Genomic DNA, 288,358 nt, shown 5'->3' with positions numbered 1-288,358 from the left:
TGGAGATAAGGATGTGGTGGGGGACCATGTCAAGGCCTTGCTCAAGTCCAGTAAATGACATCAGTCACCTTTTCCTTGTCCACCAATGCTGTCACTCCATCATAGAAGGCCACCAGATTGGTCAAGCATGACCTTCCCCTGCTGAAGCCATGCTGGCTGTCTCTGATCACATGCTCATTCCTCATGTGATTAAGAGTTTCATCCGGGATGATCTGTTCCAGGATCTTCCCAGGTACAGAGGTGAGACTTACCCGCCTGTAGTTCCCCGGGTTCTCCTTGCTCCCTTGCTTGTAAATGGGAGTGACGTGACCCTTCCTCCAGTCATCTGGGACCTCATCTGATAGCCACAACTTTTCAAATACGATGGAGAGCGGCTTGGCAACCACCTCAGCCAGTTCCTTTAGAATCCTGGGATGCACGCCATCCAGCCCCATAGACTTGTATGCATTCAGTCTCATGAGGCAGTCTCAGACTTGCTCTGCCCTTACAGTGGATGTACTTACAGGGATTTACTGCCCTGCTCCTCACCTAGAGGTTTAGGGTTGCAGAGCTCAGGGACGTGAGAAATTCTAGAATCCTGGCCACCAGTGAAGACCAAGGCAAAGAACTCATTCAGTACCTCAGCCTTCTCTTCATGTGTTGAAGCCAGTTCTCCTTTTCAATTTACCGAAGGAGGTACACTTGCTTTGGCCTGTCTCTTCTGGCAACGTACCTGTAGAATGTCTTTCTATTGTTTTTCACATCCCTTGCCAAGCTCAGTTCTGCCTGCACCTTGGCTTTCCTGATCCCATGTCTGCAAGTCCAGATGGCATCCCTGACACCAAGCTGAGTGGTTGCAGTTGTTAAACTGGATGGAAGAGAAGCCGTCCAGAGGTACCTGGACAGGCTAGAGAAGAGGGCCCATGTGAACCTAATAGGTTCAACAAGGCCATGTGCAAAGGTCTTGCACCTGGGTTAGGGTAATCCCAGGTATTTATATAGAATGGGGTAAGACCTCCTTGAGAGAAGCTTTGTGGAGAAGGATGTGGGGGTTCTGGTAGACGAGAAGCTGGACATGAGCCAGCATTGTGCACTTGAAGCCCTGAAGGCCAACTGTGTTCTGGGCTGCATTAAAAAAGGGTGGCCAGCAGGGAGAGGAAGTTGATTGTCCCTCTCTACTTGGCTCTTATGAGACCCCATCTGGAGTACTGCGTCCAAGCCTGGGGCCCCCAGTACAGGAAGGACGTAGAGTCTTACAGCAGGTCCAGAGAAGGGCCACTAAGAGTATCAGAGGGCTGGAGCACTTCTCCTATGGAGAAAGGCTGAGGGAAGTGGGTTTGTTTAGCTTAGAGAAGACTCTGGGGAGACCTCATTGTGGCCTTCCAGTACTTAAAGGGAGTATATAAACAAGAGGGGGAATGGTTGTTTACATGTGTTGATAGTGATAGGAAAGGGGGAATGGTTTTAAACTGAGACAGGGGAGGTTTAGGTTAGATATTAGGAGGAAGTTTTTTTTAGGAGGAAGGGTGGTGATGCACTGGAACAGGTTTCCCAAGGAGGCTGTGGATGCCCCATCCCTGGAGGCATTCAAGGCCAGGCTGGATGTGGCTCTGGGCAGCCTGGTCTGGTGGTTGGTGACTCTGCACAGAGCAGGGGGGTTGAAACTAGATGATCACTGTGATCCTTTTCTACCCAGGCTATTCTATGATTCTATGATCTCATCTTGCCCTTTTTCTTGTTTTACTTTCTAGCATCCTGAACACGAAATGTCCACAAGCACATTGGAAACAGCTATTCTAAATAATCCTACTTTTCAGCTTCCTGGGGTTATTATTGGATCATCTGTACTCTGCACACAGTTATGGGCTATAAAAATGATGACAACAGAAATCTGATCTTCATTCCATAGGCAGATAGGCATTGGATACCTCCTCCAGATGCAAGAGGCTGGGCAGGATTTTTCTGTGAAACCCCATCACTTGAATAAGATCTAATGTCTTCAAATGAAAGGCCAGCTGAGGCTTAAAATTTTAAAACTAAATATACCTAATATATGTGTTATAAAATCAAAGCTGTGAACTCAGCATCTTCCACATCTTCTGTACTGCTTTTTACAGGGATAGAGTTCCTTTATAGCAGATCCAGTAGTTCTTTGTTTTAAATTTGTGATAAAAAGAGTGTTGATAACACAGACTTTTTTAGTTGTTGCTGAGTAGTGCTTACCTGCTATAGACTAGTTGGGGGGAACAGAATTAGGATAGCTGACTCAAACTGGCTGAAGGGATATCTCACGTCATATGGCATCATACTCATCAATAAAAGCTGGGGTAAAGAAGGAGGAAGGGGGAAAGATGTTGTATGTCTTCCCAGGAAAGCATTACAGATAAAAAGCCCTACTTTCCTGGGAGAGGCTCAGCATCTGCCCACTGAGGGGAAGTAGTGAATAAATTCCTTATTTTGCTCTGCTTGCACATGCTGATTTTACCAGTAAACTGCCTTAGCTCAACCCAGGAGTTTTTGCAGTTTTACCGTTCTGATTCTCCTGTCCCATCTGTGGAGAATGAATGAGAAGCTGTGTGGTGATAAGCTGCCTCAGAGGGTTCACCTGGAACACTCTGTGGTTAAATTCCATGATTTTCCAAAACTCCAAGAAGGTAACTACATGAATAGGTTAGAATGGTTTTAAGGGTAAGATTGCTTTGGTGTATTTCCTTACAACTTTGGCCTTTGAACTTTTTGGCTGCATACATTGTAATATTCATTAGCATGGCAGACCTTGTGATGCTAGGAGTGTATTTGCTAGTAAGTCGTGCATCCACTTTCAGGAGTAGAAGCCTTCCTTTAAGTAACTCTCACTAAAACATCAGCTATAAATATTCTGTTATTCTTCTCAATAAAGACAAACAAAAACTATATGTTCAAATTTACTTGCAAAAATAAATCATCTATTCTGGGAAAAATCATCCACATAATTATGTATTTACAAACTGCCAAAATATTTTATATCGACCATGATTGTTCATTTAGCAGAATTTTCATTCTCTGAATTGCTTTCTTGGCCATCTCATAGCTCTGTAAGAGTTCTTCTGAGCTGACAGAGTTCTCAAACTGGTAAATCTCAGTAAAATTCTTCTGAGTCTTTGAGATTAGACCCAGTCATTAACTGTCACTAGTTTCATTGGGGTATTCAACATTCAGTATTTGTGTTTATTAAGCATTCCAGACCTAAAGTAGACTCACTAAATTTAAACCCTTCCTTAGTTTTTGTGACACTCTTTCACATTCTTGCAGATTCCTATGGATATGTAATATGTTCCCATATGTACTATCTCCTTAGTACAGCTGGCTGCATCACTTTCCAAGCACACAATATTTCTTATTCTTTAATATATTTATTTCAACATTCAAATTACTTCTGTAGATTTTATCAATTATTTAGAGTACTCAGAATAATGTTTTGGTCATCTCAGTAGCCACTTTCTAAGCCCAAGATCAAAATTTCAGTAAGGCTGAAAGCCCCTTCAGGACTCTGACTTCAAGCTCACAGTGCAGTCATACTGCCTTCACACTTCTTTATTCCTTGCCAACATTCTTCCCCCAGCTCAGACTGGCTAAAGAAAGTATAAGAACATGCAGCTATTAATGTCTTCATATAATAAGCACTCTAACTCTCTGAGAGCCAGACTCATGCCAATTTGGGATCCCAAAATTTATACTGCATTTCGAAATTTTGGCCCAAGTATAACAGGCATAAGAAGCTAAAAGCAGCGGAATAAGCAATCTATACTGTGAGTATTTGCCAGAGTTGAAAATCTGCAAGAGTTATTTCTTGCTCTGCAGCATCATAATTGGATTGTGGAAACAGAAAGTCAGAGCCTTGCCCATAGATCATGCAGAGCTCTTTGCAAGGATCGTGGGAGCAAAGGTAGATTCAGGCAAAAAAATTCCAAAAGTTCAGCTTTGCGTTTTCAAGGTGCAGAAGTGTTTTACCATGTGGTTCTTGGTTTGATGTGGGGTGCAGGTAGATAATACAGGCTGAATCAATCTAAGAAATTCCAGCAGAAAAAAGGAGGGAGGGAGGTGGAGAGAGAAGGGAGAGGGAAAGAGAGAGAATGCTGCTTGTTCCGTGAGTTGCATTTTCTCAGTGAGGAAAGAGAAGAATTAGAACCCAGATAAAAGGAGAGAGCGCATTGAAGGAGCAGGGATGAGTGAAGGGAATAAAGAAACCTGCAGTCTTACCTGAGTGTCCTTACAAAGAGTGCTGACGCACCATGTTTGTATTTTCTCTGCTGTGAGTAAATATGAAACACCCAGGAACTAGGAATGGAATACAATAGTAGCATAATTTAGATGATGTAATAATTATCTTAACCTCTTAAATAATCTTTTGAAAATGACCAAATATATGACCTCAGTTTAAATAACATCATGTATAGTGCAAAAACTAAAAAATAATTTATTTCTGACAAGTTTCCCTTCAGTCTCAATGCTCTGTTTTATGTCCACGGTGAGTTTTCCTGACTTTTATACCAAAGATAAATCACAGAATTGTAGGGGTTTCCCCTTGTCCTGTCAAAAAAAGATAAAGATTTAGGAGTGTCCAGAACATGGAAGCATTCTACAGTAATTTCTAAGGATTTTAACACACTTTCTCCCTACCTTGAGCATCACACCATGCTCTGTGTGGTCTTCATCATCTTCATCATCTTCAAGGTGTGGGGGGCAGAATGGCGAGGCCAGACTGTTCTCAGTGGTGAGTGGAGACAGGACAAGGGGAAACGGCTGGAAACTGCAGCACAGGAAGTTCTGCACAAACATGCGCAAGAACTTCTTTACAGTGAGGTGACAGAGCACTGGAACAGGCTGCCCAGGGAGGTGGTGGAGTCTCCTTCTCTGGAGATGTTCAAGACCTGCCTGGATGCCTACCTGTGCGACCTGCTGTAGGGAACCTGCTTTGGCAGGGGGGTTGGACTCGATGATCTCTGGAGGTCCCTTCCAACCCCTACAATTCTGTGATTCTGTGATTCTGTGATTCTAGATAGTGCCTGATGGGTACAGTTGTCTCTAGAGTGAATGCAGCCTGCTCCCAGCACTGAAGAGCCAATGTGTGGTCACCATCACAGGCCCAAGGGCATGATCTCTTTTGCGTTCAGGCTCCCTGGTGTCAAGAGACAAGTACAGTATATTAAAAACTGTGTTGACAAATCTATTCAGTGACTTCCTTATAATGCTCTGAATTCAGTCCAAGTGCTTCCTAATCCACATAACGAAAACAGAATAAAATATTCAGAGACAGAAATGTAGTATGTTCTGGTGAACTTCTGGCCAGAGATTCTGTGAGGTTAAGATCAAGAGCATCATTTCCAAAGAAAAGTAAACCAATTCAAGATAAGAAATAAAAGGAAGACATGCTGCAGTTGTAATGGTTTTATTCCCTGGTTTATTTCACACACTTTCCACTGCTTCCAAATACTTGCTACATTTAAATCACTAGTGGTACTGAAACACCTGTATCCTGTCTCTGTGGTGCACCCTGGTTTTGTGCTCTTGCTGTGGATTTAAATCATGATTGGATCTGGGGCTGAGCAATAAAGTTCCTCTGTATCACACAAAAAGGAACATGACAGCTGTAGGGCAGGTACTCTTTTCTAATTTACTTTTAGTGTGTGCCATAGCCCAGACTTGAAACTCATTTTACCTATTAAATTACTACTTACAGCCAGAATATTGGTGGCTCCCTTGAGTTTCTTTGCTTCTTCCTATTATGATTACTGATATTTCATGTGGCTTTTGGTCTACTTCTTATGAGCATTAGGAAGTGCTCTCTTGCTGGTGGTGGTGAGTAGTTGGTGTTTGTGTCTGTAATTGTGCCTCCAGTGCAGGGGAATCCTCCTTCACTTGCTCCACTACATAATTACCACTGTTCTCCAGATGTGTGCTACTGCTACCCAGAGGATATGCTGGCTGGGCATCATTTCAGTATTCTTGATTGGCAGGAGCAGAAGCAGATACTGAGGTATCACAGTGTGCTTTGGATGCCTCAGACATTGCTAACATGTAAGTAAAACACCTGAGTATTAAATAGATCCTTCTTTATGCACCTGAAGTATATTACTGATTTTTTGCAAGTAAAGATCCAGTACTTTTCTCTCCTCCATTTCTTACTATTTTTACTTTTTTAAAAATTGTTCTAAAAAGTAATTTGAAAAGCAAATGTTTAGGCATGAGCAATTACCTAAAGAAGATGGAGTCTGCTTAGGAAGTAGTCAAATACACATTCTGATTCATCCCAGCCAGAAGTAAACAAAATACTAGACCTCTGAATTTGGTCACATGAACTGTATCTGAAGTGCCTATTTCTTTCCAGTACTATAAGGAAGCAAAGGTTGCCTCGTCTGGATGCAATCTGAACATCTAGTATACAGAAATCTAAAAGTAGATCAATCCCTCCTTGGGCAGTAGGCAGTTTGATGAAAGCATCATAGTAAAAATGGACACATAGAAGTTTATTTGTTTTTTTTCCTCTCGAGGAACCAATGAAGCGGTCAGGTTTGCTGTTCAAAGAATAGTTCCCCATTACTTTGCACAAAGCAGGTTTCCTAATGAATCAGTGTCTAAAATACTCTTTCAGCAAGCATTGCCTTGTAAATTGGGCAAGCTTTGTGACAAAGCCAGGAACAGGGCTTAAAGCAAATACAGCAATGGGGGCTCTGGCTCATAAACCAGAAACCTACTGAATAAGCATGATGTCTCACGGTGGTTTTTTTTGTGGGTTTTGTGTGTGTGTGTTGGTTGTTTTTTTTTGTTTTTTTTTTTTCCTGAGTGCTGTACAACTTTCAGAGACATTAACAGACATTAATTTTCCCATGTGGAATTTTTCATTCAGGTTAATTTAAAACTAATTAATTTTTGAAGGTAATGGGTCTCTAACGTATTGTACAAATGTATATTAACTACTCTTTTTAAGAATTAATTAAGAAAAGCACAGAAAATCAAGGAGACTATCTGTGGTTAAATTAGTTAAGGATGAACTTATCCAGATTCAAAATAACTGTTTTCTTTACATGGTGATGGTTAGAACATTTCAGAGAATAAATAAAAGTCTCTGTGAAAAGATCAAAATATGTAGTCTATAAATACATTGCTTCAACATAATCTCTTGAAGTTATTTTCATATTGTATTCATCTACTGCCATGAAAATTTCCCCTATTCTGTTCATGTTTCTGCATTTAAAACTGAAATAAGACTAAGAAAAACACTTGAACAAGAGAATACATCAACTTTCTTTGGAAAATCTGGGGAGGCAGCGAGACATGAAGACTGAGCCTTACTTCTGTGCACAATGAGTGCCACAGAGAAGAGTAGATCACATAGGCTGATTCTGTGTGTAATACAGATTATAACTTCTCCATTTAGAGAGTGAAATTAAAACCAGTGTCAGTGAACCATTACAATTTCTTTGCCAATCATGCATGAATGATCTCTTTTCTTATGAGCAGAGCAAGTAGTGGAAGACTTGCAATACACAAAATAATCCATTTTCTTTCAGTCTAAAAATCATTTGAAAAGTGGTACCTGCATCTCTGCACTTGGTCCTTATGGTATTTGGAGTAGGTCTTTATAGTAGATAAGCTTTGTAGCTCAGCAACAATGAAGTATTTAGTCAGTTGAGTACTGAAAGAACACTGTTTAAAAATTTTTCAACTGCCATCTCATTGAACATCACAGCTTTCCTAATCCTAGTGTAACCAATTTGCAGACTTAAACAAGAGTACCACCAATTTAGTTCAAGTTCAAGTTTTAGTTTGAAAATTATTTCCATTTTTACTCATTACTTTCCTTAAGAAGAAAGACATAGAAAATAAACAGGCAGCTTGTTAGGTAAGTCAAAAGCAAACAAGATACAGCTAAATTGAAAATGGTATTTTTCAGTTTGCAGTTCTTAAGCAAAATATGACTTGGGTCGTACTGGCAGAATTCCATTCCAGACTTTCAATAAAACCATTAAGACAAAATTAAGATGATAACATAAACCATGAGCAGACTGTCACATGGTGAAACTCCTGACTGAATGTGAACTGAAGCAGCCAGCCACTTCCCAGCAATCCTTCTCACTTACATCATTTTTTAAATCCCATAAACAGAACAGCTAAAACCAAGGCTTAATCTGGAATATAGAAAGTGTCTCTCAATTCATATCTGCGCAAGAAATATTTCAGTAAATGGTGAGTAGGCTGGAATTTCACTCAGAAAGAATAAATCGCCATTATCTGTTCTCTTTTTGACTAAGGACCGTAATTGTGGCCTTTCCAACCACTACGGATAGTAATTCTGGCAGCCAGAGAGCAATCATAAACAATGTTGAAACAAGATTCCCAGAAAAATTGCACTGTCTCAAAGAAGGTAAATCAGCTGTATTTTACAGAAACAAGTGCTTAACTATTACACTATAAATGGTAAAAGCTAATGCTATTGAAACTAATAGTGAAGTAAACTTTCTGTTACAAATGTATTGTAAGGTGATGTATGATCATTTTGAAAGAACAAATTAGTGTAATGTCTCAAAGATGACAAGAGCAAAACGCTGAGGAAAATAGACAAGAACAAACAGCAGGAGACTAGAAGGTAATTCAAGGGCAGAGGAAAAAGACTGCAAACACCAATCTGAGTTTCTGCTGTCTGTGAATGGCAGCAGACAGGAAAAGCAGGTCAACCCACCAGGTGGTAGACGGCAATTGTTTGATGCTAAGCTCTGCAGACAATGCTCTATGTAACATGCGTGTTCAGAGCACAGTACAGTATGTAAGCAGCTATATTGTTACAGTAAAATTCTCTCTCAAAGGGGATGGCAAATTCAGCCAGGTTTTCTGGAACATTTTCTCAAAAATAATTGCTGTCATGTAGCGGAGCACCAAGAACTGACCCCATTCCTGGACACCTGTTCCTGTGAAGTTCTCCACTCCATTTTCACTGCAAACATGAATTTTCCCCCAACACTTCACTCCCACTTCAGTCCTTTCCATACAGCACCAGCTTCTGATCCTCTGAAAACTCTCTGCATGTTTTTCCTCGAGTTAGTTTTCTGATCTAACTGCCAAGTTCTCCCCTTTGTCATTTAAGTTCCTATATTTCATCAACTCTTTGTTTCAGTGCTGCACTGTGGTGTTTTCTTGATAGTGTTCCATACCATCACATGATTCTTTCAGACATTTCTCCCCAGAAATGACCATCTGCTCTCCCATACTATCTAATATTTAGGCTGCATCATTTCTAGACTGGAATAATAGATTCTTTTACCATCTTCACACTCAAATCAGTTTTCTCATAAAAAGTTTCTCTTATGGTGAAGAAAGAAAAAAAAAAAACAACCAAAAAGCAGAAAGTCAGCGACACTCTTTTTGTTTCCTTTGTAGAACAAAAACAAATTATGGAACTAACGTCTTTTTTCTTTTTCCTTTTTCCTTTTTTCTTTTTTCTTTTTTTTCTTTTTTCTTTTTTCTTTTTTTCTTTTTTTCTTTTTTCTTTTTTTTTGTGGTGGTGGTGTACTACATCCTTTCCATCAGTTTTTAATAATCTCTTTTTATGTGCTTTGGCTGAGCGAGGAAAATTGGTTTGAGCATGGGAACAGTGTGTGAGTAGCTCCACTTGCAACATAATGTATTTTTTCTAAAATGTAACTTCATCATTTCAAGGAGGTAGGTATATTAACTCATCTGAGCCTACACTCTAGCTATTGTGTAAATGTTTGCATCTTTTGCATCTGTGTTTAAATAATCCCAGGTAACCTGTAGTTTTAATGAAAAAAAATATAAATATGTATATGCAAGCATTCACATATTCATAGAAAGTAGCAGATGAACATAGAACAGGGACAGACTTCTTGTAATACTCTTACAGCAGGTAGCCACATCATCCAATAAACTGAAATATAAGATACTGTTATACAGTAATAGTGCATTTCCTAAAATTGTTTTTCTGAAAAACAGTATTTCACTCTCATTTCCTTTCCAGCTTAAATTTATTCCTGGACAGTTTGTTCCCACTTGTTCACGAGCCAAAACTATTCTTAAGCTTACATAGTTCCTTCCTGTCTCTGGCTTTACCATCCTGATGTACTTAAAGACAGCAATCTTACTCTTTCTCTGCTTTTGTTCTTTTAAAAGTCTAAGCTCTTTCTGTGTCTTTTCATGAAATAGACTCTTCCTTCCCCTTAGGATCATAAAAGCCTGTCTCTTATACTTTCTCAAATTCATCTCTTCTGACTACGAATGAGGAATTGAACACAATATTCCAGATGAGGTCTCATCCAAGCCTGCTACAGTGGCATTAATATTCTCCCTCACTCCACTGGAAACATCTCCCCTGACACATCCCAGTCTTTCATTAGTTTTTTTTGCTGCCACATTACAATGGTAGCACACAAATTATCCTGTGATTGATGAATGTGCTCAGACACACTTCCTTCCCATTGGCACCCCACTGATAAGCTCTAAGATTAGTACAAGGCCTTTGCTTGATTTATTAGTCCCTAATAATTAAAATCCTCTATACTTTGTAATTTTGAATGCTATTCTATTTGCATTATATAAATCTTAATGTAGAACAACTCTCTATGAATAACATCCTTTTATTAGATTATTGACAATACCAGTAATTTCAAATAAACAACACACTTCATTAGGACACTCTTACTTTTTGAGTGAAGTTCATTAATGAAAACATTACCTTACATTAATTTTGAAAACAATTCTTTAATGCGTTCACTTAAAATAGTTAGCTTATACTTCTTGTTTCAGCATCATCCAGTTGGTTTCTTTCTTTTAGCTGATTTTTCAGTCACTTAAAGCTTTTTATTCTTTTCTCAGTTTTTACTAGCAATTCTCCATGTGGAAATATTGTGTACTTTATTAAAAAGTAAATTTTAATGAACCAAATTCACTACGTCTTCCACAATCCCTAGTATTCTAAACCCAATTATCTTATGAAAGAAAGATGTCATTTTACTCTAGTTTAATCTGATTTTTGTAAATCTATTTATTCTATTTCACTTTTATTTTTTTTCTAAACTATTCTTTAGACCTTCCAGTTGTCCAAATCTGTCCAAGTTACCTTTTCCACAATCCTAATAAATATTCACTTACTGTCAGTGACGCATTTTTCTTCTGCATTCTACAAGTCTGCTGTTTCATCTATTTCCAAGACTACTTTTCTGATTTTGCTGAATTCAAGTTACAATGCTTTTAAATTCTACTATTTTACATCACTTTCCATTACCACTGCTATTAATAGTTATGATCAGCCACTGTTTTGAGACCTATTAGATTCACTGTATCCCTTCCCCGTCTTTAACACTACAACCCTACTTTTTCTACCTTCATTCCTTTCTACTTCCTCTTTTTGTAATTCTAAAAAGCTTTATTATTAAAAAAAAAGGGGGGGTGGGGGGGAAATAACTGCCACAGCACATGATGGAATAAATTTTGCCTCCTTAAGTGTGCAGCTAAATAAATTTGTCTATCTCCAAGGATTTTCCACTTCTTGCTGCTGAGTCAGAGTGCCAGGGATAAATCCAGCACTCAGAGTTTACATCAGAGGTATTGCCCATAAATTAAACTCATGGCCTCTTTGAGATGAGAAGAATGCTAGTTTCGTACAACTCTGTATTAGCTGAACAATGTAACTCACACAGTATCTTCAAGGTTATTTTCACATGACTTGGTCAGATCAGGTTGTACCTCACTTCCTACCTACAGTGGCACAGGGATCAACTCAGAAATGCATGGAAAAAGTCTAAATCCCTAAAGCACCAAAGTAAAAATAATAAATAAATTGCTTGTTAACTCCTATGCTGTAGTAGTATTTAGATAGTCATTTAAAATTAATTCCGTTGGCTGGCTTATTGTACTTCTCAATCGTTTCTTCTTCACAGAATTTTCTGAAGGGAGGGGTAGGGATGGCAAAGGCAGTGATTAAGGGGGAATGAAGAGAAGGGCAAAAGGAGATGCCATCTTGATGCATCTTTTTCATCTCAGAGTTATCACTGTCTCCAGTCATAACCAACAGTGCGATAGATGGCTGATGCTTCTTGGTTTCTTATGGAAGGTGTGAACAGGTACTGAATGCTCCTAAGCACAACAAATTAAGAGAAAAGATCTTGTGCTATTTAAAGGGGGGATACTGTTCAAATACTGCAGTCCCCTGAGAGAAGCTGTATTTATAGGAGAACTTTTGCTTATCTACTGAAAGTCACAGATAACAGAATCACAGAATCACAGAATGGCCAGGGTTGGAAGGGACCTCAAGGATGACGAATCTCCAACCCCCCTGCCACATGCAGGGCCACCAATCTCCCCATTTAATACTAGACCAGGCTGCCCAGGGCCCCATCCAATCTGGCCTTGAACACCTCAGGGAAAGTGACGCTAAAGTTTTATACCTTCCACCACTCACACCTCAGCAAATTCACATTTTAGAAATGAACAAAAAAAAAAAAAAAAAAGGGTTCAAGTTTTCCTACGTTAGCCACAAGAGCCACTTGTATAGAGATAGCTACCATGGCTTCTATTTTTTTTTCCAGTGAGTTATTGAATTATTTGGACATCCTCTAAAGCTGTGTGATCTGCTAGAAAAGCAAACCTTAAGAATTTACTATCATGCAACAATAACCTGGAGAGATAAATACTCTGCAGAGAGGGAGCCGAAAGCTGCAGAAAATTAATAACAGACATTTCTCTATGAAAGAAAAGTGAACTACTCCTAGCTAATATTTCTTTCTTTCTTGTCTAACATTTCACAGACTTTTGCATTTTTCCAGGATACAATCAGGGGCCTTCAGCCCTTCAAATTTTCAGAGCCAAACAAACCAGAAAAGGTTGTTTTGGAAAAGTTGACATCCTCTTTCTTGGTCAAGAGGTAAAATTGTGCTTTTATTTTTCAGCTGTTTCATTACTGATCTTAATGTTGATGTATATTTTGAGTCTATCTGTAGGTAGGACAGATAGAAAAAAAAAATGAGGAGGATGATTGAGGATGATCGTATGCACACAGGACAAAATACTGCATATATAAGGAATACAATGAGAGTAGAGGAAAAGTGGATAATTAGAAAATACTGGTCTGTATTTGGTGCCTCTGCCATACCAACAATTGGGCTTTGATGTCACAGCAAGGGAAGGAGGGAAGGAGGGAAGGAGGGAAGGAGGGAAGGAGGGAAGGAGGGAGGGAGGGAAGGAGGGAGGGAAGGAAGGAAGGAAGGAGGGAAGGAGGGAAGGAGGGAAGGAGGGAAGGAGGGAAGGAGGGAAGGAGGGAAGGAGGGAAGGAGGGAAGGAGGGAAGGAGGGAAGGAGGGAAGGAAGGAAGGAAGGAAGGAAGGAAGGAAGGAAGGAAGGAAGGAAGGAAGGAAGGAAGGAAGGAAGGAAGGAAGGAAGGAAGGAAGGAAGGAAGGAAGGAAGGAAGGAAGGAAGGAAGGAAGGAAGGAAGGAAGGAAGGAAGGAAGGAAGGAAGGAAGGAAGGAAGGAAGGAAGGAGAATATTAGTCTTCTTTACATTCTTTTTTTCTTCTGTTAATTTTTTTCCTTTCACTATCCCATCTTTCCATTTCTGATTTCTTACAGTACTTCTTTCATCCTGTGATGTTGAGCAAAGCTTGTGCTAATTCCATGAAAAGTTGGCATTGGAGGAGACAGCATTACTAGAGGTCCATCTTTTAGGTATCCGCATTTTCCTTCTCTAAAAAAATTCAGCCTAGTACAGAGTTTGAAACAAGTACACAAGCAGTACTCCCAGTCTTAGTATGCTTCCTCCCTTCCCTTTATTTGTGTCTCACTGGCTGGGGATTGCTGTCTGTGGAAACACTGGAGATTGTTTCCTGTCTATGAAAAGCACAATATGTTGAATGTAGTGTGATATGGTCACCACGCAGTAATTTAGACTTAGATATCAAAGAGATGTGATATTGCCTAAAACTGTGTTTGGTTGGTTCTTTTAAATTGCAATTTTACAGAACCCTGGTTGTAATTTTATCTTGTAAGTGTATATTAAGATATTCCCTCAGAACAACAAGCTTTAGATGTGGTCCAACTGCAGTTTCAGGAACAGTCCAGTGATTGTTGTAATAAACATGGATTACTGAGAAACGGCTTCTTCCTCTTGCTTGACTACAGTTCTTTTAATCCAATCTTGGGTAACTTGCTTAGATTTTGTATTTCTAAATCCTTTTTTAGCCAAAATGAGATGAGTTCTTCAGTTTTATATTTTACCATTGGGAAACAAGGAGCTCTGAGGATCTGTAGTTCTGGGGTATTATTACTATATATACATATAAATGGTCTAAGGCTATGATAGCAGACAAATGGATATAGAAGTTAATGTGCAAATATTTAAAGGTTTGTGAGTGTATCCAAACAATAGCACATAAAAAGGAGAACTGTGTTCACATTCAGAAAGAACATTACGATGCAGTGTGGATTTCTGAAAAGTGTGAGAAAATGATATAAGTACCTGGGAATTTCATTGAAAAGATTGAAAATTTTAGAAAACTCTTTCTTGTGTCTTTTAAAACACAGCTTGTATACTATGGTAAGCCTGATCTTTACAGACAATAATAAGAGTTTTATTTATGGTTGTTGTTTAAGCCAGCAGGCAACTAAACACCATATAGCCTTTCTTTCACTCTCCCTTTCCAGTCTTCCAGAGAAGAGAATTTGGAAAAAAAAAAAAAAAAAAAAAAGTAGAACTCATATAAAATACTTATTAAGACAAAAAAGAAAGGGAAAAATAACAGTCATTAGAATCATACGAATATATATATTTACAAAACAAGTGATGCACAGACACTACGAAGAAAAACAGCTCTGTCCTAATGAAACCATGAAAGCAACAGGAACAAAACCTTCTGTAGTACAATTACGATGTTAATAACTATTATTTCCACCAACACACACACGTGAATTATTCTGTATTTTCAAGCTCATATTGAAAGATCTCTGCATAATCAAATTGCCCGTTTCAAACATAATTGAGAAGTATGTCATCTTAAGAAACATGAAGAATGTTTTGGAAGACATGTGACAGGTCAAAGACAGCTCACGTTTCTTACTATTGAGCAAGCAAGAAAATTAAAACAGAAATCGTAATGCACAGCTGTACTTCCTTTTCATTGTTAACGTGAATCCTGAAATAATTGCACTGAATCTCACAGAGAATAGACATGTTATCATTTGGGTCAGTAGCTATATTCCTACTTTTCATCCTGAATGTTACAGTGTTTATAAACTGCTCTTCCTCACATGGAAATGTGGTGTAATGCACTTATTTGGAAATCAATAAGGAATTGTGGAGGGTTAGACTCTGAGTGTGTTAGCCATAAAATTTCTACTTTTGCGTTAGCAGGTAGAGACTTCTGACACTTAAAAGAAGAAAATACTACATCTAATGTGCACAAGTATGAATTTGCTAATAAGCAGAGTTGACATCCAACCTAGATATTTTGTCAGCCATGTTGAAAGTAAGGACCCGTGGGAGATCTAATTATATATATGTTCACTGAACAGTGGGTGTGTTTCCAACAAAAACATGATTACAAAGGTAACCTTTGGAAAGAAAAGTTGCTTTAGACAGATGTTTCTACTGCCTAATTTAAAGCAAGCAGATTGGAGAATGTAACTGTGAATGGATCCTCACTTTGTGATTTGGTTTTGAATTAACTCTGTTTTTCTCCTTTCATTCATCTAGTCACAGCAGGTGGACTAACTGATTTCCTTTGTTTAGTTCATAACTGAAAACCTAATTACTATTTTTTTTTTTCCTTCTGGGATATTTTGCTGCAGTGAAGCCTGAACTGGTTAACAATAAAACATAAAGAGGGAGGTGGAATACCACTGTTTAAATTCTATAAATACATGCTGGTTTTATATACATATACATCTAAAATGCGGGTAGAATAGCAAGCGCTGTGCTACTGTTATGTCCATGGAACAAGTATTACTGAAAATTTCTTTGATGTGCCCACAGTAAGATGCCATGGCACTATTTTCCCAATGTATGAAACTGACTTTAACAGGTATTAAAATCACTTTTTACTTTTCTGAGGAAAGTCTTTAGTGCAACTGCAGTTTACAGTGACTCCTATTGAAAATTAAACAAATCTTTCTAGGGAGGACAAAGAAGTTGTTCTTGATGTGGAAGGGTGTACAGAGCTCTGCTTTGAGCAACCTCATAATAACCTAATGTAGATTTAACATACTACTGTTTCCAAAGTTCCTTACAGTTCCTAGATCTGTATCTCTGGTTTCTGTTCTATTATACAAGTAGTCAGTTTTCAGTAATTCATTTTTGAAGCAGCTCTCATGTTGTGCAATGTGATATATATCAGATGTGAGCATTTTATCTACTTTCAGCAGGTTGATCTGGAAGTATCCATTCCAACCACCAGGTATGACTTGCCTTATCTAATCATAACTGTATGAAAACATCCCTCACTGCATGAAATAATCCCAAGGAATACTTCAGGCATGGTATGTACAAGTGCTTCAAGTGCATTGTGAATGAGGAATAAAATTGCAATTTGCCAAGGCAAAATGGAAATGCCAGGATCAAACCATTACAATAATGGGTGGCAAAAGCATACAAATATAGGTTCAAAAATAGTTTACCAGAACTGTCCATTGAGTTTTGCATGTAAAGACATACAGCATAGTGTGGCTTAATTTTTATTCCAAGACAGAGAATCAAAGATACATGTAAAAATAAAGAAAATATTATCCACCAAAAATAGAATGTTAGAGAAAAAGGAGGGGTAAAAATGCTTTGTTTGTGAAGTAGCCTTTCAGCTTGCTTTTTTTTTTTTTTTTTTTTTTTTTTTTAATTGCAGGAGATATTTCTGTATTTTAATAAAATAGAATTATTTGTGTAGATGATACTTTAACTGTACAAATTTGTCACTTCTAAATTGCAGCTATAAGAAATTTCCAGACTTAGTGGATATTAACACTTTCTGTTAGCTTGTTTCCTACTCAATTGTACATCTCCCTCAGAAACTTGTATTTAATAATGTGATGAAGAATCACATATCATGTCTATAACTACAGTAACATATGATGTTACAAGAATCTTAAACTGCACCTAATTCTGATAATTTTCAATTGAGTAAAATAATAATAACTGATATTAGAAAAAAAGCAGAATTAAGGCAGTATTTTGTGGATTTTTTCAGCACCCTGGCCAACAACCCAGTCTACACTGAACTTGTTGCCTTCTGGGCTTTCAGAACAGATTAACAAGTATGCTCACCACAGGGTACAGGTTAACAAATCTACTTACTATAGGTCATCAGTTCTTTTATATATGCACACATGGATAAATATTAGAGCAGGAGGAACTTTTTAAACAGCATGTCAAGATTTAATAGAAACCAAGTGCATTTAGCGCTCTGCAAATCAGCTCTAATTTTAGGACACAGAAATCTGAAGCAAAAAAAAAAATAAAAAAATCAATGGTTACTTTTAGAAGTTAGTATCTTAAAAATAAAGTATGACTGCTGGCCAAAAGGACAATAAATAAATATTTTTCAAAGAACAATACGAATTCTAAAATTCATTGCTAATCTTTCACTGTATTTTCATACTATCTTGGTTGTACCATATCACACTCTCACTGTCTCAAATTCCTAAATATTTATTACTTTTTAAAATAAATAAATAAATAATCCACAACCAACCAATCAACAACAACAACAAAGTAGAAATTCAGCAAATTTAAAACTTTAATGGAGACTTATACTCATAAAGGTCTATCGAGGTTGGTCAAAAAGTCTTCACTCTACATTGTTAGCTCAGCATAATGATATATCAAGTACAAACAAACTTTGCATGTTTTCTGACTGTGTATCAAAAGAAAGCAAAAATGTACCTGCTTAATGTTCAGCAACAATCCAAAACCCCAAATAAGTAGAAAATTTTATGGACACAAGAGAGGTGTCCTACAAAGTATTTTCTGGAATATTTCTGCTCTACATAAATATTTACTATCCTGTCAAATTTATAGTACTGAAAAAAAAAAATCTATGTAATTCACATTTTTATATTGTTCATATGATTTATGGTTTCTTTGATACATATTTTCTCTTGAAATTAATTCTGCTTCTCAAACCCTTGCATTCCTTTCTGTTCTATTTTGGAAATTGAATGCATGTATAAATGAAACCATGCTAATTTTAACATGAAATCACTATTTTTCATTCTCAAGAAAATGGGCAGAGCTACTCACATTTATTTGCCAAAGGAAAGTCCAGGTGTTTTGGAATAATATAGAAGGGCTGTATATTTTATTCCTCTTAATCTGTCTTTTCCACAAGCTATGGATATTTGCAATCATTTACCAACTATGACTGTATGTATTCATATACAACTTGTTTCAGGGGACAGAATGTCTGTATACATACACATTCTTAACTTTCCTAGCTCCAGTACAGGTACAAATTCCTGATCTAAATATAATTATTCAGCATATGTTTCAGCATTTTTGGCATTTCAAGTGAAAATATTTTGCACCATATATTTCAAAAGTTTTATTAGGCAAAATTATCCCTTTGTTCTTTCAGAGAAAAGGCTCATTGTTCTCTGAGTTGGATTCAGATTTCTATCTGAAGTGTTGTAATACAGAACAACTAAAATTGATTCATTTTTTACTTGTTTTATATAATAATGTCCAGTCATGAAATATTTGGTCTTCTTTTATCATAATTCATGTTTTCTTCTTCCAGAAATTTTTACATTTCAAAGCACTTTATGAATCTATTTTCTCTAAACTGCTTGGAATGCTATGAGTACAATAAATAATTTTAAAATTATTTTTAAAATTAGTATTAGATTTTAATAACTTCTCATAGGAGTGTATCCCATGAACTCACTATTATTCCACCTGAGATGTTTTGTGTCACTTCTGATTCCTCATTATTTTCTGCAGCCTGGTGACCAGAACTGTGTACATCTTTCCTCAGTTTTGGTTTTGAAACATGTTCACAAATAGCACAAGTATTCATATAAGTTCATTACAGGATCACAAAACTAGGAATTTAGACAACACTGGAGATGAGAAAATACAAGATGTGATCAGAACATGAAATGCTAATAAGTTGAAAGACTGGTAAGAAAAAGTCTTGTTTTACCACTGTAGCTCTTTCTAACTTAACTCAATTTCCGTGTTTGCTTTCAGAGGTTATTGACATTTTGTCATGTTCTAACCCTTGGCAAATTACAGTGAAGGAGTAATTTTGCTGGATCTATCCAGTGATCTAAGATCTAAGATCTTTATTGGATCTATCCCTTTACATGAAGGATTTTGTGAATCCCTTTTGGAGGAAAGAAGAAATGGGTCATATGATGAATCCCTGTGCTCCTGGGGCATTTTCACACCCTTTCCCTCTATTCTTTCATCTTTCACTTCTGCTATTCTTTGATGTATGGCATTGATGTACATCTGGTGTCCTTTCTGAAAATCTGCATTATTTTGGATAAACCAACCAAATTTTTCTATCTAAATCATAACAGAAAATCACAAGTGAATCACAAGCAAATGAAGGCTGCCCATGAAATGCAAGGCAGGAAAATCTGCCAAGTAACAAAGGCCTGTGGCTAATAATTGAGTGACAGAATGCTTAAGAAAAAAAAAAATTAAAGGAACAATTTACGATAAAAAAAATGCACTGTCCCTCAGAACTGTTCATTTCTCCTCCTTTTCAGACTGCATTTACTTACTGATCTAACACTGGTAGGTATGTTGAATTTTTATGAAACTTTTCAGTGTTGGCAATATATTTACTAACCTCATATACTGTTTTTTCACACAGTAGAGCATGAAAAGTCTCCATGATGTTCATATAGGTAATATTTCTTCACTGATTCTTGTCATCTCTCATTGTCATCTACTCAAATAAGTTAATCAAGTTTCTTGAGCCAGCTCTCCTTTTTATGAATTCATCTTTTAAGTTTGCCTGGCTTCTCCCTCTTTTTATGGAAAAGACTCAGGACAAAAATATATTTAAAAAAAAGAGAAAACAAAATGAAATAAGTAGAAAATTACAGAAGAAATAGAAAGGCGTAGGTACATTTATTTTAACGGTACCCATAGCCCTGTACTGAAGGAGCAGGAGCCCCTTCACTGCTAGGCTGTGCTTGCAAATTCATCTTCATCTAGTTAATAGGCTAGAGGAATGTTCTTGAGCACTATCTAACTTTTAAATTTCAGCTTGCAGCCATTCCCAGCATATCAGTAAGCAGGCATTTCTCTGTCTTACCTAATATTGTGAGAAATCTCACATGAAGTGTTTATATACAAATTATATTCAAGTTGAATTTAAATTTTTAGTTTTTTTCCCACTCCAGTTTGGGACCCTTATTCTCTCTCATCCAGTTTTCATGAATACCTGTAGTTCTGCTGTTTGCTACCAGTTAAGTATGAGATTTTACAAGTAGTATCTTTAAAAAAAATTGCATGTGTATTTATATAAACATAAACACAACAGATATGTAACTATAACTGTACATATTGCAAATATAGTATTAATTCATCTTCTACTGCATATTTTACTACAATTCCAACATAACTTTCTTCACTTTATTTTCTTACATGAGTGCTGCTCTGAAGTAATGCCTCCTATGTTATTATGTTGGCCCACGACATCAGAGGCATGTGCTGGCAGTATGGTAGAAAAGATTGAGTCTTCCCAGCAAAATTCTGTTACATTTTGTTGCTGTGTGACAGATGGCAGGGGAGGGGCAGTCTGACAAAATGGTGTTTGACTTGGAAGCGCATATGAAGCAAAGGCGTGTCACTGAATTCCTCCATGTTGAAAAAATGGCACCCATTGTCACTCACTGATACTTGCTGAACACTCATGGAGACCAAACAGTGGCTGTGAGCACAGTGAAACTGTGGATGATGTGTTTCAGCAGTGGCTGCAGAGACAGAGGGTCACATCTACTATTGCAGATTTTTATGAGCACAGCATGCAGGCTCTGGTTCATAGCTGGTGAAAATTCATAGCTAATGGTGATGAGTATGTTGTAAAATAGTGTTTTGTGGTGGAGAATTTTCTCTACCAAACAGTGCTATTGTGTTCTTTGTATCTGTTGTAGTTTCCATGGAAATAAATCAGAGGCATTACTTTTGGAGCAAACTATGTAAAGTTCTTCATGAATGTGTATCTTCTCAGTAGCTGACTTGACCTTCCAATCTAATGCGCTCACATGCCTGTTTAAGCACGATTTTGTATTAAAACAATGATTTTCTTCCTGTTCATTTCAGTATGGAAGCATCTCAAATGCATTAACACCTTTAGCTTCATAGAAGACTTGTGAACTTAGACTGTAGGTTTTTATAGAAGAAAACTGTGAAAAACCGATGGTAAAATGATTATGTTTTCATACATCTTGAGTGCTCTGCTTGTAAAAGCAGCTCCCAAGGACCTGCTTTTTCAGCCACTTGACCAATTCACTTAGTTCAATAGCAGTATGTGTGTACAGCACCCATGCAATTCAGACCAGGATGTCTCTGAACAGATGCAAAGAGATCACACAACGAGTAAATTTTTCCTTTCTGAACCCCATCTGCTAGTAACAAAAGCCTCTAAATTCAGCTCGGCAGACTATGGCTCAGTATTTCCTAGTCAGCATATACTTTCCAAGACTCAGAGCATTAGGTGCATGTTTGAAAAGGTGTCATGTCCAGAATTCTAGTATTTCTCTATGTAAATTCATTTGCTGTTTCCTGGCAGCTTCAGTTCTCTGGTTTCCTTCTCGTAAATCCTGTCTTATGACACCAGGCTATTGAGCACAACAAAGTACTAATGTATTTATGAAGGCTTTAGACAAAGTTCTGAAGAGGAATGATTGTTAGTTCTGGAAATGAAGGAAGTTACAGGTAAAATTGAAACATATAATTTCAATAAATCCCGGGAGGTCGAATGCCAAATACACTTCTTAACATATATTCAGCTTGCTCTTCTTTGCTGTGATCAATACAAAATCTTACAATATTTAAGGCATCATACATGGTGAACAGTATGACCCGTACGTTCATACCAGTCAACTTGTTTAAATCTGAAACTTCCCCAGAATCCCCTGATTCTTTTCAGAAGTTTTAAATACAGAAATAAAACATTATACAGACAGGACTCAGAAGACCTCCTCCTTCCTGATTTCTTTACTCAGGTTCTTCAGACCAACAGTTATGAACATACTAAATGAGAATTTTTAGCTACACAAGATAAAATTCAGAAATTTCATATCTGAGTATTTTGACTGCTAACTTAAACTGACAACTGGAAATCACAGCTCCACAAAGAGCAAAATTAAAACTTCCAAGTGCTCACTCATTGCTCCTTTTTAGATCTGCTCTCTTCCTTGAGTTGAACCTATTATAAAAAGCACAGAGCCTCCAGTCAGTAGGATGAAAGAAGCACCTCTAAGTACAACTTAACAAGCCCACAGGGAGTCACCTTGTTCTAGCCAATCTGTCAAATTCTGGTGTTTGCCTGAGAGTACAATACTCCCCAGGCTGTAACTGCCTAGGGAAAACCTGAAAAATGGGATCCCTATCCCCTCTTGTAATAAAACATCGTTATCAAAGAACTTAAGAGTGCTGGCATGGTTGTTTTAAAATTTGAATATATTTTAGAATATAGTCATGAATGCCATCTGAAAAAGGGTCTTTCTCTTCTGTATTTAATCCTTTATTGCTCCAGGGGTTTCTCATTTCTCCTGATATCCTCATGCATACACAATTCACAGTAAAAAGAATAAATTCTTATTAAGTAGAAACTGATGTCTCAGATGCTCCTGCAATAGTTGAGCAAACCTCTGTTCCCAACTGTCTCTGAAGAAACTTCTTAAAGTTTTTATAGACTTAAATCATTCTTTTACTTGTAAATCACCAGGAATCACCATCAACTAAATATGACATAATAGGTTTCGAGTCACAGATCCAAAAACTGGCAATTCTCAAAAATAGATGTTTTTTTAAACAAAATAAAAAAATACTGAATTACTTTTCTACCAGTAGCCTTTATTTAAATAAACTACTTAGTGATTTTACTTGAGATCTAAAGAAGATACAAATCTATATAGCCTGAAGCTTATGTGCTGGTGTAGAAAATTCCAGTCCTATGAACTATGAAAGCACAAATGACAAGAGATAATGGGAAATGTCTGGTAAACTAGCTAAATATATGTCTAAATGCAGACAGTGTTGATGTTTTGTTGTGCAATTTACTTACATTTTTCACTAAAAGAGTATACTATTTTGTTCCATTCCTTTTCAGCTGTTGCTGTGTCTCAGCCCATCTACTTTTTTGTAAGCTCTTTCTTCCTTCAGTTTCTTTCTCCTATCTTTGATGATCAGATGGCAAAACCTGAGATCCTGTGTGGTGAATTACCTACTGATATTGAAGTGGTCATGAAATGAAACAAAAATGATTGATCAGTGTGTTAAGAAATATAGATTCTTAATATTCTCAAAAATTGACATAATTTGCTTATAATTAGTAGTTTAAAATGTTATGCTTGATCCAAATCCTTTTGGAAATGTAATGAATTGTGTATTTTATGGAGACTGATAACCTACACTTCTCTCAGTCTGAATCCCACTGAGGAAAGAAGTCAGTATCTGAACCTTTCACTGACAGCAATCCCATCTTATGAGTACTTACAAAGTTGATTTCTTAGAATTTCTCAGTTTCTGCATATAATAATTGTTACTTTAGATTTCCGTGCTTTTGACATTTCTTTATTATTTGGTGACATAAATAACAGCTAAATAGATATTCTTTCTACTTTTTTTTTTTTTTTTTTTTTTTTTTTTTTTTTTTTTTTTTAATTTCAAAAGCCAATTAATGTTATATTGAAGATCCCTTACATAGTTCTTGCTTGGATGAAACTTCACGTATAGGTACAAGTTGTACCAAGGTCAGAATACAATATAAAAAAGACATTGAGTATTTTTTGCAAAAAAATGCTGACAATCATTAAAGAAAAATTGCTGTGGATTTTTTCAGTCAGATAGTTTTCTGTCATGTCAGCAGCAACAAGTTCCTGTGTCAGTGTCCTGAAGAACTGAAGACAGATGGGGTTTCAAGTCTATATCTTGGGCTAAATACTTTACTATCTCTCTAGTCGTTAGTTCCTATATATAGAAATACTGAAATGCAATGCAAATGCTATTGACCAGTTTTAGTCCTCTTTGCTAGTCAAATTTTCTCTTTGCAGACTGTATGAACTATATTAACACAAGGTGCTGTATTCCTTTTTGAAGCTTCAGAGTCTTGAAAGCTGTGTATGTAGATATTATGCATTCAGTTTTCTACTGGTTTTCATTTTAGCAGCATGCTCATGCTTCATAGGGCTTTTTAAAAGGTTTGTGTTTGCTACCTCCAAACATTTTGGCCAGCTGCATTATCTAGCTTCTATTTATGTCCAGTTTTTATTTGGCTGCCTCAATTGAATCATATTAGATTCAGTTATTGTGCAGTGGGGAAAAAAGAGTTCTGAGATTAGCACATTTTATGTGTATCATTCACTTGACATGAAAAGTTCAATATTTCTTCTCCTCTTAGAAATATATTCCCTGTTTTTAATATTCACAGACAAAATTCTTATTACAAAATATTATAACAGTTTGTATTGTCTGTCAGCACACATGTTGGAGGCGTTTTTGGATGCGGGTCATTTAATTGTCATAGTCCAAATCACTGCCTGATCTCATGTGCATTCAGTGTTACCAGTACAATGCAAATAACTTCAGGAATGCAGATTTGGGTGGTCAGCTTTCAAAGTCATTTGAGGCAGCTCACATTCTGAAATTACATGCATAATATATCCCAGCATTCAGAAGCCTTAAAAACATTTAATTCAAATTCTTGAAATGGTTATGAATTTGCTATCATTACAGACTGGAGAGTTGTCATTAGAGCAATTTTTCAACACTGAAAAATGCTAACCCTATTTTCTACAAATGAACAGTTGTATACAGTTGTATACAGTTGTAGAGAAATTTACAGTAGTACTAGAAATTGGAATTTTAACTCCTGTCACAGTACCTTTATGTCACTCTTCTGATAGGGCATGTAAAAACTGAGTTTGTATTTTACACCTAACTATGTATTCAACATTACACTCACACCTAGAATAAGTACAGTGCCTGAGCTCATGCAGGGCCATATGTGTTCTGGAGGTACTGCACATGGAAGGATTTGAAATTTCCTTCACATAAGATGTGTTGATCACGTTATTGTTATTTCATGCCAAATCTGACTGACCTGACAGCCAAGTCAATTCACATATTTTTCAAAGTGCAAGGAAACATTGCACTCCATCTCCCTGCATTCATAGCGTGTTGTTTGACCAGAGTATTTGCAAAGATCAGAAGAGAGAAATAATCGCACTTCAGTATTTACTGAGATTTTTGTTTGTTTTCACTTTGCTCTTGAGAGGAACAAATTCAGAAATGCTATGTGAAAATGAAATGCAATAATACCACAATCTGTCTCCAGTGTTGACTTACTCTGACATAGGTTGTAATAGTATTATCAAGTCCAGGGGCTGCTGCACAGTAAAGTAGAACTAGGCATGGACCCAGTCAGACTCAAGTGGAATTTCCCTGAATTGAAAAGACCTGCAGAAATCTCTTTACGTTACAAGAACTCAATAAAATCAGACTAGCTATGTTTCCAGATTTTCCTAATCAAATTCTGCTGTGGATATGTAGCAGCCAAAGTCAAACTACTTCTGCAAATAGGAGGATGCTTTCAAACAACATGTGCCAAAAGATTTTTATTTGGTTTGTGGTTTGTAGTTTTCTTTCAGCTAAATTGTGGAATCATTTAGCTGTAAATATCTATTTTTCAAGGTCGGTCTGACATGCTCTAGAATATTATTTTATTACAGCAATAAATTTTGAATGTGGACAGCCAAATGCATGTACCCCAAAGTAATGATTGAAGCATATTTTTGTTGAACTTGCACCTCTTTTTTTCATCTATTCAATAATTAAATTGTTAATTTTTCTCCTTCCACAATTCTCTGAAAATATAAGACATTCTTTAAAGACATATGACTTTAAAGGCAACCCTATGATGGTTGAGGAAGGGCAAAAGATAAGGAGAAAATGTTATTTTCTGCCAATTTGTCTGTAGTTCATGCAATAATCTAAGCTATTTATGTAATTCTTTAGAGATTATTAACTGCTATGCATTATAAAAAACCAAACAAAAAGGTAGTTCTCCCAAGACCACTTTAAATCTACTTTTAAGATGTAAAAGTACTACATGAATAATAAATCAATCAGCAGTTTCATTCAACATAGTTACATTTATCTGTGGCCATTAAAAATATTTTTTTCAGTCTTAAGTGTTTTAACAGCGTCAATAAACAGAGCCATATTTTTTACCAGGAAAGAACTTGTATATGGAAAATTTAACAACTGATATGAGCATCACTCCGCCCAGCAGTCTCACCAGAAATAGCTTTTGTAAAAGTTGACAACTTTATATTACTTTTCCCAGAGTTCTGAATCATTGCATAAGGGTTTCATTAACAGAGGACGTCCAAAGGTATGTGCAGTAATCTTCTTTGGGAAGCACTACACAGTCTGCAACTGTTGTCTGCCTTGCAATGACAAGGACTGCATTAATACCAGACTTACCATTCAGTTCTGATCTTCAGTGTACCCACATCCCTTAAAATGTGGTCCTTGGTCTGCTAGGGCTGACACAGTGCTGGCCTGTAGAAATAGTGGTGAGTCAAATGTTAAATTTACTAGATTTTCCGACTTTCTCCTTTTCAAGCTAATTAAAGGTAATCTTTGCACATAACACACATTAACCTGGAAATACAGTGTAGTCCTTACAAAATTTAAATTATTCTTCTATGGCTGTTTAAGATAACATTGTATGTAGCTATATGTCTCAATCTTGCAACATCTTGAATTTAAAGACCTAAGACCACAGTTTTGGAGTAAAGTATGGTAGAAGTATCTTACTGTATTAGAAAGTCTAGTTAGATTTTGACTTTCTTTCCTCTCTCTTGCTATTTTCCTCTGTATGATGTTGCAGTGTGTATAGTCTGTAACAATATATATACACATACATTTTTCATCTTGAATCACAAATTAAATGAAATTACATTGGGCCTAATAAATGTTGTCACCTAAATAGCAGCTTCATTATAGTTCATTATAAACATTAGTTTTATTATTTAGAATTTACTGTAATGCTGACTACTGTTTATTTAATTCCAGTAACAAATCTCCACACATTATTATGTGCAGGCTGAACCTTACAATTGCATTACATCAAGATCTGAATATGCAAAGCTAAGATTTGTTTTATGTATTTTAAGTATTTTGCACTTCCTAAGGGGTAGCCACAGCACAGAAGTAAAATCACCAAAATGACCACATGCAAAATCCTTATAAGTGAAAAGGAAATGAACTGTAAATACAGTGACAAATAAGATAATCAGGATTAATAAAACATATCCCCAACATCCTCCAATAATCAGAGATGCATTTCATAAATACTGCTAATAAAATTTATTAATAAACATTAGAATATGGCCTAAGTTCCAGGCCAGGGTAGTATCTGCTGAAGTGAACATAATGCGAATGGAGGTATAAGATGGGTGTTACAATCTGTCTCACCCAAGACATAACACTAAATACTAAAAGTCAGTACAGCAGCTGAATGCATCAGAAAAGTATTTTCAGAGGCTTGGGAATTATTAATGCCACCTCTATAAGGTAAGCATTGGGCTAGTCTGGAATATCTGGAATATTCAATGAAGTTCTAGCTGTCCTCACTCAAGAAAAAGAGTTCAGATTGCAGAAGAAGATAAAGTTTCTTAGCATGAACATGAAAATGAGAAAGGTTGTCTTTATGGACTGTACTGAAAAAGCATGACTTGTTTATTTGGCCAAAATGAATGCTGGGATGCAAAGAGGAATATGATTGATTTTTTTACATAATAAAGGAATGATGTGGGAAGATGAGGTAGGATGGTGTCAGAATGGAAGAGAATCAGCGGGGAGGCAGAAGAACTGCATAAACTGAAGGACATAGTGGAAAAAAAAAAAAAAAAAGGATATAAATTGGACAGAAATAAATTCAGGTTTAAAATTAGAAGGAGGACTGACAGAGTGATGGAGACAGAGGGGCCACATCTAATTTTCAGACAGCCTTATCCAGGATGGCTCCATGATAGCAGGGAGTATGAGTTAAAGCTTTCCCACAGCTGTCCCACACTTCACATTGGTTCAGAGTGTACTTTGAGTTTCAGAGCAATGAGATCTGATGAAAGAGCAGATGAGACCTGGGAAAATGTCACCTTCAATCCCCAGCATTACACTATAGAACTTTTAGAAATTAACATAGTCTTGTTCGAGGCTCTGTTCAAATTCCAATGGTACTCAAAACAGTTGACATGAGAGAATGATTTCTGGCTCAGAAAGCAAGTCACTGAACCCATGTGTCTGTTTTTTTTCTGTTAACTAATCTTCATAAAATACACTGTAGTGTGGTTGCTACTAAACCCTCAAATTTGGCAGGGAATAGATTTTTTATAGAGACAATCACCATGGTATCTCAGCTCTTTCTATACTGGGAAATTTCAACACTTGGCTTGATTAGAACCAGACTTATAATGGATTTCCAGAACAGCATCTATATCTTACCATAATGATTTTTATTGTGTAAAATTGGATACACAAATGAACAGAAAGAAAAAAAAAGTCTTACAATAATATAGTTTGTAACATCATAGTGACACTTTCTCTGTTGCTGGAATTAAAAGAAATAACCCAGAAAAGAACCTCAAATGTATATTCCAGAACATTAATCATAACATTAACAAACTCAGAACAAAATGTAGACAGAGATTTCCATTTGCTTTTTTTTTTCCTTTTTTTTCTTGTTAAGGTTGAATGAAAATAGTCTATGGCCAAAATTTGTTCCCAGTACAAAGCAAAATCCACTGAAGATAAATCTGAACTGAAGAAAATAGTCTCAACAACTACGCTAAATATGTTAGTTGTGCTCCTTAATCTTGAAGAAAAGGTCATCAGCTAAATTTTGTTCTGTTCATAGAATAGCTGCAGGATGACTCAGAATAAACTGGAAAAAGCTAAAGCAGCACGTGTAGCAGATCTGAGTACTATGTGTACAGAACTGCATATAGAGATATATTTGCACTGCGCAACACAAATATGTATAGTGCAACCTCTTCTCCAATGCTACAGCATCAAATGGCCCTGAAGGCACAGACAAACATCAGGTAACAATGGAGCAACAGGGCTGATGTAAGAGCAGGGACCAGTACTTATCTGTGTGTGCACTGCATTCTGTGCTGAGAAACTTGGTTGAATCTTGTGATGTGATTTATTTCCTTCCTCTGGTGGTCTCGATGATGCCAGGCTTTATAGACAGTGATATAAAAATAATTAAAAATGCATACCATAATCCCCCAAAAGCCCATATCATGTTATTCATATGTATAGACTTTCCTAATGAAACAGTATTCTTTACAAGACATAGACTAGGTGTTAATTTCTTGGAAGTTTCATGGAGTCCCCATAAGTTTAGTTCAGGAAAAAAAGAAATCAGAATGAAATCCAGCCAATCTCTTAATTATTTTTGCACATTTCCCCAGGAAAGGGATTAATTAGTATCTTCACAGCAAATAGAGCTATTCATGCAAGTCTTTGTCTCAGTAAACATCTGGCCTAATTTGAAAAATATTTTACTGAAAGGTCAGCTACAAGAGCATTATGTAAACCTCTATTTCACACAATACGATGCTTCTACAGAAACTAGGCCATATTCTTAAACAATTTTCTTTCATCATTGTTACAGCAGAGTAGTACTTTACTGCATAAATAGCCTGTGTCTGCATGCCATTTGTGTTCTTTTTTTTTTTTTTTCCTTACTTTTGTGAAGGCAAACTGTGTTTTGTCTCCAAGTCATACTTTTTCATTGAACACTGTTTTCCAGGGACTGCGGTATGGTTTGCATAGGAGTTGAGAATTCTGCCCTGCTGTGATGGTAAAAACTGGAAAAATTATCACCTGCATTGCTCATGCATTAAGTTCTTCCACTTCCAAAGCCATTGCGAATCGTTACTACAGAAGCTAAATAAGTTTTTGATATTATATAAAGGCATAATCAAAACATCATGAAGAAGATGACTGCTGCACTGATGGAGGACAAAAATTTATACAATTTAAAAAGAATAAAATGGTTACAAAAGGAAATATAGAAATTGAAAAAAAAACCTGCAATTGTTATAAGAAAAATCTGTTAAAAACTGCTTTCCTGACATGTGCAATAAATGTCTTTAGAGAAAAGAAAATAACACAACTGATTATGTAAAGTTAAATCAAAACTTTCAGAGATGCAGTTTATGATGTAATGTTGTAATTCATCATGAAATAAATCTCAGCAGAGTGTTACAGAACATCAGTGAAAGATAAAAACAGGAGATAAGATTAAGGGCAGGGTATGAAAACGCCCTCCCACCCCAACACAACCTTGTATCTCTCTTTATGTTTTCATAAAGATTTTCAGTATGCAAAGATGAGTGTAGTCAGGGAAAGCAGCATGCCAGTTACAGAACTGCTACAAGCAAAATGAAGTGTGAGCACTCTGCAGATTTGATGGAAAGATATTCTTCACCAAGTATTCAAGAAACAAAAAAAAAAAAGCAGAAAGCAAAAATGCATTGTGAGTCAATTCTGTGGTCAACATACTAAATATACACGAAAGTGGATGAAGTATCTCTGTAACCTCATGCACAAAGCCCTGACCAAGTAAAGCACAGAAGAACCTCTTTCCAGCTAGGAAGACCAAATATGATCAGGGATCTCTCTCATCTTGAAAGCAACGTACTCCAAGAGATGTAAAATTAATCCTATTCTTTTCCCTTCAAAAAACAGGTAAGCTTTCTGTTCAACTATTTGTATTTTGCACTGAACAAATTCAAAAAATTGTCTTAAAAAAATGGAGGGTCACCTTAGTTATATGCTATAAATATCATTTGTTTCTGACTCACCCAGAGACAGTGAGTACTTCATGAAAAGTTCTGATTTTTTTAATTCAATAATACTTCCTTATACAACTTCCTCTTTTCTAAATTTCTTAGGAGCATCTTCTTGCCAGTAAGGTATTGGGCAGAAGAGAAAATACCTTCCTTCTACCTAATGCACCTATTATTCAGAAAACATGCCTATTATATTATGAAGAATTCCATTTGATCTGTTTTTATTGTTTTGTTTTTTTAATTCCAAAAAGAAATTTAGTTTTTTTCTTGTTGGACAAGCTGAAAACGTCAACAGTTTATAACCTTTTGCTATAGACCTATTTCTTCAAACTGAAAAGCTCATTCAGTTGTACCTGATCCTGAAAGTTTAAAAAGGCCAGAAAAATTAAATGGAAACAGCTTTCAGTAGAGAAGCTAATTCGATCAAGGTTAATCCTTTGTGAAAACATTTTACAGGGTTTTTGGTTGTTTGGTTCTTTTTGGAGAGGTTAGAAATGAATTGAAGAAAATCTGACAGAGGAAGAGCATGAATTAAACCTTCTCCTTTATTCCCTCCTCATTGTTTCAGTCAGTTAATCTTTCTGTATACAAATGTACTGCTCAAATTCAAATATAAGCCCTTTTTCCCTGCTATTTAAAGCAAATAATCACACTTTGTAATTGTTCCTTTTAGCACTGAGAAGTCAGGGCCCCATAGATTTGCACAAATGAACAAGATTACATGGGATTTAAAGATCTGTGAAAACTGATGTGAAAAAGCTCATATTTTCTTCTTTCCAAGTTACTCACTCTTTTCAAAGCCAGATTTGTAGATGTTTATGGATATTCTTGCACCGGTGTGGATTTAGCATGAAAGTGTTACAGCAAAGTAGGAATCATTTGAACAGTTATACGATGTCAGTTATCTTTCTCCAGCTACAAGTAGTTTTTGTTGTTATCTTCTCATTGACAGAATCTGGTGATCAAGTAATAAAATGGTAGTGGAAATACAACAGAAAAGTGAGAAGTAGTACACGGGGGAAAAAATAGAATTATTGATGAAGGCTAAAAATTCCAGTTTAGCTATTATCACCATGAAAAACTCAGAGAACTGCTGGGTACAGTTCTCTCAAAATGTCAAGAATATATTCAAGCAGCTCTGCTAGTAGCTGGATTTGGGGGTCTTTCCCAAGATAACTGAGGACAATCTGCAAGAAATAACTATGTTAGCATTTAAACTCACAGTTTCCATATTGGAATATCTCAATAGGTTTATGTCAAACTATTACACTAAAAAAAAAAAAAAAAAAAAAAAAAAAAAAAGCGTACCAGAAGAACAATACAATACAAAAATAGAGTTTTTTATGTATAACAGAAAAATAAATCAATGAAAGGAAAGATTATTTCTAGTATTTTGTAACAGAATAATGAGGGAACACATTAGGAAATTATCAGGAAGTGTATGCACATGAAATGAAAATGAAATAAAATGAAATGCAACTGTATAATTAATGACTGCAAGATGTCATGAATATTTAATATACAGGGAAGGTTGCAGGTAAGTGAGATATATCTGTGAGATGTATTTCTGCCTCTAGGTACTACATGTGGTTGGCTATCAATGTCAGTTGGAGAACTTATGTTATGCAAACAATATTCAGTAGTTCTTCCAACTATCATGCATGTTAGCAGCATGAACCACATTGTCTTCAAATTCTAAGCTTCTATCTCAGCCCACATAACTGTGAGAGCAATTGCTACCCACCAGTAAATAAGGCTAGCCACATATGATTGACTTGAATTTGATAGATGAAAGGACAGCTATAGATGTTGTCTACCTTGACTTCAGAAATACCTTTAAAAGTGTCTCACAGAGACACTGATGAGCTGGATGAAGAGTGAGGTGGACTGAAAACTAGTTGGATGACTGGGCCCAACAGGTGAAGCTCAGTGGCATGAAGACCAATTGAAGCCCACTAATTAGTGATTTTCCCTGAGGTGCTGGAAAGGAATAATTCCAGGAAGCAGTATACGCTGGGAGTCTTCCATCTAAAAAGCAGCTTTGTGAGGGTACTGTGAATGAGAAGTTGACCTGAGCCATCCATGTGCAATTGGAGCAAAGAGGGCCAACAAAGAGGTTAATTTCAAATGTGCGTTTACACTTGCAATTCCCTGGACATGCAGGCAAAGCATTCAGATGTAGTTATGATCTTCCAGTCCAGCAGAAGTACTTAGTCTTCCTGGTACTGTTCTTCAGGACATTTAGAGTCTTTTACCGCAGCGCTCTCTCTGTGCTTTTCCAAGCATATCAGAAACAAACCCGTATGATTAGCCTATAGAATATGTCATTTTTAAGTCAAAATATGTGCAAATAGGTTATTATACATATGAACATAACTTGACACAGACAAGTCATTTTTTTGCTCCTGTTGGAAGCTATGTAACTATGCATGAAAAAAAGACTTGTTCCAATGCATGATTATCCTCTCTTCTCTAAGGGAACACAATGGGAATGGGGAGCAGGATGGAAGTGTGGAGAACAAGAAAACAACAGTGGCTTTTTTGTTTGTTTGTTTTTCCCCAAATAAATACTCAGTGGCATGATTCCGTCTTCCAGATGATTATTTTAATTGTCATGTAAAGAATAACTCAACAGGATCCTCGTCTTTCACTTATTAAAAATAATCAATTATTCATACAAAGGAGTGCTGCCATGAGGAGACATCAATATCCAGAGCATCCTAAATTGTGAAAAACACAGAAATAAATCCCGTCGGCTTGCAGAGGGGAATTCTGTTCATCTGTGTAGGAAGAGGTAGAATTTTGTCATCATCACCACAGGATTTAAACATCTCCACCATTCTACTCCTTTCTGCCAAGATGTAATTATTCAGTGAGTTCACTAATGCTTCTGAAGCTTCATGTCCTCTTCTACACTCCCAAATCTCTCCCTCTGTGATTTAGCAACATGACTACTACAGATTACGAGGTATCCATTAAGCAGAGGTTGACAGCTACAAATGCCTGGCTAGCGAGACATTTTCTGTGCTATTTTAAGCAGTAGGATTCGAAAACATACAAAATTTGTGTGCTTGTGGAGAACTTCATGCAGGAAACTCCCCGGACAGATTTTCAAAATAATGCACAGAGTGAGAACTGGCTGCTTGTCATAAGTCACACGTTGCTAATGCTGACCTCAAAGGGTTCAGGCAATAGCAGTGTCTATTTAAAGCTGGCAGATTGGAGCTACATCTTCCCAGTCACCAGAAAGGTCGACATAAGTCTTTATATACAGAAACAGATGTGCTCCAGAAGCAAAGGTTTGGTGGGACTCTGGTAACATTACACATGTGAGGAGGCCACACCTCAAATACTGTGTCTAGTTTTGGGCCCCTCACTACAAGAAAGACATTCAGGCACTGCAATATGTCTAGAGAAGGGCAACAAAGCTGGTGAGGGGTCTGGACCTCAAGTCTTATGGTGAGAGGCCGGGGTTGTCCAGTCTGGAGAAAAGAAGGCTCAAGGGAGACCTTATCACTCTCTACGATGACTTGAATGGAGGTTGTAGTGAGGTGGACATTGGCCTCTTCTCCCAGGTAAAAACAATAGGATGATAGGTAATAGCCTTAAGTTGAGCCAGGGGAGGTTCAGGTTGAATATTAGGTGCAATTTCTTCTCAGAAAGAGTGGTGAGGCAGTGGCACAGGCTGCCCAGGGAGACAGTGCAGTCACTGACCCTGGAGGTGTTCAAGATGTGTGTAGACATGGTACTAAGGGTTAAGGTACTAAGGTTAGTGGGCATGGTGGGGATGGGTTGGTGGTTGGAGTAGCTAATCCTAGCAACCTTTTCAAACCTTAATGATTCTATGATTCTAGGTAGTTATAGGACAGTGTGAAGGGAGCTTGTTGTGATGTTTGGTCACTGCCAGCACCCACAGGTGATGTCACTGACCCAGTGGCAGGCAAGCAGGACTAGGAGGTGACAAGTCATGGCCAAAGTCTATTCAGGAAAATCGTTGAATAACCAGGAGCAGGACTAAAGGCCAGTACCCCAATGCTCAGGCAGGCACCAGAAGCTTGGGACTGGGCAAATGAAGCCCTCAGTCAAAGAGTGTAGGGACATCCAAGGGCCCTGCAGGACTTTTATTGTCCTTGGGCCCCTACGCCTGTAAGCAAGGTGAACGCTTATGCACCTACACAGTCATGTGCAAAATATTTGTCATTCAAATCCAATTGAGAGCCTCAGGAACTGAAAATGGAAAGTACTGGCCTGTAAAAATAATAGCATGCTGCCCTTTGCAAGCTTAACTCACTGTAACAAGTGTTGTTTTTCACATTTTCCAATGAAACTATATGACATAATCAAATTGATTTACAAAAGCTTTTAAAAGTGAGATTTGTTGGATTCAAAAAACTGTTCGTTTTGTAGTACTCTCACAAAGCAGAGTTTGTGTGCACCCTTATTAGGACAACAAGCAATTGATCAAAACAGTGGCATTTCTATAATGTGAACTGTTGGCAGCAGCACGCACAAAGCACTCAGCAGGTACAGGTGTCTGAGCCTTAAGAAAAATTCAACAGTATTTTGTTCTCTTTTGCATTCACAGAATATATGAAATTACCACACTAACTAGCTGCAGCGTTAGCACAGTTGAGGTAGTGATACTGTCTCCAGTTTATAACTCTCACCTACCTAGTCTAGGAACCTGTGTCAGTACCCACCTCCTTTCCCGTTTCTCTCACTGCTTTTGTCTGTTTACAGTACCAGTTATTTTCCTACAGCCATGTTCAATAGTTTTCCTAAAAGGACTAAGATGTCCTGACATTTTACTGGCATCTGGAGGTGCCATGACTGTGTGACATTAAATAGTGCTGTGGAGGGTGTGTTCACAACCCAGCTCTAGAAGACTGCTACTTGCCACCAAGTCCTGCCAGGGTTATTTACATCTTATTATTGTGCCTAGCGCTCATTTTTTTGCTTGTGAATCAGGACACATACAAAAACACATATGGAAAACTTTACATCCTTTTCTAATCAGTGCAAAGTATTCTCTTTCAATCTAAGTGATGAGGATAATCTTACCTAAGTCAATTTTGGTCTCTTGAAATAATCAAAACCTCTTTAAAAAACAATAAGCTTGCTTGAAATTACAGAATCAGAATCACAGAATCACAGAATCACCAAGGTTGGAAAAGACCTACAAGATCATCCATTTATCTGTTTGCTAATAGAACTTTCTGATAATGACTGCCTGTTCATAGATTCTATTATTTTCTTCCCATGATGTCCATTAAAATTTACATCTGCAATATATCAGTAGGCACAAGATAAAGTTTCTTTATAAAAAGAATATGTACCAGAACAAAAAATCAGTATGCTAACTTTGCAACCTAACAGCTAAATTAGAGCAGCATTTTACTTTAATTTCATACAGTTGCTCCATTTGCACACAAACAAATAAAACTTTTCAGGCATGAAGGCAACAGTAACAATGCAGAAAAACTTATTTAACCAAAAGATACAGGTTTAAAAGAAAAAAATAAAATCTATTTAAGTTTAATTTATAACCAGAGTCATTCTTTATCATCTTCTTTCTACTGTTTCTTTCTAAGTTTCGTCACATATAAATAAAAAAGCAGACAACATAATTTTCAGGCCTAAGGATAGACTAACAAACAGGAAATACTAAATTTTTAAGAACCATTCAGCAAGCAGTTTCCAGTACCACTCCAGAAACTAGATTTTTTTTCTTTAAATGTCAATTTCCATTAATTTTGCACATCTCAATTCTTTGTTTTCCGAACATCCTGCGGTATTCTTCTAAGCTAACAAAAGAATATGTTTTAATGATGAAGAAGAACCCTGACCTATAAAATTTCTGAAATTATAGCAACAGTACTAAGTATCATTGGTGCTTTCAAAACCCTGTGACTTTGAAACTATTCAAGCAAGTAGATCAGTTTGCTGTTGTACTAGAAGATCCAGTAATACAGTGGAAAAAAAAAAAAATCACTGAAAAAGACATGCCAGACCATGTGATACTTTCATATCAGTTTGGACCCAAGTGCTAGCTGCCCTCTGCTCCAATTTTGATGCTGCCTTGTTATCAATAGTAACACTATTTCAGAGAAACAGTACCATCCACATTAAATTTACCACACACAACAAGCCTACATTTACAAATTATTGTAATCTATACACATTTTCCTGGGAATATATACATGTAGATCAGAAATTAGAATATCAAATTTTGCATATGGATCTCATTTGGATGGCACCTCTTAGTCTGTATGTCTAACAAGCTCATAGCAACTTCAGTAAGATGTTTATAAGTAAAACAGACATTTATAGCTAAAACGTCTCATATTGCCTTTGGATGTTTCCCATGGCAGTACAAGAAAAAAATAAAAATAAAAATAATTTTTAAAAAAAGACATAATTTTTTTCCAAATATATCTGTCCATTAAAAAATCTATTTGCTTTTTGAGGATTTCCCCTACTGTTAAAGAATCTGAACACTGAAGCTTCTGAAAAACTGAAAACAGTGAAACAAATGTTCAGTGAGGAATTTCTTTTCATTTTCAAACTCATTAATTTCTTCAAAACAACAGCTTTTGAACTCCTGGTTCAAGTAAGACAGGAAACTGCTGAAGAGAGTCCAGTAGAGAGCCACAAACATGATGAAGGGTCAGGAGCATCTCCCTTATGAGAAAGGCTGAGACACCTGGGACTGTTCAATCTGGAAAAGAGGAGATTGAGGGGGTTGTTATCAAGGCATATAAATAACTAAAGGATGGTTTTCAAGTGGTTGGGGCCAGGCTCTTTTCAGTGGTGCCCAAAGACAGAACAAGAGGCAATGGGCACAAACTGGAACACAGGAAATTAAACATGAACATAAGAAAAAAACTTTTTACTACGAGGGTGACAGAGGCCTGAAACAGCTGCTCAGAGAGGTTATGGAGTGTCCTTCTCTGGACATACTCAAAACCACCTGAATGATTTCCTGTGCAACCTACTGTAGGGAACCTGTTTAGCAGAGGGTTGGATTGAATGATCTCTAGAGTTCCTTTCCAGCCCCTACAGTTCTATGATTCTGTGATTCTGTAAGCAGGAGGCTGAAATTGCTACAAATATAAATTATGACTCCAAACAGAGAGAATAGGCCAGACCACAGGCATAGATGAAAGACATTTCTGGACTCCACGAAATGAGGCCTTTAAATAATATATAATGAATACTTTCCTGTTAAAGACTAATTCCACAGCTACTAGGATTTTTTAAAACATATCGCGAATATTTTCATCGTATCAAGATATGTATTTGGGACAGGTGTTTTGTTGTCAGGTGTATTTAGGATTGTATGATATAATCTGGTCCTACATTTTAGAACATAATACACTAACAGCCAAACTTTTCAAGTTTACATGTTATCAGTTGTTTCTGAAAATCCTATCAACACTTATAGGTGACTTTGATGTGCTGACACTTTGAGATTCATCTTGTGTCAAGAAGGAAATCTTAAAGCAATTGCAATAAGTATTGACCATTTCAAAAACGTTCAAGCATGTCTGAATCTATCCCAGCAATCACTGTTTTCACAATTGCCTGTCACCTTTCTCAGCCAGCTCTCGTTTCTCTATTTGTCTGGGTTTTGTTTCTTATTCTAAACTTTTTCTGTGGACCATCCAAAGCAGAAAGATTTGTTTCCTTTATCTGTATTGCACCTGAAGGAATCTCAGATCTCTTTAATGTCAGCAACAAAAGCAACTTCAAATAGCTTGGAATTCAGACCATGGACTCTCCACAAAATTTCCCTCTACCTCTGCCTGAGGAAATAGGACTAAACTCTCAAGGAACTTTTTTATTTTTTGCTAAGTAGTTCAACCAACTCTGTTGCAGTTTAACAGCAAACAAACAACTGAACAGTGTTTAAGAGACAAAAACTGCCACCAGGTTTAGCAGGGGTATTGGATTGGCGTTCATCAGAGATCCATTCCAATCCCTACAGTTCTGTGTTTCTGTAATTAAACCCACACTGGTTGAAGAGACAATATGGATGAAATAAAAGACTGGGGAAAAAAAAGGAGTCAAATACTGCATTGCTTTTTCTGCTAACACAAATTTACTCAACATATGTTATCTAGTACTGTATTCCTGTTTTAAGCTTGTGTTAAGGCATGTTTGTTCCATTAGGTAAAGATTCCTAGCTCTGAATTCCAGTGTCAGTAATCACATCTTCATCTAGTGCCAATGGCAGGCTTTGAATCAAAGATCCCAAATACTTCAGTAAAGAAGCTAAATGCACCTACTTTTTCCCTAATATTCCGTAAATTCTAAGTGCTTTTCATAGTGTTTTGTACGAAAATAATTCCATTTATGGCTGAAATATTGTCAGTATTTTTATTTTCATCAAGAAAAATTGCTAACTGTTATAAATCTTTATTTTTCATAAATTCACGATTCATCATTCATAAATGTTCTGCCTATTCCTAGCTCTGATATACTGACTATTCCCTTCACATTTTTCATTCATTTTTTTCATTCAGTGAGTGCCACTGTTTCCTTAGTCAGAGTTCATCTTGAAAAATGTTACTCTTTAAATTAGCCTGGACTTGCCCTGCCCTTTAAAAACAGCCTTTCCTAGCCTCCATGTGAGTTCCTGCTTAGCACAGTAAATTTCTTTTTCAATAAAAGCTTCCAGATATTTTTGTTCAAAAATGTATTAGCAAGTGTGCTCTTACTAGATACTGGCACATTTCAAGCAACTTTCTTCAATAACACACTTGCTCATGCTGATAAAAGAAGCAAAAATTGCTTATATGTCATTACTCTTTCTTAAAGTATACTATAATTTTATTTCAGACGTTTCCTGGCTCCTTCTGAGCTTAAGAAATGTTTTTATTTGTTTGTTTGTTTATTTATTTATTTATTTACGAGTTTTTAATGCAAACTTTAATCAAGTTGCAGGTTTTGTGTAACAGTGGAAGATTCATATTTCCATGTAGGTGGATACAAATGTATTCAAAAGAAACTGATCATTATGAAGCAAATACAGAGCAAGTACAGTTTCTAATAAAAATTTTGACACAAAAGTATGATCACTAGTTACCTCACTGGAGGATGTTTCCTTTTTTCTAAGCTACATAAGAACAGAAGCTCTATGCTGTATGCTGTTTATAAAATCAAGCACTTGCAAGTGTGAAACTCATGGAATATGAGTTACATTTACAAGTTTTAAGTTGTTCCTTTTTACACATGTATTATTTATCATAAACTGTCATAACACTGTTACTTTGAGTGTTTTCATTTCATAGTCTACAGCTCCTCACAGGGAGCGGAGGGCAGCGCTGAGCTCTGCTCTGTGTGACAGCGACAGGGAACGGCATGGAGCTGCGTCAGGGGAGGGCGGCTGGGGGTGAGGGAAAGGGGCTGCGCCAGAGGGCGGTGGGCATGGAACAGCTGCCCAGGGCTGTGGGCACGGCCCCAGTGCTGGAGCTCAGGGAGCGTTTGGGCAGCGCTCTGAGACACTGGGTTTGAATTTTGTTTGGGTGGTCCTATGTGGAACTGGGGATTGGAGTCAATGATCCTTATGGGTTCCTTCCAACTCGGGATATTCTATTGTTCTGATTTTGACTCAGTGTGTAGTCATTACACAAGAGAGTAAATATTCAGTGGCAAATTTCAACCAGAACTTACCTACACAAGTTTTATAGAACTAGATAAATGTGATGAATACACTGCAAATATGTATTTGCTAATCACATTAAGGGCTCTTAAATATATGCAAAATTTATTCATATGACTGATAAAGAATCCTGTCCCTAAGCTTGCTGTTTCTCTAATTGTAACCATTTTATATTGTTAATTCCAAAAATCTCTGAAAATGTTGAACTTTGAAACTCACATTACTTGGTGCATTCTGTAGCCCTCAGTACTGAGATGTAATCAATGAAAATGAAGGAAGGATTTTATTTCGTGCATATATGTCATGTTAAAGGTAATTAGAATTTGGCAGAAAATGAACCCCCATACATTCCATCTTGTGAAATATCTGGGGATGGGAGTGACTGATCTTAGTTATATTCTGTGTCATGCTCACTTCAGTGTACAGATTTGGTGGTGTTCAATACATGAACTACCACAGTAACACATTCACAAACAGTGCACTGGCCATTTCATCTAGTGGTGATCAAATGGGCTATACTACAACTACTCTGAAGGAGTTTGGGCCATGCCCAATGAGAACTTACATGGCTAGATTAGTGAATAGTGCAGTTTATTAAAGCAACAGATTACATGTCCTTTTGGATTGCCAGTAATAAATACATGGTCTGTAAATAAAGCGAGGTTAAACAAGAAAGTAAATAATATGGTCAGATAGAGTTGCTTTATATCATCAAAAACACTATAGTGATTTCTAAATTTGCTGGGGAAGCTCTTGGTATAACCATGTGTGTGAATCCTACCCAACAGACATCCGTATGGGGAGGGAAATGAGGCTCATCCCAATAATGGTCCCAGAACCCAGCTGTGTCCCCTCCAGCTTGTCTGCAATGGTACCTTCCCTGACATCCACTCACCTCTTCATCCATTTTATACTATTTATTTTTCAGGCGGTGCTTGAGTGACTCCAGTCATGCATACCTTTGTTATGATTGGTGTAAACTTCTCTTACTTCACTTTTAAAGAGAGATACTTAAAAAATTCAGAGTGCATGCTTAGTGAGGGTTGTTCACTCCTTGGACGAGGGTTGCTTTTGGGATGGAGGTGTGTTTTCATATTATATTGAGTAAAATTCTACTGAAGGATGGTATGTTAAAAAATGGCAGACTGTTGGCTCAAGGTAGCAAATATGTGGCTTATTGATTCCATAATACCATCATGTTCCCATTTCAGTGGTGGTACCACAGAACCTGGCTGTGGTGTCTTCATTGCACCTTCTGTGCGTTTCTCTTAGAATCAGCACATCAAAGTTGTCTGATGCTGCCAATAACTGGGGTTGCCTACGGAACATCTGTGGAATGGATTCCTTGCATACCAGCCTCTTTCCTCTTTTGTATCCCTCCCCAGTTCATGAACAATGATGTACCTTTAATATAAGTTCAATTTCCAAGTCACCCCTAGCAATTATGCTTCAACGTGGAATTGCAGTAACCTTTCATAATAAATGCAAAGACATTTTTCTTTAGGATCAGTTTCCTCTGAAAACAATTTCTTCTGTAGAATCATAGAATTCTTAGAGTTGGAAGGAACCTTTAAATGTCATCTAGTTTAACTCTCCTGCAGTGAACAGGGACATGCACAGCCAGATCAAGTACTCACAGGCTGGTCCAGTATGGATGTGAAAGTGTCCAGGGATGGGGCACGTACTACACCTCTGGGCAACCTGTGCCAATGCCTCACCACCCTCACTGTAAAATACTAAAATATTCTTCTCCTCCCCATGCTCCATGCCCCTACAGGATTCCTGCTACTTGCACTTCAAATGGGTATTTTAAAATTAACTTGGCACCTCCAGCCTATACAGAAAGAACCGCCACCAAGGCTGACTCACAGGCAATTGTATTGCATATGACATGACAGCTGCTGTTGATTCTACCTTAATATCATTAACCTATGAAAAATACATTCAACACAACCATAGCCTGCCACGCTGTTGAACTTCATAAAGTAGTTCAAATCATTGTTTGCTGCAGGTCATTAAGAAACTAGTAAACAGACTATTTAACAATGCTGCTAATGTAAATTTTCCATGACAGCAGTCACTGGTATCCTGCTGACGAATGATAATGTCATTGCAATGTGTCCTTAGAGCTCAGTAATTATTTCTATATTCATGAGTTTATATGGGTGAAAGTTTTCCTGTTCTGAATGTAAAAACTCTCAGCGAAGTTCACACATGCTTGTGCATCAGGTGCTTGTATGACGTGAAATGTTTAAAATAACTATGAAGAAATACTCTGTTCACCCTGGGCATCACATTGTGTGCCTCCCACCACACAAGCCTCCTCTTGAAATACTGCTTTAATGAACTATTGTGTTAGCTCTTTACCTTACAAGACTTCTTGTCAGCATTCAAGAGGTTTGGATAATGCCCTTACTAATGACATGCTTTCACTTTTGGTTAGCCCTGCAGTGGCCATACAGCAGGGACACGATGATCTTTGTGGGTTCCTTCCAATTGTACTGTTCCAATGGTAATTCTGAAAAAAAATGTTTCAGGGAACAAAATGTGAAATACTTCCAAACAGCTGCAGTGAACTAGCTTTGAATGTGTCCTATGTGAAAGTGGATTTTGTTATTTCAAACACCACTACAAATGAGTATTTTGGATGTTGTGGGGAATGTTACTGGGAGCTAAAGAATAGTTTTATGATGGTGATTCTTTCAAGGTACTTTTAAGCCTTCTGAAGTATTAGGAAGGACAACATCTGAATTTCAGTAGTTAAGACATAGTATCTAGTATTTCTAAATGAGATTTATATATGAAAATGCCCAGGACATGATTACATTTATCCTCAATTACATAAATAAATAAATAACATTACCTTAAGCATCAGTAGTTACACGTGAGGAGTCATATTAAATAGAGATGGTCTCAGAAAACAAGAAACTGGGCATCTTATAGAGAGGGATAACAGAGGATTCGAAGAAAACAGATTATTTCACCTAACTACAGGACTACAGGAAAAAAAATGAATAAACATGCAAATGATGAACTTACTTGCAGAATAATAAAAATAGCCAAAATGTACTTCTCAAGAACAAATTATGTCAAACCAAATTAATTTCCTTCTTGGACAGGATAACTGGAATACTGAATAAAGAAAAACAAAATTTACCCCGTCTTGAGTTTGTGGAGGATTTTTATATTTTCCATATTCAATTATCAAAGGAAAATAAGGGAAATGTCGTCTGGATGAAAAAATCATAAAAGACTGTGTGGCTTGAAAAGCTTTTCTGTAAGAATAACTGTCAGTACCAAACAGGGACTTCCTTTCAAGCTGGCTCCCTATGAGATTTCAGGCCCAACTGTCCTTAACATTTCATTAAGTACATGCCCTTCAAAGTTAATGTATAAAATCTGTAGGTGTGCTAGGGTTACTGAAAGGTTATAGAAGTCTGGTGAACAACTACAGAATTCAGAACTGTCTTAGTAAAGACATAATCTGAAAATAAGGAAGTAAGGGAAGCAGGGAGGGAGGGAAGGAGAGAGGGAAGGAGGGAGGGAGGGAGGGAGGGAGGGAGGGAGGGAGGGAGGAAGGAAGGAAGGAAGGAAGGAAGGAAGGAAGGAAGGAAGGAAGGAAGGAAGGAAGGAAGGAAGGAAGGAAGGAAGGAAGGAAGGAAGGAAGGAAGGAAGGAAGGAAGGAAGGAAGGAAGGAAGGAAGGAAGGAAGGAAGGAAGGAAGGAAGGAAGGAAGGAAGGAAGGAAGGAAGGAAGGAAGGAAGGAAGGAAATTCAGAGCACAATAACTAGTAAGGAGTAATGAAAACTCAAAATGACAAATAAGGAAGAAGAACATGCATTCTGTAACATTAGGAACGAGGTGTGAGTCAATATGGAGTATAACTGGAAAGGAAGGAAAGAAATACCTCCTGCAGTCAATAATTTTGCAGGCAAGATCTGGGTGGGGATTGCCTCTTTGCTCCCCAGGAAAGTGCAGCTGAAGCAGTCCTCAGCACCATCCTCCAAAACACCGGTAGTCACTGTGGAAAGCCCACAGCACAAACAGCAAGATGGAGAAGACAACTCAGAATGCATTATCCATGAAAGTAGACTGCAGAAATGGGGTTCCTTTAGTCTAGGCAGGTAAAGAGTTGATAAATCTTCCAGGGTACAGAAAGCTGTTAATAAGAAAGACAGTGATAGATTGGTACTCATTGTTCACCAGAAAGAATGACAAAAGGAACCCAGTGTAACTTTCAGTAAAGGCTATATAGGCCAAATACTAAGGTAAAATTGAGAGGAAAAATCTTGAACAGGACACCCTCAAATGTCTTTTGGCAGAAATTCTAAAAAAATATGTTCCAGAAAAATTCTCTGTGGGAAACTCCATTGTATTTGATTCTTCCCCAGCGCCAGGGGACTGAACAATGTAACCTTTGGAAATCTATTCCATCCCTGCATTTCTAATTCAGTGGCCACATGATGTGCTTTAGCAAGGACCATTTATGGATTTTTTATGAGTGCTCTAAGTGACATAAGGTTAGATAATTCCGCCCTTTCACAGAGCACATTTTCTTCCCCAAAAGGCACCCTACTTCTATTACAGTGCTAGTTAGCACTGTTAAAGACAGAGGAAGTTGTTCTAAATTGTATTTGGGATTATTTTAAAAAATGTGACTGTAAACAAAATCTGACCTGACTCACAGAGTATGAATCACTGTTTATTAAGTAATAAATAAATCAACAGCTTCAAAATTAATTGTTTTTAAGGGATTTTGGTGCCAGATGAGATCATTCGAGCCCTGACTTGCTTCATGTAACTTCACCTTATAATGCAATGGACATACCCACTTTGATAATGGTTAGAAGAACCCCATTATACATACATATTTAAAGAGTTAACTGGTTGAAAACAGATGTGTATTGATCATCAGTATACTCCTAAGAACACACACTTCAGAACAAATACCAGGTAGGCTTTCAGCACTTAAGGCATCAAAGAGTGTTCTGATTTTCTAGGAAAACAGATCCTAGTTGTACAAACAGAGAGCATGTGGCTACAGCTGAATGGCAGCAATTACTTAATCTGCAGCTTTTGCTGTGGGCTGTGGGGACAAGTGCTGGAAGAAGGCTACAGCTAAGACAGACAGACATATTTATTTGAGATAAACCTCAACTCTACCACTGAATAAAGGAAGTAAGAATATCCAAACTATGGGCTGAAAATGCATCCCCTAATGCATGCCAATGCATACCCTATGTATGAGCTCTATTGTATGAGCTCTAATTAATATGAAAATTAAGTAAAAAGTAGAATCTGCATATGTTAAGAAAAGCATTAAATTTATTGACCTTTGTTGTTGTTGTTGTTTGTTATTTTTTCCCTCCAGAGCTGGGAAATAGCTTCATGTAAATAATTAATGCTTTAATATAAAAGCACAAACGGCATGATGGCACTGTATTTGTCTCAGATTTACTAATATGGGTCAGTTCGGAATGCAGAAAGATAAGACTAGAACATGGGGCATACTTGGGTGAAAATAATCCTTGTTATTGGCAAGAAGCATAATGAAAACTAATTTTATTTTAAGGAACAATTTAGTGTATCAAACTGCAGTTATATTCTACAAGTATGATTCTGTAGAAATAGCATTGAGGGTTTCCTGGTTTTTGTGCTTAAATTTTTCTATCAAATTTAGTGGCTTCTTCATTGCCAGCTCAGCAATCTTCCCATCTCCTTTCTTCTCACCTATCTGCCATCTAGACTACATCCTCTTTGCCCATCTGCCATCAACCATACTGAGGCTTCTGCAGCTAGAGCTGATGTGGTGAGTCTGGAATATCCAGCATGAGCCACAGAGTGCCCAGCTCACCCTTTCACGTGGGTGGAAGCATTGGAGAGAACAAGCACTAAAAAATCTACCATCCTCAGACAAAGGTGAATTTTCTGTTTGTGTTTTATGGATAATGTTAACTAGGTCAATGCAGTGATGGAGCTGCTCTGGGTCGTGAGCAGAAGCCATTCTTTATACTGTTGTGACTTTTTCCTGACTCAACTGCTTACATTATGTCACAGAAGTTACAGCAAGGTATTTTAATAAGAACTGGTCAGATCATTAAAAGTATTCTCTATCAACTGTTGGAAAAAAAAATTGGAGAAAAATCCATTTTTTTCAAGGAAATAGCATGATGTTTTGATATTGGCTTTGCTGTTCTTGTTTTCTTTACAGAATCCAATGAAATTTTCCTTTTTCATTTGAAAAATAAACATTTATGGAAAAACAATGTTATTCACAGTAATTCACATTCCAAATATCTGTAATTATCTAACTTGAGTTTCTGTCTCCTGGTGATTTTCTCCCAGGTTCTTTCTATATTATTCCATGCTGAACTCAATTTTATTGGAAAGTTTTCAACTGCAGGGGTTTTTTAATGCCTCAGATTTTGTACAGTTAGGCAACATAGAATCAACCTGATGCTTCCAGTTAAAAAATAAAGTATTTAAAAATTCCATGGTTCAGGAGGGCCATATGCATGCCTCTTATCTGTTGCAGAGGAGCATTTGGTGAACAGTTTTATGACCTACACCCTCCCGTTCAGGGAATGGCCACATTGACCATGCTCTGCAGTGTGGATGACAACAAATCAGATACTGATCTGGAAGCACTCTCACTTTTCTATCTCAGATGAATACTCAGCAAAGACATGCATAAAACCTGAAACAAAATGCTTAGGTCACTCCGAAAGTAATGCCTCCTATTTATTTCCATGGAAACTGCAGCAGATACAAAGACGATTTGTTGGACTGCTCCTCTGCTGCCATCTCTCTCACAGCAACAAAATGCAACAGAATATTGGTGGGAAGGTTCAACCTCTATGGCCATATCACCAGCATTCACCTCTAACATCATGAGCAAACATAATAAAATAGGAGGCATTACTTTTGAAGCAGCCCTTGTACATTTATTTTAAATGGCATTTCATGGAAACTTATTATAAGTATAACCCATACAGCAACTAGAAGACTAGCAATAATTCATGCATCACTTGTGCTTGGGATCCAAGTACTATTAGAAGTGATGTGAAGAAACCTGCATTAGCAAAAACTTGATATTTTTCACTATAAAAATAGGCCAGATGAGCTCAGGTGGAATGCATTTAAGTTGGTGCAATTTCCACATATACACATCTCTAATTGATGAGGAAACGGCCCCATCCTTCAGACCTGCCTGGCATTCACTACTGCGATAAGCTGTGCTTAGGAAAGAAACATTGCTTCAAACATTCTTACTCCCTCAGGTACATCCCATGATGCAGATCAGGTTATAAATCTGACCAGAAGAAACGTATTACACCATTAAAAATGTAACAAAGATGAGATTAAATTTAAAGGGCATAGATTCCAATTTTGCTCTTCTATGAAATTTACAGGGACCTTCCCGTCTGGGAAGTCTGCAAAAGAATCTCAAAATACTAATTGACTGAAGCAATGAAGTGGCAGATGAAATTCGGTATCAAAAAAATGCAAAGCAATGCACATGGGAAAAATAATTTTCAGAAAACTATATATTCTAAATTAGTTATTACCATTCAGGAAAGGGATCTTGGAGTCCTTGTTGGCAGTTTTCTACAGACACTACCTGCATACTCAGAAGGAAATGGCATTTTAGGAACAGCAAGGCAAGTAAATGAATAAAACAGAAAACACTTTTACACGTGAAAAAAGAAGTGTCCTATTCTGGATGTCCTACTTTTTCAAAAGTTGCAAGAAGACATAGAGAGAGCAGTGGCATGGAGTTCTAGTATATAGCACAGAATATAGAACATAGGAGGACAGAATTTTTGGAGGATGGATTCTCCATCTTGAAAGAGACATAGCTGAAGTGTAATATTATAAAGGTATACATAACTATGGGTGATATGGTATGGTAAATGGCTTTTACCTCTTTTTTCTTAGCAAAGTGCCAAGAATGGCAAATATGAAAGATGTAAAACCGACTAAATAAAAGAACTTCTTAGAATGAGTTTTAGAGCTCATTTGCATAGGATAATGTGGACACAATGTATAAAATATGCTTAAGATAAACTGGATAAATACATGGAAGTTATGACTGTAGGAAACTCTTCAACACATTGACCCCTCTGAAATCTTTAGTTTAAAAACCTGAATTCCCTGACCGTCAGAAGCTGAGAGCTCTTAGTGAGGAAGGACTTCTCTGAAGTTCCCTCAAGTTTAAATGAACCACTGCTCAGATTCTCATATCTTTCCCCAATAACTTTCCATCAGTTAATTCTGGATATAGGATGTTCTTCTAACTGGGCATGAGGTCTAACTTAATTAATTCTATCAACATTTCTCTCAAACTGGAATAATCGTGACTGATATTACTGTGATTTAACGTATAATCAACCTTTTTAGCTTTCTGCAGGACAAACACAACAGCCTCTCCTTTCAAGGTCAAGATCTCTTAGCATATATATTTAATTTCTTAAACTTGGTACATTTGAAAAGAACATTTGCAGACACTGTGGCAGAAAGGAATGGGAGCAGTGGATGAACGCATTCAAAGCCAAATGTTTTTACTACCCCTGCCTCAATATCAACATAACACAGTTAATGAAAAGCACTATTAAAAATAATTACCTGTTCTGGCTACCCAAGCATTTAGATGAATAAAAAATAAGTCAATAAGAACAAAAATGCAAGAAAGCACTAAGGCAATTTCCTGAAAATGAGTTCTGTGACTGAAAGGAACCTATCTGGCTAACTGCCTTGTTCTGGTGCACTGCTTATCTATTCATGACTGCTGGTATCGCTTCAAGAGGTGATGTGAGATGATGCCAAAGGGTGGAGTGTAAACAGTTCTAGATGAATGATTTGTATTTTATTTACTTTTTATTGCCCAGAAGTGCTAAGCACTTCACAGAAGAAATATCTTTGTCCCAGAGTTTACAGTCTAATGGATCTAGCCGACAGGTATGTGTGAGCTACAACATATCATAAGGCACAAAAGGACTAAGAAAGGACAGGTTGCTGAGCGAATTGTTTTCTTTATTGCTGAAGCATTCACGCTGACCACATCATGAAAGTCATATCTGAAGCAAGACTAATCTAAATGACTGAATTTAGTTGCCAGATTGATCTCTGCCCAGATGGCTGTGCCATGGGGAGCCTTTATGGCACAGACATTTGCCTACTCAGAAGAAGCTCATTCAGCAGCACTGGCACACAGGGCAGAGGGAGGATGTTCTCTGTTTTCACGCTGTCACTGCCTCAGTGCACCTAGAATCTGCTTGGGAGGAGTGGTGATGGATTTTTGTTTCTGTGTCTCTTACTCTTATCTTCCTCTTTCATCATCTCCATACTCCTAATTCTCAACCTATCCTTGGTAATTGTACAGCTTCTTTATGTCTTTCTCAGCCAAGTCCTCCTCTCCCTCACAAAGTTACATGTCTTCAAAACCATAACAACATGCCTTCTTAACAGATTGCGTAGCTGGGATTTATATGTTGAATGCAAGAATGTATAAATATGAATCAAAGTTGCTACTTCAGCATATGGGTATTTATCAGTACATATGCATTAAAGTTCTGTCCATATGACAAAGTATCTGTATCTACTTCATATCTTGCTTTTCTCTGGGATTTCCATAAGGTGGATGCCTCTGTAGTTTTACTCCTCCTGGCTAACATACAGCCTTCATTTCTTCTATAGCAAAAATCTTCTCATATTCCTCCTCTTCCTTCCAGGTCTCTCCATAAACATATTTACTCCAAGCACACGTCTGTCTGATGAAGAAAACAGCTAAATGTTTTCAATCCTTGCCAGAGGGAAACTGCATGGTATTTATACGCCTTCTGCAGCAGGATTCACTCAGGTGCTGCAGAAGATAGTCAGCATCTCAGCTGATGTTCTGAAAAAGGAGTCCTCTCCAGCAGTGGCCTCCAGGCAAGGCCAGTAAGAGCTGCTATGTGCCCTAAGGCAAAGAAAGCATTCACTGCCAATAGATCCCTTCTAGTCCATCCCATCCTTACTGCTTGAATATTCAGTAAAACACTTTTCAATCATTTCTCACCATCAGAATTCTTTTTTTAATTGTTACTAAATTACTTTTACCCAAATCAAGTCTGCATTGCCTATGACAGTGACTGGTTAGTGGTCTCCCTGTCCTATCTTGACCCATGAGCTCTTCCCCTGTGACCTGCTGAGGATGGGCAGCAGCAGTTTAAAAACCTACCTCCCCTTCTTCACTCTTCACCTCAATCTTGATTACATCCCTCTTGCCTTTCCTGTCCCAGCTCTTCTGAAAGGTAAACACTGTGATCAAATACTCGGTCATCTACCATGCCTTTGCCAAACTCTGCTGAACTGAACTTTTGCCCTTTGACACTGCAACCTGTCTCTTCTTCTTCCCTTGTGTCACTTAAACAAAACAGCTATATGGTGGTATCCTCCTGTTTCTTTATCCTCTGCTTTCCAGAACTCAGGAATGATCCTGAGATGTCTACTCAAGGCACTATCAAGAAGAGGATGGGATCATCTCCAGGAACAGCTCTGAGTGATACTGCTACTGGAACACTGGGTTTATCTCTAATCACAAATATTAGAAACCAAAGCTAAGGAAATGAGGGTTTTAACGAATGAGAGTAGGTAACAACTGGAACAACTTACCCAGGAAAATGATGGATTTCCTGTCTTTTGAAGTCTTTAAATCAAGATTGGATGTTGTGCTAAAATATATGGTTTTACTCCAACAAAAATTACAGATTTTATGTAGGAACTGCTGAGTGAGACTCTTGGTCACTTCAAATTAGACCATTGTATGAAATAGTCTCCTGCAGATTCTCGAATTAAATTTAAGTTAACATGTTACCATTATACTTGAAAATGATATAAAACATACTCCTTAGTTCAGCTGATAGGCAGAAACTCACTGTGCCAATACAACGGCTGTGAGTCTAAAATCCTTATCTTGTTTACCTGGAGTACTGCATCCAGATGTGGAGTCCTCAGTACAGGGGAGACATGGACCTGCAGGAGCACATCCAGAAGAGGGCCACAGAAATGATCCGTGGAGCGGAACACCTCTTCTACAATGGAGGCTGAGAGCTGGTGCTGTTCAGCCTGGAGAAGGCTTTGGGGAGAGCTGAGAGTGGCTTTACAGTATCTAAAAGGGAGCTACAAGAAAAAAGGAGACAGACTCTTTAGCAGGGTCTGTTGTGACAGGGCAAGGGGAAACGGTTTCAAACTAAAAGAGGGAGGATTTAGGCTGAATATGGGCAGAACGCTTTTTTACAATAATGGCAGTGAGGAACTGGCATTATTGCCCAGAGAAGTGGTGGATGCTCCATCCTTGAACACACTCAGGGTTAGGCTGGATGGGGCTCTGAGCAACCTGATCGAGCTGTGGATGTCCCTGTTCACCTGTTCACTGCAGGGGAATTGGACTAGGTGACTTTTAAGGTTCCCTTTCAACTCAAATGATTCTATGATATGTGCCATAAAATCCACATGTCAACTCAGTGTTTCCAGGTTTACTTGCTACTAATAGTGAATAATCATTCAGCTGCTATGGAATGGAAATTTTACTCTATCTTTATTACTATATTTTCCCTTGATTTCCAAAGTCAAAAATTTGAATGCTGAAGGATGGGGAAAAATAGGGAGAACTGTACTTAGGGGAAAATTCAGAGAGACAAAGATTTCTTGGCAGGCAGGAAGAAGAAAAAGACAAGCAAGAGCAAAACCAGAGGTCACAAAAAGCCATTGGTAAATAACAGGCAGCACGAGTCGACAGACTCAGAGACAGATGGGAATATGTGGTGGGAAAATAAAGAAAAGTTGAAGACCTACTGAAAAATAAAGGAATGAGTATCACAATGTGCAGATGAAGTCTGTTTACCATTGACCTGTGAAGAAATCTCTCAAAGAGTAATTTATTTGCAGGAACACCACACTCTACCAAAAACACACACAGACACACAGTCACACACAGGTGCACATGCCATGCAAATAGCTTTATGCATCCGTTTTCAGTGCTCTTTGCTCAGTCTTTGCATCATTCTTCAGAAATCACTGTCACCCTCCACAGCAATTCAAGGGGATTTCTTTCTCCCCGGTAGGGTACAGAAATATGGCAAGAAAAGAAGCCTGGGTGAAATCAGACAGAGTTCTGGTCTTGGAACAAATGCGTTTGAACACAAACCAACAAAGTTCACCTTAAAAATCGATATTCTTCCATATTGCCAATTAACATTTCAATATTAATTTACTGAGGATCTGATTGTTCTGTGCAGAAATCTGCAAAGCCACAGGTAAAACCAGAAATTCCCATCTCTGACACACAGCTATTTTGGGATGACTTCATTACCTATCATTTATTACACGCGTCTTTTAATTATTAACTGCCATTTCCCCAGACCTCTGGCAGCCGCTTTGGCGGAACTTCCAAGGCTTCAAACACAACGGCAAGTGTTTGGTTGCAAAAAAAGCTCTGTGATTTTTTTCCCACCGAAGGTTAAAATAAATGAATAAGAGGGAGGTGGAGGAGCAGGGAAGTTTTCCTTTCATTCGCTCCCTCCTTTAGGCAGCGGTGCCCGCTAGGTCTGAGCGCATCCTCAGCCCTCGCCCCCATCTCTGCCGCAAACCCCGACAGAGGGGGGTCCTGTCGGGACGCTCCCCCTCCCCCCGACCTCCGCAGCTCAGTGCAGGTGGATGCGCTCTGCCACCTTCATTAACAACAACCGCTGCTTGATGACAGCGGCCCCGGGCTGCAGCAGCCCAGCGCGATGAGGCATTCCTAGTCCTTGGCCCCTCTGCTCTGTCCCCGCGGTGCAAAGTTCCGGATATGCGGAAAAGAAAATAAAGAATGATAAAATAATTAAGAAAATAGAAAAAAAAAAAATTAAACCAGAAAGGTCTCATCTGCTTTGCCGCGGCGCTGCGGGGCGCGTCTACAAAGCGCAGGGACTCCGCGAGGCGGCTCCGCGGAGGGCGCGGAAGGGCGCGGAACGTGCGCGGCCGCTGTCCGCCCGCGGCGGTGCGGGAGGCGGCGGCGGCGGCGGCGGGGATTGGGGGGGGGGTGAGGGGGGGGGTATGGGGAGCAAGGCGCATGTCCGCCCGCGCCGCGCCGCCGCCAGCCGCTCCCCCCCGCCGCCAAACTCACCACCATCTTCTGCATGTGCATCGCTCGCAGCCGGACACAAACCGCTCCCCGGCGATGGAGACTGCGGGAAAAGCCCGGCGCGGCGGGATGGCTTGCTGAAACTGCGGCGGCTGCGGGGAGAGAAGCAGAGCGGCAGAGAATAGGCAGCAAATCCTAAAGCAACGGCAAAATAAAAATTGGAAAAAAAAAAAAGAAAAAGAAAAAGAAAAGAAAAATAGAAAAAGAAAGGAGAAAACCTCTCTTTTTCTCCCCCTCTTCCCTCTTTTTTATTTTTTTTATTTTTAAATTCTTGATTTTGTTTGTAGCCGCCTCGTCCTCAATGCCTCTCTGAGCAGCACCTAGCGAGCGAGAGGGAGAAGGCGAGAGAGAGGCAAAAGAGAAGATGAGGATAATTTGCAGACAGCTTGTCTTGTTGTTTTCTGGCTTTTGGGGACTAGCAATGGGAGCTTTTCCTAGCAGCGTGCAAATAGGTAAGCGCTGCGTTGGGCTGTGTGCGGGTGCTCAGGGGTTCGAGCCTTGGCGAAGTGAGTTGGGAAGGCGGCTCTGAAGGCAGCTTGCAGCTTTCTCCTCCACCACCATCCCATTTCCCTGCCTTCGTTGACAGCCCGCGTGCATTTGTGTATGTGTGCGTACGCGTGTGTGTGTGTGTGTTTGCGTGCTGTAGGAAGGATGCTCATCTTCTTCCCAACTCATTCCAGCCTCGGGGTGCACAGAGTCGGCAGGAGGGGAGAGCGCCCGGGGAGATGCTACTGGGCTGCTTCGGCCCCCTCCGGCTTCCCATTTCCTTGCGCTGAGGTTGCGGTAGCGTAGGCATGGGGCTGAAAGGCAGCCCTGCCTTCCCTTCCCGTAGTTGGAAAGTTTGGGGTTTTGAAAGCCTCTCCGCTTAGGCTCTGTGCCCCCTCCTCACCCTTTTCCCATCGCCTCCCGCTTCCATCCGTCCGGGCGCGTTTCGGATGGGACGCAGCTATCTGAATTCCTTCCAGCTCATCTCCATCGCTGCATCATTGCCCGTGGACTTGTGGAGATGCTGCTAGCAGAGCTGAGCGGCTCCCTGCCTGCACATGGCTGTGGAAGAGCAAAGTTAATTATATTCCTGTTTAGTGCAGATTATCCGACACAGAGTGGATATTTTTTTTTAATCCGGAAAGCATCGTTCCCCTTAATCAGCCCGCCACTTCATGTGAGAGGCTGCTGAGTAGCTGATTTAGCAGTGTGTTCAGTCGCAGAGAGATGGAGGCTAAACACTTCCAAAGGTCACTGTAATCATGGCAAATCGGGGTATTTACATGTGAAAGGCTGGAAACCGAGAAGTCGGAAAGAAGCATAAAGCGTCGGGGTGGTGAATATCGATTGAGAACAGTGATTTAAAGGCAGCGGTTGTGATTATGAATGTGATTAGTTCCTTGCCCATTAAAGTCTTAGGACTTTCCTTACTGTGCAGCTTTGGGAGAGTCAGTTTGGTGTTACAAGACAGTAGCTTGCCAGCAATTCACCCTGCCTCCTCTGCGTTTTGCTATTTTTTTTTTCTTTTTTCTTTCTTTTTTTCTTGTAGGTGGTCTCTTCATCAGGAACACAGATCAGGAATATACTGCTTTTCGATTAGCAATTTTTCTTCATAACACCAGCCCCAATGCCTCCGAAGCACCTTTTAATTTGGTTCCTCATGTAGACAACATTGAAACAGCTAACAGCTTTGCTGTAACAAATGCCTGTAAGTAAACGTGCCATTGATCTGACCAGCTTACGGGTGAATTGCAATGAAAATAACAGGAAATCACATTGCTATCGTGCATTGGAAATACAGCAGAAAGTCTGTTTTTGGTGTAGATACTGTAGCAGAAGAGCAGGGGGGGCAGCAATCCTTATTAGTCCTAACTGGAGCACAGTCCCCTCGCCTGCCTTGTGCTCACTAACCTGATGTGACATTTACTTTAGTGTTATTCCTGTAGTTTCTCGCTTTCTGGTTTCTATGGAGATGAATTTTGTTGTCGTAAAGAAAAATTATGAATGTCTCGATCCATCCATAAACCCCACTGTTGCTCTTGTTCGTGTTCGGATATGACGTGCCTTGCATGTATTTGGAAATATACAAGAATGTGTATGCTCATGAATGCTTTGTTAATGCTTGGAAAGGAGATAGGGAAGCAGCGGTGTGCAGGATTATATATCTGAGTCGGTTGACGCTGCAGTTGATCTGGTGATGTCACTTGAGGCAGCCCTGCTCTTATATTCTAGGTTGTAAATGTCTCTTATCATCTCGTAATGCATACATCCTGTGGATATGTCTCTATGCATCCATACATTGGTGCCAAGTCAAGTTAGTATCTGATCTACTTGATTTCACAGACCACCTCAACTGGAACAAATATTCTCTTCCTACTATATATTTTCTACACACACACGCACACACACACACACACACACAGGCTCACATACGCCATGAAAGGGAAACGGAAAATGAAATGCCCTTACCAAATAACAGTAACAGTTAATCTTTTTTATTATTATTTTTAACAGATTATAATTAAGTGAATTTCCTACATTTAGATCACCTCGGGGTCTTTAGCTGAAACACATGCTGAATAGTGCTTGGTCTCGGAGAGCAGCAGAGCATCATTTCTATTTAACTTCACGTATGTCAGGCTGATAAGGAGGAATTTATTTTATTACATAAGACAGTGGGATACAGTGTGGCAAAGCTGAGGGCTGTTAGGAACATTACGTTCGTGTTTCAGAATTCATTTTTATGGGTTTTCCTCTGTGGCCTTTAAGTTTTTGAACCCCTTCTCTTCATTCAGGAACAAATTGCCTCTGGATATAGATGCCCTGAGTGGCATTGCTTATTGAGTTTAAAATAGAAATGAGCTGGAGAAGGTCCTCCTGTCCACTGTGCCTTTAAAATATGTTCTGGGTTTCTCCCCAGCTTCTCACAGCCATCTTTTAATATGTAAACATGCCAAGCACTGTGCAGTTCTCATATATAATTTATTGAATGTGCACTAAATTTATTTATATGAGTCTTCAGTACTATAAGTTTCAGATGACCTTGCCACCTTATTTAACAGGAAAAGCTTCAGAGCTGCCAAAATGGCTCCATTCATTTCAGGCAGGAAAGACTGATGTCCCATTAAGTGTGAATTCTATATTAAGCAATGTATTAGTTGTCTTTAGCATGAAAATCAATATCAAATTCCATGAGAAGAAAGCATTTCAGAAAGGCTTTTGAAACTGGGAGGCATCAGATGTGTGCAGGTGTAGTTCATTGAGAAAACATTACAATGCGTGTCAAGTTTGCAGGCGCCGATTTCATATTCTGTGAAGACAAATGACATGGGAGCTTTTTTTAAACTTTCGTTTTTAGTGAAGGAGGAAGGGACTAAAAATATTGAAATCAGTAGCTTTAGATAAAGTCAATTATCTCAGATTCTGCCTACCCATCTACTTCTGCCAAATAATTTCAGAGGCAATTGTTACTTTTTGGATTAAGGGTATTGTGGAGAATTTCCATTGGAGTTCTAGTGAATTAATTCTGATTTGCATACATTTAAGATTATCTAAAGTTGAACCACTTCTGTGTGTCAGACTTCAATGCCTTAGATTCAAACAAGGGTTTGTCCGAAACTTTCCCTAATTTCAATGATCCACAGCAGATTCTTCTCTTGTTCCAACCACCTCAGGTTATTTCAGCTTGAGTATCTTAACAGAGGAAAACATGTCCCCTTCTATTTGCTACAATCTAAAGAAATAGTGATTCATAACCTTGTTCTTTTTTTCATTAAAGTGAACCCATTTTTATTTCTAAAGAATTTAATAACTCAGAGATGATAAATCTGTACAGTATAGGGGGAGGCAGAGAAAGAAAGAAAATAAATGTATATGTTTATATATGTGTATACTACTATAACTCTGTAACTATATTAAATAGACATAACCCTACAGGCCTCTTCAGCTTTGTGCTTCCCACTTAAACCAACATGTATTTTTAGTCCAACTTGGTGTTTACTTTACATTTTGCAGTCTCATTCTAAAATCTGTTTCTCATTTTTCATATAATACTGAGGAATATATTTTAAATAACAAATGTTCTACTAATGAAACACAGGCAAAGTGACTGACAAGTGAATAAACATATCACATGTCCTTTAAGCTAAATATGAGCAGAATCCTGCAAAAATCAATTGTCTGATAGCTGGAGGACACTGACTTCCATGTGATTGAATTTCCTGGCTTGACAGAGGCTTCTAAAGCACAGATGTGTGAGGTTTTCTAATCTAATTAAAGAACCCCCACCATCAGCTCAGAATTAAATGATTTCATGGTAATATAAAATGATAACTCTTTCCTGAACCACTATTAAACAGTGGCTTGTCATTTGTATAGAAAAATTCCTCTGTGCACACGTCTCCAGATACGAAGTACAAAAGCATTAGAGCTGCTGGGCTGAACTGAATATTCATGTGAGTTCATGCATGAAGGTCTAAGACATGACCACTTACCTCTGGATCTGTTTTCATGTGCACAGAGGTTACTTGTGAAGATTCAACGCCTGGCTCGTTGGATGTGGTAGAGATATGTTACCCTAAACAGACTATTTCAAAGGATTATGGAGGGTATGTTGGTGGGTAACCCACTGCAATGTTGGAAAACTGTGGGGTATTTTTTCTTTTCATTCAATATAAACATATAGTCAAGTATGCATTCAGAAGTGCCTTTGGAACTGGAATAATTTTGTATTTTCCATTTAATATCTGTCTTCTGATGATTGTCATGCACATTTATGTTTTCTTTAAAAAGGCCTACGCACAATTAAGTGTGAATGCACATGAAACAGGTTGTTTAAGCACAAGGACTTTGTTGTAAGTCAGCAAAATAAATCTGATATGTATCAGTTTGGAGATAGTCTTTCCTCTCCTTTCCCCTTCTAACTTCAGTGTTTTATTTAAACCCTGTTCGTTTTTGCATTGCATACATTATTCAAAGAATCTCTGTTACTGACAGAGAGAGCTGAAATTATTGCAAAACATGAAAAGTACAAGGTTCTTACTCATCAGAGCACAATACAGCAAAGCTGAAACATATGAAACATTGACATACATTGGTTTGCACATTACAAGTGGGAGATTTTGCTCATGATTGGAAATCCAAATTCAGGTAGATGTCAGAGGTACAAAATTTGCATTGGTCATTGGAGAGCATTTTAGGCATTTATTATTCATCTGAATGCTGAAAAATTTTCACCATTGCATGCAGAACCTATATTGCATTAGTAATTCTCAGCAAAGCCATCAACATTATACCTGCTTGAATCATTTTGAGAAGAAGTTGTACGATTTCGTAAAGAACCGTCTACCTTCCAACTCTTGTCTTGTAGTTGGGAATTTTTGTGTTGAAATTTCTGATGCAGGCCAGGATGGTAACTTAGGATAGTTTGACTGGAAGGGACCTTCCAAGATCATGGCATTCAACTACTTGACTGCTTCAGGGCTAACCAGCACTGAAAGAACGTTACTGAAGGCATTACCCAAATGCTTCTGAAAGGCATGAAGCCAACTACCGCTCTAGCAAGCCTGTTTCAGTGTTTAATCCCTCTTCTGATAAAGAAATTTCTCTTAATATTCAGTCTGAACCTCCTCTAGTAAAGATTTGTATCTCACATTCTTCCTGTTTTAACAAATTAGTAATCGCTGCATTTATCTCAGCATCCATCATGGTATACAGTGCATAGTTGTTGACTTTGAAGGGCCTTGAAGGAGAAAAGAAAGAAGAAATGTTTTCTCCACCCATTGTGGGTGAGGCATTCTGGTTACTCGTAGTTTTTGCACTCCAAGTTGCAGTGCAGATTCTGAGCCAAATTTAGTTCATTTTTTTCATAAAGAGATCACACCTGTTCCACACCTGGTCACACTGTTTTTCAGAGTGATCATTTTTCTTAAGCCTTTAACTCCAAGACCTCTGATTTTTATGGCTAAGTTTCATCATTAAAAACACACTACACTGTGACACTTAGTTGTGAAATGTGTATAGCTACCTGGGTTTCAGTTCAGATCACAGTACATGAGAAGACAGCACTGGAAGCTTCATTGTAGAATGCAAAGCTTAGCAGAGCACCTTGCTGCCCAGGTTACCATATCTTCTCTTTTCTGCAAATAAGCTCTTTAAAACATAGCTGAAGTTGTTCCTCCATGCATGAGCAGAAATATGGCAGTCAAAATTATGTGCACTCTACACAGCATTGTGCACTGTGATACTTGCTGCAATATTATATTCCACAGACTATGAAATCATTATTAATAAAGTCCACCAATCCATTTGGTTTGTGAAAGCATGTGCACAGAGCCATGCTCTGATTTTTTTCCTGGAGAAGTCATTCTGGAATACACGTACATGTACTCAGTTGAAATATTTGTTTCAAAAATCTTTATTGATTTTTATAAATCTTTATAGATTGAAAAATCTATCATGTGTAACCAATCTTGCAGTTCTTGTACATGATTAGGCTAAATGGGAGAGAAGAGGTCTTGGTGCAAGAGTTTCATCAGTACCTCATGTTAAAACTACAGCTTTTCACTTTGAGTCAGTTTAACTTCATGTGTGTACTGAAATGAACATATTCCTAATGCATGTAACTTGGGGCAAGTTGGGGACCTGAACTGACCTGACTCTACCTCACCAGAATGCAGTTTCTGGTTGAGTTCCACCAAGTCGGTAGTCATCCCCAAAGGCAGACAGGAGCCTCTCTCAATGAGTCCATCTCTGGCCTTGTGATGTTGGTTGTGAGAGCAAAAAGTGGTGCCATCTGCTGAGGCATCCAGGAAGCTGAGGAAATAGGCTCAGATGTAGCATTGCTTTTGTATCTTGACTGTGTCATTTCACTTAGAGCAGTTTCAGCTTTGATTTGAGAAGATTTTCACTAAATTTGATAATTAATTCTACTTTAATAATTCCAGTTCACTTTAGCAATAAGTGTGTACATGTAGCTTAATAATTAGTACCATTTATACTGTGATGGTTTTTATTTAGAAAGTGAGTTTTGATAGAGTTTAAGGGTATTTTGACAGAATCAGAGAATTACATGATAGCTGAGCTGGAAAAGGGACCTCTGTGTCCCCCTGGCCCAAGTCCTGCTCCTGCAGGGACACCCAGAGCAGGGTGCCCAGGGCCATGTCCAGAAGCCTTTGAAACATCCTCAAGGAGACTCCACAGCAGTGCTCCTGGTGTTGAGAGAGAACCTCCTGTGTGCTACTATGTGCCCACTGCCTCCTGTCTTGGCACTGGGCACCACTGAGCAGAGCCTGGCTCCTTCTCCTTTGCACCTTCCCTTCTAGTATGTATGGGCATTGATGAAATCTTTGTGTGCCTGTTCTCTGGGCTGAACAGTCCCCAAACTGCTCATTTGCTGTCAAGAGTAGTACAGCATTTCCAAGGATGCAGTTCAGAGGTTTGAAAGTTGCCACAAAGGAATACCCTGCGCTCAGGTTGGAACTGCAAAATCAAACATTGTACTAGTTGCCTACAAAAACGGAACTGGATTAAATCTTATTGTTCTGAAATAGGAGTGATTACAAACAAACAGCAATAACAACAAAAAGCAACCCACAACATTTGAAGTGTTCTTCTTTAATGCGTGGAGTTAGTCTCAAAATAAACCACAATTCTTGAAAATGATTTCTTTTAAAATTCTGTTATTTGAACTTGCTGATAGAATCAGAGAATATGTGTGTACTTGTAGGTCATTTAATCTACGAAGGATTTTGTGCACGTGTACCTGGGAGAAGATCTGCATTCAAGGAGTTTCATAGCTCTAAATGTGATTCTTGACAGTAGCTCTATGGCAGAGAGAAAACCAACCATCAATAGCTCCAATCCATCAGAGTCTGGATTTAATTTTCAAGGTCACTGTTGGGAAAAAAAATGGGCTTTTGGTGAAATATAGTCAGATTTCTTCAGTGAAAATTCAGAACATGCATTTCTCTGGCATGAAATAAGGCTTTTGTCTTAGCATTCTACTGGACTGGCTAAAACTGTAAACTCAAAAGCTTTATTAGAGGCTACAGAACTAATTTCATCTTTCTTTCATGGTATTAATGACAAAGACTGTGCTACTTCATCCTTCCTGCAGAAGCCAGCACAGTACAGTGCAGTGTTTTTTGTCTAAGACAAAGCACCTGTACAAAAGTAAATTAAATGGATTAACTTCAGCTTTATCATTGCAATCTAAGTTTGTATGCTAGTCAAAATAGCTCATGCATTTCATTTTTAGATCTTGACTGTTTTAAGACTTGCTTGATCACAAGAGAGGAAGCTGTCTGCTTTGATTTCTTAACCACTTTACATCCTGCTATGAATTGTGCAAATTCAGGTTGTGAGCGGGTGCAGTTATTTCAATTTAAATATGTTGGGCCATATATAATCTTTTCTTATAGGTCTTACTTCTTAATACGTAAGACTGATTTTAAAGGGGTGACATTTGTGCCAGTGCAAACATGAAGAAATTCATAAATTGGATAAGTGTAATTAAAAGGAAAATTTGGTCTCCTGTCTGGATTTCCATTTCTCTGTACAGTTGGTTTCAGGCAATGATTTTGGACTAGCACAGAACAAAATCCTCTAGATTGGCCTGGGCAGGAACTCCTGCAACTTTGGTGGGTGTACTAATATCTGAGTTATGTCATGGGACACAAAGCCCAAGTGGACAATGTATTCCATGGTTATAATGGGTCTTACCTATTTTATTATTTTTTTTAAAGATCTTGCTAGGTTTTAACAATGTTAATATGAATGCTTAATAGTTCTATATATCTGAGATGTATGTTTCAGACAAGAAGTTAAAAAAGAGAAGTTTCCTCTCATTTTGGCATGCAGAGCTTATTCTACTATTTCCCAGCAACACCTGTCTTCCTAACGGGAAGACTTCCTTATTACTAAGCACTTAAGAAAATCTGTCCTTTTCTGCGTGATAAAGTATGGGTCAGGTGCCTTGTTTCAGTAGTGTTACCTCTTTGTGAGGATTTTGTTTCTTCCCTCTTTTCTTTCCCATGACCCTGCCTGACTTGTTTGGGTGAGCACAGCCGTTTGTTGGATCTCTGGTTCCTTATGGTCAGGTGGATCCAGAGTGTGACATACACACCATATTTATATTGGCTGTGTGATGTGAAGAGACAGCCCATTTTCTTCACAACATTCCTCAGATTATAGATAGGCTTTCTGTGGGAGTCAAGGGGGAAGACCTGTGCTCACAAGCTGCTGTTCTGGCTGGGTGTTGGCCAGCCGCACTGACATGAGCAAAATCCTGCTCAAATATTGGCCCTTGTCCCGCAGTTCTTTCCCCAGGCAGAGCTGTTGCTGAGTTAAGCAGGGACTTAACCTGGACTGAGATTGCAGGCTAGAAGGGATAGTAGGGTCAGCTTGTTTGCAAGATGAACGGGTTCTCATACTTTTCTCTCATTTCTCAGTTTTTTTGAGTATTAAATTTCTTAACTCATGTTATTTTTTTAAAAAATGTGTATGTTTAGGAATTGAACCTCTGCTGTGCAGTTGCCTATTTAAAAAGAATGTCAATTGGGCTGTTTTCTTGTGTTCTACAGGCTATTTCAGTGTTGTACTTACATGCAGCCATAGCTCCTGAAAAAGTACAGTCTTGTGCAGTACCTTTTGATATCGTGAGCTGTTGTCCACTGCAGTTTATTTCTGTAAATACAAGAGCACAAGGGAGGCAAAAAGCAGTTGCAGTTCGTTCATTACATTCTTTATAGAGAAAAGCTTTAACACATTATGAAGATTCATACAAAATTCATCATATTTTACTATTCATAAGAATCCTTCAGTTTCTCACTCACGGACCTTCTCTGAGGTAGATTCCATGCCATTTCTGCATGCACATCTTCCATTTGATTTTATGGTGTGTTTGCATAGTAGTCTCTAAAGCTCATAAAATTTGAACTTCATTTTTATGTGAATGTCACCTGTTCTTACAATTGACTTTCCCAATGAATATCCATCAAACAGGTGTTTTTGAAAAGCTCACAGGTAGTGCATGTTAACTGATGAAAAGAATTGAGACCTCTACTCTATCTTGAAATCTTTTGAATTTAAATTGTGGCAATTTGCAGTAAGGCAGTGTATGTGTTAATATTAAAAATGCTACACAAAATAATTAGAAATTGCAATACAAAATATTCTGTTCTTGTTAATTTATTTCACAGCCTTGTGTTACACTTCATTTCCTATGGTTAAACATTTCACGTGGCCTTTTTTTTCGGTGTCAGGGTCAGACCTGTTTCCTTAGTGGATAAAATGATTCATGTAATACATATTCAAGGTAGAGGCAGGGGAGAGTGAGAAAATTCTTCTAGAGCAAAGAGAGTACAAAATGCAGATTATTACCAGTCCTCAAAAGATTCCTGTTCTGCTTCAGTGTTCCTGATGTACCAGTATTTCACGCTATGAGTTAATGTGAGATACAGATCTGGACAGTGCTGTGGTCAGCTCTGGAAAACTACATAGAGTGCAAGTGAAAAACTGTTTATCAAGCACAGATACATTCATGTAAAATTCAGGAGTAAAAAGCTCTAATATTAAAAATAAAAAGAGGACATCTGTACATCAGTACACTTAGCACTTTTTTTTTTAAAGCCTTTTACATTGATAGGGAGAAAGGTACAAAACTTTAGAGAGCCATAGTCTCAGCAGAGTTCTGTAAGGCTTTTTATTAGTGATTTCCTCCAAGTTTTCTTCTATTGGGATTGGTCCTTTCCACCCATTTAAACTGAGACGAGTGTTTAGGAAAGGACTTTTCAAAAACACTGCAGCTGGGAGGATAATTTGCTTTGGAAATCAATAGTCATGTGCTCTTGTCTGACTCAGGAGTTTTTCCCAATCTCTCCCTTCTACTTCAGGCAGGAAGCCTGGACAGGGAGGGAGCTGGCTCCTAGGGTTGTGTGAACAGCCAGGTAACACTGCTCTGCATCCTGCTGGTTGCAGTGCCTCCAGCACAGAGCTCTGCAGGCTGTTTTCTTTCCAAAGCCATTTTTGTTCTGCTCAGTATCCCTGTTCTCTGCTTCTCTTGAGTGGTAAAAGCAACAAGGTAAAACTTGTGATGTATTATTATGTATTATTATTATTACCTTGGAGCCTGCTTTGGCAGGGGGGTTGGACTTGATGTTCTTTGGAGGTCCCTTTGAACCCCTGCAGTTCTGTGATTCTGTGGTTATGTAGATAAGAAGAGTGGGAAGTAGTATGTGGAGACATAAGCAAATGTCCAAGAAAAAGAGCATAAGAGGACTTGGGTGTATTGGGAGGACACATATATGCATCTGTTGTGAGGTTACATATGCTTCATGAAAGTGGCTGGCAGATCAGAAGTGGTGCCATATGGGAAGTGATCCACATTACAAGTCCTTACAGATGATACAGAAAAGATGTGAAAGCAGTCTGGAGGATGAACTGTTGTCTGATGGCTGCGAGTATCAGTGCCTCAAAGAAGAAAAAGCAAAGGAGCTCACCAAAATAAATGGAGAGTGGGTAGCATGTAATAGCATTCAGTTTATTGTGTTTTAAGGCTAAATGGGACCATTTTGATCACCCACTCTGAGTTATGAGATATTAATCAGCCATTCTCAATTAATTTCTTTGTCAAATCCATAATTCTTTTCTGGCTGAGTACCCAATTTCTAAAAAACAAAACAAAACAAACAAACAAAAAAAACCACACCAAAACTCTTGTACTGAATTAAAGCCTGGAAGAAGCAAAGGTAAACTGTCATGCCATCAGCACAGCATACATCACATATCACTGTCTTTATCTGTGTGTGGTGTGCAGGAATCATACAGTGTAGGCAGCCAGAAAAAAAGTTTCTCATTTGTGATTGATCTCTGATTTAGATAAGGACTGCAGTCAGTAATGCTGGAGCACAGGGGCAGTTGGCAGCAAGACCTATGGCCCTGCAAGACACTTAGGGAATTACTGGGGCCATTCTCGTGCTCCCTTGAAAATGGACACATGTCCAGTGGACACAAATGTGGGTAACAAAGAATATCTCCTAACCCCACAGCTGGACTGTGGCTTGAAGCACAAAGAATATAAAGATGGTATGTAGATTCAATGATCATTAAGTATGTTTTTGCTAATGAATGCACACCAGTTCCTATGATTTGTATGCAAAGGCTTGTCTAGCAACGAATACAACTTAATGGTCATGTGTGTTTCACATACTTCACTTTCTTCGAGCCATACGGTACACAAATCTATTACTGCTTTCACCTGGAGGATTCAGGCTGTTAGCTTCAGATAGCGAACATATGAATTTGGCTTTGGAAGTCCCTGGTTTCATCTCCTTTATGTGTTGGAGGAGATGGCAGCCTGAACACAAATATGATGATGAATGAGATTTAATGAAGAAGGGTATTTGCAGGAAGCCAAGCCTGAGTAAAGGAATACAAGAAGTGCTCCCATAGCTGTCTTTGATGATTCTGAGTAACAGGCACAGCTGGTGGAATGCACATGGGCAGCATGCAGGTGGTGCAGTTTGTCCAAGCAGTCCATGATAAGAAGGGATGGCTTTGCCTCTCTGCATCAGGGACCCTCATGGACCCCAGGGTGGCACATTGTCTGGGACTGGGAATCAGCCTATTTAAGGCCATGTAGCTGAAGTTTCTGTTTGTCCTCAGTTTCTGAAGTGGGAAAAGGAGTTCAAGTGGGGACCGTGAGTTTGTTCTGTGTTGGGGAATAAGGAATAAGGTGAGTGCTGAGAGCAGAGGAAGGGCTGATGTGCAGCATAGCTCGTGACTTTAAGAAAGACCTGATCCAGGTCTATAAATATCTAAGGTGTGGGGGGCAGAATGGCGAGGCCGGACTCTTTTCAGTGGTGAGTGGAGACAGGACAAGGGGAAACGGCCGGAAACTGCAGCATAGGAAGTTCCGCACAAACATGCGCAAGAACTTCTTTACAGTGAGGTGACGGAGCACTGGAACAGGCTGCCCAGGGAGGTGGTGGAGTCTCCTTCTCTGGAGATGTTCAAGACCTGCCTGGATGCCTACCTGTGCTACCTGCTGTAGGGAACCTGCTTTGGCAGGGGGGTTGGACTCGATGATCTCTGGAGGTCCCTTCCAACCCCTACAATTGTGTGATTCTGTGATGCTGTGAAATGGAGCAGGAATGTACTGGTGGTGCTTGTGAGCTAGGGATTGCAGCTGGTGCAAGCTGAAATGGCTTTGAGGAACTTGAAATTGGACGTATGTTATCCTAAGCTGAAAACGTAGTATGGGGAGAGATGTAACGATTCGCCCAGCAAGCCCAGTGGAGTACAATAGGAGTCAATAGATGTGGAAGAGCATAAGACTAAAAATACTGCTCATAGAGAGAAAACTGTGCTCCTGCATCTGCCATCCTCCCCCTGTGCAGTGCCCCAGTCCTCACGGTGCAGCGGGAGCTGCCTGCCAGGAGCAGCCCGCAGTGGCAGTGGTGGGCACGGCACTTCCAGCTGCACACAGCTGGAGGGAACCGCAGGCATTCAGCATCCAGCTGCCCTGCTCTCCTTCTGCCCCGCAGCGCTGTGGCTTCGGCATGGTCTGTATTGATTGCAGATAGCTGTCAGCTTAACTGCTGCAGGGAAAGGGAGGGAAGGGACAGAGCAGAGAGCATCAGTTTCTTGGTTGAGAACAAGAAAGGAATTACATACTTAGAAAACCTCAGAAAAATTGTGCCAGCTTCCATCTCTGTTTTGCTGTCCTCAGCCTGTCATAGACTCCGTCATGGCCAATGCTTTAATATTTTAAGGGAGTGAGTGGAAGAAGGGAGTGGCAGAGTTGTAGCACAAAAGGCAGTTTATACAGATGAATTGGATTGCTTTCCACCATTCTTCTCTGAGTTTCTGACAGGTGTGGAAGGACTCCTGTACTTTTATTTCCTGATGAAAGCCCCAGGAAGCCCATCATTCTTTCAGTTACTGGTTATGATCAGAATCTTTTGCACTTCAGTAGAGCTGCCAGGCACCAGAGCTTCACACCTTAATCACATTTCCTTTGTCAGCTTTTCACATGCTATGTTAAATGAGAGACTGGTAGAAAATCCTTTGAGCAATTACAGTAATAGGATAATAATAACAATTGTGGATCTTTGCACTTATAGAATCTGTGAGAGGAAAATGAGATCCAGCATAATGTTGCCCCTTTGAAAAGGTGTGGCTGTTCCCTCCCAGCAGCCCTTTGAGAATCTGCTCTCCATGGCCTCAGCTCCTTGTTTCCTTGGCTGTGTTGTGGTTAGGCAGGCACTCCATCTTCCCATTCCCACCCATGAACTATTAACTGCACAAATAATTGGGGAGAATTTGAATGAGAGGACTCAGCAGCATGGGGAAGGGTTTTTCCTGTATGAAGCAGGAGAACATTAAAAAGCATCGTCAGTTCAGAGGGAGCACACGTGCATGAGATATATGTGCCCATTTGATAGAACAAGGGGAGAATGACAGGACGAGGAGAAATGGTTTCAAACGAAAAGAGAGGAGGTGTATATTGGATATGAGGAATATAAGAACAATGTAGTACGCTGTCTTCTACCTCAATTACATGAGTGACTGAATCAACTGTGTTTGTCACCTCAGTTAACTGATGAAGCTTGATGATTGACTTCCAGAAAGTGCAGAATGGCTCAGAGTTTCTAAAATACCAAATATGTGTTATATATGTGCGTAAGCTCGTGGCTCCCAGCATAGCCAGTTTCAACCGAATATAGAACCCAAGGCTCTTCAGCTCCTTTAAACTCTCCATTTGGGCTTTATGATATTTAATTGCAAACATTCAGGAGACACTTTGCAGGATGATGCTTAAGGAGGTCAGTGCATCTCACATCCTGGTGTGGAAGATCTGATAGCGCAGAGGAAGCATGAATGGGAATTAATTTACTTGGATAGAGTTATTGTTCACTTCTGGTTGAAACTGTTGCCCAAAAGCCTGTGTAAATGCGTGTGGCTAACAAACAGCTGCCCCTTCTGTGCATGCATTTTCATACTTCTTTCAGCTAATTCACTGATCCAAATACTAAATCTATCAGTCAGACAATTTTTGAATTTATGGCAGTCCCTGAAGGACTTTGACTTACAGTTATCCATATAGGTAGTTTTTAAAATTTATGACCGAAATAATAACTCTGTGATGGTGTTCTTCTTTTTGCTTATTCAGAGCACCTTGTGTGGGAACAAAAAAAAAAGAGCAGCTGGAAATTCCTGGGGCAAAGCTCTGGCTGAGGGCTCTGCTTTCTCTCACACTGCCAAAGAAATGGCTGCCAAAGAAATTTCAGAGACTTTAGAAAATTTTCAGAATTTGCAGAGACATAAAACCAAAGTGAAATTTAGCCCAGAGCAGCTGCTATCACATGCAACTGAATTTTAGATATTCTGCTTAACTTTTTCCACTTAATTATTGTTTTCTGCACTTCAAGGATATGCAGAAGCATTTCGTGAGTTGCCTCTGCCCTGTTCTTCAGGATGAGGGGGATTTTGAGCAATCTGCTCTGCCCCCCCTGCTCTGCACCCAGGAGGTCAGAGAAGGTCTCTTGGTTCTGAGGCAGTAATGAGGGTACAATGGAGAAAAGAGGATGGGGAGCTGGAGGTGAATTGAGCCATGTCTCAACAAACCACTGCTGTGGTGTTGCAAGAAATAATTTGCTAATGGCACTGCTCAATCATGATTGGTACCAGGGATTAATACTTTTTCTGGTCATACCTCCCGTTGGTGTTTTCCATGCTCCTATGGATACCTGGCGGAAGTGTGATGTTGTTCTGGTACCCAAGGATGGGGAGGAGGACGTGGAACAAAACTGGGCAAGGTGATATGGTGTTTCCTGGGCAGGAGTTGGAAATGAAAACTGGGTTTCTTTTGTATTCCTCCATATGAAGAAAGTAGAGCCTTCCTGAGGCTGGACTCATGTTTTCATTGAAATAATATGAAAGTTAAACATTATTATCTTAAGGACCAAGAAACAACTTCAGTTGTAAACCTGTAACATCAGAAGACTTTCTCATAAGGGGAAAGGGTGAACTAGTCATCTGCTATTGTTTCAATTTGTGACTAAGGTAAAAAGAAAGAAGGAATCCTATAATGAGTGCATGTGGACAAAACTGCCGTGGGCTTGGGGTCAGGTAAAAGTGATGCGTGGTGACTGTCTGTGGCTATCCTGTCTGGGAAAGAGCTGGGCAACAGGGCCTGCAGGGGCATCAGGCATTCTCAGACAGGGGTAGTAGCTTGCAGACCCCAGTTACCAATTTCAGGCATGCTGCAGCGAGCACTGTCATTAATAGCACAGTAGTAAAAATCAAGATGATAATAAGTGACTGCAAAACTCTCAGGCCTTCTAACAAGTCAAATAGCTAGTGCTTGCTTGAATGCCTTAAAATTATGTGGTGGTTTTATTTCAGTCTTTGGGGTGAATATGCTATGGTCACATCTTTAGAGCATGTCTGCTTCGTGTTTCTAGCAAGACTTCTTGAAATGCTGCCAGAAGACTTAGAGAGCTGCTTACCTTGCTTTTAACACTGAGTGACAGCTTTGCATCACACGTTGTGTGCTGCACGGTGAGGACTGTAAATACCAGGGTGTAATTATCATGTGTATTTATAATTCACTAATAGGAGTTAGACAAGGCAGGCTAAGAAAATTGAAGTTGCTGCTTAGATAATAGATACTGGAACAGAATGTGTGGAATTTTTCTTTCCTCCATTTTGCTTTGCTGCAGCTATTTGTGTGAATTCTCAAAGTTGTTCCAGGAAAAGGAGCCAGAAATAGGACAAATGTATATCCATCAGCAGTGTGATGTGAATTCTGAAAGTGAGCTTTAAATGCAGTGTGGACTGCTGAACACAAAATGAAAAGGAGCAGCCCTGCATTCTCTAGTAAATATTTCTCCAGCAATCCTCATTCAAACTTTGCATATATTGAGTAAAATATTTCTTAAGTATGTCCTTTCCACTTTTCTTGAATATATGTAATAAGTTTTACTGACTTCATGATAAATATTTCAGGCAGTGTTTATCAGTTTGTTTGATCTGTCATTGATTTAATGACATAAAGCCTTATTTAGATAGTGACCTTTTCAGTCAGTCTTTTGCTTATAAACGTATAATCATAATTATTTTTCAGTCTAAATTAAATGTAGCAACTGAGAAAAGGTAATGTATATGTAACCTATCACATACTTAGCTATAACTTGTCTAGGTAGCAGAATGCACTGTTGCCTAACCATCAGCCTGGCTTTAGAGGAGTAATGAGCTAAAAGAAAATGATGAGTACCTAATTTTAAGTAATTAAAAATAATTATTGCAACTGGAAATGCTTTTAACCTAAAGGTGAATAAATGGCACCTGTGCACTACATATGTTCGTTCTTTGAATGATAAATTTAAGTGAAAGATGGAGTGAAAGACAGAAAATTGGAATTCTCAGTTTGTGCATATCATCATTTTGATCTCATGCAGGTGTCTTAGGGCACTTGAGATGAAAATGCCATTTAATAGAACATGTGAGTTGTGTACAGGCCTCGTGGTGGATGCGGGTTGCAGTGCTCCTCAGTGTGGTGGTCTTGGACCATCTGGACCAGAGCTTGGCCAGGAGGCTCCCTGGTGGAGCTTACTGCTGGCAGGCAAAGTTCACCAGCAAGTGATCACCGGGAGAACTCCCTGTGTCCGCTGCCAGAGAGAGCAGTAGTTATCTAGGCTATTTTCTACCAACAAGATGTTTGGGACCTGTCTTTTGGCAATGGTGTGTTGAGGACACAGTAGCAGCAGGAAGGCTAATGGGAGATGTGGTTGTGCACTTCTCAGAAAAGAAGGACTTCGTTTGACTTGATTCTGCCAGTGTCTGTAAAGCCTATTTATTTTGTCTGGAGAAAAAAAGCCAGAAAGGTTTCTGTGAGAGCCCATATGGAGGCTTGGCCAATTATGGAATCAATAATTTTGTGAAAGGACTTTAACCATTGACTTCTAGTTCAATTTCAATTTGTAAAATGAAAAGAATCAACTGAAGCCCCTGTCTTTTATAGCTTCTAAGACAGCTGGAAGCTTCAGAAAGATTTGCTGCCCAACTTTATGTGCTTTATGTTCAGTAGCATTTCCTAGGTGCACAAATGGCAAAATGACAGTATTAACTCTGTTCAGTTTTCAACAGATTATTCAAAGACAGAAATTTCCTTTTCTCTAGGCATTCTCATCAGCAACAACCTCTTGTTTTAGTAAATGTCAATGAAAAGTTAATGCAGTGGACAGTTAAGATGTAAGTAAAAGGGGATATTGCTTTGTGATGCACCCAGTATGCATTTTACTCAGAGTGGTGAGGCTCTGGCACAGCTGTGGTGCCCCATCCCTTGAGGTGCTCAAGGCCAGGTTGGATGGGGTCCTGGCCAGACTGAGCTGGTGGGGAGCAACCAGCCCATGGCAGGGGGTTGGAATCTGGTGATCTTTAAGGTCTCTTTCAACCAAAGCCATTCTGTGATTCTATGATTCATTTAGTGATTCTACTTTTAAAATAGGATATGGACAGTATTGTTTGTTTAAATGTTTTTTTTTTCATAAAAAGGAATTCAACTCAAAGACATTGCAATTACATGTACGTCTAAAGTTAAACATGTTTCTAAATGCTAGCTGAACAAAGGATTCAATGCATTTCATGTTCTTCAGGCTAAAGCAGAAATATGTTAGAAATGGGGACAGAAAAGTGACATCTTTGCTTGGGGCCAAGGAACCAGTTGCCAGGAAGACTGGAAGGAACTAAATTCTCTGATCAGCTTCTCATCAGAGGGAGCACAACTTGAGAGCCATTTACATACCTAGACATTGGTATAAGGAACTCACAGTGGTTATGTTTTATGGATATCTTTATTCTCTGAAAGTGCTATGTCAGAAAAATAGGAGTTTTTTTAAAGAGCCAATAAACTACTACTAGACAATCTATTACTAGTGTACAAATAAACAGAAATTTATGCATATTTTCATCTTTTTGTGTTATAGTGTTGTCATGAATAAGTTTATAGCCTTAGCAATATGTTTCATTTTCCCCAGTATCATTAAAGCTGTCATTTAGTTTTAGTGTATGGTGTACAATTGCTTGTCAGTTCATCGTCAAGTTTAAGATGATATTTCCTGCAACATGGAGTACACTTATCCCCAGCAAAAATAATTCCCTGATTGTAAAGGGTAAGAACAGATGCTGAGATATTGTTTTATCATTCTGTTTTTAATTTTAGTTTTATACATAGTGTAAACATTAATCCTTGCCTGAAAAGACTTTCTGGAAAAAAAAAAAATTGCCTCTGTTAACCTTCTCATTCATATCCACGGGTGCTCCGCTGTGTGGTTAATTACGTCTCTGCCAATCTCTGTGTTTCTTTGCAGGGATAAACGGGATTAGATGACCTTTTAAGAAATCCTTGAAAGGTCTCTTGTGGTACTAGTTTGTATAATAATAATAAGGAAGCGTGTTAAGGAAAACTTATGAACATGTTGGATTTTTACAAACAGTGGTGTAAGTAAGTTACTAATTTTCTCTACCAGAGGGTGGGATAAACTTTCAAAATTTTGGAAATACTGGTGTAATTGTTCCAAGGTTTTATTTTTTGTATATCTTTGCTATGCTATTGCTATATTCCCCAACAATGGTTGTGTGTATCAAGTTCAAAACAAACCAGCAGCTAGAATTTTACCTGATGGATGGGGGACCTATGGGACCCTTTTCGGAAGAAAAGAGTACTTGGGAAAAAGATCCATGACACCAAGCCACATCAGACTTGGAAAGTCCCATGAGCTCTAAGTAGTTGTGTGCTGGGAGGGTGTTCAGGAGAAATATGCACTTCAGGCCACTGCTGGAGATAGGTGGGCCCCTCACCAGAGCCAGTATTACAATTCTTATTTCAGGGGTACTACCAATCCACGTGCGTTTACAATCTCCTTATGCAATACTATGCAAACATAAGAATGACTAGTCATGATGGCAAACCAATGTCTTTGGAGGCAGCTGTGTGATGGGAGGGACGGATCTCTGAGCATGGCCACCTGGGAAGACTTGGAGGATGCTTCTTATGGTGGTCAGTGTTGGCTTTATGAAGGTGTAAATGATGGCATGAGATGTGAAATGGGAGAGGCTTAAGCTCTGTGGGGTAATTATGTGCTCGGTGCACGTGCCAGCACTAATGATATACCTCACAGGTATAACCAGAGAAGAACATACCCTTTCTGCTCATAAACATCAAAGGATCTGTCGGGTAACTGATTAGGAACTGCAGCTTCTTTTACTTAAGGAAGTCATGGATAATTAATGATTTTGCGTTCTGATTAGAAAATTAACATTGCTAATGCTGCTACTAGATAACTGAATTTTGGTATTATAAAAGCCTTTTGAAATGCAATTTGACAGAGCATATATCAGATTAAATTGGATTGATTATGGGAGTTTTGGAGTTGTTGATTTCTTTGAGAGCTCTGTTAATGAAGCATTATATTTTAACAGAACCCATTATTAGCTCTGTTCTACTTAGCTAACAGCCCATTTGCCTCAATAGGTAATAAAGTACATATGCAAGCTACTATAGGAAGCAGGGAGGGACACGGTGTTCCACTAGGTCTGCCACAGACCTACAAAACATTTCAGATGTAATGGTGCTGGAGTGGTTGGTTTTCACTGTGAGCCTGGCGTGGTTATTTTGCATCCCACAAACTGTTGTCAGGAAACACAACCACGGTTTTGCAATCAGCCTGCAGTATTAGCACCATTGACTGTTACAAAAATACCATGTGGCAGGATGGCATGGTGACAATATTCTATCTATTCAAGGAACTAATGAAAAAGATGGGTGCTGTGACCCTTCCCAAAATGGCAGTGAAGTAATTGCCCACAGTGAGTTTTCCTTGCTTTCTTCCGACTGAGCTGCTTTTCTCTCTAGTAGCCAAAGCAACTGCACTGTACTCTGAGGTACCATGAAAGAAATACAGATGCATGTTAAATGAAAATTATGAAGCTAGCTTCAAAACTAGGAGTAATTAGAGGCTTTGGCTGCATACCAGAAGATCTTCTCAAATCTTTTACAAGCTTCCCTGCTTTGAATCTTGACCAAGAGTGTATCATCCTACATATCCAAAACTTTGGAGAGAAAAAGCCTTGGTGTCCCATTTCTGAACGTTGTTGCAGCAGTTGTGGAGCTCTTTGCCCCCCACAGGAACGTACAGTTGCTGTAAAGTTCCCACTGAAGACAATAGGCAATGCCGAGGTGCGACTGAAGGATATCATCCCGTGGTGCAAAGATAATACCAAGAGTTGTTTTTCATCTTCTCAGCTTTTGATTCTAGCGATGGTAAAGGAAAAGATATTTTCTCAGCTGGCAGCTGAAAACTGCACTTTTTAAGGTCAGGAAGATAGAAGGTCAAAAAATGATAAAACCCACGCTGCTATCTTTTCTTCCTTTTTGCAGTGAAATTGCCCCTTAATTCACATTTTTCCAGTTCTATCGTTCCCTACTGTGGTTCTCTGGAGCTCCAAAAAAAGAGTAGCCTGCAGAGGAAACTACTAATAGGGGAAATACATGACACTACAGGTCTTTTGCCATCCTTGCATGCATAGTCTGCTTCATTATGCCTAACAGATAACATAAAAAAAATTATTTTATTCTGTGAAGAGAGTTTTGGAGGCGATAGGAAGATTAGGGATGTGAAAACTAATGTGCTTTCATGAGATTTCTATTTATTTGCCCTAAAATTCTCAACTATATAAGGCAAAATCTGGGCTCTGAAGAGGCTAATAGGTCTGAGAGCAGTAACCACCGTAAACCTAAATGCACCTGTCAAAGACTGATAAGAGCACAGGTCTGTCAGCTGCTCTTATTGAAAGAATCTGCATTTCTGTAGTTCCGGAATTGTGTCAGCCCAATTTCCTCTCTATTTTATTACTTTTCAGTAACAAAAAATCTTAGAGGAGTTCTGATGCCTTGCAACTCCAGAACATAATTCAAATTATTCATCACCGGAACTGCACTTAGAGTCTTGGCACATTAAAATTCTGCCTCATTGCAGGGGGTAGGTTCCTCAGTATTGAATATTAAGGAGGAAAAAAAAAAGCCACAACAGCAAAACACAGCATCATTTTATTTTAGACTCCTCTGTCTCAGATTAAATTAATTTCTTTTCCCAATGAAAATGGCTTTAGATGGGGGTAATTATACTGAGTTCATTGGCCTTCATCTGAATGTACGTTACGCTTTGTCTCTTTTCTTTTAGCAAGTGTTGGTTCTCAGTACTTTGGGTTTCATTTTGAAAAGTGCTCTCTACATCCAAAGTTTGTTCTTCTGGAACAGGACCTATAATCAAGTAAAAACATAGTTCCAATTAGAAAAAAATACTATCAAGACAAAAAGGTGGAAACGGGATGTTGTTTGTTTTAAAGTGAATTTCATGTGAGAAAGAACAAGTGAGACATGGAAGTACAAAATGGTTAAAAGGAAAGGGCTGACAGATGCTAAGATGTGAGAAATCTGTTGTTAATGTAGTATCTTTAGTCAAGATATCAATAGAGCAAAAAGCAGATGGACTCATTGCCACAAGTAAGCAGGGAAGTACAAAGGCAGCACACAGAGCACTGCAGCGTACAAGCAGTGGTGCAAGCTGGAATGAAGTCCATCTAACCTTCATCTTGCCTCCATCAGTTGCTACTGGAGAATAATTAGAGAAGAAAATGGCCTGTGTGGGTGATCATTCCTGAGTGATCTGTGCAACTTCTGACAGAGTGTAGTGACATCTGGAGCCTACGTTTATGTCTGTGCCATGCCATCTTATTCCACAACATTTTAATCTTTCATGTTTTTGCCTGATTCCCTTCTGAGGTCATGTATCCTGAAACTGGGACAGTGTCGCATTCATGCCCTACAGTATGCTTTCTTCTTTGATCTATTGGATAAGTGGGAAGGAGTATTGAGTTTACATGGTGAGACTTTGTTAGTAGGGATGGCAGCGGGGGTGGCTCTGTGAGCAGTGTCCCACGTCAAAGAGCAGCTGCAGCTGCTCCCACAGAGATCCACCGCTGGGCAGAGCTGAGCTGAGCGTGATGCTGGGTGCAGCTCTGGGAGAGTGGATTGAAGGGAGGGAATCAGTTCTTTGCAACTGCAGCTGGGAGAGAGCGGTGAGAGATGGTAGACAAGTGACCCTGCAGCCTCCCAGATCAGTGCAGGAGGAGGGCAGGAGGTGCTCCAGGCACAAAGCAGCAGTTCCCTGCGACCCAGGAGGGTCCCATGGAGGAGCAGCTTGTCCCCTGCAGCCTAAGGGCACCACATGGAGCACATTTCCATGAGCAGCCATTGAGGAGCCCACTGTGCAGCAGTCGATGAAGGCTGAAGGAGGCACAGCCCATGGATACCCCTGCAGGAGCAGCCCAGGCTGGAGCTGCAGCCCGTGGAGAGAAACCCACGGTGGGCCAGGAGGGCTGGGGGAGCTGCCACCCATGGGGCTGTGCTGGAGCAGTGCCTGAAGGGTGGGCCCTGTGGGACAGAGCTGTTTCGCAGCAGTGATGGGAAAGCTGCAGCCTGTGGGAAGCCCACGCAGGTTCAATTGAGGAAGGACTGTGTCCTGTGGGAGGAAGCCACCTGGAGCAGCGCAGAGTGACCATGGAGTAGCGACAGAGATGAAGCATTATGGAGTGACCACAAACCCCATTCCTCTGCAGTGTCCAGGGGGAGGAGGTAGGGAAGGATGGCTGAGGAGAAGGTGGTTTGAGTTTGAATTTGCTTTTATTTTAGATCTCACTGCACTTGTCTATTGGCAGTAAGCAACAAATCACATTAATCTCCCTTATGCTGAATCTATTTTCCTGTGGCAGTAATTGCTGAGTGATCACCCTGTCCTCATCTCAACCCACGAGTCTTTCTTCAACCCATTTTGTCTTCCTGTTCTATTGAGTGGTGGAGTGACAAAGTCACTCTGGTGGAGTCGAACTGTCCATCAGGGTGAACCCCCTGCAAGGAGACAGGGACTTTTCCAAAATGTGTGCAGAAAGCTGCATCAGGCAAACCAGTTAAACTTAGAAAAATATTTTATTTGAAATATTGTTTAGCCAAATATGTAGATTTGTTTATGTTTGTCATTTCATTAATCCATTTAAGTTTTACAAATGCGTTTGGCATCTTGTTCTCTTTCTCTCTTTCCCTAATTCCTCAGAACTCATTATATTCAAGTTAGGCATACTTAAATACAACCTTCCAGTTTTAGTATTTGATATTTTTGTTTTAAATCTGCTTTAAATTCAGTGTCAAACATCATTTTTCCAACAATGACTCAAGCTGAAAAGGAGATTTTATTTTTTACATTCAGATATATTTCTATTTCACTGTTCAAAAGCAAAAAGGAGAAGATTTCATCTCCATCCATGACAGATGTTGATTTTATTTTCAGAATCACAAGAGGAATGAAAAATAAGTTATTTAGAGAGTTTTGCCCCTGCGTTTTCAGAAAAGGGACATTAAAATTTTAATTCAGAAGTTTCAAATTACAGCAAAATGGAGCTGCATCAGGGGAGGAGTAGCTGGGGGTGAGGGAAGGGGTCTGCACCAGAGGGCGGTGGGCATGGAACAGCCTGCCCAGGGCTGTGGGCACGGCCCCAGTGATGGAGCTCAGGGAGCATTTGGGCAGCACTCTCAGACATTAGGTTTGGATTTTGGAAGGTCCTCTGTGGAGCCAGGGGTTGCACTCCCTCATCCTTGAGGGTACCTTCCAATTTGGGATATTCTGTGATTCTGTACAACTTTTATATCATAGTACCCATTGGTATACTCCTTGAAGTAATTTCAAAATGCATTGCAAGGCAGCACAATGAACCGGGTGGTGCTGACATGTAAAAGTTTTATTCAGGAATGGTATGGTTCTCTACCAGAGTTGTTAGGACTCTGCTTTCCTTGAGAAAGAACAGAAATCCCTGTGCTTGCTTTAACCTCAACTGTATAGAACACTGAATTCAGAGGGAACAAGAAATAATCCTGATGACAGACAGTGTAATTAGATCATTTGCATTTTATTTTCTCCATAGTTTATTCCACTCTGTACTTTATCACCATCTGCCTAATTAGGAAGATACCCATGGTAGGTGAGAAAATTGCTTGGATACTGGGGGCTTTTTGTTGGCTCATTTAGAAGCAGCAGAAAACAACTAGAATGAACGAGAATGTTCATATGCAATGCTAAATATCATCCTAATTAATGTTTGGCAGTAGTCTTTTATGTTGTAAAAGCCATTTAAAAAAAAAAAAAAAAAAAAACTTTTTTTAATGCCAGACTAAATGATAAGCCAGGGGACAGAACTGAGCTCTGTCTTAGGTTTTGAAAGTATAAGTGTAAGAAAATTGACTAGAATGTACAGTTTTCATATTTTCTTCCCCCCCCAACCCTTTTTTTTTCTCTACAAAGTGAGTCATGTTCTTACCCTTAGTGGAATTTTAGTTTTCAGAATTAAATATGGTTACCTGTGAAATAAAGGTATTGGACTAACGTTGAAGGCTACAAATATGTCAAGAGAAATCACTCACATCCTCTCCTCATTACTGCATATGATTTTCCAAAAGCAAATGCAAGATTTTTTTTTCTCTATCGGACTGGCTTCTGATTGCACAGACAGTGGCTGAGCAGGATTTTACATCAATATTCTCAGTAAAATTAGACAGCTGTATTAGTAATCTTGCTCCAGTCTGTGTGCTGACAAGCAGTGCATGAGTAATGAAGAGGTCTTTCCAATGTGACCCCACTGCAGAACACTAATGAACAGAGATGTGCATTATTAGTTGATAGTACATACCAGAATTAGAAAAAAAAGAAATGCAATTTAATGCATACATATGTAATGTTCTATCTTGTTTACTTTAGGAACAGTTAAGAAACAAGACTTCTATGTTGGGTCTGTCTAGCTAGTATTTTCCTTGTTCTTTAAGGAATTAATGTTTTTTCAAGAGTAATCTAGAAAGCTTCAAGAAATTATTGTTCCTAGCCTTAGAGTCAAAAGGCAGACATGACCTGTAAAAATATTTCCATTTAAATTAGAGTTTGAATGAACAGATAAATGCTTAAAAAGTAAACTGTCATGCTCTGTTCTAGGCAGTGAACATTTCACCTATAAATGCAAATATCCATCCTATAAGTGCAAATGCAAATACATTTTAGGTTTTGCTACCCATTGCTACTTCAGAATTAGTAGTCAAGCAAATAAACTGCTTTCTGTCTTCTTCTCTGACATATGCCCGTTGACCTTTTTTTTGACCAGTTGTTTTTCTTGCCTTATTACAATTTTGTGATAATGGGCAATGATGTGTTTGTCATGGTATCCATTTTTGTATACTTAGGCCACAAATTAGCCCTTCCTGTTTTGAAATTGCAATTGGTTCCACAGAAAGAGAGAAGAAAAAAAACAGGATAAAATTTCCACTCAGGGTGACTGCAACCCATTGGCTGTCATTTCAGTGAGATGGCAGCCATGTGATTTCGTCACAAGTTCTTGGATTTTAACCCTAATGGCACATTGCTCTAGTTTGGCAGAGTCAACACAGACATTTAGCTCTGCATTACTATCATCCTCAACACAGCCATGCCTCAGGACAGAAGCAGAAAGAATCATAGACTAATCTAGGTTGGAGGATAGCTTTCCAGATCATCAAATCCAACTATCAACCTGCCCAACCGAGTCATTAAATTATGTTTATTAATGCCACATCCCCATATCTTTAAATACCTCCAGAGATAAGAAATCCACCACTTCCATGGGCTGCCTGTTCCAATGCTTGAACATCTTCTCCATGAAGAAATACTTCCTAATACCCAAGTTAAAGCCCACCTCATGCAACTTGATATTGTTGTCGCTTCCCACCCAAGACTGGCGATATACTGACTGGTGAAATGAGTTTTATTCTCTCGCAGACTTTCAGCTTTGTGTGCACAGTTTTTCACAAGATTCTGAAAGAGCATAAGTGAGAAAAGAGGTGTGATAAGCTTCATATTGGATGTGATGTGACGGCAAGGGTGGATAGTTGGTGCCATATTTATCCAAGGATCTTTGGCCCAAGGGCCAAAGATGTCTAGAAAGGTTGGCAAGTATTTCACCAGTCATGCTACCTTTTTTCCCTCTCAGCTTTTAAATTAAATTAAAGGTAGATAAGAATTGTACCTTAAAGGATGGTGATTGCTGTTCTTTTGAATTTTTATTCAAAGTCTTTCTTTGTCCCAGAATAACTGGAAGCTTTGGAGCAGTTCAGTTACCCTTTCTAGCTTAAATTTCTATTGTTTATCATTTTATTTCCCGAAGATTTTCCTTAGGAGCAAATTACTTTCTGAAAATGATGACTCATTAATTCATTTAATCACAAAAATAAAGCTTTCCATCTTACTGTTTTATTGTTTAAGAACTCTACCATATTCCATTTAGAGTGTTTCATTAAGTCTTTTCAAATTAAAAAAAAAAAAAAAAAATAGAGGAAATGCTTTTTCATTCTAACCGAACCATGTATGAGTAGGATAAGGAATACCTAGTTCTTAACTAAGTGTGAAATTATCTATCAGTTTCAGTTGACTAGCTAATCTGAGGAAACATCTTGTCTATGATCTGCATGTCTCTCAGTGGACTGAGGAAGTGAGGCAAAACTTCTCGGAAGACAAGCCGTCTTCCAAGTCCAATACAGTGTGAGTTGTTTCATTGAAAATGATAGCAGGTTAGTCCACCACATTGTCTCATAAACAGTCATACTAAGGCTGCACAGAAACAAGCAGAGGTAGGATGCTTATTCATATTTGGAAGTAAGCAAATGCAATTCTAGTGCTTACATAGCAAGAAGTCCATCAAAATGTCATTGTTTCATTAAAAATTAGCCCTCAGTCTGTATACTGAATCTAGGACAGTTGTGGAAATAATGGAAGAGGAAAGTCACACATAATTATTGTTCTATTCAATTTGTTTAGTTTGGTTTCATTGAGAATTTGCTTGTGTATTTGCTATTATTTTTCTGTGAGATTGGTGTTGAGGAGAGAATAATTTCTGACTATGTTGAGATTGTACCAATAATGGGGAGGATTATCTCATATTATTGCCCGTTTGAGAGTTCACTTCCAGGCAGACATTTTTGTGTTTTCCTCAAAGTTTTGAGGGGATTCATATTTTACATGACTGTTATGAACAAAAAAGGCCACATGTGGAAAAGCCATGTAGCTGACGCTTTTTTCAGCAGTTCTTTGGTGGACTTTCTGGGTTACATCTCTTTCCCTTTAAGAGATAGGCTCAGTGTCCTGAATGGTGCATCTGTATTTCCAGAAGTCATGCACATCAACCTGGCTGTCAGCAAATGGTACAAGGCCAGAGAAAAATCATATCTAGCTACTCTGTGCAGACATTCTCATAAACATTAACAAATGAAGCTTGCCTGCATGCAGCCTTTATTAGCCTTAAGATAAGAGCCCTTCCTTCACTTACAGCAACTTCACTAAAACTTGCAAAAAGACAGACTGCTTCGTTACTTAAGTGTGCAGAACTGCAGCTCCCTTCCTCCTTGGGTGCCCTGGACACTGGAGGAAATAATCCCAGAGACCATGGGAAGTGGAAGCCTTTGTTGTTTGTGATGGAGAATTTTTGTTTTGGAAAGAATCACATTATTGCTGACCATGGGTATTCCCAGTCTTGCTCTGGGAGATGCAACAGTCAGGATATGTCTGTTGCACCACAGGCTGAAGCCATACTCTGCCTCTACTACCTAGACCTTAAAACCTGAAAGTAATGCAAAACATGTCTTACACACATAATTTCCTTGCTTTCAACTAATTATATAATTATATTGAAAAGAATGGAGGTTTAGATTACATGTTAGGAGAAAATTCTCTGCTCAGAGGGTGGTGAGGTGCTAGAACGGGCTGCCCAGAGAAGCTGTGAATGCATTGTCCCTGGAGGCATTCAAGACCAAGTTGGATGGAGTCCTGGGCAGCCTGATCTGGCGCAAGGCAACCAACCCATGGCAAGGAGTTGGAACTGGATGGGCTTTAAGGTCCCTTCCACCCCAAGTCATTCTATGATTCTATGAATCTATGATTCTGTGATTCTATGATATTAAACAGACATGCATCTGACATACTCCTAGGTGTGTCATCTTGGCCACAGAGGTTTTTTGCTGCTTTTAAAGTCTCAAAGCTTCTAGATGGTCTCTTCTTAGACTCCATCACACTGCTACCAAGAGTATTAAAGTCATGTCTGTCTCTATAAAAGAAGGATTTTGCCCAATGAAAATAACTGAGAGATAATCTTAAGGCTTTCCCAATGGGAAATATAGCATATCTGACACTGTAACCCTACTCAAAAACCCACTCCCACCAAAAAGTAACTGAGTGAGTTGTGAGTCCTGGTGTCTTTAATGGAAATATTTATACACTTAAGGTAATTCAGGTCATGAAACCTACTCGGCAACTTATTGGTGGGAGTGGCTGTTGTGTTATCGTGATATGTGATTTAAATATATATAAATATTTTTATGATAATCTAGACAAACAACTGTAATCAGAAATCTCTACAAGAAAATAAAGCATTGTTTTAAAAGAGTAAGTAAAAATATTAACTAAAATTATATCTTATGTTTTCATTTTGCTGACTGACAAACACCAGCCATGCTACTTAGACCATTGTGAACTGATGTTTGTTTCCTGACTGTCTGTAAGTGGTTTAAATCATTAGAGTGCTCTCCTATTTGCCATGCTATGTTTTATGTAATTCACCATTATGTATCATGATTTGTATAGACTGGGTGTTAAAACTTTACCTTACATTTTGTTAGGGAGTGGTAATGATGGCACAGTGAGGATTTGCATGTTTGATGAATGAAATAGATTTTCATGTACCAGGACCAGTACACACCAGTACACTCCAAAGCAAGGCTTAAGTGTTTGATCACATTTGTTGGATAAGTATAGAGATGCAGAATCATAGAATCACTCAGATTGAGATCTCTAAGATCATCAAGTTCAATCATTAACCTCGCTCTTGCAAGTCTGCACCTAAGCCGTGTCCCTAAGCCTCACATCCACTAGTCTTTAAACACCTCCAGGGATTGCTATTCAACTACTTCTTTGGGCAGCCTGTTCCAGAGCTTTAAAACATGTTCAGTCCCTTATATCCAAACAAAACATCCCCCAGTGTAACTTGAGAAAATTGAACTGAGCAATATTGAAGAGTATCGTTTCTGGCTTGGAGGTGACATCCAAAACAGAAGAGTCGTGTAATTCATTTGGATCTAGAAGGCTGCTCTAGGCGGCCTCTTCAGTCATACACTATAAAATCTTGCATCTCTATGTGTTCTGTTGACTAAAAATTGTAATTAAAACCTTTAAAATATACATCAAACGTCTGCAGAGTATAAAATTAAGAATCTTGTACTATGCCACGTTGAGTGACAAGATAATATATATTTAAATGAAAAATGACAGTGGAGCTCCACCAGGCTTCTCTTGAATTCAAGCAGCAATTAAACATTACTCAGTGCTCCTAATGAAGAGATAGAACAAGCAGCGAGGAAACCCACAGTTAGAAAATATCAAAACATAAAGCAGTCATTAGCAGCAAGTCAATATTTACTACAGTGTAAATATGCAAAGTATTTTCTTTTTTTAAAAAGAGTCAAACACGAGGCCATAGTAAATATCATATCTCTGCAGTGATGACTACTGTAACTGCAAACAGCTATCAAATAAATATGCTGCCAAATGCTATTAGCACTTGGGCTTGCCACAGAAATCAGAAAAGCTTGCATACAGTTCTTAAATGAGGGCAGCGTAAGTAGCTCTGGGCAATAATTCAGACCGCCTGATCATGTCAGTTTTACAAGAGAATGTAAGTAACAATAGCTTGGCAGCACCAGAAATAGTGAAAGCAGCTCGCTACAGAATTCTGGATGTGGAAATTCAGGTTGTGGCTCATCTCAGTACTGCCACCTCAAGTGGAAGCATCTTGCTTTATGTTGTTTTAAGTGTAGATAAGGGAGAGCATTGGATGAGGGAGAGCTTAGGGAGTTCAATCAGTATAACTAAGGATAAAGAGCTGAATGTGTATACAAACATTCCATGCAAGATCTTAAACCTTGGAGAGTTCTGAAATGAATTTTTTATTTCAAGATGTGAAGTTCAGTTTGTAAGATGTGGTAAAGACAGTATGTGGTAACGTTAACATTGGAGGTGGTGGGAAGCATGGTATCACCACGGAGTAACGCTGGGAGTTCACTGTCATTTCACAAAATTACAAAACATGAGGGATTTAAACATACTAAATTCAATGAAGTGAATAAAATAATACCTTAATTGACAGCATTTGAGGAAAAAAATCACAGCTATTCCCATCAATATACTACAACAGAGACAAAACCTGTCACAGTATTACAAAACAATTTTGTTCAACTCTGAGTTGAAGCTGCTTGACTTAAAGTATTTGTTTTCTCAGATCTCTAAAACGTATTGTGGACTTGATGAAGGATAATCAAAATAAATCGCTGTCTAAACCTAAATTCGTTATAGAATTGAAATGGCAAATCTAGACTTGAGGTTGTCCTGCCAGATTCAATCTCATAAAATATTACTATAGCTTATTACTAATTACTAGTAGCTTATTACTATTACTAATGCTGAAATGTCAGTCATGCTTTTACTCAGGCAATGTACAAAGTAATTAACAGACAGATTCATTAAAATTAATATTACAATTAATTTAAAATGTTCTATCATTTGAAATGTCCTAGCATTTGCCTGAACTGGAGGTGACTGAAAATTAGAATAAAGGGTGGAAATAAATATAGTGGTGGTTATAGTGGTGGTTGTGCTGTTTTTTTTTTGTTTTTGTTTTTCACATGGTATAACAGATGAACATCTTTTCTGTACACTTTCAGCACTAATATTTAACATGAATAGTATATTCATGAATTATGAAATACTCAATTTGATCATGTTCATTTATAACCAACGAAAAGTGCAGTTGCATAAAACAAGTTGCTCAATATGGTGTCCCAGTAATGTCTCTGTACAGAAAAGTCTGCATGCAAAGAGAATTGTAATACATTTGTTGCTATCCATGTTTTTCTAAGTAGAAGTAGAAAAAGGCACTCAGGAACAGCAGTTGATAGTGATACTGAATATCCAGAGCAAATTTGGTAACTTATTTTCTTATAGATATATACCTCTTATGTATAGAGGTGAAACTAGTGTGGTAAGTCACACGATCATGTGGGGAGATTGGTATGGTTGATTTGCAAAACTCACCATACAGAATCCAAATCTCCCATCCAGGTTGGAGGGGGGTTTGAACAACCTGTTCTAGCAGGAGGTGCCCATGCCTATAACAGAGGGGTTGGGAGCTAGACGATCTTAAAGGACCCTTCCTATCCAAACCATTCTGTGACCCTGTGACTCCGTTGCTCTATATTGCTTGATGATTATTTCAATTAATATAAGTACAGCTTAAACCAGATGGAAGAGAGAATGTGATTGAGAAATTCAGTATAATAGTGTTGCTAGTGTTGATGCATTTGGTTAAATTCCTGTGTTTCAGAATGGACAAATTTACATTTTGTGCAGATAGATGTGAGGTAGAGTTTTTAAAGTAGCACAGTGCATATGTACATCATATCAGCAATTCATAGGAAGATTTTTGTGCTGTGTGAGCTTCCAGAAAAGGGAATATTTTTCCAGATAGTTGAGACTTTTGAAACAAAGTGCAGATTTTCTCAAAGGATTACTGGGATTGTTTTGGGGAAAAAAAAAAAAAAAAAAGAGCAAGATAAAAATCTTCGATTAAAATTACTTGATGATCTTTACTTCAAACTATTCTTATGCTAAAAATCTGAAATGTATGAACTATTTTAAAAGATCATTTCAAAAAAAATAAGGAAAAGAAAATTGTTTTTCCACTGAACAAAGCAAAACATTCTTCTAAAAATTTTTGCAAAAATGTCTGCCATTTCTACACTGTTGTGAGTTTCATAGCCAGAGAAGCACATAACAATAGAACAGGTACACTCTTGAACTGAATCCTTTCTCATCATCAGACTCAAGGATGAATGTTTTCTTGTGGCAAGGGAAAGTAATCACATTTGCAATAAAAGAAATACATGTTCAGTCTGGAGAAACTAATGTAGTATCAGACAAAATGCCTTTATGAGTTTGGTAAAACAGACATACTATCAAAGTTACTTTGCCTTTTGAAATTTCTATTATATGTGCTCTTTAGATAGATATGTCTCATATCTGTGAGCACTACTCTACAATATGACTTTGCTTTTGAATGTCTTTTCTCCTCCTCTGTAGTTATAATAGAGGTGATGTTGTGTTATTGGGTGTTAGGAAACTATCATTATTTAATTACAGAAACTCTAGTGATAATATTATGAATGGAACATTAACTCCTTGGGATAACGTATTTTGAAAGTAACTCCAGGCTTTAGTTTGGGGTAATTTATACAAATCAGATGACCTTTGTGTCTACTATTGATCTCATCTAATCTAATTAAAAAGGCAAACAAAATGGTCCCCCATTGAATTGCGGATGAGCTAGAACTCTGTATTTTGGCTTCACAGTTCTTTGCAAGTAGTTAAGGGGCATCAGGAATGTTAGGAAATCTGTTAAATAGCTCATGTGCACCCTGGAACCATGGTAGGAGCTCTTTGCAGCCTGATTGCAGGTGCCAGCCCTGGGCTGTCTGGCTGCAGTGTGAGATAGAAATGTGCTTTTCCAGCTGTATGCCTAAAACATCCCAGTGCACCATATTGACTTGTCACCTTGGATCCTCATCAATCCATACTGCTTTTTATTGCCATACATATATATGATGGATTTCTGTGTTGCTTTGTTCAAAGTAAAAGTACTGTCAGATCCACATCAGAGTGGCATGCAATTCTTTCTAATATCTTGTTTTTGTTTTTAGCAAAGCATTAGTGCCTGTAGGAAGTTCAAAGCAGGGAAAAGCAGATTGAGTTTCTGGTCTTCAGAATGTATGATGGAAGCTTTTGATCTTACTGTGTTGATTTTGACCTGGAAGACCTGAGGTGGTGTTTGCTAGAAGTATATGAGCAAAATTATAGAATCATTGGAGTTGGAAGAGACCCTTGAAGGCTCCTCAGCAAGGAACAGGAATACCTACATCTACATCAGGTTGCTCAGAGCTCAGTCCAGCCTGACTTTGAATGTCTGCAAGCAAGGAGCTTACACTACATCTCTGGGCATTCTGTTCCTGTCTCACCACCCTTTTACAAAAAAAAAACGAAAACAAAAACAAAAACAAAAGAACTTCTTACTTATATCCAGTCTAAATCTCCCCTCCTTTAGTTTGAAACCACTTCCCCTTGTCGTGTCACAACAGACTCTGCTAAAGAGTCTGTCCTTTTCTTCTAGCCCCCTTTTAGATACTGAAACGTCGCACTCAGGTCTCCCGGGAGCCTCGAGGCTAGTCATCCCCAGCTCTCTCAGCCTGTCCTTATAGGAGAGGTGTTCTGTCCCTTCAGTGGCCCTCTTCTGAATGCATTCAAGCAGGTCCACATCTCTCCTGTACTGAGGATTCCACGTCTGAATGCAGTACTCCAGGAGAGGCCTCACCAGCACAAGGTGCTGCTGGCCACACTTCTTTTGATGCAACCCAGAATACGGTTGGCTTTCTGGCTGAGAGGGCACATTGCTGCTCAGCTGTTCATTGCTGTTCAGCTTGCCATCCACCAGTACCCCCAAGTCTTTTTCAGCAAGTCTGTGCTCCATCCTTATATCCCTCAGCTTGTACTGAAAGCAATGGTTGTCATGATCCAGGTGCAAGACCTCACATTTGAATTTATTGAATTTCATCAGGCTCACCCACTGTTTGAGTCTTTTGTGTAGGCTTTTCTAAAAATCATCCAAGGGTGGTGATACACTGGAATGGGTTGCCAAAGGAGGTTGTGGATGCCTCATTCCTGGAAGCATTCAAGGCCAAGCTGGATGTGACTCTGGGCAGCCTGGTATGGTGGTTTGCAACCCTGCACACTGCAGTGGGCTTGAGACTGGATGGTTCTTTTCAACCCAAGCCATTTTCTGATTCTGTGACTCTATGAATTGCACCACAAAGTTTGGTGTCATCTGCTAAGGGTGCACTCAATCCCACTATTGATATCATTGATGAAGATCTTGAAGAGCATTGGTTTCAGTACTGCCTCTGAGGGACACCACGCATCACTGATTTCCATCCAGACATCGATCCATCGAACTGAGTACGATCTCATAACCAGTTCTTCATCCATCAAACAGTCCACCCATCACATCCATATCTTTCCAATTTGGAAAGAAGGATGTTGTGGGAGACAGTATCAAAGGACTTACTGAATCGCAGATGACATCAGTGGCTCTTTCCTTGTCCACTGGCACAATTACACCATCATAAAGAATGACAAGATTGGTCAGGCAGGACCTGCCCTTGGTATAGCCACGCTGGTACACTGATGTAACTCCAATTGTTAAATAATTTCTAGGATTATTTATTACCACATGCCATTGACCCATATTTTGGACACAGCTGAGATCATGATGGGTTCTGGGGAAAGGAATTGGTTTTTTGTTTGTTTGTTTGTTTTTAACAGATCCCTGTATATTCTCAGGAGCTAAAGGATATTTAGAAATGAGAATTGTACAGAAATAGAAAGACTGTCTTGGTTATGCTGAGCTTTCTGTTTTGTTTATAACATCCTTGTGACTCTGGCTGAAACTGCCTGTTAGCCTTTGTTTTGGAGTTATGGTAGTATGTACAAACTGTCTACATTATTATCCTAAAAAACAGTTAGGTATGTGAGAATCTTTCTGCCTTATGCATTTTGGAAACTAAAATATTGAAACCATTATGTAGCTGTATAACTTACTTGGAGGACTTCAAGCAGCTCAAGAAAAATTTTTATGTGCCCACTTTTCATCTTTTTAAAGTGGACTTGGTAGCTACTTTGTATACCTGTTACAGTCTGTAAATCTCTGAATGCTATTCCTAAATATACTGTCTTGAAAGCATAACATTTATCATGAATTCAACTTTGCAGTCAGACAGAAGCGTGATTCTAAAATGTATTGATTTAATATAAACATACTGAGTATTGACCATATAAAAATAGTGAATTTAAAATATGAAGTATAAGAAAAAGTAGATAGCCAAGAGTGGCTGATGTGATTCATCAAAGGTTTAGACTGTGATTTATCCTGAATGTGTCATACTCTGATTTTCTAGTTCAGTTGTTCACTACCAAAAATCAGTTTGATGCAAGCATTTCATTTCAACAGGTCACAGAATGTGGTCGCATGTGTACTGTGAATGATTATTGTTCATATCTGTAATTTGAAGGTGGTAACATCCAAGACATACTGCGTTAGGCACTGTAGCAGCTGAAGGAGTCCCTACCCAGGGAAATTTCAAATCTAAGACATGAAATAACTGATTGAGAGATTATGAGTCCAAAGGAATAAATCGTAGTGCTCATATGGGCAGGTATTGGCAAGTTAGTAGTTGTATCAAACTGTACACTACTTGTGGATGTAACAGTTGTATCGTTACAAAAAAAAAAAAAAAAAAAAAAAAGAAAGAAAATAGACTAAGATTTCAACGGCAAGTTTTTTAGTAGTTTGCATCTAGTAGTTTCTTGTAAGGGTTGTTTATTTCCCATATAATAGCATTTGATCTTAGAGGTCTTTTCCGACCTTAACTATTCCATGATTCTGTTATTCTAATTGTAACAATTTCTCACATTTCAAAGAGCACAAAAAGAAGGCAAAGCAGAATGAGCAAAACTGTTTAGAATAGACCTCTGTATATCCACAAACAGAAGTTAAACATTCTGGTTTTGCAGAAGCCTGACCACATACCTTACACAACAATCTGCAAAGTACATTGTAATTCTCTTTCCATTTAAGGCAGCATTCTGTCTTCTAGGAACTGAGATCAAGAGGGGCTTTCTGATATTTCCAGTGTAGTAGTCTTTGGAGCTTGGTGCTTATGGGAATAAAAACTTGAAGGCTGCCTGTTCCTCCAAGGAGTGCACTTGGAATTGGCCTTTAGTATCTATTGAGAAAGAAAATCAAGACAGGCAGAAATATTCATGGAAAAAATGACTTTCAGTAGTGTTAGCAAAGCTGCACCTTTTCTCTCATTTTCTCTGTGTTCCTTCTGCCTCTTCACACAGCTTTCTTTCACACATTAAATGTTAATTATATGGTAATGTACTCAATTAAATTACAGGAAACATTCTTGTGATTTTATGCTTTGGATTTTGCAAAATCAGTAAGGAAATACATTAAAGGACTAGTACAGATGTAGTGCAGTTATATTCAGTTCTACATAAGTGTGTACTGCATTTATCTCATTGTCATAAAATCTCTAGAAAATTGGCATTTTTAAATATTGGAGTTATAACAAAATAGAAGTTCTTTCTGCCTTCTCACACCTTTGAAAATTGTAAAATGTGTTAGTAATTGGTGGATAAGTGTAAACAGAATAAAATTACACAGATATTGTCTCGAGTATTTGTTTGCAGCTCTAATCTTGCCACCTTATGCCCCCTCAGTGCCCAGTGGCCTGCAGAGGTACATCCATTCAGAAATGTGCCCTACTTTTATGGCCAGTTTGTGAAAGAGGAAAGGTGGCAGAGAGCTTCAATTTGTAGTAGTTCTTTTACCTTAGTTTTATGATCCGTCTTCTGGAACAAGAGGATTTGGCAAGTTTTCTACATTGTAACTTGCTGAAAAACAGAAAGAAATGCCTCATTTACAAAGGAACTTTATGACTAGCATGTGTTGATTATGAGTACATTATAGCATTGATCTGGAAGTTCTTAGGTGTTTTTGTATTCTGTGGCTGCAGTTTCTGCAAGCTGCCATAACCATGTCTGGGCTGTTGTACTTAGAGGCCTTTTCAGTTTTAAGGCCTTGCTGTATTTCCCATCAGTGTCCCAAATCTGTATTCCACACAGACTTATTTGTAAGACTGTATGCTTACTTGTATGTTCTTGAATTTGTTTTATTTCTAATCATAATTGCAGACAGATAAAACTCACTGTCTAAAAGTGGTTTACACTGAATGCTAAGCCTTCTTCATATTCCTTAGCCTGTCTTTGCTAACATCTGCACATTGCAAAGTAAATCAGCTGGTTAGTAGCTCAGTGGAACAAGACTTTAAATCACAGAATCATCACAGAATCATGAAATGGCTTAGGTTGGAAGGGACTTAACAGATCATCTAGTTCCAACCCCATGCCGTGAGTACCACCCTGGTACCACCCACCAGATCAGGACGCCAAGTGCCCCATCCACCTGGCCTTGAATGCCTCCTGGGATGGGGCATCCTTAGTTTCTATCACAGCAACCTTTTCCAGCACTTCACCCTCTGAGCAAAAACTTACTCCCCAGCATCTAACCTAAATCTCCCCTCTTTTAGTTTAAAGCCATTTCCCCTCATCACTAACAGACTGTGAAGCTCCTTGTTATCTCCCTTCAAGTACTGGAAGGCTACAATGTGGTCTTCCCAGAGCATTGTTTTGTAAACAAGCCCAATTCTCTCAACCTTTCTTCATAAGAGAGGTGCTCTTTGTACCCTCCTCTGGATCCTCTCCACCAGCTTCACATCTTGGATTTCTGTAGAGAGTAGGAACTAATACAATTTAGAAGCCCTGTCTGTGTCAAACCACCATACTTCTTCGCACACCAGTGCACTGAAGTCATCTCACCTTCTTGCCTTGCCTTCTAATTTGCATGCTTCCTTGCATAATTCACCTCACAGGGCCGTCTTTCCTCTGTATTCCCTGCTTGGCAGTTTGAAGCTTTTGACTTATTTGCACAGGACCTTTATTATCTCTTCTATGTCTTCATCCAGAGGAGGACTACTAAGATGATCAGAGGGCTGGAGCACCTCTTCTATGAGGAAAGGTTGAGGGAACTGGGCTTGTTTAGCTTGGAGAAGAAAACGGTCTGGGGAGACCTCACAGTGGCCTTCCAATACTTGAAGGGAGCTTATAAACAGGAGGGGAAACAACTGTTTATGAGGGTGGATAGTGATAGGACAAGGGGGAATGTTTTTAAACTGAGACAGGGGAGGTTTAGGTTAGATATTAGGAGGAAGTTTTTCACACAGAGGGTGGTGACGCACTGGAACAGGTTGCCCAAGGAGGCTGTGGATGCCCCATTCCTGCAGGCATTCAAGGCCAGGCTGGATGTGGCTCTGGGCAGCCTGGTCTGGTGGTTGGTGACCCTGCACATAGCAGGGGGTTGAAACTGGATGATCATTGTGGTCCTTTTCAACCCAGGCCACTCTATGATTCTGTAATTCATGTCTTCTTCTGAGCTCCTCCGTCCTCCCCACAGGTATTGCTAATATCAGATCTTCACCTTTGTAAGTAGTGTTATGCACTTGCAGCACATGCTCACTGTTGCAGGTTTGACATCTGTCACTTTGTGTCCAGAGTATTGAGGTATTTCTATGAGGTTGGCTGCAACACTGTGCCAATAACTCAGTTCACAGCTAATTTTGGAGATTGCACTCACAGAATAAAAGACTACTATTTGCATTCCATACAGCATAATGTTTGATCCATTATTAAGTTTGAAGATGCTTGCCATGAAACCTGTGCTTGTTTGAAGCATAAACACGTATTATTTTCTTGAACAGTTACAGTATCCCTTCTGTCATATATTCAGGTTACTAAAAATGTTCAGTTTTTCATTACTTATTCTTTGTGCAGCTGCTAAAATAAAAGCTTTGCCATAATGCTTCCTACACAAGTTTTCTGACACAGAAGAGAGTTAGTAACAGGTATTGTGAGGATGTTAAAATCCAGTGTTCAGTTTCAACTGTGTTAAAATAAACTCTAAACCCTGAACATGGATCCCACTTCATGAACTCAATTCTTAATCTTCCATGAAGGCGTTTCTCTCTTAGTCAGCTTTTTTTTTTTTTCTTTCTTAATTTTAGTATTAATGTAATGTGTGTGCATGCAATCTGTAAGAAACACTTGCATCCAGTGCTTTTAAATTGAACAGGATGAAGACTCAGGCAACAGTACTTCTGCAACAGACAGAAATATTATTGAGTTGCATTATATCCTATGTGGCATTAGTGAGCGCATGAATTGATCTGATGTACTTTTTCTCCCAGTTGTCACCAGATGGATCACCACGGTTATGTAGCACCAGTCATCTGTCTTATTTCTACTTTATATCATCCAGTGGGAAGCAAACAGTACTAAGTAAACAACAGCATGGTTCAATACCCTGTGCTGATTTATGAACACATGCAATACAGGAATGAAGTCAGAAGCAATTGCAGTGCAAATGAAAAAAATGTCATTTTTGTGTACATCAGGAAACCTGAAGTTGTATTCCTAGTGTGGAGCCAGTGTACAGAGGAGCCCTTTCTCAGGAGAGAATTTCAGCATCTGCATCCTGGTGCTGTTTCTTGCCTTGATTCAGACTCCTGGCCCAAATGCTCTGACCTGTGTGCTACACACTTGCCTGAGGGAGCAAAGGGTGGTGTAGTCACTGTGGCTTCTGGTTCATACAGATGACCTTCACATTTTTCTTTGTGGGCACGTGGGGTCTCTGCAGGGACAGAGGAATGAAGGATCTCTTACTTAAGACACATTCTCTTGCTTCCTGTTAATCCCTTTGGGAGCTATGCTGTGGTATCAAAGTAAGCATATAGTGTTAATCTCTAAAGCAGCCCTCTAACAGGTTACTGGAAATTATAGCTCTTAACAATTTGCAGCAGTGTAGGTGAATAAAGAGTCTTTAAAATAAAGCAGCCGCTGACTCAGCCTAGATAGAGGCTTGGGAGTAAAACTGAGCACTCAGCAGTGCCAGTGCCTCCTCATCTATCAGCTGCATGAAAGTATTACCCTTTTCCTGCTAATCCACAGAGACTGGTGTAATGTAAAGAACTGGAGATATGGGTGTCTAAATAGCAGGAGATTGCTAGTGTTTGGAGATTCTTTAAAGGGTAGCTCCTCCGGGTATCCTCTCACAGCTGACAGGGAGAAATATTAAGGTTTACTTTACATCTGAAAGCTAACAGAACTGCTCGGTCAAAATCAGCAGAGCTAACAAACATAGAGACAGTTCAGTGAGGTTTTCTTTGCCATCAAAAAGTGGTAGAAGTGTTTATGAAGCTGCATCTGAACATTCTATATTTTGATTACTTGAGATGAGTAAGGCTTGACATTCACCCCAGTTTGAACAGCAGCCATCCAAACAGTTCATTGCAGGTACGTTAATAAAAACTGTAATCACAGAACATCAGCTTTAGGTAATATGCTATTGTCGTATGATAAAATAGAAATGCATGTTTGTTGAACAGTATCAGGAAGAGTTACATTTCAACTCCACATTCAAGGCCAATTATTATATGAAATATCACTTTAATCCACATATAATTATTTTAACCTTCCAATTGTCCAAATGGCTGAAATGTCTGCTTAAGATTTGTGTATGCTTTGAAAAATGTATACTTAGGTGCAGCTTAGGAATCAACTACAGTCATTATGTTCCTTCTGGTAATTTAAAATCAACATCCTTTCATAGTTATATTTTTTTCCTTAGGCACTGATGATTTGATGAGTAATAAAAAAAGTACAGTGGAATAAGAATGTTGAATATATATAAAAATATTATTTCACAGATTTAACGGAACAACAGTGTCTTCAAAAGCTCAAGCTTGATATTCTCCTGTCAATTCATTTCTAATATCTGATTTTTGATTATTTATTTCTAGAAAATAATGGCCTTATAGTTGTGTAATTATTTTTTTCTAGCTACTTGAAACCATACTGAGAATTTGGCCTTTCTCAGAGTGGTTTAAGAGCCACTTAGTTGTCAAGCAAGGGGTCTTTCAGATACTATTCACAATGATTATTTCATAGAGAAAGTAATTATGTTCAATTTTGTATGAGCATATTGCAGCTGACTTTTAGTTTCAAAATGATAAAAAGAAAACACTGAATGGTATATCTGAAGCTGGTAGAACTTTCCTGTATTTCTGCTTTTTTTAATCCTCATAATCCATTACACATTGCTTTTGAGTGAAATGTACAACTCCCTACTATATGCTACTTCATTAAGTAGAAATAAGAAATAGTACTGTAAGCAAAATCCCATAAAGAGAATATTGCCTTCAGTTATAGAGATAGAAGCATAGAAGCACTTTGAAATTGCAAATGCAATGACCAAAAAAAAAAAAAAAAAAAAAAGAAGCAAATGAAAGTACTCTGTGCTTACAGATATTTGTGGAGAAACTTCTGGGATAGTTAAATGCCTCATTTCATTCATAATATGGGAAAGTAGCCAGATGCACCTGTTCAACGTATCAATGATGCGAGCTTTTACAACAAAATGCTGCATGCGTTTGTCCTGTAGGCAGGTAACATGAGATGTAATATCAGATCATTTGTGTGTATAAATCCAGTTAATAATAGTTAAAAAAAAAATCTTCAAAAATCTTTATGAAAGTTGGATATGTTTTGATTACTGAAAACACTTTTTTTTTAAGAGCTCATGATACTACATGATACATTACGTAGTTAAATATTACAGAGACTGCATCACACGAAGTGAAAAAGGTAGGTCTGGAGTTTATATTCATGGCTTCAACATGTAGATGTCTCTGTTTCATCTCCAAGTGAAATGAAAGCTGAATCCTAAACCAGCTGCTATTTCACTACTTCTTACATGTATGAATGTAACAGGAAGAGAATACAGTATAGCTGAGTACAGCAGATTGAGCAGAGAGAGTAATAAAAAAAATATGATGATATCTTTTTCTAAAGAAATATCTGTATGCTTTTCATGTATTCACTTGTAGTTGATGCCCTTCGAGGACTAGAAATTGGAAAGAAACTCCTGGTTCAAGCCAGGAGACTCTGGTACAGCTCTGCTTATGTGTACACAGGGAGTTTTGGCCCCAGCTGGCTGCAAAGTTTGATCCTCTGGCAAAGGCAGATAGTCTTTTCTGCAGTGAGCTGCCGATGTTTGCAATACTGGTAACCCAACTCCATGTTGCAGCCTCAGCCTACTGTCAGGAAAGTCTGTGCGGGTGGCCGCTGTCTTCCCTGTTTCTCTGATCTTTCCCTTGTTTATGTGGGGAGTCAATCATGTTAGACTGAAATGTCTTCACTATTGATGTAAGATTTAAAAAAATATTTTGCATTGAGGATCCGAGTTTAGTAAGCACGTGTGGCCTCCATTTAGTTTGCTTTGCTGTTGTCATGGTGATCTCCAACATGGAGGTGGTAAAAAATGGCCTGAGGTAGTATTTGCAGCTGTTCCAGTATTTGCAACTGTAAATCAAGGTGCTGAATGTGTGTCTGTGATCTTAGATGGAGGGTTGTAGCCTTCTAATTAGCTGTGAATTTTAGTTTCTAAAATAAATGTAAATATTAAAAAAATAAGCCCTTGAAATGTATATTTATTTAATTTCATAGGACTGTATTTTAATTCCAGTGCTGTCAATAGTACTAAATGTAACTGTATATTGTGCTTTGAGGTTATATATTTCAATTCTTATATTTTCCTCAGTCACAGTCTAGGGTTTTGTAGTCCTCTCAGGTCCAGCAGCAGAGATAGTCTTGTAAACATTAATTTTCTCCATAAAAATGTCCTTGAAAAATAATTCTATGCAATTAGCCTCCTACCATTTTGTTCTGCACTAACTACAAATACAATGTTTTACTATTCATTGAGTCTAATTTATATTAAGTCTTTAGATCAGGGCTGTAATTTCTCTGCCCATTTACATCTGTGATACTATGTAAAGTTTTCATATTATTGAACTAAACCATAATTATCATAATTTATCATTTTTTTTAAATTTTGTTCAATAAGGACTGGTAAAGCTGTTTAATTATAAGGTGTGTGTAATGGGGAAAAAAGTTGAAGGGGATGGAGAGCTTTTCTCAGACTTTGCATTTGTCAGAGATGCTCTGTGGGGAACTGAGGAGAATAAAAGCATAGTGTGTCTAAGGTTGCTAGTTTCTTTTGCACCTCCTTCAGAAGTGTAAAGAAAGTGAACTTTTCCAAAATCTCTTCACAGAGCTCAAGGGCTCTGGAATCATAGGAGACTCTTCCAGAAGGCCCCATATTTCCTTTGTGTCCAATTATGTTGCTACTCAGGCAGATGTAATGATCTGGGAATGGACATAGCCGACAGGATATCTTGTGGCAGTGTCCATTGGGATACGGGGCCACATCTGTCACCGTACACTGTGCAGTGTTATTCCTTTGCAGCTGAGAAAATTTTCCTCTTGAAACTGAGAATAATAATTCCCTTAGGTGATGTTTCTATCTTATCAAGCCCTTTTTACATGACTTCACTTTTCTTAAATTATGAGGTATCTTCCTTCAGCTCTGAAGAAAACTTGCCAGATGTACCTACCCATCACTGGCTCCAATTCAGACTGTGGGAAGGCAGCAGAATGGTTGCTGCAGAACTGTCCTAGCAGAGTTAAATCTGGATCTATCAAAGCTATTGCTTCATTTCTCTATATGTTGTCTCCAAACCTGGAAGCTCAGTCTGGAGTCATATGAATCTGTGATCACAGCTTGCAGCTTTGGGTCTGAAAGCTTAGGACGATTCTAGCAATCCCCATCCAAGTTTTCTGTATGGCTGAATGTGGTTCCTGGCTAAAATACTCATACAGCCAGCAAACCTGAAACCAGTTCTAGTTAGTGATCACTGAGAAGGACCTTTATGTACAGTACTCAGTATGCAGTCAAGATTAAGCAGGTCTTAGCTGTACTCATGCATGTATGTGCGTGATGCAGAGATTGTGTCACTGAACCAACTTAAATCAAGGAAAGAAGAAATATATGAAAGGATCCAACAACACAGCTGCTGTCATTGGATTTGAATGTAAGATTGAGGCTCTCAGCTTGCATACTGTTTGCCATGGGAATGGAGGTCTGGAGGGAACAAGGTGCTGAGTATTATGGCAGAACACATTCCTGAGGTTTTCCTGAAAGATTTCCCATATTGACCCCAAGCACAGAGCTGGCCAGATAGCTTGTGAGCCATAGCTATTATATATAGCTCAGTGATGGAAGAAGATCATTGAAGTGCTTTAGAATAATGCAAAGGGAAACAGGTTTGCATGTAGGACATACAGCTCTGGTAATTTCCTGAAAGCAGAGTTTTTAGAGTTAATCTAATTTGACTGAAGAAATCCTAACAGTGTCTGAAGAATTCCATGAGTTTAACTCACTCAGAGATTTAGGTGACAGTCAGACAGTGATTCAGTATGTATTTGCAAGTTCGTTTTCAGTCTGATATTGTAATTAGGAGTTCTTTAACATATATATGTGTCTTTAAGTGTAATAAATTGGATGGCAGAGGTTTGTCATGTACAATATATACATATATATTTACATTTCTTCTGTAGACCCTCCCTGTGCAAAGAACTGTCTTTGAATAGCCTACTGTCATTTCAGTCTTGCTTTTCTTGAGATGAAAATTGGGAAGAAAAAAAGAAGTTGCATTTTCCCTCGTCCCAAACAAAACTGACATGTTAGCCAAGTTAACCTCATATAACGGCCACTGATAAGAGCATGTGAAAAGTTAATGCTTCAATTTTCACTGCATTTTTTTATAATTTGGTAACAATAATAACTGTTGGTAAAAACAAGAATGCATAGTAGTTTGTTTAGTCTCTCTTCTTTTTTTCAAGATGCCTTCAGCTACCAGGAAAATTATTTACTATGTCACAAAATTTCCTGCCTTATTAGTTGAACGAAAATATTTCCCTACAGATATTTTCACATTTAATGCTATTTCCCATATTTCACAAGCTGTTTGCAGTTTAAACTTAATCATATTTGCTTCTCTGTCATTGAGGCCTTTTAGAATTACCTTAGAGATCCAGATCTTATTTGGATATTTGTGGCATAATTCGATTTGACATATCGTACTTTGTTTATCTCAGTTAATGCCTGAAGGCTTGATTCTAATCTCAGACATGCAGAGGCAGAGCACTAAATTTGGAATAAAATCTGTATCAGAGAGTCTAATAGCAGTCCCTGTCCAAAACAGTTACTCTGCTCTCCTCTTTTCTCCACAATGTGCTAGCTTGGAAAGATGTATTTGTATTTTGTCTACAATGAGATAATGACAGGAATTGGAGCCAGCCTGCAGGATTTTAGTCTCCTGTTGCACTCTCTCTCTTTCCCTGTAAAGCTAGCACATGAATATACTTTGTTTACTGGAATAAATATGGCTTTTGAACTTTAAAATCTACTCTGCCACAAGAAGACCTGATCACCTCTATTTTTGCTTTTTTTTCCTTTCACTCTGTTTCTAATAATGCAGAAATTTATTTATAAAATTCAGCTTTTCTCGAAAGTCAGTCTGGACTGATGACATCCCCGAAATAACTTTATGCTTTTTTATTCTCATGAGTCAATTAATTAATCATTATCCATAATTTGTATTTTACCCTCACTAAATGTATGATATGTTTTGGTTGATTTTTTAGAACTATAGAATCAGAGAATCATTAGAGTTGGAAAAGACCTCCAAGATCATCTTAGCATCAATATTTCCCCATTACACCATGTCCCTTACTACAGCATCTGCGTGTTTCTGGAGCACAGATATCTTCCTATCTTTGCATTACAAAGTTTTGTAATGCCAGTCATGCATATGGTTAGTGCAATATCTATAGTCTCAGGGTGCATCAAGATTAACTCCTGTGTTTTTTGTTTGAAGTACAGCGAATTACAATCCATAATGTGGTTTGTTTTCCCTTGTCTTGTATGTGTGGCAAAACTCTGTCATCTTCCTCCTTTCAGACGGACATTTTCATCAGTGGATTTGGTAATATAATAGTGTCTGCCACCATGCTGGTTTTTCATGTTGGTGATGAAGGATGGACATATTTGAAAGCAGGAGTGCTTAGCTGCTATACAGTGCTTTGCCCACATTAATGAGTAAACTGGTATGGGGAACCTTGCTGTGTTCAGTTCTGAGAAAACAGCACATGACAGGAAAACCCTGGTAAAAATAGCTCACTGCTTTCAGTTGAAACCCTGAAACATATTTGCCAAAACATTGGAGCTGATCTTCCAACTAAGAGCTGGGCCTCTTCGTACTCCAGCCACGCTGTCTTTTGCTCATCCCTTACTTAGGTGTGCTGTAATGCAACTGGAGAACTTGAATTGCTGAAAAGTACATCTCAGCTTCATAAGTTTGCAGATGATACACAGTAGGGAGGATTGGCTGACACACCTCAAGACTGTGCTTCTTTACAACTTCTTTACAGTAAGGGTGACAGAGCACTGGAACAGGTTGTCCAGGGATGTTGCGGAGTCTCCTTCTATGCAGATATTCCAGATCTGATTGGATGTCCACTTGTGCAACCTACCATAGGGAACATGCTTTGGAAGGGAGGTTGAACTCAGTGATCTCTTGAGGTCCTTTCCAGCACCTGCAATTCTGTGATAATTGCCTACTTGTGGCAACTGATCCCTAAAGAGAACAAATAAAGGTGTAGTAAAGTAAAAAGAAAAAAAATCAATCGTGCTGAAAATTAATGTTTCTAAATAATTTAATTTCTTATTTGGATGTTTGTGTTGTTTTGGAGAAAATACAACTTTATTAGGAAAAGACAAATGATTATATTTACTCATTATTCAGAAGTTGTGTATACAATAATTAGCACTATACTTTTTCTCAGATTTTCAAATTATGGAGTACAAATAAATTCTGATTGCCAATGATTTATACAAAAGTTATTAATTTCATTATAATAGAATGTTGATACTGTAGAAAATTATTAATGCAGTATGCATTTTAGACAAGAGTAGTCCAATAATTATTGTTACTATTAGTATTCTAATACTAACAAAATTTACCGAGCCCTCTGGAAACAGAAGACAGCACAGCCTGTATCTTAAAAATGCATAGAGCAGTGAGAAGAGATGTAATACGCAGACAGACAAATTGATGCTAGCAAATGTCTCATTATTTACAGGTTTGCTACTGTCTGAGTTTACATTTAACATATTTGCAGTATTTAAGCTGTTGCTGTCTGCACTAATCCATCTAAATCAGTGACCAATCTGTGGCTCTTGAGTAGCTGACGTGCAGCCCCCTGGCAGTGCAGTGTGCAGAGCTGTGGTAAGGCTGCCTATCTCAGTCATCACTGGATAAATAAAACCCACAGTCCTGGGAGCTGGAGGACACTGCCAAAGCCAGCTTGGCGCCGAGGAACATGCTCACACCAGGCCCTGTCTGGTCTGGACAGGAAAAGCTTCCGTGTTAAGTATGAACTCTTCGAGGGTTTTGCACTTATTTCCCTGCTCCACTGCCTCCCAGTCCCATGTGGGAATATGCTTTTGTTTTAATCCTTGTGAAGCTCCTGATACTTTGCATGTATCATCAAGATACTGGGTCTCTTCTGATCTTTTTTCTGCAACAGTTCCCAGCTTAAAGGGAAGTGGGTACCATAGATGTGCCCACACCATGCCCTCTTGAAAGCAGACTGCTCCAGGAGAGACTCAGCAAGGAGTAGGGGAGCTTGTAGTCAATACAAGTGGCCTTATCTCAGAGGAATTTAACAAATACAGCATAAATAAGGGTGTCGTTACTACTTGCTCAGAGGTGAGGCTGTGATGAGAACGAGTGAGGGAGAGTGGCAGAGATGACCCTCACACATACCTCCATACAGGCATCCCTGGGAATGAGAGTTTGATGAGAAGCAATAGGAGGACAGAGAAAAGATGACTTAGATAAAATGTAAGAAAAAAATCATAGTAAGTGTCAGACATGACTTGTGCGAGTGAGTTGGGTGAGGAAAAGCATCTAGGGGTCGTGGTTGATATCAAGCTGAACATGAGCCAGAAATGTGCCCTTGCCATAGAGAAGACTATATAGTATCTTGAGCTGTATTAGAACTCCACTGACAGCGGGCCAAGGGAGATGGTCCTGCCCGTCTGCTAGGCATTGGTGAGGCCATGCCTGGAGTCCTACTTCCAGTCCTGGGCTTCTCAGTACAAGAAAGACCTGGATATAGTGGTGATACTTCAGCAGAGGGCCACCAAGATGATGAGGGGCCTGGAGAACCTCTCTCACGAGGAGAGGCTGAGACCTGGGACTGCTCAGCCTGGACAAGAGGAGGCCTGGGGAATCTCATCATCGTCCATAAATACCTGAAAAGTGGCTGCAGGGATGTCAGAACCAGACTCTGTGCAGTGGTGCTCAGGGCTAGGACAAGAAGGAATGGACACGAAGTGGATCACAGGCAATTTCTTAGGGAAATCAAGAAGTACTTCTGTGCATGTGTCAGCAGTGGTGAACTGGAACAGGTGTCCCAGAGGGGCTGTGGAATCTACTGTTCGGAGATCAGAAGCCTCCTGGACATGGTCCTGGGCACCCTAACTGAGTAGGGGTTGGAGCAGGTGGCATCAGAGGACCCTTTACACGTCATTCTGTGATTTTGTAAAAATTATGTCAGAACTGTATGGAGAAAAATAAGTGCTTCTAGAGGAAAGCAAATATCTCTTTTTGGTCACGGTGAGTTTAAGCAGATAGTGTGAAATCATGTGAGTTAGGTTGATTTATGGAATTTAATAAATGGAGACAGGACATCACTGAAGAATCAGTACATGACTTTTACCTAACACTGTTTGAGCAATCAAATTAGCAAAAAAAAAAAAAGTGAGGAAAAAAAAAACCACAAAAACAACCCCCCCAAAAAAAACAACTCCAAGGGGAGCAGTCTAAGGAAAATGCTATATCAGTTGTTGTGAAAGTAAGGGAATCAGTCAATATAGTAGACAATTACATTTGAGCTGAAAAAAACAGAAATACCATTCACTGTTTTCCAGTTTCTCATCTGATAGTAAATTAATATATGTCAATTGGCTTAAATTTACAATAGCTAAAAATCAGACCATCATTAATAAAACAGGATGGCATATATAAAATGGACCAAGAAACCCAATAAATAACTTATTCGACCTTTATATATTATTTATAAACGGCTGTGCATGCAAAGTGCTAAGCACTTTTCATTTTCATTGACTTAAGCATCCAGCCTGCACTGCTTTAGTACAGTGAAGAGGGAAGCTAGGTACATCAGAGAATTTGCCCCAGTCAGTGAGATATAGGCTGTTCTGTTGCCCTAGTAACATGAAGCAGCCTTGAAGTGACACCCAAGAGGAGATTTGAAATAGATCAGTACAAGAAATAACCAAGCCTTTATGGAACTGGTGGTGAAAATACAATACAAGAAATTGAAGTCCACTGCTATGGGTTAATTTAAATATAGTTTACATTTAAAAAGTTGTTCTTGTACAGTCTCTGTAAGGCCGATGTAAATCCTGTAAGGCAGATGAACTGCTTTTGGAAGGGTGTTAAATGAGAGTGTACTATTTAGGAAACTTATTGCAGGTCAAGTAATTATTCATATTAGGTGGCAAATTCACACCAACCAGCAAGAGGAAATGGAAGCTGGGACAGCTGTATGACTGCACATGGGAGGTGGATAGATGGTCATGGCCAGGATTTGCAGGATTTTGCACTGGGTGTTTAATGCATGCGTTCCCCAAAGCCTATGGACTTGGTGCTACAGATTGTCCTCCAGATCAGTGAAAATGTCTGCTACCAGAAGCTATGGCTCTAGCACATGTTACTTTGAGTTCAGCTTTGGAGACTAGAAAAACCTTCACAGTTCTATGCTTTCTCTGCAAGAATCACAGACTGGCCAGGGTTGGAAGGGACCTCAAGGATCATGAATCTCTAACCTCCCTGCCACATGCAGGGCCACCAACCTCCCCATTTAATACTAGACCAGGCTACCCAGGGCCCCATCCAACACGTGCAAAACTCTGCATTTTGCTTTGTTGAACCTCATCACGTTCACTCAGGCCCACCTCTCAAGCCTGTTGAGGTGTCTCTGAATCCTTTCCTTCCACCGTGTCAACCACACCACACAACTTGGTGTTGTTAGCAAACTTGCTGAGGGTGCACTCGATTCCGTCATCGATGTCATTGATAAAGATGTTGAAGAGCACCGGTCCAAAGACAGACCTCTGGGGGACTCCGCTCGTTACCAGCCTCCACCTGGACATAGAGCCATTGATCGCCATCCTCTGTCTGCGTCCTTTCAACTAGTTTCTTATCCATCGAGTGGTTCACCCATCAAATTCACATCCCTCCAATTTGGAGATAAGGATGTGGTGAGGGACCATGTGAAAGGCCTTGCTCAAGTCCAGTAAATGACATCAGTCACCTTTCCCTTGTCCACCAATGCTGTCACTCCATCATAGAAGGCCACCAGATTGGTCAAGCATGACCTTCCTCTGCTGAAGCCATTCTGGCTGTCTCTGATCACATGCCCATTCCTCATGTGATCAAGCATGTCATCCAGGATGATCTGTTCCAGGATCTTCCCAGGTACAGAGGTGAGACTCACCGGCCTGTAGTTCCCGGGGTCCTCCTTGCTCCCTTTCTTGTAAATGGGAGTGACATGACCCTTCCGCCAGTCATCTGGGACCTCACCTGACAGCCACGACTTTTCAAATAAGATGGAGAGCATCTCGGCAACCACCTCAGCCAGCTCCCTTAGAACCCTGGGATGCACGCCATCCAGCCGCATAGATTTGTACACATTCAGTCTCATGAGGTGGTCTCAGACTTCCTCTGCCCTCACAATGGGGGGGATTTACCCCACACGTGGGATTTAAGAACAACTGTTGTAAACATAACTGCTTTCCTCCCTCAGATTTGATTAGACTGAATTTTCCTTACGATTGAAACAACAACAACAAAAAAACTGTTACCTTTTTTTTAACTTCATCAAGTTTTGTATAAATCAGTATAGACAGTCCAAGTAAAACACTTTATCTGACATCACTGGAGTTTCTTATAGAGTGAATTAAAGATGTGCCTTTTCTTCTCTTAAACATTAAACATTTTTTTTTTTTTTTGGTCTTCATGCATTCTGTCTCTACTGAAATAACTCAGTTTAACTGCATTACAAAATAAGGTTGTGGTTTTTTTGTTTGTTTGTTTGTTTTGTTTTGTTTTGTTTTTAGAGTAGAGAACAGCACTCACAGTACATTAGGAGCTTTTCAGCCTCAGTGCTGTGGGATGGATACCAGCAGATTTCATCATTCAGTATGTTTTCATGTCAGTGTGACTTTTTTCCACCCTTCACAATGTGCTCTGTTTTTAACTGTTGATAAAGCAGTAGTGCTGCTATCTCTGCCTATGGGGCAGCTAATCCATACATTCCAAGGCAGCATAGGTTCTTTGCATTCAGCCTAACTTACTCCTTAGTTTCACCCTATCCTACTTCATTTTACAGTTTATGCAAATATTAATACCTTTTTTTCTACTCTTCTATGATTTAAGCATGTGCAGACAAGCAGCTACTAGTTTTCTATCATTTATAAAAATTTTTTCTGATGGTGTATGCTTTAAGAAGGCAACTTTAAAATAATTTTATCTTTTTAGTCTTCTTTCTACCCTTTCTTTATTTATCTTTTTATTTTTGTATTGCTAAAATAATAATAAGCTAAAATAGTCTTGTGCAGAGTGCGGTGAGTTCACCTCAGCGAAACAACAAATTCCCACCTAGCTGCTCTCTCATTCAGTCTTCAGCAGAGCAAGGGAAGAAAACAGATCTCTTTCGTCAAGGTAGGAGCAGGAAATAAACATAGGATTTCTTTCCACACTACTTCATCTGATCCTTCACACTCTCAAGTGTTTGGTTTTTTTTGCCTTTTCCTGATCACTTCTTCCTCTTCTCATATGCTGATGAACTTGGTTCATGCCCAAACTCTCTTGGTGTCTCTTTTACTCTTCTGGACAACATTATCAGTTTCACCTTTCTACTTGCTCTGCTTCATTGCCTTCAGGAATAAACCATTTTCCTTCTTGGGCTTCTTTTTTGTTTTTCAGAAATCTGGTTGTTTTCTTCAGCTTTGGATGTTTGGTTAGAAATTGGTATAGCTACCCTACTGACTTTACATTTGCACTCCTGTATAAACATATATTTTGTAGATGTAATAGCATTTCCTCTCCTGATTCTTTATCCACAGTTATATTTGGTTAAACAACATAAAACATCTTTCCCAGACTCTGGCATTGTACTCCTCATTGAAAATTACACTTTTCTTCGCTCCACGAGCTAATCTTCACTCTAATGTTTTCAGCTTATTCCCCTTTCTTAATCATAGACGATTTAAATATTAAGGGACTCTTCTGTCAATAGGACAATTAAAACTCACAGATATTGAAAGTGGGAATAATTAGATTCCAAAGCTAAGTTTTTGCAGGGAACTGCATAGGCTTTCTCATTGTGAAGAAAGCTTAACCATATGAGTTATCATTTGTCAAGTCCATCTCTGGATAGTTTTTGAGCATAGCAGACAGTGCGAATATCTGGTTTCATCTTCCCAAGTTTAAAAATGTGATCACTTCTGTGCTGTATTTAACAGTCTTGCACTCCAGAAACAAAATATTATGGATAATATTTAAAACAAAGCAAAACATTTTCCTTTACTAATGAAAACATAGAAGTTTTCTGGTAGTTAAAATGTCAGAGACTCCTAATTTCATAGACTTGATGAAGTTAAGGAGTCTCCATTTGTGGAAATATTTAAGAGGAATGTAGGTGTGTCACTGGGGACGTGGTTTAGTGTTGGGACTCGGTTGGGCAAGTTAGATCTGATGATTTTCCACCCTAAATTATTTGATAATTCTATGATGTAGATGAAATTGGAAAAAAAAAGTTGCTTTTCCTGTCATGCAGTATAATCTGTGACACAACCCTTTAATCTTTTTTTATTTAAAATGGAGCTATTAGTTCTCATTGTAAGTTTTTTATCATTTTCACATTATTTAGTTGGGTTTTTTTGACATAAGAAAGCTCATAGATGTACAGACCAAAACTGGAGAAAGTCAGCAAGTAATAGTCTATGCAATCAAAAAACCTTTGTGTGTAAAAAAATTCAGCATAGACAAATATATATATATATTTTCTCCTGTTAAGTATATAAAACAAAATAATTACAGGAGACGACTTGAAGGTATACATGTAAATATATTTTTACCTCTTTATTTGTGTTCTGTATTTCCTGCTGTATCATCTTATGTTTTGTCCCTATTATGTGTTTAAAAACTCAGATAAGAATGCAGACGTAATTTGAAGAAAGTAGTCTTAGAAAGAGGATATGTTGTATTTTTTGTCCACACAGAACACACAATAACACAATCAGAAAAATTGTCAGCATTCTGGATGAGAAAGGGCACTCAGAATCAGGCACCGCTTAAGGCACATCTCACTGGCTGCTTGATTTCCTGATTGCTCGGCATTTTGCAGAAGATTGGAATTACACTAGAAGTAAGCTTATGTGTTTTGTACAAATTATTTACTACCTCTTTGCTGCAGGGCTATCACAAAAACAACTTGGCGCTTTTCTGCTTTTTTTGCAGAGGACCTTTTATGATCAAAGACAGTGATAACCTTGCCTCACCAAATCAGATGAGTATAAATCAAAACACAGCACTCAGTGCTAAATACTCAGTATCAGACAAAACATCAGCAGGTGTCCCAAGTCTCGGTGTTTCCTTCTGATGCTGTCATTCCTTCATTTATCCATTTCTAAGCAGAACCATTCCTAACCATCAGACTTCATGGTGAAGTGTCCTGTGCTGATCAAGTCTTATCCTTCCTGGAGAAAATACATTTAAGATTTTCAGTACACCACCATTCCCTGTTTCTCCTCTTGGCGAATCTGAACTTTTCTTGTGTGTGACATTCCTTAAATCATAAATTGAGGAAGTATATTTCAAAGACTTCTTTTTTCCTTCCCAATCTCCCCATTAACTGCACACAGATTTTTATAGACATAATCCCTATGTTTATATAGTATTATAATTTTGTTAATGAAGGATCTGCTTTGCCTGTACAGGAGCTGATGTCCACAGCTGTGTTTCATCATTTACCTTCTTGAGATAATATGAAGATGTGGCAATAAATAAATAATAGTACAGCAGAACAAAATTCAGCTTCTATAGCAAGCCAGTAACTCTATTCTGATATGTCTAGACACATGCCCTAAGCTGCATACAGTGCCAAATAATCCAATAGTGCTGCTTAAAATACTCATTGATACATGCTGTTTTATTTTCTGATGCTGAGGGATGACTTCAGGGTAGATTGTGGCTTTATGTGAGCACACACAAATCCCAGTGACTTTGAAGCAAGGTGAACCCACACAGGCCTGTGATGTTGTCCCTCAGCCTTTATGGCAATACAATTATTTAATCAATTGAAGTTGTGGTTTTGTCACACTTCATAGTGCACCCAGTCAATAACAAATGGTCGGTCTGTATTTCAGTTTTCAGTAAGTGACTTGGACTAAAATGTGTTCCTGATTGTGTTAATAACATTATATCAAAAGATCAGCCGTGCATAAGCAAGCATGACTTTCATTTCCTTCTTGCAGTTACAAATTTGGCACAATGTAAAAAAACATGACTACCAAGCACAAATGTAATGTATAGCTAGGCTCATATTTTCAGAAGCAGATGTATATTTATCTTGATTGGTATTGCCATTGATACCCTGTGTTTTTAAGAGCATTTTGTGTGTTTTATTTTTGCTTTAATAGCAATGCAGACTTTGTTCATGGCGTTTAACTACTGCTTACAGTGCTCAGTGGAAATTGTGATGTCTTGCAGAGAAGTGCTTTTTAACCAATAATAAGCACAGAAGAGTGCTTATTAACCAGTATTTGATTATTTGCCAGCGGTGTCCTGGGCTAAGTGAATAGGAATAGAGCCAGCAGGTCAAGAGAAGCAGCAACCCTGTGAGGATCTGGGAGTGCTTAGCTTGGGATGGCTCTGAGGGACTAACAGCATCCCCCAGTGCTGTGGGGAGGACATCCATTGTATATAGCTGGGTTTTTAAGTGGAACAGGGTGGGAAGATGAGAGACAATGAAAATGCACTGAAACAAGGGTGATTCTGACTATAAGGGAAAAATAGCCCCCGTGAGCACAGTCAAGCTGTGTCACAGGCTGCTCAGAGACTGTGCAGTCTCTGTCACTGGAGGTTTTCATCCCTGACCAGGTGAAGCCCTGAGCATCCTGGTCTGACCTCAGAGCTGAGTCTCCTGTGAACAGGAGGACCTCCTAAGCACCCTCCACTTCTGAATCACTCTGTGATCCTTACTCCATTCCTACCCTGCATCCTGGTAGTTTGAAATTTGTTTGTTTTTCTAAATTTTGATCTTAACTAAGTGCATGGATAAAAAGTAGTATGATAAGGAAATCCTGTGGGGTTTGCCAGCACTCAAGATATGACAAGGAACTGAGATTTCTTTAGGCCTCTAAGTGCAATCTTCCCTGTTCTCACAGTCCACTGAAGGATAAGCATCCCTCTTCTTCAATCTAGAGAAAGCGAGTCTAGCAAATTAAGTAGCTGGTTAGTACTGTCTTTTAGTAGTATTGTATTTGGAGGAAGAATCATCCAGCAAAGAATAACAAGTGAAGCAGAAATATCCGAACATTAGAAATCAAGAAAATACAAGAAGTACACAAGTAGGACTGGATTTTGTGCAGCTCAGTTCATTGAGACAAACATTAAAACTAGTAAAACCTGCAAAGTACAATGACTCTCCCTAGATTATATTTGATCTTTGGCAAAGGAATAACTGGTGCCAGGCAGCATCACTTTCTTTCCTGAGCTATGTTGCTATAGAAGCATAAGTACTGTGGAAATTTCATAAAAATAGAAGAAAAAGAGGCTGTAGAGAAAGTCAGATTTTAAAAAGACAAGTTTTTGGTGCTTCTGTGTGCTTTTTCTCATATTCAGCAACTCTTCTGCTTCAAATCAAGCTGTGAAAAATATTTTATGCTGTTACTTTAATAGCATCTTTGTTCCTTTGTGAACAAAACAAATCAATCAGGCTAAGGCTAGTCAGTTTGATTCTGGATAGCAGTGTAGAAGAGAAAAATCATAGAATAGTAGCGTCATAGAATCACAGAATCATTAAGGTTGGAAAAGACCACTCAGATCATCTGGTCCAACCAGCAATCCTTCACCACCACACCCACTAAACCACCTCCCTCAGTGCCACAGTGCTTTGCTCCATACATTATTTCTGGCTGTTTGAGCTTAGGTATGCTATCAATATTTCATTAAATATTTGGTTCGCTGCAAAAGTATAATCAATGTTTACTGAAGTTGTGAAAAAACTATTTACCAAAGTTGATTTTTGTTGGTAATTGTGTATTTATATATTAAAATTCTGGTATCTAATTACCACTGAATCTTCTTTATGTAGATGTTCGTAGATCTTAAAACATTTTAAGCATACATTTAATGTGACTTTAAAAAATAATTATTAAAAAAAAAACAAAAAACATGGTATTTAGGTAGTCCTGGGCTACCTAAAATTGTTAGGCTTTAATGGCAGAAGTACTTTTAATAAATATGCTACTGTGTGTGCATACAAAATGTTGTGTTCCAATCCTTATTCAGGAAAAAATCCTTTCTGTTAATAATTTTTTTTCAGAAACAGAACCCAAAGTAAGCAAGACAGAGACTCAGAGAGAAAGGATTACAGCTTTTTTTTTTAGTACATTTTGCTAGAATCATCAAAACTGAAAAAAATGGTTTTAATATTATTTTATTTTAGAACTAAAAATAAAAGACTAATTGTATAGTTTTCTTTAAAATTCTACCTACAGTGTTCTGCCTTCTTCTAATAAGCCTGTAAGCAAAACCAGTCCATTATCCTAAGACAGTCAGACTCATCCTGCAAGGGAAGTAGTTCTGAAGTAGTTCTGCACTTCTGTGCTTGCGTGATAGATTTGGTTTGGGTGCACATTTCAGCAGTCACATTTCATCCACCAACTCTTCAGCCTCTCTTACTGATTTTACTTTATTTTTTATATTATTTTTTTAAATAGCAAGAGGCTTGGAATTATAAAAAAAAGATACGCTAATTAAGACACTAAAATATTTTAAAGATACACAAATGTTAATAGGATTTCAAATAGGAAGCAGCTTGAGACCACTGCCGTAACTAACAGACCATTTAAAAATTATTAGCACAAGGCCCAGTGGACCAGTAGTAAAGTACAGCTGTCTTGTACAGTATCTGCACAGCCCCTAGACCCTGACTTTTACTCCAGTGATCGCAGCTGTGGACTGTGCTGAACTAGTTTTGCTTATTTCTGCAAATGCCAGCATAGAAGCTGCTAGCCTTACATAATGCCTGGAGTGATAGATAGAATATTTTGTTATTGGTATAGCAATCCTTACAGCAAATTAATTTAAGTACATCTGACTGGATCAGCAGAGACATGTTCATACATTATTTACATCAAGATGTTAAATGTTTTATTAATTTTCAGTGGTTCTCTTTTACAGAGAGACAAAGAATAACAGATAGGAAAATAGAGTGCATTGCTCATTGGGTTGATCAAACTATTCAATGAAGTGAAGGGCTGTGCTTTGGTCAGCCCTACAGTCTAAAAATAAAATGAAAAATAAGCATTTATTTTGAGAAGAGGTCTATTTGAACATAAAGTGACAGCTATTTTGAATCTGCTCTGATGACTGTGACAAAGAAAAATATTTTGGAGCGGCAAATTCTATTTGACAATCTTCCTCCTTTCCCTCCAGGGCCCCACAGTACACCCACCTTTGGTCCGTTCATAGAGATAACAGGGTGCCAACTAACCCATCTCAGCTCCCTTCTTATCTCTGCTCTTTTTTAAAACCATCACAAATATATTTCCCAGCTCAGTAGAAATTCCAATTATAGATAGTCCATTTCCAACTGCCGTATGGATGAAGCCCAGTTCCTGCCAAAGATGTGTGAGAACAAAATGAGAGGAGTTGTGCTCCTGTTTTAAACTGTGAAGTTGTGGAAATACTTGTTTTAGATGGAGGCACAGAGAGACCTGAAAACTTGACATGGATAAAACAAGAATAATGACAGATAACTTAAAAATAAATTGTATTCCTGCTTGCTTTTAGTTAGTCAGTTTCCAAATACAGAAATCATGATTTACCTTGAGAATGTACATTTTTAGGGAAATGAGGAAAACTCATCACATGTCAAAAGATCTGAAGCATTGCATAAACCTAACATTAACATCTGCTTTAAGATTGAACCAGCAATTTCTGAGAAGCAGTTTTATTTCTTTGCAGTTATGATTTTAAACCAGTGGGTTGTACTGACATCTTTTTGTGTATTGGGAAATAGTGTGAAAGATTACTGCGACTGAAAGATTCTGACATTACTGTAGTCAACAATGCAATAACACAATTTAGTTATATGCTAATGAAAATTAATTGACTTCAATGCCAGTTGGAAATTTCACTCTTAGAAGACAATATGCTCTATGTTAGGCAATTTCAGTCTTTCATGAAAGGTCATGTTGTTTACTGAAAGGCTCTTTGACTCAAGGAGGGCAGGTCAGGCCAAGCACCTTTACCTACATCCTACAGGCTGTGTCTATTGAACCCAGGAGCTCCTGTTGTGGATAAATAACCATTTTGTTTGATTTTTTTACAGGCAGAGTTATGAAAGAGATGATCATTCATCACAAAAGTCACAATGTGATTATTTCATGTGAAACAATATTTAATGAGTGGTAAATATGCTTTATTCTCACACTGAATGTTAGATTGTAAAACAAAAGCATGTTTATTTCTATAAATATCTTCTGAATGAAATAAACTTTTCTTGCTTTTCTAAGTATGGAAAAGTATATAAGTAAGACAAACATGTTAGCCACTGTTTCAAAATCAAGTATTTTTCTTTGGTGTATCTGCTTTTTTCTTTAAAGACACCGAATAATAATTTCTTAATGTCATAATATCATAGTATTTTAATCCTAATATCATAATCCACAGAATGGCTTATGTTGGAAAGGACCTTGAAGATCATCCTGTTCCAACACCCTACTACAGACTGATTGCCACTGATCAGATTAGGCTGCAAAGGGAAGCTAAGTTAATGTTGGGCTCATTTTATAGTAGAGATTTATAAATAATTAATAATATCATGACATTGGAATTTGTGATCTATAGAAATAGAAAATGATATTTTACAATATATGTGCAGATGTGTTTATTTATGCATTAAACCATTTCTTAAGTCTTGTCTTAAATGAGAGGAATTATTTAGGAACAATACTCCCTTCATGGCATATGACTCTGAAACCTGCTTTTCTCATCAAACAGTTAGAGCCTAAAGTCATTAAGCACAGGGGCATGACCAGAATCCATCTTGCACTGAGATGTGATGAAGCTGGTCTTCCCTTTACAAGTGGAATGGCTTTCATTTAAATAACCTTGATTGAACAGTTCACTTATATTTTATTTTTTGAATGGTAATTCCTTTTTCTCACTACTTTAATGATTATATGAGACCTGCACCCATTTAGGAATGCCTTTTATACATTAAAAAAAAAAAAAAAAAGCAGAAAGATTAGTTTTTCAGTGAAAGAAAAAACATCTCAGTGTGAAAAAATGAAGGCAGTGGAAGATACATTTCCAGTAACCCACACTAAGCATTTGATTTTAAAAGCAGCTAGCTAAATTGCAGCTGATTCTCACCAGCATGACTGTGGGAGGCTAAGAAGGCACACGGGAAAAAAAAAGAAGAGGAAAAAAAAATAAAAAGAGATGGCTCTGAGTTTCTTATGCCTTGGACTTCTGACTGGCCCTACACACATGGTAATCCCTAATGTCATTTTGATAAAGGGTGTCTAAAAGTCCATTAGCTATGGTCACTGCATTATCTGGGGAAAACAGGCAAGCTGCAAGATGCAGAAAAATCTTCATTGCAGCAAGATGATCATAACAAGGCTACATAAAGGGAAAAGTACAAGTGAAAGAGCAGGCTGTTTGAGACTTCAGCATGAAATACCTGAAGTAAATGTGATCTGGAGATGCATAGAGTCACCCAAACAGGCTATAATGCAAACTTCTGGAAAAGCAGGAGAGAAACTGTTTTGGTATGGTTTTGTTTTTGTGAAGTTTACAGTAATAATGCCTATGACATTTGAGGGAGGGCTGAAGTATGAAGAAGGCGATGCAAGAAATCTTAAAGAACTGATGCTGAACAAACCAGTGATGGATAATATTTACGATTATACTAGTGATTCTTTGAAAGTATTTTTTTTTCATTGCCATGACTTTGTATGGTACACAAGTATTATAATCTTTAATTTTCAGATTGTGATACTGAAATTGACATGTCTGTGGCCAGTGGAAAGTACGTAAAATGGGAGTTAGAGTGAAAATACACCAACACGTTTCTTATCACTTAAACCACCATGTCTGTGGCACCATTTATCAGTTCATTAGATCAAGGCTGACAAAAAGTAAAAACGAGATCACAGAATTTATACAGTATTTCGAGGAAAAGTCAGAAGCATCTAAGCATTCTGGGACAGTCATCATTAGTGACAGTAAAAAGATACAATCCAACATAACATACTCAAAAAGTACATTCTGGATGTACGTGAAAAAATGAGTTCCACGTCTTTTTTTTTTTTTTTCCTTTTTTTTTTTTCTTCTTTATTTTAATTTACTCTGATATACAATATAGAAGAAAAAATAATGGAAGATTGAAATCTTATATCTAGTGGAAATAAAACCAAAATCCTCCAATGTGAGAATACAACAATTAGCACTTTGCATGTTTTGATCCCTGAAGGGCTTCTAAGAAGATGCCCTTGATTTGAAAGTAGCTGTGGCAGAGCCTTGTGCACTTACCTGGCAACTGCTATTCTTTCAAAACAGCATCAAAGGCTGCAGAAGGCAGGAGAAGATTTTCATTTCAGTGTCTTGATGGGAGGTTTCTCTCCCTGACAATGTGATACTTTGTTCCATTTACATGCAATGATACCAGCTTTAAATTCTGCTTTGTGCCATGACTTGGAAGGAAGGAAGGAAACAGAAGAAAAAACAACAAATCCTATCAAAAATACTCAGAATCTCTTCTTATGGAAGTCCCACCTGTGACAAACAAACAAACAAACAAAAAGTAAAGTTTCAATGACAAACACCTTAGGACCCTCAATGTAAATGCAGGACCTAGTTAGACACATCTTTCATAATTTCCTACCTTCTTTTCCTTCCTTTTCCTACATGTTTCAGAGAGCTGGGAAGAGATTTCCAAAGTCAGAGAGATCAGTTAGGTGACTACCCCCCTTTTAAAGACATATTGAAGCTCAGTAACAAACTTACCTCAGTATTTCAAAAATTCCTTTATTTCAGCTTCTAATTACAGCAGAGTTCATGTTTTTGATTTAGATCAATTGAACTAGAACAAGGTTTGATTTAAAAAAGCACTGATTTTTCCAAATATGAGGTATAAATGATGATAATGCTGAAATTGCATCCACTGAACAGTTTAGGTCAGGAGCCTTAACATATGCTTTAATATATTGTTCCAGCTCTCAATTTTCCTACTAAATTCAGTAAATTCCATTCAGTGACAGCTTTGCTTGCAAAAGAACTGCAGAATTAGCATCTTTCTTCAAAAAGAAGAAAAAAATGTGTGGTTTTCTTTTTTTTTTCTGTGAGAAGTACTAATACTTGTTCTTCTGCATAAGAAAAATCTGTGATTAAGTAGCTATGTTTAAAAATATACTTTTATCTAATCAACTACCCATTTGATTAGATGCCCTCCTATTTAAAATAGCACTGATTTTTTTTTTCAGTTCTTCTGGAAAGAAAAATATCTGCTTAAATGTGCTGATTTTCTTCCTTTTCAAGATAAAAAGAAACGGGAAAGCTATATATTGTAGAAAATTGGGCCATCAAAGGATTACTTCTTAAAACAAAATTCAGACTTGTCTTTGTTCTGTTTCATTAAAGTTGGATGTGGGAAAAGGTTTTATACAATATTACATTTTTTATAAGAAATCAAGCGCCTTTTTTTTTCCTCTACAAAGGAATGTCTGGATGAAGTTCAGACTTGAACTGAAACAAATGCCTTGTCATGTAAGAAAAAGAATCAATGAACAACAAAAAATATTTAATCACACAGGCAATCTAGATGCATTATAAGCCATGAATTCTGTAGATACTCATAAATGATCAAGATGAGCTTTCCCTCAACTAACAAACTAAAGATTTTTCACACAGATCTCTAACCACCATGTGAGTATCTGAGTTGAAATGTTGACTTTACTGAAGCAACTGGGAAATATATTGCTGATTTCATCATGTTTAACTGTTAGTCTACTTTAATCTACATACAATCTGTTATGCCTCTTTAAGTTTCTATTCTGAAATAAAAAAGAGAGAACTGTCGACATTTTGTCCTTGAGAAAACCTGACGGGATCATGGGAACTGTTTACCAAATCCATTGGTCTTAACATTTTCTAAATACTTCTCTGAGTTTGAGAAGTCTTGCTGTACACGTGGTGCTGATATCATTGTCAGTTTTTAAAAACAGCCAAAAAAGAACTTCTGTACCAATGTGGGTTCTCATTCATATGAAAGGTAAATGCTGCATGCGGATTCTCTTTGGGAAAGTGTTCAAAGAGGAAGCTTTGGTAGAATTAGAGAAACACATGTTTAGGTGCATAGCCAGATGGCTCTAAATGCCCATGGTGTGCGGACTGGGCCACAAAGGCACAAAGACTGGTTAATTTACTGCAGAGAGAGCCATTAAGTACTTTTAAAAATTAGAAAAGATTTGTTAGCATTCAGCACATGTGAAATTCATGAGAGGAGTTCTATCAAGCAGACTTGCCAAGGCATAACTTAAAGAGAAATTTTTAAAATAAACCCAGTGGATAATGTTTCTTGTTGTGTAAAAAAGTTCCATTGGATTTAAATGATTTGGAATTATGTATTAATGAAAGTAAAATACCTTATGGGTGGAGAAATGTTCTGATGGAAATTACTAGAAGATTAAAATAGTTTTCCTCATAGAAATTTATGAAAGGCTGAGCTATTTTGTGTTCTCCATCAAGAAATGAGAGTTGTCAGCACTTTCCAGGAAAACAGAGATACACGGTCTTTATCAGAGAAATGCCTTCAGCCCTGGCTAGAAGAAATCAGTGCCCTCACTGTGTGACAAGGATTTCAAGAAAAGTCAGCTCCAAATCACACTGAAACTACAGATGGACAGGGAAGAAAAACACATAGGACAAATTTCTCTAGTGAGATTTTAAAAACCTATAATATTAAATGTAGTTATCTAAGTGTAGATGTCAAGTCTTTCCAAGTTGCAGTCTATTTTTATTGCCACAAATAAGAGACACGTATATACAGTGTGTGAATCAGAACATCCATCTTAAGCTGGGATGATCCATTTTCTGGACATACCTTTTCCTGTTTTAGAGCTGGGAAAACAACCAAAAAACACCTTTTTGGTGGAGGGCTCAAATGAGACAGTCCTCTCATCTATCTCTGTGTGCACACATACCTAAAGGACATAGATGCCCTTTTCACAAATTTTTGGGGACTGGCAGGGAGAAAGCTTTAATCAGTGTTTTAATTTGAGAAGAACAAAGCTTGCTCCATAGGAGGCATGGAGTTCGGCAGTTGAATCTACGAGTCAGTGATGCCTGGTCTCTGTGGCCCTTTTTTCTTTTTTGTTATTTTGGGCATTTCTCAGAATAACCTTCTTAAGTTAATGTTCTGTAACTTAGTGACCTGGTGCAAGACATCGCACAAAAAACCACTATATTACAGTGTTCATACAGATTTTGAAAGAGGAAAACCCTGTGCATGTTAATTAAGCTAATTCAATTTCTTTTTCCATTCAGTAAGCAAGAAATGCATTATTATGTCCTACTGTTATTTCAGGAACTTGTCTTTTAGACACAATTCACTAGAACTGTTTCTGGAAATTTAATTATTAATTTAAAAATGTAACACATCTGTGGTATAGTTTTGCAGTATTTTCTCATGTCTGCAGTTGCACAAACAAAACTATACTTCCCAAATTACTGTACGATATAGTAAACCAAAATTTACTATTTTTTAAAATGTTTTTAGTTTTTTTAATAAGCTGGCAAGTCACAGATGTTGGTAGAAACCCACTGCTATGGGTTAAGATGTAAAGGAAACTCACAAAGTCACTTTTCTGTGACTTGTTTGATAGACCCACCTGCTGATTTCCAAATAAGTACTCCTGCACACTCTTTACTATGTGTTTAATTCTATTTATGAAACTAAACGCATTAACTTCTAGGACAAGTACTTATGTGGTCTGTTTCTTTGGGTTTTGGAATTTACTATAGAAAGTTTACAAAGTACAGGTCCATTAGGTTTTTAACATAATTAACATAATTATTTATATTGTGTCTCACCCAGAGGCCACAGGTGAGAAAGTTGAACTAACTATGCTGTTAATCTATTTTGAAACATCTGAAAGGAGGCTGGCCTTTCTGTCAACTGCTCATAGTCTGAAATAGACCAGACAGTTGAAATGCTCGGAAATTAAAGATGGGAATCATAGACTATCCTGAGATGGATGGAACGCACAGAACCAACTGAGTCAACTCCTGGATCCACACATGAATGTAAGATGATTTGACCTGGAGTATGAATTTAGTTTAGGAGGTTCAATGCCTGACATACTGGGCTTCACAGAATCACAGAATCACAGAATGGCCCAGGTTGGAAAGGACCTCAAGGATCATGAATCTCCAACCTCCCTGCCACATGCAGGGCCACCAACCTCCACATTTAATACTAGACCAGGCTGCCCAGGGCCCCATCCAACCTGGCCTTGAACACCTCCAGAGATGGGGCATCCACAACCTCTCTGCAGCCTGTTCCAGCACCTCACCACTCTCTCTGTAAAGAATTTCCCCCTGACATCCAACCTAAATCACCCCTCCTTCAACTTAAAACCATTTCCCCTTGTCCTGCAGTTATCTATCCTTTCAAAGAGTTGGCTCCCCTCCTGTTTGTAGGCTCCCTTCAGGTACTGAAGAGCTGCAATGAGGTCACCCTGCAGCCTTCTTTTCTCCAAGCTGAACCAGCCCAGCTCCCTCAGCCTGTCTTCGTAGGGGAGGTGCTCCAGCCTCCTGATCATCTTTGTGGCTCTCCTCTGGACCTTCTCCAGCAGCTCTCTGTCTTTCTTGTATTGGAAGCTCCAGACCTGAACACAGTACTGCAGATGGGGCCTCATGATGGCAGAGTAGAGAGGGACAGTCATCTCCCTGTCCCTTCTGGCCACCTCTCTTCGGATGGAGCCCAGGATACCATTTGCTTTCTGAGCTTCAAGAGCACACTGCTGGCTCACGTTAAGTTTTTCATCCACCGGCATCCCCAGGTTACTTCTCTGCAGAGCTGCTCTCAAGGGCTGCTCTTTCTAGCCAGTATATATGCCTTATAATTATTCAGCTATATTGTACGAGAACAAACATTTAATAAGTATTTGAGAGGATAGACTTTGTGACTCAGTTTGCACTTTTTTTTTTTTTTAACCAGAAAGATCTAGTCTCTTTTTGTTCACCTCAGTCATTTACTGTATTAAAATATAGAGCAATAAACCAATTTCTGTTACAGTAACAATGCAATATTATTTCCAGATAGAATGCTTTAGGCATAGTAGTACCAAAGTATGATGTGTGCTCTCTGAAGGCAGAGGAAGATAATTTTTTTTTGCCTGAAGAAATTTGTGTTGAAAGGGCAAAAGCAGACTATGTGAGGTCTACAAAATTGAAATAATCATGGTTATGATAGGTATTTCTTTCATTGGACAGAGAAAACATAACTTATAAGAAACTCTTCCATTTTTCCCTTATTTGGATAGCAGTATTTAAATATATATTTTTCTATGCAAGACAGTTTTTAAGATAGCGGTAAATTAGCCCTAATACACCTGTAAAGTTTTTAATCTGCCCATTTTATATAATACTGTCTTCTGTTCTATAATTCTATCCATCATCTCATATTAATGATCTAATTGATGAAGGTACTTCATTAAAGTGGTCTCAGTGCTTGGAGTTTTTCTTAATGCAAGAGCATAATTTAGTATAAAGTCAGCAGTCTTAATCATAAACTCAAGGAAGAGCATATTTGTGTGAAATCTATTCTTGATTTGGGGCAAGATGACGGAAAACTACATAGGGATGAATCTGGATCACTTCCCGTGTGATGTGGAGCCTTACCTGACTTTGTGTCCCCTTCCAGGAGTTGGAGGTCAATGGAGGGATCAGGTGGAGATGGATCAGGGAGAATACAGGAGAAAGAGATGTTGAATTCTGTGCAAAAGCAAAGGAGAGCTGTTTTGACAGTTTAACAGGGAACTCTCATCTCAAAGCTGTTTTAGGAGTTGTACTTAATCTCTTCTTAGGTCTTGGAGCTCTCATGCATATAACTTGATAAATCATTTGACCTTGGGAGATAGATCTTTATCTGGATGAAATAATTTTCTCTTCTGTGCTGCATTTAAATTGAAGAGTTTGCATCTTCATAAAACTAGTCTATTCCTCATTGAAGGAGCTCAGTGCTGACAAACACAAGTGCACAGCAACAGAACAAACTGGAGAACACAAGAGTGTGATCCAGGGCTTGACAGCATTTCAGTCACTCATCAAATGAAATCCTTCATATGCTACTATGGTGGCAAGGAAAAATGCATACCTACATAGATATTTTATATGAATTTCTTCTGAAGTTGAGAAAGCGTGTTAGGCTTTTGTGGCAAGATTATGTCATGTGGGACGTATCAGGGATGTCCATTGTGAGAAGAAACCAGGAGCTGCCCCAGTTTCCAGCTAGCTGTAGTGAGTTCCAAAATGGACCCACGATTGGCCAAAATTGAACCCATCAGCAAACCTGGTGGCATCTCTGTGATAACATAGTTAAGAAAGAATAGCTCAGCTGTGAGAGAGAGGGGTGAGAAAATGGGGGAGAAACAACCCTGTAGCCACCAAGATTGGTGCAAAAGGAAGGCAGCAGGTGCTCCAAGCACAGAGCATGTATTTCCCTGCTGCCCATCAGAGGCCCATGGTGAAGAAGGTAGCTCTTACAGCCCATGGAGAGCCCATGCAGGAACAGGATCCTGGCACAAGCAGTTGTCTGTGGAGAAAATCCCAGGCTGGAGCAGTTTTTTGAACTAGGGTTGGTGGGTGACCCATGCTGAAGCAATCTGTTTTTGAAGGACTGCAACTCACCTGAAGGACCCATGCTGGTGCTTGAAAAAGAACTGCAGACCATGGGAAGAACCCATGCTGGAGCAGTAGGAGCCTAAAACCTAGAGGAAAGCATTTTTTAAAAAGAGGTCTGCACAGTGTTTCAGAGCCTGTGCCCTGGAAGTCTTGGAGGCATGGCTGTGAGGGATGGTCCTGCTACTTCCCTGCTAGGCTGTGAGTTGGCCAGATTCCTGCCTGTATGGTATAAACACTGTAAGCTACCAAGCAAAATTGATACTGTTGACAGACGTGCTCTGCTTACCAGATTTAGTTTTGTAAATATATTCTCAGCATGATCTTTCATTTGCAGCTTGAAGAAATCAGAAAATGTTGGGGTCTGACCAAATAATGAAACAAGGCCAATCTCACTTTCACAAGGCAGACTTTCACTTGCCTTGTGTCCTTTTCACAATTATTGTTACAGCCATATGTGAACTCTGACATTCCACCTGTTCTTTTAAACTATATGGGTGTAACTTTTGAAAATCAGTAGATAATAAGAAATTGGGATTATTTTTTTTTTAATTTCTTTTTTAAGAAAATGGTTTGTATTTAAAATGAGAAAGAAGACCACATGTGCCTTGACTGCATGCATCGATAAACACTGTAGTGTACAATTTGTGCCAGTATGGCATCACAATTTATTGTTTTTAACTGAAGGTCCCTTGTGTCACCCATTCTTTTAAAGTGACAGTACAAATATATAATATAAACTGCTAGAATAGAACATACCTCATTTGTATTGCAGGCACTAGGTAAAATGAGGTAATATTAGATAATATTATAGGTAATAGGTAATATTACCTTGCATATTTAATATATAAGATTCTGCTTATCTTTAGTGAGAACAATAGTATTGCTAAATTTACAGGTGAAAGTCATATGTGTAATCAAGTTGTCAGCTATGAAAAGATGACTTGTTTAAAGACAAATTATTATCAAATAACTTTCAAACCCAGTTCATGAAAGCCTGTTTGTCACTGCTTTATATTTATGGGGGAAAAAATCCTGAAGAAAATTATCTTGGAATGCTTATTCTAGACTGTATTTTACCAAGCATTGTTTAGTCAATTTATAATAAGTAAAATGCTTTTAGAATCATAAGAGAAATAAAGAATTGGGAAATCCAGGTAGTCATGTTTGCCTGGAGGCATTTTTTGAAAACAGTATTGAGGTAGAAGGCAAATACTCCTGGCTTTGCTGATTTTTGTGGTCGCTGCTGATTACTGTAAAATTGATTCAGGAGCACTGCAGCATCTCTGCATATGTTTAAGCCTAATCTCCATAGTGTCATAGGCATTTTTTCTCTCGGTATTGTACTGAGGAAGAAAAAATTCTAATAACCCTCTTCATCTTAGCATTTCTTCTTGTCAAGGAGCAAAGAAGGACGCTATTCAGTAACTTCCCAGTCTTGATCTCAAGTAGAGCAGTTTAAGCTTTCTTCGATTTGTTATTTCAAGACTTTAATAATAGTCAGGTAATGTTTTATTGCATTTGGTGTGTAGGCTGTGGCAAAGACAGTTTGCTTAGAAAATGCAAAGAGTTATTCTTCTGTTATTTTTAGTGAAAAGGTTAATATCATGTTTAATGACATTTCTGAGGCTTTTTTTCTGTCTTTTCTTTTTTCCCAACATCTTGAGAATGAATCTGAGGTTTAACTCCATCAAGAGGACCGTTTCACAGCTTGATACTGATTTCTTGAATTTTTTATCATGTAAAATCTGACTGTATGGATTAAAAGTACTTTGCCTGCATAGAACTGGAAAGAACTAAGGCAAAGCAAGGCCTTATTACCTTATAGAAGGTTTTCTCTAAACCAAAAATACATTTATTAACTAGCACTCGTGCAGATGTTTTAGGTTCAGCTCTTTCAAATGGTGAAGTCAACTGTACTGTGCTTGAGAATGGGGGCCCTGCCATTTCCTTACAGAATGAGTTGTAGAACCTGAAGGAATCCTTTTGCAGGGGAAAGTAGCTTGCAGGATGTGACTCCAGAACTGAATGAATGAATGATTATACAAGAATGACATGAGAAACAAATATTTTTAAATATCAGTAAGAAATCAGGAGGTAAAGAGGTGGGTTTTTTGTTTGTTTTTGTTTTTTGTTTTTCAGGAATAAGAGCCTACATTAGTGCTGCCAGTGAGAACAGAAACTTGCAAAGGATATTGATACAACTGCAAAAGGTCATTTAGATCTATAAATACAAAGGGAATATATAGTAAAATAATTGAGGCTGGTATACATTGATGATGGAATGAAAAATCATGAAAATCTGGATATAGATTAAAACTAATAGGTACTTCACTTTGATTTTCAGTCAGGGAGGCTGTTGACCTTGAAAGAAGGGGCCCAATGGGTAATGGGAATTGGGAAATTGCCCCTTTTTCCGTGATTTCTGAAAAGTTTGTTTACTGGAGGGCAGATGCAATAACAAGTACTTCTTAGTAGACCTGTTAAATCAGTTGTGATACACATGGTCATTGAATAGAGAGTAGAATATTTATTTTTAAAATAGACATAGAACCTGTCAGCCATGCAGTGTCTAGCATCAATAGTCTGTAAGGTAATAGGACAAATTTTTTTGGAAATAAAATGTTAAAATACAGCTCTATACTTAAAAGGGAATAAAATGCAACCAGGAATCAACAGGATGGAAAGTATAGGACTAATCAATACCTTTCTATTGCCAAGAGACTAAAGTAAAATAACCATGTTCCTAAGGAAAGTTATCTATGGAAATAGATGCAAAGAGAATTACAAGGTAGATGTAGAACTAAGAGTACAATGACAACAAATGCTAGTAGAGGAGTTTGTACCAGGCTGTATGTTGGGAAGGTAGTAAGAGGCTGCTTTTATAAGAGACATGGGGTTAAAAAGTCACAGTACACTGATGTAATTTGCTGGTGAGGCAGACACAGACATCTGAAGAATGTTCAGAGTAGGCTAAGAAAATAACTGGAAGTATATAATTTTAAGGAGTATGGCAATAGATGCGACGTAATGGAAAAGTTGTACATTGGTGACTAATAAACATACTATGTACTATGCAGAAACTCATCTTTTGAAAATGACTTAGGAAGACCAAAGAGCAGAATTTTGATCCTGAGATGATTGTCAGCCACTGCTGAGATGCACATTTAGGAAAAAAAAAAACAAAAAAAAACAACAAAAAAAAAAAACAACAAAACCAAGCAATGTGATCCTAGGGTATGTCAGCAGAAGTGTTTTACAGTAGAGATGGGGAAGTAATACAGAAAGAAGCAGAAAGCCTTCGATTGAAATTCTGAGCAGGTTGTTCATCTGTGTTCAAGGCAGATGAGATGAAACTGAGAAAGTGCAGAACAGCACTTTTTGGGATGATTAGGGAAATGGTAAGCCAGTCATTTGATGGTTTTAGGAGAATGTATGCTGTGTGGACAAGCAAAGCAAACACTAAGGGCTTTATAAGAGCTGTGTATCAACATATTGAAGGAGACCTTTGAAGAAGAAAGCTTTAACTGTTAAAAGTATTTTTGTATATTTCGACTGTGAAAATCTTTAGGTTAGGGGCTGAAACAGTGGGGACATACATAAAATCCCAGAACTGCCCTCCAGTGCCTTGTTCCAGTTCTGGCTTCAGATAAATGACTGAAAACTAAGGAGGAAAAATGCACAAGTTTTATTTTCACTCTTCATGATATAGTATGAAACAATTAAAGCTGAACTGATTTGAATAAGCCTGTTTGCTAAGAGTGTATGTGATACCCTGACTGTGCTGATCTTTCTGGGTGACTGTGACCTCCAGGCTGGAAGTGAGGAGAACTCTTAATGGATGAACTCTTCATAGCGAACTCTTCATAAATTGGATGGCTACAAGCTCTTCAGAAGGGACAGATGAGGAAGGAAAGGTGGTGGTGTGGCCCTTTATATTAAAGATTGTTTTGATGTTGAAGAGCTTGGGGTTGGAAATGATAAAGTTGAATGTCTGTGGGTAAGGACCAGGGGAAAGGCCTGTAGGGGTGACATCTTGGTGGGGGTCTGTTATAGACCGCCTAATCAGGATGAAGAGATGGATGAGGCGTTCTATGAGCAGCTTGCAGAAGTCACGCAATCTCCAGCACTTGTTCTCATGAGAGATTTCAATTTCCCTGATATATGTCGAAAATATAATACAGCACCGAGGATGCAGTCCAAGAGGGTTCTAGAGTGTGTGGATGCCCTGCTGGACCTGCTCTTCACTAACAGAGAAGGACTGGTGGGAGATGTGAAGGCTGAGGACTGTCTTGGGCAGAGCAACTGTGAAATTGTAGAATTCTCTATTCTATGGTGATGTCAGAAGGGTGACTAGCAAAACTGCTATCTTGAATTTCAAGAGGGTGAACTTTGACCTGTTCAGGATGCTTGTAGCACAGGCCCCTTGGGAGTCGCTCCTTAAGGATAAAGGAATCCAGGAAGCCTGGATGCTCCTCAAGATGAAAATCGTAAAGGCGCAAGAACTTGAAGGCAAGTCATAGGGGAAGAAGACCAGTGTGGATGAACCGGGAACTACTGTTGAGAGCATGGAAGAAAAAGAGTCTATGTCCTCTGGAAGAAGAGACAGGCTACCTGGGGAGATTACAAGGAAGTTGCCAAGGTACACAGGGAGGAAGTTAGGAGAGCAAAAGCACAGCTTGAACCCAGATTGGCCACTGCAGTAAAAAAGAATAAGAAATCCTTTTATAAGTATAAAAGAATATGAGCACTGAGGATAAGGAGAAGGCTAAGGTCCTCAATGCCTTCTTTACATCTGCCTTTAATAAGCAGATCAGTTATCCTCAGGACACTTTACACCCTGATCTGGAAGTCTGAGATATTACACAAAATACACCCCCAGTGATTCAGGTGGAGACGATTAGAGAACTTCTCCCCTATCTGGACTGTCACAAGTCTATGGGACCAGATGGCTTCATCCTAAAGTGCTGAGGGAGGTGGCGGGGGTGATTGCTAAGCCGCTGTTGGCCATCTACCAGCGCTGCTGGTTATCTGGAGAAGTCCCAGAGGATTGGAGGCTTGTTGATGTGACTCCCGTCTACAAGAAGGGCTGTAAGAAGGATCTGGGGAACTACAGGCCTGTCAGCCTGACATCAGTGCCAGGGAAAGTTATGGAGCAAATCATCTTGGGTGAGATCACATGGCATATGCGTGGCATCCAGGGGATCAGGCCCAGCCAGCATGGGTTCATTAAAGGCAGGTCATGCTTGACCAACCTCATCTTCTATGACTGGGTGACCAGCCTGGTAGACAAGGGTAAGGCTGTTGATGTAGTCTACCTAGACTTCAGCAAAGCCTTTGACACGGTTTCTCACAGGATTCTTCTGGAGAAACTGGCCACCTGTGGTCTGGACAGGTATACACTCCTTTGAGTAAGGAACTGGCTACAGGGCCGTGCCCAGCAGGTAGTGGTTAATGGAGTTAAGTCCAGCTGGTAACCTGTTTCAAGTGGTGTCCCCCAGGGGCCGGTACAGGGACCCATCTTGTTTAATATCTTTATTGATGACCTAGATGAGGGGATTGAGTGCACACTCAGCAAGTTTGCAACCAAGCTGGGAGGTGGTGTCGATCTGCCTGAGGGTAAGGCGGCCCTTCAGAGGGATCTAGGTAAGCTGGATCGCTGGGCCAAGGTGAATGGGATGAGATTTAACAAGGCCAAGTGTCAGGTCCTGCATTTTGGCCACAACAGCCCCATGCAGCATTAAAGGCTTGGGGATGAGTGGCTGGATGATTGTGAAGAGGAAATGGACCAGGGGTACTGGTTGATGCTCGGCTGAACATGAGCCAACAGTGTGCCCAGGTGTCCAAGAGGGCCAATGGCATCCTGGCCTGCATTAGAAATAGTGTGCTATCTTCCTCATAATAAACTGCTCCCCAGCAGGAGCAGGGAGGTGATCATCCCCCTGTACTCAGCACTGGTGAGGCTGCGCCTCGAGTACTGTGTTCAGTTTTGGGCCCCTCACTACAAGAAAGACATTGAGGTCCTGGAACGTGTCCAGAGAAGGGCAACGAAACTGGTGAGGGGTCTGGAGCACAAGACTTATGAGGAGTGGCTGAGGGAGCTGGAATTTTTAGTCTGGAGAAGAGGAGGCTCAGGGGAAACCTCATTGCTCTCTACAACTTCCTGAAGGGAGATTGTGATGAGGAGGGGTTTGGCCTCTTCTCCCAGGCGACAAACAGGACCTGAGGAAATGGCCACAAGTTGTACCAGAGGAGGTTTAGGTTGGACATTAGGAGAAACTTTTTCTCTCAGAGGGTGGTCAGGCACTGGAATGGCTGCCCAGGGAGGTGGTGGAGTCGCCGTCCCTGGCAGTGTTCAAGAGGCAGCTGGATGAGGAGCTATGAGATATGTGCTTGTAGTAGCAATGGTAGTGGGAGGACAGTTGGACTAGATGACCTTGTAGGTTGTTTCCAATCTTGTGATCCTATGATTCTATGTCATCTAGTTATCAAGGCACAACTTCTGTTTTCCTTTGTTCAGTGTGCACATAGGAATGGGCTGGCAGGAGAGAGGATCTGCAACAGGAGAACATAAGAAATATGTACCTATGATGACACCCTGGCTGTTCCTTTCTTAATTTTCCGAGACTGTGGAATAGCTAACTGATAATTATCACACAGTGTTTCTAGTAAGCTGTTCTAGGCTTCAAGAAAAAATAGGGTGTTTTTCATCGGGACCTTATTATGCTGGAAAGGCCGTACTTACTCAAGAAAATATCCTGTTTCTATGTGCATACATCAGTAAGCCCTTATGCGGTCAGCTGAGATCACTAGAAGTCTTTCTTTATGTCTTAAGTGATTCCAAGAGCAAATCGAAGTTCAGAATATGTATTAAGGTCATTTGTTTTTTAGTTTTGAGGTTGACCCAGAGTAGAAGTAAAAGGTTTGGGGCAACAGACTGATCTCAATGACTTACATTTTTCATCAACTGGTCTCTTAAAGTCAAAAAGATGGTTCATGAATAGTTTGTTATTTTTTCAGTGTCTGTAATAGTCTTAATGCAGAATGGGGGATCCATGCTTAAAAGTGAGTGAAGCTTTTATGTTGCTGTGATTTAAAATGTCCAGATTTCACTCATGAGACTGATGACACTTTTGTGATATTTTTCATGTTTTGAAATGTGAACACTTTTCTGCTTAAAATAATGTAAATGATAAAATCCTGATAGAGCTATGACTAAAACAGCGTATGTTGACTTTCCACTGGTGTGCAAAACCGTATTATTTACTTTCTATTTTATTTTAGAATTAAAAACAAAAACAACACAAAAAAAACCCCAAAAAAAACAAAAACAAAAACTATAGATAATGTAATCTTCTATGAATAGATTCCAAAAATGACAAAATGTTATTTTGATATCTATGAAGTCTGCTCCAAAAGTAATGCTTCTTATTTATTTCCATGGAAACTACAACAGATACAAAGAGCAGAATAGCACTATGTAATAGAGCAAATTTCAAGCTACAAAACATTATTTTTCAACACAGTTGCCATCATCATCTATGCATTTTTGACAGCAATAAACAAGAACCTTCTTTCTGCACTCATAAAAATCTGCACCAGCGGAGATGGCCCACTGTTTCATAGCTGCTGAAATGGCATCATTTTGCCCACACAGTCCATCTTTTATCAGCCTGAACAGATGGAAATCAGAAGGCAACAGATCTGGAATACAGTGTCTGTGGCAGAACAGTCAAGATTGGCAGTGTACTCCATGATCTTCAGACTGGTCTGGGGCCTGGCATTATGATGTCGCAAGAGAAAGATATTCTTCTCCTCTGACCTGACTGTGGAAGTTTGAGACTTCAGCCTAGTGAGCTTTGCACTGTGATGATCAGAGCTGATGGTTTGTCTGAGTTTCAGGAAATCCAGAAGAATCACTTTCCTATCCCAAAAGACAGTGCACATCACTATGTCTTGAACTTTTTGCTCAGTGAAGAGTTTACATCACCATTCCATGCACTGCTGTTTTGACTCCAACTCATAGTGCTGATACCATATCTCATCACTGGCAATGATGTGATTCAGGAAATTGTCACTTCAGACTCATACTGGTTCAGTGGGCACTGACAAACTTGCATACAGTGATTTTTCTGTTCCTGTGTGAGCTTTCATGGGACCCACCTGGCACAAACTTTGCGATATTCCAATGTTGCCACAATTGTTTCCAACAGATTGAAGCTGATATTCAGCTTTATATACAGATCCTTGGTTGTAATCTGCTGATTGGTGTGGCTGAGCTGGTTGAGACCTCTTAATTTTGTGCTGTGAAAGCTATGCATGGCCATCCAGAATATGGGTTTTCTTTCACATCACTGTCACCACTGCTGAAACACACCACCCATCATCTCACTGTGCTCACATCCACTGTTTGATCTCCATAAGCATTTAGCAAGCATCAATCACGTCAGCAGGTGCCATTTTTTCCTTGTTGAGGGTTTTAGGTACACACCTTTGCTTCATCTATGCTTCCACATCAGATGCCATTTTGTTCGATTGCTCTTCTTCTGCCATCTGTCACATAGCAACAAAAAATAATGGGAAACTGATGGGAAGGTTCAACCTCTATTGATGTACCACCATCTGCCTCTGATGTTGTGGAACATCATAACATAGGGGGCATTAGTTTCAGAGCAGCCCTTGTATTTCTTGGTTTTCAGAATGAAACACACATAAATATTGAAGTTAACTACGTAGGCAGAAATGGAAATCTTCAAATTATGAAATTAGGGGTGTTGGAGTAAGCATGTATTTACAGATTTTTTTGGTACTAAATGAACTCTTTCTTTTTTTCTTCCAGTCTGCTCCCAATATTCTAGAGGAGTTTTCGCCATTTTTGGACTTTATGATAAGAGATCAGTACATACCTTGACCTCATTCTGCAGCGCCTTGCACATCTCCCTCATCACACCAAGTTTCCCCACTGAAGGTGAGAGCCAGTTTGTGCTGCAGCTGCGGCCATCGCTGCGGGGAGCCCTCCTGAGCTTGCTGGATCACTATGAATGGAACCGCTTTGTCTTTCTGTATGACACAGATCGAGGTGAGTTGTAACCACTTTTATTATATTAGTTCAATTGACTTTTGCAGGAACTGTTCATTTTTATATGGCATTGAGAGCTTGGGGAGTCAAATTTAAAAGCTCTTCCATTTTAAATACCTTTCTCTGAGCAGCTCTGTCGTTGAATGAAGAATTTCTTCATCTGCAAACACTGGACAGTGCAAGCAAATAGTAATCAACCAGCTGAAACCTGCATTTCAAGTCTAGAATAATAAAACATTTTAATTAATGTTAGTGAAATAAAGACACAGTTCGATAAGCAGAATCGTACAGCTGAGTTCACTCTTCAGAGCACTTCATAAGTGACAGCGGTAGAAAGAAGTGGAGAGGGCTGACCACTTCTCTGCTGCACTTGCACCAATGTGAGCTGAGAAGCCTCTCATGCCTTTGGAGATCAGGACAGGATCATGGAGTGCATGATCCTTAAGCTGCAGCAGAGAAATGAAGGGTGATACAGAGAGGACACGGCAGCAGCCTTCCCCTTGCGCCACTCCTTTCATCTTGTGTGATCAACCATATTTTATAAGGTTTATAATGCATTACAAAAGGCTACACTTTTTATTTGCATTCTCCATTCCAAACTGCAGAGCATCTCAGAGCTTTTGAGTGGTAAAAAACTATAAGTGCATTACTGCATCTTGTCATTAGTGCCTAATTGAGAAGTAAAATCTCACTTTCTCCATGTTATGTGTTCATCCTGGCAGCAGAGCATTTTGCCTTGGTGTATGGAAGGGGATTTAGCCAACATGGCTGAGCTTCTGGGAAAGAAGCAAGATTTTTATGTTGATGGCTTACTTTCAGGGGAAAAGTGATGCATGGCTGTAGTCAAATAATTGTTTTACTACAGCCATTTCCCTGTAGCTGCCCATGTGGATAGACTATTCTGAAGTGGCTTTATTCCAGAGTCATTATTCTGCAGTAGAAATAGGAAATCATACTGACCTAACTAAATCTGTTTAATTATTTCATTATGACTATAGAAGTCAATTTTCTGGTATATAGAATCACAAAATTTTAGAGAGTTTTTAGTAAGTTTTTAGCACTGCATAAACACCTGAACTTAATTTTAAAATAAATAAATAAATAAAAAGAACCTGTATTGTTCCATAATTGCTAATGTTGTTTTTTGCTTTTCTTTTTAAACTAATCTGTTGGTTCTGTTTGTAAGTTTTTTTTTTGTTTTTTTTTTTAATGTTTGCTGGTTCAGTGAGGGAAATTTTGGGAAGCTGTTGTGTTAGAGGACAACATGTTGAGTGATGCCCAGTTTGGCACTGTAACTCCAGTCACTTTCACTATATGAACTACCACAATTACTGATTCACAAATAGCACACTGCCCAATTCATCTAGCAGTGTTCCATGAGCTTATTCACAGCCCCATCATAATTTGTCTAGCAGTGCTATATCAGAAACTAACACAGCTAGATCAGTGAAGGAATTTTGGCCATGGCCACTCAGAACTAACATAGCTACCTTAGTGAACGGTGCATTTTATTAGCAACTGGTTACAGGTTCTTGTGGATTGCCAGTGATAATTCACTGTCTGCAAAGCATGAGTTTAACCAAAAACAATACAAAGCATGTGCAAAGAGCTAACAGTAATTCACCCTGGACAGAAGCCCACTAAACTATAAAACAAACTTTACAGTGATTACTGCATTTCCCAGGGAAACACTCAGCATTAACCAAGTGTGTGAACCATACCAATGGGTGTCCCTATGGGCAGGAAGAAAGACTTGGCCTGTCAACTGATCACAGATGTATGCAGGTGTTCTACCAACTTGTCTGACGTGGTATGGTATCTTCCCTAATCTTTCCCTCTCTTAAGCCATTTTCGTACTATTTCTTACTCTACAGGTGGAGCTTGAGTGACTCTGGTCATATATACCTTTCTTCTGATTGGTATAAAATTCTCTCATTTCACTTTTAAAGGTACAGGTTAAAAAATCCCAAAATCCCTTAGTGAGGAGTGGCTGCAACTTGATGATGGGTAGCTTTTGAGATGGAGGTGCATTTTGGCATTATAATGAGTGTATAATGACCAAAATTAACCCAAAACATGGCATTTTGTAAAATAAAAGTGACAGACTTTTGTCCTGGGGTAGCAGGTGGTTTTATCAGTGCCTTGGCACCACTAAGTCCCCATCCCAGCATTGTTCTTCTTAGAGTCAGTACATCACATTCTCCTGATGTCACCAACAGCTAAGGTTGCCTGGGGAACCTCTATCGATTACAGAACTTGGCCACAGAGTCTTCGCTTCGCTCTACCTTCTATGCTATTTAATGGCTTTCCGTAGCTTTTGTACATCTATGAACAATCCATACCTTAATTTTAAGTGAATAGTGTTATACCTTAATTTTCAAGTTGCCTGTAGCAATTATTCCACATTCTAGAACATGCTAGATAACTATAAGAGAAAAAATGATGAATTTAAAAGTGTTCTTATTCAAGACATCGTAATGCGGAACAAGTAAACAAACACACAATTACAGATGTGATCCTACAAGTTCAACAAATTATCGTGAGAAGAAGAGCAAAACCAGAACTCTACTTTCTTATCTAAATTCACATGCTTAATTAGATTGAGGCATCATTTTTAAGCATGCAGTAACACACCAAGGGCAATTTCAGAACATCATCTATAGCACTGTGGTCAATAAACAATTCTTATGGCAATAAACTCAGAAACTCTGAACTCATCAGTGTATCTGATAAAGAGATTACATTTGCCAGATGTATGCAGAGAGTGGATTTTCTCTCAAAATTTGAATAGGTCTTGTGACTCCATTTAATGCAGAAGAAGGTAAGATGTGATGTACCTTTAAATATTAAGATAACTGTAAAGATAGAATAATTTTCACTACCACTCCACAAAGTGGAGCTCAGATATGATATGAAAAAAATAGTAAATATCATCTTTTAATTTAGTGTAATCAGGAAAAAAAAATCATTGCTCCTGAATCACAATAGGGTTTCTGTGAGACCAGAACTTAGTCACGTCCAGATTTTTGCCAAAGAACCTTCATCTCCATTCCAGACATATCCCTGTCTCTCCAAGCAGCTCCATCTAACCAAGCTGCAGGGATGGGAACAAGAGTTATGTCTTCTTTTTTACATTGAGCCTGCAAGTTTCTCTTTGCAGCTTAACCAGAAACCTATAAATAAATTCTTATGCAGGAAGGTAAATGATAAGCATACGTTTCAGCCAGATGCAGTTGCTTTTTAGGAAGAAGGTAGCATTCAGCAGTGTTGTTTCCAGACATGCTTTGCCAGCCTTTCCATCCTACTTGCCTCTCTTCTGTTGCATGCAGCTCAGTTCTTAGAGGGCAAACAATTGACTTCAGTGACCAAGGTGGGTTTCTCTGTTGTATCACTCTGTTCGTCTCTGGTCAGACCCTCAGCTCCCTGTAGAACTACAGCCTTTTTGCTACTGAAATGCACTGTCACTGTAGCTCTCCAAGTCACTGTCACACGCTGCACTTGGGTTTATGCCACGAAGTAGTCTTGGCTCTCACAAATTCCAATGAGTTGGTAGCTCTAGCCAGTATGTTAAATCTCCTTTTCTGACATTCTGCCAGACTTGCAGTCTGAAAAATCACTGTCCTGTGACAGAGTGTAGATAGTAAAAAGAACGACATAGCTACAAAACGAATTGTAAATAGCAAGGGATGTTACAGAAAAGGAAAACAGGTTTTGCAAAAGACATCAGGTCTGATGAAGGAATATGCAACTTGTTACTTAGCAGGGAAGGTGAGCAAATAAGAAGTGAGGCTAAAGCCTTGTGGACCCTTTGGTTTCAGTATGTCCTCCTTTCTTCTACCCTCCTCCTATAAGAGGGTTTAATTATTACCCAGAGCTCAATATAATTCACGTTAACTGCAGTAAATATTAACAGCAAAGTTCTGGAAAAGCATACAGAAATGGGAAAGAGCAGGCTGAAGAACACTTAGCTGTAACTCAGCTGACAAAGCATAACAAAGCATGTCAAGGATGGTGTAAATTGAAAGTCATGCTCCTTGAGAAGAGAGGTAAATCCTATGGAGGCAAAGTGCTCTGTTGTTATTTGATATCAGCTCTAAAAGGAGAGGAATGAAGGGGCCAAACAGGCAGACTAGTGGAACACTGGGGCTACATATGTTCTTTTCATTGTGGCTGAGAGGCATATCTTTCAAAAAGAGGCATACAATCATAAGGAGATTTGCATCTGAAAATTAGCAGGGGAGTTTTGACTTGGCACAGGTGTTCCTGCAGAGTTTTGCTGGTTGATAATAGTAATTTCTAGCACCAGAAAGCAAAAGCCAGAGCCTAAAACCACAAGAAGTCTGGAAGAGTTTGGGTGAAGTGTGAGAATCTGTTTTAGAGTCTTGTGCAGGCTTCTGTTCATTGCCTATGCTGTACACAGCCTTCCTGAGAGCTGGAATGTTATCAGTCGCTGGTAGCACTATGGGCATTGCCCAGCTCAGGGAACTGGGGCTGGAGAACAGAGGGCTGCAGGGCTGCACAGAAAAGTGAGAAGGACAGCAGACAGTAGGCTGGAAGGGCTTCCCCCAAAGTAAATCAGCCACTCAAATCTAACTCTGTTTCCCAGCAAGAGTTGTCAGCCCCTGACTGTGACTAAAGAGCTATAGCAGGATCTGGAGCTACCAGCTGGCCTAGCAGTTGGCTACGCAGAGACTGTAAAATAGTTATTGTTCTCTTCTAGAAATTAGGCAATGTCTATGAACCTGTTTACGTACCTTGTTGGATTTTTATTTTTATTTTTTCCTTTTCCTTTTAATTACACACTTTTCATTAAACCAACTCAGTCATGGTTGCAGGTGAGAAAAATCAGATCAGTGTGCACAATATGAATTTAATTTCCCCAGATTGCTGCACACTGTCTTTATAGCAACTCCTTTAAAGTTGGAGCAATTGCATTTTATGAAAATCTAAACCTGTCAGTAGGGTTAGACAAGTTCTAATAACATGTTCAAATTCATCCAAAACACTTAGAGCAGCAAAATGTAAGCATCTGTCTTCAAGCACTTGCAGAGGATATGTGAGGTCTCAGCTACCTGGAGAAGACAAAGATATAAGAAATATATAGCTCTCTGTCTTACTTTGAGATAGATTTTTGGAATTGTTATTAATAATCATTTTATCAGGCTAATCTAATTTTCTCTGTTGTCAGAATAGCAGTCCCAGCAGTTAGCAGCAAATATGCTAGCTATACTTAATGCCTGCCTTGGATTCCTTCAGAAAATATGGAAGATAGAGAAGAGGAAATAGCATGGTGTCTGGAAAATTAAAAAACTGTATGCTCATAGAATCACAGAATCACAGAATCATAGAATGGCCTGGGTTGAAAAGGACCACAATGATCATCTAGTTTCAACCCCCCTGCTATGTGCAGGGTCACCAACCATCAGATCAAGCTGCCCATAGCCACATCCAGCCTGGCCTTGAATTTCTCCAGGGATGGGGCATCCACAGCCTCCTTGGGCAACCTGTTCCAGTGCATCACCACACTCTGTGTGAAAAACTTGCTTCTAATATCTAACCTAAACCTCCCCTGTCTCAGTTTAAAACCATTCCCCTTTGTCCTATCACTATCCACCCTTGTGAACAGTCGTTTCCCCTCCTGTTTATAAGCTCCCTTCAAGTACTGGAAGGCCACTGTGAGGTCTCCCCAGATTGTTTTCTTCTCCAAGCTAAACAAGCCCAGTTCCCTCAACCTTTCCTCATAGAAGAGGTGCTCCAACCCTCTGATCCATCTCCTCTGGACCCGTTCCAGGAGCTCCGCTGTACTGAGGGCCCCAAACTTGGACGCAGTTCTGCAGATGGGGCCTCACAAGAGCCAAGTAGAGGGGGACGATCACCTGCCTCTCCTTGCTGGCCACCCCTTTCTTAATGCAGCCCAGAACACAGTTTGCCTTCTGGGCTGCAGGTGCACACTGCTGGCTCATGTCCATCTTCTCGTCTACCAGGACCCCCAAGTCCTTTTCTGCAGCGCTGCTCTCCAGAAGCTCTTCTCCCAGTCTGTATAAATACCTGAGATTGCTCCGACCCAAGTGCAGCACTCTGCACTTGGCCTCTCTAGGTTTTCATGGGCACGTTTTAAAAGCAAGAGTATTTTTCAGGTGAAGCAAGGTGTTTGTCTTTGCCCTGGTTTTGTGAGCATCCATTACGAACTTGCATGATCACAAAGAACTTTAGTTGGTTACCAGGCTGGCTAAGTTAAAGATAGTGATGCATAGCAGGTTTGAAGCTTGAAGTGATCTTACTCGATAGATATGTCAAGAAGGAAAAGTATGATAAAGGCAGGCCAAAGGGTAAACTCGGAAGGGAAAAACCATGGTTATACATACAAAGTGCAAAGTGACTGACTTGACACCAGTATTTTCTGAAATGCTTCAGGAGTGATGGTGAGTCTTAAAAATAATCGAAGAGAAGTCTGTAATACTTTTTCCAAGAAATTAAATGTCATTTTGAGATTTAGGAAAAATATACTGCACATAGGAAACGGAATATGGATGTTGCTTGCTTTCGGTTGGCTGGGCTGCTGTGTTGGATGTTGGGATTTACTCTTCAACAGCAGAGATTGAAAATCTGCAAAGCTGAGGAAGTGGAATGGAATCAGGAGAATGAGACATGCAGAGAACATTATGATGGCAGTAGTGTCCCACAGCTTTTTCCTTGCTATTTGAAAGTACTAGGTAGTGTTCATGGCTATGTCAAAGACATTTGGTATGACCATGGCACAAGGATCAGGCATCTGTTGCTGGAGTGGCACTGTGGTTGCTGGTGACCACATACATAAATTTTATGAGTCCAGAGGAGGGGAGGAATATGAAAAAGAGTGAAATCATAACTTGTGAGAAAAAAATAAAAAAGCTTAAAGAATTGAGATTATTGTAGGAGAAGTTTGTTGAGGAGCAAAGACCAGTTCTTCTTTGTACCAGTTGAGATCAAGGCATTAACAAGAATTATTTTGCAGAGAGGAAGATTTAGGGTGTTAATAGGAAAAATGTTTCAGTGTGGTTAGATAAGCACTGTAGTAAGTTGAGAAGATTGTTGGCATTCTTACCACTGGAGATTTTAGTGAAGAGAATAGAAAATATCTGCAACAGTGATCTGCTTTACTACATCCTGCTTCTGACAATCCCCTCAGGATTTATATTTACGTAATTTTCATGATTTCTCCAGGACACTGGGAATGGTTTCTCCACAATACTAGGGACACTAAAAAGATAGCTTAATATTTTACTAAGGAGTAACTTTTCATAATATATTATTGCTATTCAATTATATATATTGCCTTTATAAAAAATTTAGTATGTTCTATAATTCAAAAATCAGATCAAAAACATTCCAAGTGACTTAAGTTAAAAACACTGTGAAATCAGGTTGAAGGGCTGTAATTATAATATGGCATTCAGTAAGCTGAGTTACTGTTTGCTGAGCATTCAGAAACTGCAAGAATTGGCCCTACATCAAGCTTTAGTTGATATTTTTACTGCACTTCTGAACAAATTTGTCAATGTCTTAATAATGAAAAGGAGAAGTTATGTTATAGCAGCTATAAAATTATTTTAATATTTAGTTCAGTTGAAAAAGCTAGACAAATCAAAACAGTAACAACGTAGAAATACAGACTGCATATTTATCTGCATAAAAATATGAAATAAAGTTTCTTATTAGTGCAATAAGTTTAAAAGCACCAAATGCTGCTAATAAACAGCAAATTGAATGTGAACTTACAGCACAGTATGTCCAAGAAAATATTTTGCCTCTAGGTGCTGTTTAACTCCTGATTATTTTCTGCGTTTTGCTCTTGAGCGCAGACCATATCATTCTTAAACCACTAGAATGTGATCAGAGGGTATTTCAGGCAAGCAGACACGTTCATGGAGAAGATTAAGTTGGCAATCTGAATTTCTTCAGTAGTGATTTGCTTGGTTTTGGGTCTTCTTTCATGACAGTCACAAGAGGAATTGAAATGTTTCCTACAACAGGCATTTTTTATACTACTAACTTTCAGCAAAATGTCTGAGAATAAACAAGAAACAAGATCACAACTGTATCCACCATCCACTACCTAAAAACAAAAGATTCTTACCTGCAGCATGAAACTATGTAGCAAACTTTTATGAAATCAAAAATTGAGCTGTCATGGAATTGCAATTATATTGAAATAATACATTTCAGAAAACAAAGTCTGGTACCTTGTCCTGGAGCTTTTATTACACTACTCTAACTTTTGGTCTGTGGTTTTAAACTTTTCAGTGTTTTATTTCTGTGCAATTGCTACGATCAAGATCATTGGTGTTCTCAGCATGTCTCCATGTTACATATTTCATCAGATCTGGTCCAATGATAAAACTAGTTTGAAGATTTCAGTAGCCCTATTAAATTCCAGGAATTAGTCAGTGTTTACGGTGTAGGTGAACAGGCAGAAGTCCTCACTAGATATTATAAAGAAGCCATTTGTCATCAGCAAACTCTCTAGATGGGCAGTGGACCATGTCCTACATATTGATATCCGAATACCTCCCTGTTTGCTTCTTACTGAACACATGTTGTACTTTGGTGCTGACCAATCTGAACTGATACATGAAATGTAAAGAGAAAGTTCATAAGATACCAGAGAATATATAAAATATTCCAGTAAGTTTGTCCCCCCCGTCTCTACTCATTAACATTGAATACCACATTTTTAAGAGAATAAATAATTAATTGATAACTGGGTTGTAGCAAATCTAGTTTTGCAAGTGTTAGTTCATTTATAACTATATGAGCAAGCTGACAGCATGTTCTCATCTTCTCTGTAGCTGATCAAGGTAGTAAATGGACACACGAAATAAAGATGCATCAGCATCAGTGCAGTGACTTCCTGTCTTTCCTTTGTCTTACTACCAAATAAGATAGTATAACTGTCTAGTAATGAACTAAGAATTTACTACATATGAAAATCTTCCACAGTCTTTCAAACTGCTTCATTAAATAAATGTACTCCCCTCATTGACTGTAATTCTTGAGCATTAGACAAAGGTGGAGATTAACAGAAAGTGTAGATGTGGAAATCGGAAACTGAACATGAGGTGTACAGGTGAGTCCTCTATTTTGCTGTTCTGCAGAGGGCGTGGATCAGACATAGCTACATCAGAACTTCTGGGGGTGCTTTGTTCATCCAGCTGAGCACGCGGAATACACAGTGCAGCTTAATTGAGGTTGTTGGACTCAATGATCCTTGTGGGTCCCTTCCAGCAAATGCTGTAGAAATACATCAGTCAGTAAACATTAAACAAAGGGCTACTCATTATCTTCCTGATCTAAAGAGTTTGCTTTCCTTCATTGTGGGTCAATGGATGTCATGGAGAAGACAAGGCTCAAATTTTGCTTTTCAGTTTGCTGTCAGTTAAGCATCTGCAGCACTGCAGAGTCCTCAGAGCTCAGTTATTTTCCAAGCATTCATCTCAGCCATACAAACATAAAACTCAAGAGTATGGTTGTAGCTTCTACATACTTTTGTATTCTGACATGCTAATGTAAATAGCATTTCTACCTGCAGCGCTGTGTTCTAATAAGTTCAGACACATATAGTTTACTTGTTGTTACCTGTTTCTGTAACACATTCTGTATTCCACTTGAAAGCTGAACAATGTAATTCTGAATACCTTTTTCCATTTCTTTAGGAGCTTTTCTTTAGCAGAAAGTTATATGGCACTAAGAAAGGAAGTGACCTTATAGTAATAGTATTTTTTAAAAAGAAATAAAACCAAAACCCTCATGAATCAGAATTTTTTCTCAAGATTTTCTACAAAGCAAAGTTAATTTCAGCTGTGCTTATGACTTACTAGTACTGTTGTGGTTCAGTATGATCCTGAGCACGTGCTGTACTTGACTACATGAGTAGGCTTTGTTCTGATTAATATTTTTTCAGCTGTCCTATACAGGTAAGTCTGTGAATGCTGTGATTATTTCATCCCTTGTAAGAGCAGGTGATTTATGAGAATACTAATGTGATTTACATTTATCTTTTCCCTAGAATAAATACATTCCATCCAGACAACAGATTCTTAGCAGAAATTAACATTGTGATTTACTGATTATTTAGCTTTCTTACTACTGACCTTGCCATTTGTTACATAGATGTGTATCAGTGGCATCACCATTGACAGAAGCTGCAAAAAGCTGTCTTCACGGAAGGGACTCCAGCAGCCTTACACCAGAATATCCAAGAACATCCTTACTAAGTACAAGGCTGTTCTATGTTACCACTACACGTTGGTCAGTATTAGTGGAGCAGACAGTTGATAGATACAACCAGCCCTGCAGACCTCTAAAGAAGACCTTGAAAAGACTCAGACGAGGAAGCCAGCCACACATCTAAATGCTTATGCTTTAGAAATTTATTTCATTGTGGACATCTGAGTCCCACAGCTGCTGTACATAGCCTTTTATATAGCCACAGGTGTTGGCTTCAGTGCTGGAGCAGAGAGTAGCAGCAAACAAAGGGGAGCATAGTCGACTCTGCCAGAGAGCAAACATAGTGCCAATTTAATACTGAATCTAAAACAAATACTTGTGCCAATTTGTTTATAAATGCATTTTAGTTAGAAAAATTAGCTTGTCTTTGGAGAACATTATCTATGTGTGGGTGAATGTTCCAAGTTTTAATACAGTATAAAGCAGGGTTTTAAAAAAAAATCAAAATAAATAAACAGAGTATAGACTTACAAATAGCCTTACAACATAGACTTAAATATCAAAACATGTTTAGTTGGTTTTGCCCTTCTTGCTTAAATAAGTATCAAAATGTATTAGAACAATTTTTTTTTTTTTTTTTAATTTCTCCATGGAATATTTGGTGAGACTAATTTATCTCTTACGTAGTGCAAGTGACTTCTTGGGATCTGCAGCAGGAAGAAAGGTAATTCAGCATTAGAATGTACTGTGAAATAAACCTAAGTGTTTACATCCAGGGACATTTCTAGAGTTGGACATTCTTAATTCAACTGACTGATCTGTCATAGCATAATCTATGCAATCTCTAATTTAAGGATTACATTCTCTGCTTTTATAACAAATGCATATGCCGGTGCATTCACATTTTTACTACTTGGAAATGCATTTTGCCTGTAAAAAGACTGTATTTTAGGTATTTACCTCATTAATCACAGCAGAATCCTATTTACATACATATTTGTACAACTAATTTGTCTTTGCTTGTCTGCACTTTCCATAAGAGGTGGAAGTGTAGAGATCCTTTCAAAATGATTGAATACTTATCACAGTACTACAGATAGTATTTCTGCCTCTGTACAGGGAATTTCCTTCATTAGTATTTACAGATAATAGCATTAACTGTTGTTTCTGTTACCAAAATTGCAGTGAATGTTTGAGATTTAGAATTTTGTAATTGAAGAGAGAACTGACAAAAGATTCTTTAGTCATAAGGACTCAAAAACTCTATTGTACAACCCCCTTGGTGGGTTTTAATATACACCTGAATGCTGCAGGAAATTTTCTGTGAGCAAAATACATACATTTTCTTCTAATTTGTCTTGGACTGCAAATGGTCAACTTTTAATGTAGTTTTGAAGATCTGGGCATAATAAAGGACAAAAGTGTCACCAAAGAGAGAAGCTGGGAATGCAAAACTATGGTTGCTAGACTAAATGCTTGGAACAAATACGCATTTTTGTGTTAATCTATCACTGTGTTGTTGTTTTTTTACTCAGAAAGAAAATAGTCAGAGAATAAAAGTGTCTATCCTAGGCCTTCCCTGTCCTAATAAAGAGCCCTACTCAGTGCAGGACAGTTGTTATTCTGGAAGGTCCTAGATACTCATTTTACAATAGCTTCTGAATAGCTATTGTAATAGCTGAATAGCTCAATTTTCTCTGTAGGGAGGTCAGAATAAGAAAACTAATTAAAAAATTGCAAGTGTAGGTACACATTACAAAAACTGTGCATGTGAAGATAATAAGCAAAATGTTTTAAGTGAGTTTATACAAATGAGTTCCTCATAGCAGAGAAATATATTTCTTGATGCTGTTTATGAAATGGTTTGATTAGTATGAATGAAACAACATGAAAAAACAGTTTATTTGTACATAAACTTGTTAAGAACAAAATAGTTTAATAGAATAGATACTTTCAAATAGATCTGATTATTCAAAGTACTTTCGGCAAACATCATCTATTGGAGTTACACATACCTACTTAGCCATACTAAAGATACAGTTTACATTTGGCAGCATAAAACAGGTCATGAACCTGACACTCAAACACACTAACTATCTCAAGGACAGTCCTATTACTGATTGCTGATTGCGGTCTTCTCTTGTGTGTATTGATGGTGCATATGGCTTTTTATGTCTCTCTCTATATACAAATCCTTGTATATGTAGTTATATGTATGAATAATAGTAGTTTTATTTCCTAGCCTTGTCTGAATGCAGAACAATTTAAATCATTTAAATCTCAAAAATCTCACCTTAGAAGTTCAAGTCATGCCACCAGTCAGAGTAATAGTTTGGGTTTGGGTTGGAAGGGATCTTTAAGATCATCTTGTTCCAACCCCCTGCTATAAGCAGAAACAGCTCCCACTGGGCCAGGTGGGAGCTCATAGCCCCATCCAGACTGGCCTTGAATGCTTCCAGGGAAGGGGCATTCACAGACACTCTGGGCAACCTGTTCCAGTGTCTCACCACCTTCACAGTAAAGAATTTCTTCCTAATATCTAGTCTAAATCTACCCTCTTCCAGTTTAAAGTCATTTCCTCTAATCTTTGTCACTTACAAAAAGTCCCTTCCCAACTTTCCTGTAGGCCCCCTTCAGGTACTGGAAGGATGCGATAAGGTCTCCTCAGAGCCTTCTCTTTTCAAAGCTGAAAAGCCCTAGCTCTCTCAGCCTGTCCTTGTAGAGGAGGTGCTCCAGCCCTCTGATCATTTATGTGGCCCTCCTCTGGACCTACTCCAACAGTTCCATGTCCTTCTTGTGTTGGGGGCTTCAGAACTGGATGCAGTGCTTCGGGTAGGGTTTCATAAGAACAGAGGGGCAGAATCACCTCCCTCAACCTGCTGGAAAGTCTTCTAGCAGTAATTTCAGATTATGTGTTTTATTTCATCTAATTTATATTTTCATTCTCATTAAGTGTTACCTTAAAACCAGTGTTTTACACTGTTAAACTAGTATGTCTCAATAGTCTCCATGTTTTATTTCAAAACTCATTCAAAGTAGAATAATCTAAACCACCTTTTATCCATGAAAATGATTTAGTATTTATTAAAAAAAAAAAAAAAGAAAAAAAAAGAAATTTTGGGAAAAATGTCCCATTTAAATTCATACAACAAATAATATCCTTTATCTGAAATATTTCTTTTTAAAAGATCAGTTTTTGAGGGAGGGAAGATTTAGGTTGGATGTGAGGGGGAAGTTCTTTACAGAGAGAGTGGTGAGGTGCTGGAACAGGCTGCCCAGAGAGGTGGTGGATGCCCCGTCCTTGGAGGTGTTCAAGGCCAGGTTGGATGGGGTCCTAGGCAGCCTGGTCTAGTATTTAATAGGGAGGTTGGTGGCCCTGCATGTGGCAGGGGGGCTGGAGATTCACGATCCTTGAGGACCCTTTCCAACCTGGCCATTCTGTGATTCTGTGATCAGTATGGCATTGTGTATATCTTTTAAGTTGTGCCTTGCATGAGATTGATTTCATATCTGTTTGTGAGATGACATTTTTTATTTCTCCTGTAGATCAGAATTTCCAGTTTCAGGTACTTAATCCCATATCTGCATTGTGTGCAACAATCTTCTGTACATTCATAAGCTCTGATCAATAGGGCCTCCCAAAACTCAGAGTATCCATTTTGTTTCTCACATTTCCACAACCTCAGGGAGTTTTAATTATCTTTAGTTATGTTATTTCTTGTATCACCTCTACATCTACTTCTGCGCTGCTCTTCATATTTTACACTACTTCCATATATTTGTCCAGATTTATTTTCTTGATTCTGCATTTCTTTTTTTCTTCAATCATGTATCATTGCCTTTCTTTTCTACACCTTCTACTTCTTTTCCCACACTTCCCTCTTCCAGCTGTGTGTTCATTTTTGTCCCTGAAACATTTTTGAGAATGAAATGATTCTTAACGTTAGCATGTGCCTTTGCCTGCCATGGAAGAAAAAGTGCAGTTCTGTATGGAGGTTAAATAAATAGTTACCAATATATCTCAATGCATCAGCACTCAAGTTTGTGTGAAATGAAAGACAAAAAGAGAATAACACAGTTATTGGCTCATTTTTATTCCAAATAAGTTTAGAAAAGGTGATATTTCAATTTTTTATGTGCTTACATTATTGCTGCTACAAATGTATATGGGCTTCATGTCCATATCTCATCAAACAGCACAAAAAGGACGTTCACCAAGGGCATTGTCTTGTATCCTCAAATGCCCCTCTAGGCTACCAGACAAGATTGATAATAAGAAATGCATAGAGGTGCAGTATTTTGTCTATGCTAAGAGCTGAATTCACAAGTAGACTAAAAGCCAAATTACATAATCTCTCCTCCCGCAAATCAGGCGCGTTGCGGTGGCCATCGCACAGCTGCTGGTCTGGGTGGCATCCAGGCAGACACAGTCACAATTGGCCCTTTTCATCTGGGTCATTCTGAATTCCTTCAACAGGAAATGGAACACAAGCAGAAAACTTTTAAAAACACCCCAGACATGAATCAACAAAAACCCGGAACATCTGCTCATCAAAGCTCATCAGAAAACAGTGTATTTTATTTACACTACTCTTCTGGATATTCTTAGAATGCCTAATGAGATTAGAAATCACTGGGAAATGTTGCCAGTATGAAGTATCCATTTCACTTTCCAGATATCCAGTGTAACCTGCACAAAGTGTTTGAAATACAGTAAGTCATATCCACAACCTCTGTAATTTTTTTAACTCATTTTGGTAGAAAGTGATGAAGTTTTATTAAATCCATCGCTGGCAGCAAATCCAAGCTGGTCAAAACCAGGTAAAATATTTTAATTAATATTTCAATTTCTTTTGAAGATGATAGAACCATAGAATGGTTTGGGTTAGAAGGAACCTTTAAGATCATCTAGTTCCAACCCCCTGCTATAGGCAGAAAGCTCCCACTAGACCAGGTTGCTCACAGCCCCATCCAGCCTGGCCTTGAATGCTTCCAGGGAGGGGGCCACAACTTCTCTGTGTCCTGCTCCACCACAAATCAGGTCACTTTCTTAAAGCACCTAACACTATACAGTTTTTCTGAGCCATAGTCTGTCCTCGATCAGAACTTATGAATCTTCATGCCCTTGTGTAAGAGGTTTTACTACTGGGATGGGTCAAATTTCAGCTGTTAGTTTACTTGTCCAGACTAAGAGTTCAGATTCATACCTTTTTACAGAGGTTGGCATTTTTTTGGTGTTATATTCCAGCTATTACACAGGGAGGTTTAATAGCTCAAAGATGTGTGCTGAGTTAACTGAGCTATTTCTGTTATTTCGAGGACAGGTTCACCTCAGCTGTGGAGAGGAAGTGTTGCCTTACAGTGACCATACAGCTTAGCGACCTTGTCCTTCCGGAGTCCCTCGTTCTTCTGTCTGTGTACCAAAGGATAGCAAACACTTCTTTTCTAAGAGTACGATTTGTTGGTGAGGGAAGGGGATGCTTTAATTTTACTTGCCCACTGATTCTTGTCTTTTTCAGATCTTGTAAATGCTGCCTATCACCTCAGCAGTTTCCTCTGAGGCTATTCTGTTTCTGATCATAGGAAAGCATCTTCCTTAGCAATGACTGCTTTTAAAAGAAGCCAATGTGGCAGCCTGGTCAAAAAAAATCCCATCCCAAAAGTCAATTTGGAAATTATGCAGTTTACTCAGTAAATTCCAGAAGCAGCAACACTGTTATAGTGTTGGCTTGGAGTAAGAGGACAACAGAATTGATTAATGCCTTAAGCAGCTGTAAGTCACATAAGGGATAATTATTTTTTGCAAGAGTAGAAGGGAATTTTATTCTGTATGTCTGTTGTGTAGCTACAAAATATTGCTGTCAATGCCAGAAAGGATAAACACCTGCTAAAGGATCCGTGGAGAGGATTATCTTTTTCTTATGCATGCACTATGCAATATGTACTACACATTGGACAGTCTCCAGTTCTTTCTTCTTTCTCTCAGTGCATTTACAGCCATTGAATCAATTGTTCATCCTCTCTGCCTGACCTGTGAAAAATACATCTGCTGTGCAGAGAGGCCAAATATCAACATATGACATGCTTCAGTTACCCTGTGCCAACCTTCTAGAAGAGAACAATTATTTGGTTTTCAACCGATATGCTTTTGGATTCTGTTGTGTGAGTCTGTCAGTGGGCTGCAGGGCCCATACACGCTGCTGCTCCTTATCCCTCCTCACCACTGTGGAAAGAGCTACGTGCTGATTTCTTTCCACCTGTGCGGCTGTAGTGATGCTCTGCCAGCAATGCTACTGCTCCCTTGTCAGTTTTTAAGCATTCTTCCTAGTAGAGAGAATTAATAACAAGATCTGAGTCATCTCTAAAGGAACCCAAATGCCTGTGTCCTGTTCCTTCAGTATTGTGTCATTTTTCAGCTTCTGTCCAGGATAATAAAAAGGGTCTCTTGTACTCTCACAGCTGAGAAGTGCGTCAGGGCAGGCCACACCATTTATTCAAGCTACCCTTTTGCCTTTGTGGCCCTAAACATTTACAAACCTTCAGGCCAGATTTTCCAGTCCATGTCATGCTGTTCACTGGTGCAAAGTGGATGGATTCCAGCCAGGGCTGGCGAGTGGCCATACCCATGTGGACAGCCAGGAAGGGCAGTGAGGCCTCTGTCCTCACAACCCCTCTGCAGGGCCATGCACGAGGCTGCCCCACCTGGGCGCTGACACCCGCTGCCCTCACTGGGACCCCGTGGTGGGCTAGGACTCACATCTGTGTGCTTGGGGGGCACAGGGTGGCATGGCTAACGTTGGTTCCTCTGTGGACATCCACGTTTCAAGCATGGCTTTTGGTGTTTAAACTGGAAAGCAGTAGAGTTAAAACAATGGAAGAATTTGAGTGAATCTTAAATCCAAAGGGAGAAACTGTTGAAACTGAATCATATAGCTGGTAATGTCTGCAATATACATGCCTGCTATAACTTTAGCATCAGCTTCTCACTGTGGTGGGCTAAACAGTTCTGATGCTCTTTCATTTGTTTTGTTCACTGCTTTGCCTCAATTTCTAAGCAGATCTAAGATCTCAGAATATTGGAAGGGACTGTCAGAAGTGAATGCTAGAAGATGCTTTGGGATCACAGAATCACAGAATTGTAGGGGTTGGAAGGGACCTGCAGAGATCATCGAGTCCAACCCCCCTGCCAAAGCAGGTTCCCTACAGCAGGTCGCACAGGTAGGCATCCAGGCAGGTCTTGAACATCTCCAGAGAAGGAGACTCCACCACCTCCCTGGGCAGCCTGTTCCAGTGCTCCGTCACCCTCACTGTGAAGAAGTTCCTGCACACATTTGTGCGGAACTTCCAGTTGGTACCATGTCTTCAAGAAGTGCTGCCAAATCACAGAATCATAGGATTGTTTGATTTGGAAGGACCCTGAAAAGTCATCTGTTCCATTTCCTCAGCAATGTACAGAGACACCTGCAGCTGGATCAGGCTGCTCCACCCAGACTGACCTTGAAGGTCTTCAGTGTTGAGGCATCCACCACCTCTCTGGATAACGTGTGCCAGTGCCTCACCACTCTTAGTGTAAAAAAACTTCTCCATTATATCCAATCTAAATCTTCCCTCTGTTAGTTGGAAGCCATTTCCCCTTTTCCAGTCACACATCAGACCTTGCTAAAGGGTCTGGTCCCTTGTCTCTTATGGCACCTTTAGATAATGAAAGGATAAGTCAGTAATCCTTTTAGGTTTAAAACATACTGTTTCACTTTTGTTTCAGTAAGAATCATGAAATGATTGAGGTTGGAAAAGATCTCTTAGATCATCTAGTCTGACTGTCTGACTACCTCTAATGTTGCCCACTAAACCGCGTTCCTTAATACCACATCTAAACATTTCCTGAACACCTCCAGGAACGGTGACTCCACCATCTCCCTGGGCAACCCATTCCAGTGCCAAACCACACTTTCTGAGAAGATTTTGCTAGTATCCAATCTGAACCTCTCCTAGTGCAACTTGAGGCCATTCCCTCTCATCCTATTGTTAGTTACCCAGGAGAAGAGGCTGACAGCCACCTCACCACGATCTCCTTTCAGGTAGTTGTAGAGGGCAATAACATCTCCCCTGAGTCTCCTCTAAACTAAATAATCCCAGTTCCCTCAGCTACTCACATAAGGTGTGTGCCCCAGACCTCTCATTGCCCTTCTCTACACATGCTCTGGGGTAATGTTGCCTGAGGTTGTTGTGGCCAAAGTGCAGGGCCCAGCAGTTGGTCTTTTTGAACTCCTTCTGTTGGCCTCAGCCCAGCTATCCAGCCTATCCAGATCCTTCTGAAGAGCCTTCATACTCTCAGGGAAATCAACACTTTTTCCCAACCCCTGGGGAACACCACTCATGACTAGTCATCAGCTGGATTAAACTCCCTTCACCACCACTGTCTGTATCTGGCCATCCAGCCAGTTCTTTGTCCAGCAAAGTGTACTTGTCCAGGATGAAAGAAGAAAACTTGGCCTTTAGTTTCCAGAACTACTGGATGATATGCGAAGAGGCAAAGGCGTAGATGTTGCTCCAAGCAGTGGTGGCTCCTTTTTCTCCTCCCAGAACTTTTCATTTCTTTTGGAGTTACTGGTATCGTGCTTTGACTGAGTGTCACACTTCCCTTTCCCAGGACTCTGATGAATGTCTGTGCAGCTACAATCGTAACTTGGTATGCCCTCAGCACCGTTCTCTCCCCTCTCTGCCACATGTATTAATCATGATCTTTACCATTTGGATAGCATCCATGCTGATCTCCAGCTGCACCTCTGTCTGTGCTGTGTTTGGTTTTTCCCTGGGCTATTTGGCTTTGAGTTTGCAGTTCTGCAGGTCTGCTTCTTTTTCTGCAGCCTTATGTCTTCCATTCACCATTAAGAAAAAGGAACAATACTGCCTGCCTGCTTGCATAGCATCTCTAATTATCCATGTCAAAATATTGAGACAGCTTCTACTGTTAGTATGCTAAAAGGCATACCTGTCTGTGGAAATGTGAACATGTTATACTGTGTCACCTGCCACCTGATGGTCATGTGTTGGTCTTTGCCTGTTTTGTCTTGTAGATTGCGCATATATTTCACATTGTGTTACCTTTTCCCCATCACTATCCACTGCTTTTACTGACGAGGGGTTATTCTATGGTTGTTGTGATTATATGAAATGGTCAGTGGTGGTGAACTCTCCGTTGTGCTGCTTATAGCCCCAGTGGGATCAGTATGAGAGAAGGAAGACATGTTTTTAGGTCAAGTACCTTGTGTCACCTCTTTTCTGGTCAAAAAGAGTCAATTAGCTTGATGAATTTTTTGGAAGAATCTTCTTATTTTTTCTGAAGCTGTCTTCCATCTGTTTCAGGGCATCTGTTTGCACTTGAGAAGGTTTTAGCACTTTAATATGACAAGTTAGTTGGTCTGGATGAGTTATGTGGTACTAGCTGCTAAATTCCTTTTTGTCTCTCTGCTCAGTTTGTTGTAAAGAGGCAGTTTCTGAAGGCCTAGAAGTTATCATCCTTGTAAAGAAAAATCCAGTCTCTGGCAGAGACTTGAGTTATAAAATTTGACCTACTTAGTAAAAAATCCTATTAGATGGATTTACGCATGGCTCCATGAGATCAAACTGTCCAATATGAAGAATAGGACCTGAAACCTTTTACTGTTTAATGCTGCCAGGTATTTTTTTCAGGCTACTTTTCCTTGCTTCTTTCAGATTCCAATTCTAAAACCAAAGCAAAGTGTATTCTGAGCCATACAGAACTTACAGGCATGAATATCATCATGTCAAACTAAACCTACTATGTTACAATTTGATAAACAGAATTACTGTAAACAAGAAAAAAAACCTTTAATCTTGATTTGCCACAACTAGTTATGTATGGCAAAACAGCTCTCCTGAGAGGCTGTTCTGAGTTCTGAATTCTCATTCAGTTCTCATTCTAGTTTGCTGCAGTCAAAACCATTTTTCCCTGACTTCGTACTGCTGCATCTCAGCCCATGCTGCAAAACATGTGACTTTATTGCAAAGCTAACAGCACTGAATGTTTTTTTCTTCAGTCTTTTACTTCAAGAGTCAGATGTTTTTGTGAAGGTCTCAGCATTCCTTTCTGCCCAAACAGAAAACAAAAAGAAGCAAATTTTTCACCTACTTTGTTACAGAAAAGTTTGTGCCTCCAGTACACTGCAGTAGCTCAGCAACTAGGGAGCAAGCAAACCAAAAACCCAACTTTAGATTGTTATCTTTAAATCTTTTTTTATTAATCTTGTAATTACCTTTTTCTTTCAAGTAATGATTTTGAAAGTTTGTGTACTTAACCAAAACAGTAGAAACAAATGAAAAGCAGAAGCAGGAGAAAGTAAGACTGTTTTGTAAAGCTGCTTTTTCTTTCAAATATATGTTTGGAAATAATACTATTTTAAATTAATTGCAAAACTTTTAAGCATATAGTCTTCCTTAAAACAAAAAACAAAAAACAGGAAAACCAAAGTGGTTATCTATGTCTAACAAAAAATGGAAAAAAATTCCCTGCAAAAGATCCTGTGAAAGACATGATTCCTCATGGTTTGGTTCCATTATTTTCTTTGACTTCTTCTTGTCTTGTAGATAACAGTGTTCTTGAAAATGAGATATACCTTTGCCTAGTACCTCCTTTACATAGCTCTCACCAGTTCCATAGCCTGGGCAGAGGGAAACACAGGAAACAAACAGCTATTCAAGCAGTGGCATAATTGGTGGATTTGCTTGCTGCACTCCTAGGAAGAGTTACTCAGAGTCACCTTCTGGCAAAACTTGGAAAGATGCTCTCTCCATAAAATGTCATGGACAGTATTTCTGGATCCTGGGCTATTGTGGTTTAACTCAGCGTGTGGCTCAGCACCACACAGCTGTTCACTCACTCCCTTCACTCCCAGTGGAATGTGGGAGAGAATAATGAAAAAAAAAAAAAAAGTAGAACTTGTGAGTGGAGATAAATCTACTTACTGAGCTAGACAAAAGGAAAAGGATAATAGTTATAATAATTTATATGTATATTAATTTGTGTAACAAGTGCACAAACAATTGCCCACCACTCACAAACAAATGCCCAGTTAGCCTCCCAATGAGCAGGAAAGATGCGCACCCACCGCCTTCTAAACTCCTTCCACAGGATGTCTTATGATACAGAATATCCCTTTGGTCAGTTTAAGTCAGCTGTCCTAATTCTGTCCCTTCCCAGCTCCTTGGGCCCTTTGCTGCAAAAGATCTTGGCTCTGTACAACACTGCTTAGCAGCAGATATTAACATAGCTGTGTTATCAACATTGTTTTTCTCCTAGAACCAAAACATGGCATTGTACCAGACACTCTGAAGAAAACAATTCCATCCCAGCTCAAATTAAGACAGGAGCAAACAGCTTTATTTTCCTGCACCCTTAAGCACAAAGAGAGGGCACTGCTGTCTTGGGCATTTTGAGCTCTTTGTGCTTGTGAGCATTAGTGGTACACTTTGTGCTGTAAAGCAGAATAGCTTACTTTCTGGATAATAAACTAAGGTTTTCAATTCCAGTGTCATTTCCTATGTTCTTTATACTAGAACTTACGGGAAGTCTTTCACATAGAGGATATATGCATAATAGTAAAAATCTATAGTAATAAGTATTTGCTAACTATAGCAATAAACATTCTCCATTCTTTAGCTTGTAAAAATTGTTGTGAATAACTCTGTGAATAGGGCTTCCTTCCCAGCTGCCATCAGAAACAACAACAGAGGCATTTATGCATTTATTCTCTGAAGTTAGGCTCCCAAGGTTCCTTTCTGACATGACTATCGTGCCAGGAGTTGTAGCATTTGAAAACCTTATGTTAGTGAATCTACAATAAGGCAAGGTTGGTTTTATAGACTTAGATATAACCCAAGGACTCTCATTTACCATTAAAAATGTGGGCACTCATGTATCTGTGTGTATGTATATGTAAGTTTATTTTGCTCATTATCTGCAAACATAAATAGTCCCTAGAATTCCACCTCACCTTAGTTTGACTTGGCTAACTGAAGCTGAGAGTACACCTCTTTTACATGTTTCCTCCCTGCGTGTTTAGTCTTCAGAGACTTTAACAATCTTTAGAACAGGTGCAAACAGAATGTGAGATATTATTAGTCTGAATTAAAACAGTTTACACCAATTTTGCATTTAATTGTCACAACTGATCAAGAAAATGCAAAATATTGATTCCTCATTTGTTAGCCCATTGAGGTTTACAGTGCATTTGACATGCAAGTATCGACCTTGATATAATGTTGGTCCATGTTATCTCTTAAAACATTAAAACCTTTACCTCATCTAAACAGAACTGGATATCTGATTATTATCTCCTTATTCTGTGTGAATTATTTTATGTGACAATATATTAATTATATTTGAATTTACAAACACTATGTTTGATATAAAAATAGCATATTAAAGATCTCTGGTGAAACAATGGATTTATAAAAACTGCAAATGCAAACATAAACACGGTAAATTTTCTTATCACTTTTTACATTTAATGTAGTATAATCTTTCTGTCATACAATTAAGTTTGGTCTGTCACTGGTGAATGCAAAAGGAAATTTAAAGTAGTTCATATCAATTAACATGAAAAATGGTATGAAAGGAGTTAATCTCAGTGCTACAAATCCGAAAGTATTTTAAAGCATATCTTGTCCTTTTGAATTAAAAGGACCATTTGTGGCTGAAAATTTAATCCTAGCTGAATTGTTTTTCAATTAAGAAAGTAAGAGCTTTTAAAACACTTTGTGATTTATAGATATTCTTCAGAAAGTGCACATGAAAGTGGCCGTTCCTTCAGCCTGATTCTGCTTTCACTGACGTTGACAATTTGGAGTAGCTCCAATGAAGTCAGTGATGCTTCCTTGGGTAAGATGAGACCAAAATAAGGAATTTACAGTTGTGGAGCAAATATATATAGCAATGATGGATTATATCTTTATGGAATATGACACTGCCTCAATTAAGAAAAAATATTAGTGGCTTATGAGCAATTGATTTTTTTTTCAACACTGAATCAAGTAGAACCACTATTGGCCACTGTCCTTATGCAGAGAAACAACTGGAAAAGTGTTAAGAAATTATACTGGATGTGAAGATGTTCTTCAAAAATATTTTCAGTTTAATAATTGAAACACAGTATTTTGCCATTTTATAAAGGGAAGTATACGTTTCTGTAACTCCTGATAAAGTCTGCCTGATAGGAAACAAATTGGAAAAATATATGGAGAAAATATTAGGAGAGACTTCCTAAAATATCCTTTATTTGTAGTTAGTGATCTTTAAGAATAAATTTAGACTCCTTCAGATTAAGGTATTTTACTGAATGTTGCTTTGAACTGTTGCATCTCAATGTTGAGTAATATTTTTCATTTTTTAATTAATAAATGATGAATAACTTTGGGTTAAAGAGCTCGATCTAGACTTTAACTTCTGATGTTTCTTTTAAACTAAACTACTACTTAACTCCCCCCACAAATCTCATCTTTACATTCACACAGGTTAGTTAAATGGTTTTATTTGATTATTAGTTTACACTGGGAGCTACTAACATTTATTAATCTATTTAATTTATCTTTTCCTTGCTGTTCTATGTCCTCTGCAAATTATCTAACACTTAGTTGTGATCCTCAGGAAAAAAAAAAAAAAAAAGCCACTGTATTTCCCCTCTAAAGGATCAGATTAATAGCACAAACTGACACCTAATTCTATCTGTTTAAAAAGCTGAGGGCAGAAGTTCCATTCAAGGATAGAATTTTAATAGCCAACAGGACTTAATTTCATGAAAGGAAAGCAAAAGGATGACAAACTATTAATTTTCTTTGAAAAGAAGATTAGAAAACTACAAAGATGGGGAAATTAAGACTGAGTCTTCTTTATGATAAAGAAAATTACTTAAAATACTGTTTTAAAATATCCAAACAAAAACATCATGGAGAGTCCTAGACAAAGAAAGCATCATGTGGGATGAATCCAGACACTGGCAAATACAAAACATTGTAACTGTGGGACTACTAAGGTTTCACTACATGGAAGAGAAACTGCTTTTGGATTCCCCAGGCACAGAAGGCCTCAGGTTTTGTTCAATGCCTTTGAAATGATAAGGAAAAAATACAGAAGATATCTAAGAAGAGAACCTGGTATCTAAGAAATAAACCTTGTATTAGAAGAGACCACATGTGCCTCTTTCTCCATGTGAATACGTATAAACAAAGATATAGTACATGATAAGAAAAGGTGAGCATTCAAAAACTGATAAGCAATTTTATATAGAGTTTTGAAATTGCAGTATGAAAAAAACCACACATTATTGTTGAGTATATCTTATAATACAGGATTTTACAAATGCAATGTGCTTCAGTTATCAATTGGAGAACACTCTGAGCAGCAGTATCTTGAGTTGGAGCTACGAGATATGGTTAAGTACCTGGTGGTAGCAGTGGTAATGGGAAGACAGTTGGACTAGATGATCTGTAGGTCCTTTCCAACCTTGTGATTCTGATTCTTACTCTTCTAGAGCAAAATGAGAAAACAACAACTTGTGTCAGGCTTGAAACTGGTATCTGAACACTAGATGTAGATGGAGTCTATTGCATGGCAACTGGTTTTTTGGCCTTTTTATGAAGCAGCAGGATACCGGGTGATTTGGACTTTGTTTTATTCTGTGTCTAAAATGATAATCTGTAAAATAAAATTTATACAAATTAACTTACTAACACAATGATACAAAGCCTGTCTGTCAAAAATTCTTTGCTTAAAATTTCTCTTGGGTAATTCATCCAATTATATTGTCTCGTAGAACTGTAGTAATTTATCCCAGATGACAGTAGACCTTAGAGTTCTAAGATCAGCTGGAAAAGAAAGAAGAGATTTCAGCAAAAACTAACACTGAGAATTAATCAGTCTTTGATTTCAGAATGGAAAAGTACCATAATGCTAATATACTTTTTATTATTATTATTCATTAATGACAACATAAAGTGAATTTCTAGTTTGGGAAAGCAGCACTTCATTCTGAGTCCCAAGTTGAATCATAAAAAGCTTCCTTGCAGGGTTCAGCTCCTGCATTTTGCATTGTTAGCTTAAAAAGCTCAACTTCAGGTGATGCCACTGGTACAGCTAGGTGATGATCTGGTACAGGTAGGCTAATATTTGAAACTTTGAAAACTCAAATCCTTCAAGATAAATATTGAGTTACTTTTGGAACAGACAAAAGTATCTGGTTTGGGTGTGATAAAATGTAAAATATAAGTGAAAGAAGGATGGAAAGAAAGATGTGGGCGTTTCTGCATTATATTATGCTGTCAGAGCAGCATTTTACAGTTCAGTGGAAAACTATTAAAATACATAAAACATAATTCTTTTTTTTTGAGTAATAATTAATGCCCATATCACAGAAAACATTGCAGGAGTTTCTTCTGTGATCAGTTTTAGGATGATCATTGTCTATCAAAGAAGAAGAAATGAGATGTTATTTTCTGAATGACAGTAACAGAAGTACTGTGAAATCTAAAGAAAATATTTCAAGTGTCTAATGAGAAAAACAGAACAGAATAGTTATTTGGATCCCTGGTAGTTTAAAAACGAGGTGCTTGAAAAGTAACCACATGTATAAAGAGAGAAATGATCATATAAGTCTGAGAAAACTTTTACTGAAGTTTCAAAGCAAAATTTTTCAAACATCTCTGATATCTTTTTCAGAACTTATGTATCCACATTGCTTAGAAAGGAGTATTTGTGCTATATTATTTATATTGATGATAAACTGCTAATTAACAAATCATTGAATTGCTTTGTTGCATATTGTCTCATTTGGTGGAATGACTATGTAAAGATTTTTGAACCAAAAAGTTTTAGAGTTAAAAAGTACTGACGTAGTATGTTTGCCTAGGGTAGACTGGGCATTTTCCCATCCCCTACTAAGATAAAAAAGCTACTACTTTTCAGTTCAAAAGCCTACAAAACATATAGCCATCAATCTGCTATGCTCACAGTTATTCCCAGCGCAAATCTGATGGAATGTAAAGTTAATGGCCACAGTTTTTCAAATGTACTTATGATTTTGTACGCTGCTATTTTGAATGTTAATTTGATTGCCTTGGGACCTTAATTTTTACAACGCTTAGTGCTGCCACTTTTTGCAAAGAAAAATCCAGTCTGATGCTTCAGTGTGGTCTAAAAACTATTCCGTGCTTTAAAATATTCAGGCAATCTGAATATGTTCTGATTGTAAGTAGTTTATCCACAATATATGATAGTTATACATGATATATAATGAATTACTGATAGCTTTAGGACTGAAAGTATACAGTAAAGACATAATAACAAGTGAACAAAACCTTGTATGTCAGAAAGAAATAACATCTGGGTGGGAGAAATAAATTATTACAGGAAGAACTAGTGTATGCATTCACAGTAGATTAATTATTCCATAGTAGCTTCCTGACTATGTGGGAGGTAGACCAAGTGATCTGACAGGGTGCAAGCTAAAAGTCTTCTTTGCCTGATGGTGACCAATTAATTTCTTCACATAATAAATATTTTTCAATGTCTAGTAATACAATACGACAGTTAGAGACAGCATGCATCAAACTGTCGATCTTAATTCAAAATTCTTAGATTCATGGGATCGTAGAATATTAAGAGTTGGAAGGGAGCTCTAGAGACCATCTAGTCCAGTTTTTGATTGACAAAAACATTTAGGAATCCAAATCTAAGTATGAAATTAGAAATTTGGACTTCAGTGAAGGGTTTAGCAAACTAAAATTAATAAAGTAAGTAAAATTTGATCTACTACAGGTATCAGATTAAACCTCAGATTAAACCTCAAAATCTGGAAGAATTTAACTAAATTCATTGCTTACCTTCTTGATATTGTTTGATACGGTAAGAGGCAAAGCCACCAAACTTGTCCTGAACACTGCAGTTTGCAGAACAAAGTTGCTTGTTCAGTAGTCTTGAACTGTCCAATATTCTTGGCATTCAAGCATAGATGGTACTCTTACAAGTTACTTGCTCTTTATCCATTGGTTCCCAGTTTCATCTTTCGTAGTTTTTCTGTTCTCTTTGTTACCCTTGAAAACAATTTCACTTGAGTGAGTGACCAACCACTGACTGATTTGTGGTTACAGTTGCAGGCATCTGCTGTCCCCCAGTGCCCATACTCTTCTATCATAAACTTTTATTCTAACTCATGGACTGTTCACTACATACAAAACATCTTGTTACCACTGACTGTTAATCATTAATAAGTTCTGTACCACAGATTTGCACACAGCTGAGCTGAAGCTAACATATTTTAGGCAATAGGCACCTAGCTGCTATATGATCTAAAACAAGCTACGATAATTTCAGGAAAAGACAAGGCTGTGCAAGAGGCCTGCACTGTACAATACAAAGCCTTTGATTTCTTAGTAATGGCAAAACCATTTTTATTGGTGTGCAAATATGATACTTCAAGGTATCTACAGCTGTTTTGGGGAGTAAGTATTTGTTTCATGGCTCAGGTTCATTATGTGCTAGAAAACAAACAAACAAGCAAAAACCAAACAACCATTGATCTGTTTTAAGTGAACAGATTTCTGCCAATATTCTTCCAAGTTTATTCCCACAATGTCAGGAATAAGTGAGCTGGCTTACACAGAGCAGGAGATCCTGGGACTGGAGCCAACAGCAAAACTACAGAGTCTACAGACAATGGAGAGAGATTAAAATAGTCACGAAGGAGATGCTGGATGCTGCCCTTCCTGGAGAGATGCTGATGGCACCCAGTACCTCAGGAAACCAAGAGATTTCAAGAGAAAATCATGGCTATGAGTTAGGGCATTCTGGCACATTTTCTTCTAGGAGGCGATGGGTCTTTACAATAAGATTGGAACAACCTCCACACAAATTGCCAGTAAAATATATATGTATTTGTAGACTTTTGATAATACAACAAAATGCTTTGGAGTGATAAGCTACTATTGAGTAATGTAATAATTACAAATAATCAGAACATCTAAAGCAGTAGTTCACAATAAAAGCCTTTAAAAATGGCTGTTTATTGTTAGTGAGTAGAAGAATATTAACTAGAAAGCTGATGCAGGGATATCTTCCCAGACACTTTTTACTGCCTTGGTTAGAAACAGCCATTCATTTATGACCATACTCAAAAAGATTGCATTGTGAGAGTTAACCAAAGTACCAACAGTGTGTATTTTAAAGGAAATATATTTCACCTTTCCACTGATTCTTAACTTGAGAAGAATCTGTCCCCATTTGTAGCTTTAAAAGGAGAAACTGTGATTTCCTATTTCAAAGGACAAATCTGTCTGCTAAACTAAAAAAAAACCTGAAGAACTAACAAAGTAGAGATAAATTCCTTTTAAGACTTCAGTTAGTCTGCAGGAGAAACATTTATATTCTTCATTAACTGAATAGCATAGCTCCTGTAGTTCTGATCAACACCCCTGCTGTGTTTTGGATTGTTTGTTCATCTTGGATTACATTTACATATTCTGACTTCATTTATATGTGTTTCTTTATCTTGTCAGACTTCACGTAGTCTTTAAAACAGATGAAAAGAGGAGACTAGTTCCCTTTTCCCTTTTATTTGAATTGTAAATTATATTCATTTTATTTGTATTGAAAATTTTATTTATTGTTAAACAGAATGTTTCTGATAACTTGTGAATGGTGAAGAAATGAAGTATCTCATGCCATATACATCAGTCTTACTCACTGATAACTTAAGGATTATAAGGGCTGATGGTTTGGTTGACTGTGTTCACCTACCTGTATATTTTAGCATACACACTGTGTAAATTTTCTAGGTTTCATATTTAACCAAATATACTCCCAGTTAATGCATTTACTGTCAGTCATGCAGGGCTTTCACAGTGAACAAATACATGTTTTACCAGGATCAGAACATAAATCTACATTAAAAAAAAAAAAAAAAAAATGTGTAGCAGAAATTTTCTCCAAGAGATTTTCCTTTGATGGAACGTTCACCATTAGTTAGTAATGTGCCCTTGCTGCATAGAAAGCTAATTGTGTCCTGGGCTGAATTAGGCAAAGACTGCCAGCAGGGCTAAGGAGATGAACCTTTCCCTCTGCTCAGCGTTGGTGAGGCAGTTCTGGGTCCCTAATATCAAGGGGCATACTGGTGAGAATCCAGCAGAGGGACACCAAGATAATGAGGGGACTAGGGTACCTCTCCTATGATGGAGAGGCTGAGAGAGCTGGGACTGCTCAGACTGAAAGAGAAAAGTCTAAGGGGGGTCTCATCAATATCTTTAGATACCTGAAGGGAAGATGCAGAGAACACAGAGCCAGGCTCTTGTCAGTGACATCCAGCACCAGGACAAGAGACAGTGGACATAAAGTGGAACACAAGTGGTTCTCTGAACACCAGGAGCATTTCTGTGCAGTGTGGGTGATGGAGCACTGGCACAGGCTGCCCAGAGGCAGTGGAGTGTGCTCCTTGGAGATCTTTCACAGGCACCTGGTCATAGATCACATCACCCTGCTCTGGGTGTCCCTGCTGGAGCAGGGCATGGGCCAGTGGGATCCAGACATCATTGTCATTCCATTAAAATTTTTGCTAAATGGCAGTTTTAATCTGTACATACAGCACATCAGCTCAACAATGATAAAACAAGGACTGTGCATGCTTAGATGGCTTTCGTGAAAATGATTTACCTCAAGTCCACAGGAATGTAGTAGTCTGGAGTCACAGAGGATTAGCTGTCATGATCTGTGGGGTAAGGCTGTGGAATAGGTTTCAGACAAAGCAAGAATAAGGCTGAAACACACATCTGAGTCAATAGTAAAAACATACCAATGGCCCTGCTAAAATCATAAAATCAGAATAATTTGTTTTGGAAGGAACTTCTGGATGTCTTCTGACTAAATCTTCTCTTGAATATGGGCCAATTTCAGCATTAGAGCAAGTAGAAGACTAGTCAGCCTTCAGGGATGGAGGTCCCAGAATTTCTCTGGGAAATCTTTTCCTTTGACCACCTTTAAAGTTCCCTGTGAGAAAAAATTAAAATTCTATTATTAGAACTTTTGTATGCAGGGCTTCTTCCCCATTTACTGTGTACAGTCAAGATTTGGCTCCATCTCCTTTCCCTCCTGTTATGTAGTAACGTAGAGAGCAATATTGTCTCCCTTAGCCTTCCCTGCTGTTGTAGCCTTCTGCCTCAAATGAGGGCTGTGCAGGTGCAGGATGTAGCTCTCCCAATTTAAATTTAACGTTGTGAACCAGCAAAGGCTTTGTCCCAGTTTATTTAGCCTCAGGCAGGCAAAGCAATTATTCCTCAAAGAGTTAATATCCTTCTCAGACTGCATTTTGAGTAGCAATTCGAAAAGAGTAAGGAACCTTATTTGGAGTCATTTACGCCACTAATAACAGTTTTCAATCTTAGTTATGGTGTCACTAGTATAATATTATAATAAGAAAATTCTTTTCCTCTGCCTTAAGGTAAAACTAACCACAGAGAAAGAAAACGCATATTGTAGGTTAGACTCTGCCAGTAATGTGTTCTTTCAGCAGAGGGTAAAACAATCTGTGACACTGCTCCAGTCTGTATTCTGCAGATTATAAACGCATCCCTTTCTGGGACACCCGATGCAGAAACAGTGAGTGTCATGATTGAAATTGTTCCCAACTTCAGTGTGTAGCATGTGAAGAAGTGGTCACACAAAGACTAAGGATAATCTAATTGCATGGAAATATTCCCCTTCTTAGATATGCAAACACACAATGCCAAGGGCTGAATTTTTTGCTTCAGTGCCTCTGAGGATGGGGGCACAGCATATGGCTAATTGTGTTGTCGGTCCACCAGCCACAGGAAGGAAAAGGAGTAGGCACCTTTCAGGTACTATTTCCCCAGTCTGCTGCACTTATGTGACCTGACAGAGGAAGACACAAGAGGCCATCCTGGGTCTAACCTCCAGCAGTCCCCTCACAGCAGCCGGGCTGCGGGGAGGCCACAGGGGTACATCTGGGTGCCCAGCTCCTGCTGCTTCTCTTGCAAGGAGGGAGCAGGGGACTGGAAGGTGACTTTCTGGGTCACAATTCATACCTGAACCTGCCCCTGGGCTGTGCAATTATACATTTTCCATTTGCAGGCTTCATGCTGACTGTGTGATCTAAATAAATTTCGGAGATTCTATTCATGTAACTGTGATTAGATGAGGTGGCACAATGGCTGATTTTCCACAACCACAGTGCTCTCGGCGTGTAGGATCGAGTTAAATGCTGAAGAGAAGATGCTTAAATAATACTTTTCTTCAACTGAAATTTAGTTTTCAGGTTATAAATGAGGGATTTTTTAAAGGGCTTTAGCTGGATGTTTTTCTCTCCTGGGAGATGTATGTAAAACTCTCTACACCATTGACAAGGCAATGACAAAACTAAGTTTGATGCAATAAATGTGATACTTCTAAGCTTTCATGTGGGCATACATCGTAATAGTGTTTACAACACGAATCAGCATAATTGTTTCTGCCAGGTTGCTCGTATTATTTTCTCCTTCTTCCAACACAGACGGTTCCTTACTTCTTTTCTTTGAAAAGTTGAACATCTCTTATACAATAAAAGGCTTCAGAACTGAATCTAATGTTGTTATAAACTCCAACGGAAATATATTTTATTTTCTTTATTCCAGATGGAATTATTATCTCAGTGTAGCTCTTCAGAACCATAAATATATTAATGCAAAACATCCAACATCAGATGATTATAAATGTACAGACGTCAGAAAATCTGAAGTTATTATTCCCACACAGGTTGTATTTTTTTATTGGATACCTCCAGTAGTCTGTATTTCTCATGAATGCTTTACTTAGTTTTTATTTCATAGCCACATTACATATGATTTATGATTACTGCAAGAGGTGTTAACTCACATTTCCAAGGTTTTATCTGTTCAAGCAGTAATTTATTTAGCGGTGTTATATGTAGAAGAGTGTTTGTTGTGAGCTTTTTTTTTTTTTTTTTTTGAAAGGGAGAAGAATCAGCGCAAAGTAAGGAAAGGAGGGAACACAATTAAATACATTAATTAAATACATAGATGTACCTTCCTGAAAGAAGCTGCCTAATTGTGTCAGAAGTATCTCTCTGTATTGTTGCTTCCTTCAGGCCTTGTGCTGTAACTAAATCAGCATCTGATTGGGATGTACTTGTATCGTGACCTCTCAAAAATGTGCATTATGATGAGATGGCATAATTAGCAGAAGCACTTGTAGCCACTAAAGTCTCTCCTTGTCACTGCTTGTATGCAGCTGTTTATGTAAAGGCTGTCAATTCTGTGAACTCAAGAGGAAAGCACTAGAGGAAAAGGAAAACTAAGTACGTATACTCAGTAATGTGCTGTGGAAAACTGCCAGGTTACAGTTTTTAAAGGATTATACATGTTCTAGATCTGATTTAGAGTAATTCTGCCCAGGCTAAGTTAGAACCTGAATAAGAGGGAATTTGAGGAGTAACATCATTATCTTGCCTCCCTTTTGGAATTAGGCTGAATAAGTGCATACTGAACTGTGCCAGTCTGGTCAGTCACAGTGACACCCACATGCTATGGAAATGCAAACAATACTGCCTTTTCTTGTGATATGTCAGGTCACATGACCAAGGGAATTTTGTTTATGGAGAGAATAAAATCAATGTGTCATAAGCTAGATTTTTGTGGAGCAAACAGCAATATCTCATAAACTAACATTTCTTTTTCTCTTTTTGAACTATTCATTATGCTAAGAAAATTCACAGTTTTATTTAAAAATAAAAATAAAAAAATAAAGTGATGAGAGCTACATGCAGAATGCCAAAAACACCAACTGCTGATGACTCCATTTCAATATTTGACAACAACAAAAAAAAAGGCACAAAAAATTCAACTTCCTCAATAACCCTCCCTCTCCTCTTTGGAAATACATTTAACAAATGACATAAAAAAACTAGTGAAAAAGCAAAATACAGGGGTGCCCTACTTCAGTCTTCCTTGAAATCAATATACAGTTTCCTGGCTTTTCTCACACCTATAAAAAGTACTATGACTGATAATAAAACATATAATTAGATGGAAAACACTTTTACTCATTATGTGTGCTGCCAAATAAACAGTGATGAATTTAATTCCTTTTTATTTTTCCAACCTTTCCTTTTCTTATCAGTGATTTCCATCACTCATCTTGATCTCCTTTTTACTTTCATGTGGTTGCAGTGCTGCTTGAGAGAAAATGTTGAGAAGGTTGTAACAAGGAGGCCTAGACACAAAACTGAGCACAATACTCAACTTCCTGAAAGGGAGGTTGTGATGAGGAGAGGTTTGGCTTCTTCTCCCAGGCAGCAAACAGAACCCGGGGAAATGGCCACAAGTTGTACCAGAGGAGGTTTAGGTTGGATGTGAGGAAGAACTTTTTCTCTCAGAGAGTGGTCAGGCACTGGAATGGCTGCCCAGAGAGGTGGTAGAGTCACCATCCCTGGCAGTGTTCAAGAGGCGCCTGGATGATGTGCTGCAAGATATGGCTTAGTGCTTGTGGTGGCAATGGTGACGAGGAGACGGTTGAACTTAGATGATCTTACAGATCATTTCCAACCTTGTGATTCTATGATTCTATGATTCTAATCTGCCTTACAGATGAAATATTGTTATTAAATTATTACAGGATTTAAGAAGATCAACAGGCAATTCAATAAGCAAAATTATTCACTAGAAAGACAGACAAGTTTCATTTTGCAAAAGAGATGCACTGGGAAAACAAATGGATAGCTTATACATAAAGATGGCAAAAGGAATTTTGACTGATACAGAGAGGTACTGGGGGTCAAGGAAAAACAAATGAGATGATCTGAGAAGGACGTGGTGAAGATGTATGCATAGAGGAGTCCCGAACACTTAACTCAAAAAGCTTGTGGAGAAAGGAGAATTGAGTAGTATTGTAAAGGCAGATGGAAGCAGGATTGATACAAATCCTCTGATCTGAAGTAAAGGATGATAACTAATGTATGTGTTAGAGTGAATGTCTGTGTATGCATATTTATAAGCTTAGAAAATAAAGGCTATACTCCGAAGGGAACCACTTAGACTTTTTTTCACTCTAGCCACATTACCACTTTATAAGAAGCGTGTGGGCTGTTTTTAGAATTTAGCAGGTACTTCAGAATAAAAAGTGCATAATATTGGCTTAATTTTTAAGACACTGTATTACATTTTTCTGCTAAATGCTTTGTTCCACTAATTGTATAGGTATGCGCTAAAATAACTGGTTTATATTACATTTAGAATGTAATATGCAAGAGGACAGATGTTGCTTTTCTAAACCTCCTTTGTTGCAGAGAAAGATAATGAGAGCTATATAAAGTCTTGAAATCATAACCGATTTATCAGGCCCACTGTGTGAGCTGATGTAAAACTAGAGACGTACTGCATTGACTGCTGATCATTTAATATGACTTTTAATGCCTTGAAATGAAAAGAGAGAAATTAATGAGGAAATAAAGAGAAAACTGAATATAAATAATGTATTTTTTTGACATTTTGAATCTTACTCTACTATTAGCCTTTTTTATGGGAAACAAATCCACCATTCCAATCAGATGAGTATCCAAATTCTTCATTCCATATTCAGGGATAAGAGAATACTCAAATAAGTGTTGCAAAATAAAATGTTTCTGATAAGAACACAAAGCAAACAACAAATGGCAACTGACACAAATGCAGTTTTCTGAGTTCTGATGCTTCAGAATTCAAATAGTACTTGGTTTTTATGGCGCAATGGATAATATTTGTTCAATATTTCTGTTATAATACTTTTTTTAGAAGTCTGAAACTTCTAAAACTTAATCATGAGGCCTTGCTTTAGTCTAAAAGTTGACATTGAAAATGTAAGATAAATTACCCTGACTTATCTTAAGTAGATGGTGAGGGAGAAGGAGGCGAAGAGCAATGGTAATAATTTCAGGCATGTTTGATTTCACAAGAAACTTTGATTTCTAGTCTGAACTGTCACATTTAAGCCTATGAATAAAAGGCTGTCTGTATATCTTTATTTAGGATGGTGCCAAGACCTTGACTTGGTGGGAAGGCTATGAGGAAGATGCCTGGGGAACAGGAGGATGAGAGAGGCTCTCATGCTCTTTCCTGGTGAAAGTTCAGTGATTATGGTCCCATCACAAGCGTCTGTGCCCAAATGTGTTGTCATGGGGAATAAGCAGGCAGGATTAGATGCCCCTGTGCAGCTGCTGAGATGGGACAATATGTGGGATTACATACAGTGATGTGATGGCTCACAATATGGGTGTAGAGCAGGGAATGAACACAGGCTTTTCAGGAAAGATGGACTGTGAAGATGAGGAGCAGGACCTGTGCTCTGGTCAGAGGAGCAATTGCAGTGTGTGGCAGCTGCCTGTAGACAGGACAAAGTGGCACAGAGCACAGAATTCAGAAGCAGAGGACAGATAAGGAAAGGTAGGTGTGACACGCTGCCTAATTAAGTCATAAGGAGACTTCCAAATGGCTTTTCCTAGTATAGAGCTGCCTGACAGGAAGATGTAGAAGGACCTAGAATCCTTGCTCAGCAAGAGGAGAAGAGTGCAGCAATGGATTTTCTCATTACATTTTAGAAAAAGCCATTCATAATTCTTCTGAAGGTGGTGAAGCATCCAGATAAGTTGCACATACATTTTCTAGAATATTAATTAAAATTTAGTTGTTGAAAACTCATCTGGAAATACCTTGAGCAATGTGGTGCAATTGACCCTGCTTTGAGCAGAATATGGAACCAAACGGCCTACAGAGGTTCCACAGAATCACAGAATCACAGAATCACAAGGTTGGAAACGACCTGCAAGATCATCTAGTCCAACCAAACTCACATTCCTATCAGTGCCACAAGCTACTAAACCATCTCTCGTAGCTCCTCATCCAGGCGCCTCTTGAACACTGCCAGGGACGGCGACTCCACCACCTCCCTGGGCAGCCATTCCGGTGTCTGACCACCCTCTGAGAGAAAAAGTTTCTCCTAAGATCCAACCTAAACCTCCTCTGGTACAACTTCTTGCCGTTTCCTCGGGTCCTACTATTTGCCTGGGAGAAGAGGCCAGTCCCAGTCCAAATTATTCTGCAATTCTGTGACTCTGTGAGAACAAGTATATACAAAATTGTTGGTAACTGTTCTGTAGATAAACTGAAGTCCAAGCTTCCATATGAACTCAGTTTGATAGCAAATATCTAGCTTTAACTTCACTAGTACTTCTGATGTTGATGAATGGAGTCATGGAGCATCCATGGTCCTGGGATGCCACAAGAAATAAAGGTTAAAGAGGTTTTCTGTCTTATTTCCCCAAAGAATCTTTCCACAAAAAAGAGCAATATATTTTTTTAGCTTCGCACTAGGAAGAACGTACAGGTGATCTGTTTCAGAATAAAAAAGACCAGGCTTGCAAAAGTACTTCAACAGAAAATTCCTGTTGTTTTTCATGGAATTTTTTGATGCTTTATGATTCCGGTCTTTGTGTTCTAAGAGGCCTTTTTGAGGAGTCTAGTTGAGTATAAAATAAATATTTATATTGTGATCTTCTTGAATATTTAGAATTTAGGAGTTAGACAAGGGAACAAATTAAGTTCTAGTAATGAAACTATATCATGAACATTACTGGTTTTTTTTTGCCCTCTCCTTACCCAAACAACTATGTTAGAAAGATTGCAGTAGTTTGTATTAAGTCCATTAAAATATTTGTGTATTAATTTAGCACTTAATTTCAAAATGAGCACATTTCCTCATTTAAGACTCTTTTTAATAATTGTTTTTTACATTTTGTCTCCTCCCTGCCTTGTGCCATTTTTACTCATAACTTAAACCAACGTGCCTACTACAGCAGGCAACAGCAGGTTTATTATGATACCGTATGAAATCTTCGGTAAGAATCTACGGTAAGATTCAGCCCCTAAAAAAAAAAAAGATGTTCTGTGAGGCAGAAATATTCAAATTTTAAATGTTAATAAAAGGGAGAATGTGGTGTTTCCTCATCTTTAGTGTTTACTTTAGGAGGTGTCTTAATTAGAAAAAACAGTAGGCATCTTTACTAGAAATACTGAAGATTGGACAGGTATGAGTATGTATTTCTCTTGCATGATTCACACCTTTCTCCACCAAAAAATGTCATGTAAATGTATTTTTAAATCCATTTTTCATTATTACAATACATTTTAAACAGTGGCAAATCAGTGTGCGCAATTTATGATGTTCAGTCATTTTTTGGAAACTACTGTTCTGCTTTTTGCTCTCCAGATTTCATCTTTTTTCTTCTTCGGTAGCTTTTTTTTTCCCCCATGTACTACAACATTTTTCAAACTGCCTTGAGAGAAGTCTGAGGTTCTCTTAGTTCTCGTGAGGGTATCACGCTTCTGGAGAACCAAGTTTACTTGGCTACCAAGGTGCTGTAGAATGCAATTATCTCATGAGATTGCATGCTTGGTTAAGTTAAATAGCATATGTGTTTCATAACTGGTTATGATTGTTTTGCATATTTTCTAAATGTTACTACAAACAGTGTGCTATTAAAAAAAAAAAAGAGTTTATATGAATCATGCTAATCATGATAAACCTTTTCTTATTTGAAATGTGGATCATATAAAATCTTCCAGCTACATATTTTAGTTTCAAAAGGAAAGCTGTGATCAATAAAAATTTTACTTATTGATTCATAAATGCATTAACGTATTTAGAGAACTTCCAGCCTGTCAGTTAATGCCTCCTGTCCAGAGCTTTGCCTGCTGTATTTTTGTGTATATTTATGCTACAGTCTGATATACCGGAGAGCATTATAGGACCACACTGTGAAGAGGCATTCTAGGAAGAAATTGCTAATCCCAGTAACTCCAGAGTAAAACTTACGTCAAGATCAAGAAGAGCAGAAATGTGACCTTCTTAAAATACAGTTCATTTGTTGAAAGAACTGGAAGACATTCTCAAAGAGATGATGGTGTTAGTTAATTCTGGCACAATGCCTTCACTTTGTACCAGACTGTACAGAGAGCACACTTCTTCCTTCTCATTTTCTTCCACTCTAGGGAATGGAGGGGAGATGGGGAGGGGAGGACTCTGTTAATCCAGGAAGAAAGGAGTTGATTCAGGACATTCATTTACCACATTAAACACACAGATAATCTGGAGACCCATTAGATTATTTGCACACGGATGAAAGATACTATCTCCTAATGTGAAGTCTGAGATCAAATTGCCCCAACTCATTTGAATTTCTCTGTGACACCTCAAAAATCATCATAAGAACTAATTACAAAATCACAGAATAGTTGAGGTGGGAATGGATGTCTGGATATCAACTAATCCAATCCCCCTTCTCAAAGGAGTGTCACCTAGAGCAGGTTACCCAAAACTATCCAGGCATTCTTTATGTGCATCTAAGGATGGAAACTCCACCAACATTCTGGCCAGTCTTTTCCAGCATTTAACAGCACTGGACGCAGTCTCAGTAAGGCAAGTTGATCCTCAGGAAGGATCACACCTCTCAGCCTGTTGGCATCAGCCTGCCTGACGCAGCCCATGTGAGGGCACACTGCGTATGTTTCTCTCCAAGGACAAGGTCTGCCATTCCAGGAGGCTCCTTTTGGCCTATTTCTGTTTCTTCACCTGTCAAGGTCATCCTGAATGCTAGCATACCTATCTGGTGTATTTTTTTTTCCAAATATGAGACTAATTCAGAAACTCCTACAGTACGTAAACAATTCAGGAATTATTCTTTGTGAGATTCTACCTGTGAGATTTGTAGATGCTAAGTGGTATAAAGGATGAGTGTATATTTAAGATTGGTTATTCCAGGAGAGAGGAAGGAGAATTTAAGACATTCTCCAAGGGCACACAACAATTCAACCCATGGCAATTTTTGTAGCTCCTCTTCAAGAAAGAGGGATTTTGAGAAGGTCTGCTAGGGTAATCATTGCTATGGATGACCTCTGGTGTCACCAGAGGAGGGTAAGAAGTCTCATCTGTAGATGTACAGTAATTGGTTTCCATAAATGTATTAAAAAAGTAATGGAGAAAACTGAATTGTTCAAGCTAAAGGACAGTGTTGACTCAAGCACAAAGCAGCATAGCAAGGCCTAAAAAGACATTAGTGAACTTATATTGGAAATCAGAATATTATTAAGAAAAACTGGATAAATTTATTGAAGAGCCACCAAATGATTTTTATGGAAGAAAGACTGAAGCATCTTTAAGAGGACCGTTGATGATTCCTGTCTTATTTTTATATTTTGTTCAGGTGTTTCATCCAGGGCTCAATTTCACATTTACTATCACAAAGAGAAAATGTCAGTACTTTATGTACTTGACAAGAAAGATAAGTTTCTGGAAATTAGTCACCTGAGTTTGCCCCTCTGTTTCTTGTTATGTCTTGCTGTATGAAGAGAAGTTGTTCTGCTTGCTGGGGTCAAATAATAATGCTCCTTCATTAGATATGGCAATCTTTGACAGGGTTTTTAGGAAAAAGTTTTGTTTCCCTTTAGATTTTTTCCTATCCCCAATATCATATCAATGTTTTCCCTAAGATCTTTTCATCTCTTGCTCTTCCTATGGGATGTTATGTTTATCTTGTTGAAAAAAAACCAAAAACCTGACTTCCCAGACTTTTACACAAGCAAAATGCACTTGAATAAAATCTTGAAGGAAAACAACCAAAGAAAAAGCTGTTTATCAGGAGAAGCCCCTTCCAAATGCTTGTTCTGCCCCGCAGACTGTATTTTTTACCTGTATATGATTAACTGAATTCCTGCAGTAAGATTATTCTAAGTTCTTTACATTTCACTGGGAATATGCATATCAAAACCAATCTCCCTTTAGGTGCATATTTATTTGTTTGCAGTGGGTACACAAAGTCTACATGTACGGATGGGATAGTGAGTGGAATATGAAGGCATGTTTATGGGAAAATTACGTAGACCATGCAGCTGGCATTCAGGAAGGCCTGGACCATGAGATTGGACTCAACTGTGCACTGATGCTGGCACTGTACATTTATCAGATTGCAAGCAGAAGCACCAGACAAAACTCTATATTGAATTGGTACTGACGATGTGGGACTAAATAGCATAAAAAGGCTTAATTCCATTTCATCACTCAGCATATTTCAGTGTGTGCAAGAACAACAATAATAATTCTTTAGAGAATTGGAAGAGCTTTTAACTCAAGGTGATAAACCTGTGCCACATAATAAGGAACAGTCACAGTTTTTATGTGATTATCATCAGTATCTCTGAACTTGATTACTTCAATCTTTAGCTAATTCTAAATCTCAGCACTGGAGTGGCTGTGCACTTGGAGAGGGTTGGCTTTCTGTTCTCTGAGAAATGAGGAGGAAATTACTAAGTGTGATTTTGAGTGTCTTTTTCCATGGTGTTCAGAATTTGAATGTAGGATTATTTCTCAATCTATTGGCTGCTTTTAATATTTTTTACATTTTCTTGTGGATACATCAGTGATGTAACTCCTAGTTTTTGCTAAAAGGAAGCATTTAAATAACAAAATAGCACTGTAAAGAAGTTAAACAGATTTACTAGTAAGTCCATCAATCTTGATTCCTATAATTTTACTGATGTGTCTATAAATCCCAGTAAATGTTATGAAGTATTCTAATTCTGCATGGATTTGTTGTTCAAGGAAAGTCCAGTATGAAAATAGATTGCAAATTCTGAAAAGACAAAAGGAGAAATATTAGGAGAGGAAAATCTGATTATGTTTTTTTCTTAGGATACACCCATAGTATCTTCTGATCTTCTGAATACTTCATTTCTTGCTAAATTTTCCTTTCCATTTTACTGGTAAATCCAGGGACTTTGCAAACCCACAGAATGCCAGTCTGGCATATAATTTAATTTTTAAGTATGTTCAGGTATCTCAAGTGACTGACTGTACTTTATAAACCTATAGTCTGTTCTTTTAAAGTACTACTTTGTTCATTTATCCCATGCATGTGGCTTGTACTGCAAGTTGTACTGTGATGGGATTGGGGCTGTATGGGAACCTGGAAGCTACGGGAACTGGGAAACTATGGAAACTATGACTGGGAAATGGGAACTAGCATTTGGATATTTCTTTGCTGTCATTCTGGTTACTGTACAAAAGCTGATTCTCAGGACATTTCCCACTGTGTAGATATAAATTTCAAAGAGCTATCATAGAATCATAGAATTACAGAATAATAGAATCATAGAATCATAGGATCATAGAATGGCCTGGGTGGAAAAGGACCACAATGATCATCTATTTTCAACCTCCCTACTATGTGCAGGGTTGCCAACCACCAGAATATCTAACCTAAACCTCTGCTGCCTCAGTTTAAACCCATTCATCCTTGTCTTATCACTATCCACTCTTGTAAACAGCTGTTCCCCCTCCTGTTTATATGCTCCCTGCAAGTACTGGAAGGACATAATGAGGTCTTCCTGGAGCCTTCTCTTCTCCAAGCTAAACAAGCCCAGTTCCCTCAACCTTTCCTCATAGGAGAGCTGCACCAGCACTCTGATCATCTTAGTGGCCCTCCTTTGGACACACTCCACGTCCTTCCTGTACTGGGGTCCCCAGGCCTGGACACAGTTCTGCAGATTGGGCCTCACAAGAGCTGACAGGGATGGACAATCACCTCTCTCTCCCTATTGCCACCCCTTTTTTAATGCATCCCAGAACACAGCCCTTCCGGGCTGCAAGCACACACTGCTGGCACATGTCCTGCTTCTCGTCCACCAGGATCCCCAAGTCCTTCTCTGCCAGGAGCTCTTCCCACAGTTTGTATAAACACCTGGGATTGCAGGTTTTTGCACCCTGCACTTGGCCTTATTGAAGCTCTCTGTCCAGGTCCCTTTGGATGTCTTCTTTTCCATCTACTGTATCGGCTGCATCATTCAGCTTGGTGTCATCTGCAAACTTGCTGAAGGTGCACTTGATGCCATCGTCTATGTCATTGATGAAGATGTTGAAGAGCATTATGTAGGGTTTCACACCAGTCTTCTTTATGTAGGATGGTTAGATGCTTTCCAGATTTTAATGTTATATCTTAAATGTATCAAGGCAGGATATCAGTAGCTGACTCTGTAACATTTCTGTTGTAATCAATCTGTAGGACAGAAAACCTTTGGAATGCCAAGGAAGCAGTGTAATGGAGAAATGTTGCTGTTAATTAACTACTTATAAGAGATTTAAAGAATAGCGTAGCTTTCAGATTGGCGTATTACCATTTCGTAGCATAAAGACCTTTTTTGTCCCAGTTTTGAGTGGCAAGTTCAATTCCTTAGGGGTTTTAGTAGAAACATACAAACCTGGAGCATGCTCAGAGCAAGTTACTGTACCCACAAAGAAAGTTGCCAATTCAAAATGAATGTTTAAGTGTCAGTTTACTGTAAGTTATCCTTAATAAATTCTAGCATCTCCCAGGCAAATATTTTGCAGTGTTTATTAGCATTATAGGTTTTTTAAAATTTATTTCCTACCCAGATATTGACTTTCTCAGATATAAAGTGGCTGAAATAGTTCCATAATGAAAAAGGGATCTTGCTATTGCAGTCCTTGGCATGTCGTACTCTTTATCCATTTACTTCTCCTCTGCTAAGAAATAACTAATTTTGACATAATGGCAAGCTGACAACAAACTGTCAAAACTATCAGGAATATTAAAAAGAAAAGATTATGCTTAAAATATGATAAAATATATTTGGTCATGTTTTAAGTGTTCCATTTGCAAAGAAGGCATAGCATTTAGCAATCAGAATCTGTTGCTTCCTTGAAAGCATCTCTTGAAAATGATCCAAATAAATGATCCAAATATGCCATGTCTTTCGGTTTGTAATTTTGACATGCCAAAATTCTGCCTAATCTTTTGACTACCCTGAAGTTGTGAAACTGAGTCTGTATGAAAATGACACAAGAGTAAGTTGTACAGAGAAGGTGAACATTAGGTCTAAACTGTGAAATATATATATATATTTCTGGAAGAAAGAAGTGTGTGAGAAAAGGATTTAAGAATAAAACATCAGTTCTGATCTAGACTGTAATTTACTGTGTATATTACCCAAGTCCAGCTTCATCTTTTAATGTTTTGTGTCAGGACTGTAGTTTTAATATAGAACGGTAATAGACCTCCAGAGAAAGGTCCCCATCCTGCCTGCCTGCCTTCCACCCATAAAGTTCTTTGTCAATTACATTTTCACCTGGCACAGAATTAGTTGCTTGCTTAAAATCTAGTCAGTGTACTAAATGAGACTTGGAATTAAATGTTTTCAAACTTTCATTACATGAAATTTCAAATATTGGACCATTTTCTTCTCGCCTGAGCAGTTCCAACTAAGTTCAATACCAATATTTTATGAGATATGCAACAGCATTTGTCCTCTTTTTCATAAGCAGTACTAACAAAAAGCATCTTTTACAGTACTCTTCTTGTTCTTCTTCTGTTAAATTCAACTTAGAATATAGACCATGAAGTGATTCACTTACAAAGTTGCAAAGGAATGACAGAAGAGAAAATACGTACAAGGTTAGCTAAGTCATCGACTCTTAAATATATAAATGCAACAAATATTTATATAAAAAAATAAATGTGCAGTTTGTGTTGTGTTTCTCATCATATTTAGAATAAATTACTGAATATTCAGGTGAGAGCAATCTCTTATTTTTGAATAGAAATGAAAAATACTTTTTAAATTTATTATTTCAATTATGCATAATTTAAAAAAGATAGAAAGAAAGAAAGAGAGAAAGAGAGAAAGAGAGAAAGAGAGAAAGAGAGAAAGGAAGGAAGGAAGGAAGGAAGGAAGGAAGGAAGGAAGGAAGGAAGGAAGGAAGGAAGGAAGGAAGGAAGGAAGGAAGGAAGGAAGGAAGGAAGGAAGGAAGGAAGGAAGGAAGGAAGGAAGGAAGGAAGGAAGGAAGGAAGGAAGGAAGGGGAGGAAGGGGAGGAAGGGAAAAAGAAAAGATGGCACAATTGCCCTTCATAATATATTTAAGTACTAACTCCTCTTTTCTGTGCAATTTTCTGTATATCCTTTGGACAATTACACCTCTGAGCACAACATTATTGATATAAACGCAAACAGTTATTCCTAGCAGGGTGCCTACAAATTTTATCTGCATTCTCTCGCAGAATGTATTTTACAGGCCTTTCTCATATTTCCTGATAGTTGTCTCAGAATCAAAATAACCTTTTTAATCTTAAAAATGAATTAACAATAGACACTTGCTGAAAGAGGACTTGTTCATTTAAACTACTATGGAGATGAAAGTGAATATTAACTTTTTCAGACAGAGATAAAACCTTTAAGAAGTATCTTTCAAGTAATTACAACCTTTTTGCTTGCATAAAATACATTCTTTAGCTAAGCCACTAAGGTTTTTTCACTATTTCATTCAGTGATACACAAAGCAAGACGCCATCGTAAATAGGATATTGAATGCAAGTAGAACTGCTATCCCCCAGAATATTTTTCAATAAACAGATGTTTTGATGTTTACTTTATTAAATTAAAGAAAAATCTCTTCGTTGTGGCTGTCGTGAACATTCCTGGGTCACAACATGGTCCAGAGCAACTCCAGCCCAGGCAAGCTTGGCCCCAGGGCAGACATCTCCATGGATGAAGATGCAATTAGACAACCAAAATCTGATGTGGTTAAGGAATTACATGGAGTTTTATAGCTGCAATTTGGTCTGCTGGAGACTCTTGAGCATCTCCAGTGAAGGAGTTGGGTGTGGAGTATTCTCTCTTCCTTGCTTCTTCCAGAGAAAATGCCCTCCAGTGTTACTCATGGCCTACTGCCCTTTCTGGAATAATGTCTCAACCCTCAGGCTGAGAAGGCTGGACATCATATATTAAGCAGACTGGAAAAAACAAATCTGCATTGTATCTCTTGAGGAAAATAAGACAGCTGAGGTAATTCAGAGCATTTAAGATGTTCTATTATGAAACAGCATCTCAACAGTCGCATTGAAAAGAGCAATGGGATCAGAGGCCAAAGAATACAGAAAATATTATTGGGCAGTATTTTTTTAGTTTTTTCAAGCATTTTTTCAGCAATAAGCCTAACGACAGCAGTTTATAAGAAAACTCAAGATAAATTTAACAGTCTAAAATGCCAATCATGTGCTCTTGATCTTATAAAGTATTATATATCTGTTGAGTACGACTGGATGCTCACTTCTCATTGCTCTCCTGTACAAGGAGAGCTCTCCACTTCTTCAAATTTCTATTGCCAGTTTACAAATGCTCTGCAGCTTTTTTAGGGTGTTCTTTTATAAAATGCTTATCCACTGAAGAGTGCAGTTAAAGTTTCCCACTCTGATGAATACTGTTTGTACCACACTGCACAGAGGGAGAGAGCATATTGCTACCAGTTCTTTCCTGGGTGACAATTATGCAGGTACCAAATGATGTCTTTTTTTTCTCTGCTCACAGAGATGCTCTAATCTGAAATAATTAAGCAGTGTCAATTTTTGTTAGATGTTTTCCACTCTTTTGGAACCTTTTTTTCTTTTTTTCATTTTGGCAAGTCCAAGGCAGAAAAACTCCCTCATTTTCATTAAGACTTGGGATGTCACTGGAGTGCACTTTTCTGTGAACAAACACCTGTTCAGGGGAAAGAAATACCCAGCTCTAAAATGAACAAAATTCTTAAGGCTGTTTGCTTTCAGAATGGTCAGTGCAAGTGCCATTGGATAATGAAATGTCACAGGCACTTAACTTTTATGGAGCAGTTTTTGACTGGTCACTGTGTTCATTTTCACACTAATACCAAGGTCAGTTAAAACTAACCAAAGTCCAGATCAACATATGTTTAATAGCAGAAACTTGCCAGGATTGTATTACAATTTTCTGTCCTGGCTTGTTTTCAGACAAACCATTCACAGCTTTTAATGTCTGTATTCTTTTACCTGTTATCTTTGTCATTATACCCTGCCTATTTCTGTGTTTCCCACTAAATGTCAATTCCTACAGCTGAAATTTAATTTGAATTGTTAAATATATTCATTCTACCAGAACTTTGAACATGAGTTTATGATTACTTCTTGGAATGTAGCTTGCCTCAGCGGGATGTAATAAATTAGTCTAATCATATAGTGAGTAGTTACTTCATCCTGTGTTTGTTCCTGCTAGGAGCTGAAATTGTCTCTGTAATTGTATGCAAATCCCTTCCTCAGAATAATCAAAGAAAACCTATGTGAAGCTGCCCAACCTCCACAAGAGAAGTGTAAAAGTAACCTAACTTTTAATTCTACTTAAATGAAAAGTTATGCTTTCATATGTAAGTTAATAAAATAGGAGAAGTTAGGAGGCATGTGTGTGGCAGGTATAGCTCTCTCCTTCCATTAGCCGTACTTATTTCCATCATAAAAGTACCACAGTATGCAGTCTAATAAGGTGCCTGAGAATAAAATGTATCTTTCAGAAAGTCACTCAGGCATCAAAGAGCAGAGAATCTGAAGCAACTGTGGTTAAAAATCTTTTTCACTGTTAATAGTTCGCATTTTATTCTCAATAGCAAATATCTTATGTGCATATCCAACTAGTTACATCAATTAAAGAGAAAGAAGCTTAGTCTGAGTAAACTGCCTCCATACTCACTAGAGAGAAAAGGAAAATTTCTTTTGTGTGGTAGATGTTAAGATGTTTTGTTAATTGCCTTCAGAAGAGGCCCGTTTTCCCCCTATTGCTGGCTGAAGGAAGCCAGAGTAACTGGCATAGGCTTAGCAATGTAACAGTTAGGTGGGAGAAATCTTCCTCTAAGTCTTGTACTGCAAGTCATGTTATATATATTGGCCTCAAATCATTCTGATTTGCTTCTCTGAACATATATTTTACCATTATTTTTTATAATGTGGACTAAAAAAGAGGTTTAGTCATGTAGCAGTAAAGCAGTGTTCAGACTGAAAATCACACCATTCTTTGCTTCCTCTTCCCCATGTCTCTCTCAAGTATCTCAATGTTACCTTAGCTATCTTACATCATCAAAGGAACTGCTCAGGTCTGCATATCTATGACTGTAAAGCCAGAATTGCAAAGACATTCAATTCATTCCTCTGGACACACTCCAAGAGCTGCATGTCTTTCCTTGTGCTGGGGGCCCCAGACCTGGACACAGTACTGCAGATGGGGCCTCACAAGAGCTGAGAAGAGGTGGACAATCACCTCTCTCTCCCTGCTGGCCTCCTCTTTTTAATGCAGCCCAGGATATAGTTGGCCTTCCAGGCTGCAAGCGCACCGTGCTTCTTAGTGTGAGTGCTTATTGTTTCAGCCTAAGACTTACATTTTTCTCATTATTCTGTAATTACATAAATTCTGATTTAGCATTCAAAGTTCTAAGAAAGAATTTGCTAAAATTTAAGAAATTTTATTCATTACTACTTGTAAACGTTGGAGGAGCTTAACACTTCTTATTTGATTCTGTTGTAACTGAGCCCTTTGGCATAGCTCAGGGAAAGAAAATGTAAAATGCTAATAATACACATAATAGTGCTTAGCATATATTTGCAACTATGCTCACATGTATTCATCTCTTTGTATGTGGTCATTAAAAATGTTACTAGTCTCGGTGTTACAGTTTTACTTTGAAGTCACATAGTGATGTGGGAATGGTAATGACATCTGAGAGCTGGGAGAGCACAAGGGCAGCTGTCAGACTGCCTTCCAAACCAAGATTTCTCTGCAGTTCCTCTCAACTTTTCCATCATCTTTATCGCATGGCATTTTGATGAAAAACCTTCACAGCGTATTTCACACAGAGGTGGAAGTCTGAAATGCAAAGAAGGGGAACACTTTGCTACAGAGTGGGTACTGCACAAATGGGACTTGACACTGCCTGAATCTTTGATCATGAATTTCCATGGCCAGGCCACCTCCCATTTACTTGCTGAAAGCATGTAATCTACATGCTGTTGTTTCTCTTAAGATCTGTTTGGAAAAAAGATTGTGTTTGAAACATACTAACACCATTTCTTATATCCATCTCAGGAAAAGAAAATTATTACACACTTCAGCTAATGTTATACGTGCACAGCTCTCTGCAGCATTGAGGAAGAGAACGACAGAAAGTCTGACCACAGACAACTGATAGAGCTTGTTTTGGAGGTGTCTTACAACACTGAGAAGTTATTCCAGGTCATAGATATCAGTGAGTCAAGGTGCATAAACTCAGATCATAAGGATAATTTCCTTTGTCATCATATATTCTGAAATCTGTGAAGCAGACAACAGTAGAGACAATGGCTAAATGTGATCCATTGTTTCCACGGTTTCATTTCAGATCCATCTGCAATAAAATTATCCTGATCACTGACAGTAATGGTGACATAGTTCATAACCTACATCATACCATAACGTATGTATGTAACATAACATATGTAATATAACATATATAATTAAAACTATGTAGAGTTTGGAAGACTAAATGAACACTGACATGGATTTATTGGGGGCAAGTCATGCTGGATCAAGCAAATTTCATTCGTATACAAACTAGCAAATTTTATATACTTTGAAAAAAATAGGTGTCTCATTCTAGTAGGAATTTTTGAATAGTTTAAATGATTTTTTTCTAAATGAGGTAAGGAAATTTTGTCTCAATTGAATTTCTAGAATACGACAAAACAATCATCATGCTTGGACTCAGAAAAATGTAGATGAGGTTCACTGTCAAATAAGGGAGTATCAGGTAGTGACCTATTCTGGCATCAGTTTTTCAGAGTGTCTTTGTTAATGGTTTAGATGAAAAAAATATGGAAAACATTTGACTTTTAGATGATTAAAAAAAATGAAGGGACTGTGTCTGCTTAAGAATGTGTGTTTAAAATACATAGCGTTTTCAGCACTGCACTTCAAGAAAGATGTGAATCAATTGCAGCCCATCCTGAGGAAAGAAAATAGCCAGAATCTAGACTAAAACATGTTCCACAAGAAAAGCCTGAAAATCATGTTTCATCCAGAGAAGAGCAGGCAGAAGAGAAATGAAACAGCAATCTTCAGTTATGTGAAGGATTGCTTTAAAGAAGACAGGAATAAACCATTCTCTACATCTACTAGGGTAGAACAGAAATGAGTGGCTTTAAATTGTGCCAGGGGAGATTTAAGTTTGACTTCAGGAAACATCTCCTAGTGATAAGGATAATTAAGCAATGAATATATTACCTAGGAAGCTACAGCTCCTCTTTAGAGGTTTTTAAGGACAAACAAAGATACCTGTCTAGACTGATTTAAATATAATTCATCTGCCTTTGGGGATGGAGGGATAGAGAGGAATAGATGGGATTGTTTCTTGAGCTCCTTGTCTTATTTCCCAATCTTTTTGTCAATTCAGTGAATTAGACCTAAGAAGGACTCAGAACTCACTTCTAGTTGTAGCTTTTACTCTGGCATCTGACTTAACTAGTTTGTATGTTTTTTGTGTTGAATGATCTGGCTGTAGCTTAAATGTGGAGAAGGTCAGGCATGTGAATGAGTAATCATGTGTCAAAGGTTGTATGTCTAAGCTTATAAATATCAGTTCAGGAAGCTGCATACTGGCCAAAAATATAAAATAAAAAATAAAACAAGATCATGTGTTAATAATAAGATATCAACTGTAATGAGGAAAAACTAAAATACAAATGAATGTGAATGTTTGTAATTACTGGAGGAACACATCCAATACAATCATGCATCATTTGTACTATGTATTATTTGTATGGGTTTCATCACTGTAGTGTCAGGATTAATCTTGCCAGGGTTAGGCTGTATAAATGGCAGGTATTTTCACTAAGCTTCCTGTCCAGATTCCTTTTCTGTAGAATAGAAAAGCACCTCTGAAATAAACATCTAAGACAAAAAAAAAAAAAAAAAAAAAAAACCTTTTTTATGGGAGATCCATCTCTGTTGTGGAAGCCTGAATGATTAACTTATACACCTTCTTTTATAGACAGCTAGCTTTAAGTAACAGGAATCCAACCCTGATAGTCATCTATATTGGCTTATCCATGGCAAATGATTTGATCATTTATTCTCCACTTCTGCTGTTTGTTGGATTTACAACAAATGCATTTCTTTCACTGATCCTCGTATGAATTCCATTAGACTGATGTCACTTTCATAAAATACCTCCAGCGTCTCAGCCTCTGTAGCTGAGGGATCATAGATAGTTTTTGGAACAACTGGATTTTTGTTCTTGCTGGAAAGTTACGTGGACTAGAAAAAAATGTATTTGCATTTCAGCAATGTGCAGTATATAATGTCTGTTTTGAAAAAGACAAAAAAAGTCTGTGTTATGCAGAGCTGTCTTCTCCTCCTTGGGCCATAACAGAAATACACTGCATGTGTTGTTCCTAAATTCATTAACCTGCTAACTTGTGTCAGTCACTACTGTCAGAAAAGAAAAGAACAGTAATAATATATAAACAGTGCACACTGTGCATCATAGAAAATTAATACTAAGTTATTTTCTGCCCCATAATCCCCTACCATGATTTATTACTGGGGTGCTGTTCTTCAGAGCAAGCGGCCACTTTGCTGGCTGACTCTTGGCAAACCCATCAGCAACAACTGGATCCACTTAGAGGGACAGCAGAAAAGATTTCCCAGAATTAATAGGTTTCTGGAAGTTGAAAGTTATTAGAATTCTAATTATAACTCTGTAATTGATCACTGAAATATTGCTGGTGAAAGCAAACAAGCAAAAAGGTAAAAGAAATGGAGAGAAAGAAAAGGAAACAAGCCAACCATGTGCCTTCAGGCAGGAAAAAAAATCAAGAAATGTTTCTCTGATCATTTTATTCTGAACACACTGAGATTTAGGTATCAGATTTTCCTTTTCATTTAAATGGAAATAAATAAAATTAAGGCACTGACTACTGAAATGAAATTGAATGGGGGCAAGCCTAGCTGGAGCAGAAGAAGACAAATAAAAGCACTGAAGGACTACTGAACTTCTATAATTGAAAAAGATGACTCGTGATTTCAGCTACTTGGAGGGAAGGGGCAGGAAGAGTAAAGATGGGGCAGTGCAGTACTGGCAAGGAGAAAGCCTGGACTCCCAAATTCAGGCACTTACAATGTGCTTTGCACACTTTGTTCTCCAGCAGGTGTCTGTGATTGTCTCTGAAGAATTACTAATCTCTCTTTAAACAGACATAAGGCCAGGTGCACACCTGGCATTGCTTCTCTATGATTGATGCATTTTGCAGTGGAAAAATGCAATGGGGAATGAGGGAAGTAGGGTTAAAAACATACAAGGTACTTAGCTGCAGTATTGTTCCTAGTAAGTAAATTTTTGGAGATAAACGTTGTCTAGTCTGATTTTACAGGAAAAGAAAGATACAACTCCTTGTGTTTCTTTTTGTTTTTCAACCGGACAGTTGTCAAGTATCCATTTGGAAAACAGTAGTAGTGTGTTAGATTATCACAGCTCCACTTCACCATAGAACAGAAGTAAATAGGCTGAGAGAGCTGTGGCTGTTCAACCTGGAGAAGAGAAGGCTCATGGGAGACCTGAGAGCAGCCTTTCAGTATCTAAAGGGGAGCTGTAAGAAAGAAGGGGACAGACTCTTTAGATATTCTGCTGTGACAGGAAAAGGGAAATGGCTTCAAACTTCCAAGATGGGAGACTTAGATTAAACATAAGGAAGACTTTTTTACAGTAAAGGGTGCTGAAGCACTGGCACAGGCTGCCCAGAGAGGATGCCCCATCCCTGGAGACACTCAAGGTCAGGCTGGTCAGGGCTCTGAGCAACCTGATTGAGCTGCTGATATCCCTGTTCACTGCAGACTTTTCCTGTCTCAGGTTTGATTCCAGGGTAGTGAAGTGGAGCTGCTATTACTGAACATTGAGCAGTTGTCAAAAGAGTCTGCATTTGAGCAGTGACCCACAAAAGCAGTTGGCAGACTTCTCCTTGCAGGTCATTAGAGGAAAATTCCATAGGATCACAGTCCTGTAAAAAAAAAGGAGAAGATATTCTTGCATATAGAATCTTTGCATTTAAGAAAGACTTCAACAGTGTTTCCAAGCAATTTCAGTGATACTTTTTTTTGTTCAGATTTCCTAATTTAAATAATCAAACTGCTGGAAGGGCAGGTATTCTGTTGATAAAGACCCCCAGTCTTCAACCAGTTATGTCTGGATCAAGTAATTTGCATTTTTTCCTAATGATTTAACTGGATTTGAAGGTTGAATTGGTGAGGAAAGGTTATTATATATGTCTCTAACAACTTCCTTTTCTTTTGTTTCTTGGTGTGGACCTAAGCATTTTGTAAAATAGTGGTTTAAATAAAAAAACATTGACTGTGTTGCTCAGATGACAGGAGTTAGCTTCTTTTTTAGTTTGCTTTTGTGAAGGCAGTAATATTCCACAATACATGGAATGAAATTTACACAAATCACTAAACATCCAGAAAATGAATCACTTATCTGTCTGTGACATAACTGAGGATAAACAGCAGATAACCAGAAAACAAATACTTTTCGGAGCACAGCTGTACGATTCATTTCTGATGTCTTTGCTTGGGCAAACACATCTCTGAAGTCTAAGAATTTTGTCTAAGCAGAAGCACTGCACTTAGTTTCTGTATTGATAGTATTATTGTGGGGTAGTTTCAGTTTTTTTGCTGTATATTTACAACATCACATAAAACTTTTTTTTTCCTCTTGGCTGTTGCCAATTATTTTAACAAATAGCGATTTTCCTCTGCATATGTAATTTTGATGCCATCTGACCTATCCGACCCATTGCCTTTATTCATTCTGCATAAACTCCATCCTTGTCAGGCTGTTTTATTAAAATTTCTTCTTGTGCACTGAATATATAACTGTGCTAAGAATTACCTGCACTGGAATCCCTCACATCTTATGGAGATGTGTGCTATATCCAGTTAGTCAGATGACCTGTTTTATGCTCTACATGAAAGATATACTAACGTGAAAACCCATGTCTGAGTGCCAGCTACTGATGAGAAGCTGTAGAAGCCCAAAATGCCTAAATAGAGGCAGTTACTAATGAAAGATGGCAAGTCAAACCTTGATCCAAGGTAGAAGAAAAGCTTTTCTTTGTGTTTGCCTGATATTTGTCATGCTTTACACTGGGATAAACTCCCAGTTTGATCAAAACACATCTCAGTAAAGTTGTCAAAATGAATTAAGGGGGGAATGAGGGGATGTCAATTGCTCTTTCAAACACCATTCATTCTGAATCAAAGAAAATGTTAATTTGTGTCAGGAAGCTGAATTACGTAAATGTTGACTGTCTTTGTAGCAAAGACCAAGTCAAAGCTACAGTGTAAATGAAGCAGGAACCCCTATAACACTGGAGTAGTCTTAATGTACATCTATATATGGAAATGAATAGGAAATGAAGCAAGAAATACAATGTTTTGGAAAGAATCACATCATGATTTGCAGAGATAATTACAGACAAAAAGGAGATTGAATATAGCAACAGGAAAAGCAGAATAATTATCTAGCAATTAACAGGAAAACTGCATGGTTCTTTGAAAAAAATAGCAGTCATCAGGTTAAAAATATATGCTGAGTACAGAAATGCTTTATCAGTCAATGCATGAAGTATTTGAATGCATTTCCTAAGGTAAAACATTTTTTTTGTAAATTGAATGTCTGATTTATAAGATAAAATAAATTACACAATTTGTGTTTTCATTATAGGTGTTTGCATTTTTATCTTAAATAACAAGAAGATACAGATTTTAAGTTAACACTTCAAGGACTGCAATTGCCATAGAAGCCAGTGAGAAAATAACTACTCCTAATTTGCAATAGAATTAGTGTCATATGTCCTAAAATCTGCATATTCTGATTAAAAAAAAAAAAAGAGCATCTGATTTTCTTTTACTGGGTAGCAAGCCTGGTGTTTGGTAGTTTTGTTGGTCTACTTTATCAGTTAACAACTGCACACTCACAATACTCCTTCTGTAACTCACAAGGCCCATCTTGCAATCTGTGGGATTCTCAGTCAATATCTTTCACGGGGAGCCTGCCATGCAGTGATGCCTCCAAGTGCATTGCAATAACAGCTGGGGATCCCTGTGCCTGTGCATGGGATCATCCTGTGGAAGAGAGAAGGAAGGCACCAAGTGTATCCATGTCATCGCATGAGAGTTTGAAGAGATGAAATCTTTCGAAGATAGTGGGAAAAACCAGATAGCAATTAAAATTTTGTGTGTTTTGATTCTGGACAGAGGCATTTTCTTTGATTGTATCATTTCTATCAATGTGTTGTCAACAAACATTCCCGTCCTTGTTTTTCTTAAATATTAGTTCTGGATCCGAGATGTGAAACTTTCTTTGCTTTATACTAATTCCCCATTTAGATAAAAAATGGGATAGTACCTGCTTCCAACTTCAGGAAGTGCTTGGGCAAGTCAGGGCAAGATGTGCAAGGTGTCCAGTGTAGGCTCAAGCTCTTCTCCTGCCTCTGTGCTGCGTGTCTCTAGTGAGAAAAATTAGGATTGAGGGGAGTGGCAGGAGGTCGTGGGCAGGGAGCCTGCCCTGTGGGCTCAGGCAGAGACCTGGGTGCAGGTGCTGCCTTTGTTGCCTGTGAATGGACTCACAGATGACAGTGGGGGCATCAAATAGTAATGACAAATAGCAGTAGTAATAATTAATGCCTCCGTGGTGCCCTTCATTTGTTGACCTCTAGTCACTTTGCATGCATCGATTAAAGCTATATAGGATCACTGAAATAGATCAGTGTGATTTTTATTCACACATATCTTTACTGGCATAAATACGGAAGTTACTCTGAAAGTAATGCCTTCTTATTATTTTTCCGTGAACACTACAGCAGATACAAAGAGTACAGTAACACTGTTTGATAGAGCAAATTGTCAGCTGCAAAGCACTACTTCTTAACGCAGTCACTGCCATTAGCTGTGCATTTTCACCAGCAATGAACAAGAGCCTGCATGCTGCACTCATAACAATCTGCATCAGTGCAGGTGTCCTTATGACCACTGCTGAAACTCACCGTTCCTGCCTCATTGTGCTCACAGCCACTGTTTGCTCTCCAGAAACATTCAGCAAGAGCTGATGAATGCCAATGGGTGCTGGTTTTTTTTCTGCATGAAAGAATTCAGTTACACACCTTTCTGCTCCTATGTATAAAAGCAAGAGACAGTAAATTCTTATTGAGAAGCATCAAAAGTCACTTGGCTTAAATGTTTTCAAAAAACAAAAAGTCCACTGACAACAAACAACAAAGCATCTCAGAGTCTAATACTCTGCTTTTTTAGTATACAGATCTTTCTGGTGAATGAGTGGACTCTGGTATTTTCTTTGTGGTATCATGAGAAAGGTGTGGATATATAAGTTTGTATGAAACCAGTCTGGGAAACTGAATGGTTGACAGGATGAATTTATATGTATAAATCAAATGTGGCTTATCCAAAATACTGAGCATCATTCCAAGAGTTCTGATTATAGCAATTGTAATTGTCATTAATTACATAATGTGCTCTGATCATGGCTAATAACATAGGTAGGGATACAGACTTCATCTTATTCCTCTCCCTGCAGGAGCCAATATTAACAGACATCTTATTGTTTAAGAACAATTCCTATTTAATAATAATAAAAAACAACTGTTGTGTTACTAGTATATTGCATCCTTTTCTTTTAGGTTATTCAATACTTCAAGCTATTATGGAAAAAGCAGGACAAAATAGCTGGCAAGTCAGTGCCATCTGCGTGGAGAATTTCAATGATGCCAGCTACAGGCGGCTTTTAGAAGACCTGGACCGAAGACAAGAAAAGAAATTCGTAATAGACTGTGAAATAGAGAGGCTGCAGAATCTCTTAGAACAGGTAACACTCCTTTTAATGTCTCTGTAAGCACATTACTGAAATTCCAAATGAGATAACACTGTGCATTGCTTTTTGTTTATTTTCTCAGTGGAAATGAGATTGCCTACTCTTCCCTTTGGTTTATCTTCATGGGCTGACATCTGTAGGTTCACATGCACACTCTGTTTGCCTTCCTGTACGATTCTTATCACAGCAGCCAGTGCCTGAGCTCTGAGCCCCTTTCCCTGCACAGGGCTGTGGGCAGCACCTCCCTGCCTGATGTGTCCCACGCTGGGGCCTTTGGGCTGATAGAGCAGCACAGTGCTGTTGTATCATCATGGTGCCCTCCTTCTGCACCTTAAGGGGGAAAAACTGATCGTGTTTGAGAAAAAAAAAGAAAGAAAGAAAAAAAAAAAAGCTTATTTGAATCTTGTATTACTTGCAATTCACAAGATCATGTATTTCTAGCTATAAAATGCTTTCTACTGCTTGTTGTTTATATTTAAGCTGATAGTTTTATTACCTTAGGAGGTTGTGTATGAACATGGAGAACAGCAGGATATAGGTGCTGTTGAACTGAGAAGGAAGGCCAAGATCTTCCATGAGTTATTCACAGAAAGCTGCTGTTATGTAAAGAAAACACTGTTCCACACAGATAGCTTGCACTGAGCAGTATCTGCTCCAGCATATAGACCTGTCTTTACCCAGTGCTTGAATGAGGTCTTAAATACTGGAAAATAATAAAATAATTCCTTGAAAGGAGCATTTTGTAAAGCAATGGGAGAGTAATTTAGGGTCACCTATCCACTCCTCAGTGATCCCACGGTTGAGGGGCCAGGTTCGCTGCCCACTGGCAGTGCAGGACCTGCAAGACAGGATTGCCATCTGCTGGCAGCAGGGCCCGCACAGCGCTGCTCACACTGGATCCTGATGCATCTGCTGCTGAAATCACAGAATTAAAAAATGCCATTTGTGATACAAAAGCATGTAAAGTAATCCTCACAGACATATAAGCATCACATTTTCTTTTAAAGGCAAAAGATAGAGAAACTGAGAATTAATCGTATGGCTGATTTAGAAAGGACTTTTTCTGTCACTGTTGCCAGGAGAAAAATAGATGATGTTGTATTGCTATGATGTTCATTTGCCCATTTTTTGTGTCAGTGATGCCATTATATTTTAACACATGCTTTCTATAGTTATGATGAAAATCTCCCCAGGTTCAGCCTATGTTGCAGTAAAACAGAACACCCATTTGAGTGTCTTTTAAAGTATATTTAGAAAAATATTTATCCCCTCAGCTTTATTGTGTGTGGATTTATATGCATATAATTTCTTTCACACAGCATGCAAATGTGAATTAGAAAAAATATGCTGTATTACCAGGAGTCCAGAATACCTCCACCATCCTACGTAGGTATATGCACTGAGCATGCACTCAGTTGCACAGGCAACAAAGTAATTTGACACACAGTCAGAACTCACTGATCTCAGACATGCATTTTATTTCCTTCCTGAAGCTACTCTTCTTTTTTTTTTTTCTTTTTTTTTCTCGATTATCACCTGCAAAGTCAATTCTTTTTGAGCGTAACCTTGTGCTCTTTGTTCAGATCATTCAGAACTGGACTGGATATTGATTTTAATGGAACTAGGTGTTGACCTCCTCTGACTTCATAGAGGTCTGGATTTTACCTACCTAAAATAAGCACTTAGTGCATTATGACAAGCCATAAAAAAAGCAGTGCTTGTCCTCAACGGGGTGAGTCAGACACTGTGAATCTGGCTAATGCCTCTGCAGGGTAAGCCTGAAAGCTGATAGAGTCCTCTTTCCATTAACAGTTCTGAGATAGTCAAGGGTAGGAGTTATACCTAATTTACGATGTTCCTGTGTCTTAGCCAGTCATACAAACACATTTAGAAAGTCATTCATTTGACTACTGACTAATTTGGATAGGATTAATTTTACCTAAGAAATAAGCTATTCTGAATTTTCACCTCTCCATGTGCCTTGATTCATGGCAGAAGCTGTACCCACTCCGTATTTGAGGTCTGTCTTCATGGAACATTCTTTTCTGGATCACAACAATGTATCTGAAATCCAAACTCCAGAACTGTGCACAAGCCAGCATGTGCATTTTTTATTATATAGTTTTCCTTTCAGATTTTTATATTTCTGTAGTGAGGCTGATTTTTTGATATTTTCTAGAAAGGGATGGTAGGATAAGTGTTAAATTCAGGAGATGCCTACCCTCAGGTACTTACATCTAATTTACTTGGATTGCCCACAACAAGTTTTGAGTTTTCCCTTCTGAGGCTTCTGCCAAGCCACACTATCGTGGTTTTCTCAATAATGCTATGTTTCTCTTCCTTAGCCATGCTCCCCCACACAGGACTACACATTATCTGGTTGATAGTAGAGATATTTGGTGTTGATAGAAACATTTCACTTGGTTTCTGTAGTAGTGCCAATTGGCATGGCTGAGTTTAAGCACTGGAAAAAGGCATCACTTTGAGCAAGGTCATAATTGCTTTGATTCATTCCTTTGATTCCTCAGTGAGACAAGCAGTATCTTCGGCCTGAGTCAGTAGCCATCCACTTACTCTCAAAAATCTGCCGTAACTCAAGTGTACCAAGATAATTTTAGCTCTTTTTTGGATTTTGCTGTCAGGACAGTGAAAAAACACCCTAACTCCTTAATATCATATAACCACTATAGTGAGAAATGCTTTTGGTTATCTCTGAGTGAGATTCTTCCTCTATACACACCTTTAGCATACCTCATCTTCCTGAAATCCCAAGCTATGAAAGACCAAACACAAACATCAATACCTTTGCCCTAAGTTTTTCTTTGCTTACCCTTTTCCATTCTATTAACAGCAGTGGAAAAGACTACACAAATGGTAAGAAAAATCTCTAGCTTTTCAGTCATCTTATCCTTTCTGTAGTACAAGCCCAGACACAAGGCTTGATGCTGGTGCTGCTGTTCATCCCAAAATTGTGAGTCTTAGAGCCACACAGGAGCATGGAGAGCAATAACATGACAATCTGCTACATGTCAGATTTCTTCAGAACTTCAGAACGTGTGCTTCTATTTCGGAGAAAGCACATCTACATTTTGCAGTTGCAGAGGACTTTTTATGCTTCTCAGATTGTTTTCTGAAACCTTATAAATGATTTCTCTAAAGCTAATGAAGTGTTTCCCCAGTTCACTTACCTGGCCTTTTTTTTTCATTTGTTCTGACACAGTCAAAATAAAAATATTGAACATTTTTAATTAAAAAATTATGATAGTCTCTATTTCTATTGCATAAATGACTAGGAAGAGAGAAAAGGTCCCATTTCCCTACCTGCATGAAATTAGAGATAGTTTCTTACCATTAGATTTCCAGTTTAGCAGGACGGAATAGAAAAAAAGGAACTAAACCAAAGATCTAGATAGATAAAATGACATATCCGTAGTTTTGTATAACAGATACAGCTTATATAGCTGAAGACAATTCTAGTGATTCATATTCTTGTGTCAAGGACCGTGATGTCCTCAACAACTCTTTCTACAGTGAGCCATAATACGTTCTGCAAGGGATCTTTAAAGAGCACAGCAAAATTCTTTTTGAATCAAAGAATGAAAATCACTAAGAGAGATGGAAAACTCTGCTTATGTGTCACTTCTTTCCAATTATGTTTCTAAAGTGCTTCTCTGAAATTAGCACACAAAATTTTCTGTTTGAGTGCAGATCAAGTCCAGGAGGAAGAGGCAGGTCGTGAGGCTTCTCATGGCAGAAACCCCTTCTTCTTCATGAGGAATTTGTTGCCAGAAAACCTAAACATCATGATTGTAGCTCTTCTTTTTATCCTTCTTCTTCTGCCATCGTGGCATTCCTAGGCACTTGTGTAAGAGTCACATTCAGCACTTCTGGAGATGGCCATCTTCTTCGAGATAAGTCCACACAGCAGACTGCTTCTGGCCATTAAGCTGCAGCTTATCTCTCCCTCATTGCTCCTGGCCTTGTCCATCTGAATGCCTCAGACAAAAAATTTCACAACCCTTGCCCAGGACTTGTCCATCACTTTTATCCAGACAAAGGATTTCTCAACCCTTGCCCAGGACTTGCTTGGACTTGTCCATCTGTGTCCCCAGCAAGCTTTGAGACAATAATTGTAAAAGAATAATCTCTTCTACATGTAATTGATATTTTAAAAACTTTGTAATGTTATTTCATAGAATCATAGAATGGTCTGGGTTGAAAAGGACTGCAATGATCATCCAGTTTCAACCCCCTGCTATGTGCAGGGTCACCAACCACCAGACCAGGCTGCCCAGAGCCACATCCAGCCTGGTCTTGAATGCCTCCAGGGATGGGGCATCCACAACCTCCTTGGGCAACCTGTTCCAGTGTTGTCACCACCCTCTGAGTGAAAAACTTCCTCCTAATATCTAACTTAAACCTCCCCTGTCTTAAAACCGTTTCCCCTTGTCCTATTGTATGGGAACTGCTGAGTCACGGCCTGAACCTCTGATTGATCACCTGAGGTGAGCCATGAGTCAGCCAGAGGAGCACAGGTGAAGGCAATTCAGCTGTGCTGCCGGAAGGGGTGGAGCCTGGCTCCACCCCTCCTGGACCTATTTAAGAGCTGGCTACCAGAGGGGAAGGATCTCTTCTGGAGATCCTCCTCTTTTGGGTATCTTCTAGTGAGCTCAACCCAAGGGTAAGCTCTTCCACTTATTCTCTTTTGTGATCCTTGTTTGCTTTGCCTTACTCTCTTGATTATATTGCGATTATAACATTTTGATATCTATTGATTATATACAATTATATTGTGATTATAACATCTTGGTTATACACCTATCAATATGCACCCACGTAAGCAGCCATTCCATCCTCCTGTTTATATGCTTCCTTCAAATATTGGAAGGCCACAGTGAGTTCTCCCTGGAGCCTTCTCTTCTCCAAGCTAAAGAAGCCCAGTTCCCTTAACCTTTCCTCATAGTAGAGGTGCTCCAGCTCTTGGATCTTCTTAGTGGTCCTCCTCAGGACTCATTCCAAGAACTCTGCCTCTTCCTTGTACTGGGGGCTCCAGGCCTGGATGCGTTACTCCAGATGACTCTCCATTTCATACAATTAATGAGACTCCATTTCATACAACTAATCCACCAGTACTATAGGAAGCAGTACAATAGCTGAAAAGTCCAGGCTTAACTATGCATCAACTGCATTGTGAGAATCAGGCTTGTGTGTTTCTCTCACATTTCACTAAGAATTTTTCCTTTTTCTCTTAATTATGCCCATTCTTTTTTTTTTCCCACATTCTATGTTAGTGTATTTGCATTTCTGGCTTCTTCACTGAAAATCAGAAGTCAGGTCAGCTTTAGAATAAAAGGGGAATCTATTAAAAAAAAAAAAAAAAAAAAAAAAAAAATAGAAAATAATTACTTCTTTCCTATTATGTAGTTACTAAATTTCTGTTTGATATACATACAGAACTCACATTTCAAAATAAATATGCCTACAAAAGAAATCTGTTTTTATTTATTACTGAGAAAGACCAAATTAAGGCAATACTAAATAGCTATTCCATTTGAATTAAAAAAAAAAAAAAAAAAAAAAAAAAAAAAAAACAACAAGTCATAGAATCATACAATTGTAAAATGGCCAGGGTTGGAAAGGACATCAAGCTCCACCCCCCACATCCCCATCTGCTGCAGGCAGGGCCACCAACCCCCCCTTTTAATGCTAGACCAGGCTGCCCAGGGCCCCATCCAACCTGGCCTTGATCACCTGGACAGGCATCCACAGCCTCTCTGGGCAGCCTGTTCCAGCACCTCACCACTCTCATAGTAAAGAGCTTCCCCCTGACATCCAACCTAAATCTTCCTTCCTTCAACTTAAAACCATTTCCCCTTGTTCGGCCATTACCTACCCTTTCAAAGAGTTGACTCCCCTCCTGTTTGTAGGCTCCCTTTATGTGCTGTAAGGTTGCAGTGAGGTCACACTGCAGCTTTTTCTTCTCCAGGATGAGCAAGCCCAGCTTCAAGTCAGGCTTAGTTGTTTGTTTAACATTTATTGTTGTATTTTTTTAAATTCTGATTAGTATTTATTAATTGTTTGATTTGTATCTTTGCAATCCCAAAATAGGAAAATGAAGCTGTGGTTAGAGTTGTTAGAACAGCAAGAAGTAAGGACTGACAAAGCCCCCCTTGGGGTTTTGTGGGTGCTGATTTCCTTTCAGTCTAGCACTGTCAACCAGTACCATAAAAATCTCCCTCCCACATACTACCAAAGAAGCAAGAAATAGCATTTTCTATATAGCTAACCAGAAATGTTCACAAATTGACCAACCAGGCTGTGCCCATGTGCTGGGTGGCCTGCTGTCAGGCAGGAGGCTGAGTGCCTGGGTTTGTCTTATCCCTTTGGTTAAATCAGATGGATCTCTGTTAGTAATAGTGAGCACAATACAGACTAAGTGTCTTAGATATCTTAGATGATGTCCTAGAGACATGATCTTCCTTTCAAATACAGCCAACACTGTGCGCAGTGTGTTAAAAGATATTTTCCTGGAAAACTAATAGACAGACACACAGATCAGTAGTGAAAAAATAATATCTGGAAAAAGCATAACTATGGATACATAGTAAAATGCACACATTTAAGAAGATGTCCTGTCACTCTTTAAGATGTGCTTCTATTTAGTTAGCAGGATTAATGTACCTTCAGCAGATACATGTCATAGATTTCTTTTGTTATTTCTTCATTTGCTAACTTTCAAGCTAGAATGAAATGCAATAAAATGATGAACTTGTGAACAGATTTGGAGAACAACAGAAAATCATTTTGAAGATTTCAGTGCAAATGTATCATCTGTTTAACCACGTATTTGTTCTTTTTACTTTTCCAGACACTAATAATATGTATCACTGGAGACACATACTGTCATTTGATCGGCCATAGCTGATGACACTGCTGTAACTTTCAGTTTGTATAGTGTTCAAAAATGTGCCTACATGTACAGTGAGGTCAGTGCTCCAAATAGATTTTACAATTAAGTTGAAAATTGTAAAAATTATTTAGATGGCAGTGGATAATTTGTTAATTATAACTGTTTTGGCCCACTTCCATTGCTTTTTGTTGTTAATCAAATTAAAAAAAAAGAAAAATCAACAAGAAAAACCCCCACACATTCAAAATCATATAACAAAACTACCAGAAACATGAACACTGAAGTTGAAATTTAACTCTTATGGTCCCCTATTTATTTTTCTGGCAAACTTCTTGCTGGGAGCACATATGAAATACCACAGAGCAAATAAGTTACCAGGAAGAAGACTGGAGTTTTATTTTTAGGCAGATTTAGATCTGTTTGTGAAATTCAGGCTGTGAAATACTGATGCTAACAGATCTGTTCCACAAACAATCATAGAACAGCAGAATGGATTGGAACAGACCTCTGAAGGTCATCTGGACCAAATCCTTCTCAATGGGGCAAGCTTAGATTAATTACTCAGCTCCCCTGTCAAATTTTGAACACTTCCAGGGTCCAGGGATGGAGATCTTGCAGCCTGTCTACGCTTGATTCCAGCATTTGACTACCTGCTTGTAAAAAATAAAATAATAAAAATCTAATATCTAGTTAGATTTCCCGTAGTGCTTCTTATTCTGTTGTTATGCACCTCCACGATGAGTTAGGTACCCTCTTCCCTATACCATTCCATCAGGCATTAATGCATGTCCCCTGAGACTTCTTATTCCAGGCTGAACAGTCCCAGCTCTCTTAGCCTCTCTTCTTCCATCAGGTTCTCCAAGACCTCAGACTCCTTCTTGGCCCTTTGCCAGACTCCTTCCAGTGTGTCGATGTCTCTTGCACTGGGGAGCCCAGCAGTGCGCACAGCGCTCCAAACGTGTCTCACCGGGGCTGAGCAGAAGGGAAGGATCATCTCTCTCAACCTGCTGGCAATGCATCCCAAGGGGCTGATAGTTTGTTGTTGGTGTTGTTGTGATGATACATGACTGGCTCATAGAAACATATCACAGAATTATAGAATGGCTTGGTTGGAAGGAACCTACAAACCCATCCAGTTCCGTCCACTCTGCTGTGGTCAGGGCTGCCACCCACCAAGTTGGGCTGCCCAGGGCTTCATCCAACCTGGCCTTTAATGCCTCCAAGGATGGGGCATTCACAACTTCTCTGGGCACCCTGTGCCAGTGCTTCTGCACACCCTGAGGAAAATTTTCCCTGTAATATCTAACCCTTTCTAATAGATCTCCTTTCTTCCAAATGATTCTCCCATGTCTCCCCCATGTCCTTTCATCCAGATGATGTAAAAAGTTGGCATCCATCTTGTTTATAAGTATTCTTTAAATATGGAAAGGCTGCAATGAAGTCCCTCCCGAGCCTTCTCTTCTACCAGAATTCCCAGGACCTTTCCTGTAAAGCTTATTCCTAGCCTGTGTGTGCCCTTCCTGTCCTGCTCTCATTACTGAGTCAGGAGAAGGGTCTGGACAAAAAATATTGCTATTGCAAGTGACTGTATCTAAAATATTCTTCACTAAGAGGGCACCTGTTTCTCCAGAACTTTGGTTCCTCATTCCGTGCTGCTGAAAGCTCTGCTGCAGTCTCTGTAATTTCTCATAGTTTTCTTAGGTAGATTTTAAGTAGGAATTAAATTTAACCATGTCTGCATGATGACCTTCATACAAAGCACAGCCAAGTAAAGGCAAAAAGTACATGCTAGATATGAGTGCATTTGCTTAGCATTTCTGTGTCTACTCCTTTCCAAAAGAGCATGTTGGTATTCCTAATTTGCACATTCCCAGAGCTTCTGTGTCTGTACATACATGTATGCGTAAAAAAATACATGCATTGCCATATAAAGAACTTGATTCAGGAAAAAAAAAAATAAATCCTTTCTGGAAGAACAGCAATGAATTTCCTTTCCTTTCTTCTGCCAATAGCAGTTCCATCCTCTCCCTCCATCACCATCTCACAAAGTTCAAACCTCAGCACTCCATGTGTAAAAAAGTCTTCCAAGGTGTCTGCTGCAAGCAGCAGCATCTTCTGAATTTTGCATTGCAATTCAGTTTTGCTGTCAGAGATACTCAGTCTGGCTCCTGCACTTCCCAACCGACTGATCCCAGTCTTTTTCTTCTTTCCAGCCCTCCCACATAGGAGCTAAGTGGAATATTTCCCAGTAGATTTCTCAGCTCTGTCAGCACTCTGTGTCAGCAAGATGAAGCATCTCTGCTCGTCCAGGGCTGTATTCGCCTTTAAATACAGAGGTGAAAACTGCTGTGCAGCATCTGGCATGTGTTTAATGCTTCAGTGCACACAGCTGAATTTATACATAATCATAAAAAAGAACATTCATTGCATTTTGTAATACTAAAAATTAAACACAGGTGTAAAGTTGTCACATAGCAAAGTACTAGTATTGTTAATCTTGTAAAAATTACAAGCCAATAAACTCTAATTAATAGCATGTAACAATATGTATTATAAAGCATGGAAGGGAAGTAGCTGCTTGGTGCCTTGGGCTCTGTTTATAACTGCCTGAGTAACTCTGTTTTTCAATGTATTGTTTTCCACCTCTGATCTTCAGCTTCCCTAGCCTTAAAGAAAGTCTTGAGATATTCTGCCAGAAAGTACCATGGTAGTGTTAGCACTCCAAACCAAATCTGTCTGATGGGAGAGATGGAGCAGACTGCCATTTGAACGATTGATTATTACAGTTACTGGCAAAATGAAAGTAAATGAATGTGTAAGCAGTGAAAAATACAGAAACTGACGTATTCCATTCCTTCTTATTCTGATTGCAGTATTTTGCCACTGGCATGGTAAACCTGAAAAAGCAATGTTTGATTGCTGAAGCTTTCTAAATTGATAAAGCTGTAATTTTTGCTGTTTTAAAAAATATGTTGTTTGTTAGCTTAATTTTCAGTGTGTCTGCTAACTGAAACTGGCAACTGACATTTTTACAAGTGATATCTAGAGCAATTAATTGAGAATAATAAATTGAAGCAGAATACTTATGGAGAAGCAGAAATTAACCAGATACATGAATGCAGCAGAACATGAGCTCAATCATTCCTCTACAATCTCCTCTGATTGAAGTATACAAGCATAGAGGATCACCACCTCAATATGTACAAGTGTTTATCAAGAGATTCACCTTTTTTTTTTACATTTGGTTGCACAATGAGGATTTCTTTATCCCTTGAGTTGAAAGTGCCATGAACTTGCCTAGTCTCTCCTTGTCTCCACATTCCCTGTTCATCTTTTGATTTAGTTGAACAAAATGTAGGCTTAGTACTTCTCACAGAGTAACATGGAAGCAGATCATCAGCCAAAGAATTTGGTGCATGCAGAGCACACTAATTTGGGCCAGAAGCAGCATCACTGGACTTAGGATGCTTCAGGGCCATAGGAGCAGCACTCTTTGTATCTTTTCTTCATCCAAAAGGTTTGGAGAGTTCCATAATGTGCCTTCTCCTCATCACTTCTGTCCCTCTGTATTTGTTTGCTTTTCCCCTAGAGGTCTATGGAGTTGCTTCTAACACTGATGTCGATGTAATCTGATAGCTCTTTGAGGCAGCCAGCTGCCAGTGCTGCTACCAGTGTCTTCCTCACCCTGCAGTTAGCAGGGGCTCCCTGCCTAGGTTCATTTTCTACAGAGCAGCTGGGATTTTGCACACAGTAATAGGCCCACACCGCAAAGTAATACAAATACATTTTGTCACTGCGCCGCAAACTGATGAGGTTTGGACCCAAGAAATAGCTCATTTCATGAACAAACAAATAGGCAAAGACAAAGGATGAATACAAATGGTTTGTGAGATTTGTAGTGACCTTCTTCTCATACTCTTCCTGCCTCTCCCTCTCTGCACATCCCTGGCTGTGTCACTGGTGTTCAGCCACCCAGCCTGCTCCACACCCACTGCACAATTCAGGAAGAAACATGTAGATTGTATACAAACACTGCTGCTTTGTTCATCACCTTCTTGTACATCCTACCCTCCGTGGTGACTTTAGGCTTTTAACTGTCCACCATCTCCCCAGCTATAGTGCCCTTTTGAGAGCAATAGGCTTTAAAATTAAGCATGTTTTTCAATGGCATTTTTACAGCTTTGTAAAAGATTTATCCTTGCATCAGATATTTTATAAAATCCCATTTCAGTTGTGCTTTATATCATCATTGTTTCTGCTAGAATATTTCAGGTCAAGTCTCAGTCTTCCATCTTTAACAAGTCCCTAGACCTTTTATATTGTGTTAGACAGACTTCATTTTATTGCATGTACTCTTTTTTTTAAGGAAGTGGATTGTGAGACAATTCCAAAGAGGAGAACCTTTTTTAAAGTCCCACCGGTAATGAAAAACTATCACCCTTTGAAGATATTTAACTGAAAAGAAATTCTTTCCACACTACCTTTACTGACCCTCATCTGTTGGAAAACATAATGAGAGAGATTTCATGCTATGGAAGTTAAGCATTCTTTTAAAATGAGTTATATGCAATATCCATTTCTGTGGCAGTGAAGGGCAGAGACTAACTTGGAGTCTGATTCTCTGGTCAGACACTGATGTAAGTCTGTAAATGGCTTTATCAAAGTTTGTGAACATACCAGTCCTGAAGGGAATAAAAACAACAAATAAGAGGGAGAGCATAAAAGCAGACACTTAGACCTCTTCTTCTTTTTGATAATGGAATAGTTCCCATTTCCTAAACCAGACTATTGTTCAGCTAAATATAACGAATAGTGTTGCTTGGTAAAGTCAAAAAGTTCCAAGTTGTGTATAAAGCCTAAGTTTCATTCAGATCTCCCTGGCTCTGCTTTTACCACACTTCAAAGTCAACAGTATTATTCTGACTACTGTAATTATCACTTGACATTACTGACATCAGAATAAGATAAGAATAATAACAGCAGGACAAGGGGAAATGGTTTTAAGTTGAAGGAAGGAAGTTATAGTTTGGATGTCAGGGGGAAGTTCTTTGCTATAAGAGTGCTGAGGTGCTGGAACAGGCTGCCCAGAGAGGTTGTGGATGCCTGTCCCTGCAGGTGTTCAAGGCCAGATTGGATGGGGCCCTGGGCAGCCTGGTCCAGTATTAAATGGAGAGGTTGGTGGCACTGCCTGCAACAGGGAGATTGAAGCTGGATGATCCTTGAGGTCCCTTCCAACCCAAGTCATTCTATGACGATTCTGTGATTCCATGATAAGGCATGCTAGAAAAAGTTCTCACAATACACTGTTCTTACACACAAATGCATTTAATAATGTGAGTGATTTTCAATAGAGCATAATAGTGTTTTATATTTTTTCTAAGTTCATCTTTTTGTGGACTTAAAGACGGACATACAAAATGATCTTTGAAAAAAAAAATTGTGTTAGCTTCTTATAAGGCACTGATAGTTGATGTCCTTAGTATTTCATTTTATTTGATTCTCTGTTGCTACATTTACTAAAACAAAATATTCACTAATAGTGTGAGTAGTAGTTAATACTTTGACTCTCCCAGGCTCTGTGCTGGGCTGGGTGCAGGCCGCATCAGGGCTGCTCCATGGCAGGGCCACCACATGGGGCTGTGACACCTCAGCCTCTCTTCAAGGCCTCCATTTTGAAATGAAGATGGCTCCCAGGGCCCAATCTCACACCATAAGTGCGCCTGCCACCTGTCCCACATGCACATGCAGCATCTTAATTTGCTTCAGGAATGTGCTTTTTGGAGTGGATGTCCTGATTGTGGCCATTTATTTGTGCTGTGTTTCACATCAAGGGTGTCCTGTGGTCTCTGAATGCATCAATTTCTTCTGGGTGATGCCAAATGAGAAGATATGCCTTAGTTGTGAACTAGCTTACATTGCGAGTTGTGTCCAAGGAGCAAGTTGGTGGCAATGAAGAGTAAAACCCTGAACCATGCTTGGAATGGATACCAGCTCCCTAGCACAAACACCTGTGCTGTGTACTCCCTATCTTACGGAGTTTGCTGCTTGCTGTCATGGAGATGATAGTACAACTCTGTCCTTTCTCTGCATTGTTACTGAGCTTGGCCTTTTGGCCAAATTTGGGAATGTACAAGGTGGCATGTGGTGTTTTAAGGTGTCTCCAGACTTAGAGAATTTCTATAGCAAAAGATTTCTGGAAGATACCTCATTTACCAAAATCTCAGTCCTCTTTTTCTCTTTCGGAGTAAATGTCTGTTTCTTTTTTTTTTAACCTTACTCCTCAGCTCTACCACAAGAAAAAAATACTCTTTCCTGACTCACTAGCACTCATGTCTTTACTGTGTAATTCATGGCTATAGCTTCTATGGTCAAAGTCTCATCTCTTTTAAAGACTCCAGTCACTGATATCACTTAAAGGGATAGAGAAGAAAAATGTTTAAGTCTGTGGAGCTCTTTAAGAAGTTCCTTTTCTTGTTAGAAATTTATCTTAGTGCAGAAGTACAACATAAAGAGGGATGGTTCGTCAGGTAGCAAGGACTTCTATCCCATAAAGCTGCACCTTTAAGAATTCAAGAGATAAAGGTGGAAGCTTTAAACAGGCACTTTTTTCCTAAATCGTGAGTGATAAAAATCAGAATTGTGTTTAATCTTGTTGAAAATGCAAGCGTATAGCATCTTTTCTTTTCTCTGTCTGTGTGATCAACATTTTTAGGGTGAAATTCATCTCAGTTAACACTAGGGATATAAAATGTAGGTGCCTACATCAGGTCTAATCATCATCAACTCTTCTTGTAGTCAGCGGAGAAAAATAAGCACTTTCAGGGCACAAGCTGTCTAATTAATTTTAGACGTGTACTTCAGAATAAGATGAATCATTTCCTCTGAGTGCCTGTTCTTTCTACTGACTAAAGGAAGCACGGACAACTAGATATGTAGATGTGTACCTTTATTACATACCTTCAGAAACAAACTTTGAGAGAAAATGCTTACAAAAATCTTTCCTTTTTTCATAAATATTCTGTATTTTTAATATTAAACCTGGGAATTCTGCAGACATTTCTACATGCATTTGCTAAGAGAAAGAACAGAGGCAAATCCATTTAATCATTTGCAATATTTACTCATTTTGACTACGTGAAAAACTACAGAAATATAGATGATATACCTCAATTGATGCATGTTTACCTTGTGCATGCTTAATATAAGCAATATGTTGCAATGATTGTCATAATTTGTGTTACAAAACCACACCAAGGAACGAATCACTAAGGATGTTAACTGCCAAAGCTATATCAGGTCCTAAGAGCTCAAAGGGAGTTGCAGTGATTTCCCAAGCTGAGGATCTGGCCCATGGTTATCCCATTGCATTCATTTTAAATCACATCCTCTTACACTGAAACTGTGATGCTGTATATGTTCAAATTGTGGGGCTTTAATCTCTATCATTTTCCCTCAAGTAGGGAGGCAAGTATATTGTCATTACCACAGACTGTGGAGGATGTATGTAAAAGTATTACTGATGTTGGAGATCACATTTCCATTGAAACCATTCAAGTCTCTCCTTGTACTAGCAAGGAAGTGAATTCATTATTTACAGTGGGGAAAAAAAAAGAAAAAAAAAAAAAATTTAATTACTGATATTAATAAATGATAACAAATTGCATATTCACTTTATTACTTTAAAATAATGAAATCAATTATTATCAATCTGCACCACATGGCAAACATTTACCTATATCTTACTTATTCATTTGAAAGGAAGATAAAAATGTATAGTGGGGATGAGTGCTTGAGGAGAAAAAAGCATGATTTTATGATTCTGTGAGTGGTCACAGTGGTGATATGCTGACAATTGGATTTGATCTTAGAGGTCTTTTCCAACTTTTATAATTCTGTGATTCTGTGATATATTTGACTACAAACAGACTTTCTTAAAGTGAATGGTAAACCACTGAATATAATTGAAAATAAGAGTTAAAGGGCTCTTTGCTGGCATTAAACACAAGTTGCATGGTACCACGGGTATTGCTACAAATTTATTTAGTAAGAACACTTCTAAAGTCTAACAAATCTATTAGCGCTATTTTCTACTGAGAAGACTTTCACTCCTCATTTTTGGTGTTCAGGACATTAAATAGGCATTCTGCCATAGAAATGGCATTAATATTGGTACAAGGCTTGGGCTGACATTGGTTTTGTCTAATCTCTGTTGTTGAGCTTGCTGTATCAAGACCATAGCACATCAGGAGTGTTCCCCCTCTGTGTCACTTGATGTTAGGTGCTGGCTATAGGCTTAAATGTGCATGGCTTCCCCTTGGGACCAAGCACTGTGCTGCCCCTCACCTCCTGCATCACCAGAAGCCCCTCACAGCTGGAGAGAAGGGACTTTCACAGCAGCAAATCTGGCTGCCTCTTCTTGCTCTGTCCTTGCTCGTTCCCATTCTCGAATCTTCAGTTTATTACTGAGAAGTGAATAACGCTCAGAGTACTTGACCACCTCAAGGGCAAAAAGCTTTGATCCCAAGAGGTGAAAACCCAGTTTGATTCATAAATGCTGCACTCATTTGAAATGAAAAAGTACATTAGGAGGTAGGCTTTCTAGCTAATGTGTGACCTCCTGCTTCTGAATTTGTGTCCTGCAGGTAATTGCTGTACTTGATGAAATAGTGTACTACACTAACACTTTCAATCATATGGAAGGCACTCAGATTACCAGTTCATTACTTTACCCACTTTAATTTTAACTTTTTTTCCCATGATTAAACACCTGGAAAGTTATAGCTACTTTATTGGAGTAAGGCTGTCAATGTTATATTGCTAAGGTTAAATGCTGCAGAATTTATATGGCTATGAAAACACTGTATGACAGATTTTTGTGGTTTTTTTTTTTTCTTTTTTTCTTTTTCTTTCTTATTTCTCTCCTACAGATTGTGAGCGTGGGAAAGCATGTTAAAGGATACCATTACATTGTTGCCAACTTGGTAAGATCCTTTTCTAGAATTATACCTCTGCTTGGTAAGTGAAACACTCAGTTTTGCTTTGTAGACTCAGAACTTTATCTGCCTTTGTCACCAATATGTGGTTGCATATAATACATTCTTTAGAGCGTGTAAAAGAACTTGGTTCTGTTGTTTTGCCATCTATACGAGAAAGAAAGATAAAATTTTATCTTCTTAAATCTAATCAAAATCAATGTAGTAAAGAACTGCTATGTGTTTCCTCTGGCTGAATCAGATGCCTTTACAGAACTACACTATCAGTGTTCACTCATCTTTTTAATATTAATAGTGAAACAGTTATTGGAGTAACTTTCCTACACTGTGTGGGGAAAATTCATTTTGTAAACATGAAAAGCAGCTACTCCCTTTCAAATCACTAATTCAGTATTTTCACTCTAAGTCTAAACAGCACTTTAACATGAATAATGTTTAGAAGAAGGCAAATTAAGAGCAAATATGATATTTTTTTATTAAAATAGGCTCATTTTTCAAGTTGAATACCTTCCTGGTCAAGCACAGTGAATGTAGGGCAGAGTCTAATGCGTTCTTCCAATTGTTTTCTTTTTATTCCTCCCTCAAGGAATTTTAGCTGATATGAAATATGTTACTGTGCTTTGGTATACTGGTACCTTAAGATCACTTCAGATTATTTTTAAGACCTAAGGCTTTTGAAATGAGAGAAGTCTATCCTCTTATGGTCTTACAAATTAGATTTTCATCATACCAAATTTAGAATTCCCCAAGCAACCTTTCCCACACAAAGTGGTTGCTGTAAACAGTAGGATATACAGTGGAGACACTCAGAGCTTCAGCATGGATGCATGCTCCTATCTATCAGCTATTCAATAACATGAGCAATATGACTTCCTGATGTGTCGCTTGTCATATTCAACGTTAGTCTCCTTTAGGAAATAAATCTCTGTCTGTAAATCTCTGGGTTTATTTTGTTTTGTTTTCATGTGGAGCATTGGGTCAGTGGCCCACAGTTATTTTTTCTGAAATCTTTCTTGAAGTTATATGATAATAGACTTCACTTTCTACTGAAAAAATGCCAATGAGAGAAATTGAAGAATGTAATAAATAAATAAATAAATAAAACCTGAGATACCATAAAATGTAGCAGCAAAAAAATTAATATTTTCTTCTTACTTTAGCAGTTTGCATTACGCAGTCTTTTGAAGTTCAGTTGCATCTCTAAAGGCAAATTTTACTAAAAGATTTGTTTGTGTGCCTTTGAGACAAATGAGCCTTAAAACCAGTAAGTCAGGAAGTACATTACTTTATTTTTTTTTGTTCCATGCTGGAAGTCACCTTAGATTTTAGACAGATTTAGATCTGAGAACTATCACCACATTTCACAAAAGGTTGATTCCAATACTGTTTTCCTTTTTTCGTTGTACTAACGGTGAGACACTCATGTGCTGTCTCTGCATTCTAAAGCCCATTGTATTGTTTCATAGCTTGTGTTACTCAGATATCTTCAATCTAAGCAATGAGTCCTGGAATAAATATATTTATACAATAAAGTTCTTCATTTTATAAACATGAAAAGAAGCAGGGTTGTAATGGACCAAGCACGAGCACATTAAAATCTACCAACTTCAGTGGAAATTGATTCTAGGATTCAATACTCTGCAGGCACTTTTCATACGATTCTCCAAATGCACTCCTTCTAAAACTAAACTGACTGCCATTCCCAGCAATGTGTTACTGAGCTGTTGAGGCCACTCCAGCAATAATGTGAGAATTTTGTTTTCTGGTTCTGTTTCCTTGTTTATAACACAAATGGAAACTATGAATTTTCAATGTTCAATATTATTTTCTGGTTTTAAGTCTTAGCTTAAGTCTTTCTAATGGAAACCTGCTGTTGCCCTTCTTTATGCTGCCTTACTGACCTAGAACAGATTGGACTCACAATGATGTATAAGGGCAAACAAAATCTTAAATTGATTTTCTAGGGATTCAAAGATATTTCTCTGGAGAGGTTTATGCATGGAGGAGCTAATGTGACGGGATTTCAGCTAGTAGATTTCAGTACCCCAATGGTAACTAAGTTGATGCAGCGCTGGAAGAAGCTGGACCAGAGAGAATACCCAGGATCTGAGACTCCACCAAAGGTATTGATGAATATGAAGCACTATTAAAGATATCACTCAGGTGTTCCAGTTTCTGATTAACACTGATAAATAAATGAGTAAAGATCTTAATATTTAGACAGAAGTTAAGGCAGTTTATCCTACTATTACTGGGAACTAATTATGTCTTGTCCTCGTGATTGTATGATAGCAACACAGACTGCAACACATTTCACTGATGTACTTTACTGTTTTTTGACAGTCAGTCTGCAAATCACCTCTTTACTGACAGGAACTAAAGGTCAAACACTGAACTGACAACTTAATTTCAACATATTTTACATTAATTAATCTAATTATCTAGATTAACTTAGAGCGCAGAGCTTTCCTGACAGCTGAATTCTTCTGCATATGAGATATAACCACAGTCATAAATTTAGTACCTTTAAATTTTCATCTGGAATTTCCTTTGGAATTATTTCTGTCTCAAAACTTGGTGTAATAATCATTTTCAGGCACAATCTTACAGTGCATTTACATCCCAGTGTTCCTCTATCTTAATTCTTCACAGATGGATAACAAAATATTTCTGTCACCTATAATTTTCTTGTCAGGCAAGTCAAAGCATAGTTATAAATATGAATTCAGCAGAACAGCTCTGACTTATATATGTATGAATACATGTCAGACCCAATTGTGGCTCTTCTGTGCAAAGATATGCAATCAACCATTCTGTGGCTAGAAGAGCAACGAGTTGGCAAAGCCTATAAAAAGAATCAAGATGGGTAATACAAAGGATATCGACATCTTTGGTGAATATTCAAGAAGTTTGTTTCATAGAGTGGAAAAAATACACAAGGATGCTGTGGTCTATGGAGTGCAGAGATCCACAGTACTGTTGAGTGGAACTATTTAGCCCATAGGACTCATTCTCAGTGAATAGAACTGTGATACCTCCTTCTAAGAAGTCGACATGATTGAACAGTATCACACATAATTCACCCATGGTTAACCAAAATTCAAGATTTTAAGCTTAAACATGTCCCAACAGGCTTATAATATGCAAGACAAAGGACAGGAAGGAAATTAGCCTTCAATAACTGACATTTTGGCATCTAAAGGAAATTTCAATATCAGCCCTAGGATTATGACCCACTTCTCCTGATACAGGAAATTCATCGGAGGACCAAGGTGCAAAAATGCCCCTGTTCATATGCTCCTAGCTAAAATCTGCTGAAGACATACTCTACGCATTTAATTTAACATGTTCTCAATCTAGAATAGTTATAATAGTTAGTCTAGAAACACAGACTGCCTTTGATGACCTGCCAAGCTTTGTGCTTCAGTATGTTCAGTACTGTGTGTTATTCACAGGGCTTACAGAGGTTTTCCAATAGGAAGAACTTACTCTTGATCATTCTTAACAAATCCAGCAACTTAGATTTCTGCTCATTTATGCTTGCTTATTACATTTTTCAGTTACTATTTATTTTATTCTTTTTTTCTGTTTGAGTAAGTTGGATGGGTGGGTGGATGTGTGAAACCATTCCCTAAAGGGTAAGACAAATATTTTAAAAGTTTGAGAAATTAGTGTCTTCAATTTGTTTCTTCTGATAATTCTTCAGAGGCAGGTTTTTCTGTTCTTATGAAAAATAGTCTGAAAGCTGTAACTAGTGGAATGTACTCTTCTCAATCCTGCATTCATCCCTTAGACAAAACTGCTTTTGATTCTGAGGAGATTTTTTCTTAATGAAAGTGTAGAAACTGCTGTGTAATGCATCAAGCCAGAAAGAAGCGAGACAGCTGATTTTTGCAAAGTGTACCAACACTAAGGCATTGTGTTTGTTCATCCATTTAGTATACATCTGCATTAACATATGATGGAGTGCTTGTGATGGCTGAAACTTTCCGCAATCTTAGAAGGCAGAAAATAGATATTTCAAGAAGAGGAAATGCTGGTGATTGTCTTGCTAATCCTGCTGCCCCATGGGGTCAAGGAATTGATATGGAGAGGACATTGAAACAGGTAAGGGTGTACTTTATTCTAGTGATCTTTGTGAGTATTACTTACAAGTTGTACACTACATTCTTTGGAAGACACTATATTCAAGGGAGAGAGGAAATTTATTTGTCAGTTGCCAGTTGGAATCAGCCGGGGCTGTTTTGATGTTTTGGTTTATAATTTGGAATTAATGTAGAAGGGAATTGCAACTGTAGAAAATTTCTAGTAGTTCCAGTCTTACTAGATAGTTGGGACTTGTGTTACTGAGATACTGAGCTCATCTGTTGCACTTTGCATGTAACCTGGCTGTGCAGATACTGTCATTTAGGGAAATAGATTTTTCTATCAAATATAGCCTTTCAAATATTCTTCTGTCGTCTTGAATAAATGCAGATTTCTTCCAGGGAAATCACATAGGTAGTGTTCTTTTTTTTTCTTTGAAAAGACATAACCCAGAGCCATTGTTCACTGATGTCAGGATTTTGAATTCCTGATGAATATGGATGCCTAGAAAGTTCCAGATCTCTGTCAAGATGATTTAGCCTTTCTTTTGGATGGGACAGTAAGAAAAATAAAAATCTTGCAGTTGAATTTAAATCATTGCAAATGAGCAGGCTCTGTTCAGGAGAAGATGCTGAGAAGTGACTGCTGACAGAGCTGGCAGCTCTGTGCCTGGAAGCCTGTGTTTCAGTCCTGGAGAAAAATCAGCACAGATAGAAATGGTCAAAGGGAAAGAGTAAGTGGTTTAAATCCACATTCTGACTGTTAGGAGGAGAAATAAAGCACTTTATCTGCTTTGCATAGTCTCTATAGATGCACAGACCTGTAATAATTGTGAGAAACATGAAATCAGGCTTCTGTGTTAGGTTGGACAGCTTGAGCCTCAGAGTCTGGCCAAAAATGCTTGCATGGCTGGATCCTGACACAATTAGAGCCAGCAGCAATATGGACCTGATTTCTTTGGAATGAGGTCCACAGTCTGGGTATTCTCCAGTAAAGCAGTTCTGAGCTATAAGAACAAAACATGTTTTGGTTTCTGCTCTGAGACAGGTGGTGGAAAACTGCCCCAGCCAGCCTTGTGGCTTTACGTCTGTCCTTCTTCGCTGTGAGGTCTTGAAAGCATTTCTGTCAGGCTTTGAGCATCTCACTCATCCTCTGTGATAGTGAATTGCTTTCTGGCAAGGTTGCTGGCAAGGTTACTTTAAAGAGCAACACATATTCATTTTATACATTTAATCCTTCAGAGCGTGAGGTAAAAAGATATTTTTCACTACTCTGTGACATTTGGAGTAAAGAACATAAATCTGGATCTTCATGATGCTTTTTCTTCCATTTTTAGGTTCGAATACAAGGACTGACAGGAAATGTTCAATTTGACCACTATGGTCGCAGAGTCAATTACACTATGGATGTCTTTGAGCTGAAGAACACAGGTCCTCGGAAGGTATGTGCTTACAGTATTTGTTATCTTTATACTTTGTAAATGGGAGATGGAGCCTTGAGTAACCTGATCTAGTGCTTGATCTAGTAGTTGGCAACCCTGCCCATGGCAGGGGTACTGGAACTAGATGATCTTCGGGATCCCTTCCAACCAAAACCATTCTATGATTCTATGTTTCTATGAATCTATGACTGTGATTCTTTGATGGATGAGTTTACGATGACTGAAGAGTTAAAATAAATTGGATTCTGTGTCATTTAAAAAGGATAATATATCAAATACATGGCTAGTATGTCAGGTGTAAGCAGAAAGCTTATTTTCTACTAGATACTATTGTTCCATGCAAAAATTAGGGAATACAGAAACAAGTGTGCATCTTAGAGATGTGAAATCTCAGTCAGTCTGTCAGGCAGGCTAATAGTATAAGTCCCAGCAGCTATGTCAGAATGCACATAGACCATCACTCAGCCCAGTCATTCTGAAAAGATAAGCCCTTCCTATTTTGTATAGTATAAAACAATAAAGATCAGAAAATGGGCTAGACCTCAATGGATTTATTTCCTTTGGAGACACCATGGCATGTTTTGTGTGCTAGGACATCAGAAGAAGAATCATGGCTTCTTGAGTAGGACTGAGGCAATCAGAATTAGATTAAATAGTCCTCCACTGTCTGTCCATATATGACAAGCTCGGTAAATAGTATCCTAGATGAACTGTTTATCACAAGTTGCAGTGGTGAGGAGGCAGAGTGTTAAAGAATTACTCATTAGGATGCACTTACTGACAGTATATCCTAGTATAGAGATGTAGACCAAAGCAAAGTGTGTCCCTGCATATCGGGTGTATTAGTGCAGTTAACTTTTGAAAGTATGACATATGGCTAAGAAATACACTGGGAAAAATGAATCTGTCTTGCTTCTCTCTTGAGAAGCGCTGTGTCTTCTGCCAGAGAATGTCTGACCTTGTTGGCTGCCTGGCTGCAATCCATGCTGTCAACAGCTGGGAGGATGTACAGGTAGCTGGGATGCCAAGGCAATTGGTGAGTGAGGTACAATCTCTCCATCCCCAATACCCAGTGGTACCAGAGGGAAATTTAGGTAGAAAAGGTGTAGTTAGTTAGGTCACAACTTAGGTAACTCATTAGGGAGCTAGCTTAATGGACAATTAACTGCCCCAATTGGTATATTGTTCTCGTTTCAACATTTCTCATCCATTTTGGCAATGGTGCCATTGACTTGCACCACTGCAGGGATGTCCTCCATCCTCTCTTCTTGCCTATGATTTGAGGGGAAAGGTGGTAACAAAAAAAAGGAGTTATGTTTGTGCTGCACTAGCATCCCAAGGTGCTTTTCTTATCTTTTCAGACATGCTTTCCTTTTGTCTCTATGCCACTCTCGAACCATTACCTGTCTTTAATATAAACAGCTATAACAGCTCTGACAGGTCTGGCTCCTCACAAGAATTTATTTCTTATGTATTGTTCGGGATTTTATATGTGATCATTGGACCAATTCTGTGCTCCATTCAATCTGACAAATCCTATATATTATGTGAGAAATGACTGTACTTAATTGAACTAAGAGGCCTTCACCTTTAATGTCTTCTTCTCACATCCTAAATAACATGATTAATGAATCATCCAGCAATCTTTTCAGAACTAGTCTTTCCAGTTAGAATAGCACATGCCTCTAATCTTTAGAAGAGTGATTTTTGCTGTCTCCAGCTTTAAAGTTGTGAAGAGAGCATTACAAAACTGCACAGCTAGTGAGAAGCAGATTTGCTTCTCAAATGAGAGACAATAACCCATGCTCCTGCTGCTTTCATTTATGCAGCATTCTATAGAAGGTTCTTGTCTGCAAAACAATAGTGTCAAGATAAAAAAGCAAGCAAAACATAAACAAAGTCTATATATATATTCACACATGTCTAAGATTTGGATTCTGAGTTCGAACTTAGTCAACCACAATAGAAATTATCAAAAATTTAGAGTTATCTATTGCTTAAGTGACTTGTGGACTTCAGCAGAAACACCTCAGTGATTGACATAAGGTGCACAGGCCTTCAGAAATGACACTGTTATTTCGAAAGCCAGTTTTGACAAATATACTTTGAGGCAGATATTTTTGCAATACTGCTTTCTGAGTGATAAATTCAGCCTCTCTGTAAGTAGACAAAACTGCTAAAAAATCTAATGGAAGTCCATATTGAATTGGATTTACTTATATAATAGCTGAATTCAATCATTTCCTTTGAGGAGTTTTTCCCCTGAGAACTTCAGATTTTATAGGTAAACATAATGTATTTTAGTGCTCTCTGAGTTACTACAATCCTATATTCTCATACATTTGTCATATATATCTTATATATTTGTTAGTAATCCAGTTCCAGGGTTGATTTACTGCAGGTTTGAGGTACACGCCAGGAAACACCTTTGCACACAGGATGAAATTCCTTTAAAAATACCTGCCATTCCTCAAAAAGCTCCTTTATTTCTGTCTCCTTTTTGCTATGGTACTTACTTTTACAACACACTGCATCATTCATTTTCTACCTTCCACCTTCCTTCTGAACTTCCCAGCAGTGAACACTTGCACAATGAAAAAACAATCACTCACTGTTATAACAAGCTTCACCAAACTGCCAGGTTTCAGTGTATGCAGTCTGCCTCAAGTCAGTCCCAGTTCTTGACAGCAACTTGACATTTTCAGTTATCAATTCTATCTTTGAATCTGTGATTGTCTAGATGAAAGAGAATATTTGTTAGTGGTGCATCCTACTAGGAAATCAACCTGCCTCTCCACTGTATCAGCAAAAATGAAGCTTCTGTAAGCTGTAGACACATAAATCAAGGCTTGTATGTTATAGTGAAAAGGAATGTGTTAACCAGAAGTAACAAAAGTTGTGCCTGGAAGAGTTTGTGCCTGTTTGCTTCACTAGTTGAAAATAAAATATTGGCTCATACTCACTCATCAGCCATACTCTGCTACTTTTTATATTTGTCATTCTCACAAATGCCTATTCACTGCTGTGATGAGTGTGCCTGAATATAGCTTTAGGGACTTCTAAGGTGACTTGCCTCTGAATAAATTAATTTAATAAATGAATTGAATGGAATATTAAACATAATGAGAAGTTTAAGAAGGCATAATATTCAGTAATGCACATGAACTCAGGAACCGGAAAAACGCCCCTGCACTTCTAGAGTCATCTACTGCATCACTGCATTGTTCTGAACAAGATGATTACCACATTTCATGGATAGACTCTTATGTGAAGATGAGTTTTATTCTGGGTTCTGAAAAAACGTTAAAAATTATATTGGCTGCATAATTGATCTGATTGCCCAGCCAGTTTGCTTCACACTGAAGTCTTATCTGAGGCAGAGACTGTTCTTTGGCACATACACTTACACTGAAACTCTAGCCAGACCCCATTTTCCTCTAAAATTTCCCTTCCTCTTCCAGTGAGATGGACAAGGAGTTCCTTTCTCTCACCTCTTGTTCTCATGAACTCCCAATTAATAAAGGCAGGCAGGCAGGAAGTCATTGCCGACAAGTTCCCAGCTACTTCTCGAGTCGAGTGGCCTATGCCAGCTTGAACTGCTCATCTTTGAAAGGAATCTTTAAGATCACTGCTACTTTCTGCACCTTCCCTGGGAAAAAGAATCAGTTGCTAAATTCAGTTCATTAGTTCATTCAGCCATTCTGTGATTCTATGTTTCTGTGATTCCATGTTTCTATGATTCTATGATTCTGCAGGTTATACTAAATGCCAGAGGTATGCACTGCAAAAACTGTGTCTGTATGTAAGGGGAAAGCTTCTGATTCCAGGCATTCCTTTTTCTTTTTTTCCTTTTTTTTCTTTTTTTCTTTTTTTTTTCCCCCATGGATGGTTTAAAACTGGCTCCTCAGTATTTCAGCACCAGCAGTGAACTAAGACAGTTATTTCACCTTAAGGCTGGAAGGGCTGTGGCCAGAAGCCTAGAACTAATTTGTTTCACCTCAGCAGCAGACTTAACAGAGAGACTTTCAGACTATGGTCATGCTTATCATGCTTTGGAGTGAGTAGGGAAAGGCAAGTATGAAATTCTTCATTCTATTAAGTATTTTCCAGAGGGGAGGCATATTATTCATGAGCTGCTTTATAGTGTTCATCTCTCCACTGAGTATAAAAAAAAATTAACAACAGGACTTGTAATGTAGATACCAAAGGTCAGTGCCAATGGAACAAGCTTTTTAAGGTCATGGACTGGAGGTCATGGAAGACTCACAATGGAGAAAATGCTGGGTGGATACTACTTTGCACCCATCTATGGCAGCACTTCTTTGGAACAAAATTGTCTTTTGATCACACTGTTTTTCATGTAATAACTGTATTTGCAATTTCACCAAGTGTAAAGTTACCTGCTGTAAACTGTGTACCTTTTATTTTGCAGGTTGGTTACTGGAATGACATGGATAAATTAGTTCTGATTCAGCATGAACCTACACTTGGAAATGACACTGCAGCCATGGAGAACAGAACTGTAGTTGTCACTACAATTTTGGTAAGGTGGTTTTTTTTTTTAATCAGTATCTTTTCTTTTTTTTTTTTCTTTTTTTTAATGCTCATACTGCTATGTGACACAATATCCTTTTTAGTTATAGAGTTATTCAGTCTGCCAGTTCCTGGGTTAGTGGGAGGGTGAGAGCCATATATCTTAATAATCTTGACTGTTATGTTTGTTTAGAGGTGTTTTGTTATGCATTTAAAATAATGATTCACTTGATGTCAGGTTTTTAAAAATAAGTTGAAGTAATTTTCTTTCGGTATGCAATCTTTTCCATTTTTTACTGAATTCTCAAAAATATACATGAATTCTTTCAATCTCTGATTGATAAATGTTGACTCACAAGAAACTGGAAGAAAAACCTAAAATCTCTAACTGACATAATTGCACAGATGTTTATAATGTCAGTGTCCCTTTTGATGACACATTATAATTTCAAAGTTAATTTTAGTAGGAGCTAAAATTCTAAGCACTGCGGTTCAGTCAGCCAATCAGAACTGTTTTATCTACTTGCAATTGTAAATGGAAATATGAATTTACTAGATGCACTTGAACATTTTTTTAAATATAATTATTCATCGTGTCAATTCAATTTTCCATTTTAATAAAATCTAAATAAATTCGAGATTTTTCAGTGTTTTGTTTGTAATTAGTGTTTTTGAAGAGTGGTTGCAGACCAAGAAGAATAGAGTTGTTTCATTCATTTACATTTTTAAAACGTAGTTTTTTGAAGCCATTTTTTTTCTTCTAAATCTGTATTTTAAATAAAACATTTAACAATTTTGATTCAGAAGTCAGAAATGCCCTTTTAAGCTGATGTTTATAAAAGCTAACTGGCAAAGGCTGACCTTTATCTGACCACATCTAAGATTTTACATCTCAGTTCACTGCCCTTTTCACCTGTTTCATTTAGACAAGATATTTTAACCCTTTAGGATAGGCTACGTGTCAAATGGAAAGGAATATTCTGTTTATTTTGTTAAGCAACAATTTTCTAACTTAATGCAGAGTTTAAAATACCCCAAAGGAAAATATCAATATATTTTCTTATTCAAAAATTCTATTAGTTACTACATTTCCAGCAGTGTGTATCAGCATTTATACGTTAAGTTTATTTTTAAAAATCTTCTGTTGAAGATTATCATTCAAGGATGCAAACCAACCAAACTACTGTGCAGGAATTCAGAGTGTAAATCCTAACCAAATTGTGTAATTTTTTTTTAAAATTTGCATGGGACATTTAAAATAATATGTATCTTTTTCCTAAAAAAGACTTGGTGATGGAAAAAAAAAAGACTTCAGTACAGTCCTCCTCTTTTCAGCCTCTGATGAAGAATCCTATTTTAAGAAATTGATCAAGGAAGAAAAGAGTCCCAAGATGCTGCGAACATTCCTAACTAAGGCTCAAGTATTAACCACCAGTCTAGTAGCATTGAGCTAATTTTTCCATATGGATTACTGTTCCTCTGACTGGATGACCAGGCACTGAACCACCAAGAAAAGTTCTGTGACTAATCTGAAATGTCTAGAACAGATGACGTTAACCTTCAACTTTGCCAAGCTGAGAAGAGAATGATGTGAATAACAAGCTTTCAGTCGAAATTTTCCTCTCATACCAATCCTGATATCTTTGACTGAAGCTACCACACATGAGTACTGTACTTTCCATAAATAGCTCCAAGCTTAGGAGAAGCGAGTAAAAAATAATAATGAAAAGTAATATGCAAGGTTCCTGTTTGCCAGAAAGAAAAAAAAAGGAAAACAAGAAAGCTTTTAAAATGTGTTATCTTGCCTGTCCTGTTTGCATTGAAGCATTTTGATGTGCATAATAAATGTTATCTTCAAAAGAACTTTTCCAGTCCCCGTATTGAAAGGACTGGTGGGATCATTTTCAAAACCAAAAAACTGAATTAATATTCCAAAGCATGCCCTCTGTTTATGCAGCATGTCATTTTGGGATAAATACAATTATTTAAAAGTAGAACTAATTATTGACCAAAAATGTCCCTTTTCAGTGTTCTGAAATCACAGTGCAAGAGAAATATATCAGAATTTGGTTTGAATATATGGTGAATTCTGCCATAAAAGTCATGCACGTCTCCCATTGATGATCCAATGGGAGCTGATCACATGATTCTGAAGGCAGATTACAACCATGATTCTTAATATTCACTTATTGAGGTAATTAATTTAATATGCAGAAGTATAATCGCACACCTAGACACAAAATATATATATATTTAACTAGAGCAACTCTTTGCAAGACAATGAGTTTTTTGACCTCTTCATTGCCTACTTCACATTGAAGGGAGGTTGAACCATTGTAGATGGCATACAGTTTTGGTTGCACGCCTATTTTCCAACATGAAAGTGAAACACTTCTGCAATCAGTGCTGTAGACTTTTCGGTCTTCAAAGAGAGGTGTCATGGCAGAGTAAGAAAAGTTTACAAGTTCTCAGCATGGCTTGCTTTAATTTTTGCCTGAAGCCAAATAGCACAAGTTGATTTGCCTTCTGTTTCTTCATATTTTGTGTGTCTACGCTTACTTCGCTGTAACACGGCTGTATGGCTATGGCATTATAAAGAGTTAGCTCTGCAATCAAAGAACCTAGTACAGGGTTTTCTACTTGGTAAAATGTTATCTTCATTTGTAATGTAGTAAGAGCACGCAGAATTTTTTTGTACAGATTTGGTGCAGCACGTAGACACTCAGCCTATCACCAAATAGTCAAGTGGTGAGGGAGCATCCCAGAGTGAGAAGGCAACATGGGAAGTGACATACATTAATCTACCAGCTGCCACATAGCCCTGGATTTTATAGTTCCTGGGAGAACCACGTGTCATGCACTTCACATGCTTCACATCCTCCTGCATGCCTGGCCCTCTCAGAATGAACAGATGCTCTCCCTTTGTGCAGAAGTGTGACCCCCCCACCCCCACCCCTGCCCCCCCAGAGTCCCCAGATTGATGTGCAGTAGGGTCATTATATGGCTGGAGTAGAGACACTGCACATAACCTTCTCTAATAGTAAGGCAAATATAGTGGTTTATTCAGCCAGGAAAAGTAATCATCACTGTAATAGCAAGATAAGAAATATGGTGGTAAGATCACAGAATCACAACATGATTTGGGTTGGAGGGAACCTTTAAGGCCACCCAGTTTCAATCCCCTTGCCATGGGCAGGGCTGTCACTCATCAGATCAGACTGCCCAGGGCTTCATCAAACCTGGCTTGAGCACCTCCAGAAATGGAGCATCTATAACTTCCCTGGACAACCTCTTCCAGCTCCTCATCACTTTCTGAGATGCTGAATTAGAATATATGGGAGTAGGCTGTGATGAGTACCCTAGATTCTCTAATCCCTTTCATGATACAGACAACGCTGTACCTAATATGAGACTGCAAAACCTAAAGATCACAAAAATTCTGTAGAACCAAAGCTCGACATGCAATGAGCTGTGTCTGCATTGTGGCTTACAGCTCAGTATTTTAATAAGATAGTCTTTGCATTGGCAGACTAATCTTTAAGGGCAGAATCTCATTCAAGATTGTGCCATCTAAATGTAGATGTCTTTATGGAGGGTCTCAATTCAGTTGCCTGCTTGAAGTATGCAGTGAGATTTATGATGCTCTAGGATATTCTGCCTACCCCCATTTCTGTAATTACACCAGCAGGATGAACCTTTCCTGCCAGTCTTATGCCATATATGACCAATCCATATGGATGTCTTAGCTACCGCATGATGTTTCACACATGGGATGAATTGTTCACCAAGTGTGTAAGTTTTCATGAAAGTACTCAAAGATTTAGAGATTGCTTCAATTATCCATAGGTAGGTAGCTAACACTGAGGATATCTTAGCTACCCAGACCTGCAGAATGACAAATGGAAGGCAGGCAGGCTACCATAGGGCACCCAAGATGACAGACACTTCCAGTAGGTGACAAAATATCACCCTCTGTTTTGACTAATGTACACTTGCCTGAGTCTTACCTCAAAAATTCTTTGATCTTCTCATAATAGAAAAATATTTTTTCATAAAAATATATTTATTAATTAAATTCTTTAGTAGACTGGAGAAAAAAATAATAGTGGTTGCATGACAATAATAAAGACTTCAAACCGAATCCTGTACTCTTCAAAAAAAAAAAAAAAAAAAAAAAAAAAAATTAAATTGGCTACTATAGAAGGTGGGCTTTTTTCAGAATAAAGTGTGATGTGTGCCACTCCTGTTAAAAAATGAGACATTTCCTTGCACAAATATTTGTCACTTTTACAATTTATTTTTACAGTGCTTAAAGATTTTGAAATTAACTTCTTAAGTAGGCAAGGCATACATAGATCTGTTTAATATTTGGACTAGTTACATTCTCCAGCTTCCATTATAGAATGAATCATCACTTGTGAGCATTTTACTGTACACATGAATTTATGGGAATGTGGTGAAATGATTTGTTTTCATCTATAAAGGTAATTGTTGCAGACATAAACTTGTATTTACATATGTTAAGTATTGTTATAAAATTGTGAATTATATAAGTAAAGCTTGCACCATTTCAAATATCTGTTCCTGTGCTAGTCATTGATCATTTCAATGCGGACTTTTCCTTGATTTACTACAAAATAGACTATTATTAAACTGCTGAAATCTTGCAAGTACCATGATATTGAGCCTCACTCAGCAGTAAGTCAAATCTGTGTTTTTCATCAGCAGGTTAAGAGTTTATTCTTCAAAAAATGCAGTAAATAAAAAACTGGTAGGGAGAAATAATATTTTTATTAGACTGGAAACAGTAAAAACCCCTCCTAGAGTCTTCAGCTATTTCAGTTGATCTAATAAAAGATAATTCCCCTACTCAGATATCTTGCATCTCTTATTCATTTGGAGCAGTATGGTTACACTGCTACTACCACTGGTTTAGAAAATGCTATCGTAATAGTCAGTACAGACCAAATTTTTTTTTTCAGTGTCACAGGTAGAATGTAACATATAGCTGAGTGCATGCTACTGATTCAGGTCTTTTTTGCCTTTGCAGCATGGCCTTGCAAGTTCAACTGTATCAGTTGCTTCTTAGCAAACCAGTAACACTTGCCTTCCAGTGTCCTGATATTATTGCAGTAGCATCTGCACACCTCATTAGTTCTAGCCCCGATGTCTGATGTGGCCAGAATTGAAACTAGTTCAGCTATCTGAATTTTCTTGCAAACAGTCTTTTAGCAGTAAGCCGCATCCAGTCCCGTACACATTTCCCCATCAAATTCTACCTTGAAAACACATTTCATATTGGTAGATAATGTAGACACAAAAATTAAATAATTTATTCTGTAAAATAGGTAAAAGGGAAAGGATAGCACAGTAAGCAAGAGGAAATATGTGTTCCCTTAACTTTAATTGTATTGCTTTGTGCTGAGAGATTACACTGAACTTCTTTTAAAGAATCTACAGCAAGTAGTACCTCCCTCTAGAATAGATTCACATTACAAATGATGCTCTTTGCTGTATCTTACTCTAAATCAGTAAAATGAGTAGAAAGGGAAGCAGAAGGGAAATGAACCAAAATGGATCCTTCAAGTCACCCAAGCAATCCCTGCCAGAACTTAGGCCAAGTGAGTCCACACTCATAGGTGCCTTCACAGGATGGGGTCACTACTGCTTGCACCTACTGAGGGTGGTGCTGAATCTCACTGCTCCCCCTCTTGGTGATCCTTCAGAGAGCATGGAGAGAGGAGGGCTGAGATTTATGTATCTATTAACAGGAAGAATCAAGCATCTGTTGCTTTGCTATGCAGAGGCAATTAAAATGATTTTATTTTGTAGCAGCCCTATCAATGATGTACAGGCAGAAGCTCAGTGTCAGGGTTCTGGGAGAAGCTGGCCTCCTCTGCACTTGTCTGGTTCAAATCTCTCTCCAGAATATTTTTTTTTCATTATTTTAATTATATGGCATTGGTTTGGTATTTATAAGAATGTCTGATTCAGAAAAGCTAGCAAACACTGATGCTGGAATTGAAAAACAAAATGACTTTTCAAGTGCAGCAAGCAAATGTAATTGAAGTTTGTAAGGAGAGTCCACAGATTCAAGATATTGGACAGGATATGGTTCTACTGCTAAGTCAGGAAATAGGCTATTTTTTTCCTCTGATTATTTTTAACCATTTTTTCTATGGAAAAAAAAAAAACCAAAAACTGTGTAGAAAGACAAAGGTTTTGACATTTCCTGTAATGGGAACACAAACTGTAAATGAGTGAGGAACATTTGATTCATGTGCCTGAAATACTTCCCAAAATTAAGATATTCCATAACAAACTGAGGACAGAACCCCTGATCACTGCTCTTCTCCCTCCCTCCCTCTGAAAAACAGGTGGTTGACAGTAAGCTCACTTGACAGGGAATGGAATACAAAGAAAGATATGCTGCTGCTAAAATTCGTCAGGTTTTTTTAGAAGATCCAAACACTGCACTACCAAAATCACTGCACTGCATCATTGCAGAGATTATAATGTATAGTTAATGCTGTGGCCTTCTCAATGTCCGCGTCACATATGCCAGGATGATAACAGCTTGCTTGGGGATTGCTGCAGTTTTAGCAGTCCTTGCTCATGCAGTGCTCATAACAAAATCCTCAAGAAGTGCAGCAGTCTGCTATTATCATCTTCAGATTTCTCTGGGCTTTTACCTATGTCTATACATGACAAGGAGACAGGTAGCCAGGTAGGATATGAATGTGACCACTGCAAACGGTTTTTTATGCAATATGGTTCATATTGGAATTAATGGTGGTAATGCATAAATGGCCTGCAGTACTGAATTATCACTGAAGGATTGTGGCCCATGAAAGCACATCAGTAGTAGAGAATATCACAAGGAGAGGATGGGAGGAGAAGATTTCTGGGGATACATCTGAGAATGAAATATTCCTGCAGTACTTACTAACCTGCATCTTTGTTTAAGTAACCCCTCCTGCTTCCCCATTCCCAAACTGTTTTATTTAATCTAGGACATTTTTGTCACATTAAGTAAATGAACTACATAACTTTCTCCATTCTCTTTACACAAAGCTCCCTTCTGCCATCCTTATACCGAGGTGTGTCATAAGCACAATTAGCACAGGGATTAAATTTACATAAGTAAAGGGAATAGTGCCTCCCATATATAATCTAACTTTTTTCAGGTTTTCTGCCTTTTCATTCTGTAATAGTAAATTGAACGTACTGCTCAAACTTGCCTATCAAGTTCTTCTCTTGGGTGGGTTAAGATGCAGATAACAGGAGCTACATTTTTGTGTCTGAAAGAAGAAATTTATCTGGCATAATAAAAAAATTGGAATTGATGTATGTAATCCTTCATTGCTCCTTTAATGCCATGTATCCTTTTTTGTTAAACATTGAATATAGGTCACATAATTGCCGCTGCTTAACACTGATGTTCATGTAGTACCATCTAGAACAAATTCTCAATCTACCCATTTACCTTAATTTTATTTGTGCGCTAATTAGGTATGTAGGAAAGATGTGACTAGGGCAGAGGACTACCAAGGTCAATGTCTAAAAAGCATGCCAAGAGCCAGCACAGCTATAGCCTCAGAGAAAATTGGAGTTGCCAGTATTTTATGATGTAAATTCAAACAAAGGGTGACATTAGCGACAATATTTTATCTGGAACTGGCTATTAATATGGATTATGTGAAGTCATTTAAAATACCACCAGGAACTATAGTTTGACATAATGATTGCTAAAGTCTGAAATCCTCACAGAGCCAGATAGAAAAAATATGATTTTAATTTCCCAGTCACATGTTCACTTTTACTGTGGTAGCATGATTTACAAAGACTGTTAAGATCTACTTTTCAAAACAATTTTCACTTGTTTCCAATGGCACTTACTAACCAAAATTGTATTTTGATAATTTGACACGCATCTTTAATATCAGTCAGCTTTACACTATGCTTGTTCATGAATATTACTTAGGTCCATAGTAAAAGACCATGTAAAATATGCACTCTTTATTCAAAGATTATATGCTTCCTATGGAATATACTTCCATATTCTCACTAGAATGTGCATAGCCTCTGAGCAACTGTGCATTTTAAACCCCAAGAAAGTGAATAATTCAGGCTGTGCACCTGAAATTATGTACAAAGGAGTTATGTTACAGGATATAGATTTGTTGGGCTGAAATTAACGCCTCCTCTTTATTTTCATGGAAACTACAACAGATACAAAAAGCACAATATCAGTATTACATAGCACAAATTCTCAGCTGCAAGACACTATTTTGCAACAGAGTCACCACCATTAGCTATGTAAGAGCCTACATGTTGCACTTGTAAAAGTCTGCACCAGTAGAGGTGATCCACTGTCCCCACTGCTAAAACACACCATCCATCGCTTCACTGTGCTGTCATCCACTGTTTGGTCTCCATAAACGTTCAGAAAGTGTCTATGAATGTCAATAGGTGTTATTTTTTTCTGCATGGAGGAATTCAGTTACACACATTTCCTTCATTCACACTTCTATGTCAGATGCCATTCTGTCAGACTGCTTCTCTGCTGCCATCTGTCACACAGAAGCAAAATGTAATACACTTGTGGCAGGAAGGTTCAAAGTCTACTGCCATAGCACCAACATCAACCTCTGACATCATGGGCCAACATCATAAAATAGAAGCTATTACTTTCGGAAGAGCCATTGCACTCATTGCAGTCAAAAGTGTAATTTATAACCTTGTATTATCCCACAGTCATTTGCATTGCACAGATGCAACCTCTGATCTTGCTTTATATTCACTATACACTGTACTAAGATCTTTAATTTAGCACAAAGCAAAAATTATATTCGTACTTGGGTCTTTTTTATGATTTTTATTTGTAAAGGTTGATAAAGCTTGTGAAATGTGTAAGCCAAATTACAGTATATCCAGAATAGTATAATAGTATATCCAGAAGGATTTCTGTTCATATATTTAAATTTAAATGTGCTAACAATATCCATGTACTTTTGATTAAAAGTATGTTGTTCAGTCAGTAGATTACATGTTGCTTTTCAGAGTATGTTCTGTATACTTCTCCTTTACAGTTTTAATTCTTTCATTATAGGAAGCCCCATATGTTATGTTCAAGAAAAACCATGATACGTTTGAAGGGAATGACAAGTTTGAAGGATACTGTGTAGATCTGGCGTCAGAAATTGCAAAACATATTGGTATCAAGTACAAAATTGCCATTGTTCCTGATGGAAAATATGGAGCAAGGGATCCAGAGACAAAAATCTGGAATGGGATGGTGGGAGAACTTGTTTATGGGGTAAGCATACCAATTTTTGAAGCAGGATTTAATTTATTTTAGTATTAGTCATAAATTAGGAAGTATGTGTGTATTTTATTTAAACCTGAAGTCACAGAAAAGAAACAATTCTGTTTCGTATCTCTGTGCTTTCATTTATTTTCAAGAGGAAATCAAATGCAAATTTTGCTATTTGCTCAACCAGTACTTTGTGACATTAGAGCATCCATAGTTTTCACATCCCTTAAAAATTCGTTACTCTTAGAATTAATGGAGGACTTTCAAGACCACCCATTCTTGATATACTGTAAAGTTTAGTTGGGAAGAGTATCATTCATTGATTCATTTTCATGGAATGGGGGCAGATCTTTTAACAAAGACAGGACTGTTGGACTAGTGTTAGGAATTGTCATTTATTGGGACATATAAATAACATATATGAACATATAGGCACTGAACTGATCTGGAGAAGGATTCTGCAGAAAGAGCATCATGGTTAAAAATTCCGTTGACAGAGTTGTAATTGTGAAAATAGTTCCAACAACCACAAGAGAAATATTTTTAGTATTTAGTGTTACCAAAAGAAGCAAAAATTCAGAGCTCTGCTTGCTGGTTGCCTCAGCTGCTGCTATCTGTAATGTGAACAGAACCCAAATTTGAGATAACCTTTCAGTGATGGAATACAAAAAGTCCTGAAGCCCTTTAGATGAGAACATTTCCATCAGTTAGCATGTGTCATGCTTACACCTCTATGAAAGACTGCTGAATAACAGCTTGTCTACTCACAGTTTTAGGCAGAGCCTTGCCTGCCAAATGATGGTTAGGGCCCTGCTCTGTTCGGTCAACTACATAAAGCTGACAGATTTTGTCAGTCTTTTATTCATCAGTTCAGGTATCCCCATGACATGAAATAGACTTTGCACAGTAAAAGTATGGGAAACAATGTCCCCGAGTTTGTTGATTTCCTTTGATGCGAGAATGGAAGATTACATAAGCATCACAAACTCCTGTGTGTTCCTGGAAGCTCCTGAATGAACTAATCTCACAGAGGAAAAGCTGAGTGCTCACCAGGCGTCTGTAACTGCTTTAGTGCCTTAGAACTCTCAGAATGTTAAAAATCAAGGGTTTTTCAGATTCATCCTATCCAAATTAAGGCAACTTCTTATCTGGCGTTTAATTACATTAACCATCACATAGATGTGATCATTATACACTTTTACATCAGTAGTTTCTTCTAAGATATCTGCGAAATTATACACATTGTGAGAAAGTCCCTTTGTCCAGATTCTGTAGAGTTTTGATAGCAGAGTTTTAGTGACTTAAAATCTAGTGAAGTTATAGAGGAAAATTGAAATTACACTTTTTCTGTTTCCTGATCATTTGTGGTGTTTGGTTGTTTGTTTTTGTTTTGTTGGTTTTTTTTTTTAATCTTTTTTTCCCTTATCTTGAAAAATTTACCTCATGAAACTCAACCATCTCTAGTAATAGACTAACACACAAATTCCTGTTGGGAAGCTCAGACAGAGGTTCATACCAGTCCTGGAATGTGACTGCTGCTGTTGACATACTTGAAAGCAAGGACACTCCCAGGCATGAGCAACTTGTTGCAAATACCTGAAGAGGACATTCCACAATGCATGGTCAGAACTTTATTTTTTGAACAGAGAAGAATTACATGAAAGCTCTTTAGAGGTTTGATGGTCAAGCTGAAAGCTCTCAGGACTGCTTATTTAACTAAAAGAACTAATAGTACTCTGCTGTTGCCCAGTATTTGCTATAGCACCCAAAAGCTCCTATTGGCAGTGTTGATCCCAGTATGTCAGTAGTACCAGGGAATGCCTGTGAGTACTTAACTCTCTTGCCTAATCTGCTAAATTATCTATCTAAATTATCGGACTATTTACAAAGTCCATGGTGTATTTTTGACCATAGTTACTCTCCAAAATATTTTCTGGTCCCAGCTTGACGGTAGCATGGGTGTGTCTCGCTCCAATTTATAGGAGGGAGATGAGGTTCTTTTAATATCTGTATACCCGGCGTGAGATTAAGAAACAATGGTTTATATGTTGTTGCATCCAGTTTATTACCAAACCTAATCAGGGAGATGGGGAAGGGAAGGAGGGCGATAGAAAAGATGGAAAAGAAGCAGGAGTTGCGTAAAGCGGGGATAGTCACCAGCAGGATCCAGCAGCGTCCCGTTGCACAGCGTTTGAAGTCCCAGGCAGATGCAGCAGGGGGATGGGGAGCAGCAGCGTGGCTGGCCTTGGGCAGCAGGCAGGTAGACAAGGAAGTCGAGCAGCCAATCCTTGAAGCAGCAGCAGCGCTCAGGCAGCAAGCACAGGAGAGTTCGACAGCATGCAGGAGTCACCTCAAGAGGAATCTGATCGTCAGGAATCCCTCTTCTTCTTCATGAGGAATCTGTTGTCAGAAACCCCCTTCTTCATGAGGAATCTGTTATCAGAAAACCTATCCTCATGGTCTTCAGTTCCTCTTTTATCCTCCTTGTTCTCCTGTCTACTTGACAAGGATGGGCCTTGAGCAAGAGTCATTGAGTACCCTCTGAGATGGCCATCATCCTGAGATAGGTCCACACAAAGGAGCACTTCACAGCTATCTAGCTGCAGCTCATCTCGCTCTTGTTGCCCCTGGCCTTGTCCATCTGCGTCCCCCAGACAAAGGATCTCACAACCTTTGCCCAGGACTTGTTCATGTGTGTCCTTCAGACAAAGGATTTCACAATCCTTGCTGGGGACTTGAACAAGTCCATCTGTGTCCCCAGCAAGCTTTGAGACACAGATGTTAACAGAGTAATATCTTACAGGGTGACAGACTACTCCCTATAAGCAGCTTGAGTGCAGCCATTCTGGCTTGGAGGTTCAAGGATTTTCATGGCAGAGACAGAGCCTGTGCTGTGCCAGCTGGCCAGGAGCTCCCCAGCCTTGTTCAACTTACTTATACAGATGTAGCTTTAAAGCAGATTGTTTTTCCTGTTACTGCAGAAAAGTGTGTTACTTAAGATTTCCATGGGGAAATCAAGAAAACCATTCTCCCTGCAACCTCCTTAAGTCCTTGCCAGGTGATTTACACAGCAGCAGGTCCCCACTTAGAGAAAGCAGGAAAATCAGCCCATCCTTTCTGCAAAGCTCTCCTGTAAGCGGCTGCTCATCTTCTCCGGTAGATTCGCAAATCATAATCACAAAGTCTGAGTGTTTGGCTGTGCTTCAAGCAGGGCTTTTTATATGCAGCCAGGATTGAGACCAAATTTGCAAGTGAATTAGCAAGTTAACAAGACAACCTGCTTGAGAAACATTTTACAGATACTAAATGCCAACCATATTAAAGGGTAAACAGCATTGTGCCACCCAGTGAAAGCATTTCTGCATCACACAGAACAGTCCTTGTCTCTCCTGCTCTTTGCATAGACCCCCAGTACCATGTAGCACTGCTCATGTTGCTGAGGGTGAGCGCATGTGCCAGTTAATCCCATGTTACCTAGTTAAACCCATATGCACTTTGTGTTCTGGTAGCTGGACGCCTTCAGATTCTGTGCAAATGGCTTGGCTGTTACCTGAGCACTGTAGCTCATTTTTTTTTTCTATCATGTTGCAGGGGAAACAGAGTGATAAGGTGCTGTGATATGCAGCTTTGCTATGACTGTACATAAGGTCATGGCAAGGATTGATTTATTTTCCTATTTTGATTTTAGCACTATATGAAAAGCCATCAGAAAATCTTGCTAATTTGTCCCTGATTTATCTGAGCACCCTCAGTAATCTCTTGTGGGGCTCTGTAGCCCTTCATATCTAGCCCACTCAGAGAAGAAACGCAGCTGAGGTTGAAATACCATTGATCATGTATAACAGGTGTTTCCAAATGCACTGACAGTCAGCCTTGATTAAATATTTATTCCCCTGACGGAATATGCTACTCTTGCACTGTTTCATACAGAGGGTCAAAGCTCATTTCTCTTTAAAATCTGAGAAGCATGTACTTCCATAGTTAAAGTTACTTCCTGTATGATTTTTCTCAGATAGCTTTACCACCTTCATACAGATTGCACTAAGCACAAATTTTATTTAAAAGATTAGAATAATATACTCTGGAAAAGTGAAAATCTGCACCATCAGGCTTAATCTTGTTCCATTATTTTAAGCTGGAAGAATGCAGAATACATCTGTACTTGGTAGCATGCAGCCTAGATTGAAATACCATTACAGGTGGAGTTGGTTTGAGTGTGAGGTGCCATTAGTCTTTGTCCAAACAGATTTCACTGGGAACATGATCATGAATAATTTGCACTATTGTTATACTGTTTATCATTTAAATCCATAAACACTGATACTTTTAATGCACAGCAGTTGTTGCTATTTAGCTTTCAACAACAAGGAGTTTAAGTAGGCCTCTATGTGCCACAAAATATCCATACAAAAATGATAACTAATATGATCAGATTGGGTAGGTTGGATTTTTTTCCAAATATTGGGCTGCTAATCGTGACCTAGCTGTGTACTGTTCATTTACATTCGTTGTCATGAAACAAGTTTGTCTACATTATGAACTATCTAACATTAGACAGCAAATGTAGTGAAATGGGATACGTACTTATTTGTTTGATTGATCAATACCTCTTTAACTCCTTAGGGTAGTGTAGACAGCTCATTCTGCAGGCCTTTTAATTTGGTAAGATGCAGCTCATCCAATGTTTTGCATACAAGAACAGTGTGCTAATTAGGTCTTCAAGTTAATCTCCACAGCTAGCACCAAAGTGGTGCTGTCACTTTTCCACTTCATATCATAAAAACTAACAACTCTCAAGGATCCATTTTTAACACCGCTCATAATCAGCAGACACATAAGAAAATCAAGATTTAGCAACACTTTTGAAAACCAAGCTGAGCGTTTACACTGTGTTAATAAAGATACTATTATGTGGCTATGATAAAAACTAGCAGTAGTAGACCACGATCTCCTTGAGTCTTTTATTTATTTGGTTTCAAGGACTCCACAGCAGGCAATCACAGAACTTGAGATTTGGGATTATAAATGACATTGACTCTAAGGTTGGAAGCCATCTTTCTAGAAAGAGGGAAGTGATGAGTGAGATGAAGTACAGAACTATGCAGCAATGTCAGTAACCCAAACCATCTTACAGTCCTTAGATTACAGACACTAGATTCAATTTCTTCTTGTCAGGATATTTGAAAATATATTTTAAACATTGTTTGTATTTTTTACTAATAAAATCACAACGCTTCAAGAAATGAGATTTTTAAAAATGCCTCATATCACAGAATTTAAAATGCAGAGAATTAGCACTATTGCCATAATGATTACCCCAGATATTAGCACAAGAAATAATGACTGGTATGCTTGCAAAATGATGATTTTAATTATACTGCTTAAACTGTAATATCTTTACATAAAATCAGGGTAAGGGTTTGCATCACAGCTCTTTCAGAATGACAGCAATAACCTGATGATTAATATATAATAATTTAAATTTGAATTTGCATTTTTGGACCATTGCACGGTAATGAGTCACTTCTTTTAATGTGTTCAGAATTATGCAGCTACAAATATATATTTAAATTATAACTACATTAGATTAGTTTAAAATTATATTCCATAAAATATGTATAGCTTAGTATAACTTTGTTTATAAAAATACAAGAGCATATTACTTTAAATATGCTATATCTGTTTTAAAGTTTAAAGATGACAAAAAACCTACATTTCGATTTTAATTTTTCTTTATCACACAAGCTATTTATGCAACACTTGGATTAGACAAACTATTTAAGCATGTCCTCAGTTTTCAGCCTATTTTAATCTCGCTGAAATTTGAGGGATTTAAATATGTCCTTTTGTATTTTACTGAGTATTTATGTCCCAAAGAACTTGCTAAAATGAAAACATGTTTAAATTTTGATAAACTATGAGAAATGTACTTTATCTGATGATGCTACTCTGTAGGATGAATTTGGGCAAAATAAGTATTTAAAAAAGAAAATGAAGACAGTTACATTACGGAGGTTTGTGAATAACTCAGCTGTGCCCGTGAAGATGATTGGGCTTGTAACTGGGGGGGAAACACATGCAGAATATCTCATGTGTTGAGATCTGAAGCAGAATATGGCCACTGCAGAAGGCAGGTTGTGAGTCTACCTTATTTGCAACCAAAAAATGTATTTCCTAAAGATATCGTCCTTAGCCCATTAGCTAAGAGGTCCAAGCTAGCCAGAGAGCCTGGGCTAGCCTTCATCCTTATGAATGCACCTGGGGATAGCACTGTGGTAATCACAGAATCATAGAACAATTTGTGTGGGAAGGGGCCTTAAAGATCACCCAATTCCAACTGCCCTGCTGTGGGGAGGGTAACAGGATGACAGGATGAACAGGAGAAAGTTTTCTGCATCTCTGTTCCCCTGTCACTGTTGCATTTTCTTCCCAGTTCCTTTTACAACTCCCATGTAAGGTACTACTGTAATATTGTACTATAGTACAGTATATTCTATATATACAGTATACACTATATACAGTATATACTATAGTATACTATAGTATGTACAGTATATAATACTGTAGTATGACTGTACTACTGTACAGCTTTAGCTCACAGGGAGAGGAGCAAACCTTAGTCTGATGTTGGTCCTGGATCACAGAAAAGACAATTAGTGCAGTTACAATACTTTGTAATTAATGCAAACATCGTTGTTAGCATCCATAATCAACATCATCACCAGTAATGATTCATTAAAGACTGGCAAAAACGTATTTAAAGAAACAGATTGTTTAAAAAATTCTCTCTGAAGGAAGTGGATTTAACAAACTTTTTATCATTTAACGGCACAGTTTTGTATCCTATTTTCCATGTATTTGTCTTTTGTGCTGCTTATGACTTGATTCCTTTGTACTGAACTATCTTTTCCTCAAGTTGTCTTCCTGTAGTTTTGTGGCATTAATTAATCACCTTTGCTACTTTATGGAACTTGGAATTTCCGTGAGACTCTGAGTTGGGTTGTGCAGAACAATGATTGTACCTTATGAAAATATGATAATATGCAACTATTTCTGGAATTTTATAAAAAATACCAATATATCTAGTGTCAATAAGGCCATTTTCACTTTGAATCCTTCCTTAAATTCTTTAAATTTGAATTAATACCTGAAGTGCCCTTCATAGACTGCTACCCACCTCTGTAAGATCTGAGAGTCTTCTCTCAGGAAAATTAAGTATTTCTGTAGTTCTGTAAAACAAAATCCTGCAATATGTTTCTTTCTCTAAAAGCATATCGAGTAAATGTAGACTGTGATAGTACGAAACAGAAACATAGTATAAAGAATATATAAGCCACAGTGTCCTGATATTGATAACATACCTTTGGAATTAGCTGCTTATCTGAGTCTATAAGCCAAATCCAATTAATCTATACATCTATATTTCTTTTTTCTTTATAGAAAGCAGAGATTGCTGTTGCGCCTCTGACCATCACTTTGGTACGAGAAGAGGTCATTGATTTTTCTAAGCCTTTTATGAGTTTGGGGATATCCATTATGATCAAAAAGCCCCAGAAATCTAAACCAGGAGTATTTTCCTTCTTGGACCCTTTGGCGTATGAGATCTGGATGTGCATAGTCTTTGCCTACATTGGTGTCAGTGTGGTCCTGTTCCTAGTTAGCAGGTTTAGCCCATACGAGTGGCATACAGAAGAACCAGAGGATGGGAAAGAAGGACCCAGTGATCAGCCTCCCAATGAATTTGGTATATTCAACAGCCTCTGGTTTTCCCTGGGTGCCTTTATGCAACAAGGATGTGATATTTCCCCAAGGTTTGTGTCAAATCTTTTCATGTTTGCATTTTTTCTTCAACACTGAAGCGTAAAGTCTCCCATTTTATTTTCCTGGCAGTGTTTTGAAGTTCATTCTTTAGGAAGCCTTTTCATTGTTCTCGTTTTAATAGCTACAATAAGAGTAACAAAATATGCTTTGAATTTCAGCCATTATTGTTTACATGTGTCAATGTGTATAAATCACAGACAGTTCTCAGAAACAACAGGTACACACGGGAGGAATCCCACTGTATGGGCTTCAGAGGAATTGTGTTGTTGCTAAATTAGTTCCATTGTATTACAGTTGTGAAATGCACGCTATTATGCTACTTAACTTGTCTGAACAAATGTCCCACTTCTGTTCCCTATTAAATTCTGCAGCACTGCATCCAGAATATCCCTGTCTACACGAGAGATAATATTTGACCAGCTGTTTGTGGAAGCCATGTTGTAGTGCCAAGCTAGGCATTACAGAGTGGGTTACTTCAGATGTAATATATGATCTCAGTCCTGAATTTCTCAACCTTTTTAGATGTTCTGGAACTTTGGTGTGCAGTAACTACAACTTAATTTATGACCCATTCTTTCAAATTTGAATTAGCAATGAGATTTCAGAGCATCAGTACTGACCTCTAGCTCGGCTATTATTGAAATCAGAAATAACATTGCTGCTGATTAATACTGGATGTACATTCCTCTTCAAAAGCCTTCACATCAAATTGCAGGTGGTAAAATGGAAATTGTAGTTTTTACTTATCATAAATAACAGTTGCCACAAAAATGCATGCTTCTTAAATAACAAAATATGAAATGTTGAGTTATTATAGTTGTGTTCAGAATGTTTGATAAGTCCTTGTGGTAACTGAACATATGTTAAATTGGTCACAGAAACGTTTTAATCCTGGAACCAGTATAAGCATGTGCAAATCTCATCCTTAAAGAGGAAAAAGACAAAGCTACTGATCTGCAACTACTAGGCTTTACTTTTGTCTCAAAAAAGAAATTACCTACCTAGGATTTTTTACAACATTTTTGCCATGCTAGGCATTTCCTGAAATAAGAACATTGGGATTACTGTTCAAGAGAATTCATACTTCTGTGTCTGTGAGAAATATGTATCACTATAGTGGACTGTGTACTATAGGCATTAAGATTCAAAAGTGTATATTTAAAATGCGGATAGTCTCCTTCCCATCTTCTGTTAGGTAACGACATATTCAGTAATAATAGTGCCTCCTTTTTTTCTCTTTCTCTCTTTGTGGCTGAAAAGACAGGAAAATGTGCATTATCTTATTCATGTTTAGATCCCTCTCAGGTCGCATTGTTGGAGGTGTCTGGTGGTTCTTCACGCTCATCATTATTTCATCCTACACTGCTAACCTCGCTGCTTTCTTGACTGTTGAGCGAATGGTCTCGCCCATAGAAAGTGCAGAAGACCTTGCCAAGCAAACTGAAATTGCTTACGGAACACTGGACTCAGGGTCAACCAAAGAGTTCTTCAGAGTAAGTTGGCATACCCATTAGAGCAGCTTTCCCTAATGACCACTCTGATAACATGCTTGGAAAGGGTGAAGTACCATTACTTTGCAATTATGTATAATATGGTTTGTAACTCATGCAATTCTTAATCTACATTTTTACCCCTGACACCTTTTGTTGGAGTTCTCAGTTATTTTAATTCATGGAAAACTTATTGATCCTGTCACATTGGAGAGAAGAGTTTCCCTGAGGGATACTGGAGCCTGTGGTAATTAAAGCAGCATTGCACTATTGATTCATTTGAAGCTGCAGCACTAAAATGATGTGAAGCATTGAAAGTCCATGATGATAATATGTAGTCTTGAAGGTTTTGCTTTTACTTTTGGATTTGGCTGCATGCATTTTCCTTTAGGGTCTTGGATAGGAAATGCATTATTTTTAATTTACAGACTTTCAGATGAGTAATAAAGAGAAAATACAACTTGAGGGGATGGGGCTGAAGCATTAGGAAACAGCCTAAATAGCCATTCATATGTCTGTGCTGTCTCTGTTGATTACTTCATTTTCATTTGCTTTCCTATATATCTGTAGTTGACATGTAAACCTCTTCCTTTGCCAATCAGAAAACAGAGCCTGAGCATTATCAAGAGTACATAATAAACAACCCCTCCTGATTTCTTTCACATTTCACATTTATTTCACATGTGAATTTAGTGTTTGAACATGGCTTTGAATAAATGTAGTCAGTAATTCTCCCTTGGTAACTAAGTGGTTCAAGACAAAAAATCTAATATGAAAGATACAGGTTAAGGCATTTTTAGAAGAAAGAAAAGTTTGTCTTACTGAAAGGGTACTGTTCTGTGTCAGGCGCTCCCATGTAGCTTGAATGTTTTCAGTTTGGCCAAACTGAAGTCACTCAACAACATTATGAATGGAATTTGTGAACTGAAGACAGGAACAGTTCAAGGAGAGTTGCTGAGTGTTGTCCAAGAAGCCTGTAGTGAAATAATATTTTCATTATAAGATACAGCCCCACAGAAAACTTGCAGATATTTTCTTGCATATTTTAAGCTGTAAAAATATGGTGCCTTGTGGGAGTTTACTCTTAAGAGAGTTAACTAAATTTCTTCTTTAGATACTGAAACCTGTATGGGACAAGAGTTTTAGGATGAAATGAGTCACTCGTTGAAGTTTCTTTCTCTTTGCACCAACTCTAGAGTGATCCATCAGAAATGGCTAGAGTGCGTGGTACTTCATTTTGTGATGGATATTTTTCCCGGACAGGTGACTATAGCTGTCTTTTTTGCAGTCAGTATGCTGCTATACACCTAAATGCAATGTTACAGATGGTTTCTGAGAGCATGCTTTGTTATCCCTGAGGTGGTAGAAGCATGGCTTTTTATTCTTGGAAGCCTTTGTTTCACATCAGACCCCTGCCAAAATGGTGGCTTTCAAATACAGAGAGCTCATCCAAAAACTGAAACACTGTAATCCCTGAGATGGCTGGATTTCCTATTTTTTAGAAAATAGCATAATCCCACAGTATTCCTTTTTATTTTTCTTTATCTGTGCTTAACCCATAGATTCTTCTTTAATTCATTTAGTGCAAATTCTGGCATTTAATTCTGAGAATTCCAGTTTTAGTACATTAAAGTGTATGCATTTCAGTATTTTTTCGACAGGCATGAAGCTGTGATGATAATTAAAACCATGATGCTGAGAACAAACCAGGTTTATTTAATTATTTATTTATTCACTTCTTGCATTCTCCAGAATATACAGTATTTGCTGTTTTTAATGTGATGATACAAAAAAGAATTCCCAGGGGAGATCTTAAAGGTCCTTCCCAACCTAAGCCACTCTATGATGACTCTATTTCTAAAAATTTTTGCACAAAACAGGGACAAGGATAAAATATCACTGACAGACAATATTTCTACAAGCACTGTTTGCATAATCCATAAACTCAGGTCCCACCTCAAACAATAGTACATGAAGATTTGTTTCCCAATTAATCTGTGCGTGTGTATGTGTGTGTGTGTGTGGTTGGAAGCAATCATCAGTTTTAGAATTAGAGTCATGGATAACTTTTCTTTTAGTGATTACTGAAAGTGATTACTGGCTGTGGTCCATCAGGACATTTTCTTATCATTTGATCATTTCTTATCAAAACGTCAGAAAATCAGAACAGCCATTCAGTCTGCTTTAAATCATGATTGAAAACCGAAAAAGAAAGTCATTTTAAAGACACAGTAAAGAAAAATAAGACATCGATTCCACCAACTATTTACTCTTATTTCCTGTTTTGGAAGCATCAAGAGTTGCACTGTCAGAGCAGCTTGCTCAAGAGGAAGGAAGCTTACCCTTAGTCTCAGAAAAGCCCTAAATGAAAATCATCCTATCTTGACTGACTGCAGAGGAAAGCTGCTAAGCTTTTTCATGTGGTAATAAGGAATATCTTCATTTTTCACTCTAGGTTGACATGTACAATTTGAATGTTAACAAGTGAAAGCTTGGGAGACAAAAATGTCCTCACAGAGCAGATGTCTTGTTAGACTTTCTGTATTTTTTATCACTTGATAGGGAAACAAAATAAGATCCAGAAAAAAACATACTTAATTGGAACCTTTTTTTTAATTGACTTAGGGCATAACTCCATGTTAATAATAGTTCTGCTTTGTGTGGAATATTTCTAGTTTTGAAAGAAAGTGACCTATTATAAGTTTATTTCATGAAGTGAATATTAAGACGTAAGAAATTGTTAGAAGTAAAGATAAACGAAGGCAAGTAAATATTCCTGAAATGTTGCCTGATTCATTACTGTTCTCTTACATGTTTTTTTTTCTTTCTGTAATTTTAATTGTAATTGTAAAGCAAAGGGAAGACATGGATGGCTTGACTAAGGCTCTGCTCTTAGCTTCTATTATGTAAATGAAAAGGAGCTGTGTCTGCAGTGGAAAGAGAGGATGTGATTATGGATATACACAACTATTATTAATTTGCATAATTACAAGTTTTATTGTGTTTGATGGACAAAATGGGATAGGTAGACAAACTAAAAAAAGAATGGATAATTTATGATATTCTGTTGTATGGTATTTGTATTGAACATTTCTAGTTGAATGGTGCTTATTTTCCAGTTAGATGTTCTCTCCTAACAACTTCGTTTCTAAGCCATAATACATTCAGTCAGTATTTGCTCAGGGAAATTACTCTTAACCTATGCAAAGTCTTGGTTCCAGGATTCTCAAAGCCATTCTACATTTAAATAATACCTAGATTACATTATTTTATATTTGCTCAAATATTCTAATATCCTTCTGTTTCCTTCAGCGTGGGGCCACATAATAAAGTAATTATTTTCCTGCAGTGCTCAGCACAGCATAGGAATGGGCTGACAGACCAAATCTCACTTTGCTTGAAATTCCTGTTGACTCAAAGAAAAGCTTTCATGGCTAGAAAGATTCCTCTTTTGCCCACACACAAGAGAAGACAAATGCCATGTCTTATTAAATAAAAATACCAGATAGAGGTCAGCTGCCATGCTGCTGGTTAGCATGTACGTATTTGTGTTGCTGGATGAAGCAGAGGAGTTGCTGAATTAATGCAACAAGCACAGGGAAGCTTCTGATATTGACAGTCTCACCACTGTGGTTTCCAAGTTTAAATTCTACCCTTTCTGATGTTTTATTTCCTTATTTATTTATTTTTGCTTACGGTTTATCATCCCTTATTCTTTATTTGTGAATACATAACGCAATCCCAGTAAGGAAAATCTCCAGCTAAGTCATGACTTCCTGCACATTCCTTGAGCAAGCACATGTCCTGGCCAAGTATTTGCAAGATATAAACCCAATTTATTTATGAACTACTGTTCTAAAAACATGCCTAGTATTTGTTTAAAACCAAAAGCTCCCAGCATTATATCTCCTTCAGCAGCATATTTTGTACAATTTTCTGTTTTCATCTTTAATTTGAACCGTGTCTTCGAATGTACAGAATCTCAATTGAAGTTGAAACAGTTCTGGATTGTGAATAAGCAGAAATATTACTTAAGCTATTGTGGTTTCATTGATGTTAGAAGTGGGTGTAAAAGCAGAGAATTTACTCAAGATACAGCTCAATATTTATGGAGGAATTCTTTTATTTTTTTTCTCTTTTCCATACAGGTTTTTTGTGGATATCTATTTCATACATAATTCCCTAAAATGCTCCTTATAACATTTATTGTGTAAACTGCTTTTATCTAAAAATAAATTCAGGCCTTAAATATGCAGTTACTTTATTGTAACTGGTCTACAAGTGATATCTGATGTTATAGTATATCCACTGTTATGTCTTTTTTTTATTATTTATTAATCATTGTATTAAAAGGAAACCCTTAACAGTCAGATTTTCCCAGTACCCATTATTTGAAAAATTGTGATTGATTGATTTTATTTTGAACAGCACCACTGTGAAATGTCACAACATTCTTTTGTTCTAACTTCTTTTTAATTTTCTCCAGAGATCAAAAATAGCAGTGTACGAAAAGATGTGGACCTACATGAAATCAGCAGAGCCGTCAGTGTTCACTAGGACTACTGCAGAGGGAGTAGCTCGTGTCCGCAAATCCAAGGGCAAGTTTGCCTTCCTGCTGGAGTCCACCATGAATGAATACATTGAGCAACGAAAGCCTTGTGACACCATGAAAGTGGGAGGAAATCTGGATTCGAAAGGCTATGGCGTAGCCACACCGAAGGGTTCTCCATTAAGGTGGGTGGAATAGTATAACAATATAAAATGTGTTGTTATAGTATTCCACCTTCCCTGATGTCCCTGATATAGCTATTTTTTTGTTTTGTGTGTGAACATGGTATGTTGTTTTTCTTTTCTTCCATTTCATATTTTGTTTGATCAGCAAAGGTAACAGTTCCTAATTGCAATATGGATTTAACAGCTATAGTTGGCATACCTTTCAAGGCCATATAAAAACCAAACTGGTTGAACACTAGCTACTTGAAGTCAGCCTCAATAGAATTAACATCAGCTATTCTATTTCATTCAGCTTTTTTCACCAAATTCAACCCTTTATAGAGTATTATGCATACATTATTTGCATCAGTAGCTGCATCAATAATAATGCCTACATTTTATGTTTTGTTCATTGATCTTGGCTGCCAATTTCTGAAAAAGAAGCTGCTTCTAACATTTTTTTTTTTCCAATTGCCATCACTTAGAGGCAATTATTCTTTCATTACAGAAACTTAATTGAATTGCTTCTCTTAAAGCACCTTCTTATTTAGAAAAAAAAAAAAAAGGTTTTGTTTCCAGCATTATGCATTTCAGTACTGCCTTCAAAGTCACCAGCATTTTTGCTATCTTGGTATAAAACACAGTCAAGCAGGAGAATTTTAGATTCACAAATAGACCATTGTTTGCTGTTCATTTGGATTTTCAAGGAAAAAGAAGTCTAGGTACTTCTCTGTGTTAAAACTGCCAATATTTACCATTGTGATGTCTTTAGCATGTAATGCAAACAGAAGTTGTTTTTTCTTATGGTAGACTTGCCAATTTTCTTCAAAGCACAAGAGCAGCTAGCAGATGGAGGGAATATGACCTGAGATGTCTTACAGCAATAGGGTGCATTGGAGTTGGGAGAGGGAATGGGCCATGGAGCAACCAGCACTCCCTGCAGCAATTTCACTCATGTGCTCACAAGTAGAGGTTAAAACAGTCTCTGGTAACATAGTCACTAGTGAGATGAGGGAGGTGCTGCAGGTGCAAATGGAGACATTATTTTGTGTAGGAAGTAACTGGGGATATTTGACTGCATTCATGACCGCAGAGGAAACTTCACCACTATTCAATTAACTAGGTTAGCTCTTAACTCACGGATTTAACCTGCACACAGTACCACAGACCTCAAGCCTTAGCTGCGCCACGCTGATGAGAATGGAAATATCACCATGTCCATCTGCAGCAAAAGAAAAGGGCTATACATTCAAGGGAATATCAGTCCAGTTATTGCCAGGATTGAATATTAATTTTTGGTCCTTAACATTCAGTACCTCTCATATAAAAACTGACTTCTTTGCCACTGAATGGAGTGGTAAGAGAACATAGGGAGATGAGAGAGGGAAAATGTCAACAGTAAAATACTAATTGTAAAGAAATTATGTCCAGAACTCGTGGGGCTGTAAAAGCAGAAGGTAATAGATAATAAAAGAGTAGTCTGTTATCTGAGTATATTTCCAAAGATCACAGCCACATATTTTTAATTTTATATTTTAATATATTATTGCCTCTCCTCTCAGTGCTGCAAAGTACCTGGACGAGTTAGGCAGCACTGCAGTTGAGTGCTTTTCTTGCAGCTTAGATAATAAAGTGCCCAAAGTCAGAGCAAACTTGTTTAGAAATCAGTTTAGCTGCTTACGTATATATCCTAGCCATGGTCTGTTTGCCCTGAGCATGCTTTGTGGTGCTCTGTAGTTCTCAGTATTTTCTGCTGAGTATTCAACATCAACAGTAACAGCCTATTATCCTGAGCATTAGCAGCCAGTGGTAGTTTTTTTTTTGGTCAAATTTGGGTTTATCTCAGGTTTGGTTGGCTGGCGAGATAAAATACATTAAGAGTAATAGGAATGAAACATGAAGTGGTTAGACCAGAAGGTAAGAGGGCCCATTAAGACAGGTTAATAGAAACAAAAATGAAAAGCCATGATCACAAGGATAAAGTATGAAATCCTGGTTCCATCCCAGATAAAAACAAAGCTCGCATATGTTTCTGTGAGGCCACAATTTGGTCTAAGTATCAGAAAGTATCATCAGGATGATATGAACAACATTTAGTTTTTCATCTCCTAAGTTCAAACATGTTTCATAAAAGGGATAGGGAGAATCTTACCCAGGCTGAAAATCAGACCAAATCTTCTTTCAAGCTGTCTCGACTGGCTGTCAACGTCCATGTCTTTCCTGAGCCTTTCTTTCACATGTGCTAAGCTGCTTGTTCTCCTGCTGCACCCCATTCCCTCTCCAGCCCCAGTGACAAACCTCAAGCAACACATGAGTGCTGCTTACCCATTAAAAAACATTAAGCAACTAACTTAATGTTCTGGACAAGAAGAAAGAACAAGCAACACTCACATGCCTACCACCTGATCCATGTGTCATGTAGAACTAGAGTGAAGAGGGGAGAGGCATCCTAGCCGTGTGCTTTTGAACAGAAAAGACTCAACTGTACTTTTTAACTGCATGCTTCAGTATTTTCTGAGCTGTTTGGAGCCATAGAGGGTGCTGGCTTTACCGTTTGGACTGCTACTGGCCAGATGACTTATGTAACCACTGCCAGCACAGATAATTGCAAATATTGAACACGCACTTTGAAATTCATGAAGGGCAGACTAGCTCAGCTCATTACATAAATTAGTCAAAAGACATAACTTGCTGTGGGAGTTGAAAATTTTATGTTTTATTTAATTATCATAACTTCCTTTTGGAATTATGTGTTTACCATAAATTACTTAATGTAGTTCAGAAATAACTGCAAATAACATATAAATGTTAAAAATTCTATTCTCTATTCTCTAAAAATTCTATAACTCTATTCTTGGGTTGTTCAGGACCAGGGAAAAACATCAGTTTTTTAAAATGAATTATTCATGGCAGATTATTTACTATGCTCTTTGAACACCTATTTCACTTGAGATATTCTGTTCTTAATCTTCATCCTATCTACAATGTTTGCAAATCAGGAGTTTCTTCACTAAAAATGTGGTAACAACTTCATATAACATTGATATGATTATATGGAAAACCAGGCCATATATTTTCACATACGTAGCACAGACAGAAAGTGGAGGAAGTATAATCAGATTTCTTCCATTTGCAATGATTTCCAGCCATCACATCACTGGGCTTGCGTTCATTAGAGTGCTCGTACCCATCCCTTTGCTCATACAGATGAAATCCACCCTTCAGAGTGACCAGGGACTGGTCTCTCTGTTGCTCATGACCCTGCTCATGAGCAGGTTAGTGGATTTTAATTTGAAACTCTTCTTTATTGGATTCCATGCCTCATTTCTGCAGTGTTCAACCAGTAGTTATTGGCTAATTTAACTGATTTATTCTTGGTGCTGGTGGTGTAGTAGGACTCATGCATATATATCACTGGGTGGAAGAGAATGAGAAATGCCTGATGTGTGCTTCTTTTATGCCCAGTGGGCAGTATCACACTGCACATCATGTTTGTCTCCTTCCTTCCTGCCTTTTCAGTGATATTCGTTTATAGGTAATATGGTAAAAGCCTAACACATCTGAAAAGGAATGTGGGATTGAGTGCAAAAACTCATCACAACAAAAACTAAGTTTCTTTCATAGCACTACCCAGTCATCCCTACTGTTTTCTCTTCCTACCACGGTAGGTATCTGTCCAAAACTACTGTGTAGCAATCAGTGTGACATAAAGAGTGTTTTTCTTCAATGGTTGTGTATTGAAAGTTGGTTAAGAGAGAGCTGCTGGTCTGCTTAGCCACACCTGCCTTTGTAAATGTGGTGTTGTTAGAAGATGGGCTAGTAGCCAGACTTCTGGTCACTGTGTACCACCCCTGGCTTGTTGGCCTTGCCATGCACAGTAATCTGTGTCTCTACAGGGGAGTATCTGGAGGCCTTTCACTATGCAAATTCTGTACCTTGCATGCTTATACTCTTCTATTTTGGTTATGTAGGCATCATAAACATGTTTGAATAGTGATGAAAATGGAAGTTCTTTGTTCTTAAGGGTAAAGGAAGAGTAAGCAAGGGCAATATTGTCTTAAAGGTACTGCTTTTTGTACTTTGAAGCTCTTTGATGCAAGGATAACAGGTTGAGCTAGAAAACTGTTATTGCCATGACTGCTTTCACTAAGGACATTGTGCTGCGCTGGCCTGCAGCCCACAGCATGAAGTGTGAATGGGTGCAAGGTGGTCAGTTTTATGAGTGCTGGTGAGGCTCTTTGAGACCTGCTCAGTGTGAGTGGTAGAATTAGATCCGCCTAAATAATTAACTGTTGTGTGAATAAATGTGCTGATGAGATGGAATAAATGTGTTAGAAATTGGTGGGATTGATGGTGGCTATTCACAAACATGATCAAATCCAGGGCTGTATTAAGTTCCTGCTATTGACCTTACAGTGAGTGTTCATAGATAAAAATCTGGGATTCCATATTTCGTTATTCAAGTCTATATTCTTCATGTATAGCAAATAATAATTTCAACTTGACTTTACAAGGAAGTGTTTATGTTCTGGTGAGAAAGGAGAACAGGGTCATGTGGCTGAGATGCTAGTGGTTTGTTCTTCACCCCTTCCTCATGTGTTTCTTATAACATGTGGTGGAAAACATGGGAAAGGCATTAGTGAAGCATGTGGATGTAATTTTCTGATTGCTGGTGTGACATGAAGAAATGCAATGGGAGCAAAGCCATGGATTTTAGTCTCTAGCCCTCACAAGGAAGGAATCTTCTGGAGAATGGGTGAAAAGGCATCCCCAGGGTGCCCTGCCAACATCTTAAGCATTCACTCATTTGAATGCAGAATCTGAAAGAGTTTTATCTGCAGTGGGGTTTCTGTGATGGAAGGATCTTTTTTCTTGAGGTACCTTGTGAGTTTATGTAAGTAAGATAAATATCCATTATGAATGGAGGTCTGTGTGTGGGGAGCTTTGCAACCTACTGTCTTGATATTAGTGACTTTATAACTAAAGTCCAAGTTTTCTTGAGGCAAATCTCCAAACTGTTGTCTAGCTGTCCATCTAGTTGGCAGCTTGGTGTCAGTGCAGAAATAGGTTCCGTGGGGACAGGTAGATTGCTCTTTGAAGTAATTCAAAGGTATATTGATGTATTTTTTGTTTTTTTATTTTTGGCAGGACACAGAAAGTGCCATGAGTGCAGCATCATGGACACTAATGAGGTGTTTTCTCTAGGGAATAAATTCTGTAAACACTTTTCACTGCAATTTTGTGGCTTAAGTCAGGATTGTTTCGATTTCCTAACTTTCCACTTGTAAAATTTACAAGAGCAAAACTCTTCAAGTAAAAGATTTTAGTTAAATGTATTTGCTTGTTCATCCTGCAGTGGAGCTCTTTATCCAAACACTCAGTGCATTTATAAATGTTTCCCTTTTTTCTTTTTTTTTTTTATTGGGCTCTTTTCTTATGGAGAAGATTAAAAATTAGAAAGTTAACACTTCAGGCATTACTGTGGAACAGTGGAACCTAGGACTCTGATCTCTGCTATCTCTGCTCTCAAGATCTTTTTTTTTTTTTTTTTTCCTTTTAAGAGAGACATTCTATTTCCAGACAGAAATTATCAGAAATAATCCAGGTAGCAGAAACTAAATATGCCTCTGAGGCTCAGCTGAAGGAACAACTTGCTGACATTCATTGCCAGACTTTCTGTTGACTGATTTGCTTTTGATTTTTACATTCCTTGCTAAAGAGTGGCCCACTCTGCCTTTTTACCTAGTAAATGTTATTTTTAGTTGACAGAAAAGCCAATGCATTCTGAAGGATTTGACCTGTCTGAGAAATATCCATGCTATAAGCTCTGACACTGCATGGGTAATGGGGTGTTAATTCGTGCCTTGTTATGCCTAAAGTAAAGGGAAGAATATTATGTGAAGTCATAGAGTATGATCTACACCATCAGTCAAAATGGGATAATGCTTACATTATGCATAAGATGTTACAGATCACATTCCAGTTTTCAAATCATTTTGCATCACAGAAACAAATGACCTTATAACAACTCAGTAAGAAAAACTCTTGACTAAAATTCCGCTCTTGAAAATACCAACACAGTGCCTGGAACTATGCTGGGATTCCTGTTTTCTCAGCTTCCCCCCTTGCTTTAAAAGAATAGAAGTCAAACTCAGTGATTTCACACCACTGCCGCATTTTTATCATCCCTTATTCACCAATTGTTTCTCTATGTTTACAGCAACCATAAACAACACCAGTTTCTAGCTCCTACGGTGCTCTTCTGAAATGATTTCTACCATGTGATGCTGCTTATGGGCAAGACTTGGCAGTCTGGTAGAGTAAGAGAAACACATTTAAAAAAAAAAAAATTTTTTTTAAATTGCTTTTTCTGTATCTCTTCTCTGTGAAGATCATTCATTTCCAAAATCTGAGGAGGTACAGAGCTACATGGCGGTACCTGTGCTCCCGTCGATCTGTTCCTTACTCCCAGGGAAGATCCCTGGGATCTTAGTGAGACCAGTTGTGAAATGAGGTTTTTGAGCAGGTCTGAAAGGACGAAGAGGAGATATTGTGGTGAGGAGTGCAGTGATACACGCTGTGGAAACGGCAATGAAACTTCTGCCTACAAGGTAATCTTTATCTAAACGTTGCAATAGCAGCAGATATTTTTAAATTTGCAGGGGATCTCAGTGAGGTTAAATTACCATTCTGCCTTTTCATCTTCAACATTGGCTTAGCAGCACAATGAGGTATATTTTTTAATAAATCCTCATTTTTTTTTTACAAAATATTTAGACAGGAGCTTTGTCTTTCTGATATTTGGTGATTGCTGAAGGTGAAATTTCTGTGCTCTTATAGAAGCATTGATGGAACCATCAACGTCTGTAGAAGAAATGAAGGCACAAAAAAAAAAAAAAAAAAAAAATCATGTTCCTTCTTTTGTTCTTTTGTTTGTCTGCTCCAGAATTATTTGAATGCAAACAAAATAGGAGCTACCAAAGGTCGTTTGCTTCCATGTCAGGTAAAAATGGGATGCATATAAATAAAGCATAATCAATGAATTTCCCTAAAACTATCAGTGAAGAACCAGAATCTCTCAAAAAGATGGATATCATGGCTGTACATGTCTTACTGACTTTCTGGAAGTTTGCCTACGCTTGATAAGCATGAATCCCCAGAATATGCCAGTGGGATGCAAAAAAGGGTTATGATAGTTTCCCATCTACAGATACTTGGAGGAAAAACTCTGCTTCTTAGCACTTCAGAAGTAAATTTCTCCTGTCCTTTTCCCTGCTATTTCCCCAGTTTCTTGCAAAGCAGCTCAGCAGAGAGCAAGATACAGCTCTTTATATTTTAACAATGCAGCTTGTTATTATTTCTCCTTTTTCTTTTTATTGCAACTCTTTGGCTGTTTAGGTGTCAATTTCCAGGAAACGGACAGGCTTCAGAGTGTGCCTTCATTAAAGGCACAATCCAGCCACCCTTTGAAGTTGATGGTACAATTCCCACCAAGTAAAAGATCTATCCCACTAAGATAGTAATTGTCCAGGTAAATTGTAGGTAGACTAAAGCAAGGGAGCAGGGCACTGAAAAGCATCTCAGCAGCTTGTAACAATACCTCTCTGTGGAAGTGACATTTGGGAAACAAATAGCACCTTCATAACAGCATGCAATTAATCTTTGTGGCAGTTGCAAAACTTACCACTTCCATTTGATGGTAAGTACCAGATGGACTTCCAAGAGACAAAAAAAATGGCCATCTAGTTTTTTCTATGCAGCCTTGGCTCTTGCAAGAAATCCAAAATCAGAAGTAGGAAAAACAGTTTCTTTTCTTTCTGATATGATTTAAGTGACCTGAGTATTTTCATCACTCAGCACACTCAGTAATGGATGAGTTGAACCTCCCAGAAGGCAAAGTGGAAAATTCTCCCCAATAAAGCATAAAGAAAAAAAAATCAGCTCTAGTATCCATTTCCCCACATCAACAAGATATTCTCAAGGTGCTCAGGTTCCGGATAAAAATGGACATACATATATCTCACAAACCAACGTGAGTTAGAAAGATTTAATAGAACAAATACTTGGTCGATCGGCAGTCATTTCTCGGAATTGGTCTACCTTGCATGTGGTAGGAAGTAGAGCCAAAATTTCTGCTCTTTTATTCAGTTAGTTGCCTTCAGATATCCTTTGTGCATGTCAGAATTTTTATAGCTAGAAGACTTACTCCCATCTTCTGCTTCAGTTCTTATGCTATCTTTTCCATTTAAGTCACAAAGTACTTAAAGCTGAAAAAGGTTTTAGCTTCTGTTTAACTATACTTTTTAGCACATCATATGATGCTGAACAATTCTCTCTGCTCTTTTGTTGAGCGAGACTCCCTTTTAACAGCTTTCAGCAGGACTGTCAGTTTTCTATAGTCAATGTTTTAGTACAATTTTCCTTCCACTTCTTTAAAGTCAAAGGTCGACTGGATGAAAGTGGAGTTATAGGTCCTAGCTGACCTGATACAGAGACCTATTTTACTGTTACACTTGAGTTATTTCTTTCCACTCTGAAAAGACATGATAAAAGAATAATCTGTCTCCAGGACCCAGAGGAGAAAGGAGAAAGGGTTTTGGTTTTTCCTCCCTTCCTCCCTTCCTCCCTTCCTCCCTTCCTCCCTTCCTCCCTTCCTCCCTTCCACCCTTCCTCCCCTTCCTCCCCTTCCTCCCCTTCCTCCCTTCCTCCCTCCCTCCCTCCCTTCCTCCCTCCCTCCCTTCCTTCCTTCCTCCCTTCCTCCCTTCCTTCCTTCCTTTTTTTTCATGGAGCCAGGAATAGCATCTATTCAGGAAGATCCAACTCCCTTGCACCTTCCAATATGATCAGCAGGGATGACCAAAGTCTGCAGGTGAGAGTGGCCCCAATATCTGGCAGCCCATCTGTTACCTTAAGGGTAGGGCTTCATATCTTTACAGTGAGGTGACGGAGCACTGGAACAGGCTGCCCAGGGGGGTTGTGGAGTCTCCTTCTCTGGAGACTTCAAGTCTCGCCTGGACGCCTACCTGTGTAACCTGGTTTAGGGAACCTGCTTTGGCAGGGGGTTGTCTCTATGATCTCTAGAGGTCCCTTCCAACCCCTACAATTCTGTGATTCTGTGATCTTCATAATTATATATTTCAATATATTTCAATCTTTTGCTTATATGGTTTGATCTACTAAAGCCAAAATTCTCAACCATGTGCACCTTAAGAGAGATTTTTATATTTAGAATTAGATGTTTGGCTTCCTTGGTATGGACGCAGGCAACTAATTTTGCATACATTTGTGTGGAAATTCTTTATATAGCATTTTAGGTTGTTTCAACTGTGTTATTCAGATCAATTTTGGATCTTAAAACTAGTCTATAGAAAAACTCACTGGATATGGTTGGAAATCTGTAAATTATTTCCTAGAGAATATTTGAACTTCTTGTGTGTAAGTTAAATCACCCTCATGTTAGGAGCCTACAAGCAAACATTTCTTTGGCAATTGCAGTTTTTTTCATGTTTTTACATTTTAAACAAAAATTTTGAATTTGAAGCTTTTCACAAAAGCTTTTTACTGGCTGCAACACATGCACACACACACACATATATATATATAAAAAAAAAAAAAAAAAAAAAAGGCAAGAGCTAGGATATAGGTTGGTGCTTCTCTCTTTGCTGGTTTTAACTAAGAAAATTATGACCTTCTGTGTGTAACATCTGGGATCAGCCCACATTCAGATGTTCTGTGCTAAGATCCAGCTCCTCAGGTCTCAATCAATATGTAACTATCTCTTAGTTATATTCTAACCTTACCTGCTGATAAGGAGTTTATTGGTTTTGTTTTTTTTTCCCTTAAATCACACATGACAATTGGATCTAGTTGTGTAAAGTTTAAATAATATGAATTCAGGCTGTGAAACTGTTGAAAGAGAACAGAAAATCATCAGGGTTTCTTGAAGTCTTCAGAATTTTTCCTATCACAGATAATTAAACAGACTGCTACTTTTGGCATCTCTTTTAGATAGCGGGCAATTATCCAAGGTTCTTTCCAATTAGAGTGCTTTTAGTTCATCCAATTTGTAGGCCACAAGAGAAGATATTTTGGCATCAAATGAAATAATTGCAAACATTCAGACCATATCTTGAGTACTGCATCCTTTCTTAGTCCTTAATTCAAGAAAAGCGTCAATAAATTGAAGCAATTTCTGCAGAAAGTTGTTAAGATGGTCAGGAGCTGGAGCACGTGACATGAGGAGAGGCTCAGGAAGCTGGCTTGTCCAGCTTGGGAGAGAAGGCTTTGGGGAGGAGCTGACCAAAGTCTCCAGTGTCTCTGAGGAGGTCACCAAGAAGATGGATTTGGACTCTGCAGCAGGAAGGTCAGGAAGGTGAAAGGCAATGGACATAAAATGAAACAGGAGAGATTCAGCCTGGATGTAAGGAGAAATTTTTCCCTGATAAGGATAGTCAAACAATGGCAAAGGTTACCCAGAGAGGCTGAGCACTGTCCATTTTTAAAGATTTTCAGGCTGGGCAAAGCCATGAGCATCCTGTCTACTCTCAGAAATTACCTGCTGTGGGCAGGAGGCCAGCAGGAGACATTCTAAGGTCCCTTCCAGTCTGTGCTGTCCTGTGATCCTTTTGTGGCAATTGATTGAACATCTCCAGCTGTCACATTCAGCCTCCTGGAATTCCAGGATTGTCTGGAAAGCGTCAGGAGCTTATAGAGCAGAATGTTTGTTGCTCTTAGTAGCTGGTCATCTCTGCTGGTACCGAAGCTGCTCCTAGCCACCAGGCTTCAGTGACAATTTCTGTGAATCACAAGTCAGTTAGGTTGTTCTTGTCTAAATCCCAGTCACGTGTTAGAAAAGCAGAAGAGTAAGGGTAAGTGAGCTGAATGAAACAAGCAGCATTGCTTTGTACCTCTTCTTTCTCAGGACACATGGAACACCTAGCTTCCTAAGCAGCCTTGTAGAATTTCTGAGAGGTTGATAAGCTTTGTGGAAGCCCTAACACCGGGGTCAAAAAGTGATTTTTTTATTGTGCGAGTCAGAGCCCTCAGGTTGGCTGTGCTCCACTTTCATCAGGGTGCGCAGAAAAATTAGAAATGTTTCATGGTTAAAGACTGAGTTGAGGGAATCGGGCACAGTTGTTTAAGGGTAGTCTGGCTCTAGGAAGTAAGTAACTTCATTGTGAGGACAGAAGGATAAATTCTATAAATTCTTGCCTGAGAAGGCCCAAAGATTTCTGAGAGGCAATGAAATGTGCTTGACTGAGCACGAGGCTGAAAGTCATGTCAGATTGATGAGCTTAATTGTGATCTTGCTCCCATCTCCCAGGAGACTTGGAAGAGGTCAGTTCATCTTATGACTTCAATTTCACCTTTGCAAATTGAGGGTAATGACAATTGCCCATCAGCCTTAGAGGGATTGTGAAGATGAATTGCATAGTGTTTACTGTGCTGTGAATATATAAAGTTTGTTCTTACATCAGATATTGGCATTATTAACTTAAATCCATGGAAGTGTGTGCTTCAGAATGAAACCCCACAGTAAATTTCTCAGTCTTTGATCAAAGAGACAGTTTTAGACAAAACAGTGGGAATGGCTAATTAACTAATGGCTTATAAACAGCAGTCTTTGAACACACATTGTTCTGTCTTCCCTCTAGAAAGGGACAGCAGAAATCTCCATCACAAGTGGATCTCATTCTCTCCAGTTTTTTTGAAAAGGAGTGGCATGTGGGCATGTGTTCAGGGCAATAATTGCATTAGTTAGATATCTCTGTCTACTGTGAAGATCCTTCCCATACCTGTTTTTTTTTTTTCGTTTTTTTTTTTTCCTCTCTCTATGGTCTGGCTGCCTGTGATAGAAACACTGGAAGTGTTAATGTGACTGTGTACCTGTGACTGTATGTAGACTGCCTGGTTACAAATGCAGGTGCCTTTGCATTTTCTGCTGTGTGCATATCTGTACCAATGATCACATTTATGTAGCTGGTTGCCAAAGGGATTCGTTTGTCCTTGTGTGACAATTTCACCTGATCTTGGACTGATGTTCAACTGGCTTCAGGGCATTTTAATTATCAGCATACTGATTATTGGATTGGCCATCTCGTCTGATTGCTGGCACCGTTTATGTTTGTCTCAACCTATCAGATCTTCTCCATTAACTTTTGCAATAATATTCAGACAGAAAGTCCTAGGAACTCTTCCAGCTAATCCCTATTTTGGCTGCTGACCAAATAAGGCTTTATATGACACAACTGTAATTGCTTCATTTGTATGGTATTGATCGGCCATTAGGCAAAACACAAGCCAGCATTTCACTAAGGCTCAAGTAATGCAGTATTATTTATTGTTTGCATTGCAGTTCAGCTAGGGTTCCCACCTGGGAAATGGACCCCTGGTGTTTCTCTCAGTCCCTGTTTCTACTTAAAATAATGTACTTCAAAGTGCTTGCATTATAATTAGACCAAAGCTTAAGAAATCATCTCTTAGCAGTGATCTTTGCATTTGTTGCCTTTCTTCTAATCCTTTTTTTTCTGAAGAACATCAGTATGAAGTCACAAAGAAGCATGTAGCAGTACAGAAATCTCTCAGAGCTCTTCTCAGCCTAAGTTTAGATCTCATAACAGTATCTTAGCCGTGCAGATCTCCCTAGGTAGTGTCTTCTTTTGGACACAGTAAAAATCAGCTAATTTCTTAGTGTTACCAATGGCTTCTGACGTGGCGTCCATGTCATTTTAATACCTTTGTGGACACTGATGTTGGTGAATGAACTCCCTCAGAAGTAAACTTCATTTTCCCTTATCTTTCCCATGTCTGGTTACTGCCCTAACAAGGAACAATTACTGAACAAAAGTAGTGCTTGTATTACAGCATTTTCAGTACCATGCAGTATACTGACAGTATTTGGCTTTACAGTCATTTCATGCTTCTTTCTCACTGAGGTGAGACTGGGACTTGGTTAGAACTGGACAGCTGAAAGTCCAAACAGACAGATGACTGATGCTCATTGGAAACAGTCCCTAAGCTGACAGTGATGTAGTCTGTGAAAAAGATGTGCATGAATGCTGTCTTTATGACATCTTTATGTGTAGCAATTTCTCCATTCCTGATATGGAAAAAGCAAAGTATGCTGACATACAGGTGAAATGCTCTTATTTTTTCATAGATATTCTATTTCAAAGAAAACCTACATTAAGCAAATAATAATTAATGTTGAAAACTAATAATTTAATGTGATTTAGGTAGCACCAGTCAAGACTAGTGCTGCACCAGTCCCTAGTACAAGATATTTAAATTACTTTAAATTCAGTATAGAGGAAACAATAAGTAAATAAGCTGGCAGTAGTAATAGTAATTATTGTTGTCTATCTAAGTTACTGAAGACAACCATATTTTACCGGACTAAGTTCATAAAAAGTAAAGATTAGCATTGCAAAGGCATTTCTGGAAAAGGAAACAGCATTATTTGAGCCTTTATAAAACCAAAACAATCATGCTTGCATATAATTTATCTTATTAATACAGTTGAAATTCTAAGCATTGTAGTGTAAACAACACAGACACAGAATAGAAGACAGCATGCCAGAAGTGAAAAATTATTTATTTAATCATCTTATGGACCCTGATATAAGCACTATTATATTCATTTGTTAGGTTTTTTTCAATCTGCTAATTTGTTGTGAGGGTTGCATTTGAAAAGTCCTTGATATTTTCAAGTAAAAGTTTGATTTTCACATTATTTTGTTGTATAAACTGTGCTGCATATCAAGACATAACAATTTCTTAATCTTTAACATCTCTAACATCTTAACCAGTTGCTGTTCTGAGGTCTTGCTGCTTGCAAGGAAGGAAATGCACCATAAGGAACAGGATAACAGGAAAAGATTAAAATGGTCACGTAAAATTAGGTGTAGTCGCTTGTAGTCATATTGCCATTCTGTGTTTACAAGAGTCAGCCTAGCCTAAGTGAAAAGTTGCAGAAGTCTGACAGTGCTGTCTTTTCAAATATTACCAAATTTTGACCAGTTTCTAAAAATGCTAGAGAAGCTCAATGGTGCATAAAGAAAGATCTTGGGATTATTATATTCCCTGCCTTGCTAACCAGAAAGATCATATAGCATATTGATCATATCATATCATATAGCACATTGAGAAATGTGGCGGATAGGAATCAGAAAAACTAATATTTATATTGAGTCTCTCAGAGTATTTTGCTTTCTATGGTTCTTAGTGAGTCAGCAATGAGCGCTGGCTTTCTGGAGGTCACAGTGCCGTTTCTTCTGAGGACAGATGACTCAGCCCAGAGCTAGGTGTTCCCACAGATGAAAGCTGTGAAATTCTCAGTTCAGGGCACAATATTTCTGCCACTGCTGGGACACGTTAATGGAGTGAAAAATTAAAAGCTGCTGAAACGGCTGCCATGAACTTTGTGCAGGAAGTTTTCGATGTACCCAACTCTTCCTCCTTGCTGGGTGGCCAGAGTGTGTGATTTAATAGCAAATGTTAATCCGCTAGTGATATCAAATTTATTGAGATGGATATAGAGAAGAAACAAATTTCTGGAGTGTAAGAAACTATACCTTATTTCTCTTCAGTAAGCACTGAATTGCCTCCAAATGAGACACATTTTTCCTGGTCTCATCCTCAATGAAAATATTCATTCCAGGACATTCAAAAGCATAAACTTAGAATTTCTTAAAAATATACCTAAGATATTATGTAAAACACATTTAGATTTGCTGGCCAACATCAGTAATATTGAATAATGATTTCAGTCCTACGGAAAACAAGCCATCCGCTCAAACAAACAAACAAACAAAAAAAGCCAGATAATTTGTGCAGACAGTAAACTGCAGCATTTGGCTTTTTGTTGCAGAATGAGTAGCATAAATATAACACAATGTAGTGTCACTTAGGCCTGCACTGATGCGGTCCAGGTAGGGCATGAGATGTGGTAGAGGGCCATTGCTATGTCCTCACTACAAACCCTTACTCCCTGGCACTTACTTTCATCCTTTGCCCCTGCCACAGACTCTGTACCCATTCTCACCAATGCTGCTACTTCCTCTCAGCTGGGTGCCTCTAAATGTAAGAGTTACTGGACAGGCAGATGAAGCAACATCCAAAAACCCCACTGTGACAAGACTGTGAGCAGAGATCTGCTTCACTTACGGTGTGAAGAGGCACAAGGCTTTGTGCTGACCATTCCAGAGGTGAGTTTTACTCTGTCTGAAGGAGTTAGGCAAATTTGGGAGCATGTATTTAAAAATGCTCATTTTAAACATTTCCAACTTTGAAATATTTTGATTGCTTTCAGCTCTGTAGGATGCATAAACAAAGTAAAGGGCTCGAGATTCGCAACGTTTCAGAAGTGAGAGGGTTCCAGCAATGGGCTAAAGGTCATCCTCTGAGCAATTCCTAGCATTTAGAATCTTATAGCAATGCTAAGACACTTGAAAAATCCCACGTAAACCTTTAAAGCATATTTTGAGTTGCAGGTGTTGGCTGCAGCAGCCTAGTCATATAATCCTGATTATGCTGAAACCAGCAAGAAAAAAACGCACTTTGAAAAGTGACATTTCTGCACGTGAACAGGATTACATTGTTGTTAGCCAAAATTAAAATAGCTCAGAGTTGAGATAAGCTACTGTTTCTGCATCTGCTGAACCAATATGAGGAGTTACCTTAGGGACAATTTTACTTGTTTATATTTACTGCATAAACCAGAGAAACAAGCTGAGTTGCTTTCCCAGGTCAAGTGCTGTTGTTTTCACTCAAGCAAAATATATATTTAATTGTTTGTGCCAAGAAACATTTGCATACTCTAATTGCAGTATCTCACTGCAAAACAGCTTTTGATTTATATAAATATTTTAAGCTACAGTCATCGGACCTCTAGCTGGAGTAAATTGTCAGAACTTCTTTGAATTCAAAGTAGCTATGGTAATTTTTAGCTGCAGTGGGTCTCCCACTAATTGGATCTCCTGCTGATCCTCAAGGTGTCTAAGTTTGGTTCATATTTGTCTACAAAGCTCAGTTGAAGTAACTGAGCTGCATAGTTAGGATATGAATGGAGGCTGCAAGTACTTAGTGCCACTGGAAATTAACCAGCTTATTTGGATGTCTAAATAAAGAGCAATTATTTTAATCAGCTACAATTGGAAAGCGTTTGAACTCTGCTTTAGACTTCTCATCTCTAAAAAGGAAAAGCAATCACACGCATTCTTATAAAGATACTTTATTCGTAGTATTGTAGAAAACTTTGAAGTAATCTGGTAGAGGTGATTTTGCTGTAATTTAACAGGTGATTTTTAAATAACATATATATGATAATTTCTAATGCAGCCTGATGCCAAAGAGATGCAGCTTTCCCATAAGTTTTCTGCAAGAGGTAGCTTTCTACAGGCCAGATGGATCCCTGGGGACTGTGGGACTGAAGAGACGCCCACTGTCCTGATGTGTGCTCAGTCAGGCACTCACCTGAGGTGGCAGGTCATGTCTCTGCTCTGAGAAGTATGTATACAGCAGTGGAGGATCTTGGCAGGAAAGCCTGAGAGACTTAATGCAGGAGAGCTAATATAATTGTGAAAGCCTTCAACTTGAATACAAGTCATTCTACACTTAATAGAAATGATGGGCGAGCTATCAGAGCAAGTGCCAAGAACTCTGTGTTGTTTACACTAATATATACACATGAAACTGTTTGGTGCTGTGCTTCATTTTATTCATTTAAATAGTTTCTCAGCATGCAAACTTTCATCAGTCCTAGTACAAAAATGATTCCCATAAATTTTTAAATGCATTTAAAAAAACATGATTTCAAAGTTGGCCCTTTGTCTTTAAAATTTCAGCTGTTTTTCTTGCAAAAATGCTCATGCAGTTAGCTTCCTTTTTTAATATTTGCATTATTGATTGATCCTTCAGGCCTTCTGAGGATGGAATGATGTAAGCTTTGGCTACATCTTCCTCATTAACAGAGTGCTTGTTTCATTCCTAATTTATTAAGCACATTCAACCATTTCCATGCAGCTTTACACTTAATTTCTCTTGATGAATTGTCAAATACCCTTCAACTGTGCTGCATTTATGTAGTGTTACAATCTGCCATCAGCACTTTTCAAAACACAGATAAAATAAATATTTCAGAAGACAGGGTGGGTGTTCCTTTTTTTTTTTTCATAAGGTTGCATTTTATTTTTTTCCCATTTGAAATGATCTGAACAGCTGACACAACCAGGCTGTGTGAATGCACCCTGTGTTTCGCCAGGCCCTCAGCCACAGCCAGGCAGTGCCGAGTGATGCAGCTGGGGCCTCCTCTTCCCAAACACCTGGGCTGCAGATCCGATCGTGAGGGAATAACTGTGCCTCACATTGCCAAAAAAAGGTCACTGGTCTTCAGAAGGGAGTAACTGTGACACACAGTACAGAAATACTGTCACAGGGCTTCACAGGGGTTGCTCCGCCATGTCCTGAGCGTGGGTCCCTCCAAGTCAGGAGGGCTGAGCAACCTGGCTGTGTCAGCAGGGAGAACAGCTTGAAATGCAGAACAGAGGTGGTCTTTGAGTTTCTGCAGAGGCTTCAGCAGATGTGATATCCCTTTGATAAAGGGAAACCTTTATTTTGGTGAATTTCTCTTCCAGGTGTACCACTGCATCCATGGCTTTGCTTCCCATTGTGCAGTAGTTTCTTGGTCCACACTTCTCGCCAGCCACTGCTTACATAGAAATGACAAACTAGTCAAGGATTTCAGTGGAATGATAAGCAAAACCTTGTATTTTGCCAGGTCATCCATACCTTGTATCTAGCCCACCTGCTGTTCTGTAATAGTTCAAAATTCTGCTATTATTTGTTTGAAGTTTGCTGTACGTTTAAAGAATCTAAGGTTAAAGAGAGGTGGCATCCCTCTGCATTGTGTTGCTTCTAAGCAGCTAAGTGATTTCTAAGGTTTTCCAATCCCAGTGAGGATTTGAGAAAAGCCTTTTATATGGTCAGCGTCTGTGCTTCTGACTCAGTACGCTGCAGCAGTGGCACCAGCAGTGCTGGGATGATACGGTGTGCAATGCAGCTGAAGGTTAAACAAAGATGGCTCTGTCTGTGTAGAGCCTCCTCAGTGAGTCATGTTGTTTTAACTCTTTCTGGTTGTTTATTATTTCAAGTGAACAGCCTCCCCAGAATAACACTAAGCAGTGAAACAGCAGTGCCACCATCTGTGAAGGTAAAGGCAGAATTTCTCCAGGAGTCTGCCTGAGAAGTGTTTTGGCACCTAATGTGGCAGTTACACAGGATTTATGAGTCTAGGTTCAGGAAAGGGATTCAGGAAAATGTCAAACCTGTTTAAATAGCTAAGACATTTAAGTTTCCCAGGCAAAACTCTACTGGTTGCTTAAAAAATTGCTATTAAATGCTCCCAGCAGAGATCCTGCCTTTGTTGTAATGAGTACCTGGGGATCTGTATGTGACTTTAGGCCATTTATTATTCAAAAATGGTTATTCTGTGACCTGGCTTCTTGGAGAAAGTCTGTTTGCTAAATGTGCTTAGGCCACGGCTGACTCTCCAAATGGCTTCTGCAGGTGGTGTTGAGTAGTGCTAAGGGATGTGATTTCCAGCCATCCCATAACCACTGTGCTTCTGGGAATTTGGGGAGCAGCTGTGACTGAGACCCTCAAGATACATCTTCAAGTCTAATCAGGCTGGAGAGATTCTTTTCTACCTCAGAATAAGGTCTCAGAGCACAACGTGTTGGTGCTCTGAGCATCAGACTGTTGAAAACAGGATTGGCTTGACCATAAGCGATGCATTTCACATGTTCATTTCTGGTTCTTTCAGAAGCCCAGTTGTGGTGCATAAATAGATACTTCAAGCAGTGCACTAGACAGCATTTGGTGCCCTCTCCTGAGCTGTTCCCTTATGACTATCTCAGATTTTCAGCAGTGCCCACTCCTGATTCAGGTACTGCAGTGATAGGATGATGCTGATAAGATGATAAGATGAGCAGTGATTTTTAACTAAAAGAGAAGAGATTTAGGTTAGACATTGGGAAGAAATTTGTTACTCAGAGGGAAGTGAGGCACTGGCACAGGCTGCCCAGAGAAGCTATGGATGCCCTATCCCTGGAGATGTTCAAGACCATGCTGCATGGGGCAGAACAACCTAATCTACTGTGTGGCAGTCCTGCCCACACCAGGGAGTTGGAACAGAATGATCTTTCCACATAAGCCATCTTGTGTTTCTCTGATGCTTATTGCAGTCCCCAGCTCAGGTCTTTGCCTCATTCACTCATGCTGTAGGGACCTTTGTATGTCTATATCAACCCCTTCTTTAGTTGAGCATGTAATTACTGGGTACCACGGTATTGTGTGCTGTAGTGTTTGTGCATAATGGCTGCCTGACTGCTTTGTACGGACTGAAGTCCAACAGATGGGTTGTTTGCTAGCTGTTGTTGTGACCCATACACATTGGAAATCTAAGCAAAGCTCTGCCAGCTTCCCAGGGCTTTGGGCAAGCACTGTGCTGTCATTCTTTTGAGTACAGACAAGTTATCTCTGTCCAGTTTTGTAGATGTTATTTTGGAAAGGGTTGTGTAGGTGATTTGTCACCTTCCTCTGCAGTTTTGTCTTCTGCTATGAAAAGCATATCTGCAGGTGGCACAAGTAGGCTCTTCAAAACAAGTGACACTGATTATCATTTTAAACAGCTTCTAACTATTTATTTATGAGGAAGTGAAAAGTAATTTTAATGGAATGAGAATGATTTAATTCTCATCAAGTCTTTCGTACTGTAAATCTGTAGGCAGCTTACAAAAGCTGCAATCCATGCATTGAAGTCATTGTCCATGCATTCGTGTAAAAGTGGACAAATAACTGTAATACAGAGGGCCGCAGTTTGGGCTCAATCAGAGTGACATTTGCGTACAAGGACTTCATTTTCTTCCAACTGATAGAAAATGCAGGATTGTGCAATGACAGCAAGACTTAAGAGTCACTTGTTAAAGCACTTGCCTGCTTTCTACTGTTAAACTCTTAGTCTTGCAGAGCTTTCAATTCCTGTATTGATAAACAAATTGTTCTTCAATGGCAATTTTGCCTAAGTGTGGAATTGAGGATTCAGCTCTATTTTTTAATGACAAAAGAACATTTCTGCCACTGATAGTCAAGTCTCAAAATGCCTTCCTCTGTGGCAGAATGAAGCACTGTCCAGGAAGATCATGAGTGATCTAGCCTGGCTCTGAGGTCTCAGGTACATAATTTTCAATGTAGTCATCAGTGCACTTACTGGGGTCTCAGGTGGAGCATTTATATGCAGGATACAGCATTGTTCTCTGTGTTTTGCTGACCAGAAGGAAATTGTTTCCACATATTGCAGTGGACCTGGATAACAAAGCAACAGAGAAAGCGGTGTGAAACTAACCTGTTTTTACATGGCCTACTAGACATGATGAGGACAATAATATGTTACATTTATAAACAATACCAATAATTTCAGAGCAATTATTGCAGCTAAATCCACATTTACGTCGTCATCCTTTTTATTTCCATTTCTCTATTGTGCTGTGAAACTGTCTATGGATATGGCTAATAACCCAACTAAATAACCCTCTCATGAATGGGTTTTATTTATTTATTTATTATTCTAATATTACTATCAACCAGCTGCAACTTCTCTAAAACACTGGAAAAATTTTCCTTGATAATCTTCAATGTTTTGAAAGATAAATTTAAACAGTTGGCAAGCTCTTCCCCTTCAACACTGAAAATAAACATGGAAACTTATATCATTATAAGATACAAATCTCATTTGTCCATTCCTGCAGGTCCCTGATTAGATGACAAAGTATTTGGCTACCTTAAGAGAATTGTAGTTACTCCTGCCATTTATTCACACATCATTGAATTTCTTCACTTTGACATTCAGGGCACTGGGTAGAAGTCAGTGCTAATTTGCCTGGAAGTTTTTTATTCATCTTTAAATAGCCACGTAAAAGGCCAAAGTAGACATTAACTTGAAAAGCTTGAAAAACTCTGAAGTCTAAAGATATTTACAGTGCTGAAAAAAATTGTAAGGTTTCAGGCAACTCGAGATAATATAAAGATTGAATGAAAACTTTTGTAAGTTTTATGAAAGCATAACAACCTTGTCTAATTCAATGAGCTTCAGTGTTCTTAAAAAAATAATACTAAATAATAAAGAAAAAAATTAGCTTAGAGCAAATAATATGAAGACGCTTTTTCAGATAGACTGTTAAGACTTCCAATCTGCTTTAAAACAGGACTGTGCTTACGTGACTCATGGAATGGAGCTTTAGTGATGTTCCTTGAGACGCCTTTCATCCTTTTGGGAGTGATCACTTCATAGCACTTTCAAGGTGGCTATTTCTGTTATTGCTACCCAGTATGACAATTAGACACAACAGCATTAAATTACTCTGGTTTCCCTTGAAAGGAGCAGGAGTTTTACTGACTCTGTAGACAGCTCAAGCTATGTACTGAAGCCATTTTCTGAATAAGTGGTGTTGATCGTCCTCAAAGAAACAGTGTTTCTAGGATAATTTTCATTTATGGCTAAGTCCTAAAGTCCTTTCAAAAGTGAAATTTACATTAAGTATATTAGAAAGGTGGATATTAAGTGTCAGGGCTACACTGCTACCATTCTGAAGGGGGCAAAGAGGAAAAAAGCATAGGTGCTGAAACAAAAAGCTGGGCAGGAAAAATCTGTAGTAAATATAACTGGCTTCCAAGAACAAAAGAGACAAATGAACAACTTCATTCAAATTTTGTTATTTCTCCTATCCCTCTGGAGTGCTAAACCATAATTAGAGCTCTAATACAAAATCACATTTGTCAGCCTGGTTGCTAAACTCCCCTTAAAGCTTTATGCACAAATAGCATTCTGATGCCAGTCCCACAGCAGCCTAGAGTTTTCATTTGCACTTTCAGGGACAGACAGTTTCTTTATCTGTATGAAAATCTCTTATAAATGTAACCACAGTGATATTAGGTAAGGTCAGTTCTACATAAAGCTGCTTCCAGACTTCCTGATCAGACAGTGAAGACTTGTCTTGGTTCCAGCAGGAGCTGTATGAAAAGCTGTTACCAGGCAATCGAGGTATGTCCTAAAGCTGACACTGCTCCCAAAAGCAGAGTCTGTGATGCAAGGAATGCTCCGCTCCATGAGCAGTGAAATACCACAGTCCATACATGTATGCCAAGAATAACTCTCCTAATAACGGAGATAAAAATTTCCACTCTAACACTGGAAGGGATCTTCATGGACAAGAGAGCGGCCATCTCCAGTAAGAGTAAATTACAATCCACATTGGCTTCTGATGCCACAGAATTTACTGGATTCCTGTCACCAGAGGATCTTTCTTCTCCAGCCTTTCTGCAAGAGCTCTGAAGGTGTTGCATCCTCTCATAATTGATGAAAGGAAGATGTCATTAAGATCCATCTATTTCTTGACAGGCAGATCTTAGCAGTATTAAATAGCTTCTCCATGTTTCTCAATTTCTCTTGTCCCCAAACTCCATGTTTCTCAATTTCTCTTGTCCCCAAAGAGCAGTATTTAAGCTACCAGAACAGGTACTTCTCTCCTATTAGAGATGTGTTGTGTCTCAAGGATGTGATGCCATTGTTCCACGTCACTGCACACCCATAGGCAAGCCTGGGCAGACATGCACGAGAAGTAGTGCAGGTCTGATAGGCATGGGAGCACTACGGATATTTCAGAAAGAAATGCAGATGTTATTTATTATGAATTATTGGATAGGAAGTCATACTCTTAAATAAGTGCAAAGCTTCCTCAGGAAATGTGTAAGTTCCTTTCAAGATTAGTGGTCAACTGATTTTAAAATGCCGTTTAGGGACTGTAACTCCTCTACGAAATCTAGGTGCCTCACCAAGTTTGTACAGTGATCTCTGGACTCCAAAAGGAAAACCTCAAAGTATGGGCAGAAGTAGCCCTGTTCTAGGACCAGTCATGCCCCTCTTTTGCCTGAGTTTCCATGCAGTCCTGACAGCCTTAACTTCATGTCAGATAGAAATAGTGCTTCTCTTTAGCCTTCATGTTGGAAAGGGTTCAAAACCTGGACAGACCCAAAGTGGTGCTTCTTTCACCTGGAGGATGAGCGCTAAATTCAAGATAGAAGGCACTGTGTCATGGAGCCCCTTTTCATGCCTGTGCCATTGTGCTGCTAGCAATAGAGGAATCACGTTCTATGCAGTGACAGAGCAGGGCATGTAAACCCTTCAGGGAGAAGTCACCAGGATGTTCCAAACACCTGCTTGTGTCTTAGCACCTAGCTGACCTCAGTGCTGACTTCCTAGTGCTTGAGTTTCTGCCTTGCTGTCCTGTCTCCAAGTGTCTCCACGGGAGATGTCCTCCATCTCCACCTTGCTCCCTAACAACAGTGTTGAAGGAGTCAAGCTGCTCTCCCAAGGAACAGGAAGTCCCTGGGACAAAGCTAGACCCAGGATCTTGCATTTCAGCTAAGTCTCTACTGCGCAAAGGCAACAGAACTGCTCTTTAACTTGCATGCTGAACACATAGATGTCCTTAGAGCAGGCACTGAAACTTCAGACAGAGAGTATTAAATATATTCAAATAGGAAACCTCCATATTTCTCAACTTCTTCTTGTCCCTGAAAACCAGTAGTTAAGCTACCAGAACAAATACTTCTCTCCCACTGGATATGTATGATTTCTCAAGAATGTGAAGCCATTGCTCCCAGGCACTTCTCCCATCATTTCCTATTGCCAGCAGCCAGCATGAATGCTACTAACTGGGTTTGGTTGCACCTCATCCTCCCTACTGCTGCCTCTGCATCCCCAGTCCACAGCTAGCTTCCCGAGAGCCATGTGCAATCACATTAATTACTCTTTGTCTAATCTGTAAGAGGTGTAGCAACTGACAGGGCCTAGCCTAAGCCAGCTGGGTCTGGCCTGTGTAGGACATGGGAATGAATTTTTCCCATCTGATTGAGAAATCAACCCAGGACTATGCTAAGTAAATTTTCTTAATATAGATTCAAATAAATCTGTGTAAATTGTTTGTAATTCCAGACAGAGTTTTATCATCATTATAGCAAAAACTATTTTGGTTGGTTGATAGAATTTTCTTGTTAAAATTCAAGCCGTTCTGAAAATCTTTTCTAGACAGGAAATACATTTTTCATATTTGAAGGTAATTACAATTATGTATGCTGCAAAGGGCTTTGAAATATGGAAATGAGAGGTTTATTTAGTGTGTGGATCAAGCTTATGAACAGCTTAAGTCCTCATTCCTTCTAACATCTTAACAGCTGTGCAGTTTCTTACAAAATATGTTTTATCGTTTCAAGAAATGCTGTTAACCTCGCAGTTTTAAAACTGAATGAACAAGGCCTCTTGGACAAATTGAAAAACAAATGGTGGTACGACAAAGGAGAATGTGGCAGCGGGGGAGGTGACTCCAAGGTTAGCCTCAATGTCACCAAAAGCGGGTAAACAGTATGTGAAGTAATTGGTGCATCTGCTGGGGTTTAACCTGAGCCAAAATAGCTTCTACACTATTGTGGCACTGCCAGCACCTGCAGTTGAAACCTAGGTGTATGCAATTACTGTCAAAGCAAAAATATTTGCATTTGTTTAAGCATCCCAAAGGGAACTCCTAAAACACTTCCTGCTGTGAGATCTATTGCCAGGTTTCAGAAATCTGCACCTTTTGAGATCATGATGAGCCTTTTCAGAGCTTTCTCCTGTGAACAATCAGCTTGAAACCCTCTGGAACAAACACCAGCTAAGGCTTATTTTGCACTTACATTATACTCCCAAAATAATTTTCAGTGACATTAAAGACAAAGGGTGCAAATCAGTGTGACTGCCTCCTACCAGGAATTTAGTGCAGGGCCAACACTCACAGAAACTAAACTGGTACCAATTGTGATTTTCTCGTGAGTAGACAGAATGGGTGAGCAAATTTGAGCTGAAATATCTATCTTTGTACGGACATTTTTATGAAATCTTATCAACAAACAGAAATGCATAGTGGTTCCCAAAACAGAATTCATTAGGCAGGAACTTCCCAGAATTTACAACCTTCTCTGCTGTGGCATTCACAGCTTTTCACCACTTCTGAATTTTAGGCTGAGGTAATGACATTTTATTGTTCCTTCCTTTCTAAATCTTCCACACAGCTAGTGCCACTGCTTCACAGCCTCATCACAGCTTACTTCTGGGCTGTGAAACTGGAAGATGTGATGGTAGAGAAGGATGAAGATACTGAAAACGCCCCTTCAATGCCAGGCAGCATGTATTAATACTTATGTGCTTGTGTGTGAGCAATATATAAGAGAACATTGCACAGGGTAACAGTGCAGGCACAGAGCTAGTCGAACACACATTATTAAATTTGACAGATTTGTTATATACAGTTTATGTAGCTTCCTTTACAGTTGTCTACACATATTTTTTCTTTCTATCTTCTCTCCTCCTTCAGTTCCATTGCTCTTTCATGCTGTGTCCTGGCCTCAGGGACCATCCCTTGGGCTGTGCTGCACTCACCCAGAACTGCTCTCCTAATCCTCTTCACTTTACCTCTGATCCTACTGCTCTACCTATTTTTTCCCACTGCTCTGCTTGCCAGCAGTCACAGTTTCAAAAATGGTCTCTATTTTCTGTTCCAAAGTGCATAGGCATATTAGACTCAATAGCACTTATGTGCAAGTGGAGCACACATCAGTGTCTCTTAAGAAGGCTGACATGTGAACCATGAATCTCCCATGTTGCTACTGTGGTAACCTCCATCAACCCTGAATTTTTGCGTTACTGGGAGTGGAGGAGGCATTTAATTTTTTTTAAAGTCACAGGCAAGGAGTCTTATAATTTAAAGATCTCAATTTTCTTAAAAATATACTTCTCACAAATCTACTGTGGTTGAAATGTAAGATAAAAGTTAGGTAGCAAACCAAAGATTTTAACTCACTGGTGGTTTGAATCACAAAGTTTCACAAGGGGAGCAGCGGGGCTGGACCAGGGGACGTGTCTGCAAGATGCTAGAGGGGAACATTTGGTGTGATGGCAAGTAACAGAAGAAAGAAAAAAGAAAAAGAAAAAAGAAAACAGTGCAGTTCATGGAGAAACTAGGAGGATCTGTGAGTGAAGGAGAGAGGTCAATGAAAATAGGTGCTACAGGTAGGACTTCATGAGGGAGTAGAAAATAGAGTGGGCAAGATATTGCTAGCTGGGAATAAGGAACATGATGGAGCTCAACCTGTGATCCTAGGACTACAGGACAGGACTACAGACAGCCTTCCAGGAGCATTTGTTTATTTTCCCTACGCACAGAGGAAAGAGTAGCCAAACCTGTGCATAAGGACTGTATTTGTTGAGAGGAAGCCCAGTGATTTCTGTCTACCATATGCCTACAGCCACCTTGTTCAGGAGGAATGGACACATGGAGATGAATATGCATTACTCTGATCTTAATATTTTGCATTGCAGCATCATCTTGTCTTTTTGTTTTTAAACCAAGTCTATGCTGACTCCCAAAACTGTTGGTTAGCTATTTATAATCTACAAAATTCATTTCCTTCTGCAGTGACAGTCTTGTAGAATTTGATCAATTAAGATCAATAAGATCATTTCAGTTGAATTAATGGAGCTCTAAATATTTAAATTTTATATACTATCAATTGATTGTTAGCAAAATAACAGGACACTTAACTCTGTTGCAAACCTGACAACTGCCAGCAGGTCCGAAACCTAAGTAGTGCTGATTTTCTGTTTGTGAATTTAGGAAGATCAAAGTCTGAGCTCTGTTAGCAGTTCTGGCCCAAATTACAGAGCTTCCTATTATAATGATGAACAGTAAGAACATTCTTCTTGTGCTGAAAGCAGCAGAGTGCCTAAATCTTAGTCAGCCATGCTATTACTTCTGAGGTTGTCTGAGTGTCTAAACCTAGAATAACCTTCTCCATTGCAATACACGGAGCTTGAGTAATCAGGAAGTTTCAAGAGAGCTCTAAAGGTTTGTGTTACTCTGCAAACTAAGATTTCTCCTACTTCTACTCTGTGCTTTTAAAAGCTCATCTGTATCCTCTCTTGTCATTTCCCTTCAAGTAACAATCTTCCAAAATTCAGAAAGAAGTTCATAGTGTGAACCACATTTTCCAGTTTCCCTCAGAAGACTGTATTACCAACTGGGTAGCTGGCATTGCCTTCACCCATGGCTTAGTGTGGTACTAGAAGAAAGTCATGTTTGAGGGGAAGACTGAGATCCATCAGACATTGGAGTGCTTCTGAAAATACTACTTCTGATCTCAGCAGCATGCCAGCATCAAATCCATTTGGTCCACAGAGAGCTATTTAAATCATGTTTCCACCATTACATTCCATAGCTTTTATAAAGATCTGGATTGAAAGAAGCTGTGCTGGTGAAACTCTCCTGTCTCTGCTGGCAGCCTCATGAGAATGCAGCAGCTCTTGTTTTTCATTCAGCAGGTGAGGCTGACCTTTCACTTAATTAATGGATCAGCCCTGACTGGGTAATGGAAAAGCTCCTAAAACATACTCATGATTGCTTTTTTTAAACAATTCCTGTCTCCTAAAATTCTGTACTGGTTTCAGAATCACTCAGCACTGTAATTTAAATGCTATAACTTCCCATTCATTGTCCTGTACACAAGGAGCTCAGAACTTCATTAATGTCATTTTAAGGCACTTTGATTTTGCTGAAGTTGCTGGCACCAGATTCAGCCTTGGGCTCTTAAAAGTCCTTCCAATAGTAAGTGATGGAAGTGATGGAGGAAAGGATAGGAGGAACATCCAAATGTGATGGCAAGAGGGGCAACTGAGGACATGTTGAGAAGGTTGAAAACCACTGTCCCTGTTCTCAGGTCAGGCTGTGCCACCACTGTCTTCAGCATATAGAAGAGCACGGTATCCTCTGCTGCATCAGATAGCATTTTTGCACTGTACTAAATGGGACAAAGTTGTCTCCATATATAAATGTTATTTGTAGTTATCTTTTTTTTTTTTTTTTTTATATTATCTTTCTGTGGATTTGGACAGATGGATTCTACATATATATAATAAGGAGCTGTGCATTGGAAAAACTACACTGACTTTCATTAATTCTGTCAGTTTACTTCAGTTGAAAATTTAGCCCAACATTCATAATTCAAAAATTGCTAAACAAACTGAGGAAAAAAAAAAAAAAAGTGTTATCATTTTCTGCTGTAGTAGTGAGCATAAAAGACTGAACTTGATGGGAAATTTAATTCTAAATGCTGAATTTATCCTAAGTATATAATTCAAGTAGATTGTTCTTGCTCGTGTACAGTAGATCATAAATATTCTTAATTTCTGCTCTTTTAATTTCAGTGGGACTATTGGGCAACCAGTTGAGTGAGCACTGTAGTAACACATTGTAGTGCACAACTGGCATAATCAAATCAAAATGATGCGTATTTGAAGAAAAGGTTTTCTAAGGAGAGATGTCTTAGATAGTCAACTTGCCCTGAAAGCTAAGGTGATTTGGGCATTCATCTCCTATGGCAGCTGCTGAAAATCTCCTACTAAAGTTTAAAACCAAGCAAAACAGCCTAACATACACAGAAGTCACCACACTGGCAATCTCTTCCTGTGATTGCAAGCAGATGTATATGCTGGTATTCTGAAAACCGTAAGCTGAAATTTTCATTTTCAACTCTGGAGGCACTCAGGTGGGCTTCACTTACTGGTTTGAGTATGAACTTGTCCCATCATGTGTTCCTGATTTACCCGGATTCAGATGAGTTTCAGCAAAAATAGTGGAAAGGAAGAAAAAGGACCTGGCCTCTGAGACATGACTGGCTGTATTTCAGGGAAGAGTAAGAATGAATTGCCTCATCTGTGCTCACCATTGCATTCAGATATTTATTGTTGATAGGATGGTGATTTTAAGCGTGAAATTGATTGCTCTTCCCAAAGGAAAGCCTGAGAGCTTCTTTGCAGAGACAGTGCAGAAAGGCTGGCATTAAAAGAATTACAGTGGCAAAGAAAAAATTCCTGCCTGTATCAGGTTATATATGGCTGAACTTTTTGTGCTGGGAAAAAGAAATGGCTAGGAAACATCTGTTTTTTGACTTGTCCAAGCTTGCTGCTGGTCCTAATAGTTTATACAGAGCCCTTATTATTACACCACTTTAATCAGTTTAGTCCACAATAGCTTCGCAAACTTCTGATCACCTGTGTAAGAACAGTACCTAGATGTCCCCAAGCCTTGCCACAACCAGACCCGTTACACAGCTGGGATTTGGGAGCACTGAAATGCCTCTCAGTGCCAGTGCATGGCAAGTCACAGATGAAGGCTATCCAGATAATATTAATTATTTCACACTTGTATTCAAAGCAAACAGAGGATCATATGGCCAGGCAACATGCCAGCATCTCAAGCTGCTGCCCCCTTCTTTACCTCAGGGACTTGCACATCCCACTTTCAGCCTGCACAACCTGATGCCAAGGAGCCTGAAGGCAAAATGTAAGTTTGAATACTGAAAAAGATTAAGAAATCTGTGCTAGCAGCACCCTTTCCATATGACCTAAGTGTATGAGATTTGGAAAGTGGCTAAAGCTTTTCCTTTATTTAAAGAGATCACTTGAGAGTTCCTTGGAATTTTCTCACCCAGCTGTAGCTGTCAAAAGTTGTCATTTTGATGCAGAACTGAGTCCTCCTCAATAGTAAATCTGGATGGTATGCTTCAACCTTCCTTAAAACTGGTAGCTCAACCCATTTTTTTCTTCTAACTAGAGAGAAGCTTGGACAGGCATAACTTTCTGGTTGGAATGCTGAAGTGAGGTGAATCTCACACTGCATGCATATATATACAAAGAGTAACCAGAAAATGTTGAAAGCCAGGATCCCTTAAGCTAATAGCTGCAATCAAGTTTCAGGAGCTCTTATGTGTAGGTGTTTCATATATGTATGTTAATACATACACAAATATATGTATATAAAAACTGTTGGGGCTTTCCAGTGAAACCAGTTTAGAGTGTAAGTATGAGCCTCTTTCAAATATCTACTTTAGTCAACTCAGTTGTTCTGTAACAATTAATGTTTGCACTGTGTTGTCTATTTTTATTTTAAGTTTTGAATTCATGAGTTGACATTTTAGCAGGGTACGGATTATGGTGCATTATGAGAGATTAATGGTACCACAAGAATATGCTGGCACACACAAGATCAGTCTCTGTGTCATCTGTTATCACCATCAGCCTATCTATCACATGCTGCTTCTGTTTATCTGTCTCCTTCTCTTATATATACTGTATTTGCATGCACACCTGCACATAAATAGATAACTATATGCCTATCACGTTAAGAATTAAACAGTCAATGTTTCAAAGCAGAAAGTATGGAAAATAAGGCTTAATCATTTGATAGGTTTTGAGAAAATAAACTGCTACAACTACATGAAGCAGGGCACCATCGTAGCAGTTCATGGCTTTGAATCATAAAATTAGGTTTCATCTTAATGTTGAATTCAATTGTGTCACCCACAGCAAATGCCTCAAGAAAGAAAGACACCCCGAGCAGTAATTAATAATCAACCTGGGACCCCTCGAGGACTTTTTTTGAATAAGTGAGATTGAAAGAAAAGTCTTGAAATTGAAAAAAAAGTTGGAATATAGGATACGGAAATGCAATCCTGGTAGTGGTGATCTCAACAGAGGCACAGGAACTCAGAGTGAGGGCAGGCCCATGCCAGGGCTGTGGTGGCAGCCGGCAGGAGCTGCTCCTTCTCTTGCCAGCTTCATTTTGAGGGCAGTAAATGAAATAGCTATGGCCAAGTCATGTCACTAGTTTGCAAACCACAAATGGATCTAGAGCAAGGAATACAGTATGTTTCTTAAGTCATATATGCAATTGTATTGTATGATGTCTCTGGAGGCTATGTTGTTAATGTGTTTAAGCCAATAGTTTTGGGTTCACAGTAATTGCATACCATTTATTTACAAATCTTCCCCAGCAGTATGTGCCTGTTACCTAAAGCGATGGAGCAGGTCCCGGTCGTATGTCTGTCTCTAAACCTGGGCCAACAGTACATGACATAGCACCCACTGTGGCCTCTGCTCTGTCACTTTGCAATGCGATTCTATGTAGTTTTACTTGAATAACATAAAATAACATATATAATGTTATTTATGTTATTTTCCACGTGAAGAACTCCTGTAAACCTTGCCGTTTTGAAACTCAGTGAGGCAGGCGTCTTAGACAAGCTGAAAAACAAATGGTGGTACGATAAAGGTGAATGTGGACCCAAGGACTCTGGAAGTAAGGTCAGTCGCTGCAGTTCGGGACCTACTATCGTGTTCACAAAGCAGTAAAGGGAGTAATGAACAAAATTACTTAGAAGTAAAATAAGCAGCTGTAGACACTCACAGAGCGAATTGGCTTGGCCTCATCTTGATGGGGGTCATGGTTTAGTTTAAAGAAGCACTATTGTTTTTTGAAGTATTCAGCAATATAAATCACCCTAAATCACCTCATACTCTCCTATCTTTTCGTGGCAGCCATTGAGGAGTTATAAGGTGTTTTTTTTTTTGTTTTTTTTTTTTTGAGGGAGGCAGATTGAGTTGTATTTTTCCATCCTGCCTAGGGGAATTTGTCCCCCTCTGCTGCCCAGGACCTGTATGGCCTGGCTTCATCCATGTCTTCTTCTTTTAAAGCTGGCTGATTTCCTGTTTTCAGACAGGATGAAGCACTAAGCTTTCATCTCTGTGCCTGGATCCTATTAGGGAGGTCTCTGGCTCCTTGAGGAACCAAGAAAGTCCTAACTTGAGCTTTGGAGTGAAAGTTTTCAGTAATTCACTGCATTCTATTGCTTCTTAAATTTACCCTAGTCCATTCCCACAGTAATCCTTACATCTTTGGGGAGTGGAGACTGACATTTCCCCTGGGGATAAGCCCAGAAGTAGGTGTTTTTTCTGGTGCACACAGTCAGTACCAGCTCTGTGTGCTAGAGTCAGACATGTCTTCGTGATGCTCAGAGCTGGGAGGACAGCCTGAGGGCCGTGACTACTCACTGTCCATGCCCTACACATTTTGCTTTTTCTTGCAAGTGGTTTGGAGGAAAGAGTAAAAACCTTAAAGAGGATGGCAAGGCACCCACAGCATGGCTGAGAAAGCCTCGATGCACTGCATCCATTGGATCAGATTCTTCCTGGCCCCAGCTGCTCCCTGTTCCCAAGCACCATATTGACAATTATTACCAGAAGAACTAAGTCATGCACAAGGCATTCAGAATCCTCCTATACAGCTAAAAAGAGCCAGACAAAGCAGAACCCCATCAACACCTCTTTACGTCCAGGGAAATTGCTACTGTGCTTGTCTCCTGACTGCACAGCTAATAGTGCCTCTTTAAATTAAACCCAAATATTGAGAATAAGTTAATTTTTCATACAAATTATAATTGGAAGTTAAGTACTCTCCTTACTTTAGGTAAAGATTATATAGTCTGTATAAGAATATAGCTTTATAAATATCTTAAGGCACACAACGTAGTATATGGGAGTCAATCCTGAGAGAGTTCCTTGAGAACTGTGCTATAAAATGCACATGGATTTCAAATCATAACATATGTGAACTAAGCAGTGAAGTATAGAGAAATGTAGAATAATTATTTACAACAGTAAGTCTAAAAAGGTGTTTGTTTATCAGATGTTGCATAGTTATTAATTTGCTAAAGAATGTTGTAACAGTTTTCTAAATTATTATAAATTATGATTACTGTGTAAAGTTTAATATATCACTTTTTATAAAATTGTATAACTGCAGAGCCTTAGTAGTCCATGGGCATGTACCAGATCTGTATCTAGAATAAAATAGAAACAAAATACAATAAACAGTAAGAGGCAAACATATGATGATGTGTATGGCACAGTGTGCACTTTCAAGAAGTGTTTGTTCCAATAACTTAAGCCTCACTTGTTATTTTTACCTTTTAGCAGAAAGTCAGGCTGGATCTTTTAAAATAACAGCAATGCTTATCACAAGTGAAAATTGTCTTATAGTGAAGATCAAGCAGAATCTTGTTTAATGTAAATGGATTTCTGGATTCCAAAGCTTTTAAAGAGCTTTGTGTAAATGCAGTTTGATGCCAGTGTTAAAATGTGCCCTAATGAGGACTGGATGTGTCATTGTTTAATTCTCCAGCTAGTGGAAATAATCCTTGGCAATAAGTAAACAATGGCATCCTGATATACTGGCAGTAAATTTATGATATTTCTATGTTGACCAAGAAAAGCAGGTGCTTAATATGCATTTTATAGATCCTGATAGGAAAAGTTTTGTGAGAGGCATGTAAACAATGGTCACTTAATTTCAGCTAAACATTGTTTATTCTATTTCCAATGCTTTAATGTGGACCTTGTGCTGCAGAGGTCTGGATGCTGGAGTTAACTGTGTTGCTTCTGTTTCCCCAGGACAAGACGAGTGCCTTGAGTCTCAGCAACGTTGCTGGAGTCTTCTACATTCTGGTTGGAGGCTTGGGCTTGGCAATGCTGGTGGCTTTGATAGAGTTCTGTTACAAGTCCAGGGCAGAGGCGAAGCGAATGAAGGTGGCAAAGAGTGCACAGACTTTTAACCCAACTTCCTCGCAGAATACCCAGAATTTAGCAACTTATAGAGAAGGTTACAACGTATATGGAACCGAAAGTATTAAAATTTAGGGGTAGGACTTAGGGCCTACTACAGTGAGTGGGTGATGCATCTTGTACTGCAGTGTTGTGACCTGTCTGTCTAGTGGTGCTTGCTTCTAAACAGAGCTTTATATTTTGGAAAACTTCAGTGCAAAGTGGTTCAGTTTTTTTGGCTGCAGATGTACAGTATACTATTCTATGTTGCTAATAGACATCTGCATTACAAGAAATTTTTAACACAAAAATTATCTTTATAACAGCCCAATGTTATGCAATCTGTTGGGAGATGACAGCTATTTGAAATTGAGGTCCTAAAATACATATCCAGAGGGCCAGTGTTTAATTACTTGATTGGCCAGTCTGCCCTCCTAAAGGTTGGCACTCTACTGGTGACAAATTGATGTAAGCTTTTATTATTCTCTGTTGGCCCTAACTGGATCTTTCTTACAATGAGGATTTAGGATAGGTAACGTCACTGAACCATAGTCAACCTAATGGAAGACAAGGCACTGTTACAAGAAGTCTAAATGTTGTTTTATCTTCTCCTCCTCCTCACCACCCTTCTCCTTCACCCTCCCTTCAGTACATGTTTTATGCTAATTGTGTGGCTTTTTTTTTTTTCTTCCCCCCCCACAATATCCTGCTTCAGGTCAAGCTTTGCCCACCATAATAACCAACAAAATTCACTAACCACTGAACAGACTCAGACTACTGTCCTCAGTCTTCAGTAAATATGCCCTTTTCCTTGCTCTGGACTCACAGTTTTCAGATGCTCATGCAGTGATTTCAGCCTGAAATGCTGATAATTGCTGAGCTGCATCTGCATACTTCCCCTTAGAAAGCATGCAGGAATAGTTTACTAATGCATTTGATCTCATCCATGCAGTGATTATCTTGCCAACTAATCATTAGTAAAATAGTCAAATCAGCTCCCTGACCTTTGAAAATGGCACGCAGCTTCTAAACATAACTCTTCCATAGCTTCCAAGCTATTCTGGCTGCTTTGTAACAGAGGTGCTGCCAGGACGCTGCCATCTCATTGCTACTTTGAGTCCCCTTCTTTTGCACACAGCAATCTCTGTCTCTTCTAACAAACAGCTACATCCTCCTGAAATCACTGAGCTATCCCTGTAGAGGAAGTAACAAACAAAAATTAAGCGAAACGAGATGAATAGAAATGTCATGTTGCCACCTTGAAAAAAAACTCAGAGGAAAAAACTGGAGATGCGATTATTATTTTTTATTTATTATTCATATAGCGCTGGAGTACACGGCGCTGTACTATAGGTGAAGTGTGCCAAGCACATAGCAGGTCCCTGTCCCGAGGAGCATACAGGCTAAAGACACAGCCGGTACAGTACCGAACCATACAGTACAGAGCAGACACAGAGTGAGCAGAGCATGGTGCTTGAGCATGGTAGCTGGAGCGCTGCAAGGAATAGGTGGGTTCTCATGGTAAGGGGGGGCTTGGCATGCGCTGGCTGGGGAGTTTCCCAAACATGTTGTGGTGCAGTTTTCTGTTTTTCTCTGTTGTACACAACTCATGGCCCTGGGTACATGTGCATTGTCATGGAACCTGATATCCTACTGTGCCTGATTTGTGCACAGCCAGCAAAGCATCAGTTTGCTGATGGATCACCCAGCTAAGCAGGTGTCATCGTGGCTCCAGGGGTACAGGTCACTACTGTGACAATATCCAAGCTCACAGCCTGTTCTCTGTAACAAAGGTCTTAAAAAGAAGTGAGGCCCTGGCACAGGCTGCCCAGAGAAGCAGTGGATGCCCCATCTCTGGAGTTGTTCAAAGCCACGTTGTATGGAACCCTGGGCAGACTCATTCTATGAGTCTCTGATTCCATGAAATAATCCCAAGAAAGTAACTGCAAAAAAAAAAAAAACCTTTCCGTAGAATTCTTTAGTGCCCATCACTGAGAGCATCCCTAGCCCAATACATAGAACAATGTGTGCATATGACAAGAAGTTCCAATGATAAGTGCCTTTTCATAAGCAAAACTAGTCCCTACGACTAATTTTTTAAAGCCGGCATTTTGTTTTACTGAAAATTCATCTTTGCCCAAGTGATAACTTCTGATAACATTTTAAAAAGCATTTCAAGATCCAGGCATTCAAAAATTTTCAAAAAAAAATAGAAATTGCTTTGGATTTTTGAGCAGATATCTATTGACTCCGGAAATTCTTCCTTCTCCTTGTCTTGTTTGCTGTACTAGTTACTAGAGAAATCTTAGCACATGAACCTGACATAGAAGAGCTTCTGCTTGTTGGAGGCAGCCTGCTGAGGTGAGGTTACACTCACCAGCAGTGTGGTGTCACCTATGTGCCCTCTCCTGCCCACACTGCTCATAGACCTCTGCCAGCCCACAGCAGCACAGAGCCACAGTGCTGCACACACATATTTCTGCAGACATAAGTCTGCATTTAGCACCTCAAAACCTCAGATGTGTTCATTTATCTGAGGTGTAAAGGGCTCGTATTAGAACTAAAACTTACTAATACAGAAAGATTCTTGGCAGTTCTAACCTGCATGAGTAACCCACATGCTTATTTTTAAGCTGACATCAAATAATTTTAATTATTTATGTGTTAAACTAATAGAAAACAGCTTAAATAACCCACCTGGAAATTAACATTTATTACTATTTTTTTTCTTCTAATTGAATCCAGTAAGAAACGAGTAGCTACAGGGAAATTCGCCAGTCTGCGAGGCAGCAGAATATGGAAACATAAGACAAGTACACAAACGTGTGGTAAAGATGTTCAGAAGGGATGACAGACTATTGCATCTGCCCCTGGCAGGGAAGGAAGTGTGCTCTGAAGTGGGAGCAATCCCTTCCCCTTCCCCGAGCAGCACTTCTCCATTTTCATTTATTGGTAAGCCAGTCAACTTGATATCTGGAGGAAATGCGGAGCCGACACTTCTCTCCAGCTGCTCAGAGAAAACCACTGCTGGCTTCCTCCTGTCAAACCCATGAGCGACAAAGGGGTTGTCCCACAGGCACCTTCCCAGCCGCCAAAACCACCACGGTCCTCACCGTGGGCCATGAGACTCACCAGCCAGCTCCCAGCTCCACTGCTTTTGCTTGCGCTCCCACCTTGTGCTGGTTATAACCGACCAAATTAACTACAAAATTTACAAATATATATATTTGTATGTATATTTACATGAAATTACAAAATGAATGGCTAACAAGGCCAAATAGTAAAAGAGCGCTCAGTAAATCTGTAATGTGCCTATCTTGACTTATATACTTCCAATTTCATATTCCATATAGTGAAAGTATTTGAAAGTTCATCTTCAATATCTGTGCAAAGACATTCCCAGATGACCCAGGTGCTAGAGACATCTAAACAACAAACAAACCCAGCAACTGGGTACTTACATTACATAGACTGAGGAGATCAGCTTCCTACATTCCTATTTCCTGCTGGGAAGAGGATAGGCAACATTTTCATGTGATTAAGTGAACAACTAGTTTAATCAAAACTAATGACATTAATATGAAAACTAACTACGGCTAAGTTTGAAAGTAACACTACTAACTGAGTACTTACTGAACAGTGACTTCCTAACATTCTTAGCGAATAGCAGGAGTTTTCCCTCTTATCCCAGCCTCTCCTGAAACCATTTTTAAAGCCAGGCCATAAATCTGAAATTGTAGCAGCATAATCAAGCACAGCATTAGCCTGGCTCATTACCCACAGCTTAGTTTGAAACAAAACACAGACACATATCTGGTTAGTTTGCTTTATGGCAACTTCCTGAGTACAAGTTTGACCTGCTCCTGCTGGCTTTGTCGACTGTCTGGGTTGTTTCCTGCAGTGTGCTGCTGAATTGTTGTTACCCTGTGCTGTGAGCAGAGGGGAGTTGCCTTACTGCAGCTTTTTCTGTTGTTCCATGGAAGGCTGCTGAGAAATTGTTCTTTCTCATTTGCTTTTTTTTTTTTTTTTTTTTTTTTGTAGATCCCTTTTTCAGTGTTTTTCTGTCCTGAGCATGTTGTCAATGGCCAGAAAGCCACAAAGCTAGAAAAACATAAACTTTTGCATAGCTCAGTGTATCACCTATAACCCCTGTAAACATGAGCTCTGATTTCCCAGTGGCAGAGGGATGGAAAGATGCTGTACTCAGTAACAATCTGCTGGGAAATTCACCAAATCTGGAGTAGGCTGTCCTGTTTCCAACTCAGACTGCATTCTGATCTGGTCTGGTCTCCCATCCCTGCTCAGAACTCAGCTAAAGACCTTTTCTTGCCATTGACCAAAACACGTTCTGTGCATTTCTGCAGATGGACAATCCTTGACACACATTTGCAACAGGACATGCACCATGTGGAATTCCACCACATTGCATTGTATCTGTGTAAATGTAGTTTTTTATTTGCTGCTGGGTGTAGTTGAAGTCTTTTGTATTCAGTGGAACTCTGTGTGGGTCCAGGTCCTCACTCACTCGTTATCTATCTCTCGATTTTTATATCTAGCTGTTGAATTAGGATAAAATCTGCTGGGTAGCAATCCCTGCCACAGAGTACTGCAGCAGCAGGGAGACTTTTCAAAAGATTACTTTGGATGTTGTAATTGATGGTTAACAAAGCCAAAGTTTTCAGCTTGAGGAGAATGCCACAACACCCTTTGTAAGATGGGCCTTATCCTGAGAATTTTCCAGCGATTGATTTGAGAAGTTGCTCTTATACATATCCTACTGCTCCATAAGGGCAGCTATACTTGGAAGAATTCTTCTTTGAAGGAGCTAATAATGCAATGCAATATGAGGCGGGTGCATTTCTTAGAGGTGTACCCAGAGAATGGGAGTTTTAAGTGAATCTCCCTTATCTCAGTTTAGGATTTCATTGCTACCTTGGAAGGAGAAACTGGACTCAGAGGGACAAAGCTCTAAATGCAGAGATTAGTAACAAGGCAAATAAAATGATTTTATGTTTGTCATCCCTTTGCTCCTACATGAATGCACTCTCCTGCATCCCATTTTTTCCAATCAGTATTCCAGATTGCATCCCTGCACATTAGTTATAGGAGTTAGTTGCACAGAGTATGGTTTCTGTTGGCTAGAAATGAGAATTACCCACTAATTATTATCTTAACACAGTGTCTCTGAAATCTGTTTCAATACAGTGTAATTCAGGTGCCTGCTGTGCCAGGTGCACATTGGCTTTTTCTATCATTCCAAGAGAGCCTTCTTAGATTAGATTCCTTATTTTCGAATGGCTGAAGTTAGCTGGAATAACTATAAATGTTTTTTCTTCTGTTTGAGGCAATCAGTCTCTAAACAAAATATTTTGTTTGACTTAACTGAAGGTAATGACTTAGAGATAGCAGGATCTAAAATCCTCTTGTGGAAAATTTAGTTTTAATGTAGAAAACCATAGAAAATGTGTTTTCTCAGTGAACTATATTTGCCTTCCCTGATTACAGCAAAATACATAAAGGAAAAGAGATTTGTGAATGGATGCACTATGAATAGAAGTAATAACTTCTTTAGATTTGATCCATGGAATTATCACAAAGATAATTGAAAGAGCTATAACGATTTGTAAGCAATTTTCAGTAGTTACTTTTTACCTTGAAATACCTCTTCAAAGGTCTCAGTCTACAAATACTCGTGCATAACTTTATTCAAAGGTGCTAATACTTTCAGGTTCATGAAAGGTCTTGACTCTCATTTCACAATATATGAATGTAGTTTGAAGTACTTTACATGAAAGTATTCCTTCTTCTGTTAATTTACTGTTCAAATTTGGAATTTAAATGGATGATGATTTATTGTAATAAATTTTAACTTCGGAATTTTGAGCCTTTCTCCCCTAGTATGCTATGTATTTTGTATATATGATTATTATTAACTATAATGTTAAAATGACAAAAAAATGCAGATGTCTAAAATCTAATATTTTGGTGTTTGCTGTGTTCTGGTTCCTTGAAGGGTAGGACCTTTCTAACACTTTTTTTTTTCTCTTCTCCTTTATTTTTGATCATAGCTTACCTTTTCTGAAGCCATAAGAAACAAAGCCAGATTATCCATCACGGGGAGTGTGGGTGAAAATGGCCGCGTATTGACTCCCGACTGCCCGAAGGCTGTGCATTCCGGAACTGCAATTAGACAAAGTTCAGGATTGGCTGTAATTGCATCGGACCTACCATAAAAACCAAAAAAATAATTGAGTGCCTTAATTAAACTGTGTTGGTGACTGATGGGAACACAGCACAGACTGTAACGACATGGGAGTGTCATTGATGAACTAATAATTTGGCTGAGAAAGGGAAGTACGTCCAAATGCGCCAGTCATCATCAGCAACAATGTGTGCATGAGCTCAGCTCGGAAACCCAAACTCAGATTTTATATCAGGAAAATTCATAATTTAGTTTTGTTGGGGGGAGGGGGCTGGGAAGGGTGTATTAACAGCAACAAATTTCACTTGAGTGGACTAAAAACTAATAAGACTTTCCAATTTAGCGCATTAAACTGTGAAGAACATGCTCAGAAAAGAGAACGTTTCAGTCTTTGTCTTGACAAAGAGAGAAAAATAGCTATAGAAGTCAATGAACATGCTAACCTGTGTCTCCAGAACATCAATATATACAATGGAAGAATATTCAGCTGTTCAGCTGTAGAAATGAATCACTAAACTGTGATAAGAAAATAATAAATATGTAAATCCTGTGAAAAAAAAATAAAGAAATTATTTACATTTTCTTTGAAAAAAGAGGAATATTGAAACATGCTTGCTTTTTAACTGATGTAAATTCAGTAGAGGACAACACAATTCTTTTTTCTAACCATCTTAGGGAACAGTTCATTGCAATAATTGATATAAAATGCCATCACTGTAATAAAATTCAGAGACTTTTTTTTTTATAAAAGTTGTTGGTCATCCTCTTGTTTGCTGTTACCTTCATTCTGTTCCATCATTCCATGTTCCACAGATTTGCATCTGTCTAATACAAGAAAGAAAATGAAAAAATGTTTAGAATACATCGTCAGTCTGCAGTGTAGAATCAAAAGAGACTACGGGTCACTCATGTTACAGATATTATTTATAATCTTGTTCTGTGTAAGAAACTGTGGTTTTTGTACCCACCAAAAAGAATAAAACAACAAACGTTCTTATAATATCGCCAGAGCTTGAGTTGTTTTCTGATCGTTAGGGACAAGTAGGGGTGTCACCTGGGAAATTGAACAGAGTGGTTCGTTAATTGCTCCAGGATGCAGGACCTTATCTAATATGGTCTGAGTGCACGTCTGTGAAGTACTCTGAAGCCTTTACAGAGACAGAACTCTAAAATGTCAGAGTATTGCAATGTTTATTCACTGGGTATTTTATTAGTAGTCACTGAAACTGATAGGTTACGGAAGCATTTAGTGATGGTGTTTGTTCCCTGGGGAGTTCAAAGAACGTCATACTAGGGAGCGGGGAAGTAATCTTTCAAACTGACTTGGTATGTAGATTTTTTCTCAGTGCCTGGCAACCTCAGCCTTCATCATACATCCTTCCAGTGACATCAGGGAAAGGCTACTAGGCACCATTTGAATCAAATTCAGTGTCTACGGGAGAAGGCACATCCATCACTACTCTGATGTGATGGCCATTCCCCTTGGCTGTGCTAGACACTGTGGTGGTCTGCAAATCCAAGATCTTACCACCAGGGCAGCAGTTCCGTGTCAGAGTCCAGACTGCAGGTCAGATCAGATTTGGATTAATCACAACTTCTGATGCCTACAAGTGGTCATAAGTCGATAGCTTAAATTCTCCCAGCCTCAGTTGATGGTTCTCCTCTTGGGTCCCAGGCCTGCAGGCCCTCACAAAAAGGATTGCAGCCTGAGAGCGGAGCCTAATGGTGCCAAATGGTGGGCAGCACTCACCAACTGCAGCAAAGAACAAATAAAAAAAGCATTATGAAGATGAGATTGATCCTGTCTAATACAGATAGGCATGAAACAGTAAAGAGTTAGCTTCAGTTCAAGTATCAACAACATAGATATGAATTTCTCTATCTCAAATACTCCAGACACCCTTTACAGTCATTAGAGAGAAATAATAAATGAAATTGAATGATGTCATCTTAAAGCTGGCATTAAAACACTGAACTGCTGAATCACAGCACAAAAAGCCTGTATCTTTCCACTAACTGTAATCTAGGCTGAGGGTGAGCAGTTCTTACAGTGCAGGCAAAGGTGAAAATAAGGTGATGCTTACCCCTAAGGCATAATGACTATAAAGTGTGCAGGTGTTTCAGAGGGAAAGGGTATCTAACTGTACAGTGAATGGCTGTGACACAACCTACTGTATATCCTTGTTTTACTGGTGTGTTTATCTCATTCATGAGTTACTATGAACTGTTTCTGTCTGTGGCCAGTATGGTGACTTGTCTGACTTTCCTGCTTGATTAAAGCTGTGAGCTCTCTCATACTTCTTCTTACAACTCTATTTAAAAAAAAAAAAAAAAAAAAAAAAAGAAGAAGAAAAAAAAAGTCTTTTTGTTAAAAATATAGTAGGTTTCTCTTGATTTTTTGTAATGTTGTAAAGTAACTGATTTACTGATTTGAGGCTGAACAGCCTGGGAGACTGAATATAAGGAATGCTGTCTACTCTGTTCTACTGTGCCTGTCTGTTTTTCCAGGAGTCTGTCTTCAGCCTTCCTTCATTCAGGACTGTGAGCGGTGCCATTGCTGTCCTGGGATATTTTACTGTCTTCTTGTTCTACTCCTCTTTCCTCCTGCTCTGTCTCTTTGATGTATTGCATTTATTTCACATTTTCAGCAGATGGCACATCACGGCACTTTTAAATGTCACCCCATAGAGCCCATAGGGTTTCCACTTGACAGCCAAACCCTGCAGTCCTTTGAGATGTCAGTAACTACCAGGTTAGTTACAAGGACTCCCATGGAAAGGATTCTCGATGGAGCATCAAGACCAGTGTTGCCACTGAGCATCACTGCCATAGGGTAGCATACGGGGCACGTGCCAGCAGCCACAGGAATTCCATCTCCTTACCACTTCCAAGCCTCGTCCTTGGCCAGGGAATGCTTTGCTCAAACAAAGCTTGGTTAGATGTGGTGAAGAGAAGACTGTGATGCCTGTAATAAAATGTCATGGTTATGAATTTGAAATAAAATAATAAAGTTTAAAAAAGATAACTAGATGGGAACTTGGTACAGCAGAGAACAGACTATAATCTGGGGAGTTCCACCCTCACCATAGTAGCTTACTCTATTATCTTATTCAAAGGGGTAACTTTTAATGACTCCTATGACCATTTTCACATATCTATTTCAGCTACCCCTCAGAATTTTTTCTTTTGCATTTTACCCTTCTCCAGAGATACACATTACTTACTCCTCCGTGTTTCTCCCTGCTAAGACATTTGAGCATCTGTGCCAGAAGATAACCTCCTCCCTTCTACAGGCAGGAAATATGACCTGTGGGAGGACTCACCCTCAGGTCAGGTTCAGGAATGTTATGGTTTCTAGTACTATGGGTATGAGAATCCAAGGCTTTGTCATTAGATCAGGGCTGCTACAAGGCAGCAAGAAGCAGTGATGCAGCTTCTGTTGGCAGCTGGGCTGCGTCCTGTCCTCCTGGCACAATAACCTCAGCTCTTTTCCATGCTTCTGTTTTGCTTTTTCTTCAGCCACTGAGGCAATCACTGGCTCAAAGTGAGAAAAAATGAATAAAGGAGGCTACTGAATAAACGATACTATTCATGTTGAGGTATTTACTCAAATATCATCCACATCTTTTCCAAGATTTGTCCTCAGAAAGAATACACACAGCAGAACTTGATCCAATCTCTTAGACATAGACATCTGGTGCCAGTATGATGCCCCATACCATTCTGCCTGGCCTCCAGCTACAGGTCCAGTAGGAGTCCCATCAGCTCTAGTCATATCAGTCAGTCCCAAAGATGCCTCAGCCATTGAAGAGAATCAGAAAAAAAGCATAGGTTAGCCACATGTGGCTGAATGAATTTTCTTATTGAAAGAGTTATTTGATCAACTGAAGTCTTACTTTTACTGCATAAACCTAGGTAATTAGGATCACCTGAGATGCCTTTGAGTACTCTATCTGGTGTCCTACTGGTAGTCCAACAAATTATGAGTTTGCTGTAGGTCCTGGATTAGATTTAAGGGCACCAATCCATCTCCTTCCAGTAGCACACAACATTAAAGAGCTACAAAGGCTTTGCCCTACATTTCTTTTTAAAAAGTGACAAATCTCTAAATAACTTTAAAGAATTTTGATAAGGCTAAACTATGGAAGAGGGCTTTAAAGCGCTTTAAGAGGAATCATGTTTTTCTAAGATTGAGGAAGGAAAACAATACTTACCCAGTTATTCTATTTTATCTGTTCTTCTGAAAATTCTGGTACTAAGGCACTGAGTCTGACACTAAGAGACTCAGTCTGACGTGAGATGCAACCAGTGATGTAGGTGAAACATTCCAATCTGGTGAGACTTCTACACCTACTTTGGTCTTATTGTGTAGAAATTTCAGGGGATATGGAAGATATAAAACTGTAGTTTAAATCCAGTAATTTTATTGTTACATATTATGGCAGTCATCAAGTCCACAGCATTGCAAAAGAGGTGATGTTTTTCCCTCTTCCACCATACCAGGGTATGTGATATGTGTCTGGAGAGAATCTTCAGACCTTGTTGAGCAGATCAGGCCACAAGACTGCAAAAAAGAGAAAGGATATCTGAGAATATCTGTTGACATTTGTGATGACAATAACTTTTAATATCTCCACTGTAAGTACCTAGAAATGTGTATGATATGGCATAGCTGATTGATTTTAGATGACTGTTAATGGAAGATACCATCATCCCTTACCGATCTCTACTTTTTGTTGATTAAGGCAACCAAGGATGACTGATTTGTATGTCAACATTTTCTCTGCAAATGTCTACACTTGACAAGGAGACTCCTACTTCTGGAGACCTAAGCCCAACAAGCAAATTACGAAAAGGAGTGAGAATAGCTCTGCAATATCAATCATACAAGGGCAGAGTTACTGGAATGACCTCGAGAGTGTATGTTTATGATATTCAGTTTCACAACGTCTGAAGCCTGGAGGTAGCTTGCTTTCAACCCGTGTGCAAACAAGCGATTTAGGACTCCCTCCTGCTCTCACCTCTATTGTTTACATAGCACTACCACCTAGAGATAACTGATTACCCTCAACTCCAAAAGATTATGTTGATTAGCACAATTTAATTAAAATTGCTGATGCCAGTAGTGAGCTGGTGGGAGCTCTAATTATGGCAACCACTGGATGCCCTGAAATCAAAATTCTGTAAGTAGAGGTGAGGGAACGTGAAAATGCATCTCCCTGCTGGGGCCTGATGCTAGATGCATCTGCAGCACACCTCAGGCACAACTCTTTGGATGGAAAGGGCAGAAGACAGATCAGCACAGCCATTCTGAGCATCTCTGGAGGTACAAGGAAGCTTTCTTTATGCATTTAACCAGGTTTACAGAAGGAACTTGAATCTGTATCTCCTATGACTGAAGTGAGTTAACTCTTATCAGTACAGCTATATCAGCATTTATGCTACTCTGTTAATTCTTAATTCTTCATCCCAAGTGGCACAGAAAAACCCCAGCCAGAACAGCCAGTCTCCCACTGTTTTAATGGGATTTGGGTTGTGGGCTTCAGATGTAAGACATCTGAGCAGGTTCCCAGCTCTTTCACAGAGGTCCAGCACATTGGCTGTTCTGTAGTTTCTCTCTTTCACAGAATCATAGAATCACAGAATGACCAGGGTTGGAAGGGATCTCAAGGATCATGAACCCCTCTCCAACCCCCTGCCACATGCAGGGCCACCAACCTCCACATTTAACACTAGACCAGGCTGCCCAGGGCCCCATCCAACCTGGCCTTGAACACCTCCAGGGATGGAGCATCCACAACCTCTCTGGGCAGCCTGTTCCAGCACCTCACCACTCTCTCTGTATAGAACTTAAATTTTCTCCACAGCCTCTGAATCTTGATTTACTGTTTAGCATTTGAAGAACACAAGGTCTAATTTCCAGTGTTTTTCTCCAAACTTCTCTTCAGACTTCTTGGCAATTTGTCTTTCCAAGAGACTTTTCAAGGTGTCTTAATGTCCCTTTGCAATCCATGGAACACTGCCATCTATTTCAGGATTGGAGATCACGCAAAAAGCAGCAGACTATTCAGGTGCCGAGCCAACATGCCACTGAACAGAGCAACACCACAAGGCTCTGGGAGATGGTCCCACGTACTTGCAGGCAAGCTGATTTCAATTCTTGTTTCTGGCACTATTCCATGGGTTAGACCCAAGGTAGCACATAACTGAAAATTGATTCATTTGTATAAAGGCTGGGTATAATAGTTCAGTTCATTTCTTAAATACATAGGGAATATTTAATGCTAACTCTAACACAAAACAATGATATAAATCACTTTTTGAAACGCTGAATTGTATCATTCCCAAAGAAAACATAGCAAAAGAAAATATTTTCACTTTAAAATAAGTAATTATTGCAATGATTAATGTTAAGAAAGTATGCTTGGTCATTCTCTAGAGACATTTCTGAGTATGAGGGAGCTGCCATGGAGCTGCAGCAGCCCTCAGAAAAGAAGCAGACAAGCAGAGTTGCACTGTTGGACTCAGGTTTGATATTTTCCAAGTATGAGATCAGTCACTGAAGGCTTTGAAATGGCAAGCATGATGCAATTGAATCTGAAATTCTTCAGTTTTCAGAACTGAAGGGAAGGTTTCTTTCCTAAGCATGCGGGCACAGTTTCTAGCCCATCTCCTCTTACCCTCCATCAAATATGATCAGACTCGGGGTGAGGGTGTATTTAGGGCCACTGCTTTCAGACAGGTTGCTCAATAGAAGATGAAAGCTGATGTTCCAATGCTGCTGCTCCCTTCTCCTCCCATTATATTTGTCATGGAGACATGTAAAGCCTGAAAGAAGACTATGAGACACCTGAGCCATTGGCATACTGAGCTGATAGGATTGCAATCATGCTCACCTTCCCTCCATTCAGGCCTGGCCACCTGATTTTCACAACCCATATTAAGACTGAAAGCCAGGAGTTACTGTGACATTAAATTAACTTGGGAAAAATAATCCATTACCATCAATATTTTGCTTCTGCTTTTGTCAAGTTGTGTGCACTGTTTCCATAACTCAGCCATGGCAATCCTGGACCAAAGAGGAAATGGGCTGACATTTCCACCCAGCACTATTTCTGAAGACCACTGGAACCTTTTGGGACCGTGTGTTTGTAGTGCAGCACTAGCAATTTGTGGTCCACATGGAAGAAAGTCTCTGGAGATTTAACAATCACATCAAGAAACAGAAGCTTTTGTTTTCCAGTCGATGTAATGAAAGGGAAGCCCACCCCACCAGAGTTATACTATGCCATCTTACCACTCTCAGTAGTGGTCACAGAGTATGCACACAAGTCACTTTGTGTAGTGTCCATATGGCCAGCTGTAGATAAGCTGCTTTTCTGGCTGCTTTTCCATTCACAGCACTCCTGTTGTTCCTCCCACCTTCCGACTCCCTTTCCTTAATTTAATGTCCACAGCATCTCCTATGTCTGGCATATTCCCATCACACCTCTCTCTCTGTAAGCCCTGCTCACCCTCATTGTGAATTTCCTTCCCAGCTCTGGGTTCTCAAAAACCTCATTTTCCCTTCTAAGTTCTGCTCACCTACACTGAACTCAAAATCCTACTCAAATCCAATACTGCCATAGCTTGAATGGCTTCTCTGTGCCAAGAAGTCTTCATTTATCCCTGGTAAAGGCTGTGATTTTGTAACCACCGAGTCCACTTCTGTGAAGCAATACAGTATAGTACTTCCAGTCCTCCATCATTCCTAACCTCAAATGAACTTCTGCACTTTAGACTGCTTACACTGTTGTCTCAGGACTCTTCCTGGCTGAACCATCCTGAGTTCCCATACTGAGCACCTGAAGCTCAGACCTAAAGAGAAGACACAGTTAAAGCACACTGATTCTTTCACGTGTATTGCAGATGATACTCTTGAATTTAGTATTTATTTTTATATTCATTATTTATTCTTTCTGCAGAAACACAAGGATACTAGTTCATTTTCTTCTGGTTATGTGCTATGGCAGATCTTTTTTTTGCAGTAAAGCTGCAGAGTCACTCATCTTTCATTCTGCATTACTGTAGTAGTTTGTTCTTACTTAAGCATGTATTTTTATGTTTGTCCATCTTAAATTGCACTCAAGTCTTTTCTATACTATTTACATCATGTGTTATCTTTGTAGAAATCTTCAATAGTTCATATTGCATGGAAAAGAAGAAAGGGGAAAGTGAGACAACATACTTTAATTGTCAGAAATATTGATTTATTTGGCTAATTAGCAGCTGCAGTGCAATTAATATTTAGTACTACTGATTCATTTTTGAAAGTTTTCTTGCTCAAATGGTGATTTCCTTCAGAACATTTTCAGCCTTGAGAAAAGAAGACTGAGAGGGGACCTGATCCAGGTCTATAAGTATCTAAGGTGTGTGGGGCAGAATGGCGAGGCCGGACTCTTTTCAGTGGTGAGTGGAGACAGGACAAGGGGAAACGGCTGGAAACTGCAGCATAGGAAGTTCTGCACAAACATGCGCAAGAACTTCTTTACAGTGAGGTGACGGAGCACTGGAACAGGCTGCCCAGGGAGGTGGTGGAGTCTCCTTCTCTGGAGATGTTCAAGACCTGCCTGGATGCCTACCTGTGCGACCTGCTGTAGGGAACCTGCTTTGGCAGGGGGGTTGGACTCGATGATCTCTGGAGGTCCCTTCCAACCCCTACAATTCTGTGATTCTGTGATTCTGTGATTTTGCAGGAAGGCTGCGTCTAAAGTCATCACTTCAGAATTATTTTCAAAACGGTGGCAATTCAGTGTTTTTGTGACATTAGGCACAGACAGTGTTAGGCTGTTATGGCAATACAAGTGATGTGATGACTTCACGGAAGCGAGTGACATTACCTTGACAGTTCTGGAACAGCTGCTTCATTTATGAGTTTGGCTATGAAGAAAAAAGACAGATGAAGGTTTGTAAATATATAGCTCTTCCATGCATATAGTGCCAAATAGCCTAACTTCCCTCTGAATGTGTCTGAAAGAAGTTAAAATAATTCAACAGTACTTCGGCAGGCCAATTTACTGTGATTCATTATGAAAATAAGATTTATACCCAAATATTAATTTTATTACGTAGACAAAAGCCACAGTTGTGTAAAGGTGATATCTGAAGGGCATCCCAGCAGATGGAAAACTGAAGAAAAAATTTCTAGGCAGGATCACAAATTTTTCTTTTCTGCTTATGTAAAAAGTCTTCAATAAGAAAGATTTCCACTTTTGAATCAGACCACTTGGATAATTCCTAAAACTGAATTAAAAATATTTGTTTATTAAAATAATGCTAAGATAAAAGACATCCCTTTCTAGAACACCCTTTCTTATGCTCTTTGAGGGAAGAAAGAATAGGAAAGAAAAATTTTGTATGTTTTCCAAGAGTGGTATTGAAAATTGACACAGGTCATCAGTGCATGACTAAGTGCCGCTGAGCAACGTTTCAGTCAGTGTGAAACTTGGGGTCAGCCCACAGTGAAAATAAGCAAAATATGCCAAGCACCATGGTTCCAGCTACCATTTCTGTCAAACAGAAAGATTCACAGATGAAACAGCAACAAAGAGTACTTTAGCAGTATTCATAAAAATGAGCAGTACTTGGAGAAAACCCTTGGAATGATATGTAGAATAGCCAAATCTTTAGTATCGAGCTGCCATTAGTGATCAAGCAGAAATCCAAACCTCTCGTTAGCACAAATTCACAGGGAGAGCATTCCAAGGGAACAGAGAGTATCTCCAGAAACAGTGCGTCAGGAATCGCTGACAAAGAGCTGAAGGGACAAAGAAACATTCTAAGGACAAAACCAAATGGACTAAAGTTGCAGCAGGGGGAAATCCGTTTAGAGACTTATAAACAAAATTCTCAGAGGAGCAGGTCAAACATGGGGCCAAAGGTGCTGTGGGGACCCCATTCTTGGGGACGTTTAAGACTTGCTGGATGTGGTTCTTAGGAATCTGATCTACCACCAAGCTTGGAGGTCCCAGTTTTGAGAGGGGATTTGGTACAGAAAACCAGCAGTGCCTCCCTGCAGCCCAAATTATTCTATGCTTCTCTAACAAGAATCAACTAAATCCCTACTCTCACAGCAGAGCTAAATTAAAGCCAGTGTTTCAACTCTTCCAGTTCATGTGACCTACCTTTCAGACCATTGGCGTGTCAACAGTGTGGGGGTGAGGACAGAAGAAAGCTGCATCCAACGTGAGTCCAGTGTTGCATGACATTTCTTCTCCCTGTATAACACAACAGGTGTGCTCAACACATGCACTGGCTTCTACACTTCCCGTTTGTTTCAGAGAACACTGGTGGACATGTGGCAGTACGAGCACCAGACAGCATCCATCAGTGACTTGAGAGGCTATGTAATGGGTGTTGGCACAGTGCAGCTTTGTGAGATGGACATGCCCAGCATCCCCTCACCCTAAACCTTCATTTGAGATACAGCACACATTTTGTCTCTGCATATGTCTTTTTTAGGATCTCCTGTCTTACCATTTTTTCCTGGTTTTTATTTCCCCACTGCTTCAGAATTGCCCATCTGCTCAGCTCCCAAGATAAGCATAAGAACATGCAAAAACAACGTTTTGGTGGAGATTATAATATTTCCTAAACATTCCCGAAAACTCATCCAAAGCAATAATGTTTTTATAATGTTTTTATTTCACCAAAATACTCAGTGCTAAAAACATCCAGAGAGTTCTTTACCAGTCTGTACAGCAAAATTCATTTTATGTTATATCACAGAATCTTCTGAGTGGGAAGGAGTCCTTAAAGGTAATTAAGTCTGGCTACCATAAATAGAAATAAACTCCCAAATTAAATAATAAATAAATAAACAAATAGATAAGTTATATGAATATAAATAAACTCCCAAATTATTCTTTTGTATTTGATGTTTTCATATATATGTGGAAATGCTGGTCTCCCTCCCCAGACTAGTAAATTCATTAAATTTAAAGAATAGTAATAGTAATAATAAAAGAATTGATATAAGTGATAATTTATCACATTTTCATTTATTTATTCTTTAATTGTTTTTTGTTTGTTTGTTTGTTTGTTTGTTTGTTTTTAACTGTGTCACAACTGAACTTCTGAGGGCTTCACTAAAATTAGGGTCCCTAATGAAATCACGTAGCTCTGCTTCTGCTCAGTGGTACTCAGTGACCAGGAATGAAAAAAATGTTTTCAGAGTTACAAAGTGTAAATAACTCCTCCTGATGTATGAAAGAACAGCAAAGCTGAATTTACCAGCCTTGAAGAACCTGGGCAGTGTTTTATGCCTAAGCTCTTCCATATAGATTACACATGCTGGTTACACATGACCAAGCATAGACCAGTATCAACAGTTTTAGCACCTCCAGCTGCTCTTCTAGTTTTTGGCATTATGGCCTATACACTGAACCCCAGAAGTTTCCAAAAGACTCACTGGGCTTTACAGTTGAGGCCATTTCACATGCAGGAGTATTACTGTGTGGTCGAAAACACTACACTGGGGTGTGAAAGCAGCAATATCTTGGTTCTATCTGATTCAACATACAAGTAATTGACACCATGATTGGAAGAGGAAGATACAAATCATTGTGAGCTGACTCAGTGATGGATGAATTAGTCATTAGCTGTTATTGATCAGACCACATGTGTTCAAGGGCCTCCATCTTCACAGGAATTCACCTATTCCATCGGCATCCTTGAACAGCAATCCTAATCCTACAGACCCTTGGATTTATGAACTGGAGGGAATGGGAAATGGGATTACTGCTAGCACTACTGTTCAGATGACCACTATGGCAAGCATTACGTGTTCAGCATTAATTGGGACTGCTGGCATTGATGAGATGACTGTAGCAACAGATGAGTATGCAAGCAGCCAGCCCACATACAGACAGCTATAAATGTTAACCTAGTAGGCAGATGTAGCCTTCAGGAAACTTCTTTCACTGTAAAACACTGTTTATCCGAAATGAGGTACCCTAAAAACTGTTCATCTACTTTCCTAGGGATTACAGCTTCTGCAAGTCCACTTTTCTGTGATCAAAGGCAAGCATTCAATTAGTCAGTCACCTCCTAAAATCTCCATGCTC

The 288,358-nt window shown here is 38.6% G+C and overlaps 1 protein-coding gene and 1 long non-coding RNA gene across 10 annotated transcripts; both read left to right on the top strand.

The window, feature by feature from the left end:
• Nucleotides 1-53,875: 53,875 nt before the first annotated feature.
• Nucleotides 53,876-278,465, top strand: GRIA4 (glutamate ionotropic receptor AMPA type subunit 4). Of its 9 annotated transcripts, none has more exons than XM_048945677.1 (16): nt 53,876-54,337; nt 55,420-55,578; nt 130,862-131,101; nt 186,979-187,163; nt 203,007-203,060; nt 205,037-205,195; nt 207,012-207,179; nt 208,495-208,599; nt 213,032-213,142; nt 222,245-222,451; nt 229,889-230,259; nt 231,564-231,762; nt 236,246-236,493; nt 260,800-260,914; nt 269,903-270,037; nt 276,121-278,465. In XM_048945677.1, the coding sequence occupies exons 1-16, from the start codon at nt 54,250-54,252 to the stop codon at nt 276,283-276,285; spliced, it is 2,709 nt and encodes a 902-aa protein (XP_048801634.1). In that variant the 5' UTR covers nt 53,876-54,249; the 3' UTR covers nt 276,286-278,465. The 9 variants fall into 9 exon arrangements, 8 of the variants coding, with proteins under 8 accessions (XP_048801634.1, XP_048801938.1, XP_048801703.1 ...); XM_048945981.1 differs by lacking the exon at nt 260,800-260,914 and adding an exon at nt 267,643-267,757 and having other exon boundaries at nt 269,903-270,110; nt 276,121-276,239; XM_048945746.1 differs by lacking the exon at nt 260,800-260,914 and adding an exon at nt 267,643-267,757 and having other exon boundaries at nt 269,903-270,150; nt 276,121-276,224.
• Nucleotides 191,807-195,480, top strand: LOC125694244 (uncharacterized). The gene is made up of 3 exons (XR_007377469.1): nt 191,807-191,850; nt 194,038-194,155; nt 194,933-195,480. It is a non-coding gene; the product is annotated as an uncharacterized LOC125694244 (long non-coding RNA).
• Nucleotides 278,466-288,358: the final 9,893 nt, after the last annotated feature.

Source organism: Lagopus muta, chromosome 1, assembly GCF_023343835.1.
Source record: "Lagopus muta isolate bLagMut1 chromosome 1, bLagMut1 primary, whole genome shotgun sequence".
In the NCBI taxonomy this organism is placed as follows: domain Eukaryota; kingdom Metazoa; phylum Chordata; class Aves; order Galliformes; family Phasianidae; genus Lagopus; species Lagopus muta.
Note: the sequence above shows the minus strand (reverse complement) of the source record. Positions and strands in the feature narration are given on the sequence as shown.

Excerpts from the sequence above, each read along its gene's own strand:
- GRIA4 (XM_048945677.1), top strand. The coding sequence starts at position 54,250 with ATGAGGATAATTTGCAGACAGCTTGTCTTGTTGTTTTCTGGCTTTTGG. Across the intron at positions 54,338-55,419 it reads TCCTAGCAGCGTGCAAATAG|GTGGTCTCTTCATCAGGAAC; the intron begins GTAAGCGCTGCG and ends TTTTTCTTGTAG. Across the intron at positions 222,452-229,888 it reads TGGGAGAACTTGTTTATGGG|AAAGCAGAGATTGCTGTTGC; the intron begins GTAAGCATACCA and ends TTTTCTTTATAG.